The sequence below is a fragment of the Prunus persica genome, chromosome G5, assembly GCF_000346465.2.
Source record: "Prunus persica cultivar Lovell chromosome G5, Prunus_persica_NCBIv2, whole genome shotgun sequence".
NCBI lineage: Eukaryota > Viridiplantae > Streptophyta > Magnoliopsida > Rosales > Rosaceae > Prunus > Prunus persica.
The window spans coordinates 12,228,802-12,464,815 of record NC_034013.1 but is presented as its reverse complement, the minus strand read 5'-3'; the positions used below and the strand labels follow the sequence as shown (position 1 = coordinate 12,464,815).

General features: G+C 36.8%; 35 protein-coding genes, 1 long non-coding RNA gene, 3 other non-coding genes and 1 pseudogene across 46 annotated transcripts; 16 read left to right on the top strand and 24 right to left on the bottom strand.

Moving 5' to 3' along the window:
- Positions 3,989–5,142, bottom strand: LOC109949352 (probable WRKY transcription factor 75). The gene is made up of 4 exons (XM_020564765.1): positions 4,902–5,142; positions 4,671–4,781; positions 4,329–4,485; positions 3,989–4,232 (listed from the first exon to the last, which is right to left on the bottom strand). Exons 1-4 carry the CDS (start codon positions 5,140–5,142, stop codon positions 3,989–3,991), a joined length of 753 nt encoding a protein of 250 aa, XP_020420354.1.
- Positions 10,347–11,696, bottom strand: LOC18777111 (probable WRKY transcription factor 33). Its single transcript, XM_007210154.2, has 5 exons — positions 11,598–11,696; positions 11,217–11,385; positions 10,871–10,961; positions 10,621–10,785; positions 10,347–10,455 (listed from the first exon to the last, which is right to left on the bottom strand). Exons 1-5 carry the CDS (start codon positions 11,694–11,696, stop codon positions 10,347–10,349), a joined length of 633 nt encoding a protein of 210 aa, XP_007210216.2.
- LOC109949256 lies at positions 13,422–15,582 on the bottom strand. The gene has a single exon (XM_020564409.1). The coding sequence runs from the start codon at positions 15,413–15,415 to the stop codon at positions 14,690–14,692; it is 726 nt and encodes a 241-aa protein (XP_020419998.1). The 5' UTR covers positions 15,416–15,582; the 3' UTR covers positions 13,422–14,689.
- On the bottom strand, positions 15,906–19,370 carry LOC18776810 (serine/threonine-protein kinase WNK8). 2 transcript variants are annotated; one of them, XM_020564936.1, is made up of 6 exons: positions 18,397–19,055; positions 18,116–18,153; positions 17,771–17,998; positions 17,298–17,676; positions 16,806–17,208; positions 15,906–16,722 (listed from the first exon to the last, which is right to left on the bottom strand). In XM_020564936.1, exons 1-6 carry the CDS (start codon positions 18,484–18,486, stop codon positions 16,034–16,036), a joined length of 1,827 nt encoding a protein of 608 aa, XP_020420525.1. In that variant the 5' UTR covers positions 18,487–19,055; the 3' UTR covers positions 15,906–16,033. The 2 variants fall into 2 exon arrangements, with proteins under 2 accessions (XP_020420525.1, XP_020420526.1); XM_020564937.1 differs by lacking the exon at positions 18,116–18,153 and having other exon boundaries at positions 15,924–16,722; positions 18,397–19,370.
- Positions 20,116–23,341, bottom strand: LOC18776069 (plant UBX domain-containing protein 10). Its single transcript, XM_007209924.2, has 4 exons — positions 22,300–23,341; positions 21,170–21,340; positions 20,835–21,038; positions 20,116–20,681 (listed from the first exon to the last, which is right to left on the bottom strand). The coding sequence occupies exons 1-4, from the start codon at positions 23,119–23,121 to the stop codon at positions 20,451–20,453; spliced, it is 1,428 nt and encodes a 475-aa protein (XP_007209986.1). The 5' UTR covers positions 23,122–23,341; the 3' UTR covers positions 20,116–20,450.
- LOC18776942 (zinc finger HIT domain-containing protein 2) lies at positions 23,645–26,241 on the bottom strand. Its single transcript, XM_007209134.2, has 5 exons — positions 26,063–26,241; positions 25,881–25,953; positions 25,639–25,798; positions 24,976–25,017; positions 23,645–24,752 (listed from the first exon to the last, which is right to left on the bottom strand). Exons 1-5 carry the CDS (start codon positions 26,140–26,142, stop codon positions 23,869–23,871), a joined length of 1,239 nt encoding a protein of 412 aa, XP_007209196.1. The 5' UTR covers positions 26,143–26,241; the 3' UTR covers positions 23,645–23,868.
- On the bottom strand, positions 26,715–29,152 carry LOC18777700 (aluminum-activated malate transporter 10). Its single transcript, XM_007210057.2, has 6 exons — positions 28,732–29,152; positions 28,485–28,625; positions 28,109–28,381; positions 27,883–28,001; positions 27,657–27,800; positions 26,715–27,547 (listed from the first exon to the last, which is right to left on the bottom strand). Exons 1-6 carry the CDS (start codon positions 29,069–29,071, stop codon positions 27,080–27,082), a joined length of 1,485 nt encoding a protein of 494 aa, XP_007210119.1. The 5' UTR covers positions 29,072–29,152; the 3' UTR covers positions 26,715–27,079.
- LOC18776034 (transcription factor bHLH157) lies at positions 31,480–36,447 on the bottom strand. The gene is made up of 10 exons (XM_020563417.1): positions 35,874–36,447; positions 35,315–35,404; positions 35,025–35,133; positions 34,825–34,866; positions 34,584–34,643; positions 32,933–34,360; positions 32,665–32,766; positions 32,422–32,568; positions 32,213–32,338; positions 31,480–32,052 (listed from the first exon to the last, which is right to left on the bottom strand). Exons 1-10 carry the CDS (start codon positions 35,981–35,983, stop codon positions 31,876–31,878), a joined length of 2,391 nt encoding a protein of 796 aa, XP_020419006.1. The 5' UTR covers positions 35,984–36,447; the 3' UTR covers positions 31,480–31,875.
- Positions 47,436–50,022, top strand: LOC18776563 (BTB/POZ domain-containing protein At3g05675). The gene is made up of 2 exons (XM_007209098.2): positions 47,436–47,799; positions 48,427–50,022. The coding sequence occupies exon 2, from the start codon at positions 48,489–48,491 to the stop codon at positions 49,782–49,784; it is 1,296 nt and encodes a 431-aa protein (XP_007209160.1). The 5' UTR covers positions 47,436–47,799; positions 48,427–48,488; the 3' UTR covers positions 49,785–50,022.
- LOC18778009 (ORM1-like protein 1) lies at positions 53,485–56,441 on the top strand. The gene is made up of 3 exons (XM_007209665.2): positions 53,485–54,076; positions 55,222–55,370; positions 56,030–56,441. The coding sequence occupies exons 1-3, from the start codon at positions 53,900–53,902 to the stop codon at positions 56,166–56,168; spliced, it is 465 nt and encodes a 154-aa protein (XP_007209727.1). The 5' UTR covers positions 53,485–53,899; the 3' UTR covers positions 56,169–56,441.
- On the bottom strand, positions 58,373–60,689 carry LOC18777159 (dof zinc finger protein DOF4.6). Its single transcript, XM_007211139.2, has 2 exons — positions 60,377–60,689; positions 58,373–59,910 (listed from the first exon to the last, which is right to left on the bottom strand). Exons 1-2 carry the CDS (start codon positions 60,398–60,400, stop codon positions 58,981–58,983), a joined length of 954 nt encoding a protein of 317 aa, XP_007211201.1. The 5' UTR covers positions 60,401–60,689; the 3' UTR covers positions 58,373–58,980.
- On the top strand, positions 69,366–73,793 carry LOC18776882 (uncharacterized WD repeat-containing protein all2124). 3 transcript variants are annotated; one of them, XM_020564263.1, is made up of 9 exons: positions 69,366–69,511; positions 69,667–69,756; positions 70,062–71,273; positions 71,385–71,475; positions 71,625–71,782; positions 71,872–71,923; positions 72,342–72,421; positions 72,508–72,601; positions 72,701–73,793. In XM_020564263.1, the coding sequence occupies exons 3-9, from the start codon at positions 70,116–70,118 to the stop codon at positions 73,282–73,284; spliced, it is 2,217 nt and encodes a 738-aa protein (XP_020419852.1). In that variant the 5' UTR covers positions 69,366–69,511; positions 69,667–69,756; positions 70,062–70,115; the 3' UTR covers positions 73,285–73,793. The 3 variants fall into 3 exon arrangements, with proteins under 3 accessions (XP_020419852.1, XP_007210339.1, XP_020419851.1); XM_007210277.2 differs by having other exon boundaries at positions 69,367–69,511; positions 70,074–71,273; XM_020564262.1 differs by having other exon boundaries at positions 69,367–69,511; positions 69,645–69,756; positions 70,074–71,273.
- On the top strand, positions 76,153–77,426 carry LOC18775990 (transcription factor MYB6). Its single transcript, XM_020564266.1, has 2 exons — positions 76,153–76,422; positions 76,559–77,426. Exons 1-2 carry the CDS (start codon positions 76,290–76,292, stop codon positions 77,281–77,283), a joined length of 858 nt encoding a protein of 285 aa, XP_020419855.1. The 5' UTR covers positions 76,153–76,289; the 3' UTR covers positions 77,284–77,426.
- LOC18776194 (methyltransferase-like protein 17, mitochondrial) lies at positions 79,102–82,888 on the bottom strand. The gene is made up of 12 exons (XM_020564264.1): positions 82,533–82,888; positions 82,181–82,446; positions 81,878–81,951; positions 81,702–81,796; positions 81,393–81,490; positions 81,214–81,297; positions 80,861–80,941; positions 80,647–80,730; positions 80,425–80,520; positions 80,229–80,311; positions 79,763–79,851; positions 79,102–79,604 (listed from the first exon to the last, which is right to left on the bottom strand). The coding sequence occupies exons 1-12, from the start codon at positions 82,666–82,668 to the stop codon at positions 79,273–79,275; spliced, it is 1,518 nt and encodes a 505-aa protein (XP_020419853.1). The 5' UTR covers positions 82,669–82,888; the 3' UTR covers positions 79,102–79,272.
- LOC18777320 (short-chain dehydrogenase TIC 32, chloroplastic) lies at positions 85,061–87,890 on the bottom strand. Of its 2 annotated transcripts, XM_007209266.2 has the most exons (9): positions 87,613–87,890; positions 87,357–87,538; positions 87,017–87,248; positions 86,823–86,902; positions 86,572–86,728; positions 86,064–86,145; positions 85,802–85,889; positions 85,674–85,720; positions 85,061–85,584 (listed from the first exon to the last, which is right to left on the bottom strand). In XM_007209266.2, the coding sequence occupies exons 2-9, from the start codon at positions 87,478–87,480 to the stop codon at positions 85,381–85,383; spliced, it is 1,014 nt and encodes a 337-aa protein (XP_007209328.1). In that variant the 5' UTR covers positions 87,481–87,538; positions 87,613–87,890; the 3' UTR covers positions 85,061–85,380. The 2 variants fall into 2 exon arrangements, with proteins under 2 accessions (XP_007209328.1, XP_020419854.1); XM_020564265.1 differs by lacking the exon at positions 87,613–87,890 and having other exon boundaries at positions 87,357–87,606.
- LOC18776642 (probable trehalase) lies at positions 94,128–97,986 on the bottom strand. Its single transcript, XM_007210441.2, has 11 exons — positions 96,976–97,986; positions 96,548–96,667; positions 96,222–96,337; positions 96,001–96,101; positions 95,779–95,888; positions 95,618–95,690; positions 95,380–95,547; positions 95,214–95,301; positions 94,853–94,952; positions 94,518–94,731; positions 94,128–94,402 (listed from the first exon to the last, which is right to left on the bottom strand). Exons 1-11 carry the CDS (start codon positions 97,590–97,592, stop codon positions 94,319–94,321), a joined length of 1,791 nt encoding a protein of 596 aa, XP_007210503.2. The 5' UTR covers positions 97,593–97,986; the 3' UTR covers positions 94,128–94,318.
- TRNAG-CCC lies at positions 103,596–103,666 on the top strand. The gene has a single exon. It is a non-coding gene; the product is annotated as a tRNA-Gly (tRNA).
- Positions 104,189–110,419, bottom strand: LOC18778100 (ABC transporter F family member 3). Of its 2 annotated transcripts, XM_007210259.2 has the most exons (18): positions 110,015–110,419; positions 109,393–109,608; positions 109,008–109,197; positions 108,605–108,813; positions 108,324–108,470; positions 107,765–107,893; positions 107,567–107,668; positions 107,298–107,444; positions 106,809–106,871; positions 106,602–106,648; positions 106,441–106,500; positions 106,226–106,308; positions 106,030–106,124; positions 105,689–105,775; positions 105,058–105,145; positions 104,843–104,928; positions 104,661–104,723; positions 104,189–104,553 (listed from the first exon to the last, which is right to left on the bottom strand). In XM_007210259.2, exons 1-18 carry the CDS (start codon positions 110,213–110,215, stop codon positions 104,431–104,433), a joined length of 2,136 nt encoding a protein of 711 aa, XP_007210321.1. In that variant the 5' UTR covers positions 110,216–110,419; the 3' UTR covers positions 104,189–104,430. The 2 variants fall into 2 exon arrangements, with proteins under 2 accessions (XP_007210321.1, XP_020419277.1); XM_020563688.1 differs by having other exon boundaries at positions 107,567–107,893; positions 110,015–110,378.
- On the top strand, positions 111,147–117,069 carry LOC18777896 (glutamine-dependent NAD(+) synthetase). The gene is made up of 13 exons (XM_007211233.2): positions 111,147–111,590; positions 111,822–112,127; positions 112,667–112,890; positions 113,119–113,222; positions 113,426–113,560; positions 113,871–114,039; positions 114,497–114,632; positions 115,174–115,312; positions 115,478–115,654; positions 115,786–115,953; positions 116,098–116,193; positions 116,385–116,513; positions 116,608–117,069. The coding sequence occupies exons 1-13, from the start codon at positions 111,397–111,399 to the stop codon at positions 116,830–116,832; spliced, it is 2,202 nt and encodes a 733-aa protein (XP_007211295.1). The 5' UTR covers positions 111,147–111,396; the 3' UTR covers positions 116,833–117,069.
- On the bottom strand, positions 118,149–122,230 carry LOC18776853 (luminal-binding protein 5). Its single transcript, XM_007211026.2, has 8 exons — positions 121,969–122,230; positions 120,722–120,989; positions 120,419–120,633; positions 120,085–120,327; positions 119,522–120,001; positions 119,259–119,413; positions 119,071–119,153; positions 118,149–118,980 (listed from the first exon to the last, which is right to left on the bottom strand). The coding sequence occupies exons 1-8, from the start codon at positions 122,024–122,026 to the stop codon at positions 118,479–118,481; spliced, it is 2,004 nt and encodes a 667-aa protein (XP_007211088.1). The 5' UTR covers positions 122,027–122,230; the 3' UTR covers positions 118,149–118,478.
- LOC18775966 (importin subunit beta-1) lies at positions 130,824–135,794 on the top strand. The gene is made up of 3 exons (XM_007210311.2): positions 130,824–131,013; positions 132,146–134,571; positions 134,667–135,794. The coding sequence occupies exons 2-3, from the start codon at positions 132,152–132,154 to the stop codon at positions 134,863–134,865; spliced, it is 2,619 nt and encodes an 872-aa protein (XP_007210373.1). The 5' UTR covers positions 130,824–131,013; positions 132,146–132,151; the 3' UTR covers positions 134,866–135,794.
- On the top strand, positions 135,897–139,940 carry LOC18777090 (beta-amylase 3, chloroplastic). Its single transcript, XM_007209028.2, has 4 exons — positions 135,897–137,073; positions 138,239–138,449; positions 138,542–138,658; positions 138,819–139,940. Exons 1-4 carry the CDS (start codon positions 136,505–136,507, stop codon positions 139,623–139,625), a joined length of 1,704 nt encoding a protein of 567 aa, XP_007209090.1. The 5' UTR covers positions 135,897–136,504; the 3' UTR covers positions 139,626–139,940.
- On the top strand, positions 143,649–144,537 carry LOC109949221. Its single transcript, XR_002271753.1, has 3 exons — positions 143,649–143,780; positions 143,882–143,937; positions 144,080–144,537. It is a non-coding gene; the product is annotated as an uncharacterized LOC109949221 (long non-coding RNA).
- LOC109949217 lies at positions 146,350–147,135 on the top strand. Its single transcript, XM_020564250.1, has 3 exons — positions 146,350–146,489; positions 146,591–146,646; positions 146,737–147,135. Exons 1-3 carry the CDS (start codon positions 146,429–146,431, stop codon positions 146,860–146,862), a joined length of 243 nt encoding a protein of 80 aa, XP_020419839.1. The 5' UTR covers positions 146,350–146,428; the 3' UTR covers positions 146,863–147,135.
- On the top strand, positions 148,983–153,010 carry LOC18776342 (protein KINESIN LIGHT CHAIN-RELATED 1). Its single transcript, XM_007210207.2, has 3 exons — positions 148,983–150,146; positions 151,080–151,988; positions 152,485–153,010. The coding sequence occupies exons 1-3, from the start codon at positions 149,494–149,496 to the stop codon at positions 152,717–152,719; spliced, it is 1,797 nt and encodes a 598-aa protein (XP_007210269.1). The 5' UTR covers positions 148,983–149,493; the 3' UTR covers positions 152,720–153,010.
- LOC18777969 (bidirectional sugar transporter SWEET4) lies at positions 157,928–160,963 on the top strand. Its single transcript, XM_007209427.2, has 5 exons — positions 157,928–158,292; positions 158,455–158,491; positions 159,063–159,444; positions 160,007–160,126; positions 160,425–160,963. The coding sequence occupies exons 1-5, from the start codon at positions 158,250–158,252 to the stop codon at positions 160,620–160,622; spliced, it is 780 nt and encodes a 259-aa protein (XP_007209489.1). The 5' UTR covers positions 157,928–158,249; the 3' UTR covers positions 160,623–160,963.
- On the bottom strand, positions 161,155–165,890 carry LOC18776828 (protein NLP7). The gene is made up of 5 exons (XM_020563599.1): positions 165,221–165,890; positions 163,970–164,541; positions 163,730–163,777; positions 162,660–163,599; positions 161,155–162,511 (listed from the first exon to the last, which is right to left on the bottom strand). The coding sequence occupies exons 1-5, from the start codon at positions 165,507–165,509 to the stop codon at positions 161,385–161,387; spliced, it is 2,976 nt and encodes a 991-aa protein (XP_020419188.1). The 5' UTR covers positions 165,510–165,890; the 3' UTR covers positions 161,155–161,384.
- On the top strand, positions 169,319–170,186 carry LOC109949139. The gene is made up of 2 exons (XM_020563601.1): positions 169,319–169,508; positions 169,584–170,186. Exons 1-2 carry the CDS (start codon positions 169,356–169,358, stop codon positions 169,800–169,802), a joined length of 372 nt encoding a protein of 123 aa, XP_020419190.1. The 5' UTR covers positions 169,319–169,355; the 3' UTR covers positions 169,803–170,186.
- LOC18778071 (protein NLP6) lies at positions 181,203–184,404 on the bottom strand. Its single transcript, XM_007208960.2, has 4 exons — positions 183,700–184,404; positions 182,398–182,969; positions 182,158–182,205; positions 181,203–182,027 (listed from the first exon to the last, which is right to left on the bottom strand). Exons 1-4 carry the CDS (start codon positions 183,752–183,754, stop codon positions 181,362–181,364), a joined length of 1,341 nt encoding a protein of 446 aa, XP_007209022.2. The 5' UTR covers positions 183,755–184,404; the 3' UTR covers positions 181,203–181,361.
- On the bottom strand, positions 189,604–189,675 carry TRNAC-GCA. Its single transcript has one exon. It is a non-coding gene; the product is annotated as a tRNA-Cys (tRNA).
- On the bottom strand, positions 198,481–200,041 carry LOC18777981 (protein kish). The gene is made up of 4 exons (XM_007209763.2): positions 199,925–200,041; positions 199,714–199,820; positions 198,944–198,978; positions 198,481–198,832 (listed from the first exon to the last, which is right to left on the bottom strand). Exons 1-4 carry the CDS (start codon positions 199,925–199,927, stop codon positions 198,765–198,767), a joined length of 213 nt encoding a protein of 70 aa, XP_007209825.1. The 5' UTR covers positions 199,928–200,041; the 3' UTR covers positions 198,481–198,764.
- Positions 200,207–204,902, top strand: LOC18778029. Its single transcript, XM_020563291.1, has 14 exons — positions 200,207–200,396; positions 200,519–200,738; positions 200,850–200,897; positions 200,977–201,051; positions 201,308–201,405; positions 201,585–201,828; positions 201,981–202,078; positions 202,248–202,491; positions 202,986–203,083; positions 203,284–203,419; positions 203,503–203,625; positions 203,848–204,084; positions 204,183–204,244; positions 204,611–204,902. The coding sequence occupies exons 1-14, from the start codon at positions 200,292–200,294 to the stop codon at positions 204,773–204,775; spliced, it is 1,953 nt and encodes a 650-aa protein (XP_020418880.1). The 5' UTR covers positions 200,207–200,291; the 3' UTR covers positions 204,776–204,902.
- Positions 204,974–207,056, bottom strand: LOC18778002 (protein ABIL2). Of its 2 annotated transcripts, none has more exons than XM_020563292.1 (9): positions 206,887–207,056; positions 206,514–206,629; positions 206,354–206,436; positions 206,123–206,273; positions 205,872–206,055; positions 205,726–205,759; positions 205,546–205,622; positions 205,353–205,453; positions 204,974–205,267 (listed from the first exon to the last, which is right to left on the bottom strand). In XM_020563292.1, exons 1-9 carry the CDS (start codon positions 206,921–206,923, stop codon positions 205,091–205,093), a joined length of 960 nt encoding a protein of 319 aa, XP_020418881.1. In that variant the 5' UTR covers positions 206,924–207,056; the 3' UTR covers positions 204,974–205,090. The 2 variants fall into 2 exon arrangements, with proteins under 2 accessions (XP_020418881.1, XP_020418882.1); XM_020563293.1 differs by lacking the exon at positions 206,887–207,056 and adding an exon at positions 206,755–206,880 and having other exon boundaries at positions 205,037–205,267.
- Positions 207,877–210,637, bottom strand: LOC18776352 (26S proteasome non-ATPase regulatory subunit 8 homolog A). The gene is made up of 6 exons (XM_020563817.1): positions 210,418–210,637; positions 209,930–210,008; positions 209,489–209,591; positions 209,041–209,304; positions 208,668–208,779; positions 207,877–208,309 (listed from the first exon to the last, which is right to left on the bottom strand). Exons 1-6 carry the CDS (start codon positions 210,520–210,522, stop codon positions 208,169–208,171), a joined length of 804 nt encoding a protein of 267 aa, XP_020419406.1. The 5' UTR covers positions 210,523–210,637; the 3' UTR covers positions 207,877–208,168.
- Positions 210,757–213,312, top strand: LOC109949154 (30S ribosomal protein S6 alpha, chloroplastic). Its single transcript, XM_020563818.1, has 2 exons — positions 210,757–211,216; positions 212,877–213,312. Exons 1-2 carry the CDS (start codon positions 210,851–210,853, stop codon positions 213,114–213,116), a joined length of 606 nt encoding a protein of 201 aa, XP_020419407.1. The 5' UTR covers positions 210,757–210,850; the 3' UTR covers positions 213,117–213,312.
- LOC18777365 (probable E3 ubiquitin-protein ligase RHA4A) lies at positions 216,307–218,611 on the top strand. Its single transcript, XM_020564110.1, has 3 exons — positions 216,307–216,670; positions 216,879–216,964; positions 217,806–218,611. The coding sequence occupies exons 1-3, from the start codon at positions 216,428–216,430 to the stop codon at positions 218,254–218,256; spliced, it is 780 nt and encodes a 259-aa protein (XP_020419699.1). The 5' UTR covers positions 216,307–216,427; the 3' UTR covers positions 218,257–218,611.
- TRNAS-UGA lies at positions 218,724–218,805 on the bottom strand. The gene has a single exon. It is a non-coding gene; the product is annotated as a tRNA-Ser (tRNA).
- LOC18778099 (cellulose synthase-like protein G3) lies at positions 218,806–221,988 on the bottom strand. 2 transcript variants are annotated; one of them, XM_020564108.1, is made up of 6 exons: positions 221,344–221,988; positions 221,096–221,245; positions 220,821–220,946; positions 220,276–220,719; positions 219,613–219,960; positions 218,806–219,466 (listed from the first exon to the last, which is right to left on the bottom strand). In XM_020564108.1, the coding sequence occupies exons 1-6, from the start codon at positions 221,932–221,934 to the stop codon at positions 218,870–218,872; spliced, it is 2,256 nt and encodes a 751-aa protein (XP_020419697.1). In that variant the 5' UTR covers positions 221,935–221,988; the 3' UTR covers positions 218,806–218,869. The 2 variants fall into 2 exon arrangements, with proteins under 2 accessions (XP_020419697.1, XP_020419698.1); XM_020564109.1 differs by lacking the exon at positions 220,276–220,719 and having other exon boundaries at positions 221,344–221,984.
- LOC18775681 (cellulose synthase-like protein G3) lies at positions 223,355–227,540 on the bottom strand. The gene is made up of 6 exons (XM_020564068.1): positions 226,800–227,540; positions 226,038–226,187; positions 225,458–225,583; positions 224,892–225,335; positions 224,444–224,791; positions 223,355–224,228 (listed from the first exon to the last, which is right to left on the bottom strand). The coding sequence occupies exons 1-6, from the start codon at positions 227,388–227,390 to the stop codon at positions 223,680–223,682; spliced, it is 2,208 nt and encodes a 735-aa protein (XP_020419657.1). The 5' UTR covers positions 227,391–227,540; the 3' UTR covers positions 223,355–223,679.
- Positions 228,863–235,333, bottom strand: LOC18775752 (annotated as a pseudogene).

The window sequence follows — 236,014 nt, the reverse complement described above, 5'->3', positions numbered from 1 at the left end:
AATTCTAAGTCTTCGTTCGGGAGATTCAGCTCTGCTATCCCTATATATGGCCTTAAGAAGTCTAGCGTCAATTTTATATGTTGGAGGGGGCATTTGAACATGTTATTCTTGTGTTTCACTTCTACAACGGTATCGAACATCACCCAGAATAATTCTCCTACAGTTTGCCCATGCACTTTGGTTTCTTCTTCATTACTTGCTGAAAATTCTTGCACATTCCCTGCCGTTTGCACTCTCAGCAAGTCTAAGAGTCTTCTTTCCCATTCATCTTGTTCGTCGTCCGAAAGCGAGCACTCCTTAACATCCCTTGCTTCTTGCAGCAGCTTTAGCGTTTCTAACAGTATGGTGAGAGACTTGTTCAATGGGACAAGTTGGTCCATGTAACTAAGCTCTGTGTAGTTGCACCAATTGTACCAGATGCAACAGTTCCATAGACTAATAGGCTTTGATAACTTGACAAGAAGCCTTGTGCCCTCCTTCATTTGTCTTCCAAGGCTTTCTAATTCGTCTTTGAACAGACCCAATTTGACGTTGTTTTCATCACCCATCTGTTGGCTGATACGTGGAAGTAAAGTATCTAGTGTGAATTTGAGATTTTTGAGAAGGGGTCTAAACTTCTCATTGAAAACAGTCCTCCTCTTGCCCATCGCAACCTACTATCTAATCCAACGCAAGAAAAAAAAAAAAAATCAGAAAACTATATACTCGGTTTCAATCTAGAGCTTACTCGTAAACATTGTTAGTGTTTAAAATTGCGCTAAAGTTGAAATAAATACTACTTCAAACCCTCGAATTACAAGGACTCCTAGTCTAAAAACGAAAATAACAAATCCTAGCATCACTAGAAGAAAATTAAACTCTAGGAATCCTAGTCCAAAAAATAAAATAACAAACTCCATTATCACTAGGAGGAAATTAAACTCTTGGATGACTAGGAATCTTTAGGGCAAGTGAGTAAATCAAAATAGAAATGGGGAATTAAAATAGAAAATTAATTGGAAGTTCAACTAAAGAAACATGGCAACATAAAAATCAAATTGCTGAGGCCAGAGCCGACCTTGGCCCAGGGCTACCAGGGCTACAGCCCGGAGCCCAAAGCTGGGAGGAGCCCAAATTACACAAATGAACAAGGAAACACCAATGAACAAGGTTTTTTTGATCTAATAATTAAGCATATATACTTTGTGTTTGTCATTTTAATATCAAATCATTCTCATTCTTTGGATGAATAAAAAAAATTAGAAATTGTATTTGTCACCATTTTTGTTGTCAATCGGTTTCTCAATGGAATCATCTTTCGCAAACTACCTCTTAGGTATTTGAAAGGAGTCAAAATTCGAATTTTCCTCCATCAATTAAAAATAAATAAATCATCTCCTGATCAATAAAAAAAAGTATGAAACACATCTTTTTTGGTAAGAAATTATTGACCACATTGACCGACATGTTTTTGTTATTCTTACAGCTGACCACAGTTTTAAATGAATGGACATTATTTCATTTGATCTCATGGGTCCAATATGTACATGTTGGCCCAAAAGTTCATGTCCCGTCAATAGGAAGATCTCAGGGAAGAAATCAAAGGCCTAATTAACTGAATTTAATTTTATCAAATGGATTGACTAATAGACAAATACTGTTACATTTAAGCTCTTATTTTTCTGAATTTTGTTTCTTTATTGAAAATAAGTCAATTCTGCAATCGACTTGAAGTTTATCTTCTATCTTCTTCTATATATAAAGCAAAATGTAGAGAATGATAAAACATTCAAAATACCAAAAAAATGTCATTGGTTAGTGCAAATATTAAGAATTGAAATTATTAATTAAATGAGAATAATATGGTAAATTCACACTTTTTTATATTAAAAATTAAAATTAAAAACAAAATAAGATAATGGGTCCTATTTTTATAGAATACAAGCAGTGGTAGAGCCAGAAAATTTTCATTGAGGGAGCACCTCATATATTGAAATATATTTTTCTTTAGAGTGACAATGAAACTACTTTTTTATTTGATATAAAATCCCTAATTTTTGTACTCCATTATTTTATATATTATATTAACTATCTACTCAACATCGATCCTAGGAAAAAATCAAATGAAATGTAATTTATTAAAAATACACATTAAGAAAATTTGAACGGCAATTTACCATTACAAACTAAAGTACAACAAAAAGAGATATGAAAGGGGAGCGTGATAGTGAGAAAAGGAAAATTAAAAAAATACATGGGCACTTCAAAATTTGGTTTAAAAAGTATGATTATATTAATAATACAATAGCCTAAAATAGCATTTGAGATAGGGCAGATGCCCACCCTGGGCCTTAACTCCCTCCGCCACTGAACACAAGTACCCATTATATTTTTTAATTCTAAAATAAAAAATAAATTTTTTAAAAAAAAACTAATTGGCATAGGCTTTAGAGGCTAGTATATATAAAACAAAAAACAGAGAATGGTAAAACATTCAAAATACCATAAAATACCCTTGGTTAATGCAAAATTGAAGAATTGAAATTATTAATAAAAGGCTTTTTATCACAAAACGTCCCTGACGTTTGCGAAACTATCAGATTGCATCCTTAAAGTTTTTTTTCTATCACTCATGATCCATAACGTTAATATACGTGCTCTTAAATAGTCCATCTGTTAAAAAAAAGTTAAATTCATGGATATAATCGTCAAATCAATCCAAAATTATAAAATAATTCTCTCTCCCCTCTTTCTTTTCTGTTTCCTTTCCTTCTCTCTTCTCTCTTTCTTTTTTTTCTTCTTTCTTCCTCTCCCCGAGTTCAGTCTTCTCTCTCATCTTTCTTTTTTATTTCCTTCCCTTCTCTCATTCTTTTCTTCTTCTTCTTTGTCCGCCAGATATCTTTCTCTCTTTCTTTTCTTCTCCTTCCCTTCTCTCTTTCTTTCTCTCCCTGAGTTCAGCCACCACTCTCGCAGTAAGTTTAATAATCTAAAATCTAAAACTTTCTTCCAATTGAACAAAAGGGTGGTACATTAGTTTACAAAGGAATGCAACAAAAACTATTTTCCAGCAACTGTCTTAGAACCGCTCACAACCTAAGCAAAATAAAGTGAATGTCAAGATCTCAACTACGATCTTATTTCCATGCCTAAAGGAAAAGCTATAATCTTATATTTTTCTCTTCAAGGCAAAATTTTGAATCTACTTAGCAATAGACATAATTTCTGCAACTAAATAGTACTTACATTTCTCACTAAGATAATTGAACTTACCGCGAGAGTGGTGGTTGAACTCGGGGAGAGAAAGAAAGAAAGAAAGAAAGAAAGAAAGAAAGAAGGGAAGGAAATAAAAAAAGAAAGAGGAGAGAGGAAGAAAGAAGAAAAAAAGAAAGAGAGAGAGAGAGAGAGAGAGACAGAAAAGAGAAGGAAAGGAAACAAAAAACAAAGAGGGAAGAGAGAAATATTTTTTATAATTTTGGATTGATTTGACGATTATATCCCTGAATTTAACAGTTTTTTTAACAGAGGGACTATTTAAGAGCACCTATATTAACGTTAGGGACCATGAGTGATAGAAAAAAACTTTAAGGATGCAATCTGATAGTTTCGCAAATGTCAAGGACGTTTTGTGATAAAAAGTCTTAATAAAATGAGGATAATATGGTAAATTCACACTTTTTCATATTAAAAATAATTTAAATTTAACACAAAATTAAATAATGGGTCTTATTTTTATGGTACATATCTACCGATTTTATCTTTTCTTAATTATAAAATAAATAAATAAACAAAACAAAACAAAAAAGAAAACCAATTGACACATGTGTGAGCCTGTGCCAAAGGGGCTAGTATATATAATACATATTTTTTTTTTTTATTTATGAAACTTGAAGTTTATATATTAAACCACAATATAAATGGAAAATTAAAATAGAAAATCAATTGGAAGTTGAACTAAAGAAACAAGGCAACATACAAATCAAACTAGCCTCCTTAATCTACAAGTCCTAACTTATTCCCAAAACAAATCATCTTCACTTACTTGGTCCTGGGCCTCAAGACACAGCTGAGTTTGTGTTGTTCGCTGCTCTATGTTCTGAAAGGGCAAGTCTAAGACAGGCATGTACATGTTGTTGCTGCTACTACCATGGTTGTGTGTCCCTTTATATGTGGTAGTCACAACCCTTGAGTCATGTGATGTTTGATCCACATATTTTTTCATTGGACATCCTCGAAATGCGCATTTATAGTAGCTCCTACAGATTGGAAAACAGCCAAAAATGTTGACTAAACTTAGTTACAAGGTTGCAATAATACTATCTAAGCAATAGTTAAAGGTCAGGAGTGTGTACCTTGGATTTGGATATCCCATAAATTCTTTTTGTCCATATTTCTTCCAGCTATATCCATCTTCCAGGATATCAGCTTCACTTATTGTATGCACCACAACTCTGGGTTCTTCCACAATTCTACCCCCATAAGCTGATGATGTCTGATCATTTACATTTTCTGCCTTGATACAAAAGAAGAAAAAAAACCGTTCTACTTATTCAATTTTGGCTATATAACATATACACAATATTCCCAATCAGAATTTTATGAGGTTTACCATCTTTTGGCATCATGATCATTTTTATCTTCAGCTCCTCCTAAACTACTGGGTAGTGAATTTTGTTCCAAATCATCCACTATACTTGAGGCTGAAGAATCATCCTCTTCCATGATAAGATGCTTATATGCAAAGCTTGCAGAACTATATGGGGAGAAGCTGTGTAGTAGCTCAAATTCAATTTCAGATGTAACTCCTGAAACCACGTTTGAAGAACGTTGAAGGCCAAATTTCCTTATTGCTTATTGGAATGAGAAATTACCAGAGACCATTTTCTGCTCCCTGTCCATTCCTTGCTGGTTGTCTCAGGAATTACTCATCCAATCTAAGAGCTCCAATTGGACATCTGGAGCTTGGACTTCGACCACCCTTATCCCCTTAATTTGCTTGAGACTCCCAACATCCTTTGAAATAGAAGAGCTTGTATCTCCTGCAGTGGATGCAAAGGAATCATGAAAATGAGCCATCGGGTTAGCATATTCTGAAACATGAGAGATTCTGTCTTCCAGGTAGGATGTGGAAAAATCACGAAAGTAAGTAGTTGGATCGTCATCCATCGTTATAGAGGAAGTTGCTGGAGAAACATGTACCAGGTCTTCATCGTCTAATGATTCGAAGGAGTTTGCGCGGGAATGATGAGAAAGAGTCATGGTGCCTTCATCATTAATTGATTGCAAATAATATGGAGAACCAAATGTCGGAAATTCAGATCTTGATGTCACCAGAATCTTGTAATATGATGTTTTGAAATTATCAAACTTGTCAAGAATGGGTTCTGATCCAGGCCAAACATCATCCAGGACCAACAGTGAAGGGTGTTGTCCTGTTTCCTTAAGAAATACTTACAGCCACTTAAGTGCAATTGTGTCTTCTTGCAACTCAAGTATCTGAGAACCCTTGTGTTTAATCTGTTGATATAGCTTTCGTACAATAACGCTCAAGTTGGGCCTTTTCTAAACACGAATAAAGAAGATACTCTTCTTGAATATATCTTTAACTTCCTTATCTTGACAATTTATTTTTGCAAATGTGGTTTTGCAGCATCCCCGAGGCCCCGTTAGCACAAGCGCTAATGCCTCATCCTTAAGAAGCTTCCTCTTCAACTCATTCAATAGCACATCCAAGCTAACTGTAACTGTTGAAGGTACATATTCAGTCATCTCATTTTCAGCATCCGGAGCTTCAAGTGTAAGCAATGTAGGTTCACCTATTCCCATGTCAGTTTGACCTTGTACATCTCCACTACCTTCGATTTGCTTCACCCCGACCTCTATTTTTGCTGCCGAATCCAATGTCTCCTTCACATTCTTTGTTCCCTGCACACTCAATCCAACTTCAGGCTGTGAGGGTTCAAGTACATCACATGAATCTTCAATTTCAGTTGGATCATTCTGTAATTGTACCGTACCACTCTCTTCAATTTGCTTGATCACAGCCTCTGTATTACTTACGAAAACTAAGCTCTCTCTCACATCTCTTGCTAACTGCACTCTCAGTATACTTAATAATCCTTGAAGAGATACATCCAATCTAAGAAGTTTGTTGATATATTCATATTTTTTGTAGTTAGCCCACTTATGAACCTTAGAGCACTTGTGAATGAGCTCTACCTCCATCTCCATTTGTATGGTGAAATTCTCTAGTTCTTCCTTGGGGAGATGCAGTACCTTGTTATATTCTGTTATCTCTTCTATTAGTGGTTTTAAGGAGTCTAACGTGGAGTTGAGATATCCAATGATGTGCTTAAACATCTTAGTCTTGTCCTTCACTTGTATAATAGCACCAAAAAGCATCCCAAACACTGCTCCTAGAACAGTTCTTTGCACACCATTCCCTTAAATTTGTTTATGCCATGTAGCCTGTGAATTATTGCTTCTTGAAAATTCCCCCCCCCCCCCCCCCCCCATTCCATTCCTCATGCGCTCTCAGCCCGGCTTCTTGCTGCACTTTTAGTAAATTAGATAGTTTCTTGTCCAATTCATCTTGTTTTTCATGAATTTTCCTTGCCAAAAACAGTGCCTCATTCACATCCCTCATTTCTTGCTGCTTCAATATTTCCAATAGTATTCTAAGAGATCTGTCAAATTCCACAAGTTGGTCTGTATAACTAGGCTTTGTGCAATTGCAACAATTACACCAGATGCTGCAGCTCCACATACTAAGTTTTGATGACTTGACAACGAGTTTTACACCCTCCTCCATTTGTTGTTGAAGGCTGTCTATTTCTTCATTTGGGAGACCTAATGCCAAGTTATGTTCTCCTATTTGTTGGATGATTCGTGGTTTTAGCGAGTCTAGAGTGAACTTGAGATCTCCAAGGAGGGGTTTGAACTGCATAGAGCAGCCCCTCCAACTAACTCAAGTGCCATGATTGTGTTCACAACAAAACTACCAACAACAACCAATAATACAAAATTCAGAAAACTTGTATTCATTTCAATCAATCTAAACTTTACCAACCTGATTAGTGATCAATCAGTTTCAGATGAGTTAGACTCAAACCACTAGGTAGTGAATTTTGTTCCAAATCATCCACTGTACTTGAGGTTGAAGAATCATCCTCTTCCATGATAAGATGCTTATCTGCAAAGCTTGCGAAACTGTTTTGGGAGAAGCTGTGTAGTGGCTCAAATTCAGTTTCAGATGTAACTCCTGAAACCACGTTTGAAGAACGTTGAAGGCCAAATAACCATTCTACATATTCAAAAATCGCTATATAAGACATATACACAATCCCAATCAGAATTGTATGAGGCTTACCATATTTTTGCCTTAAGATAACTTTCATCTTCAGCTCCTCCTGAATCTATGATTGGAGAGTTTTGCTCAAAATCATCCTCTCTAATTGAGGCAAAAGAATCCTCATGCATCGTGACTGACTTAGTTTTCGGGTTGGACATTGTTGGGAGCGATAGATCGAAGATTCAATGTGAAGAAGCTTGTATTGGTTGAGAGGTTGACTCTCTTATAGAATGAAGCTGAGGATGCTTGTGACCTCCCTTGTTAACAATTTCAGACATCTGTCCATCCAATGATCTGTCAAAGTGCTTCTTTATTCGACAATTGGGATGTGTGCACCTGTAATAAATACGCTGATATTAATTACCTTTCACTGATTTTTGCTCATATGTTCTCCAAGTGAACCCATCATCTAACGTTAGTTCGCTGACATACTAAGACAATTGAGTGCAAAATGCATATAATCAAACTTTGGAGCACTGTTAGGTTTGCTGCTCTGCATATTTCCAAGGATTGTCGCAATGTCTGAGAAGAAGCCCAATAATTACTCAAGTTCAATTTTAGACTTAACTTCTAAAACCATCATTCCTTGCTCGTTATCTTTGGAATCAATCATCCAATCTAAGAGTTTCAATTAGACATCCGAAGCTTGGAGTTCGACGACCCTCATCCCCTTAATTTGTTTGTCTACTGCCTCCCTCGGTGAAACCAAGGTCTCATTCTCATCCATGGTTCCTTGCATGTTCATTACATCCAATCCAACTGTAGGTGATGTAGGTTCAGTTACTACAACATCAATTTGATTTTGTTCCTAACCACTCTCTTTGATTTGCTTGCCCACTGCCTCCATATTCGTCGTTGAATTCAATGTCTCCATCCCATTCCTTATTCCCCGCACATTTAGAACATCAAATGCAACAACATGTGGTAGAGGTTCAACTACTTCATATGAACCTTCCATTTCAATTTGATCATTTGGTAATTGTACCACACCAATCCTTTCAACTGGCTTAACCCCTTCCTCTATTTTCCTTCATGAGCCAAACGTGTCCAGGATCACATCTTGTGGTCCTTGTCCATTCAATAGATCCAATGTAACTGTAGTCGATGGAGGTTTAGGGACTGCACAACAACCTATACTTACAATTTGATCATGTTGTATCGAATCACTCCCTTCCATTCACTTAATCACAACCTTTGTATTACTTAAAGAAACTAAGCTCTCTCTCACATCCCTTACTAATTGCACTCTTAGTATACTTGTACTTAAAGGGATTCATCTATTTTAATTTGATCGGTATTGTTTGGATCACAACCTTTAAGTCCTGTGATGCTCTAATTGGACATCCTACAAGTACGCATTTGTAGTAGTTACTACAAATTGGAAAATAATTGAAAATGTTAAGCATGCAAGTTTAAAAAACATTTGCTTGTAATTAAAGTTAACCAAAAAAAAAAAGCCATTTATAAGGTTATAATAGTATTTAACAATTAATACTGCTTAGGACTGTGTACCTTGGATTTGGATAACCTTTCATTACTTCCGTTCCATATTTCTTCCATTTATACTCATCATCCAGGTTCTCGGTATTACTTCGTGTCTGCACCAGAACTCTAGGTTCTCTAACAATTCTACCCCCAAAATATGATAAGGTCTAATCGTTTGCATTTTCTACCTTCCTATAAAAGAAAAACCATTTTGCATATTCAAAAATCGCTATATATGATATATACACAATCCCCAATTAGAATTGTATGAGGTTTACCATATTTTGGCCACAAGATCACTTTCATCTTCAGCTCCTCCTAAATCTATGATTGGATAGTTTTGCTCAAAACCATCCTCTTTAATTGAGGCTAAAGAATCCTCATGCATCGTGACTGACTCAGTTTTCAAGTTGGACATTGTTGGGAGCCATCGCTCGAAGATTCTATGTTAAGAAGCTTGAATTGGTTGAAAGGTTGACTCTCTTATAGAATGAGGTTGAGGATGGTTGTGACCTCCTTTGTAAACAATTTTCAAACATTTGACCATCCAATTATCTATCAAGGTGCTTATTTGTTTGACAATTAGGATATGTGCACTTTTAATAAATATGGTGATATTCATTATCTTTCACTGATTCTGCCCATATTTTCTCCAATTAAACCCATCATCTAACGTTAGTTCGCTAACAAACTGAGACGATTGAATGCAATGCAATCAAGCTTTGGAGCACGGTCAGGTTTGCTACCCTGCATATTTCCAATGCTTGTCGCAATGACTGAGGAGAAGCCCTGTAATTACTCAAGTTCAATTTCAGACTTAAGTCCTGAAACCATCATTCCTTACTCGTTATCTTTGGAATCAATCATCTAATCTAAGAGCTTCAATTGCACATCTGAAGCTTGGACTTCGGCTACCCTTATCCCCTTAATTTGTTTGTCTACCACCTCCCTTGGTGAAACCAAGATCTCATTTTGATCCATGGTTCCCTGCATGTTCATTACATCCAATCCAACTCTAGGTGATGTTGGTTTAGTTACTACAACATCAATTTGATTTTGCACCTAACCACTCTTTTTGATTTGTTTGCCTAATGCCTTCATATTCGTTGTTGAATCCAATGTCTCCTTCCCATCCCTTGTTCCCCGCACATTTAGAACATCATATGCAGCTGTAGGCGGTGGAGGTTCAACCACTTCACATGAACCTTTAATTTCAATTTGATCATTTGGTAATTGTACCACACCAATCCTTTTAACTAGCTTGACCCTTCCTCTAATTTCCTTGATGAACCAAACGTGTCCAGGATCACATCTTGTGTTCCTTGTACATTCAATACATCCAATACAACTATAGCCGGTAGAGGTTCAGGCACTGCACAACAACCTACATTTACAATTTGATCATTTTGTACCAAATCACTCCCTTCCATTCACTTGATCACAGCCTATGTATTACGTAAGCCAACTAAGCTCTCTCTCACATCCCTTATTAATTGCACTCTCAGTATACTTAACCGTACATGAAGAGATTCATCTAATCTAACTTGATCACAATTGTTTTGATCACAACCCTTAAGTCATGTGATGCTCGCTCGACCCATTTCCTCATTGGACATCCTACAAATGCGCATTTGTAGTGGTTACTACAAATTGGAAAACAATTGAAAATGTTAAGCACACAAGTTCAGAAAATGTTTGCTTGTAATTAAGGCCCTTCACCAAAAAAAAATAAAAAATAAAAAAAATAAAAAGGCTTTTATAAGGTTGTAATACTATCTAAGCAATTAATACTACTCCGGACTGTGTACCTTGAATTTGGATTTCCTTTCAATACTTTCATTCCATATTTCTTCCATTTATACTCATCATCCAAGTTCTCAATATCACTTCTTGTCAGCACCAGAAGTCTAGGTTTTCTAAAAATTCTACCCTCAAAATCTGATGAGGTTTGATTGTTTGCATTTTCTACATTCCTACAAAAGAATAACCACTCTACATATTCAAAAATCGCTATATATGACATATACACAATCCTAATCAGAATTGTATGAGGTTTACCATATTTTGGCCTCATGATCACTTTCATCTGCAGCTCCTCCTAAATCTATGATTAGAGAGTTTTGCTCAAAAGCATCCTCTCTAATTGAGGCTAAATAATTCTCATGCATCGTGATTGACTCAATTTTCGAGTTGGACATTGTTGGGAGTGATAGATCGAAGATTTAATGTGAAGAAGCTGGAATTGGTTGAGAGGTTGACTCTCTTGTACAATGACGATGAGGATGGTTGTGACCTCCATTGTAAACAATTTTCGTAATCTGTCCATCCAATGATTTGTCAAGGTGCTTCTTCGTTCAACAATTGGGATTTGTGCACCTGCAATAAATACGCTGATATTCATTACCTTTCACTGATTTCTGCCCATATTTTCTCCAATTGAACCCATCATCTAACGTTAGTTCGCTCACATACTGAGACAATTGAGTGCAATGCATATAATCAAGCTTTAGAGCACCGTCAGGTTTGCTACTCTGCATATTTCCAAAGCTTGTCGCAATGTCTAAGGAGAGGCCCTATAGTGACTCAAGTTCAATTTCAAACTTAACTCCTAAAACCATCATTTCTTGCTCGTTATCTTTGGAATCAATCATCTAATCTAATAGCTTCAATTAGACATCCACAGCTTGGACTTCGATGACCCGTATCCCCTTAATTTGGTTGTTTGCCGTCTCTCTTGATGAAACTAAGGTCTCATTCTCATCCTGGTTCCTTGCATGTTCATTACATCCAATCCAACTCTAGGTGATACAGGTTCAGTTACTGCAATCTCAATTTGATTTTGTACCAAACCACTCCTTTTGATTTGTTTGCCCAATGCCTCCATATTCGTTGTTGAATCCAATGTCTCCTTCCCATCCCTTGTTCCCCGCACATTTAGAACATCAAATGCAACTGCAGACGGTGGAGGTTCAACCACTTCACATGAACCTTTAATTTCGATTTGATCATTTGTCAATTGTACCACACCACTCCCTTCAAATAGCTTGACCCCTCTTGTGTTCCATGTTGTCACGCCCGATCCGAAAATAAAGGATATTCCAGAATCAGGGTACGTGAATTGAAATAAATAAATAAAATACTGAAAAATTGGTTAAAATACATTACCATTATTATATATATATTATAATAATCTTACAAGTGTACAAGATATAAATAAAAGTTGATCACTCTAAACTAATCCAACTTCTCTGGTTTTGGCTGTCTTGCCCACTAATTTATCTAAAAAACAAAATAGGTAAGGGATAAGCAAACCACCGCTCAGTGAGTAGATTATGTAAAATGACATGTTAGTGAGTAGATTATGTAAAATGTCATTCAAGCAATGTCATTTTACACATTCAAGAAAAATATAAAATTAAAAAAAAAACATAATCCAAATTATATCACATCATTACTTCATATCTTGGTTATCCATCACAAATTGAACCCTTATTTTTCATCGAAATCAACCAAAAAATTAACACACACACAGGGGAAAAAGAAAAAAAGGCGAAAAATTAAATCAAATGAATTTAATTTAGTATTAGATACAAATTTGGAGATAGTAAATGAACTACAAATTATGAACCACATTTTTTAGGTATGAAATTATTGACCACATTGACCGACATGTTTTTGTTATTCTTACAGTCGTCCATAGTTTTAAATGAATGGACATTATTTCATTTGATCTCATGGGTAGACAAATCAATAAATAGTGTTTTAACATTGCACGTCAGTACAAAAGAGAAAAAGAGAAGAACACAATGAATACATTTTTAGATTGGATAGAATCATTGAATTATTATATGTATTTACATATAAACTTTTAATTGCTTAAGTATTTGAGGGCGGATGATTTTATTTTCTTTCTTGTTGGAATGAGAAATTATCAAAGATCATTTTCTGCTCCATGTTCATTGCTTGCTGGTTGTCTTTGGAATCAATCATCCAATTTGAGAGCTTTAATTGAACATTTGCAGCTTGGATTTCAAGGGCTCATTCTCATCCCTTTAATTTGTTTGTTTGCCGCCTCCCTTATTGAAACCAAGGGCTCATTCTCATCCCTGATTCCCTGCATGTTCATTGCATCCAATCCAAATGTAGGTGATGCAGGTTCAGTTACTACAACATCAATTTGATTTTGTACCAAAACAATTCCTTTGATTTGCTTGCCCACTGCCTCCATATTCATTGTTGAATCCAATGTCTCATTTCCATTCCTTGTTCCTCGCATATTTAGAACATCAAATGAACCTCTAATTTCAATTTGATCATTTAGTAATTGTACCACACCACTCCCTTCAACTAGCTTGACCCCTTCTTCTATTTTCCTCGATGAACCAAACGTCTCAAGGATCACATCTTGTGTTCCATGTACATTTAATACATCCAATGCAACTGTAGCTGATGGAGGTTTAGGCACTGGACAACAACTTACACTTACAATTTGATCATTTTGTATCAAATCAATCACTTTTGTATCAAATCAATCACTTACATTCGCTTGATCACAACCTTTATATTACTTAAGGAAATTAACCTCTTTCTCGCATTCTTACTAATTGCACTTTTTAGTATACTTATGAGAAATTCATCCAAGAGTGCAATTAGCAAAAAATGTGAGAGAGAGCTTAGTCTCCTTACATAATACAAAAGTTGTGATCAAGTAAAACTAATTAACTTTAACTCAAAATTTAAACTCCAGCTGGCCAAAAGCCCAAATGTACAGAGACATTTGAAGCCCAAACAAAGTAAATGGCTGGACTTGGAAGTCTGTGATAACATCGCTATTCTAGAATGAAGCTTTTATATAGGGAAAAACAGATGAGGTTTATCTAAGCAGCCGATGTGGGATTGCAACCACTTCATAAAAACGTAAAAACGACATGGGATTGCAACCACTCCCTTGTCCACCGGAAAACTAATCATCTCTGAACTAGAGAGAGACATCTGATATGCATCTTTAAATCTCTCTCTCTCTCTCTCTCTCTCTCCACCTTGGTCAATCTCAGATAATTAAATCCTCTCCACCCTAATCAGTTTGTTGAGCATGGTAGCAAGTTCTAATCCGTAATTAACTTAATAACATCAAGCATTAAAGGGATGTTTACTCATGAATTCGTCTTTTATCTTCTTATCGGTCTTATTTTCAATCCAAGTGATACATGCGATCTGGAATTCTACCTTCCTCTTTCAGTTGCTCCCTCTACTTCTTATCCATATGGGTTGAAGGATTGACGGTGCTGTAAGCTACTATTTGTTGTTGCTGGCCAAAAAAAAGAGATTTGTTTTGTCAATTTCATGGGTTCTTCTTCCTTTTTTGTTGCACTTCTCATTCAAAACAGTCGTCCTCCCGCCCATGGCAACCTAATTTCTAATCCAACGCAAGAAAAAAAATAAGAAAATTATAAACTCTGTTTCAATTTAGAGCTTACTCGTAAACATTCTTAGCAATTAAAATTGCCCTAAAGTTGATATAAACTCCAGAATTACTAGGAATCCTAGTCTAAAAATGAAAATAACAAATCCTAGCATCACTAGGAGGAAATTAAACTCTAGGAATCCTAGTCTAAAAACTTAAATAACAAACCCTAGCGTCTACGATGAAATTAAACTCTAGGATGACTAGGAATCTTTAATTGAAGTCTAAAAGGGAAATAAAAAATAAAAAAAATCATAATCTCATGATAATGCAATTGTTTATACATGAAATAAAACAGTCAAGAACTCATGGAACAAAAAAATACTCATTAATAACCGTAAAAGCAAATTATGTACCAAAACAGATCCCTGCCTTTTCTTAAGGGAAAAAAACTTACAAGAATCAAATGAATGTTAAGGCACTGCACATCTTGTGTTCCATGTACATTCAATACATCCAGGCCGATGGAGGTAAACTTCAGGCACTGCAGAACCACCTATACTTAAAATTTGATCATTTTGTATCAAATCACTCCCTTCCATTCGCTTGATCATAGCCTCTATATTACTTAAGGAAACTAAGCTCTCTCTCACATCCCTTACTAATTGCACTCTAAATATATTTAACATTACTTGAAGAGATTCATCTAATCTAAGAAGTTTGTTGGCATATTCATACTTCTTGTAGCTAGCCCACTTACGAATCTTTGAGCACTTGTGAATGAGCTGTGCACCCTTCTCCATAAGTGTTATAAAATTCCCTAGTTCCTCTTTTGAGAGATGCAATACCTTGTTATATTCTACCATCTCTTCTATAAATGGTTTTAGAGAGTCTATCGTGGATTCGAGATACTCGAGGATGCACTTAAACATCTTAGTCTTGTCCTTCACTTGTATAACAGCACCAAAGAGCACCCCAAACGATGTTCCTAGAGTAGCCCCTTCCACACCATTCCCTTCACTGCGGTCATGCCCCATCGTTTGTGTATTATTGCTTCCTGAAAACTCCCTCATATTTGTTTTTTGTTGTGCTCTCAGCCCGGCTTCCTCTTGCACTTTCACTAAATCAGACAATCTTTTGTCTAATTCATCTTGATTGTCGAGGATTTTCCTAGCCAAAAGCAAAAAATCAGAAAACATATTCTCTGTTTCAATCTAGAGCTTACTCGTAAATATTGTTAGTGATTAAAATTGCACTAAAGTTGAAATAAATACTACTTCTAACCCTAGAATTACTAGGACTCCTAGTCTAAAAACGAAAATAACAAATCCTAGCATCACTAGGAGGAAATTAAACTCTAGGAATCCTATTCAAAAAAGGAAAATAACAAACCCCAGCATCACTTGGAGGAAATTAAACTCTAGGATGACTAGGAATCTTTAGGGCAAGTGAGTAAATCAAAATAGAAATGGGGAATTAAAATAGAAAATCAATTGGAAGTTCAACTGAAGAAACATGGCAACATAAAAATCAAACTGCGAGACGAAATCTGTCTTAACTTGAATTAAAAGCTTTTGGTTTTACTGTTATATTTATTTTCATATCAAATCATAATCTCATGATAATACAATTGTTTATACATGAAATAAAACAGTCAAGAACTCATGGAACAAAAAAAATATTCATTAATAACCGTAAAACAAATTATGTACCAAAACAGATCCCTGCGTTTTCTTAAGGAAAAAAAAAATACAAGAATTAAATGAATGTCAACAAGAAAAAGAAAAAAAGCCACCCCAGGAAGACAAAATAGTACATTAATTAACAGCTATTTTCTTTTTTTCTATCCACCTCTTCTTGGCATTCTGAATTTCTTCTTCCCTCATCCTCAAGAGTTCGAGAAGACATTGATGATACTGCACATCAATAGCAACAAGCTCCCCCTTCAGCTCATCATACCGATCTTTGTCCACTAGAGACAACTCAGATAAGGAGCAAATGCTTGACATGTCAGGGCATGCGTCATTCATAACAACAGAATCACCAGAACCAGCTTCATAGCTCTTCTCCTTCAGCCTGGCCTGAACCATACAATCCGGACTGGAACCGTTCCCATCTGAACCTGTGCAGCATTCATCAGAACTGTACTTGGCCGATTCTGAAACTTTGACATTACATGAGGCAGTAGGGACGCCATACTGGGCTGAGCAGGCTGAGGTATCTGAAATCATTGTTGCTTGGTTATCTTGGTCTTCTGCATATGCCAATGGTGACAGAATATTTTGATGTGCAGGATGATCCCCACATGAACTGTTAGTTCCACATGATGAACTTTCGGATGAAGGTTTCCAGCCTGGTACAAGCTTCATAATCAATTTGTCAATTAACTCAGCTATGACAGAGACATCTTCGTGTGAAAGATCAAGTTGCTCAACCATTTCCCCAGCAATTGACATTGCAGTATCAGAATCAAGATAGAAATTAAAATGGATATTCCTCACACGACCTGTATAGACAAATAACATTCAGGTTCACTTCATGAAAAATAAGGGGAAACAATTAACCCATTTTCATGGCAGATGCACTTACCACAGGTATCAGCAATGCGCAGAGTTAAAGAGACGGTAGTATCCGTATTTTGTTCAGCTCTTAACCTGAACTCATTATTCTCTGTGAACCTCCAAAACTCCAGAACTGAAGAGTTAGAAGTTTCATTGACACTTTTCCTACAAGATCCAATAGAAAACTTCTGGTCGTTAGTATCTAGGTCCATAGGGCGAGCTTCAGGCTGTGGCAAGTTCACCAACTTGGGCACAGGATTGGGTAGTTGCGAAAGATCACAACTACGCTCCTTCAAATTGTCAGTTGCAAGGAATGGATCTTTCAAGAGCTCTGTCGCAGTCAATCTGATAGATGCTGGAACTAGACACTTCTCTATGAACTGCTTGACTTGAGGATTTTCCACTTTACTGAGTGAAGCAGGCTTTATACCCTGAAACAAAGTTATGAGAAACATTAGGCAACTGCTTAGTAAAACAAAAAATTGGAGGAAATTCATAATTCAGGCGATCAGAAACTTACAGAGGTAACCTTCCTGTAAATTTGTGCTGGATTTTTACATTCGCTATAAGGGTATTCACAAGTCACCATTTCTAACATGCACATGCCAAAAGAATAGATGTCGACAAGTTCATTGTATTCCTCATCATAAAGCTCTGGGGCCATGAATTCCGGGGTGCCAATTACGCTATGGGCAGTAGGCTGCTGCATGACTATCGCCAACCCAAGATCTCCAATTTTAATTTCTCCATTATTTCCATTAACAAATACATTGTCACACTTCAAATCTCTATGAATAATTGGAGGATTGTGTGAATGCAGATAGTGCAAGCCTCGAAGAATATGCCTTGCCCAGTTCTTAATGGCCTTCATATCAACATTCTTATGCTTCTTTCTGTACCTAAATCCAGACCAGTGGCAATTAGTATTTGGTAATGTAAGCCACGTAAAAACATGAATTGCTATAAATAAATAAAAAAGTCAGCGAAACTCACTGCCTTAAACTCCCGGAAGTGAATAACTCTGTTATCATGTTGATGGTCTTGTTCTTATCATCAACCCAAGAGTTACAGAACTTAACTATGTTTTGATGTTTTAATGACTTCAGAAGATGAACCTCCGAATACAATCTTTCAAGCTGTTCTGGCGACTGCAGAACATCCTCAATACTCACTTGGCACCAGGCTACTTCTATTCCTTCGACCTCATCAAATGCCTTATATCTACATTTTACAGAGCATACAAATAAGTTCAAAAATAAATTTGCAAATGAAAAATTCTGAGAACCTTAGAAACCAACAAGAAAGAAACCGATTCAGAAAATGGTTAGAGAAGCATACACAGTCTTGAATGCTCCCCTCCCCAACACTTCGTCATACTGGAGGAACAAACATAAATTCATATAAGAATTCTATCACCAAAAAATGAAAATAAAAATAAAAATAAAAATAAAAATAAAAATAAAAATAATTAAAAAATTAAAAAATTAAAAAAAATGAAATAATAATAATAATAAAAGCAAGAAGATGAAAAATTCTATCCTAAAACCAACACCATGCAATTTACAAACAAACAATTAAAATTCTAAAATTAGAGAGTCAAAAGAATTCGAAATTGGTACCCGCAAGTATTTCCCAGTCGGATCTTTCTCCACAACGCCGCCATCGTCACAATCAGATTTTCCACCAACCAAACCACTACAGGAATCCATAACGAAAACAATCTCCCCAAAGAAACAACTTTGTTTGTTCTTCAGAGCGAAAACACAGAAAACGATCCTCGCAAATCCTATCAAAGCTGCTTGCGTGTACCCCCAGCTGGAATCAGAAGAAGACGGTGTTCAGAAAATGCCTCGCAAGCCACGGAGTACGAATCGACCGCCGATCGAAGACGAAACCTGCAGCCGATAAACCACATATCCCTGAATTCCGTACCCGAATTCCGGTTCGCGACAGAGCTCCACATTGTTAAACCTATCCGAGACTCAGCCATGGCGCTCTCTGCATCATTTGGGTTCGCCACCAAATCAAGAAACGAAACCCGAAATCCTTAAAAACCGCGAGCAGGGGCCTAATTGGGGATGCGGAACCCTACAGAAACCCTGTAAACGAGAAAGCAAGCAACGGAGAGAGCGAGAGAGATTGGAGAGGGAAGCCTAGGGATTGGGAACGAGGGAAAGGGACGAAGGAGAGGTGTAAATGTAAGGCTGGGGAAGAAGACATCGTTTTGTAGTTGGTTTAGGATTTGGGGATTTCGATTTATTTGGATCGAGAGATTGAGTCCTTCTATGATTAGATGGTACACGCTGTCTTTGGGTGGGATTTGGACTTGGAAATTAATTTTTTAAGTTTTTTTTTTTTTTTTTGGGGTTTTTTATTTTAATTTAGAAATTAGGAGAGTGATTAGGGAAAGACAGCTCAGCTTGGAGCGTTGTATTTTATTTTTATTATTGTTTACTTTGACGTTCTAGAAAACCTACCTAAAAGAAGAAACTAGCATTCTTCTAGCAGGCACTATATATTCCAGATATTATTTTTTGATAAATAAATCAAATTAAATAAATGTATAGGTTAAAACTTGGAGATGTGTTGATAAGTGATAACTTTTGTGGTGAGAAAATTAATTGGATTTTGAGGAATATGTGTATACTCATAGTACACATGTGTGTACGTGTATAATATGTAAATAATATAGTTGTGTTAAAAAACGAGTATGTTTTCATAAAATTGATTAGTGTACCAAAAAACGAAAGTATTTTTTAAAAAAGGTACATATACGCATAAATGCATTTCGATAGTAGCATTATATGTTACTCAATTTTTTAATTTCTATCTTTTCTGATATATGGATTAAATGACGTGTGCAACAAGGCATAATGCTTGTCTGCACATTATAAAATTTATGTATTTTTCACACGACGGTAAATGATTTGATGGCCTTCTATTTTGTTTGAACGTAAATGTCTGCACATAGTCCACTCATGTAATTTCTAATGTGTTTGACCTTTGTTTATTTCAGAATAGTTGTAAACATTATCCGGGAAACTGGGATAATTAAGCACTTTGTTGACGCTGTGTGAAAATATTTCAGCCCTGATTTCATCTCAAAATGAAAGATTACTCTGCTTATGTGTGCATTTTGCTGCAGCCAACGTTCCATTGCTATCTAGAGGGGGGGAAAGGTAGATGAGGAGCATCCGTAAAGTCCATCTGGGATGAAGAAAAGGAGAAAGGTTAAGACGAACTTGATTTCCGAGGCTAATGACGAGCTAGTAGTTTTGGGAAACAATCATCACAACTCACCAAACATCACAAACGAATCATAAATCACATCATACAAATGAATGAATGAATGGTAAAGCTTATTCAGATTTTCAAGTCTATATATAACATATAGTCAGTAGTGTCATTATTTCAACCCCAGCTTCCATTTTATGGCCGCCTTGTTTGAAAGAATATGCAATCAAGACAAACTACACATCCACCAAGGCAAGACAAGAGAAGAGAAGAGGAGATGGGAGAGAAAGAGAAAGAGAGAGAATGGTATCACATCATCTATCTTACCTCGTCATATCATTGTTGGTTCTAATAAAATGGACATAGTTGCTAGTATATAGAGATGCAAAACGGAGTAACCCTACTACATTTTTAATAACACTCTCTGCATTAAACTTCTCTAAGAATTCAGCTCCAGAAAAAGGCTGGCCTGAGGATGCAACCCGGCTTCTTTCAAGGATAACAACAGCTTCTCTGGTCCATATACCACTCGAGGGAAGTTAGAAACCAGACTGTAATTCTCCACATCTAAGCAACCCAAAGAATCAACATAATCATAGAGAGTTTGGATTTTTGCACTACTGACGAACCTCCTTTCCTTCCGTTCTCCGGTTGGGAACCTCACCACAACCTATTTGTTCAATTATAATTCACAAGCATGCATTAATTACACACGGAACTCAACATGTAAACATATGATAGTAGTTATCTGAAATATCAATACATTCAAAAGATACAAGAAAACGATCAGGGGAAATTTGAGTTCTAATGCACGAGGGATTACTTGTGTAACATTAGGTCCTTTTTCAGGTTCGGCACCAAGCGACAAGGCTTTCTCCTGCCGCATCCTAGCTAGTGCAGCCTCTTTCTCCGCAGCTTCACGTGCTGCTCTTTCACGAGCCTCTTCTTCTTCCAAGCGCTTCCTCTCAGCTTCAGCTGCTTCTCTTTCCAGACGTTCTTGCTCTTCCCTCCTCTGGTTTTCCCTTGCCTGAAGCAAAGGAAGATAACAATGAGGCAATGGGAAAATAACAACCTAAGAGCTTTATAAAAACCTAAGTTTTTTGTCTGTGACGTGAAAGGGCAAAGGGAGCATGCAATTAGGTTAAACTATAAACGTACTTGATCAGCTTCAAGTGCTGCTCTATAAGCAGCATCTTGCTCCTCCCTTAAACGAATGTTGTTTCTCCTTTCTTCTGCATCAAGCCTTGCTGCAACAAGAACAGGAGCACTTTCTTCAACCACTCTGTTCAATATTGCGAGCATTTCTTCGGGAGACTTTGGCCCCTCAACCTGCCAAACCAGACAAAGATACTCATTAAGGATAAAATGAACAACAATAAGTTGTCATCATTCATATCTAGTTACCAGGAAGTTGAAAGGAAAATAGGGAAATGGAAAGGAAAAAAAATGCACACACATCAAAGTCAAAACATTATCATATACACTAAACCCGCTTACAAAACATCATGTTCAAGATGCATAAGGAAAACATGTTAAAGGTAAGGCATTAAACAAAACGCTCATACCAAGCTATGGACGTGCAGAATTTACTCAGTAAGAGCTTATTTAAACTCAAATAGCTCAATTACAAATTTTACATCCACCTAAAGTCCAAAAAGAAACAAGAATACAAAAAAACAAAAAACAAAAACATAAAAGATTTAGAGAGAGGGAAAAAAAAAGGACGAAGAATAAGAAAGCTAAACTACAGGAATAGGTTGATGTCCAACCCCGTTTCCGCTACCAAAGAATCGTGTTTCTGCTAAAATTACTCACACCAAAGTGAACATGCTAAGCAATGTTTCCATGCAAAGTTTCAGCTAGCATTACATGAAAATGGGATGTTTGTAGCACTCTGAACAATCCGAATAGGGAAAGCCAATGAACTCAACCCTTAGTTCAATAAAAAGACACCGGTCTGTGACATTCGCAGTTAAACCCCAGAATCACTACTGCTGACACCAGTTGACTCATTTACAAGAAACAGAAAGGAGTCACTTAAGATGAGTCAAACATGTTCTTTCAGTATGTCATGCTGATAACCGATGAGATAACGACCCAAATTGGAACTTTATCTCGAGAGAGAGCTAAGAAACCTATATTTTCTAGCTTCAGTACGGCCTAAAAAGATACAATGACATACATGCAATAATTGCCATTCCTAATTAAGCCTACAGAGCTATGAATTTCGTATAAATAATTCTAATACGAAAAAAAAAAAAAAAAAAAACAAGGAAAGAATCATTTACCTGTTGAAGCAGCACGATCCTCTGGTTCGTGGAGGCCATAACGACGGCACAAAAGGGGTATCTTGAGGCCTTCAAGCTATTACTCATCTTGAAGCCTTCACTGGCCCGAATGCTCCCTCCCCACGACACGAAATTCTCGTTGATAAACGCCACCAAGGTCTCGGAGCACAGAGACCTCTCACAAAACAACGGCGTATCAGGATGGTCCGGCGAGTGCAAGTACACGAACATCAGCTTGAACGAGTTCCTCGACCTCTGCAACGCGTCCATAAACCCTTCGCTTACGAAATTCGGCCTCCTCGTCCCGTAATCCCTCTCGAAACTCGCCACGAACTGCATCGCTTCATTCGCCACCGCCGACACCGACACCAATCGGGCTGACGACTCACCGTCCCGACCCGACCCGATTCCAATCATTCCGAGAGAGTAGGAGAGCACTCCACCCGCGGCCCACAGTCCAAGACCAATTGCGCCGGAAATCAACCCTAAACTACCAGAAATTACGGAAATCGGCAGAGTGATGATCTTCCAAGCCAAACCGGGTGCTGCGACAGCATTTGATGACGGTCCAGATGGATGCGACGGTTCTCCGCGATGAGAAACGGAGTATAGACCACCGCCGCCACTGCCGTCGGGGACTGTGGAGGTGGTGCCGGAGGCGGGATTCTCCGGCGAAGGTGTGTGGTTCGTCGTGGTGGTGAAGGCGGAGATCGCGAGCTCGAGGTCCCAGCCATGGGCGGTGAGGATCTGCACGCACAAATCAGGGTCTTCGAGGCCTGTGATCGCTTGAAAATACGCTAACTTGTCGTTTACATCAACCATCTCCGTACGGTTAGTGTTGCAGAGATTGGTACGAATCGAAAAGAGAGAGAGAGAGAGAGAGAGAGAGAGAGAGAGAGAGAGAGAGAGAGCGAAGAACAATACGACGACGTTCTTGGAATGTTCGTTCTCCGAGAGAGAACTGGAGGTTTATGGCATCCACAGGGAGAGACGGAAGGTCATATAGGTTTGGGTGGGATACCAGAAATAACCCCTACTTCTTAGGAAAATAACGAAATAGCCATACTCTAGGAATTCGAAAATAATAATTGATGTGATCTCCTTCTTCTACCCCTTTGGAGCGGAAAACCTTGTATGAAACTTAGCAGAAAATCTTGTATGAAACGGAAATAGAATTATTTTTGTAAAAAAATTATCACGTATAACATACAGTTGTTGACCGTCCCGTTTTGTAAGCATTTCTCGCCTTGGCGGGTTGGGAAACGGACTATATAACTGTCAGGATTAAAGTACCCCCACAACGTCGTTTCGCTCAGCCTAATAAATTTGTTGGAAATTTTGTCGGTGAAAATAAAGAATTTTGATAACCCAGTGAAAACAAAAGTTACTGATTTACAGCTCCTAGTTGGTAAAACTAGATAAAACAAGTCTAAAATAACTGACTGCAACTGCATTAGCCAACTATACAACTGAACTGTAAACTACTCTACTAGGAACAGCTGTTTGTGCTCCTCATACAACAGTTGACAGATAACAAGATGCAAAGAAAATACAGTATCATTTTTTTTTTCACTTGATCTCCTGAATCAAAACCTTGCTTCTTGGTTCTGCTTTCTTGTCCACTTTCCCGGGCCTTGAAGCAGCAGCTTCATAATTCAAAGCCGAACCTTTCTCTGCCTTTACAATGGCTGCCAAGGAAGACCAAGCTTCCCCGGGTTGCTCATGGACCCAACACATGATGAAATAAATTTTCCTCTCGGCCACCTTCAGCTTACTCCTAATTTCAGCTCTTCTCGACTTTCGTGGTTTCTCTGATTTCAGTTCCCTCTCCCCAGCCTGAACCATCCTCTGCAGATCAGAAAGCAAGCACAACAAAGCAGGGGTTCCTAACGTTAATAGGGTTATTACATCATCTATAAGACCAAGTCCAAATTGCAAGCCACCCATCTGTCTGAAAGCAGGAGAGCAGGTTTGTTCCAGGCAATAAGACAGAGCTTCCAGGACGGTCTCTGGTTGTCCACCTTGGCCCAATACAGAGGACACTGACAGTAGTACCATGGCTGATCCTGTGGCGTCTGATAGCCAATCTCCATTGTAAAGACGGAGTGTGAAACAGTAGCTATATATAATGTCAACCAGATGAACAGCTAAGGTTGGTGATGGCTTTGTAGAACTAAGCTTGCTGACTGGAGGCAGCGGGGTGTCAGGCCCAGGTGGAATCTCACTCGCTTGATTACTTTCTAGATCATCTTCTGTTGACATTGATTCCTCCTCATTGGCAAGCGGTTTGATAAGTTGTGTTCCTTCCTTGCTGAATGTTATTGCTCTGGCAGAAGGCTTCAACCACCATGGATCCCAAGGCTTAATCATCTTGCTTAGTTCACCGGATACAACAGCTTTTTGGAATAGTTTCTTCTCTTCTGCAGATAGATCATCAAAACTAACTTGACCTCCTGCAAATATTAATGAGAATCAGCTGGTGTCAGCATTAGGAAATAGCAAGTAGCTCAGAGAACAGATAATTCGTAAGACATTAAATATACAACTTTAAACTAAGAAGTGCAAAAAATTTCTATAACAGATTTGAAATGTAAAATCAGAATGAATGAAAGATAGGAAAGAACTTGAGCGCCAGAAACTAAATACATCATTGAAAAAGGATAGACAGGAGTGTACCAGAAAGCACTTTTTGAATGGTCTCCTCAGACAGAGTAGAACCTGCAAAAAAATATTGAAGATTCTGGTCAGCAATCCAATTTGCTGAAAGAGAAAAAAAAAAACACTAAAGGGCTATAAGTTTAACATGAATGTATTTTAGGAAGTCTATAATAAACTGAAAAACTAGCCAGTAGCCCTCATTAGGCTTCAGTGATCCTTAGACCAACTACGAAAACTATCACTCTTCAACCCAAGGATACTAATCAGCAATTTTATCTAAAGGCCAACTTAGGCTTATTGCATGCATAATCAATAAGACCCGGTTCAAAACTGCACCGGAGCTGCTTTTATTCTATGTACTCAAATATTGAAAAACAATCACTGCTCAAGTAAACTTGCACATAGCATCAACAACACAACAATCAGTAAGCATAGCATCAATCAAAATCGGCATATTCTTCCAGCCACCCTCAATCCCCAATAAACATGTATACCGAGACCGAACTCTAGCAAACCCTCAATCAGAAACTTCCCTCTCCCTAAGAAACTACTACTACCCTACCATCTTACAATGCATGACATGCAAAATCCCAAGCATACAACAAAAGGTTCATTGAAGTTGAAAGCCATAAATTTCAAAGAAAAACAAGAACACCAATAAACACAAATAATAAGCCATACCAGCTTCATCATCATCCATGGCATCAGCTTCTTCTTCAGAATGAAATCTTTTCAGTATGTCCAGCATTTTCTGTTTAGTTTCGTCGTCCGGTCCCAATTGCCCAAGCTCCCCCTCCACATTTTCCCGCATGAACGATTCGGTGCATCGAAGATTATGAGACTGCTCAACAAAAATTGCAAAACAATTAAACACAACACCAAACTCCAATCTCTGTAAATTACTAGAACAATAAAAAGCCTACCTTGTAGCAGTGCAGAGAACAGTATCGAGAGTTGCAGCGAGGGCATGTGTATTGTGAAAATTGCTTCTGGCAACTGCATTTAGAAAATCAAAAATACTTGTATCAAATCAAAATGGGGAAAATTCACACAAAATTAACGAACTTTGAAAAGAAAAGAGGGGTGGGGTTGGAGAAGCTCATACACGTGGCAGACGATTCGGGAAGGTGGGTCCAAAAGAGGCGTGGTGGAGGGTTTTTCAGAGGTGATAATAGGCTCCGCCATGGCCAAAGCTGTTCAAGCTTCGAAGGGTTTTGGAGTCAGGGACGAAGTGAAGTGAACAGAAAGGTCCGTCGAAGACTCAAGAAAGTTGCTTCCTTTTTTGGTCATATGGGAATGGGCCTAAATGAATGAATGTGGACTAAGCCCAAGGAAACGACATGTCGTTGGATGCGAAGTTGGAAAGTGTTGTGTTTCTAAGTTTTGTGCAATAAGCATCGCCTGTGTGATCCTAACCCCAACCTAAAGGGATTGAAAAGCTTGGTTTTTCGGTGAGCAAACAAAGCTGGGTCTTTGTGTTTTTATGGTGACTGATGAAAATTTGGTCTCTTTGATTCGAATCAACGGAATCAAAAAAGAAAATACTTCAATTTTCACCGTTCAAAACAGCGTCATTTCAACTTCGACGAAGGTGGGTAGGTGGGTGTTAATCACATTAATTAGTTGATGTGGTATGTATATATCAGCTACCACATCATGTGGTAGACAAATGTGATAAGACTAGTATTATTCTTATTTGCATGTTTGATATCTTGCTAGTGAACATTACACCTTTCTTCGCACAATAATCACTTCTCTTTTTTTTTTCTTTTTTTTTTTGGGATATGGAAATGTATTTGTCCTTTACAACAATTTCTACCCAGGAAATGAGATTTTCCTTGTATGATCAAATAGCAAACTTTGGGGAACAACAGGTGACATAATGTGTTATAAATATGAAAGCACAATGCTATTACATGTACAATAGTGATAGTTTGCCAGAACAAGTCCAGTAGCCATATGCATTCAGAATCTCAGATCCAAATATACACACTGAACAAATAATGATTTTCAATTGACAGATTTCAATTGGGGTCCAAGTTGTTAGATTTGTATAACTTTACATCATCTCTTCAGTATTTTCGCCCCTTTCCGTAAATCTGCCAAGAACTTTATATAAATTCTAGACCCTCTGAAGGGCGCCCTGGTGATCTGGTACAACTTTGTTAGTAGTCTGGTTTTGATTAGTCTTCCTATCGTTGACGGACTTGAATTCAGACAACCCTGCTAGTTCTTCAACTGCACTGACCATGCCTTCAATCCTTGAAACAATTTCAATCAGTAAAGAAGCTAAAGTTACAAGTGGAATTATTTCCATGAGAGGAACTGCCTTTTTGGAATCTTGCTCCGTGCTCTTGTTTTCGGGACATTCAGCTTCTTGCAGTGGCTGTGGAATGAATATAGCAGGGAGAGATTTTAAGTCCTCTTGGAGCTCCAGCACTGCATTGTTCATTTCTCCAACTAGGAAATCTATTGTAGATGACTTCTTCATTGTCTTCATAGTCTTTGCAAGCTCTTTTATGACCATTGAAGAATCAGAGCTTACTTTTATGGCAATGTTGCTGATATGCTTCTTTGTGAACTCAGGGGCCTGTTTATTCAGATGAAGTTGTTCAAGTTAACTGAGTCAATGTTGCATTGCTGACATATTTCCATGTGGAACAATAATTTGGTTCAGAATATAACTCGTAGAAAAATACCTCGTTTTCAGAATTGACACAACCATTGAGGGCCTCGATGCAATAAGCGCAGTCGCGCATTGATGCCCCGATTTTGAGGTATTGTTTCCATGGATGCCTAAAGTTGAAGCGGCCATGTGCAGGCTCCCATCTTGCAAAATTGGCCTACAAAAGACAATGCCACTGTGAGAAAGAGAATGCTTTAAGTAACTCAATAAAACCAGGGAATTATGTTCCTGCTACATACCATGGCTTCTTCTGTTCCCTTTGAACTTAGAACACATTTGTAGCCAAGCACTTTTTTATCAGATTCTTTGTCACTATCAGCAAAGCCTCCACTATCATTGAAATATTCAGCAACACAACCTGAAAAATATAGGGGCACTTAATGTCACTGACATTGGCCTAAACTTAACCGCAGGTTGGTATTTATTTAATGAAAGCAAAAGTGGGTATTTGAATAAAGTACGTACCATCTAAAGAACCGGCAAGTTTGTCCATGTTGCGAGTGATAAGCATATAGAGTTCCTCCCCAGCCCAAATAGGGCAAATAACCATGGTTATGATTATGCACAAGGAAGTCCCAATGATGATGGTGGTGATTCTTTGACCGGCCATATCCAATAATTTATCCACCCGGTAACCGGATACTGAAACTAAGCTGAATGTGAGGATGAAGATCATAATACCGTAGTCGAATCTGATTTTCACAGATGGTATAAATCTTGAGAAGGTTGCTGCAGAAGCTGGAGAACAAAAAAACAATAATAAGAAAAATAACCCATGAAAAGTCTTCTCTATAGCTAGCCACAATTAGAGAACATTAATATATAATATAGGACTACATACCTAATAAGAAAACTGAAATTCCAGTAATGAAAGGCTCAAATTCCTCTCCGGATCGGTTTGCAATCCAATGGATGCCAATGGCAAGAAAACCAGCAAGAAAAGTTCCACAAATTCTGTTTATGCTTTTACATAAAGTTGCACCTGCATTTTAACCAGTATGAAATATTTAGCTTCAGGTAAGTCAATAATTTTACAGATGCATATTTGTTGAACTCAATTGGCTTAAAGATCATGACAAGGAACTTACCAACATTGTTTTCAAAAACAACCACAACTGTCATAACTGCCCACATGGCATTTCCTCCCACACCTTCATACAGTGGCCTCATGTAGTAAAAAAGTGAGACAACAGTGAGGGCCATCCCTACCTTCAGGCAATGAATCACTTTTCTGGGTTCATTATGTCCCAAGTCCCAAGCTTTCTTCAGGAACTTCCACACTTTCAAAACCAACCCTCCAATCAGACCCTTCAAAGCAAGCCAGGCTATTTTGGCAAACCCTGCATCAGGAGCCAATGCTTCAGATGACCCATCTGCCATTGTTATCCTCCACTCCATTCCACTGGCCACTTCCTTCTCCTGAGCCATTTTGATAATGACAACAGAAACAAAACCAACTTTGGGAGCTGCTTGATAAAACTTAAGCTGCCAAGTTGTCAAGTTGCCAAAGTCCTCAACCTCTCATGCAGAGGAATTGTTAAGTTTTGGTGAGGAAAGAAGAGTGACTATTGGAGTATATATATACTAAGTGGGAGTTTGGTATCTCATAGTGGTCTGAAATAAACAAATAAGCACATATAAACAATAAAAAAAGGTTTTCCAATGGCATGACAATGTCAGCAGCAAGAAGCCAATGCACTTCTTTTTTTTCATATTGGGTAGGTCAGGTTGGGACTCAAGGACACATGTTGATCTAGAACTTTCATTAATCCTTCACTCTCTGTTCTCTCAGAACAGGTAAAAATGCATTTCAATCTTTTAGTCCCACAGTTCTTTACAAATGTATCCAATTAGGCCTTTTCATCACTTCTTAAACCAACAGAACTGTGTTCAATCTTGGAAAAGCAGCACGTTTTTTTAATACAAGTGTCTGCACCAAATTGCACTGAAGAGTCAAAACTGATATTTTGGATATGGTAGAATTATGTGCAAGGCACGTGTTACTTGTGCTGCAAACTTAACCGTCCAGCTGCAATATTTGATTTTTCAAGTGGAAACTTACCGGATGTAATTAGATTAGTAGCAACATATGGGAAGTGTCCCAATTTGATTTGCAAATCTGTATACATATTGTTCTAGTAAATATCTGGTATTTGCAGACACGTGTGCTTTTCATCTTTCATTCCAAGGAAATTCTGCAAGTACACTGGTACTTAAAGCTTCCTATTTTTCCTTAATGCCCCAGAGAGAGAGGGAGAGAGAGAGAGAGTTTAATGGACCTAAAATCAAACCTTCATGAAGAGGTGACATATTATTGTGTCCTAAATTCATCAAAAAAGTGAAAACATCAGCGCACTATCATGTGTGATCAACATCAATATATTCTTACTTATATGCAAGTGTTCACTGTTGATTTTTGTTTTAAGTGGAGCTTTGATCAGATTCCTCTTTTGTTTTTCCATGGATAAGATAATTAGGAACCAGCACTCAAAGAAATTAATATTGCTGATATTATAATATAATGAACTCTCTGCTACTTTCTGATTGAACAACTGCAATCACATATTGTTCTCAAAGTCCTTATCTTCCCAACTAATTGCATATGCAGCTGTCAAGAAAATTTGTTTTCAACCTTGTTTTCTTCCCTCTCTGCATTTCCCAAATCCCATTTCTCTATCTCATCTTTTTAAAATCAAGCTCCAGGCATCTGTATGTCTCAGTTTCTCAAAATTGCTCCAGCTGTTTGACAGAGACAGGACAAAATTTAAGCCCCCATTTGTTTAGAGACAGCCATTGTTAGACCTGTAACCAAGCAGTTGAGTGACTAGTGGGTTTCAAACCGTAGTGGAGAACCCAATATGGGATTAGAAATGTTAATATATTTTATTGTGGGTTTAATTTTGAAATTGAAGGCAAATTAGGTCATGAATAGGACCAAGAAAAGGTGGGGCAATAGATTTAAAACTGGGGCTGCATTTGATTGTTTGTTGCTGATTTCATTTGAATGGAAAGAGCACTTATCTCTTCACACTGGAGCCTTTCCACTGCTGCATGCACTGCTTTGAAAGGCTAATTCAACTATCACAAAAAGCATGGCTTTGCCCTACAATATCACCAGATTGATTATCATGTACATTTTAAAAGAAGCAGCTGTCTTACCAGTGCCCCCATACTTTACCGAAAGCTGATTAAGACCTTTCAAACCAAAGTTCAAATCCTTTATTTAAACAAAAACAAAAATTTCTCAAAGTTTTAGTCCTTTCTGCTTATATTTGCTACATTGATGTTGTACTTATGATCATAATTACGTAATTTTTAGGCCGTAATTGTAATTAGCAGACAACCAATATTTGCTATAACAAAATCTTGCCTAACTTTCAACTGTACCAGACAGAAGTATATATATTTTAGCCTTGAAGGGTTCATAGTGCATGATGATTGATTACCACTATATGGTGTATAGTATGCATATTAGGTGTTCTTTGAGATATTGATTCTCTATTTGTCCCCATATACTAAACTTTAATACAAGGGCAATGTTGTAGATAGTATGTTACGTTGTTAGATTGTCAATCGTGACACATATTTGAATAACATTTCATATAATGAACATTCCAGATTGAGAGGATGTCAATTGGTTGACAAAAAAATATTTCCCTTTGATACGAATCACATTATTACAAATATAAAGATTGCCGTGTAATGTCGTTCTCATTGTAAATGATATGGTGGATCTTGATTCCTTATATTCTGTGTATGTGAGAGAGAGAGAGAGAGAGAGAGAGAGAGAGAGAGAGAGAGAGAGAGAGAGAGAGAGAGAGAGAGAGAGAGAGAGAGAGAGAGAGAGAGATGACAACACTCCATTACTATATCAAATATTAAGCCACAACATAAAGGCCAAGAAACAGATCAATGGTTAGCCTATTTCTAAATGGTTTAATTCTCATCAGGTTGAAGATATAAACAACCAAAATACAAAACCTTGCCTTAAAAGCCTGTCCTTTCTTATTGGGAACTAGAGCAACAAAAATAGCACCTGCAATTTTGAAGGTGTGTCCTACTCTCTACTAACAATATGCACACTTCACACCTACTTCCAAAGCTGGATAAGCCAAATTCCCCTTCTTTCGTGACTTCCTCCGTTTCCAGAACACCTATCATGGCATGTCCTCACAAGTAAATGCTCAAGGTATTCCTGAAACTGTCGTCCCAAAGCTGATACGATAAGCGTCTCATGACAAGCTGATGGGAGGAGGTAAACTTTGTTGTTGACAACTATCCAATATAGGAACTCCGCTATCTACGATATTAGTCGGCAGATTGGTTGGATCAACCACATTGTTTGTTGTTTGCTGAAGAAGACGGAGAAGGGACCAGAATACATCTATCCTTGTTACATGCCTATTTGCCTGTAAACAAAGTTTAAGATTAATATCTTGGTAAGAAGAGAATAGAGAGGAAAGCTTAAAATTCATTTTTTTCAGAAAGTAAGTATAATAAATTTCCATCAATATAAATTATGGGAAAAACTCTGTAACATCATTAATATAAATCTCACTTGAGGTTTACCTCAACAATAAATCGTGCCCATATCTTATCCTCTCGACTTTCCATCTCCCCCTTCAAAATATTTAACCCAAAGCCCCGGATTATGTCTGCTATCTCAAGGAAGAAACCTTGTTCCTCACAAAGCATCTGCAACAGAAACAATAAATATTTCAGTCAGGAGGAGAGATCAAAACATTAAGGTTGACAGAATACTCATGCCTTTTACATACCTCAATAAGCATTTGGCCAGGTGGACTAAGGTCCTCAACTATTATAGGGCAAACCACTGTTTGACCCTCGACTGCTAATGCCCATGTATTACCAGCAGATCGGTTGTTGTTGTCTTTTAGAACCACACCATTCTCCTTGCCAATTAGCTACAAAATCCATCCAAAATATTGTCCCATTAGTTAACAAACATCAAACATATTTGGCTTGTTCTGTATATAACAGAAATAACTAAATCAACTAACCTTTGGCTCATGAGCCTGTTTAAGTTTATCTGCATATTTCGTCACGCTTTGCAAGAAGAGCATGTATTTGATGGTTCGGTCCAACAACGAATCTATGCTACACTGTTGCATCAACCAAACATATGAATGTCAAAAACTTCACTAGAAACACATTGTACAATCTGCCAATATGAGAAAATGGTTTGTATCTCTTTCAAGAAAAAATTCCAAAGAATCAAACACTTTCCCATCTTATTATCTATTGAAAGACAAAATAAAGATTAAGTACCTTGCCACCACTGGGGATGATCCCTCTCAACTCTTTCATACGGTCTTGGATCTGCTGACGATCCTTGGGCCTTGGTCGAGTACTCTCCCCAGGCCTTGCCCTTTTCCTGGTGGTCTTTGTGTGTTCCTCAGCCTGCTGTTGTTTATCTTGTGCAGCACTTCTAGCGTTGACACTATAGCTATCATCAATCCATAAACCGACCTGTGATTTTGGGAAAAAATCTTTCTTTGGTACAAGACTGTTTGTCTTGTCCAGGTTATACAAAGGCTCCGTTGAATGCATGCTCCCACTAGAGCCAGCAAGCCTTGCAAACTGAACCTGGTTACTGTTCACAGATGAACATTCTGATTTCCTTTTTCGGGTGGTGGATGAAAGGTCCTCTAGACTGCTTTTAAACACGGAGCTTGTAGTAGTACTTATACCATTTAAAAGCTCTTCCAGTCCTAATTCCGAGAACAACCCTTTCCGAGGAGCTGTCATGGAACCAACTTCTGGCTCTGAGAAGCATTTGGTCAAAGCAGTACCAGTGTTCAAGTAGCCACCACTGACTGCCGGCACCATAATATCTTCCCAACACTCCCCTACTTGACCGCAACCAAAATCTGGTCCCAAACCATCAAACAAACCATTTTCAGCATTCTGAATGAATACAGAATTCTCATGTCCACCAGCATTGAAAGGATTTGTAATGGAACTGTGCATGGAATTATCTGGATGTTCGATTGGAGCATCAATGAACCTATCACCTTTAACCAGACCAGATGACCCCGAAGTACTTTCCATTACTTGTGAGAGGTCATCATTCAGTGTGGTTGCCATTCCATTGATGTTCTGTTCTGGTGAAGCAGCAAACCACTGGGAAAGATCATCCACCTGGCAGAATTTAGAGATATTTGTAGTAAAATCAGTTGGGTTAAACTCCACTGGGAAACCATGCAGAGAATGCTGGTTATCCATCTGATATCCACAGCTGCCTTGAATAGGCTTCGCTAAGTCAGCCAATGAAGTGAATGTTGATTCCATCTGAATATTCTGTGCTGTATTTCTGCAAGATTCATGAGAATCCTGAACCCTAATTTCAGATGTCAACTGCGGGTCGAATGAAGTCAAATAAGAAGACTCAGTACTCCATGTACTAAACCAAGGGGTTTTATCAGCTGAGCCAATGTCATCAGATGATGTAGAATGTAAATTCATTGCAGAAGTATCGTTTCCTCGGAGCTCTTTAAATTTATCACCAAGGGTCCAGGTGACATCTCCATTATAGGAATTCCCAGATGAAATTAAGGAAGCAAACAACTCATTTAGATCATTAGTACCATTGTTCAAACATGATGGAACATTTTCCAAAGGAATAAGCCCATCAAGACTTTCCATCTCCCAGAACAACCTTTTTGTTTCATCCAAAACTTCAGACCGCTCCATAATCTGCAAAATGTAATAGCAGTATTGTTAGGAAGTATTCAACCATGCTATACCCCATGATGGATATTTACACAGAGGTTGGTGTTACTATACTGAAAGTACAATATACGAACACCAAATCTAGATTTTGGCAACCATGGTCTCATTTGAACATAAGAACGTTGACATGTCAAAATGAACATAATGCAGAAAGCTGAATCCCAGTTTGATGTTTCAATTCAACTACCTTTTTGGTGGATCCGAACTGAATTACTCCTCGTGGTTCAACAGAGATTGTCGCAATTGTCTGCAAATTAAATATAAGTGTCAATAAATATGACTTATGGATTGATGAAGAAATGTACACAACAAATATTAGCTTTAAAAGGCTGTGAAAGGTAAAGAGTTCACATAGATTTATCATAAAGTTCAACTACTCAAGCTTCTTTTCAAGAAAGAAAAACAGATTGAAAAGGAAATGACGATACCTTTATACCAGAAGAAAATTGGCACCTGAGCTCAGAATCATCCTGTAGAATGGCAGTAAATATGCAGATAAGTAAACAAATAATCACCATTTACCGGGGAAAAAAAGAAGTTATGAATATATCGCAAAAATTTGAGCAATTCCACCAGAACTGTTATGGCCTATTAACTTTTTAAGTTAGTTAACAACTGAAGAACATACCTGGAACATATCTTGACTTTCAAGAGAATTGCATGAACTCCATTCTCCGCTAGGAGCATCTGAATGCATCCACCGGTGCTTCCCCGTGAAAGCCGTTTGCCCAATAATACTGTTTTAAACAACAACAACAAGAAGATCAGCCCTGTTATACATTTGTAATGCTTATTTTAAAAAAACAAAAGTAATTTTGTGGGGAAATTTTGCTTTCAAGTTTAATGGATTCTATGATGGGGAAAAAGAAAACAAGCTATTGGAAATTTGGAAAAAATGTGGTACAATATTGAACTTACCCTTCTCCAAGCATGTGGACCTGCGGAAGCATACTGTCCATCACTGCTCCCATGTGCTCTTCATAATATGCATCTCCCATGGTCAACAACCTAAAGCATTTCAAACCCAGAATTTTTTATGAGAAAAACCTAGTAAACAGCCAATTCATGTCAGATTAAAACCATTAAAAACCTTAAGAATCCCAAATATCAAATCTGAGTTTCAATAGAAGCTTGATCTCACAAAGGAAAATGTAAAACAGCTAGCATGCAGAACATAAATGACTAATATTTGAAATGAAAACAAGAATAACAAGTAAATTTGAACATTTCAAACTCTCATTTGTTCTACGATTTCATTCTACATGTAAAAAGAGACCTGTACCCTTTTTTTCCCACAAGAAGAAAGACTGTAACACAATAGGGGGTGGGTAAAGTGAAATGGTGAAGAAGGAAAATGCATCTTGAAAAAATAAACAGAGTCTAAGTTGGAAAAACCAAATTATATAAACAATAAATCAGCAGCCAAAGGAGAACGGAAGTATTTTCTTTCCAAAAAGGAAAAAAAAAAGAAACTTACATGGAATTTCTCTTATCAAAGCGCCAGAAAACCCCATAAGACCACCCATTACTAACACAAAGACTCTCAAGTGTCTCTCTAATCACAGAACTTTTCCCAGCTTCACCCATTGCACTATCCAAAACCACCTAAACAATCCCAAACTTCACCAACCCAAGCCCATAAGAGGACCCTGGTCCGAGTCAACCAGTAAGCAGCTTGACTCAGTCACTCAGTCAAGAACCCAAAAACCCAAACTCTTACTTCGCTGTAATTTATTTTGTCCTTGAACATGAACAGACTAAGAAAACCAAAGCCAGTTGCTTTCTGCCGAGGCAAACAAAACAAACCAAAGGGATGACTGTTGGAGAACCAAAGAGGGTATTTTTATCAAAACTACGAGTGTTAAGTTGCCAGAAATTTTTGAAGCTGAAAAGTGGTCGGTTTAGAGAGTGAGAGTTTAAGATTAAAAGAAAGGTTTTATATATATATATAGAAGATGGTGGTGGTTTGCTTTGCTTCTCTCTCTCTCTCTCTCTCCCTCTCTGTGGTCTCTATAAATGTTGGTTGTATTATTGTCTTTATGAAACCTCCAAAAATGAAAATGAAAATGAAAATGAAGACGAAAAAGAAATCTGATACAGTGCTCCGAAGATGAAGGGGAACACTGAGATCTCGGGTATTAATTTACTGTGTTAATATCTCTGTCTCCTTGGAGGCTTGGACTTGCCGGTGACTGGTCCCATTGGTCCGCCCAAATCCCTTTCAGTTGGTTTACCGCCTATAGCCGGTAATTATAGTTGATTTTCTCGGAAGAAGCTTTTCCAATCACAAGAGATGTTGAGATGTCGTGAGATATGAGAAAATGGAGAGGAAAATCCATGGGTTTTATTGCATAATTATTGGGAAAATTCTGGTTTAATTTTGTAATTTACTCCTTAAAGATAAAGGTGTATTTATTTTATTTGACAGATGGCGGATTTGTATTGGAGGAATTGATTTTAATGCACCAAATGAGTGAAAGAGTATTAATTGTTAGAGAATATTGTGAGCTTAATTAACCTCTAAAGTCAGGTGATTCTATATAATAAGGTGATTAATTTCTTATGTTGTGTGACAATCATAATGACCTTCTTTTTTTGGGAAAATTATTTTACAATAAATTTTTCAAAACCAATATAGCTAAAGATTTCAAAGCTGATTGAAGCAATGGCAATGTACATATGGAAAATCTCATTGGGATTTGGAAGGTGATGACATAGAGCTATTGCCCATTACAAAGATTTGTTGCATCTAAATCAAATTCCCATTGTGAAAGCTTGTATGTAACTATAGAGATTAAGAGAAGGGGTGGGTGTTTCTACTGAAAATCCGTCAAATTTGGTCGAACATGACTTGGTTTGGCTTTTCTTTTATATTTTTAAATGTTGGTGCAAAAAATCAAGTCAAATTTCATAATATAAAAACCGTGAGAGACCAAATCGAACCAGACCTAGTTTAGAGAGAGAAAGAAAGATTAAATAAAATATATAAAATTAGAGAAGATTACCCGAAAACAATTATAGTAAAAACATAAATATTTCCCTTTTTATGTACTATTCCGTTTTTACATCCCTTTGCCTTATTTTGAAGAAATTTCTCAAATTAATTAGACAAAACTATAAATGTTAGAAGTTTTTATATTTTAATTTGAATTCTAAAAATGTGTCAGAATCAAAATTTTATCATCAAATAGTAGTAATAATGTGCTCTACCACTTGAGCTATAAGTTCATATTAAAAAACTATTTTCCGACTAAATTTTCAATCTATCAGAAAAATAAAAGTAAAAGGAAAGTGGTTAAAAATAGTTCCAATTCGAGACAAACACATGGAATAACTCATGAGATATCATGGTCGGCATCAAAAGCCACAAGAACATACAAAACCAGACGTCCTTATCTCTGCGAACTCTCAAACCAACACACACACAGACACAGCCTACTAATATTCATCGTAATGGCAATCATATTATTCTGCAAATTCTCCTGTCCCCATTATTACTTCTATAAATATATATAATACATATATCTTTTTTCAATGAAAACTTATATAAATATATTCATACATAACATATGAATAGCAAAAGCTCGTTGCTATCTTGCGCCACCCTCCCTGGGTTTTCAGCCCTAAAAGAACCCTAACCAGTAGCCAGTAGCCACCTCAGTAGATCACCATGCTTGTGTCTTGCGCAAGTTAGTAACTTTGATTTTTATAACCATGGACGGTGCCACTTTATTTATAGCATCCCTTCTTTTTTTTTTCTCTCTCTCTCTCCTTTTGTCACGTTTCATATATTAGGTTAGGGTTTTGAATTCACATTTACAGTTTTCTGTATTTTCACTTTTTATTATGTTTCTCTGCAAATAATTTTGTGCATATTTTACGTTAAAAATTATGTTTTGTCTAGACCCGTATGAATCCTATACACTTGATTAACAACTTTTTCAATTGAACAAAGATAAGATATGTAAATTGATGTATATGAAAAATGATCATACCCGTATTATTTACTTCATGATTATAGCCTTAACAATGTATTACAAAAAAAAAAATGATTACAATATTACAAGGGAAAAAAAAATAGTTTAATTATTATGAATAAAATGGATGAGAGCTTCTGTTTTTACATCGAGAAATAATCTACACACCATGCTTGTCAAACACAGCCGTTGCCCAAATTAGTCTCAATCCGTAAATTAAAGAAAAATCTCGTTAGAAGAAAAAAAATACCATTAAAGTAAGAGCTAGATAATACACTTCACATTGATCAATTGAATCCATTGCTACTATATGACCGCAAATGTGTATAAAATACTTATAATAATAAGCTTTTATTTTGTGGTCACAAAAGTTACTCATAAAAATAAAAAAAATAAAAAAAAGATGATAGATAATGGGACGTTGCTTGCTGGTGAAGAGTGGTGGCGCCTAATGGTTAAAAATGGCTCTAATGGAAAAGTGGTCATCGGCGGAGCCCGAAGATTTGGGCCAGAGAATATTCCGAATAGAAGAGTGAGATGTCGGTGGGCCCAGTGGAGGTCGGGGGGGGCCTACCCTCGGGAAATGTAACATTATAGAAGGGTCCTAAAGGCAAAAATGTGAGTGGGGTGGTCCCCAAGTTTAGGGTTGTGGGGTTTGTAGGGATCATTTTCTGATTTCACCCCCTGCCAATGCCTCCCTCACCCTCTCGTTTTTTACAACTACTCTAGTCTCCTACAAGAGAAATACCCAATAATTAATTGGCAATTGTCTTCAATTTTGATGAAGATGTAATTTGAATTCCATCAATTTCATTCTAGTATCAAAATCAATGATCATGAAAATGATGTACATCATCAACGGTTCATGGTACATCCCATCTTCAAGTACCAAGTATCAAATATCTATGAGGTGAGAGTATTTCTAACTTGTGTGTATTTCTCACCAATACCATTGTTGGCATGAAACAAGTTCAAAGAGAGAGAGTTATTCTAGTGTACAAGTAAATTTTAGGTATTATCGATTGTATATTACTATGTATTTAAATTTTTCATCACATTATATGTTTATGCGTCTATCTCTCTCATCACGTGATGAGAGAGATATAGACTTATAATTGCATATAACAGATTGTATAAAAGAAATATAGTCCACATATACGAGTAGAAGGAGCTTCATCACACTTTTCACGTGGTGGGAATTATGAACATGTCCATGCTCACATCATTTCACAGATCAAAATAAGGGTCATGCTAGCATACTAGCCTTGTATGAAGTTAATAATACAGTGTGGCTATGGTGGTGTGTGTGTGTATGAAAGCAAGAGTACTGTGGGTAGGTATACAAAAAGCAAACATTTACGGCACGGGTCAGTAAATAAAGAAACTTACAACCCTCCCTTTCATTGATATCCCTTAACTGCATGGTTCATACTTTTTTTTTACCCTGTCTCCTTACACACTTGGGTTGAAGCTCATTTTGCTACATATAGACAGGTGTAAATGCATTTCTTGGGTAAAAAGAGAAAGTCTCATCCAATACGATTTTCCTCTCTTCATAATTCGTAGCCTTTTCAATCTGATACATACATAGCTCCATATATATATATATATATATATATATTAATTGGTGAGCCATCCCCCTATATCATATTAGCAACCTGCACAATTTGTTTTTATGTTCCATAGGGCTAGCTCAGTGATTTCAGTCCATAATTGAATTTGATACAGCTAGCTAGCTGATCAACCAAAGCTAGTAATTGAAATTTGAAGCAACTCTCTCTCTCTCTCTCTCTCTCTCTCTCTCTCTCTCTCTCTCTCTCTCTCTTTGTAGGGTATCCAAGGTCGAAACTCTAAAAGCTTAGGGGGGACATCCATTATTCTTCATAACAAAATTATGAAAAGAGAGATCAATGTTGGTGCACAATTGCATGAGACATATATATGTGTATGGGTCCCCATGCATATATATCCACAATCTCCTCACCTAGTCTGAGAATCTTGACCTTGCACACTTGTACTATTCACACTACACCACAAACACCAAATTGGCAAATCCCTTCTTTACTCTTCTTCCCCAATTTGGATCTTTCACTCTCTTATTTCATCCAATCCCTACCCTCCATCCCTATTGTACTTACCCAATTAATAAGGACCACTTTCTCTTTTTTTCTTTTTATGTTATTTTTTATAAAGAAAATTTAAATAGGATTTCATTGTCACAAACATGATGAGTAGCGCACACCATCAAATTAAAACATGTCGTGTGTTACATGTTTGACATGTTTTTATTTATAATTCAGATTCCGTAATACATGTTATATTTTAACTTCACAATGTCTGTCAATTATCTTTTACAACTAATAAATCACAGTCAAAGCTTTTCTCCTCTTTTTCTTCTTGTCATTTACCCCTTAATTTGGTTCAAACAAAGCATTGCATGATTGAGAGTCATCCACTAGGTGTATTTTTTCTTCAACATATTCATTTTGGTGTTGATATGTTAGTTAGCATTGTCAATTATAAGGTCTCTGGCTTTAAACCATACTTAGCTAGCAACCCAAATCTTGTGTTAGTGGGTGGGTGTGTCAGAGGGAGGGGGTGGGAAAGAGACCCACAAGTGATTGCAAGGGCACAAAGTTGCTCCAATTTTCCCTTAGCATCACCACCCTTCGATCTTTATCAAGCAAACTCCATAATTTTGTCTCCTCAAGACAACACACGCTTCATCATAGCCGTTGAGAATTTAAGTCAACGGCATAAAAAAGTTTGGCTTTTACATCTTTATTTTTTCTGCTGAGAAAAGGGAGAGGAATTAAAATCCAGCACTAGGATTTGGATTGTTGGCTGTTTTGCTCTTTATCTTCCCCCCCCCCCCCCCCCTTTTGGTTTATAAAGAACAAACAAAGCCTGCTTAATTGAGTTGGTGACAGTATGGATCAAGTGAATTAAAGGTTGTGATCCATATGATGATGGAATTTATGATCAATTTAGATCTTACTTAAAGTGTTTAATTATTGTGTCATGCTAAGATTTTACAGTTTTAAGCTTTATTTTCTTGGGAAAACATGCTTTGTCCTATGAAAAAAAGGGCAGGGGGGCCTAGTTAAGGGCTACTGGACAGAAATCATTATTCATAGTCATAATTTATGTTCTCTTACAAATAACAGTGGCACATGTGTTTGCAATATATTTCAAAATTTCTCAAGTTTTGACTTGCATAATGAATTGCAACAATAATTCAACAATACATAGGCTCCTGCAATAGATGGACATTATTTTTCAATCCTAGATATCTTGCAATAACTTGAGTATCATATAACCCCATTTTCCCAAAATTCAAACTATTTAGAAATTATTGGACCTTCTTTTCTTTTTTTAGTATAAGCGATAGTTTAAATAACATGGGAGACAAGTTCCTTTTCCACTGAGCTAGACCCCGTTGGCAGAAATTATTGGATTTATTTGTTAATAAGTTGACACCTTAATTAGTAGCTAGCGGCAAAAGGTTCTGAATGCCTAGTGAAATAGCAATCAACATTCTTTACCACTTTGTCAACTATGGGATGATTCTTTGCTGCAGAGAACAGCACACTAGTTTGCTTTGAATTGTAAGTTTGACCCATATTAATTGTAGTTTAGTAGCACTCACTAAAGAATACTTAAAATAAATAAGTTATCATTTTAGATAATAACATGTACTTATGCTAGATTCTCTTCTTAGAAAGGCTGAAACTTTTTTAAGATCTAATTGGATCCTTTAGAAAAGCTATAGGTGAAAGCAGATTTTTTGTTTTCATTTAGGGTTTTAACCATGTTCTAATTTACATCAACTTGAATCTACTGATGATTTACACACAATTAAATATATAGACAAAGTGTTCAATCATCCCCTCTTTGTTGTGTTCAACCTCAAGTGAGAAAAGGAAGAAGGGTTTTTTGTCCTGGTTGAAATCTTGTCTTGGATTTCCTCTTGGGAGAAATCAAATCATACAAGGAATCTCAGTGCTTTAATGGAAGCTTTAAGCTGACAAAAGCAATTGAGAGAGAGCTGCCACATAAGCTTTATAGTGTCCAATAAAAGTGCAACATAAATAAATGGGGCAATCTTTATAGCCTCTCTCTCACGTTACCATCCCAAAGAGAATACAATGCCATATGAAGTCAATCAAAAACTCAGAGAGCAAATCTCTCTGGTTTTCGAAAACCCTAGAAATATCCCATCCAAATCAATTTCATAAGCACAGAACTGGCAACATGTCGTTTCATGTAGTTAGGTTATGGGCATATGTAGGGTTTCGCAGAGGAAATGCGTATTGAGAGGTACCGGATTTGAAGCTAGAAGTTGAGAGACCATATCAAATGCTGCATTGATGTGTCTTGGTAGGTTGGGAAAGGCAGCATTATGATTGCTATATATATTTGTGGTGTCTGGGTTTTCTATATTCTTTTGTTCACGCAACCGCCAACCAAAAAGGGTAGAGGCAGGTAAAACTGTGGGCTGTAAAACAGTAAAAGTTAAAATTACAGCAAAAAGGACTTTGTAGTCAGTTTGCATTTGGGTTAGTGCATGATGTGCATCTATAAAATCATGGACCCTCAAAGTGTAGGTTGCACAGCCTTCAGTGAGGTGGAGAATACTGGGGGGGACTCAGAAGAGCTATAGAAGATGAGGTGGTACCATATGTGTTGTAGCATAGCTAGCTCCCTTGTCATTACCCTTTTTTTCTTTTTTTTTTCTTTTTTTTTTCTCCTTTCTTTTTGCATTTTGGGATTTACATAATGAATATTTAATGTCGGTTTACTAATATTGTTTGACTGGTAAAACCTATTATAGTGAATGATTCATTCAAACTTTGGGTAAGGATATTTCATAAGTTAAGCAAATATCAACGGTACATTTTTCTAAATCGGACATAAATTAAGTATGAGTAGACTCCGTAACGTATTCACGTCTTAAAAAAAAATAGTACATGAGTAAAACACGACATAATCTCATTCTTACAATATTTCAACTTAAATTAGGGAATCGTTATTGACACTTTAGAATAGTCATCTCACACTGCTCATTCAAAATTTCTACTCTATGTTAATACAAAGAATTTTACTAATGATGGAAAGACTTTTATACTTTTTTAATATGAGAAAAGACTTTTATATTTAGAGTTCGACTCTCGACGCTTACTTTATTTTTTTCTGTGAATTTACATAAGTACATTACTAAAGTCTCAAAAAAGTAGAAGAAGATAGAAATTAGAAAGGTGATTAATATGAGTATGATAAATGTAAACAGTACAAACTACTATCCAAACCGCCACACACACCACAGGAGCTAGCATCGGATTTCCCTTTGCATTTATTAACAAAAGCCCGAGAGCTTAAAAACCCATTGCGCCACCACTAATGACCCAATCATCATCATATTGATGCAATCAAGAAGCTGGTCTCTCTCCCTTTCTCCCCTCCCTCTTCCTCTCTCTGCAACTGCGAGCAAAAAGGAAGGTCCAGCTACAACCCCACAGCAGGTCCCCCCAAAAACGTGGACCCCACCCTTCGATCGAATCAAACAAACAAACAAAAGCTCTCTTGGCCCTTGGATTTTTATAGCTCTCCTTTTACCCGATTACCCAAAACACCAATCCGACAATCATTTTTTCCACTCCAATCTCAAACCACACTACTGTTTTTCACCAGAGAATGTCTACAAAACCACCTTTGTGCCTTTGGCTCAAAGCCATATGCATTTCTAGCAATTTGTATTTTATTCATTAATAATACTATGATTGCTGCCGGATAAGATTAATATATGAGTGCTAATTATTATTGTTATACGGCTGTGGGCTATGAAAATAGAACAGTAAAACTATATATCATAATTTAATTACGTTGGGGGATAATGGGTTTCACATGAAAGTGGCTATGAATTTCAAACTAGGCTCATTATAAGACTTGGAATTTGAAAATTCTATATTGGAGGGTGGAGAACAATCCGAAAAAAATAAATAAATTATTCTATTCATGGGACTTATCAAGTTCTTGATAGAGCCCTAGTGTAATTATTGTGATGATTAGTAATAAGAATAACAAAGACTAGTTCCAGTTGTCTTAGTGATTAGTCTTTTAATTTCGTGTCTATCAGAATTAACGGTTCACGAAGTATAGTAATACGTTCATTGAAATGAACGGTTCACAGTGTTTCACGAAACTTAATAACGATGGCATATGGACCAAGTAAACTCGTAAAGGCCAAGTAATATAGCTGCATATGTGTGCCATTTTCACTTGTGGTACTACTGGGTTTCCTTCCATCAGCCACTAAAAAAGCCTCTAGATGAATGGACCATTTCACTTTGGCATCGAAAAACGCATGATTCTCTTACTCAAGGGGAAGACACGTGGCCGGCTGATGATATTGATGGACGCGTCAATCAGACGGCGGTTATTTTGAGGGCCAGTTGCCGGTGATAAGGGGAACAATTAGCCGGACGGTTCAGATGCTTTTTCCTATCTTTGCACTCTAATTAGTCAGTCAGTGTGGTCTGGGGCGCGAGGGTGTCTCGCTGCTGGGCTGGTGGGGACCACAATATAGCTTTGCCTAGGAGAGATAGAGAGAGGATGTGGCCCCGCGGGACCTGTGGATGCCACGTCATGTGACATGCTGGGTGGAATGATGGCCCTGTCAGGTATGATGATGTGATAGACGTAATCAACTTCAGCTTTTTCTGTTGGGGGTGTCTAGTTTTGTCTTTTTCCAGCTTCATTTAATACGTGTCTTGTACTTCTGCTTCGCACGTGTGAAATCTTCTTCTTCTTCTTCTTCTGGGTAGCTTCGAAATGGGCTAAGGCCATGATTTTTATTGGACATAGTAAAATTGCGTTTGATAACAATAGGCCCATAAACTAGTGGATTGAGGTGTAGCTTTGAAAACTTCTATGGACACCCAATCCTACAAGTAATTTTTCAAGGCCCATATTTGCAAAGCCACGAGTCGATAAACATTACAACTACGAAAATGAGCAATTCTATCCGGCGCAGTGTGTGAGGCTCTAATTGAACTCATGATGTCGAGTTTATCGAACAATAGTTGATCTTACTAGGTTTTCACTAGAATAGAGCCGACTCTAAAAAGGAGTAACTTGTGAGATTGTATAGGACTCCTAAAATCTCAGAAACGACCATGCACTAAAGTTCACTTCGTATTGAATAATATTTTGCAAGGTAGTACATTCATGCAAATTCAATACCTTTGGTTGAGCTGATACATAAATTGATGACCCAAGAGAAATACTGACCTTATATTTATTTAAAAAAAACAAGGTCAAAACAAAAGAAGAAATCATTATTTTCATGAAAAATAAAAGGATGTGATTATGGTAGGAAGCTAATTGGGCTGAGTAAGAGGAAGACGACAACAACGTTTTCCACCAGCTGGGTTGGGAACACATCATAGGGCATTAGGGCTTAATATCCCCATGTCTCTACACACAGAGCCACAATTCCATGCAGCCTCGCATTCCCTAGCACCTAAAAGGCAGCGATCAAGGGAGGAGGAGAGAGACATGCCATGGGGGTCTGCAATGGAATGAAAAGAGAGGTGGAGGAAGATGAGAAGAACAGCAAGCAAATGCTGAAGCTTGAATGATGCCATGACTACTTTCTTATCAGGTTGACTCGGATCTTTGGCATTAATTAATCTACTATAACATAAACTCCAACAAGAGACCCCTAATTAAATGCAAGTATCAACCTCATAACTAGTATTGGCTTTTATATGGTTTGAAATTTTTTATTTTTTTATTTTTAGGACCTTTCCTATTGAAAGGAGCGATAGCATATTAAACTCACACACACAACACGGATACTAAGACTTGAACTCAGGATTTGCCTGAGGGAGTAAATATTCCAAACCACTATACTAGTGGGTCCTTTGCGTATGGCTTGACCTTTAATTGGAAAGGTTGGGCAGATTTTTCATTTAATATGGGAAGATCCCTTATATTTAATGTTGAGTCTCATTCAAAATGGTACCGTAGTATTTCTCTTCCCAATATCGGAAGAGATTTCAAGATTCAATAACATCTTTCCTATTAATAACAAAAAAAGAAATTACAATGCAATAAAGATCCCCATTAATAAGATATTTGGGACATTAGAACCAGATTAAGGTGCACTTAAAATTCAATAAAAACATCTGTCCTATTCCATGCACAATTTGTTAGCACTAATGAAATCTTTTGTGTGGGCATGCATGGATGATCATTATCACAAAATAAATAGATATTTTCCCAGCTCTCTTTAAATATTGTTTATTAGTCTTTTATGCGTGTTCGAAGTTCTTAATTAATTTTTTTTTAGTGTTAAGAACACGATTTGTTAAGAAGAGTGGAAATCAAAGCACACAAAATTATGAACTTAATAGTTTGGTTAGCAATTTGCAATTGAAACGTTTGGTAGATCAATGGCTAACAACATAGTCAATGTCGACCAGGACATTTGGATTGTATTATCTCATTTTCTTCCTTTCGAGCATGCTTTTGGGGCATAAACTTGTTCCTTTTGTTAAGCATATTTCTGGCTTCTACATTAGTATACAGATGGTCATTTCCCTAAAAAGAAAATAAAATACTTGAGGAATTAAAAGTTTGTATGCAAATACATATAATAATCCAATGATTATACCTAAATCTAAAAATGTATTCATTGTGTTCTTTTCTTCTTCCTTTTTGTACTGGTGTGCAATATTAGACAAGAGACTTGTAGTTCAAATAATTAAAGGTATTTGTATTTACATCCAAAGTTCTATGTTCGATTCTCACTCTTAATATCTCTAGTATAATTTATTTTTTAAAATGGTGCACAAAGCTAGGATTTGAGAGGAGTGGTTGAAAGAATTTTCCTGAGGGTAAATGAGCCCTGAAAAATCAGTCACTTAATTAAAAAGAAAGCTAAACATAGGATAGAATAGCGAGGAGCAAGTGGGTATGCAAATTGCCAAGTTGCTGCTTGGATCCAATCAGATTCCTATAACCCCCGTCTCTACCAATCATTTGCACCCATTTTAGGGTAGTGAACCAAATTGTGTCCTATGTTTTCTTGTAAACAATTGCCCTTTGGAATATATATTAATTTGCTCTGTGTGCCTTGTGTTGTTGTGCAGAACACCATCCTAATTAAAATCAAACAGAAGGTCATCTTGGTCATTTAATACTTTTGGGCCTTCACCCCAAAGCTCGTTTCTCAGCTGTTCCAGCTGAAGCTCAACTCAAATTCAGAGCTTGTAAGAAACCTAAAATGGAGGGCTTCCTCTGCGCTCTTTTAACCTTCTAAATTGCCGCAAAATTCAGATTCGGCTATTCACAGAATCACTGCAGATCCCTTTTTCTGCAGTTAAAAGCTTGAACCCATTGCTGCGGTTGATAAAATTAGGGGTGAGTTGTTTGTTTTTGTTTTGTTTTTCAGAATTCCCAATTTGAAAAATAACAAAAAATAAATCTTTATTTCAGGACAACAGTAAAAATTGGAACTTTAAATATTATGTTCCGAATGGGTTTTTATCAATTTGTCATCTTTATGTATGAGAATTCAAGAATTGTTCCTTTTTTATTGGAAACATTTTTGGGGTTCAGTTCTCAATTTGTCTCTAGGTCTCTATTATCATTACAAGCTTATAGTATCCAATCAGTGATTAGTTAATTGCTTTGAATGAATGGTTTAGCTTAAGTAAATTTTCTGTGAGTTTTGTTGAGATGACCCTGGGTTGTTTGTTTAATTGAGGTTTATTTTGTAGTTGCAATAATCTTCTTTCTTGCTGGTGGTTTTGATTGTGGTCAATTGGTGATGTAGATAATTCAATGCATATAGGCAAGTTAATATCTATGGATCAGCTGTTGTTACTGCAAATTCACTTTGCGAATTTTCGATCTCGATACATTTTGTTGATGTTTCGTAGATAATATTCTTGTTCAAACAGTTCCAAGTTTGCCAATTATTAATCTCTTTTCCTGTCATTTAGAATTTCTATGGATTGACTATCTATTCCAAATCTTGATTTTCAGTTGAAAACCACTTTGAAAGTTTGCTCTTTCAATTGTTCAAAGCATGAACCTTGTTGGCGCACATGGACACAGCTTTACAGACCAAGCCTTGTAGATTTGGTGATAAGAATACTAGTGACATTGTTATATGCTTGAAGAATAGAGAAGGGATACCGAAACGGTTCTACAGCCATTCTTCTGTTCTCATAAATAAGAGCAAGTACTTTGCCAATAGGCTTTCTCATCCAGGCTCTAATCATTGCATTGATATTTATTGCTCAGAGGTTAACTATGATCACCATGTCAACCTGTTGAGGCTTCTGTATCTTCCAACAGACTCAATTTTGGACTCATTCGACTCTGTGAAATCTGCCGTTGGTATTCTTCAGTTAGCCGTTGTTTTCCAGTGTGAAGAGATTGCATGCTGCTGCATCCAGTACTTGGAGGCTGTTCCTTGGGAGGACAAAGAAGAGGAACTTATCCTAAAAGCAGTTTCCAAATTGGGTCCAAAAGCTATGCCAATATTAGCTAGGATCCAACCTGTTGATTTAGCTGCCACCAAAGATGTTTTTGTCTCAGCAGTTCGCATCGCCACATCCATTGCGGGACCATGTCCTCCATTTGGCAACGAGCTTAAAACGTCTGCTCAGGAACAAGTTGAATTCATGTTAGGAGAAGACGAGGATGCACCGTTGGTCACAGCCGATGAGGAAGTAAAATCAGTGTTGAGAATGGGCCTATCCCAGATTTATTCATCATTTGAAAAGGAATTGTCTTCCCTGCTTTTGGAGCCTGACCTTGTGTCCGAGAGAGCAGAGGAGAAAATATTGCACAGCTTATCTGACCTTGAATGGATGTGTAACATACTTGGGAAGATGGATTTAATGAAGGATTTTGTCTCCAACTGGGCTGAAAGCTCCAGTAATGTTTTAGGGGTAGTTGAGAATAATAAACTTGATTCTTTTATGTGGGGTTTGAAAATAAAGCTCATAGAAATTACTGCTAAAGTCCTGGAAGCAGTTGGCTATGGCAATGTGATTCTTCCAACTCCAATCCGGTTGACATTACTAAAGACATGGCTTCCTTACATAAGGAAGATGAAGCCCCTTCTGGATTCAAAGGGCAGTGAGGAGACAGGTTTTCCATACAAGATGAGTGAAGACTTGTGCCAGAGCATAGAAGGGGCCATGGTGACCTTGGTACTGGCATTGCCGTCGAACGATCAAGCAGACATTCTGGCAGACTGGATGGGAGCCGAGCAGGTTCGGTATCCCGACTTGAGTGAGGCCTTTGAGGTCTGGTGTTTCAGAACAAAGTCTGCAAAGAGAAGATTAGTGGAGGGCTTGGATGGGGCTGGCAATGCCACTGTTAGCCTCTGAAAGTTTTTGCTTGCTCACTTCTTCTTATATGTTGTAAAATTATTCGGTTCATGATGTTATTCATGTAATTTGACAGAATTAAGCTCCTTTCAAAGAATTGAGCTTTATTTCCATGCAGTTCCCAAGCATTACAAGTTCTGTTTTTTCCCCTTTTTTTTATTGTTTATGAAGATATCACAAGTAATATTATGTAACTTATTTCCCATATGTGGTTAATTATAAATTGGTTTTATTTCCACATGTTTATTTTTGTTATAAAACTAGAGGGAGAAAATGTAGAGAGAAGTGATATGCTAAAGACAAAGTTTCACCATGTATATTCCTTTCTTAATCTTTGGTAGAACCAACTATTTATAGGCTTACAAGATAGAAGATTGAATACCATCATTTACAATATACCTATAGGTTACAAGTACTAATTACAAATACTTAGTGCATAGGTTACATAAAATCCAACGGTGGAATATTAAGAGGTATGGTGGTCATCCACCAACTCATGCATTTACAACACTCCCCCTTGGATGTCCACCACACAATGACATAGTTCCCTCATTAAAAACCTTGCTTGGAAAACCCAGTGGGACAAAACCAAATCGAAGGGAAAAAGAGTGAAACTTTCTTCTGAATCATTGATATGGTGTTGGATGAGCTTATATTGCCTCGTTAAAACCTTGCTAGGAAAAATCCAGTGGGATAAAAACTTAGTCGAAGGGAAAAAGAGTACAACGCGCATCTGCCTTGAATGTAGTAGAATTGGGATGCTCCCCCTGATTGATATCTCCCCCTGATTAATATCTCTCCTTCTCTGATTTGAGCAATACAAGCAACATTGTCTTCATACATGATCATCTATCACACTATTCAACCTGCTTTTCACTTTTCAAATGATTGAAATCTTTAGGAGTATCAACAACTAATTTAGTAGTTAGAATATGTTACAACAATATCAAATTTGAATTCAAAATACTCAAAATCTTAGTGTTAACTCTTAATTAAGAATATTGTGGTACTTTATATCCTTCAAGAGGTTGCTTCATCCGATATATCTCAAATATTTCATGAGCTTTGAGGATTTCCATGTACCATATAGTCTTAATAAATATGCATTTAACACATACTATAAGTTTTGCGTTAAAGTAACAACCGCACTTATAGAAATGTGGATGCATTTACGATGAGATTGGAGACTAAAACCACATGTCTCTCCCAGGAAACCTTATGTCATATTAGTGATCTTATTTCACTTCACAAACACCAATTCATAACCTTCATACTAAACATTTGTAATTTGGTGTTTGAGTTATAGGTTCAATATCCAACTCTTCTTATTTAGTGATAAATGGAATTGCCTATTTCCATTTTTGGCCAATCGCTTAACTTGTCGACATTCATGAAACGTGATTTAATATAAATGTAGCCCTTGATGATTGTAGTAGCTACTAATAAACCAAATGTATCATCAATTTGTGATCCCACAATTCTTATGTGCATGCACATGCATAATTTATAATCATCTCATTGCTTTTGGGTACTAATGCCTCTTCAGGGGCTTATGTTGTCACTTATGGGACAAACATCTCTTTTACAATGAATTATTTAGAATATGTGGATCATAACCTCCTATAGAGCGTTATTTTTTATAGGGCTTGAATTTTTCAAATAATCTCCATTTCTGAGGAGTTAAGTCTTTAGAACCTATATTCCTGACATGCTTCAGGCATGCATTATATATATAGTTACCATGTTAATGGATTGTGATACGAGAATATCAATCCATGTTAGCATATGTACAACTTATATATGCATTATCTTGATGAGACAAAAGCGGATTGATTCAACACTATTTCACGACGTTCTTTAGGAATTGTCATTTCTCCCTCTAACGGCGGGAAAATTGTCTCAAAATGTAGGAAAATAAACTCACAGTCGTTATCAAATATGTGACCATTTTAGTAGGCACATTCAGTAAAACTAGTGAAGTGATCCATAATTAGATGTTGTATAGGCTCACAAATATCCCCTTGAATTATTTCAGGAAAGATGGCTCAAAGTCAATTTTTGACTGAGATGATCTTATGACAGCTTTTATTTGTGAGCGTTCTTTGTAATGATATTGTTGGACAAGACAATAATTCGAGTCTTTAAACGATGTCCTTACAAATTTATAAAAATCTTATGCATCATTGTGGGACATGGACTGCCAAGATAGTCATGTCACAACATAAAAGTTATTCGGTCAATGAACTTCTAGTTCATGACATCATAATCTTCAACTATAATAGTTGTGTAATATTGGGGCCTCAAGAACTTTTGGTTCATAACATCATAAACTTCCTACCCACAAAAGAAAGTAGGAAGTTTCTCCAATAGACGCCTCTGGCTATCAATATTGGGGCGGTAATACAAAACATTACCATTGTAAAACGAAATTAATTAATAACCTAACATAAATAAAATAAAATATAATAAAATAAGTAAAGTGGTATAAACAAGAAATAAAATAAATCAATTAAAGATTATGAAATTCCAAGATAATCCAATATTAATGTGGATTCAATATGTAGATAAAACTACAAGTTTAAGAATTGGATTTCCAACCAATTCAGGTTCATATAGGCACAAATAAGTAATGAACTTCAAGTTCATATATAGTATTAAGATCCATGAAAAACTATGAACTTCAGGTTCATATCAATATATATTCGAAACTTCAGGTACGAATACGTAGATCTAAATAAATTGAATTAATAGTTGTGCTTTGAACTTCATACTCAAATCGATGTATATGCACTCGAAACTTCTGGTTCAAGTTCTTGACATATGTAGGCCTCATGGAATTCTAATTTTGATTAATACAAAATCGAGGAGTTTTATGTCCTTATGTGCTCTTTAAATTCGCGGAACTTCACACCCTCAATTATTTGGAATCAAAGAACTTCAGGTTCTGATTCAATCAAAATGACTCTATATCCTAATCTAGTTATATGATGAGGATCACGGAACTTCGGGCCCCTGATCTTTTGTATAATTCAAACTCATCATAATAATTAAGATCATACTTAAAATTAAATAAACAAACAAATAAAAACAAAAACATGGCATTATATTCATGTGTAATAAGAATAAGAATTTTTTTCTTAAACAAGCATGATGAAGTCTGATGGTGAGTACAAAGAAACTCTATACCATGTGATGACTCTAGCTCATATAAGAAGAAAGAAAATTCAGAGAAAGAAAACATACCAAGAGCAATGTCGTGCTGATAACGTGTTATAAAACTAGAGGGAGAAAATGTAGAGAGAAGTGATATGCTAAAGACAAAGTTTCACCATGCATATTCCTTTCTTAATCTTTGGTAGAACTATCTATTTATAGGCTTGCAAGATAGAAGATTGAATACCATCATTTACAATATACCTATAGGTTACAAGTATTAATTACAAATACTTAGTGCATAGGTTACATAAAATCCAACGGTGGAATATTAAGAGGTATGGTGGTCATCCACCAACTCATGCATTTACAACAATTTTATACTTATTTGGGTTTTTTTTTCCTCTCTCATTTTTCAATGGTTTAAAGGAATAAAATAAAAAGTAAATTCTTTCAAGGATATTTTCAAAACTCATTAAACAGAAAAAAAGAAAAAAGAGGAGGATATTTTAAAAGAAAAAAAGGATATTTCATTCTAAAACTTAATTCTAGGTGGGGTCAGCGTATTTTTGGGTGGGGTAATAAAATGCATGACAATTAGGTGGAGGGGTCCATGGGTCCCTTTCGCACCAACTTCATCACCGACCGTTAATATTCATCAATCATATCCTTCGCTCCGATTTTATAATTTTATAATTTCCTAATAAAAAAGAAAAAAGGAAAAAAAAAACACGCCAACCCAAAATCTCCGAATCTCAATCTGTCCTGCAAGGCAACTTCGCGAAAATCACAAATCGGGTTGTTTCTGATATTCTCTTCGGTGATGATGAGCTTCTCCTCCTCCTCATTATCACTCCCATCATCATCGTCGTTAATCTTAATCTTCATCTCATAGTCTCTGATCAATTTTGTTTCATCCAAAAAAAAAATATTCGAAAAAAAAAAAAAAAAGAAATCGGAAAATGTATGTGACGGCGGTTCGAACGACGGATCTGAATCGGAACACAGAATGGTTCACGTACCCTGGGGTTTGGACCACCTACATTCTCACGGTCTTCTTCTCGTGGCTCGTCGTCCTCTGCCTCTTCTCTTGCTCGCCTGGCATGGCCTGGACCATCGTTCACCTCTGCCATTTCCTCGTATTCTCTCTCTTATTTTCTTCAGTCTTTGTTTTTTCATTTGCTTATTTATGGATGAAGCTTAATTTGCTTAGTTTCCTGTTATATATGATTGTTGTGCTGGATATGGAAATTTTTTGTTTGATTTGGAGGATTAGGTTTCCTAGTTAGCTGGAAATTTTGAATCTGAATCATTAGGGTTTGATGTGGATGATGGAAAACTCATTAGCATGAATGAATATTGTGAAAACATTAGCAGAATCAACCACCATATGTAATCCTGTTTTAAATTTTTTTAAATTTGGATCAAATTGCGTAGTTTGGTCCTGCTCCTCCTGCTTAATCCCACACAAAGATGAGCAAGATTTTCAATCCTCTAGTAGGGTGGTAATAACATCATCTCTAATATCAAACCACAATCCTAGATGTACAAATTTCTAATGGATTAGGTGAGAGTTAAAAGAATTTATTGATTCCGGATATTCTTCAGTAAGTACATGTATAGTACTTCTTAGTCACCTTAATTTGCAAGGAACTGGATGAGAAGAAACTTTCATGTTCAGTTTTGTAGTGGAGATGCGGTAAACTTATAAAGAACCATTAATTATAACTCCAAAAGAACTGGATTCCATATGTAGGGAAGAAGAATGAAATAAATATAAAATACTTTATGACTTCATTGTGTGGACTAATCATGTAATTTTAGACACACAGTTTCAGTTATTTAATGTCAGGAAAGTTAGATTTAGTTTGGCAAGGATCAATTTGTGGATTCTAAAGCGCAAATTTTTCGAATCATTATGGAAAATGGATTATTTGATTTTTGTTGAGGAATATGGATAGACAGTTTGCTTCCCAGGGTTATTGAAATAGCACACTTCGTATTGGTAGATGAGGACCTTATGTGGTTCTAACGACCCTTAAATTGAGTTGAAATTAAAGCTCGTCTATTTAGCTGGTGCTGATTTTATGTGATAAGTGTCCTGTTATGTGTTTTCTTGTGAAAGGTAAAAAGTTGATGTCTTTCTGGAGATTGATCAGTTCTCTAATATTCTTTGTCCACTTTCTGACCCATATAGTAGACTTGATGTCTTAGTAGTCTTATTGATGACACTTTTAGTTACTTATTGTCATTTTTTTCTCATTGTCTTTACGTTTTCCTTCAGGTTACTTATCACTTTTTTCACTGGAAGAAGGGAACGCCATTTGCAGATGATCAGGGCATCTACAATGCGCTTACTTGGTGGGAGCAGATAGACAATGGCAACCAACTCACTCGAAACAGAAAATTTCTGACTGTCGTGCCTGTTGTGCTGTAAGTACTTTAAGTTTGCTTTATAAGCCTTCCAGATTGAGATTGGATTTTGAGAATGCAAACATGAAATGCATTCATTAGATGGACCATCATTTGTACTCTCGTAATTCTATCCCCTACCCTTTTTAGGAATGCAAATAGCAACCATGTAGCTGTGATTTTCACTCCTCCACAAAAGTGGGGGAGTGCATAGGAGCATGAATAGCTCTGCTCTCATAAATTATAGAATTTTTTCTAATGGTCCTCATACATAGATCCCTTATACTACCTAGTGAAATATAAGTAACTATACTAGAAGTCGTCACCTAAGGGACTTAAATTGAGTGACAGTGTATGTAATTGCTGGACTCCACGCAATTCCTGAAATCAATAGTTCATCCAAGTGAATGCTGCCCTTAAATACATTGTCCCTCACTTGTCCTTCAGTTTAAGCCCCTTAGATGAGCACTTCTTTATATGGTCAACCATTGAGTTTGCTTCAACATTGCTGTTATACTCGTGTCAAATTTTTGCTGGTTAGACTTATTTTGATCTTGTGTATAAGTCTTCCAGTAAGACATTGACGGAATATAATTAGCTTTTTGTTGGACAAGTGCTGCTGCTGTACTGAATTTCCTTACCTCAATCCCTTTTTCTTACCCGTCATCCTTCCTTGGCAGGTACTTGATAGCCTCTCACACAACAGACTATCAAAATCCAAATCTCATCTTTAACACCCTAGCAGTTTTTGTGTTGGTAGTTGCAAAGTTCCCAAACATGCACAAGGTTCGTATATTTGGTATCAATGCTGATCACTGATCTGTAAAAGATCAAGTTTGACTATAGTTTTCTTGGTCTTTATCATATTGGCCTTCGAACGTAACGCTAAAATCCCTGTTGAAATGTTGAAAATGGAAACAATGTATTATTTTTTTGAATGAAGTGAAATTTTTACCCCCTCCTTCTCTCTGTTACATACCAGATGACTGGCAATACGTCTGCATTTGATTTTCTCTTTGTAAGAGCTATTTTTGCTGAATTTGAGTGCTCATTCCTCGTTATTTATTTCCAGATGGAAGAATTTCCCTTTTATTTCCCCATGATTTAGATTCTCGCAAAATTTTATGGTGTATTTTTACTGTGGTCATTATGAAGATGGAAACTCGACCTGTCTCCATCTTGGTTCTGTTCACCGCAACTCTGTATGGTGCTATTGGGTTGACCACCCACTCCATTGGTTTGGGCCAAAATGGGATCATTGATTTGAAATTTCCGGACTATTTTGTACTATTTTTCCATACAATTAGGTACAAATGACTGTTGTCTTCTCCGTTATAACCTTTAAGCCCAAGTCCCATCCCAGAGGGTCGTCCTAACATTTCGAAAGAGAAATTTGAATTTGGGATTTCATATATTCAAAGGAAAAATGTGGCCATGAACATTAATGGTTCAAATGAACTCCTATTCGACAGAAAACCTAAATTTCATCTTAAAATCTCCCAATTTTTTGCCTTCTATTTGCTCATAACGGTTCATTTTATTGTACAACTGCGTGATGTTAGACATGTTGACTTTAGACAAAATCTGCGGACATTGTCTTGCCACTTTTCGAATAATAACAATTTTTCATTTTCTCCCCCATTGAAATTCACATGTTATTTCGATATCAATTCAAGGATAACTTATATGAAACGGTATGTATTATTCCTAATTGTCTCTTTCAACTCTTTCAATACCAATTGGAATTTTTTTATACATGAAATGGATATATGCACTATTCCTCTCTGTCTCTCAAGTCACGCGTTATTATAAATAAGCTTCTCTCCTCAATGAGGTTGAAATTTTGAATTCCTTGAAAAGTGCCATATAGCGACATGGTGATAATTCTGTTTGATCTGACTGGCTATATTAGCCTATGAGATTATGGGATTATAGGTTTCCTATTAGATTTGGCATGAAGAAAAAGATGAATCTATAGGGCAGGCAGAAATTTCACGCATTGCCGAAAACAAAGGATACTTTCTTGTGGTTTTAACTTTTCACTGAAGAAAAGGTGTGAGATAATTTCATGTCACCTTTTATTTGTTGAAAAAAACCTAAGCACAAAAACACAAGAAGAAGAAGCCAAAAGACAAACAGATCCATCAACAACCATCCAGATCCAGTTTTCATCTTTTTCTCTACCTCTTTTTTTTTAAAAAAAATAATAACAAAAGCAGGTTTTTTTTTTTCTTTCTATAAATAGGTTGAATGGCCAATAGATTATTTTGAAGCTAGGTTTCATTCTCGGTCATTGTCATTTTCAACTTGGAGGACGACCAAAGCGATCTGATATTGTGAGATTTTCCCAAACAGCCCTTGGAGAAAGCTAAGTTGAATTTGAACTAGTTATAAAATAAACCGTTAAAATTTGGCTGGAAAAAGACCTCCATGATAGTGTACATCTAACAATTTGCTAGGTTATTATTATGCATACTCAAGTGGCTTACAGCAAGGAACCAAAACACAAAATATATATAAAAAGAAAAAAGAAAAAAAGAAAAGAGAGTCTAGATCTAGATGGATCAACTTAGTGGGGTGTATTATTCTTCCTTTAGCACACTTGCCAAGGGGAATGTTTGTGGGTCCCAACCAAGACCAAGGAAAGAAGGGTTTGTCAGATTTTTCTCAATCTTTCACTTGGACAAAATAAAATAAAAAAGAGGGGTGGCATGGAAGCAATGATCGTTCCTGGAAATGAAGACTGTTTGGATATAGTCAGTAGGTGAGCTTTTGGTTTGAGGCAGGTTTCAGTGGTTCTAATTTGAACATGGGAAGCTGCTTTTTTGAAGAGTACTTTATTACCAAGTCATGTGGAAGAATCAGAGGATTCTTACCTGGCTGCATATATCTCTAGCTAGCTTTTCTTCTCCCACTTGCTGCTTCTTCATGGACAGATCTTTGTGTAATGGCTGGAAGAATCTATGTACTCTGAATAAGACCTTAAACTAAAATCCTGCTAAAAGAACATAAGATATAGCAGATGCAAAACACCCACTGCAACTCCACATTAAATAAGCTTAATTAGCTTTAATTAAGTAATCAAGTCTCTAATATTTCATCCATCATCATATATACCCTTACAAATGAAGTTGCACATTATACATAATTATTTATTGTACCAAGCCAACCAAGGATCACACACATTACAGTGGGAGCGGGCTGCCCTTTGCTTTCTAGTAGTGAGAGAAGAAATTACATGAAATCAAGGGCACATTCATACAGTGCATGCCTCTTCTACTCTTTGCTACCCTAAAAAAAATCTGGGCTGGTCTTGATACCATAGCTTCTATATCCTCACAATAAGTCACCCATTTTTTGAAGCCAATCTAAAATAATAAGCTTCAAAAAATAATCCACCATGTACTACTTCAAAGAGTAAAGATAATTCCAAGCCAAAAAGAACAAAGAGAAGGCAAGGCAAGGTGATAATTAAAAGAAAACCCATGTATCCTATTCTGTTAGTTATGAAGAAATCCAAACAAGTCACCCACCATGAGAGATTAACAATGAGTTTAAAATCAGAATTAAAGAAGAAGAAAAAAGAAAAAGACCCCATGATTTTTTTTTTCTTTTCATCTTCTTATTTTAATTACCATGATCCTCCTCCTAACATTCCTGTCCAATACCCAGTTGAGTCTCCATGCTCCTTGTTCTGCTCAATCCCTCCTCCAGTGCTTGAAACTTGCTTCAAATCTTCAAATGGGAACAAAAGCCTCCCACTGCTCTCTTGAACACCTTGCAGACTCCCATATCCACTTCCAAGCCCATCCAGGGAAAAATTAAGTGTTGGCTTGAAATCCTGCATAGGGAACCCAGATGTGGTGCTATATACAGTGTTGTTGTTGTTGTTGTTGTTGGGGTCTGGAACTGGCATAGGCATGAAGGAATTCAAACCCCTTGAAGTCAATCCAGTGAGAAGCTCCAAAGCTGAGAGGTGAGATGTTGTGGTGGTGGTGGTAGAAGATGGGGAAGAAGCAGAAATATTAATGTGGTTCTGCTTGTTGCTGTTTTCCATGTTGTTGTTGTTGGGCAATTGATGATGTTGTTGATGATGATGAACCAAATGGTCAGAGATAATATTCCTGAAATCTTGATTAGTGGCTGGAAAAGTCAGGTTTAGATCTTGGCCTTGATTAATCTTTGGGTTTTGGGGTTGTATCAGATCAGGAAGCCTCTTGGATGCTGAAGAAGTAGAAGATGTTGTTGTAGAAGAATTAGCGGCTGCTGAAGAAGATGATGATCTCTTGTTCTTCCTTGAACCCCCCCCAACTGGGATGTTTCTGAGGGACCCACCTTCAGTCCAGTACCTTCTACAAGTCTTGCAGAAGTACCTGGGCTGTGTGAGGCTGTAGTTGTTGTAATAACAGAATTTGGTGTTGGTTGAGTTGCACCTTGGACAGTTTAGGGCTTGTTCTTTCTGAGGTCTTGCCTTCCTCTCTAAATTATTGACTGCTGCTGCTGCTGCAGGCTTAGGGCATGTATTTGTCACTATCTCTTCTATTGGTTTCACCACAATTCCCTTTAAAAAGCCAAGAAAGGGAAAGGATTTCAGATCAAACAAAAGAAAATGAATAATCACCTAGTACCACTGGAGAATACTGTAAATTTAACGAAGATGGAGCAGAAGGACAAGCAAAACAAAACAAGAGAGCAGCTGCTTTACACTTTTTCAAAATTATAACAGGCAACAGAAGAAAAAGGAGAGAAACAAAAACAAAAGAAAATTGGGGTCTTTTTTCCTTTATCACCTAAACAAAAGGTAAAGTGAAACACCATGTTGAAGAACTGATAAAAACTAAATCCAACTGAGTGGGGACTTGCACTGATCACGCCATCATCTTTACAAAGGAGAACCCAAAAGGGCCATTCATTTAAAGAACAAAAAGATCCCATACAATAAATAAGCTTCTTGTCTAAATTATTCATGGAAAGAGAGAGAAGAAAAAAGGGTTGATGATGAAAAATGAAAATCTATATCTATATACCTGTGGCCACTGAGCAGTATCCATGGCTGCAACAAACTGGAGTACAAGAGGAGCTAGCAAGCAAGAAGAAAACTGTTATCCTCAAAAAGAGAGAAAATTTACTTTTCTTGAAACTGGTTACAAAAGCTGGAAAACAAAAAAGAAAGAATGTTTGTGAGAGGGTTTGTGTGTGGACGTTCTGTGTATGTATGGCCCTTGCTTTATGTGTTGGGTGTATGAGTGAGAGAGAGAGAGAGAGAGAGAGAGAGAGAGAGGTTGCTTTGTGTAATTTTATAATAGTAGTAATATTCTTTTCATTTTTAAGTATTTTATTCTAGACATCCGAGAAGGAATATTTGTCTGCAGATTTAGTAATTTAATATGATGGTCTTGCACAATTTAAAATGAGACTTTGTGCCTTGTGGGTAGCTTTGGATGTACTGTACAGATACATATACATCTCTTGGTGGTGGCTTTTCTCTTTTCTGACCAGAAAAAAAAAAACAAAAAACAAAAAAACAAGGCCAGGTCAGATTTCTCTCATTTCATTCAATCATCTTAACCCCAGTTCTTCTTATTTGTAAGGTGCTTTTTCTGTTAAAAGATAAATAATGTTTGTTAGCATGCATTGTTCAGAAAATGGACAAGCTAGATGTCACATACATGTTCAAGTTGATTTGGGTTTGCTGATGAATAGGTAGTTAGCTAAGCTAGCTATTGAGCATACACATCACTTTACTTGAGAGACAACCAGCAGACTCCAATAATTTCAATATCATACTGTAAAAACCCTTTATGCATGAAGCATCCAAAATGACTCAGCATTCATTCCATGGCATGAATGAATATGGCAAAGCCCTGTTGCTAGTGCTACTTGCCACATGGGCTCATAACAGATGGTTAATTAGCTAGAATCAAGTAGCTCAGTGACAAATTTAAATCATGTTAAGACTTTTTCTTTATATAGACACCAGGAATTACACTGTCTTTACTTAACTTTTGAATTGCTTGTTTGAATTTTATTACAACTTTATGTAACTTTGATATTTCCTTTGTTTATACTGATAGTCATAATAAAAGCCTTCTCTGATAGATTTGTAATAAATTTGATGCCAAATTTGATGGCATTATGCAGAAAATGTAGGTATGAAAAGCGACTTGACTACATAACTACTGGTTTAGAGGTTTTACATATTCTCCTGAATGCCGACTTGACAAAACCCCATCTCTTTCCAAAAATGACTCTCTAACATCATACTTGTTCTACTATTTGACATTAATGCAGGAGATGTATTTACACTTGAATTAAAGAACCATTCAATGAAATCCCTACATTCAACTACTTCAATTTTGAGTATTATGATGTTTTGGTCCTATTTTTGAAAGTGAAATTTGTTGTTGCATTTGACTATTAACAAGCACTAGTACGCGTTGCGTTGCTACCAATACATTTCATTGAAAGTCTTAGAAATTAGGATGCGTTTCTGACTAGGTTAATTAGTTTAACAACACGCATGCACTAAGTAAATGTCATCAACGACAGATAGTTGTTGAATTCTAGAAAGTAAAAATAAGTATTGATGTTGGAGTGAAATAGACTACTTCATGTTGCTCTATCTCTCTGGCTGAAATGAATCAGTCCAAAGTATGACACACGTACGTCTACAAAATCTTTTCATGACATTGAACTCAGAATAGCACTGATCATAAATTATTATCATTTGAAAATAAACGATTACAAAATAATCTCTTGTATTCAAAGCATATATATATTTATATTATGTTGCAGATCATTCGCGATCTCATAGTTTAATGCAAAAAGAAAAGTGAAGGATGATGATGATAACCATATTTTAAGCACATCAATTAGCCAGAAATTACTTCTATCAAATGTTGCTAAATCCAAAAGCCAAAAAAAAAATGCATTTTGGAAGCTCAACCAAACCGAAGTACCAAACATTCCCTTAACCCTGCACATGCATTATTATGCATAGCAGACTCAGCCGTTGTTTCACTTGTCACTTAAGATTCCAAGGGGTCTGTGTTGGTTAAGTAAACGAGCGACACGTGGACGATGCACTGAGCCACTGACATCTAACTTGAATTGAAGCTGAATGATTGAACTTGAACGGCCCTGATTGGCTGGGCTCTTCCTTGTCATCATGGCCTTGATTGATGAAAATGGGACCCTCTCTGCCTCTCCATTCATCAATCATGTAGGACCATGTGATATATATTTCTTTTCTTTCTGAACACATCTGGTATGACATTATTAGAATACCTAATCATATTTCCACAATGGCCCCCACCTAATTCTACTTCAAATCCCTTTCACTAGTACTAAGTAGAAATTTCTTAATTTTTCAGGTGAATCGCGCTAAGCATCTAAGTTTAACCACACACACATATAAACAAGAAGACTTTTTTGTATTTACGCTTCATACATCCCCTCTTAATGCATCAGTCTCTTGTTTGTGTTTCTGTATGGTCGGACATGTGACATAATTCACCTACTAAACTAGAGAATTTCTCAAATACTAGAGACATTAATTAGTATTTCATTTGTTTTTAGTATAGTTCTATAGGCTCTTAACATCGACACGTTAAAAACACCTATTGATTTTATTAATATACATCACCTGCCGAACTAAGGAATTTCTCAAATGCACCAAACACCAATTAATGTATTTAAGTCTATAAACTCTTAACATAGACACGTAGAAAACATCCATTGATTTGATTAATGCGTTAAAAAAATAACTTAATTAACTTAGTAAATTAAAGTCTAAACCTCAAAAGTAATAACAATTTGTCCTACTCTGTCAACAAATTATCCGTAAATTGTATGAAAAATATTATTTGTACTTGCATGGTTGTCCCCTTACCATTTGAAGTCTAAAGACATTTTCATCACTTCTGAAAGTGTTAGGTAAATAAGGGACCTTTTTTGTTTGAACAACTTTGAGAACTATTTAATCTTTTTTTTATAAATATATATATATATATATACTAGATTAAACTTTAATAAGTTTTAAGTGCAGTAATCTACACTTTTTCCGCTACAAATATACGTGGCTATTACTGTATAGAGTTGCAGTAGACTACAAGCAACTGTACCATATCAGTACCGTTAGCAAAACCGGCGCGAATAGAAGCCGTCAGATGTGGGGGCATCTTCAAAAGGCAGGCCCCACACCCCAGAAAAAAAAACAAAACAAAACAAATCCTTGGCATGCTGCCACGTGTGCGGTGATGTTGAAGCCAAAAGCACAAGAGCCATGGCCAGCCATTGAAAATCTCGTCTAAAAATTTTGGGCGGTGGTGGAGCGTTGTAGGGTGGGACCCACGTCATACATGCGCATGCCCATCCATCATCTCCAAAACCCTACCAAGGAAGAAAAGAATCCCAATCGCAGATTCAATAAGAGCCGTCCATCTGATCAAAAGATCAGAAAATTCGTCCCAACCCAACCTGCCATACGCCTAACCTAGGATGATGAAGATGATGTCACGTGAGTGGGTCCCTATGTTGACGTGGACCGCATGTGGATAGTGCGCCACACGTCAGCAAAAGGGATTTTAGGAGCAACTTGGACGATGACTTTGTCATACACAACTCAACACATTTACACATCACTTTCAAAACCTCCTCTCCCTCCATATATACATATAATATTAATACATGGTCAAAGTGAATATGTTTTGATCAATGTGAACTCATAGGATGATTCCAACCGTCCGATTTGGCCAGGCCTCCTTTCATGGTAGCTTGCAAGATTTTGTTCTGGACCCACTAAATCTCAGTTGAATTTACACCAACTTCCATCTTTGTGCTTCATGAACACAGATATGCGTGAAGTTATTCTCTAACAACATCTTTAATTTGGAATATATTTTCCAACTGCTATTAAATTATACCTACCTATCCATATACGTGAATGAGATACATAACATAACATGGATTTTAAGTTGGAATGAATGTAATTCATTAACTTCTGAGTTACTCGCTTACGGATTTACTTTAATTTATTTAAAATTTGAGAAATTAAGCCTTACAACTTAAATTTGCATAAGCTTATTGATCGACTAGATAAAATGAATATAAATTTGCATCAGTCTATTAATCAGCGGTGCATCTAGACGCCTTTAGCCAAAATTCAAAAACTAAACCCTACAACTTAAGCATTTGCATTGATTGATTGATTGATTGACAAATAAAACGAAAATAAAATTGTACTGCCCTACTAATCGCATGTGACGGTTTTAACCTAATTTATGATTGTTCCAACCAGCGATTGACTATCTATAGATGCGATTTCTTAATTTAAATGAATGGAATAATTAAGGTAATTGCAAAAGAACTTAGGTAGTGAACACATTGTTGAAGCACGAGAGGGTGGTGTGGAGTTAGTGCAACATCAACACATGGCCAAATTTTGGTGCATATGGGATTCAATAATTAGATAAGCAAACGGGGGGCTTAAAAGCACAAGGGAGGGCAGGCCATTCCCTATATATAATGACATAGTGAAGGCCGGCGTCTAGCCAGGCCAAACCTCAAAGGGTCCACGCCACCTACATTTCCCAAAACAACCAAAGTTTGCAGGCCAAGCTTACGCAACTTCCATTAACATACATCTATATTTTTTTCAGGTTAACTTTTGCAAGTGATCCACGTGCCCTCATTCACATGTGAAGAAGAAGGGGCTAAAAATCATGTAAAACAACAAACTTTATAATAGCCTTAGTTGGAAAAGATTGAGGTATCAATTTTTAATTAACCTAATGGTAATACATAGAGCTTACATAAACCCTAAACCCTATATACATATATATAATGTAATAATTTTGTGAATGATATATTTTAATTTTGATCACATATATAATGCAAGGCACATATTTGTATAAGATTATTTGTAAGTAATAATGCATGCATACACGATCGAGTACGCACAAACACAAAACAAGTGCATTTTATTTTATTTGAAAACTTTGAAATTAATGAACCGACACTACTTGCTTTCTTACCGGTAAAAAGATACTCCCTCCTTTATGCAAACAGTTTGACACATATGCAAAAATAAATCATCAAAAACACGAAAAGAAAAACTTCTGTACACATATCACACTGCTATTGATAAGAATGTAAAAGCTCCTACTTACTTGATAATATAGTTTAATTTATTCGCTTGGATGCATGAAATATCTGTATAATAATATTTTAGATGGGTGGTTGGGTATGACTCTTACACCAATATTCGTGGGTGCTAAGATGCCATGAATAAGTTAATAACAATGAAAGATATCTGCCCGTCATTTTAAGTCAAACATAAAAGAATTATTATGTAACATGTGTGTTTCTTGTACGCGTAAAATTTTACTTCTATTTGTAAACAAGTGCAAAATATTCTTCCTTTCTTGTTTCCCAAATTACAAGCGTCCATGAGTGCCCTATTATTTAGTAGCCGGTATATTAAATTCAACCACTACAATGTTAAATTTCAAGATAGGCGTGATGATTAATCAGTAGAAGGGTATAGTATTCAAAATCAACAATAGAGGGACGTCGAGTGGTGAAAAATTGTCGATAATGACACCATAATACTAAAATTAAGGGCACGTTTGGGAGTGATTCTAGATAGGTCAAACTCACTTATACAGAGAATCACTTTTCTATGTATCACTTTAAGTGATTTTATGGAGAAGCACATGTGAAGTGATTTTCCTTGAAATTGCTTAAAATCACTTAAAGTGATTATATATAGTGCTTCTCCGCATAACTCCTAGAATCATTCCCGAACTAGCCCTAAGAATCATTTAAGCCATTCTTTAAAAATGAATTAGAAAATTTATAGGGATCGCCTTGAGTCACCGATAAGGTGGTGACGGGCCTAGACCATGAGAGAGGTAATTTGAGTACTTAATTGACAAACTTGTCAAAGTTCCACTAATTAGCTAGGAACACAATTGCTCGTAATGAACCACAAATCAACTATAGCGACTATCCAAGTCAACTACTAACTGCAAGGGCTAACTATGATGCAGACATTGCAACCATATGAAAGATTGAAGGGTCACAAAATCAAGTATTTTTGAAACCATCACCACTTAATTGGTTGGTGTCTAATGTCTTCTAGTGTGTGTGTACAGAAGGAGGGCCTCACCACCGCACTAAACCTAAAAAGCCTCCAAGAATGGAACCCCATAGTCTCCCTAAATAGGGCGCAGAGAAGTGCTACTTTTGGACCACCACATCCTTTTTGTGGTTGCTGATTTTTCTGTAAGCTTTCGGCTTTCCTTCTTCTTTGGGGTTTAAAGGGACGTCGTTACATTGAAAAAAGCCTTGTGTGTTTGTATTATTGTAATTTCGTGTTTGTCGGTTTTCATTATTGTTATGAACGTTTACAATTTCTCAATCTTAACCCTAATGATTTTTTTATTATTATTATTACAAGGGAAAGGTGGGTTTACACAAAATATTCATTGAATGCTTGAGATTTCGAACCTTTGCTCACATAGAGTGAGGCTTAACCCTAATGATCTTTAGTGTATTTTATTTGGTTCTTTCTTAGCTTTATTTTCTTGGGCCTCTGGCAACTTGGAAAATGAATTCTAGCATGACCCAATTGCATCTTCTCCATAGTTCGAAAGGCCTTGTAAAGTCTGCCAATGTACTCTAATTTTAATTTTTAAATCATTTATAACATTTTACTGATTACATTGCCGATCATATCTTCCTCAAAAGTGAAACTCAAATGCGTTATTGAGGCTCGAGCTATTGTCGAGATATGATCAATAATGTGATATTTTCGAAAGAACGCAAAAAATGTTGTAGAAAAGGCCCAGGACTGCTAAGCCAGCCTAGTGTACAACAGGGGCAGGGCCTGCATAAATGTTTTGCAACGTCTGAGCCTATGGGTTATTTCTTTTCTGGGCCATTAGAATTGGAGAGGGAAGATTCTATTTGTTGTGTCTTCCATTGTACCGTCCACAAAATCATTCCCGCATCAGTGAGGGAAAATGGAGCTAATTACAAAATACAACTCTAATAAAAGTTTGGGATTCAAAAGAGGGCCTTCATTTTCAATTTTTTTTCAGAGTGTTATCATACACACAAAATAATGAAATTGATAACATTCATAAACTGAGGCTGCCTAAGAAATTAATTGAGATCATCTTAAACGAAGGTTGAGAGGGGATTGGTGCTTATTCAAATGGCATTGATTATTATTATTATTATTTATATAAATATTTCTCATTTGGAAAGAACCAAAGGTTCAAAAGGTCGCATGGCATATGTTTGACTGCTTCAAACCCACACAACAAGTTTGACAAAAGAAAAAGATAGCAGAAAATAAAGCAAATGTATAATAATTTATCCATATTTCATTTTTGTATGTTTTTGTGTAAATTTTTTAAAAGTAATTTGACCTAAAACCAAAGTAACAAAATAACTTAACCCACAAGGTGTGGTGCGGTTGGCAAATTGCCACCTGCCACTTCCAACTGGCTAGTTATTTAATGCCTCAATGGCAGGGGTTCGAAACTTATTGGAAGCATTTTGTGATTAAGGACGAATCGAATTCCGAACGAGAATTAATCACACTCTTCAAGTGTAGGGACATCTCATGTTATTTACAAAAGAAAAGAACAAAATAACTTTATTAAAAAATCATTGTTGTCTGCCTCTTTATTATTGGTTTTGGATGGAAGTGGCCGGTCATGCTCATACATTTGTTTAATTATTTTTTGGTGACAAAGTTCATTGCCTATAAAATAAAAACATGAAATAAAAACAAGTTTTTTTGGCTAACTGTTAACCTAATTTGCTTCAACTTCACGAGAACTTGACCTTTCAAAGTGGGCCCGTTGCTAGAAGAACTCTCAATTCAAAAATGCCGACGAAGACTTCGTAGTCAATAGGGGGTGTTGACACGTGGGACGGAATGAGCTCCTTTTTACTAATCCAGGTTCGTCAACTCCACCTTTTGTTGAATTTTTTTTTTTAATAAAAAGGGTTGAATACCTTTTTTTTATATTTATCACTGGGTTAGACACAAAAATTTCGTTACTGAGAAATTTTTGTAGTCAAATTGATTATTATGTTTTTTAAAATTTATAATTTATAAACCTTCCTTTATCTTTCGTTAAGTACAATTATTATTATTATTTTTGTGGTCTTCTTCCTCAAACTCAACCAATTAGGGTATATTGGAAAAAAGACTGAGTTAAAGGAAGAAGATTGAACGTGCTTCATAAAAAATAAAAAATAAAAACAGCATTTAACGAAGGTAACTGAAAAAATTTTAAACTTTAGGAAACAGAGTGACCAATTTGATTATTTTTTTTTCTCAATGACCAAATTGAATTTTCGTATAAAACCCGATAACCAAAAAGATATTTAACCCTTTTTCCTTATTCATTCTCATGCCTTCCCACCTACATTTTCTGTACGTGTTGGAGCTCTCATTACACAACTAGTTAGATAATTATTACATACTTAATTTAACATATGCACCGATGTGTCACACATACTTTATTTTAAGAGAAGAGATACTTGTTGATTGCTTTAGTAAGTTTAAACATTAAACAATAGTATGGTGTCGTTCATTTCAACATTTGGACGGTTAAAAATTTGAATTAACAAAATTCTTAGAGGCTTCAAGGACAATCACGCGTATAATTATTTACCTAATTTTGCTATATGAATAGCTCTATTTTATTTTAAAAATAATTCAACGTTATTGAAAAGTCATTTCCACTTCTTTTTTTCCAACTAAAGATTCTAGAAAAAGAAAAAGAAAAAGAAAAAATGAAAGTGCAGACACTCCTCCTCATGCTGTAATAATTGGAGGGAAAAAGACGTCATTAGTAAAAACCAGAACTAAAACCCAAGACCCAAACCCAAATCCAATCGCAGAATTTGGTTAAAAATAAAACAATAAAAAAATAGAACCGTGGTCATTGGAAAAAGGGAACTCAAAAGAGTTAAAACTAAGTAAAACAAAGACCATAGTTTTACAAAGGTTTGGGGGATCCGTTCCGTACCAATCAAATTGTATCAGACAGTGCGGATGTGCGAGGAAGATAGAGAAAAAAGACACACAACACAACGCAAACAAGGAGCACCTTCCACTCTCTTCTCTTCTCTTCTTGGTACTGGCGCACAAACCGAGGCAAATTTTTGCTCTTTTCTCTGTCTTGTCTATTATTTTATGTTTGTTTCAGTTTATTAGTTTATTTCATTTGTTTAAAGTTTCATGTTTTGAGTATTCTTTGCTTCCTCAAGTGGGAACTTTTGCTGATGACAGAGAAAGGGAAATTAGAAGGGGTTGAGAAAGTGGAAATCCCTATGAGGGATTAGATTTCTGGGGTTTGACCGAAGTTTGGTGGTGACCCAGGTGAGCAAAACTCTTCCTTTTTTATTGTGATTTTCATTTGGTTTTGGAAACAATCTGTTGGGTTTGGCTTCCTTTGTTCTTTTTTCTGATTTGGGTTTGCGTTTTGTGAGAAAATCATATGTTTGGACTGAAGATAGGATCATTTCAGGATCTGTGTTGGGGGGTTGTTTGTTTTTTGCAGTTTGTGGATTTGATTGTCAATAGAAAATTTGAGATTTTAGGTTGTGGATAAGGAAAAGGATTAGTCTTTTTTTGTTATCTAATTGTGAGGTTAGAACAAAATTGAAATTTCTCATTGTTTTTAGTTTTTGACTCAGGATCTCATGGGTTGAAAACGAAGAGGGGAAAACAGTGAATTGATGGGGAGTTATAGTGAAGAGCGTGAGGATCAATTTTATGATACCCGTGAGGACCTGTCTTCTGTTTCGGATTGGGGTTCAGATGGTTGTGATGAATTTAGTTCTAGTACTTCAGGTTTCTTGAGGTATGATGAGGTTTGGGCTAAGAACCTGGATAGTGTTCATGAGCGCCGCCATAAGTTCCTGCAATGGATGGGTTTAGATTTGGATCGGAATTTAATCATGGAAGAAGAAGCAGGAGATGACTGTGCTGAAAAAATTGAAATGAGTATTGATAGAATAAAAGAAGATAGCTGTGTGGTGTTGAGAACTTCGGGATTGGAAGAGGCGTCTTGCTCAAGCCAGTCCACAGCATCTGCTCTGTCAAATGAAGCTCGGGAGTCACTAGGAAATGGTGCTTTGGATGAGAATTTTGGATGTGCAGTGAGGACTTTAAATCAGAGAATGGATATCATTGTGAATGAATTGGGTCAGGATGGAAGGCTTTGCAGATTAGGTCAAGTGGGACTAAATCAATTGGTTAGTGTTGGGGAGATTCATACAAACCATGCACCAGGACCATCTCCTTCAATTCAGCAATTGTTGCAGAGAGAAGTTGATAATGCTAGGTTCTTTCTTGATGCGAAAAAGAAAGTTAAAAGGGGATGGTTAAGGAAATTAGGAATTGGGATGTGCGTTGTTGATAAACATGAGGCTGCATTGAGCCCCATCAGTCTTAAATCTGCATCAGGAACAGGTATGCGAAGAGTCCGAGTTTATCCAAGTAAAAAAGGGACCAAAGAACTGTCTTCACTTTATGCTGGGCAAGATTTTCCTGCTCATGAAGGTACAATTTTGTCCATGAAGTTCAGTCTTGATGGGAAATACTTGGCAAGTGCTGGTGAAGATGGTGTTGTGCGCGTGTGGAAGGTGATCGAGGATGAGGGATTCAACAAATTTGATATTTCTGGCGATCCTTCTTCTTTATACTTCAAAACAAATCCGTTTTCTAAGTTAGACTCTCCAAATGTGGATAAAGATAAGGCGCAGAGATTGAGATCATCGGACTCAACATGTGTCATTTTTCCTCCAAAGATATTCCGTTTATTGGAGAAGCCTGTTCATGAGTTTCGGGGACACAGCAGGGAGGTCTTAGATCTCTCATGGTCAAAGAAAGGGGTTAGTATTGGGTTTTATTCCCTATTGCAATTTTTCTTTGCCCCAAAGTTTGTTTTAATCTACTGAACTTGGTGAAACTAATCTTCTCTGTCTTTTTTGTGTGTGCTGCAGTTTCTGCTCTCATCCTCTGTTGATAAGACAGTTCGTCTATGGCAAGTAGGATGTGACAGATGCCTGAGAGTTTTCTCTCACAATAATTATGGTGAGCCTTGCTACTTGTTTGTATTCTTTTACAATGTAGTGAATCAATAACTTGGTTTATGCTAGTTCTCTATAGTGTTATGTTCTCAATTCTCTCTCATTTTCAAGTAGTTCTGCAATGATTATCTAAAGCTGTGATACTTGTTGCAGTGACATGCGTTAATTTCAACCCTCTGGATGATAATTACTTCATCAGCGGTTCAATAGATGGAAAAGTTCGCATCTGGGAAGTTATTCGTTGTCTGGTTGTTGATTATATTGATGTTCGTGAGATAGTCACTGCTGTATCTTATCGTCCTGATGGAAAGGTCTGTTGGAATTTTTTGCTTGAAAATGAAAAATTAAGCATGAAACAAATTGGTTTTGTTTATATGACTTTGTTATTTGATATTTGCAGGGAGGAATCGTCGGTTTTGTGACTGGAAACTGCTGTTTTTATAACATCATAGGTATGAAGACCTAATAGTGAAATTTTCTTAATAGCATGCTACTATGGCACTTCTAATTAAAACCAGATTTGTGAAGCATAATAGTAAATTGGGAAGTCCTGATAATTAAATGCTTTAGTATCTCCTTATCTTCCCTGCAAATTCTGTTAACATGAAATGATTTTCTTGATATGTTATTACATGATATATATATATATATATATGTTTTTTTTTAAAAAAAATATGGCCGGATATTTCAAAATGTCTAATGTTAGATCATTATATGCAACTTTCTGATTTAATGTTTGAGCTCTTAGCATCCTTCTCTTGCAAGCCAATTTTGTACAGGCGAGATCTACCCATGGGCTGCTAAGGCTTGTGTTATTGTTTTGTCTTATTCTATCTGAGTGGTTCATGATCATGGTTTCAATTTTTTCAGATAATCATCTGGAGTTGGATGCTCCGATAAGCATACAGGGCAAGAAGAAGTCACCTGGAAAACGGATAACTGGCTTTCAGGTGGTTATGGACAATTGGTTATGTTATTTCTTCCATTTTCACTTCTTTACTTTACTGCAGTATACTAATGTAATATGATTCCCCAGTTTTCTCCAAGCAACCCAAGCCAAGTTATGGTGACTTCTGCTGATTCAGTAGTCCGTGTAATTTATGGGTTTGATGTCGTCTGCAAATTTAGGGGTATGTGTCATCTCTTCTTCTTTTATAAAGTTATTGTTATTCCCCACCCCAAAAGTCTCCTTCGACTCTATCATTGATGTTTTTATCAATTCTCATTAGGTCTTCGAAATGGTGGAAACCATATGTTAGCATCTTTTACCTCAGACGGAACGCACATTGTCTCAGCAAGCGAGGATTCAAATGTTCGCATCTGGAACTATAATAGCCAGGACATGACCTCTTCACGACCGAGGAACATATGGTCTTGTGAGAGTTTTGTGTCCCACAAGTCAATGATTGCTATACCTTGGAATGGTGTGAACATCATTCCAGGAACACTTCCATCCCCTAGATTCACGGGGGACATGCCGGGAAGTTGCCTTGATAATCAGCTGAAGCATCTCAGTTTCGATGAGAAAGTAGAACAGAAAATGCACCTCTCTTCACCCGATTGCTTCTCTTTGGGTCGTGGGTTTTTGTTGGAGGCCTTGCCAAAGGGCACTGCAACTTGGCCTGAGGAGAAACTTGTAAATTCAAGTCCGGTGGCCGTCTCCCCAACAATGTGTAGATCCGACTACAAATTTTTGAGGAGTGCTTGTCAGAGCATGTCTGGTCCTAATTTGTGGGGCCTTGTGATCGTCACTGCCGGCTGGGACGGACGTATTAGAACCTACCACAATTACGGTACACCTATTCGTCGTTAAAATCCCCAAAGACGGCATTTTTTGGACAGTGATTATGCATCCTTGCAATCACCGCTGGTATTGGTTAAATAATTCTTGGTGCTTGTACAATGCAGTATCATTGACAGCTTGCCTAGTGTGCACCCTTGAAGATTACCAAATGTATTGTAGTCCAGTCAGGTCATGCCAGGTAGCAACTGTAATCCAATTCACCTGCAGTCCCACCAGGTGTCCACAAGCGGCTGGTGGAATTGCTTTTAAGTTTTGTATTGGATCATCTTATACAAGTAAAATTTATATGATTCTTTAATTTGTTGGTTTTCAGCGCAGAAATTATACTGAGTTTTATGTGGCAGGCAGTTAATCCCTTAGATTAGGAGATGTGTATATAATATATTTTTACAAGTGTGTATAATACAGGTGTCTGTGGGGCATCTTCTGTTCTGAAATCTTTGCACTCAGAAATATTATTGTATGTCTTCTTGACATTTCATTAATGAAATTAAATTTTGGGTGGTTGCTCTTCAGTCTCAGCTAAATGCTCTCCCTTCAACTTCCCTCTTTTTAAATGCTCTGCTGCAGTAGAATCCGTGGCTTTTAAGGGTGGTGGTGGGCTGTGATTGATAGCGCTCTACTGTACTAAGAAAGATAAGCCCTCATAAATTATGATGGGGGAAACAGAGGCTTCAGAATGACTTACTTGAACTTTAGAACGTCAGAACTGTGAATAATTATGAAAAATGGGGATGAGCTGCTATATCAGAGCACGTTAGGAGGTTGAGAGAACAATTTTTAAAGCTCATAGCTAAGGGGTGGGAGGACTATAGACCAAACTAGCATCTCTTATTGATGAAATTTCGAGCTTTTAGGTCGGCGAAAAATGCTTTTAGAATGGTTAAAAGCGGTTTCAGATAACTCAAAGCTTTTGCATTAAATGCGATTTGAGTAGATTAATTGCCATGCATATCATAATTTTTATTTAGAAAGTTAAAAGAAGGTATCTTGCATCCATTAAGAAGGAAAGAAAGAGAAGTGTGTTGAAATGTGATCTTAGGACAATGAAAGAGCATAAATATGGTGTGGAATGTAGGGCACCACGTGCTGCAACGGTTATGATCTGCTACTAACTACTTAGATATGCCTGCTAGTGAGAATGATGTGGTATTCAATGAGGAGCAGTCTGGTTTGGTGAGAGGTTAGAGATCCATTTCCATTTGCAAGAACATATTTATTTCAATTTGCTTCTAAAATTAAGAGGCAAGTTGAAATAAATAAATATTTATATGGTGTGGAATAATTTAATTAATTGAAATAATTGAAATATTTTATATGGTGTGCCCATATATTTAAAATTTATATTTATAAATAATTTAATTATTTATTTATCAGAATTATTTACTCAAATTGTCCTTAAATTTATACTTGAGTTACATTTTGGTCTCTCAACTAAATTATTCGTTCATATGGTCCACAAACTCTTTTATTATTCGTTGAATTAGTCATATCTTGACATTTTTTGTTAAATTAAATCATGTGAGGAGCAAATGCTATATTTTTAGGGTTAAATAGGACTTTTAATAGCTAAAAAAATAAAAATAAGTTTTTTAGAGAAAAAACAAAACAAAAAAACCTGCAGCGCCATCTCTCCTCCCCTTCGTCTCCCCCTTTCCCTCTCTCCCCTCTGCCCTATCTCCCTCTATACTCTCTCTTCCCTCTTCACTTTCCCTCTGTTCTAGAGAAGGGCTCCATCCTCACCGCCTCTTCACAGCGTGCCTAAAGCCTTTTACGCTTGGAACGCTGCACCACTCTCACCACCATATCATCACCAGCAATTCTTACGTCACCGTCTGCCTCGTCGGAGCCACCATCGCTCGCACGCGGGTCATTTTTAACTTTGTTGTTGTTTTGTCGGGTGCGTTGCAGATATTAGACCAGACATGACTTCCTCCAATCAAGCCTCCATTACTCATCCTCGATCAAAGCCACACGGATCAGTTGACTCTCCAGCAATTAGCAGATCCTCCCTCTTCAATCTTGATTCATTTTCAACAATCAACTGTTGGCGAGTCTTTGTTTGACATCAACTTCTTCCATGTTTCACTTTTTACCATATAACTCTTACGGCAGAGATGGACGTGGGGGGAGGGTTCTAGTGGGTTTTTATTTTCATTAATTTTTAATTTTTTGGTTTTTTTTATAAAATAATTATTTTATTTATTTTATTTACCACTGGGCATTTCAGTTTTTAGTTTTCTGATTTTTATAGCATTTCATCTAGATTTTAATTAATTAAGGGTTAATATGTTAGTATAAATTGACGACTTTAATCCTCAAATTAACGGTAATATTGAAATAATATAACAATAGGACCAATAGGCCAATTAATAAAAAGTTTGTAGACTATTTAAATAAATAATTTAATTAAGAGACCAAAATACAACTCGAGAATAAGTTTGAAGACGAACCCTATTTATCATGAAGCAAATCCTCTTTGGTGTTAAGGATGTGCATGTCAATTGCATGGACCCACCGCATGTCTGGAAAGAAACGAGGGCAAACGAAAAATGCATAACTTATGTGACAAGCTTTTCTTTTTAAATGGTGACAAAATTTCATGAGGAGCACATGTAACACGTCTTCTAAGAATTAAATGTGAATGAAATACATGACAAATGTGATTCATATCATAGGATTGGATAAAGCAATGAAAGTCTAGTATAGTATGTACCCTATGTGACGTATAAGTTTTGGTTGCAAAGAAAAATATAATAAAAAATGACCTAAATTAACATTTACATGTACAAATAATTCATTAATTATAGATACGCAAATTGAGAATTCATCACATGTAAATTATTCTCCAATTAGTCAATGAGGAAAAGTATGAAAATGCACTTGTGGCATTTCTAGAATTAATGTTCACAATGTCACAATAATGCTAATGGTATAAAATCTAAAGAAGGTGGTGTGGTGCTCTGTTGAGAGTCTTGGTTAGACTGAAGCAGAGAGTCTTTGTCCTCCATAACATGGGCAGAGCACCCTGTTGTTCAAAGGTGGGTCTGCATAGAGGTTCATGGACTGCCAGAGAAGACGCATTGCTCATTCAGTACATCCAGTCCCATGGTGAAGGCCATTGGAGTTCTTTGCCTAATAAAGCTGGTAATTTATTTATTCATTTAGTCTAACAGCTTCTTTTCTTCTTCTTCCTTTCTGTTCTGGTCTTATAAATTGTATTGTAACAATTGGTTTATTGGGTTTTTTTTTCTTCTTTAAATTCTTGGTGTGGAAAATGAAGGGCTTCTTCGTTGTGGGAAGAGCTGCAGGCTAAGGTGGATGAACTATCTGCGGCCTGATATAAAGCGAGGCAACATAACTCCCGAGGAAGATGACCTAATTGTGAGGCTTCATGCCCTTCTCGGCAACCGCTGGTCTCTCATTGCTGGAAGGCTTCCTGGTCGGACTGACAATGAGATCAAGAATTACTGGAACACCCACATCGCCAAAAGACTCAGAATCCAAAAAACCAGCACTCAAGAAGTTGCACCAAAACCAAAATCAAAATGTGTCCAAGCTGAGGAGGCCAAGAAAAGTGATGATGACCATGAAAATATTGGTGCAACAACAAAAAGGACCAAACTTCATCTCCCAAAGCCTACCAGGGTGTCTCCAGTTAAAACCCCAGTTGGGTCTTTTTGTGATGGAGAGGGAGATCATGAACAAGAAGTTGGGTTTTATGATGCAGAAGTTCCTAATTATTTTCATGCGTCTTGGTCTGATGATATGAAGAAGGAAGACGATGATTGTTTTGGGGAGGGCTTGGTTTGTGGTGAGAATGTTGAAGATTGTTATGACTTTGTTCAAGTGTTTGACCCTGCCAGGAGTCAGAATTCTGAAGAAGCTGCTGCAGCTGCAGAAAGAGTTGCTATGACATGGAAAATCTGTGAGGAATATGAGCAGGATCTCAAGGCAGATCAAGATCATGGTCAATTGGAGTCTTTTGTTGATTCCTTGCTGATTTGAATGTTTCCAAAAATTAGAAAAGAAAAATTGTAGGATATTATCAGTATGTGTCAAAGTTTGTTTTTCAATTTCATTTGAATTGTAGTGTTTCTTAGTCTTGAATATTGACTGAAGCTACCTTAGCATTTTTGGGTAGATTTCAATTTCATTTGCCAAAAAGGCAGAGTTGCCTTTCTGTTTCTGTTACAAATTTCTTTGTAGGTATGCCCAATAATTTGATCCTACAAACAGCCAACTAGGTAGAAATAATTTGGCTTGCATGCACAAGTCCGAAAAGCTTCAAAATGAGTCGTATCATAATTGAATAAGAGGGCAATTTTGGAGGAGGCCTAGGGGTGTAGGTTTCCCTAAAAAAAAACAGAGGCAACTAGTGTGAGCAATTTTCACAAGGATCCCATAATTGAATAGCGATTTGGAGGCTTTTTGTGTAGTCTACATGCTATGCTGCATTGTCTGTGAATGGCAAAAGAAATGAAATAATTGAGCTACATGATGGCATGATTTGCTGAAAATAGGACATGAAAATTAACTCTTGGAAATAACAACATGTTGCTCTCTTTGTTGCACTTTTTTAGTACAAGCGATAGTTTAAACTACAATGGATGATGATTTTTCACACACACGCACAACTAAGATACCATAGCAGTTCAAACCTGAGACCTCCAATTTACTAAATAAGACTCTTTTTCTCTGGACTAGACTCCATTAGCTTTTTTCGCACAATTTTAATTTTACCACCCTTTTGCATTGTACAAATAGGTTGAGTGGAGTTTTTTTTTGCATCGTCCATTTAATTTTAAAGAATTATTTACTTTATAACGTGTACAACGTGCCTGTTATTATGAAAAATAAAATAAAATCTTACAAGTTTTTCGGGTTTTTATTTTTAATCATTTGTTTGACTTGGTAGTTGGTACTACCATCACATGATATGATTAACTTAATAGCAATACCCATTTAACTTACCAAAGCGACTTGATGGATACAGCTTAAAGTAGTATCTGTTTCCTTGTCCCATTTCAATGGCTTTATAGCTTTTCCCAAAACTGCTCCACATTTATTTTGGATTGTTTACAGAAATCGAATCTAATTGGGAGGTTAATCAATTGCAAATGTGCAATTAGTCCATGCCATGCTATCCACATGGCTTTTCCTTTGTTAAGCTGTTAATAAATTGGGTTCCACATTGATTTAAAGTTTAGCCCAAAATAAACCAATGAATGGTGGTCCTGGAGCAATGAAACCTCAAAGTTGAAATTATTGCAACTTTGCTAGAATTTAAAATTTGTAACACTAGAATGAAAATTATTGTGTCGTACTAGAACACTAGTGTTACTAATTTATGTATAAGAGCATCTCCAACCGATGTGTCAAACGTGCCACATAAATATGTAACAGCTAGAAATAACATTTAACATCACTCCAACCGATGTGTCAAAGCTGATGTGAAATGAAGACTAGAAGTTGAGATGTTATTTTTGACATCCCAAAAGCAAGATGTCAAATGAATATGTTTTTTTTTTTAAAGATAGGTGGCTATTACTTTCATTTAATTTTTTTTTTCTTCTTTATCTTAAATGATTTGACTATTACAATAATTATTTATTTGACATATCGAGTGGAGTGTAAAAGTATGTAAATGTCAAATTACCACATCAACCATCAAATTTAAATTTGATGTTTGGCATTTGACATCTCCCTTGGAAATGCTCTAACACTAATTTACGTACTTAAGCGATCATACAGAAACTTTTATGAAATTATTCAAGGAGGTTGAAACCGAATTTCCATGTAGGGTAACCCAAAAGGCAACCTAAATGATACGAAAGTGATAAAGAATAAAATCATGTCAAATACTCACTAAAAGGGCACAATAAATTGAAGGGGAAAATTTGGATCCAACCCCGTCATTGAGAAGAACAAATTAAAGGCTCGTTGAACATAACAACATAGTTTCGTATACATAGTGGTTACAGCGTGACGAGGTATTCAGAAAGGCCATAAGTCCCCCCAGATAGACTTTCGGGCCTGTTGATGTAGTGCAGGGTTCTTACTCTTTGTCACGACCACCCGCTGAAGCTGGCCTTCCGAACCATCCCGTTTGGTTGATCGACAAACATCCATTGTAACCTGCTTGCCCCTTCGTACAGGCATATAGATAATCCTGCCCCAACCACCCCCAAGATCAGCATGACCTCTTTCATCTTCCTCCTCTTCATTTTCATCAGCAACATCAGATTCCATAACATCAGAATCATAGTTAACTGGATCCGGTTCTTCAAATGGAATGAGGTCAGCTTGCTGCGAGGCATTTAGCTCCTCTGTCCAGGTCAAACACAAAACCTTAGAATGAAGAAATATGAGTTTACAAATGGCCAGAATGTTAGTAATTAATGCATGGAATCACATAGACAAGTTCATTTTGGGGCTCTTGAATATTTATTCTGAAAAGGATACTCATGTAACTTGTAAGACATACCCAGGTCAATTTCAAGATCTTCAGGGCTCCGTTTAGCCTGTTGCTCCTTCAAAGTGTCAAATTTCAGACCATCAAGAGGCCAAGGTTCCCTGGTCAGGATAACAACAGCGAAATCATGAGACAAAAGCATTCCCAACACAAAAATATTTATGAGCAAAAAACCTGACAACTGTAAGAGAAGGGCATCTTTGGAGCACAGTTATTTGATATAAAAAATTATTGATTGGTCTAATTGAAAATGTTTTTTATTATAACAACTAAACTAAGGTCATTGACGGCTAAAGATGCGTTCATAACAAAGACACCGAGTTAGCCGGAACAAAATCACATGACAAAAGATTAAACCCAAAAAGATCTGACTAAACCATTGTAGCTTTATGAGATTGGATTTTGAGCTTCCATTGTCTTATAAGAATATTAAAGAACCCACGATTTTGAACATGAACATAAATAAAAAAATACTAACTGTGGTCTTTGTCCTCGTCTGACAGCAATGAAGCTAAATTTCTCATCTTCAAAGCCACGTAACGGCTGACCACCCTTGGAACGCTATAAAAATTCAAATAAGAAAAGGTAATATCAATATTAAAGCACTTACTTAAATCATAATGTACCAAATATTTCAAGAAGAAAGAGTGTAGGAAATTGATGCAAGGAAGAACCTTGAATGTACGCTGAATAGATGTCCTCTCCAATCGCTGAACAAAATGACAATACTTTTCAGCTTTCTCTAGCGGACATTGTCCATCATGAGAACACTGCATCAAGAGAACTATAAAATAAAATGAGAGAAATAACAATTTCAAAGGAAAAAAATGGAGAAGCTGGGCAACATACTAATTTTGACACCAGAAAAATATGGGCTAGAGAGCCATTATACTCACCGGAGCAACTATAAATGCACCATTCTTTTGAGTGACCAAGTCCTTGGTAGTTTCATCAGCTCCATCTTTAGATTTACGGCATTTCTAAGAAGCAATGAGTGTGTCATTATACATTATTTTGCAGACACAAAAAATTCCCAGTACAGAAATTGAACAAGCATCCTAACTCAAAAGCCACATCAAGGAGCAAGTAACAAGTAAGAAAACTACTTACCCTTTTTTCCATCCACAATATATGTGAACGCATCTGAGATATGATATTAGATCCTTGTGGTGTTCCAGGTTCAATTAAAACCTATAAAATGTTAGGAAATCAAAGGGTAAATATATTAGGCTAAAAATTTGGAAGGTCCAAACTGAAAATTTGAAAACAATTATAACATGGCAAGTGAATTACAAGTAATTTTTTCTTTTGCCCATGTATTCCAAAATCATTTGTCAAAACATATAATACTTGTCCCCTTAGTTAATGGCATAAACCAGAACATAGGATCATCACAAATCTTCTATCATGAACTCATAAGGAAGCATGAAACTCATCCACATAAAATAAAATAAAAAGCATACCAGGACATCCCGTGTCAGATCCCAGAGCTGGCGTACTACAGTAATTCGATCCTTGAGCGACGGTATCTCTCCAAGAACATAGGACTTCACCCCATTGTAACAAACAACAGTTATTATATGTACCAACCAACCATGCCAAGGCAAACATGATGTGTAAGTGTATAATTTGCCTAACTTACAGCAATTACAAGGTCATGCTCTCTGTCTGACTTTTTGATGCTTTTGGTCAATGATTGGATGCTATCATAACTATGAATAAGTGGCAAGTCCTTCTGACCTAAAATAACCATGACATAAAGTGGTCAGAGTTTTTTCTGAGCTCTAGACGCTTGTTGATAATGCATGAACAATTGCAATACGGATGGTCAAAGGTTAGTAGACTGGTGCTTTAACAACTGCAATTCAACTAGTTATCTATACAAATTAATCTACAAATAATCTCGAAAACATATCAATTAACTAGTTCGAACTGAAAAATCATTAAGAACCTTGTATAAGCTTCTGCCCTGCACGCTGCATTGATTGTGATGGCTCCACTAGATTAACTTTCTCCAAGGAATGTGGCCAGACTTCACGTAGTGCCCTATAGCATTGAATTCACATTACAACCAAATTAAAGTCTTACGTGATTAGCAATCAAAAGATAACCAAATGTGTTTTTCACCAGAAAGCTGAACCCGTGCCAGCACCAAAATCCAACACTCTAGCAGGAGAAAACTCAGGCAGTCTTCTACGAACCTGTAAAACAACAGAACACATAAGAAAACGAAACTTCAGAACAACTACAAATCTACTTGTACCAATCCACATTCAAAGGGAACAATAACATAACAAATCCAAGCTAAGCACCTCATTTCTATAAAAAAGAAGAAGATAACTTTCTCTGCTTTCCACCATTTTCTCAGCTCCAATACTCGTTATTCAAATTTATACAACAACCCATATTACAAATTTCATTCATTCATACCTCCTTGAGTACTCTGTGACAAGCAGAAAACACAGCAGGCATTCTAGAAGCAACATAAGCAATGGTCTCGTCGTCTCTGTAGGTGAGGCCGATGTCTCCATAAGAGCTCTTGATCTTCCACCTCTGGGATTGGTCCACAGACTGCAAAGGGTCCTCAACGAGCTGTTGTGAAGTCGCTGTAACAAGCTGCGAATTCACATCCTTAATTTGGCTGAAAGATTCCGATAGCCTCAGCACCTTCCTCTTCATGTGGGGCTCCTCCTGCTCTAAAATCCCAAAACCCCATAAATTGAATTGCATCATTTACACATATAGATACATAAAAACAGATAGAGGGAGAGAGAGTGAAGACCTTTGAGGTATTTTTTAATGGCTCGACGGAGACGGACTGGGGTTGTGAGACAGCGCTGGGACTGTTTGGCAGCGGAGCGGAGAGTTTCTTGGGTTAGGACCTTTTGGGCAGTCTCGGGGAGCAGGGTGGTCGCCATTTTCGGTAGGGGTGAGGATCTGGTTGGCGTTGTGCCCCGTGTGTGAGTGAGGAAGACGGGATGGTTCGGTTTTGTTAAGTTTTCTTCAGAGGTTTATGGGACTTCAGGGATTTAGCCTTTTGGGCTTTTTATTGGGCTTGTATGTGGGTGTGAATATATGAGCCGTACAAGCATATTGGGCTTGGCTTTTTCAGTGAACTTGGAGGGTTTTTTTTAATTATCTTATTTTTAATATTAAGGAAATTAACAAAACCCACAAAAGTTGAGCTTAATAAGGCCATCTCTAGTAGTGGAGGGTTAAACATAGACCACACATAAAATTTAGCTCATTATTTATAGTTGTTTTTAAAAAATAGTGTTGGGCTATATTTTTTTATCGTCTCCAGCAGTGCATAGCTAAATCATAGCCTCCTCAATATTTTATTAATTTTTAGTATATTCTTTAAATATATTGAATACTTGAATTAAAATACAATTTTAGACCCTATTTAAAATGTATTTTAGAAGAGAAAAATATTTTTGGATAAATTTTTTGACATCCACGAATAAGATTTAAGAAAAGAAAAATATTTTTCGGATATGATAGGATTAATTTAAAAACAACAACAACCCACCCAAGAAACTAAAACATTAATTTAAAAACAACAACAATACATTAATTTAAAAACAACAACTGACCCACCCAAGAAATAATAAAATAAGATATAGCCCATCCAAGAAGTATGCCACATTTGGCCCTTTTAGCCTGCTGATTGGGTTTGGCTCAGTGACATGGCACATTTAGCCTACTTGTTGGAGATGGGTTTTGGAGTATGAAGGGGCTAAATTTGAGGATTTAACCCACTATTGAAGATGACCTAAGGAAAAATTCTAGCATCCGTCTGTCGTATCATGTGCATTGTCTCGGCCGCAGTCACAAAAGCAAGAACCCCTTATATTTTTGTCCCACTCGCCCCTTCAATGATCCTTCTTGTGTGAGTATGTTGTCGTACACGACAATCACATATAAGAATCTCTACTTAATAAGGATGTTGTTTGAAATGTGTAATAATAATAATACTAAAAAACTTTGTAGGAAATACATACATTGGCCCAACAACCTTGCATTTGCTCTAACTCATAATTTCTTCTGGATCGAATCCTTGAGCTATCCTCCGAAATCAATATTTTTCTTGTGATCAAGGGGAAAGGAATAGGGTAATAACAAGATTACCTTCCTATATTGAACCTCTATTTAGGATTTATATAAAACATTAACTAATACCATCCATATTGCTAATATTTTTATTTATAATCCGACATAGCATCATTATGGTACAACATTATCCTCATCAATAGTCAAAGCATAGGCAACAGGGTAAACGATCATTCACTTTGTCTGTCGGTAAAGCTAGTTAGCTTTTGACTCACAACACACAATTTATGTCTCTTGGTCGAGTTATAATCCTTTGACCACCGTAAAAAGGAACTTGGTAAATGGTAATTTGTAGTTATAGTTTTTGCTAATCAAAAGATCATCAGCTGAGCTGTGTTTAAGTTAAGGTGGTTATGAATTAATTACAGCAATAATCAACCTGAGAAATGTTAGGCAATGGCAGATGTTATTTATTGTGGGGCGGGAGACAAAGCCTCAGACAACATAACTGCTTTGTCTTCGTGTTCGTCTACATGCCACATTTGGCTTTGGTCTTGGAGAATTCGTGTGTAGATGGATAACTCTAACAGGAAGCATCAAAAAGTCCTCACAACAAACTAGGGTTTCTGTGACTGCCTTTAATGCTTTGTACTTTTCGTTTGTTTGCCCTAACCATTTGACAGAGCCCTTCTGTCTTTCTTCCCTCCCACCTCTGTCAAATCCACGTCTTCTTTTCTTCTTTGTGTTTTGCGTTGAATTGAATTCTGCTTTCAAAATAATATGAAATTTATTTAATTAAAAAGAGGGAAAACTGGTGATTTTAAAAAGGGGTTTTGATCGAGAAGTTGAACTTCCTTTCATTGAAAGCATGCATCGATCGGTGACCACCACGCATGTTAGTAAGTAGGGCCCCAAACTGTAGCCCCAAAGATACTCTTCAAAATTCAACCACCACATGCAACAAACTGACCCCATGTTCTTAATGACCTCTTATTCTTTAAATTTAAGAATTTTACTCTGCAAATTAAGACTCTTTTCTACCGGGTTAGATCTGTTTTGGCAAAAGAACAGATATATTTTGCTTAAAGAAAAACCAACATATACTATTCAACAAATATACACAAACTAGGGTTCCAAACACTTTCATCTCCAACCAAAGTCCACAGTGCAAACTCTAATTAATTCTATAATATTATACCTTTGTGTCATTATATATATATATATATATATATACACACACCAAATCCAATCTGGTCATGACTTGGTACCAACTAAGAAAACCATTCTTCGCATAAATATATTCATACATCAAAAGCCTTCCTTTATCTAATTAATTATATATAATCCATGCCACTATCGTACTACTAAAACTAGTACTATACATGTTCAAAGCTGTGTACAATTATATATATAATTTTAGGGCGATGTTCCTTCTTCCTTCCTACCACTGTATTTAGCTACTAATTAAACATACATTAAGAAGTAACTAGTCGTATAATTAAGATGCTTTTCTGTTTCTCTCTTGATATTTATATCTATAATATATAGTTGATGATGATGTCCTGTCTTCTACTCTTTTAGTACTCCAATTGGCTGCTCGGATCAAAAATCGCAGTGGAGGATTTGGACACCATGATTTCAGAGGCCGACCATAACCGAGCAGCTTCGCTTAGGTTAGACCCCAATTTCGACGGCAAGGTCTCGTTGCAGTCGGCGAAGTACTTCCCGGACACATCCACCAGCCTTGGATGTGTCGCAGCATAACATGTTGTCGCGGCAGCCTTCCGCAACAAACTAAACTCAGTACAATGTAATACTAAATTTATTGAACATTTTTTTTTAAAGGAAGGATTAGGCTAACAAATATAACCTGGGGTATTGTTTTCAGGAGCTTAGAAGCCATGAGGAACGCCAAATCTACATATTCAAAACTCATTTAATTCAGCAAACACAAAAAATTATTTTAAATTAATAAATTTGTAGAAATAAAAACGTAACCTGTGGCAAGGCCTTCACGTTCTCGGGTGAGGCGGGTCCTAACGATTCCTGGATGGACACAGTTAACGGTCACGTTGGCGTCCATTTCCTGATGATTTTAGTAAAAACCAAAAAACAATATTACAACAAAGAAATTAGCAACAATAATCATTTAAGAAAACAAACAAAAGCCACCTTTTAATACTTATAATAAATTATTTTTTTATATCGATAATCATCAGGCAGCGTGTGTGTGTTTGTCTTTAATAATGATCATGCGAACCTTGAGTCTGCGAGCGAGTTCCTTGGTGTGCAAGACGTTGGCCAGCTTCGAGAGCGCATACGCACGTGTCTCGTCGTAATCGCTGTTAACCACCCACACAAAAAATGTCAATACAAATAAACAAATGTGGAACTCTCAAAGACAAATTAATTAAAATTAAAAAAAATTGAATCCAAATAATTACATACTGAATGGGAATTTTTTTAAAAAATTTATTTAATAATGCAATATTTCAAATTACTCTTTTATATGAAAAGTGAATTAAATTCAGGTATAAAAAGACGGACAAACTATCTTGACCAACTCATTTAATTCACATATATTATTAAATAATTTAAAAATAAATAAATAAGTGAAGGAACGAGAATAAGATCAATTAATTAGTGATTTTTTTAATATAAAATTAAGAATTTTAGTTTGGTACCGCATAATTTTTTTTTTCTTGCTCTTATCACTAAATGCACCATAAATAATCGGCTACAGTTCCCGATTCATTTAACTCGCTCACCTTCCGCTTCGGCTGATCTCGCCGAGATATCGGATGGTATCGCCCGAAAACCAGCCGTGAATCGCCGACGAGACGTTCACGATTCGGCCTTGAACGCCTGTAGCCGCCGCCGGTCCGATCATTTTGTTGAGCAGCAGCTTCGTCAACAGAAAATGACCTGAATTTTTTAAATAAATATTCTGTCAAAAAAAACAAAAAACAAAAAACAAAATATTAATTTAAGTATTAGTCGGAGTGTTAGTACTAATAACCTAGATAATTAGTCGCAAAGGTCATTTCGATTCCGTCTTCGGAAATCGCGTGCTCGTGCGCGAACTTTCCGGCGTTGTTTCTGACACAAACAAACCAAAAAGAAACTTTTTAGTTGGCTAATTTTCTTTTCGTTTCCGGCATTTTCTCGGCAGCCAAACAGAAAGCAACAAGAGAGAGATAGAGAGAGAGTTACATGAGCAGATTAAGAGGCAGCTGAAGGGACTCGAACTCGGAGACGAAGTTCCTGACAGAAGTGAGAGAGCTAAGATCAAGCGCCATGATGATGATCTCCGAGTCGGGAAACTCCGAGACGATCCGAGCCTTGGCGTCCTCGGCCGCTTTGAGGCTCCGGGCCGGGAGAACCAGCCTGGCCCCGCGCTTAGCTAAAACACGAGCCGTCTCGGCTCCGATCCCTGAAGTAGCACCTGATGAATTCGAAAAAAACCACACGGTCTTCAAAATCAGAAGCTGATCATCAAAATGAAAAGCAAATCACCGTAATCCGACGGTGGTTATTAAGCTCACTTGCGTACCTGTGATGATGGCGGTGATGTGGCGCAGATCGGGAGAGCTCTCGGTGACTTGCTCGGCTGTGCTCCTTGAGCCGTAGCCGCTAGCGCCGGCCGATCCGAGCAGGTACTTCACGGTCTCGAGCATTTTTTTTGCCTGTTGATCACTGGGGCCTATAGTGTGAAGTGATGTTTGACCGCGTTGACTATTACACAGAAAAACAAAGACTGTGAGAGAGAGAGAGAGAGAGAGAGAGAGAGAAGCAGCCAGAGCACGTACGTGTTGTGTTTGGTTATTCACTGTGCCTGAAGTAGCCGCTTTGCATTAAGTACATACAGAGAGAGAGAGAGAGAGAGAGAGAGAGAGAGAGAGAGAGAGAGAGAGAAATGGTGAGGTTTGGTTTGGGTGGAGGATATGGATTGAGGTTTAGGGAAAGGGAGGGAGGGGGAGAGGATTATATATTTGTCAGTGATTGATAGATCGGATTAATTGGTTTAAATTTAATTTTGCATGATTAGGTTAACTTGGTGATTTTTTATTTGTGGTCCTAATCCATCTAATTAACTTTTTGTTTTTATTTCTAAACATTATTATTTCTTTAAAGATCGAGATTTTAGTGGGGTTTTTTCTTTCTTTGGGAGGTGAGGGTTTTGATTGTAAACGAAAAGAATCTAGCAATAATGCACCAAATCATTTTACTACAACTTTCCTAATAGCATCCAAACCATTAAATTAAAGATCTAGCAATAATGTACCAAATAATCTACTTCTAATTTTCTACCCCTTTCTTTTCAAAAATCTTTTACTAATTTTCAAAAGCCTCTTTTGTTGCCGTTAATAGAATGTTAAAGGGTGAAAAGGACCCACTAGTGTAACGACTTGGAACTATTATTCTCAGCAAAGTCCTAAATTTAAATCCTAACGTTAGTATGTGTTAATTTAATATAGTATCATTCTAAAAAAATATTAAGGGACAAACTAAAAACTTTTCTTCAAAATCCCAAATTGAGTTTTCCCCAATTCCACATACCACGTGAAGTTGAAGTTAATCTAATATAAGAGAAGAATAATATAAAAAATTCCATAGGGTTTTGTTTTTTCAAAACAATTTGTGCTGGAATCATTGAATAAAGCTTTTCTTATATCGTAATGAGAATATGGCCAGGCAGCGCATGGGCATATGCTATTGGCTAATGAAAAATAATTAAGCAATAATCAGCCTCGAATAAAAACAGGTTACATCCTCGTGGGTTAGTTGGTAAACAATTTTTTGGGTCCAAGAGAGCTGTGGACTTATTATGAAGTAAGGATGAGCATAGCCTTGCCCATCTAAAGACCCATCAAATAAGAAATAAATACTAGTCTTAACAATAATTTATTAAATTTGTATAAATAGTGATATACTCATTCTTAGCATTAATAATATAGATAAATTATATATCATTTAATTTTTATAAACAAACCCAAAAAATGACAGCTGACCCTATTGAATTTAATTTTGATTATTAAATTACTTTAATACCTAATTGAGTATTTTGAATTTTTTATGAGGTTTTTGGGTTGGGCTTGTTTTAAGAAATTGATGGCAGCTTTGTAATTTATAAGAAGTTAAAAATTTATTTGTTATGTTGTAAATGAGTTTTGAGTGTGTTTCTAAATTCCATTTCATATAAGATATTTTTATAATGTGGACCCCTATATTAGGTATAATAGTGAATCTCCCTTAATTTTATAACCACTTGCACTTTGTAAAGTATTGCAATCCACAACCTATGTCTAACTCCGTTAAAAATTCCGTTAAATTTAAGGGTATTTTTGTCTATTCTTTATAACTAAAATAAACGTAAAAAATAGAATTTTTTTTATAAATAAAGTTAATCTAATTATACCACACCTTCCCCAACCCCTACCCTATCGTACTCTATGTTTCTCTGTCTCTTGGCGTCTTGACGTGGGTTGTTAAAATTGAATTGCAAATATATCTCTAGACCGACCAAGCTCTAGCTTGCTAATGGAATCACAATCCATTTCTTCTTTGACAACCCACACAATAAGGAAATGTAGTCTTAAGTCTCCAGCCAAGAAGACAAAAACTGGAGACAATAGAGGACTTAATTGCTTGATTATTTTTATATTTTTTTATATATTAGGAATGTCCATTATAAGGACTGCACTTGTTTTAGAACTACTTGTTTGCTCATGGCAGATGTTTATAAACTTTTTGGGATATTTAGCAAGACTAGTATGTAATAGGAAGAAAACTGATTCCTTCCCAAAACTATGATGAAATTATAAAATTTAAGTTATAGTCTTTGATGTTAAATTGTGTGAATTCGCTGGATATATGAACTTGTATATTTTTGGAGTACAAACGATTAAGAAAGAAAGTTTACACAAATATTTATTGGGTGCCTCAGAATTTCAAACTTCTGTCCATATGAATAAAGGTGAAAACGTTGAACCAATTGAGTTATTCTTTACTAGCATAAATATTCTTGGATTAAATTTACGGCAAATTTTCACTTTTAGGTCTTGGTTCAAATTTTCATTTGTAGGTGGATGAGGTAGAAAAAGAAAATAAGTGATTGATTATTTAAAATGGCGAATAAAAGGAAAAGAAAAGAAAATAAGTATAGAGGGCACAAGTGTCAAGGTGATTTGATTAAGTGAATGAATGTATGGGAGAGCGTGCATTTGTGATTTGTCAAAGGGGAATCGCACGTGAGGAGGGTTCCAAATTTCTGCAGATCAGTCAATCCTGCCACATCGAATCTTGCATTTTATTGGGATAAAAAAGTCGCCTCTGGTCAATCATTCCTGTTCAAACCCTCCCTTTCTTTTTTCATTTTATACTTATTTCACTTTTTTAACTTACCAAGTCTAAAATAATTCAATTCAATCCGATTCTAATTTTATTTTGTTTTGAGCCACCAAAATACATGAATCCCTCATTTATCCATTTAGACATAGTTTATCAAACACATCTTTTTTAAAGCTAGAAATTCCTCTTCTTTGCAACCAAGGTTCTATGTAATAAGAGTTCGAATATGAATTCGCTCATCATTATGTTTATAACGTGCTTTAATGGTGGATTTAGTATAGAATCGTAATAGAAAAGATGAAAATAATTATGCTCTACCATCCTTGAAAATCCGATCACCTTAAAACTCAAACTGAAAAAATTATATATAAAAGTTTCATTTTTAATGAGAATGCATAGCATAATTGAGCAAAGAGAATATCATTTTTTTTTAAGGGCACTTTAATTGTGATGTGCAATAGTTTGAGAAAAGGTGGGTAGAGAGGGAGACCCTTTATTATTTGGCCAAAAGGTGGATAAAGTGCTGAAAATTTCAGCTTTTTTTGGGAGCACTTCTCTATTTCTAAATAGTCCCCGTGCCCTCCTGCGGGGACCTTATGACATCATATCCTTCCTCCACAAACTGCACATACTATTCCTACTACTATTTGTATTTGGAACGGAATATATATATGTATCTCATCTCCTCTCACATCGCTAGTTTCACCAACTTCTACTCTCTTAGGCCATGGTGCTGCCACATTACATCTTCTTGCCTTTTTGTTTGCGTGTGTTACTATTCATGATTATGAACCTGTCGGATAAAGAAAAAACTTGCATAAATCGTTTACATACTCTTCTTTTTCTGTCTCTCTCTTCACATATACATCCAGTGAATGTAATTTTTTCTCTTTAAAATAGATTGGTCGGGTCAATTAGTATCTAATTTTGCACATATTAACGATAACCTTTTTTCTATGAAACCAAAGTAATTAATTGGCAGAACATTAACTTTTTACCAAAGTAGCACATATTTTAAAGATCTTTCATGTTTGAAGAAGTAGGATGTGAGCTCTTGAACATCTTTCAAGAACACGGAGACGCGGCCTAACCCTACAAATCAAGTTCCTAGACCCCAATCCACATACTTAATAGAAATCAGTATCATTTATGGCTCTTTTTTTCACTTTAGAGATTATCTGTAAATTTATAAGGCCATGGGGTCCTTGGATCGAAGGAGGGGAAAAGTGTTCTTATCCTATCCTATCATGCTGTCATGGCATCTCAGTCATCTTTGCTAGGTATTTATCATGTTGGCCTCCCCTGCCCCTGCTATCTCTAAGTCTAAAGGAGGAAACATTCATACAGCTTTTACATTTTCTTGGTTGTCCCTTGGCCCCTACCCTATAAACGAGAGAAAATTGTTGTAAATGCGTGATTGTGGATGACCACCATACCTTTTATGAGTTCATTCTTTGAGTCATATATACACTAAATTAACATTTTTTTTTATTAATGCTTTATATATATTTTAAATAATGGTATTCGATCTCCTATTATGTGAACCCATAAATAGAAGACTCTGGCAAAAATATTTCCAGCAAACAATAAGTTCATATACATACTTTTTCGAGAAGCGAATGAAGTTACTCATAGGGTACGTAGCACAATATACTTTGCATATAGATGATAGTTTGTCTTGGTCAGAGGTGCCCCTTCGTTTGTGCAGGACACCCTTTTGGAAGATTTATTGAATCAGGGTTAGGTTTTACATTCTTGAGTTGTATTAGTTTATTTAGTTAAATGAAATTTTCATTCATGCCGTTGAAATTTACTCTAATGAAAATAAAAGAAACAAATTATGATAACGGAACTCTATCTTTTGCATTTCACTTTTTCTCTACTACTCTTTCATCCTTGGTTACATAACAAAATTAAATTCAAATCTTAGGTTTTCTTTAACTCAAAAAAGAAAAAAAAGTTTAAGTTCAAATTTTGGAGTCAGGATATGCATGCACTGTGTGGATCAGGGCATGCATTATAATAAAATGAAATCAAAATCATTTTGGAGTAAAAGGTTCAAAATCAGTGGCTTTACCTTTAAGTTTAAATGCTGCTTATTAAAGCACTTTCATTACATTGAATTAATTAACTAACTAGAGACAAAAAATAAATAAAGAAATCTATTAAGTATTGGGATTATGGTCCCGTTTTGCAAGCTTATGCGCACATCTGTTACCCTCCAATGAAACCCCCGAATAGTCAAATGAGGCTTCCCCAGATTAGGCCTGCTTAATATTTTAGCCTAAAGTTGCCTTTCATCTGATTTGCCTCCAATATTTGATATATATAGCTTTAGTGAGGGATACCTTAAATAAGTTTCTTTGAAGGACATTCTTATAAGGCCCACTCTATATTGTATTTCTCTAATCCAAAAGTCTATTTTGTAGATATTCATTCAAAGATCATCTCTACAAAAAAATTCACTTGAATTCGATATCATTTGACCACCTAATTGAATTATTGAAATTTTAGTACTTTCTTGAAGCACTGTGTTCATTGATTTTGTAAGACACAATTAGATGTCGAAACGGTTTCCAATTTGTCTAATTTTTTGTAAAAATGATCTATGAATATAAAAATAAATTATTTGGATAGTTGATTTTTTTATTTATTTATAAAAAACACTAAATGATGCTTCTCGAATAAAATTATTTGAAGAATTCCTCAATATATCCCTCAATCTATATATATGATATTTGAATGCACCCCACCTCACAGATTAAACCTTGGATTTGGGTATTTTGTTAGTTCGCCCACTCTAATTGACTAATCAAATTAAAGGGATTTGAGAAAGGACCAAATCCCATGACACTATAATTTAATTTGTTCATATATATAATATGCAAAATCTTGGAGACTTTGGTCATTATATACTTTCCACTCACTCATTTCCCAATTCAAAATATTAAAAAAAAACCCAATTTTGTATTATCAAAAGCATACATTGGGTGCCATTTGAATACTACCATGATTCAATGATTGCCACTCTCTACTTTGTGTATCTCCGAATCTTTGAAGGGTCCCTCTTCCCTTAAAGTTAGGGTTCAGGGCATCCAATCTCTTACCCTAAACTAATCTCCATTTGATGACCTCAATCATATCCTTCCTTCTCAATTACAATTAATAAATCTTTAGTTGGAATGTATAATAATATGGTAAGGAGTTTCTTATGAAACAAGGTTACATCACCGCACCCCACCGTCATTTTGTTTGCATACACATATATACGTGTTGTGTTATGCTATTAGACTATCAATTGAGATAGTTTTTCAAGAACTACGTCAAAGTCAGTCTTTAAATTTGTCATTTATCTTACAATTTAAAGTCTTTTATATCGGAAGAACACTTCGATGTTTTACTTAATCCATACTTTAACTTGTTAGAAATGTCCTATTGATCTTCAGAAACAAGAAAAAGAAACTAATGTGTGTTTCCTGGGAATCTTTTTTTTTTTTTTTTTTTCCTCTCATCAGAGTTAGGAGTATGTCCGTGTGATGAGATGTGTGTTTTGGCTCTCTCTTCTTGTTAAGTCCTAATCATCCCTTAAACCGAACGTGACACTTGCTAAAAGGATCTCTATCATCTAACACTGACCCACCACCCACTACACAAATAAGATAATTAGGCCCTAATTAATTAGTTAAATCTTTAGCCACATATAAAAATCATAACGAGTCCATAAAGACCAATGTCAATTATGTCACATATGAGTTGGGAATATGATCAAACAGCTACGCAAATTTTTGACACACTAACTCCACCAGCTTGGGAAAAATAATTGTACAATCAATCAAAGTTCCCAATCAGTGCCGCTTCTGGAGCAAATCCCACCTTTCTGTCCTAATCACAACACTAATTAAGAATCTTAGTGGAAGCATGAACCCCCCAAAAGTGCATCAGACAATAAAAATCCTTATCACCTACTCGTGGATCAACAGAAACCATAATAATAAATAAAAATTAATAGCATATAATTTATATATGTTATGATAAACAGATTAAAAGTTGAAATGCATCCAATCGCTTGTAACCACACAAAAAAAAATAATAATTAAAAAAAAAAAAATCTGAAATGCATCTCGAAGCCAACAAGATGATTTGGTCCTAAAATCCTAATGCTAGTCAGCAATTTATCCTTCTGTCTTGAGGCCATCCAAACTCCTCCAAGAATGCCAATACAACTCCATTTGACCACCCAAAACCAGTCTGCATTGCAACACGCACAAAACAAATTAAAACAAATGATGTTAAAAAATTTAAGCTGAAATCTTCTGTGTAGCTAATACAATTGTCAATTAGAAAGTGATTAAGGCATATATACCTGGGGAATATATTCACCACCACCTCCAAATGCTCCACACTTTTCCACATCATATTTTTCATGCATGGTGCCTGTTTTCTTGTAGGCAACATAGTTGGTTCTGATCCACCTCACAGCAATGTCTTCTGCCACTAACTTTGCTTCCTTCAAACCAGACCTTGCCAGGCCTTCAACTATCATGTGTTGGATTGGAGCCCAGCCATTTGGAAAGTCCCTGTTTTTTTTTATAAGTCCCCATTAGGCCATTGACAATGAAATTTGAAACCCTTTCATGAAAGGCCTCAGATAATTCTTAAAATGCTGAAAGATAATTGGATTTTAGTTTATGAACTCACCATTGTTCTCCTGACTTTGTCAAGGATGTTGCGATACCGGCATCACAAAGCAGTCCTGAGCTTTGAAGACTTCTTGTAACTTTCTCTACCAGAGAAGCATCTTCACTCACATACACACAGGGCAAGGGCTTTCTCAGTATACAATGTACAAGACAAAATATTCATTCAATTATGTTCTTTGGTTCATGATATAGAAAAGGGTGTCTGAACCAATCTATTGATGATTTTAATCCAAAGAACTTAATATCTTTCAAAGGAAAATTGTGGTGCGCTTTCATGTTGCTTTGTTGTCTGTTTATATAAATTTCAGTCTAAGCTTGCACTCAGATGCAACCATATGATGGAGCTCAGAAGCACAAACCTGAGAAAAACGGCTCAATCCACAAAGGGACGAAGTTTGACGCAAATACATTCTGATTTTGGTTACAAGCTTCCCACGTTTGAGCTTCCTATAAGCATAAATATGAAGGAATTAAGACAACCACAACTAAAACTTTCAACAAATCAAAGAGCTTTGCAATTGATACCGCATTGCATGTGCTATTGCCGAGCCAATAATCAAGCCATTGTCCCTTCTCTGCGTTCCAGAAAACAGTTTTTATGGCCTCATGTCTTGCTTCAGAAGCTTTGAGAAAGCGCTCAGCAATGTTGTGATCTCCTGTAACTTTTGCAAGTAAGGCAATGTCATGTTCCATCTGCATCAACAGACACAGGTCATAATTTGTAGGGCTTCATTTTTGTTTAAGATTTCTGAGCCATACATACCCTTAGTATGAATGCATTTAAATCAACAGGTAAAATTGATGTGGTGGCCAATGTTGTAAAATCTGAGTGGTTCCTGCAACAAGAACAAGAAAAATCCTCTTTCAACTAATTTATAGTGGCTCTTCTCTAAGTGTGGATTTGCATACTTCTTGTGGATTTACCTCATCCATCTTGTACTAAAATCCCATCCAGACTCAGCAGCTGAAGCCACTTCCCGGTAAAAATGCTGTTTCTCATAAACATTCGAGATGTTCGAAGCAAATTCCTTGTCCTGACAGGCATAACAATCTGTTAAAAGGAGTAATAAACTAGCTCTATTCTCTTTTATTTCCTACCAAAAAGTATAATTTTTTTTTCTAGGGGAGCTGCAGAGGAAGACATACAATGGTTGAAGATTCAGGCCTGGGTTTGTTCCACATTGCATAATATCGACTTAGAGTGTGTTTCTGAGCTTGAGAATCTTGAACAGTTACCTTATGAATACCTACAACAGCAGAAAATTAAATTAAAACTACAGAAATTTTAAAACCAACTATAGATGAACAAAGGACGGCTGCAATCATTATAATGTGAACTTATTATGTACAAAAAGTTTATCATAAACCTGAATTCCAGAATTCATGTTCCTTGATGAGTGCAGGGAGAGACTTTCTAGCGAATTCGACATCGCCTGTCCTCTTGTATACTTCGAAAACCATTGCACTCAAAAGGGGTGGCTGGCTGCAAAGTTTGCCCACCCAAGATTAATATGGAACTGAACTATATGAGTGTGTAATACAACGCAGAGCTTAGTATACACCAAGGCAATTTTCTTGTGCAAAATTGGCATATTTTACAAGTTGCTTTTGTAATCTTTTGGGGTTCCTTAGAAACAAAACATCAATTAAAAATTCACTGGGGGAAGAAGTAAACAAAATGATAAAGCATTACCTCCTGTTAGTGTAATAGGCCCTTGCACCATTAAGGACATATCCATATTCTTCTATCAAGTAAATGAGATTAGACACAATTGCTTTAGCTGTGTCATACATTTTACTTGCAAGCAGGCCCCTGCACATCAATACACAATTATCTCTACGCTTTTGTCTCCAGTGTGAATGAAAAAGTGGAAAAAGAAAGGTTACTTCATTTTATATTGTTCTGATTCTAACAAGGTAGTCTCGCACCAACAAACCAATTGGGTTGCTTTTGGCTCAAGTGATGAAGATTCAATAATGACTAGAATTAGATTCTGAATTCACATTTTAAATTAGCATCACCTTAAACAATTTAGAAAAGATAATGCAGCACATGATTCAAAATAACATGATCAACCAAAAAAACAAGAAAAAAAGAAGAGAAATCAACAGAACACTTACCTAATTACCCAATAAGAATCCCAGTAATAAACTTCTCTGAACCTTGAACCCGGAATTACACACTGCTGAGGCAGAGGAAGAAGAGTATGGAACTCAGGCCTCTTGTGGACCCCGTCAGAGACTTTGCGGCTCAAATTCTTCCAAAGCAAATGCACCTCCAAAGCCCAAGCCCTCACTTCTGGGTTCTTCACCTTGGGCAAGAACCCCTCCGGCTCTGGGACAAAATCCTCTGGCTCAGCAAGCACCATATCCTCCCCTGCATCCTCAAAATACTCTGCTATGAACTCCTTCAAATCCTTTACTGATGCAGACCCGTTTGCAGACTTTGGAAGCTGATCAAAGGCTGTCTGAGTCTTCGATAACTCGAACTTGAGCGACAAATCGACGTAGAATTTTGGGTCGAACTTGGTTTTTCCAAAAGTGGCGAGCGCAGTTTCTTGGAGCCGATCGAAGAAGGCGACCAATGGAATTGTGGGTTTTACAGGGCCTGGTTCAGAAGTGCAGGCTGACGAGGCTTTTGTTGTGAAAGTCATGGTTGGCAGTAAAAGAGAGAGAAGAAGAGAAGAAAATAATGAGAATGAAGAGTGGCTATGGCTGGGGAACAGAGAGCCCGCCATTGTTGGAGAAAGAGAGTGGAGGTTTGAGATGGGATTGGTGACAGAGAGATGACGAGGAGAGAGAAGCAGAGCACATGGTCGACGTGGAGAGGAAGAAGAAGAAGATGACAGAAACTGGAACTTGGGAGGAGGGCAAAAGCCGGCACTTGGAATTTTTTGGGTTTTTGGGTTGGACTTGGTTTCTTTCAATCCATCGAATGAATAAGCTTTTGGCTTTCGACATAAACAATGCTGGGTTGACAAGATAGAAACAAAAGCTACGTTTCAGCTTTTGACCTTTAACATCAACAATGATATTCTGTATTTTGTGCACATCACCACTGATATTCTGTATATTGTGCACATACATATTTTATTCTTTTGATCAAATTTTGTGCTTATAGTTCTAAAAAAATTATGTGGATTAAACCTAAAAGGGTGAGAGGTTTATAATTTAAGTGGTATGTAAGGATGAACTTAATCGATTATAAGATAAATGTAATTCGTTTGAACTTAACTGAATCGATTATGCATATAACTTGGTCGATTTTAAACTTACCCAATCAAACTTAAAGCTCAAATGAGGGGTGGATTAGATTCATTCATCTGGTGCGGTTTGTGAGAATTGAAAACGGTTTGTTGAGCACAACTTGTTGCACAAGTGAGCAGTTTTGTTCATAATATAATTTGGTGGTAAATTCGTTTTTATATTTATTTTCTTGAACTTTAATATTGGAAAGGAAAAAAGAAACACAAGATTCGTGGTCAAGATAGGAGAGAGAGGAGGGTTAGAAAGAGAATAGATATCATCTTTTTATCTTTTTTAAAGTTGAAAAGAATACTTTTATTCTAGAAATTAAAAAAATTAAAAAGCTCAAAATGACAGTGGTCCAAGGCCAAATTGCATGGTTACGCGACAGCAGCACAACCAAGAACCATGTGATGTGTGTGAGTGAGACTACGGGGACTTTTATGAGAAAAAAAACTAAAAAAAAATTTGCCAATTAAATCCCATCAGCGCAACCCAATCATGTGAAAACTACAATGCCCTTTTTTCCATCTAGAAAAAGAAAAAAATAGAACGACGCCATGTCACATCTTCTTTTCCTTACGTATGTATATAATACGGCGTGTCGTTCAATCATGAGAAGAAAAGAAGAACAAGAACAAGAGACAAAAATGAAGGGGAGAAAAGAAATGAAAAAAAAAAAAGAAAAAGGGTGGGGAAACTCCTCAGATGTCCCTTGAGTTCCACATGGAAGCTGAAACTGTTTAAATAAAGCTTCGGAAATTGGAACGATATATATACAAAAGTGACAGTCAAGAAATAATTCATCATCGGAGCCTGCTCTCACCCAAATTCATTCAACACAAAATTGCAAATCGAATAATATAAATAAATAAATAATAATAATAATAGAAGATTGAAAAATACAAAGGCTAGAGGCCAATACTGAAGCCGTCTTAGCAAAAATCCCGCCGGCATTAAATACCGAGAAGAACCAACCACGACGGTTTCTTCTCTTTTCTCTAAAGAAGAAGAAGAAGAAAAGAAAAAGAAGAAGAAGAGGTCGATTGTGAAGTTTGTGTAATTATTATTATATTAGTTAATTTTTGGACCAGATGAATAAATAGGCATTTAAGCCCAATAACAGCCCATACCCTTCAAGCCCAATAATACCCCAACTTTCCATTCCATTCCATAATGTAATGTGTATTCTGTGCTTTGATTTTCTTTTCTTTTCTTTTTCTTTCCACTTTGTTAGAAGAAGTTCTAAATTTCGATCGCACAATTTCTAGTGTTTGTTTGAAGAAAGTCTTAAGTTCGAAACTCCATGGTTTTAAAACTTGAGCCTCGTTGAGTCCTAGAATCTTTGAGAGGTGGGAAACATTAACAAGAGGGATCTTTGAGAGTTTTGAACCTCAAACCACAACAACAACAAAAGAATAGCATGATGATTATAATTTAAGTAGTTAAAAGCCGTTATCCTTACACTAAGGGCCAGTTTGGCATTGCTGTGCTGTGAAAATAATCGTTGACAGATTTGCTGTGAGAGAAATCAGCTGTGAAACAAAGCAGTTTGGCGTTTGGTAAAATTTTTGTTAAAATTGTTGTAGGTATTGATTTTACGCATAATCAAGAAATGATTGCCACATAATTATTAAACCCAGCACCTCTTTGATTCCAACATAATCAGAAAATGAAAACACCTCATTAGCTGCTTTCCCTTATAGCTTTCTTTCACAGCAATTTTTAACAATAAGTGATTTTCTCACAGTTTACCAAACGGGTTGGGCATCTCAAAATTTTTTAAAAATCACTTATTACCTCAAATAAACAATGCCAAACGGGCACTAAATGTTCTATGTTTAAATCCCCTCTCTCAATATTACTTGTATATAAAAATAAAAAATAAAGACAACAACAAAAGAAGAGCATATCACAATCAAGAATCTGAAAACCCGGTTTGAGGTTCCCCAATGAAATGAGGCAGTGCCTTTACTGCGGCTTCTTTGCTACTTGCAACGCGAGAGAGAGAGAGAGAGAGTAAACCGCAAAGCTAAGAAATAAAATTTAACATTTCCCACACGTTATTAATATAATACATAAAGCAATTAATGGAATTTGAAACGTCAGGGTCAGAACCTGACTTGAGGATAACCAAGAATCATGACCACAAAATCTAGAGCTGATTGAAAAGTTGTTTGAACATTGAAGGGATCTGTGGCTGGTCAAAATGATGTACATGATATCTATGAGACTGAAAGTTGTCATCAGGACACCTCAGCTGAGTTACTTTGTAATGCAATAATCTAACGTACTCTAAAAATCAATAAGTTCATGAACCCAAGCACTTCCTAAAATTGTTCTAAAGGCCTTTTGTGGTCCATGGTTCTTTTTGCAATAAATCCTGGAAACAGACCAGTAATAATGGAAGGCTCAACAGACAACCAACCTGGAAGTCTGGATTTTAGACCAGAGGGAAGCAGAAGACAGCCTTCGCAAGGCAGAAAAGCAGCAGCTCCCTGGTTGACTGGTGTGGTCAGTCTGAGTCTCTCCAGGCCTTTACCACACAGGACATAATCTGCTGACTTTCAAACTGAAACTGGAAAAAACAACCACTAGTAACTCACACAAAAGATTCCCCTCTCTCTCTCTCTCTCTCTCTCTCTCTCTCTCTCTCTCTCTCCTTATAACCTGACTTAATAAGGCACAGAAGGAGGAGGAAGAAAAAAAAAAGCCCAGGAGAGGAGTGAGGAGTTCTAAGTTCATGGAGCAGTCTACTTCCCCACAAAGGCAAACCAAAGCTCAGGCATCAAAGAGAAGCTTGAAGGAGAAGAGAGCAAGGTTGTACATTATCAAACGTTGCGTGTTCATGCTACTATGTTGGAGGGAACATGCAGATTAACAATGGTGGTAAAGTTTCACCATCCATGTTTGTTGTTCTAGTTTTGCAGTAGTTTTTTAAAAAAGTTTATCTTGTGTACCTGGCATTGTTGTTAATGGCACTAGGATTTGTAGTGTATGTGTGTGTGCGTGAGAGAGAGAGAGAGGAGAGATGTGAAGATGAAAACATCAAATTGTAAAGATAAAGTTGTAAGTTGCACTATTAATTGTTCCAAGTGACTATAACTACTTTCTTCACAACTTGATGCAGCAGTAGCACTATGCATTCCAAGTTACAATAACTACTTTCTTCACTATTTGATGCAGCAGTATCTTTTAAGAGGAAAACTAAGCCTATAAGATGTGCACCATTTGCATATTCAAGACACAGATGAACACATGCAGAAACATGAGACAGATAAGATACAAAAGAGGGTGAATCACCCAAAATTAAATTGTAAAAAGAAAGCTTGAAGGTGGGATTAACAAAATCATAACTGGAGTTTTAAAGTTTTGAATGTGTTCAAGTTGTCCTTCTCAGAATCTTGGATGCGCCAACATCCCAGATATGGTTCCAGAAGAGTTTCATTGGCATCAGGGACATAAAACTCAATTTGGGAAAATTACAAATAGCCTCAAGATACAATTACTGAAGGCCACTAGAGTCACCAGACTCTCCACTGTTTCACTCACAAAATAGGAAATACCATGACATTCACCAACAAATAATTAGATATGCTCTTAAAAGTTGGCATTCCACCAGGAAGTTAGATGGATGGAGAGATAGATAAAAGATACTCGAAGCTAGATATATGGCCACATTCCAAAAACTAATATAAGCAATAGATTCTCAAGAAAAAGGGTTGAGATCATAAGAGAGGCAAAAAATAAGGGGTTTAAACTGTCTATACAAATCTATGCAGAAGTTATTTCACTTACAGAAACAATGAACTGAATATGGGATCTACGAGGCTATGTCACCGACTCACCTACAATTACAATTACCAGCACATGCCATGTTGAATAAGAACACGTCAGTGTTCTAACTTGATCATGTGAGAGAGCAGTACGGCATTAAAAAATGAGCTGTTTAACACTGTGAACAAAACCCAGCAGAAGTTTCCTATAGACTGACATTAGAAATAGAGGGGGACCACGTCCCTTAAGCCAAATATGATACATTTTATACACTGCCCTGAACATATAATTTACTAATCATACTGCCTTGTGAGTATATTTACTAGGCATGTACTGCTATCCTACAATGGGAGAGGGATAAAAAACTCATATATCAAGTATCCAATTAGGAGATTATGAAAACACAAACCCATAAGTCTAAATCAACTTGACAATGTCCTATCCATTGATTAATTTGTTTTCTCAAAATAGTGCACCAATCATTATTTGTCCTTCCAATCCAATGATGCATATGCATAAACTCAACTCAATTCCACTCAACAAAATTTTTGAATTCCAATCATTAAATTGGGGGTTTACTGAAGCTTAGCCTATCCAATGTTAAAATTGGATCTTCAGTCCGTACAATGCATGAACAATGCAACCAAACAAACTGCAATTCCAATGAAACAAGCATAAATTAACCACCTCTGGATTAAGGAAAATAACTTTATTATTTAACAATTTCAATATGTTCTATAAAAATGCTAAATACAATCGTCATCGACAAACATTACACATTGACAGACTCGCATAAAATTCAGAACCAGAAGCTGTTTTCATAAACCCTAATTACACATAAAACCAAGATCTAGTGTAACAACAATACCACACAGAGAGGGGGGATCAGACGGGGAGCTCAGCCACGTCGTTTGGAGGGTCGCTGTGATTGGTGAGGGTGAAAGGGCGGTCTGCGGCCTCGTCCTCGTCCTCGTCGTCGAAGTCGGTGGTGGCGAGGTTGACGCAAGAGAAGCGCTCGAGGGAGGAAAAGAAGGCGGTGGAGACCGTCGCGCTCACCCAGCTGGCCACCTGGTCAAGCTTCTCCCGTGATATGATACTATTGTTCCCGTTTTCCATTTTTCTTCTTTTTTTTCCTTTTCTTTTTACTTTCTCAGAAGTTGAAAATGGAGGTTGATGTGATTTTGGTTTGAATTTTATATCCATCATTATGTGGGTCATGGACTCCTGGGCTATATGGGTGTTAGTTTAGTTCTAAACGGCCTATATAGGTTATGGGCCATGCTCCATTTAGATTTAATTACCTTGACATGTTATGCTCAATCACGCATGCGATCTAACCCATGAGATGCTCTTTTTATAATTAATTACAAGATTTTTTTATATATCGGTAAATAGAATTAATTACAATAGCATGTGGGTAAATTTTAACCATTTGTGTCGTGAATTTCACATGCATTAACGGTCAGAAATTTCTCATATTTACATGTATAATCGATAAGATTACACATCTAATAAAGTTCAACATAGTGTGCCTAGTTCTTTTATTTTTCTACTACATGGACCTTTGGAATCTCTTGCCTTTTTTCGTCCCTTATGAGAAAAGCCTACGGTCCGTTTTATCTCTTTGATCATATGACTAGCGAGAAGAGAAATAGAAAGCATGAACAATATAAAGGCTATGAGAAATAAATTCAAACGGTTGTCCACAATATCAACAAGCGCATCTGGTGTAGTGGTATCATAGTACCCTCCCACGGTACTGACCAGGGTTCGATTCCCTGGATGCGCATGTTTTTTAAAATTTAAGTTTCTGTGAAATAAGTTTCTTTTTTTTTTTCGGTCAGATTATGAGAAACAAGTTTTTTTATTTGAATTTTTTGGGTTGAAAAATGTGAAACAAGTTTAGAATCCCAACGTGTTCTTCTAAAGGGGCAAACAGGAGACCTTCTACAATGAGGAGTTTAGAGTGAGGAGCTTGTATTTGAGAGGTTCGATTCCACCATCAAACTATTTAAAATATTTGAAGTCCATTGATTTTCTCACATTTGTTGATGATGAAATTAAACCCCTCAAATAAACTCCTACCCCTCTGCAAATGCAAAACTAATGAAACCTTCTCCAGAACTTTTCCATGGGCTAAAACCTCCACGTGCTCAATCTAGGTTTTTTTTTTACCCTTCTTATGGACTATTAACCAAGTGCTCGTTCAGCCAGACAGTATAAGTAAATCAAATACGAACATAAAATCTTTTTTTTTTTTTTTGGGTTACATTAGAGGAAAGAAACCCCTAAGGATTTCGAACCTGGGTGCCATTGGGGAGAGGAATCCACCACCACTGTGGTGGGAACCCATTGGAATAAATCCCACTTTCATTCTAAGCAGAAGTTACTATTCTGAGCAAAAGATGAGTCAACTTTTCGGAACCAAAACAAAAAGAATCATATTTGTGGGTACATACAATACAAGTGCACTATATCAAAATATTGTTCACATGCCACGGCATGCACAAGCTCCAGAGTTGTGTATTCTTCCGAGTTTTCGTAACATTTTATCTAAGACGACTGCAGTATCTTCTTGTAGTCCTCAAAAGAGCCATGGAATGGTGCTATCCTACCCTCTGATACCACCCACAGCTCATCCACACTTCCAGAGATAAGATGCTCATCGTGACTAACCTGTAAGTAATAATAACACACGCCTAGTTATGCATAAACCACAAACTAACTATGATAAATCAACTTTTGTTGTGAATAGAAATCATGACGAGATCGGGATAATGTACCATGAGAATGCCTCCTTGGAAGATAACAAGACCTTGTATTAGTGCCTCCACAGCATCCAAGTCCTACGTGTCAACAACCATTGCAATGTGAATAAATCAACAATCAGTCAAGGTGGAGAAACTTCGAAATCCAGAATACCGTTCTTCAAAATATTAAAATAATGCAAAGGATCGTGACTTACCAGATGATTGGAGGGCTCATCAAGCAATATTATGTGTGGTTTCTTGAAAGTTATCTTGGCAAAAGCAACTCTGCTCTTTTGACCACCTAATGCATGATGCAACAATAAAAAATAGATCCCATTTATGCATTTAGAGAATAATGCTAAAATCCATATAGATCAAGAAAATCAACCAATATCTTTCAAGTATTGACAATATGGAATAAAGAAAATACCTGATAAAGTGTACATTGGCTGAAGTGCAAGATTTCCAGTTACACCAAAAGAACCTAAGTGAGATCGGAGCTTTTGTTCAGGCACTCCCTGCAAGAAGGATACTTTATTACTTTACATTTAAAAAAAGAACAAAAAAAAAAAAGCATCCCTTAATAGTAAAAGCATGACAATTCTAAATAACAAGATTATCTGCCCAAACGAGATTAAAGAATTACAAAGGGTTTATCCATCTCGGGTCAGATAGGGCTGAGGCCTTGAACAACATTTTCACCTAAACTTGGTCTCTACCAATGGAAACTTGTTCATGTGGTCAAAATGACTAACGGTTTTGGTACCAATTCCCAAGTCTTGTTCAATGATGTAGTAGATAGGAAAAGGGGAAAATATCATGTTTAGGTTGGAAATATCAGTAGATGAGGTCCATGGATTATATTCTAGTTTTAAAGCAAAATTATCCTAATCCGGGTATGGAAATAGATTCAGAGGGGTTTGATTGTAGGATCCTATCCTGGATTCTCATGTATACATAAAGAACTTCAAAAGCAACTCATAGATACCACCCATCAAAACATGAAAAGATAAATATAACCTATAAAGAAAAAAAAGAAGAAGGTAATAGCAAGGACTCACTGGGTAGCATCGCATCATATACAATAGGGGATTAGAAGATAAATCGAGCCCGTCAACATGGTGCTGACTGAACACAGCAATCCGAACCTGTAGAAATATAAGTCCCCCTTGAGATTCAAGCATATAAAGTAACTCCAACTTTGCAAGGAGATACAAAGGCCAAATAGCAGTTACTTTACGTTCTAACACCCATAATGCAGAATACAAGTATTTGCATAAATAAATAATGATAACTATAACCAAATTAACTTGGTGGACAGTGAGATGTTAGTTAAAATCTGAAATCTATCAATTTCAAATTGTTATCCAGTATAGGTAAACCCGTGAAACATGCAAGATACCTTAGCCGAACGGAAAACTGTCCCAGAAGTTGGTTGTAGCTCCCCTGCAATTAGCTTGAGTATTGTTGATTTACCAATGCCATTTGGCCCGACCACTGCATAACAATTTTGACACCAGATGTACAAGGTGAATCATATGTAAACCATTAAGAATGGATCCTTTTCAAATAGAAAAAGATTAAACTAGCATACTTACTTGCTATGCGGCTGTCAAGGTCAATTCCAAAATTTAAATTCTTAAACAAAATGGGCCCCCCAGGATAACCAAATGATGCATCACTACAAACACATACATCAGAAAGATCCAATAAGCGCTTGATCTAAGTAATGAGAACAGAATAAACTTGAAAATAGAAAAGAACACAAAGAAAGGATCTCAGGTGACTTGCAAAAACCAAAGAGGGAGCCAACCTGAAACTTATTATAGGAGGACCAGGTCTGTCGTCTGGAGTTGGGAACTCAAATTTATAGCTGCACATGAAAGGGAAGAGTTTATAAAGATAGAAAGAAAAAGCAGAAATGTTTCTAGAAGCTCCTATCCATATAAGCCACATAAACAAATCGGTGCATACTCAGGGTCATTAACAATCTCATCCACATGTCCCAACCGGTCCAATGCCTAAATAAAAGAAAAGGAATATCAGTTATATTAAGATTATTTGTACATGATAAAGTTGTCTAAATCAAATTTTTATTAACAGCCAAGAAAGCAGAATTCAGACATGTTTACAGTCGTTAGAAATGGTTTCGGGAACATGCAAAAATACAAAAAAAATCACCTTAATTCTTGATTGAACAAGTGCGGCCCTCTTCGCATTGTAACGGAACTTATCAATAAAAGTCTGCAGATCAGAGTAAAACATGTGAATGCCAAACACAAGTTACTGTAATTCAAAAAACATGCCATTGAGAGAGGAGCAAGATGACAAAAGAAGATCAAGAAGAAGAGCGAGTACTTTAACATCTAACAGACATGATTCTATCCTTATTATTTAAACAGAAAGCTACATGCAGAAAATTTGAAAATAAAAAGAGAAAATATGTGCATATATCTAAAAATGAAGTTGACTAGGAAAATCAAATTAGTAATTATTGGTAGAAGCAAACAAAGGCTAACAACCCTCAGCACCTTTGCCAAGGCAATAAAAAGGAGAAAAAAAAAAAAGTAATATAGGAAGTCAGCAGAATTATGTTGAACTGCTGTAAACATCAAGAAAATAAGAAAAATAATAATAGCATCATTTTTTCATTACGGTAAGATGAAAAACCTGCATATGTGCTCTTGAACGCTCGTTGGACTCAAAAGCTTTCTGTTGGTTCTTGACCAGTTCAATTCGTGTCCTCTCATATATATCATAGTTCCCCTTGTAGGCATTTAATTTTTGCCCATGAAGATGAAGGATATCAGTGACCACCTGAAAAAACAGAGCATAGAATGAGGTATACTGAAGGATAGTGCACGTGTTACATAAACTATACTCATTAATACTGTTGTTGATATGACCAACTGAGAAACTAAAGCCCACAAGCAAGTTACCGTGTTCAAGAATTCTCTAGCATGAGAAACAACTATACATGTTTTCGGCCACTTCACCAGGTAAGTCTCCAGCCAGAGGACAGCATGAAGATCAAGATGGTTCTGGAAAAAGAAAAAAGGATAAACATGAGGCGGAAAAATGAAAACCAGGCACACAGAATAATATGAAAAGCCTAAAGGGGTATATGAACAACAGACCGTGGGTTCATCAAGTAGTAACAAATCAGGCTCTATAAACAGAGCACGAGCAAGAGCTATTCGCATTCTCCATCCTCCAGAAAATGCTTTTGTTGCTTTTCGCTGCATCTCCGGAGAGAAACTAAGACCCTGTAAAATTCCAGGTCAGTAGGATAGTAATTCAGAAAAATGAACCAGCTGACAAGCAACAGTGTAGGTAAAGGCACAACTTCCTTTCTCAACTTAGAGGAAATTCATTGCATCACACATGCGTACATCCAGTGCAACCCATCCAAATGTACCTGAATGGCATGGTTAACTGCCAGCAGGTAGGATTTTCTGTTTCATTTGTTAGCAGTGGTGGCTCGGTGATTTATACCATTATTGATAGGTTCAGCATAACAGCAAAGAAATTCAACCTAGAATGAGATTCTTCTTACCCCATTTCTTTCTGTTACTATTTATTTTAATTTTTGGAGAGTTGAGCCAGCCCTAAACATCATAAATTTTCATGTCAAAAACCAAGCTTAATTCATGTAAAGACTTAGATGATTGTTGCAGAAATGAATGGGGTACTGACCGCAAGAATGGAAGCTGCACGTGACTCTGCGGAATCAGCATCAATGAACTCAAGCCTTTTGTATATCTCCTGAAGCCTCCGTCCAATAGCATCTTTGTCAATTGCTCCATTGCTCGTTTCTGTTGATTCCTCAAACTCCAGTTCTCTCTTCACGTTATAATAATTTATTTAGCACAAGAAAGGAGCATGTAAACATTAATCCATCAAATACCCAAAAAAGAAAAGAAAAAAAGACTGGAAAGCTAAACTCTCCTCTAATTAAAAACAATATGGTATTCAACCTGTTTAGTGAGGAGACGAGCTTCTTCTTCCATAAGCTGAGTTCTTTCAACATCAGTGTTCAGAACACATTGCAAGGCTGATGTGTCATCACCCACCACTTCTTGCTCCACATGCAATATTTGGAAGTTCTTAGGAATGCCATCAATGGCATGCATAGCCAAGTGCCTAAGAAATGTTGTTTTCCCTGTACCATTTCTTCCAACAAGGCCTGCATGAATTGAGGCACAATCTACTATGTCAAATGCCAACTGAAAATTATTATTACAACTACAACATTATTCAACAACCTCTGAGATAAGAAACTCCATGTACCACAAACTCACTATTGGGAACTCTAACAAAAGGCCCTCTCAACTTGAGAACCAAATCAAGAGCATCTTCATCCATGAAAAGCAAACTCACCATAATGCCTTCCAAAAGAAAGTGTTACTGAACCATCCACAATTAGATCGCGGCCGCCCACAGAAACATTGAAGTTCTCTAGACGGATATCCTTGACATTTGGCCCACCAATGCTTTCATGATTTACAGATACAACAGGCATTCCTGCTCTAACTGCTTCCATTTCTGCTAAATGTATTTGATATTGTTGCTGTGTAATCAATGTATAAATAAAACTGAACAAATCTCTTTCAACCATATCAATCATCAACACCAATAACAACCTAGCTCAGATATAACTTCAACCCAATTATACCCACACTCAACAGGGCCCAAAATATTGTACCCCAAGATGATAAAAACCTCGCATAAGCAGTAGGAATCATATCTTACACAGAAACCTTACCTCTCTTTGGCGCTCATCCTTCCTCTTTCTTCTTTCTATCTTAGCTCGGTCACGTTCAGTTAACAAAGGGCCATCAACCACCTCAACCTTCTTCTTTGGAGCTTCCCCCTCATCCATCCCATCATCCATTCTGACTGGTGCTGCAAGGCTCCGTACAGTTGGTTTAGCTTTAACCAACCCATGCTTCCCAAACTTGTCGGATATTATACTACAAACCTATCGCAAAAACCAAACGTCAAGAACAATACCAACCCAGATTGAGAAAGCATTTTTCACGTAATCAAAATGAATAGCATTGCCAATGTCCACAAACAACCTCATCTCAACTAAGCGTCGCTAACAACATAAAGCCTACAATTCCAAAACTCCTTTTCTTTTCTTCAATTTCTCTACAAACCAACGTCGGATTCAGTTTCATGGAATACACATCGAAAAGAAATTGAATTCATAACAACTGTCCAGTATCTCAAATTATCAAATCAGATTCAAAGCAAATGCTATAAGCTCAGCGTAGAAAATAATACAGTAATCTACTCATCCAAAACCAGTTTTACTTTCTTTCCAGATTTTCTGAGCAGCCAAACGGACCAACTCAAGTGAAAGGAAAAAATCGCAGACTCACCGAGCGACACTCAGCGAAGTCGCTAACACAGCCAGCGCCGACGAGGAGCTCGCCGAGAGCGTCGAAAGCGCCTTCTCCATCGTCGCCGAAATCGAAGTCCTCGTCGGCGAGGACGTTAACGATGTAGTCGATTATGGGCTGGTCTACGTCCTCGGCCCTCCGGCCCAGCACTTCGTGGACTACTGAGCTCGCTACTGTCATTCTCCGAACCAAATTCAATTCCAAAAACGAAAATCAAGATTTCTGTTTCGTTCACTGCACAAGGGTTTTTTGCAGAGATTGAAGAAAAACGATAAAACAGCACGGCGTTCGGTCGATAAAGAAGGGTGCTTGATACGACGGCGTTCAGTTGAGAGGGCAAATATTCGTTTGTTAAGAACCAAATCTGAATTACATTAGGCATGAAAAAAAAAAAAAATAGGCGGGTGTGAGCCCAGCCCATTTCTTCGGGCCATGGGCCGGACTAATAATATGGATGGATTGGATCCATTTGGACAACAGGCATAATAATATTTAATTTTAGGTACACATGGGTAGGCAATCGTTTGAAAATACTTTTGTATGAAAAACGTCAAAAAAATTATTGAAATTCCAAGAAGTATTTGAAAGTGATTCCTACAAAAGTAATTGCTTCTGTAAAAAGCACGAAAGCACTAATGAGTTTTTATGCCAAACGTTACATTTGGTTGTCATGAAGCATTTTTAGCGCAAAAGTTTATTTTTGGTACACATGGACCTATATCTAGTGGGTTCCATTTGGACTCTACAATGCCACATCACCAAATTAGATTGGTGGAAACTTGGTCAGTTCCGACGAATTTACCAATATAACTACACTATATTATTAGTTTTTAACAAAGTTTGATATGAATTTAACGTTGAGGAAAGTGACACACTAAATAGGTTATTTCAACTTTCAAAGAAGGATGTAGGATTTGTTCAATATTTCAAAGACACTGTAACAATTAAGCACATGTAACAATTAAGCCTAAGAAACGAGTAGAATTTGTTTGTTTTATTAACGTATTATTGACGTTATTGAATTGATTACTTTACTGAATAATTCAAAAGGTTATAAGCTTCAAACTTATGAAAATTCCACATAAGCTTCAAAGCCCGAGCCCTTGAAACGTGTCAAAACCGGAAGAACTTGACCGGGCTGACCCGTCCAAGGGTCCAGGAGCCTAGCTCCCGAGCAACAGAATAAATAGATCCCAAGCAACAGAATAAATTTTCCAAGATTTCAAACGCAAGGCTAAGAATTGTCAGTCTCTGCTCCATTGCTGACATCGGCGACGCTTGCAATCGAAGCTTTCTGGTTCTTTCTCAGCTAAGAAAGGCAATTCAAAAACCAAGAATTCGCTGAAACTGAAGTGTTGGAGATGAGGCTACTGAAGACTGCAACGTGTAATTTGAACCAATGGGCTATGGACTTCGATTGCAATTTGAAGAACATCAAAGAGTCGATAGCTAAGGCTAAAGAGGCTGGGGCTGTGATTCGGCTTGGTCCTGAGCTTGAGATTACTGGTTATGGCTGCGAAGACCATTTCCTCGAGCTCGATACTGTTAATCATGCGTAAGCTCTTTGGATTTCAAACCATTCTTTCAAAGTTCAAGTTTTGAAAAGAAAAAAAAAGCTACATTAAAACCAACTTGGACTTTAGTTTATTTGCTGAAAATATATCATATTGGGGTCTCATTTGTGGATAAATTATGTGTTTATTAAAATAATTAACTAACCATGATGATTTTTAAGTTATTGTTAATGGTAATCTCTTATGGTGATTGAGAAATGTGATTTTTGCAGATGGGAATGCTTGAAAGAGCTCTTAGTTGGGGATTGGACTGATGGTATATTATGCAGCTTCGGCATGCCTGTGATCAAAGGGTCAGAACGTTACAATTGTCAAATTCTTTGTATGAACAGAAAGATTATCATGATACGCCCAAAGATGTGGCTTGCGAATGATGGAAATTACAGGGAGCTTCGTTGGTTTACAGCATGGAAACAAAGAGACCAACTTGTGAACTTTCAGCTGCCAAAGGAAATTTCAGAGGCCTTGTCACAGGATTCAGTGCCTTTTGGTTATGGGTACATTCAGTTTCTGGACACGTAAGTGCCAATGTTATTAGCTCTATTGTTGTTAGTCAGGTTAGGACTCCATGTATCACTTGTTGCTTTTGTAGTTCCATCCGTACACTGAAACGTAGGATTGTTTAGGTGAGAATGAAATAGTAGAATTTTTTTAATTTTATCCCTGTTAGATATATAGGATAGTGCCACAACTGCCTTGAAAGTTGTCTTCATTATAGTTCCTTGGAATTCATTGAGTTAACTACAAAATTCATGATTATTAAGTTTGGTTGGGACTTTGCATTTGTCCACGTTTTAGAATCATGCCATCATAACACTTTGTGAGGACTTCGTTTTGTCTCCAAGAGGTGGTCGTTGGTTGATCCCACCTCTGCATTATCTGAAATGTGCTTCAGGAAAGCCCATAGCTGATGCAGATGAGTCAAATGCCTGCCTAAGTAAAATTTGCAGGAGTTGTGAGCTTTTTTCAGCAGTCAGAATAGCATTTTTTGTATAATAAGTTCACTCCTAATCGGATTTTATGCATTTCTAAATCTTAAGCATTGTTCCCTTATTAGAGCTGTCGCGGCTGAAATTTGCGAAGAGCTTTTTACTCCCATTCCTCCTCACGCTGAGCTTGCATTGAATGGGGTTGAAGTGTTTATGAATGCAAGTGGAAGTCATCACCAACTAAGAAAGCTTGATATTCGTCTTCGTGCTTTTATGGGTGCTACTCACACTCGTGGAGGGGTGTACATGTACAGCAATCACCAGGGGTGTGATGGTGGTCGCCTCTACTATGGTACGTGACATTATTTTTTCTTCAGTGGTTCTATGCAAATTTTCATAGGATAATATACTTATCAGTGCTGCATATTTTAAGTTAAGGACAAAATACTGTTTCGTTGGTGGTATTTTGGGTCTATCTCTTATGGAATCTCCTTTTAGTGTTATAAAAAACTTGATCTTTAATTATTGTTATGTGATGAGTAATGCATCTATTTTTTGAACTATGAGTAATTTGTCACAGATGGTTGCGCTTCTGTCGTTGTAAATGGAGATCTAGTCGCTCAAGGCTCACAATTTTCACTGAAGGATGTTGAGGTTGTAATTGCCCAAATTGATTTAGAAGCGGTATGTGATTCTTTTCACTGCTTGTAGGTGTCTGCATGTTTCATTTAGACGCTACATTAAATTGCAATGACTTTTATATGACAAAATAACAGATATTTGGTTCATTTCTTTGAGTCTAGTTTTCTTCTACTAGTACAGATTCCTTGAATTTCTTACAACTATAATTTATTACTTTACTACTTTTGCTTCTGGCGTAATGGCAGGTTGCTAGTCTTAGAGGATCTATAAGTAGCTTCCAAGAGCAAGCAAGCTGCAAAACCAGGGTTCCTTTTGTGGAGGCGCGATACAACCTTTGTCAGTCTTTTAATCTGAAAATGTGCCTTTCTAGTCCTTTAAAGGTTAGATCCAGTTCTAGCAAAAACCAACTCAAGTAGTTGGGATAGTGGTTTTTTAAAAAGTTGAAGAAAAGCCTTTGGCTTTCCAGTCTTGGTTCATCAAGAGATTGCCTACAAATATTTCTGTTTTACATCTCTGTGTGTTTCAGACCTTATCTTACAATATAACAAAAGTGATATGCTTTAACATGCTTTCTTTGGTGGAGTTTCCAGTTATGTGGATAAGCTTTGTCCTTTTGACATTATTTATCAAACATTGCTTTAATTAATCAAACATTCACATTTATAAATGAATATATTTTATGATCTGCAGATTAAGTATCACTCCCCTGAGGAGGAAATAGCCTTTGGTCCTGGTTGCTGGTTATGGGACTATTTAAGAAGAAGTGGAGCTTCTGGTTTTCTGCTTCCCCTTTCAGGAGGAGCAGATAGCTCCTGTGTAGCAGCTATAGTTGGTTGCATGTGCCAGCTTGTTGTAAAAGGTTAGTTTTCTTAAGCCTATAATCGGGTACCATGATTTTATTTTTTATGTGATTGACTTTTCGGTCGCATGATGCATTTCATGTAGATGGACCACTTATTTCTGGATGGGTGGATGGGGTCTGTAACCATTTCTTACAGGTTTATCATAAGAACTGGATGTATACCTTGGCCTTGCGAATTATACTAATGTAGAAATTACATATGCCACATTAGAATTATAATGTTTTCAACTTAATCTGAGCAGCCTTAGCTCACAACTTGGTCATAAACTTAGCTAACCAGTGTTTCAGGTTAGGAGAGTGAACATAGAGGTATAAGTTAGTTTCTCCTTTGAACTTGTGTAAGTAATCAGGGTGCAGTAGAGGCAGAAAAAAGATCTCTCGTATCTTACTGGGAACCATCTAAAAATCATCCTCTGAATATTATCATTCAATTATGATGGACTCTTACATGCAGAAATTGCAAACGGGGATGAACAAGTCAAAGCTGACGCGATACGGATTGGACAATACAAGGATGGCCAGTATCCTACTGACAGCAGAGAATTCGCAAAACGCATATTTTATACTGTTTTCATGGGATCTGAAAACAGGTGAGCCCATTTACACAAACAACAATTTCCCTATGCGTGCCGTGTGCCTGTAATATTAAATCAGACATCAGTGGAATTTATAAATTATTGCTTGTGGTGTTGCAAATTGCAGTACTTTAATTGTTTTACAGGTAAGGTAGCACTAAAACCTTCTCTTGGATGCTATATGATTTTTCATCTAACAATAAGATTGACAATTAATGTCAATGTCCTTTACGCAACTCTTTTTGTGGTTTCTAATTAAGGTAATTTGTGCTTTGCTGTGCATATCTAATGTCAGCAGTTCATCTGAAATCATCACAGTTTCTGATAAAAGCAAAGGTCTAAAATGCACTAAATTGGGGAAGGCACCATAATTCATCAATTGATAATCCAGGAAAAGGTTTTTTAGATTTTAAATGCACCTGAGAACCAATTATTAACAAATTAATAAAGTTTCCATTTGTAGACTTGCAGTAGATTTTATTATCCCAACATCCTGCAGATACATGCTCATAATATGATATTATAGTAGTCCAGTAAAGGGGTTTGTTCCTTGCAGCTCTGAAGCGACAAAGTCAAGGGCAAAAGTTCTAGCAGATGAAATTGGAGCATGGCATCTTGACGTGTCCATAGATGGTGTCATTTCCGCACTTCTGTCGTTGTTTCAAACTGTAACAGGAAAACGACCACAATACAAAGTAAATATTGTCTGACTTCAAATTCTCCCCTCCCTCCTCCTCCTCATGTGTGTATGTATGTATGTCTGTATGGGTTATGGTCGTTGGGATTTGACCATAATTACATTAGAAACTGTTAATAATTGTGCTTTAAATTGATTCTTCAACATCGTTTTATTTTGATAGGTAGATGGAGGATCTAATAGCGAGAACTTAGGTTTGCAAAACATTCAAGCTCGAATAAGAATGGTGCTGGCTTTTATGTTTGCATCACTCCTACCTTGGGTCCATAATAAACCTGGGTTTTATCTTGTTTTGGGTAGCTCCAATGTGGACGAAGCATTGCGTGGTTACCTCACCAAGGTACTGCATTATTTTTACTTGTGGTGTTTCGGTAATAAATGGTATTACTCGTGGGCACTTTCTCGTATCTTAATAATCTTGACCTGCCTACTAGTTTATATGTAAGTGCTCTTTTTGCTTTTCCTGCACAGTATGACTGCAGCTCAGCAGATATAAATCCTATCGGAAGCATTAGTAAGCAGGACCTTCGGACATTTTTGCGATGGGCTGCCACACATCTTGGTTACGCGTCCTTGGCAGAAATTGAAGCAGCTCCACCCACTGCTGAACTAGAGCCTATACGTTCTGATTATAGTCAGGTAACAACGGTTCAGTAATTTTTCTTCAACTGTAAAACTTTTTGCAGGAAACATTATTAGGGGAAAACCCACAGAAAATGCTTTATGCTCCTGTCCTATCCAAACGAGATAGGTGAATCTGATACTTCATTCTTTGTAAAACAGCTGGATGAAGTGGACATGGGAATGACATATGAGGAACTCTCAGTCTATGGAAGGCTGCGGAAAATTTTCCGCTGTGGTCCCATATCTATGTTCAAGGTTTGTCTAATGCCTTAACTTTATTCTTTCATAATGGCTTTTACGGAGACCACAGAAGTAGAATGTTTTGGTGTGTGCTCATTTCCAGGATCAGTTCTAAGAGGACAGATTTACTTGTTGCATTATCAATTCTATAAAGTGGTGGGAATCTTTTGCAGTTCTCTAACTCTGTTCCGATTTCCTGGTTACAGAACCTCTGCTACAGATGGGGTGCAAAATTGACTCCACAAGAGGTGGCTGACAAAGTGAAGCACTTTTTCAAGTACTACTCCATTAATCGACACAAAATGACTGTATTAACACCTTCGTATCACGCTGAGGTATGAATGTGCTGACCTTAAGAAACTAAGTGCAGACTAGAATGTTGGTGCTATGAAGCTTCTTTCTGTATCTCATTTTGTTAACTTCATGCAGAGTTATTCGCCAGAGGATAATCGGTTCGACCTTCGCCAGTTTTTATACAATGCTAGATGGCCATACCAGTTCCGAAAGATTGATGATCTTGTGCGTGAGTTAGATGGTGACAGGGTTCATTTAGGAGAATCAAGTGAGCTAGACAAGTTGGGTGATGCTTCACAAGGTGGAGGTGGGATGGGAGTTGTGGCAGCAGGCTCAGGCAATCCAAATGTTGGACTCTAGGGTTTTCTTTCTTTCATTTTAATTTTTTTCCTTCGTCATTGAAAGAAAACAGATAAGCTATTGATCGCAAGGATGCCTATTTTTTCAAATGTGCATGTTTTTCCGTCAAGGGATCACTTGTTCATTTTCTCTCCAATACAATGGGTCTGGTGACTGACTGGTCTGTACATATATCAATTTTATTACGTACCGTGCTACAAGAGACGAGACATATTATAGGAGGCTAGCTTTTATACATTTAGACTGCAACAAGATCACACAAATTTTATCGCATGGCTCAAGCTCAAGGCAGTGCAAGTGCAGCCAAAGTTATTATAGTTAAACTTAAATGATGTTTGCTACCTGTACAATACAAACAAAGCACTTCCAAATCTAAGTCATAATAATTTCTAATCACTGAATCCACTAGAAATTAAAGCTTTGATCGACAACTGAAAATATGGTAAACTTTGGTTAGAAATTAATAAACAACCAATCCATGTATTGTAGATGATTCTATATATGCACATCAATGTCATAACTTGAACTTTCTCACCAAGCAAGCATTGCGCCTTTCCTTGTTATCAAAATATTTCGAAGGTTGTTGGCTATTTCCCTGTTTCAAAATTTTCTATTTTCTCAACAACTAAAGAACATTGAGATGTTTTCAGAGTTGAAAACAAAATGAAATACAACGTAAGCATGTTTTTAGAGAGGCTAATTTCACTGCTGATGCTCTCGTTGGCTTGGGTCATGGCCTCACCCCATCCAAATTGTGGGAGCATGGGCTGCCTCTCTCCTGCTCCGTTCCTTTTTTCTTTGACCTTCTTGGGCATGCATGCTCAAGGGGTTTTGCTTGTAATTCTATTTTCTGCAGAAAAAAAAAAAAAAAAAAAAAAAAGTGAAAGGTGCCCCCAAGCTCTCAAAGCATTAAAATATTCTATTTTTTTAATGTGGGATATTGGATTCCAAACAGTGTGTTAGGAAAATCAGAAAACGGATATTGCTTGCCTCTTTCTGTAAGGAGATACTTTTCCTTTCTACAAATCACATTTTAATAGTGTAAAAATAATTTATTAAAAACAGACAAAAAAAATTAAGCATACATGTCACACTATTATTGGCATGAATAGAATAACCCCTAAGAGAAGTATTTTCCTATTTCCATTTTCCTGAAAGAGAAGTGGTCAAATCGTTCCTCCCATCTGTTGGGCCCAACCTATAGAGGTCAGATGATGCCTATATTTGTTAGGTTTCAAACACTTGCGATTTTTTATTGTTGTTGGGTTTTTAAACACTTTGATCTTTATTAAGAAGATGGAGAAAAATGTGATTTGAGGCATATTATTGTTTATATATAAATATACGCATTTTAGTAAAATGCATAGCGTGATTTGAGAAACAAACCAACCAAACTTACAAAAACTGTATCCTTTATCAAAACAAAGAAATTACACGTAACTAACAAAAAGACTTGATAAATGTATCACCACTTCAAAAAAAGACAATCGAGGGAGAAGAAAATCCGTCTCCCTCAACTTCCCCTTCTAACCCCCCATCAAGAAAAATTACAGTAAAAAGTCTCCTTCCCCTAAACCTATAACCTCAATTCTCTCCTCTCGCTTCCACTTTCTCACAGTGGTCAATAAAAGTTAAAGAGACTTTTTCTAAAGCTCATCATGTGAGTCCTCGTCCTCCTCTGAGGCTGCTCCGCCACCTGGGGCACCACCTGACCTCTGGTAAACAGCTGTGATGATGGGGTTGCATACGGCTTCGACCTCCTTGAGCTTCTCATCATAGTCTTCCTTCTCCGCCGTCTGGTTGTCGTCCAGCCATTCAAGGGCTTCCTTTGTGGCGGTCTCAATCTTCTCCTTCTCGTCAGACTCGAGCTTATCAGCAAGCTTGTCTTTGTCATTGATCTGGTTCTTCATGTTGTAGACATAGGTCTCTAGGCTGTTGCGGGCATCGATCCTCTCCTTCACCTTCTTGTCTTCATCGGCAAACTCTTCTGCCTCCTTAACCATGCGGTCGATTTCCTCCTGGCTGAGACGACCCTTGTCGTTTGTGATGGTGATCTTCTCGGATTTGCCAGTGCCCTTGTCTTCTGCCTTGACATTCAGGATACCATTAGCATCCACTTCAAATGTGACTTCGATTTGAGGAGTTCCCCTGTTCAATTGAGAGAAATGAAAACTGTTAAATCCTGGAAACAAAGGGGTGGCAATCTCAAGGGAAGATTAAATGGCAGCAGAAACAAACCTTGGAGCTGGTGGAATTCCTGAAAGATCAAATTTACCAAGGTTCCTGCAATCCTTTGTGAGACTCCTTTCACCCTCAAAGACCTGAGATCAAAAACAGGATTGAATCCATATTAGCATCGGAGTTGCATTTTTGTGAAAACACTAAATTAAGCATTTTGGGACCATTGAATAAACAAAGATCGATACCTGAATGGAGACGGTAGTCTGCTGATCCTGGTAAGTGGTGAAAACCTGGGATTTCTTGGTTGGGATCACAGTGTTTCTTGGGATAAGCTTGGTCATCACTCCGCCAACAGTTTCAATACCGAGGGTGAGAGGCGCAACATCCAGGAGAAGAATATCTAATATCCAAAGGAAACATTTGTTAGTAGGTATTATAATAGTTCATCCAATTACCCTTTTCAAATAAATATATCTTAACTGCCCACACAGGCGAGAAATGAGCATACCTTTGGTTTCTTCACCACCCTCTCCACTCAAGATGCTTCCTTGTACAGCGGCACCAAAAGCAACTGCTTCGTCGGGGTTCACACCCTTGTTTGGCTCCTTGCCATCAAAGTAGTCCTTAAGAAGCTGTTGGACCTTGGGAATCCTGGTGCTTCCACCAACAAGAACGATCTCATCAATCTGGCGCTTCTCCAAGCCAGCATCATCCATAGCCTTCTTCACAGGCCCCATGGTCTTTCTGAACAAGTCGTTGTTCAACTCTTCAAATCTGGCCCTGGTCAGTGGTTCAGAGAAGTCCACTCCGTCGAAAAGTGATTCAATTTCCACACGGACCTGGTGCTGGCTGCTGAGAGCTCTCTTGGCACGCTCAGCTTCCCTCCTCAATTTCCCAAGAGCTCTGTTGTCCTTGCTGATATCCTTTCCGTGCTTCTTCTTGATCAACTTGATGAAGTACTCCATAATTCTGTGATCAAAGTCCTCACCTGCAGAGATGTATGCACACATCAATAACAGACCACACAAATCAAGTATGAGCAAGTAGTAAAACAAGAAAAAGATTTCTCACCTCCCAAATGAGTGTCTCCATTTGTGGCAAGAACCTCAAAAACTCCATTATCAATTGTCAAAATACTGACATCAAAGGTACCACCGCCAAGATCAAAGACAAGAATGTTCTTCTCACCACCCTTCTTGTCCAAACCATATGCGATGGCGGCTGCGGTTGGTTCATTGATAATCCTAGCAACATTCAGCCCAGCAATTACACCGGCATCCTTAGTTGCCTGTCTCTGGGCGTCATTGAAGTATGCTGTGTATTGAACAGGAAGACAATGTCAGGGGCATGACTAATACGACTATAAATATGGGAGGCTATTAAGTTGAATATATGTTTTACTCACCAGGAACAGTAACAACAGCATCCTTGATTTTCTTCCCAAGGAATGCCTCAGCTGTTTCCTTCATCTTAGTCAAAATCATTGCACTGATCTCCTCAGGGCTGAAAACCTTTGTCTCACCATCCTTGATCTTCACTTGGATATAAGGCTTTCCATCCTTGTTAACAATCTTGTAAGGAACAAGCTTCATGTCCCTCTGGACCTCTTTGTCCTCAAACCTGCCAAATAATAAGCACCAGTCAGTATTAACTTCCAACCAGCTAAAATGATTGCAAATCATTAAAAAAAATAGTGAAAAACACATACTTTCTTCCGATAAGTCTCTTGACGTCAAAGATGGTCCTTTCAGGATTCACAGCTGCCTGGTTCTTTGCAGCCTCACCAATCAGTCTCTCACCGTCGGTGAAACCAACCCATGATGGGGTGATACGGTTACCCTGGTCATTGGCTATAATTTCCACATGACCATTCTTATACACACCAACACAGGAGTAAGTAGTTCCAAGATCTATCCCAATGACTGTTCCTAACTTGGTAGCTTCTTCTTTTGCGATCGAAATAGCAAAAAGGCACCCTGTTATAAAGCTCTTTCCATGTTAGTACAGATATGAAGCACATATGGTAAATGATGAAATGAATCTCATTCAAACAAGGCATTGGCTCGTCAAGCATCACGCGTCGCATAATCAGTACATGAAACCGTAATCCTCGTTGAAAGGAAACTTTGGATGTAACTATTATAACATATTTGGCATAATAATAGCATGAGATTCCAGAAGAGTCTTGTGAATACATACAATATTTAACAAACACTACTAACAGCTGTTCATTGATCACTATCATGCCATTTAAAACGTATACTTCCTAGTTATGTAACAACCATTTCTATAACATTGCGATTATAATGGTACCATAATGGGAGCAGGATCTACATTTCCTTCATGTTTGGCAATTTTTTATTTAAACAAAATTCTTCAAAGTATCTGTTGATTAATCCTAACAGCTGTTAGTAAGAGTAAATATTGTGATTCTTCTTACCTTTTGTTTCATGTCAGCTTGACGGAAACAAAATCAATCAAATAAATTTCATACACAAACAAAACACTGCAAAAAAACTATATGTTTTCTATATATTCTGATCGCTTATTCATGCTTAGTTCTGCAAATCACTTAGTCAGATCCAGAGGCACAGATATCAAACCAGTCACTTATAGATCTCAAAAGGTCACATAATTCAACCAATAAACACACACTTTAATAACTTTTTCAATCTAACTAGATCTACACCTACACTTCAACGTACTCATGCAGAAAATTATCCTCCACTACTTCAATTATGCACAAAAATTCACTCAACCAATAATAAAAACCATAAAAAGTTTCAGATTGATTCGTAAATCTCATCGGTTTTGAGCTACGAACGTCCTCTAACACACTAAAAACCATCAAATCACAGCCAGATCCACGGCATTTTCTCGACCGAAAACAACAATCCATTAATCGTTAAAGAAACAAAGTAAGCAGATCTAACACTGAATAACCGAAACACTCACCGAATGTAACGATCGCCAACACGATCAGAGACCCGCGTGCTCTCCAGGAGCCAGCCATGGCGTCTGAGCAATTCGTGAAACCTCTCTGTTTCTCTGAGCTTCTCTGAGATTCAAGTACAAATGGTGGCTTTAAGCCTTAGCGATTTTGAGAGTTTTGGTTTATGGCTTCTGAGTGTCAAACCGCGCGTGAGACAGAGCTTTTATAGAGGGAGATTAACGTATGCTGTCCGCATATGTGAACCGGTGGTCTGTTACCGGACGCAAGCAATTCGTGGAAACATGTCATTTCCGATGAAGTGGACCAATCAAATCGCGAGGCCTGATACCTTGGCCAATCATATTCGACCTCATGTTGGGATGATCTGGACCGTTGGATCTCCCAAAATTGTGTACGTGTGTAGTTAAGATGCAATGGAACTTCGTCTTTCGAGAAACCAGTATCGCTAAGCTAAACGCACCGTATTGGACCAATACATTTATTCGAAAGGGTATTGTTATTCATCTTATAACTTCAGGTATTTTTTTGTCAAAAAAAAAAAAAAAAACTTCAGGTATTTTAGTTCAATTTAACTCAATTTTTATATTGATTATTAGCTTCTTTTTTTTTAGAGAGATGATTAGAGCATCTCCAATCGATATGTCAAATTACTACATGGACATGAAATGATAAAAATTGAAGGTTAAAGTTGCTCTATAGTCAAATACTATATGAATTTGAATGCTGGAAGAAATATGTCAAAAATAACATATCAAAAAGTTTGATGTCAAAATTTTATGCATCATATGAACCCTATTTGCTTTTTAAAATATAATAAAATAATATGATATTTGAGAGCATCTCCAACCGATATGTCAAATTGTCACATGGATATGAAATGACAACAAACAAAAAAAAAAATCTCCAACGGAGTAGTCAAATCCTACATAGATTTGAAGGCTAGAAGATATATATGTCAAAAATAACATATCAAAAAGTTTGATGTCATATATATTTTTAATATTTTGTTAGTCATGGACCCCACTATTATTTACTCTCTTTTAAACTTTATGCATTATATGGATCCCATTTGTTTTTAAAAAATATTATGATATTTGGCATTTTCGGATGGAAATTTTTTTTTTTTAAAGTGTCAAATTGCCACATAAGCCATCAAATTCAAATTTAACATTTTACATTTGACATCTCCCTTAGAGATGCTCTGACATTTTAGATAAAGTTAAATTTTTTCCAAAGTATCAAATTGCCATGTAAACCATCATTCGTAATTATCGTTGAATACAGTAAAAAAATTGTGTTGAATTTCTTACCATATGCTAATTGATAGTTTATAATACATAGCTAAACATACTATATTTAGCTGGCATGGCAGGAAGGGGTCTAAGCAGTTTGATTAAGCTGAGTAAATATAATTCAGCCTTGCAAGATATTTTTGCAGAGCTTTACAGTACAGGTAATTCATTTCTTCTTTACGTTACATTTTGTGCTTTTGCATATATTGGTGCCTATTGGTATTTTTTGACAGTTCAAGTTAAGTTTTCTCCGAATGTGATCACTCTATATGTTACGCAATCTTTTATTTCTATCTTGTAATATATGGATGAATTTTATATCATAGTTACTAGACCCTATTATTGATGTGTACTTACGAATATCGTCCCAGTCGGCGATCGAAGCTAAGAAAAATGAGAATGACAAAGGAAGTGTGAGGGCATTATCACAATGGAGAGGCGCCGCAACATTGTCACAACTGAGAGGTGCTGCGGCCTTGGCACAAGGGAGTGGTGGCCTTGTTGAGGCAGTTGAGAGTAGTACTGCACCTTCACTTGATGAAGTGATGCAGGCTTTCGAATCTTCACCTGGGATGGGGGACATGCCGATAGTATTTAAATATCAACCTAAGAAGAGAGTGGTGTTTTCTGAAGTGCAAGGTCTTTACTTCAACGGTGCTTGGCAAGCATGAAATGGCTGAGGAATAAGTTGGATGTGTGCACTTCAACTGTGAATTATATTATGCTGTTGTTCACATTATGGTTTGGACTTGTACGGTGGTTTAAAATTTGGATCGATTACCTTATGTTGTACAATTACTTGGATAATTGCAGTAGGTTTGACTGTTATTTGGATAATTGTCGCATATTTACCCTTTTGGTTTCTATATTTTTAATTTTGTCAATTTTATCTCCATGGTTTCAATTCGGAGAATTTCAATGAGGTGTTTCAAATTTTGTAAAATTCCTCCAAATTTCTTAAGTTTTGACTGTGCCCCTCACACGGAGGGATATTCCAGTACATTTGACCCTAAACACAAGCAAAATACCCTGCCATGTGATGATGTGAGAGACAGTGGTCAAAACTTAACAGATTTAAGGAAATTTTGACAGAAATTGAAATTTGGCATGCTATGCTGTTTCATATACCACAACCAAATTCGGATTGTTTGGGATGAGGGATAAGGTCGGCTACTAAATGTAATATAAAGTTAATGATTACAAAAGCAGTGCATAAGTTGAAGGAAAACAGTTGAACAAGATGTGACAATCATTAATCTAATGTTTACCCGTATGAGATCATTGAAATGTTGGATCAATGCATGTAAAAAGATTTTGTTGACGATTACAATCTTTTTTTTTCTTCTTGTAATTGTAAAGGTTTAATTGTTACAATACTCTTTCGACCAAAAATAAATAAAAATTGTTACATTACTCCTGAAACTTTGCTCAAATCCCATATTGCCATTTGGAAGTTAAAGTGATCTATTTTGTCCCATTGACCAATGTTTGGTATATCACTTCCTCCTTACCGTTAACTTCATCCCAAACTCTATTAAAAACGATGATGTTGCATGATTATATTAGTAAATTTGTACACATTAGCCATTTACTCCGATTAAAGTGGATGATATGGCAAAGTAGAGCCCACCTCCAGCATGGATAAAAAATTATTTACTTTTAAATAATTGGGTAAATTCCAATTTAGGTATCATGTGGTTTCACCTATAAAGCATGTTTTGCTCATGTCCTCTCAATTTAAAAATGAAGTACCCTATCATTGGAAATTTGTTGCGTTGTGGCTTTATTGTTAGGTTGACATCGGGCCAAGCTGGGCTTGCTCGATCTTAAATTTTTTAGTTTGAGTCGGGCTCAGGCCGGGCCTAATGTGATTTTTTTTATTTTATGAGTCGGACTGAGGGTTCGAATGTTAAAGCTCAAACCCACCCATTGGGCCGGTCTCAATGGGATTGACAAGCCGAGCTACCAAGATGTTCACTTTCCAAAGTTGAAAAGAGGTCTAATTCTTCTTGCAAAGATGCCATTCGGATGTGGAACATCTGTTGTTTTTTACATTCTAACAGTCCCCTAACATGTCAGCCTTTCCGCCGCAAGAGAACCATACACGTAGAATTAATTCAACATACATTGAAAGTTTCCAGATGCATGGATCTGAATTCAGCATCTTCAGCTCTAATAAAATAATAAGTTACATTGGTTAACTACTCTTCCTTAAGTAATTTGCTTTCCAAGGTTAAAGGCCCTGATGGTATTCGTTGGGGTATCCTTTTTGCCTTCACTTGTTGGTACCTGTGGAAATGGTGAAATAAGCAAGTTTTTAGTGAAGAGGAGGGTTTGCCTTTTAATTCCTGAGATGTTATTTATGCTGCTGTTGTTGAGTGGGTTAATTCTATTTCTATCCCTGGCCAGAAGCTTGATAGAATGCATATATTTCTTGCCTGGGATCCTCCTATAGTTCGCTAATTTAAACTCAATGTGGATGGTTCAAGAAGGACTGCCACTAGTCTTATTGGAGCAGGAGGTGTCCTCTGTGATTCCTAAGGTGACTGGATTGCTGGTTTTTCTGTGAATTTGGGTAAGGAGCAAATTTTGGAGGCTGAGATATGGGGGCTGTATTTTGGGCTAAAGCTTGCTGTTGAGAAAGGTATTTCCAACCTTGCTATAGAGATGGATGCTGCTGTTGCTATTTCTCTCATCCAGCAAGTATATTTCTTGCAATGTCATCCAGTTGCTGCCTTGGTGCATAGTTGCTGTAGTCACATGAGGCAGATTGGCACATGTCAGCTTGCTCATATCTACAGAGAGAAAAATTGTGTTGCGGACTGTATGGCCATAACTGGAGTTACAATTTAGACCTCGGGGTTTGCTATTTTGAGGAGGCCCCTGCCTGGGTTAGTTCATTCTTGGTGGATTATTTGTTAGGTCTTGCTAGACCTCGATGTGTGGTGGTTAGGTATTGTTCTTGGGGTTTTCTCCCCATTTTATATATATAAAAAATTCCATAGCCATGAGCATAATGCCAAGAAGAAGTATCAGCACAGAATTGAATATTGAAATGAGTATACTTCAAAACACAAAACTGGGTCTTAGAAAAGCTTAATTTCTCAGGAAACAAGATTCAGCTTCAAAGTGATTGAAAACAACATTTATCCTAATTTTAAAACTTCCCCCACCTTCCTTGTGATATTGAAACAGAAAACCAACTCCCACAGAACATATAAATCCAGCCTATTTTTCACCACCTACAAACTGGAATAAAACAACCACATATGCACTTGTAAACCCAGTGAAAAAAAAAGAGAGCTCACTTTAGAAGAAAAACATTAAATGGGTCAGGAAGAGGGTGTCGAGGAAATCTGGAAGAAGGCTAGATATTGGGCTGCTCTTTTGGCTTCAGTTACCCCAGTTTTTAAGGATTATAAACCCTTCTGTCATTATGTTGGATTTAGTGGCGGCTGTGAAGTAAGGGTGTTTCCTTCTTTCACGTTGCCTCTCTTCTCTTCTTTGCTGTTTATTTTCTTTTGGGTTTTTTTAGGCTGCTTTTGTGTTTTGTTTTGCCTGGCTGTGGATGCCTTATCCACCTTTTCTATATATCGTTTCTATTCAGAATCAGAAAAAAAATTGTCATGCCTTAATTTGTTTTCCATACTCTAATTATGATCCGACATGCAGTTGCTCATAGAAGAATCGTGATATTATATTTTGTTGTGAAACTGGATACCCTATTGACTTGCGTGGATTTTATTACAAAGAGGTAAATGGTTCGATCCTTGTATTATGTTTTTATCAGAAGGTTACTTAAATCAAACAGATAAGATCAATACATCACCACTTCACCTTTCATCTTAAAATTGGTTGGGATTCCAGGGAAGATGTTTCCTATACTTTTGTAAATAACAATAGATAAATTGGTGGTGAATATATTTGATAGTCCTTAAAACTGAGAAGTAATCAAAATTGTCCTTTCGAGTTCTGAGGCATAGTGGGTTTTATCCCATGCTTGTCTGCTCTGGTCAGTTTGTTCTGGGTAAAAGATAACTTAATGCTTGCTCATGCAGTAATTTTTCATTAGCTATGCATTAATGCTTGCTCATGCAGTAATTTTTTCCGTACTCTAATTATGATGCGCCATGCAGCTGCATATAGAAGAATCATCATATTATTTCTTGTTATGCCTCTAAACTAGTAGATCTGACGTTTATTCTGTCTATAGAATATCGTTGGATCCAGATTGGACAAGTTGAGAATTCACAAGACGGTAAATGATTCGATCCTTCTATTTTGTTTGAATGTAAATGTCTGCACTTAGTTCAGTGTTGTAATTTCTCATGTGTTTGACCTTTTCTTTCTAAATTTGGCTTGTAGTTCTTACCATATCGTAATTAATAATTCAGAAAAGTATAAACAGGCTATGCTTATCTGGGAAAATGGGGGCTAAGCATTTTGTTCAAGCTGTGTGAATATATTTCAGCCCTGTTTTTATCTTAAAATAGAATATTACTCTGCTGATGTGTGCATTTTGCTGCAGCCAACGTTCAATTGCTATCTAAAAGGGAAAAGGGTAGATGAGGTTTCCGGTGCTTCTATCAAACACTTGAAAAAGAGACTTGAAAATGTCTACAAGTAATTCTTCTCTCGGTTACCCTACTTCTGCGTGAATTTGTGTATTTGTGAATGGAGTCATATTTTGGTGCCCATGAAGGTTTTTGACTGTTGTTGAAGTCAAGATGTGATCTTTCTATATCATTTTATTTCTATCTTTGTGATAAATGGATGAATGATATAGCAAGTTACTAAACTGACCCTATTGTTGAATTTTTCTCATCTGCTGTACTTGCTACTCAACGTACGTAAAGTCCATCTGGGATGAAGAAAAGGAGGAAAGATGAGAATAATGGAGGATTTGTTACAGTACATCCAAGTATGTTTCCTGAAACTTCATTTATTAGGGTTTAGGGATGAAGGCCGAACTTCGACAAGAAATTTTTAATTTTGATGATGAGGAAAAGATGACAGATGATGAGTACAAGAGGGCAAAGGACAAGAATCACAAGATGATGTGGTTTGCCAAAGGGTTGCTTTCAAGTAAAAACAAGAGAAAGATGTTTTGTAAATTGAAAGATCCTGAAGCCAAGCGCGAATGGATTGAGAGTGAAATGGCTAAGGAATGAACTGGAAGTACTTGTATCATGGTACATGTTACGTTGTTTGACACTGTCTGGTTTTACCCGTATAAGATCGTTGAAATGCTTGAACAATGCATGTGAAAAAAAGGGCTTCTTGTGAATTTCTGATTGTGTGTGAGGCACAGGTTGTCTTGGACTGACTCCAAGGCACCTTCGGTGTGATGACGGGGACATCTAGCACAAGTAACTACTTCACCAAATAAAACATCAGTTCAATCAAGTCTAATCCAATACTAAGTTGCTAACACATTATCTTATGATATAAGAACACATAAAGGAAATGGCCCATATTTATGGTGCTTCAATCTTCGAACCTGGTACCTAGTTGGAATTAAAAAATAGCGCAAAAACCAATAGCACTGCTTTACCTTCTACAAATGTCTCTTTCATCCTTTTCTTTTCAACTTTGATGTGGTTCCCTTCTTGTTACTAACATCGCAATAATCAAACAAAAGTGAAAGCAAACAAACCAACTTTCGCTAAGTTGGCTAAAGCAGACGTGTTCTCCCTTTTTCTTACAAGAAGTAATACACATATTGTATATGTTCGTACGTATTTTTTTTGTTTAATACACTTGTTTTTAATCAAAATTTTAAGAATACACACAATAATATTCACATATTATACACCAAATTTTCGCATATTATTGATTGAGAATTAATATCTATAAAGTTTAAACTAATGCAAAAAGAAAGGTCTTTTTCTTTTAAATTTTTATTAATAAATAGTATAGCCGCAAGGCTATTCTCCTTCTATAATATAGTTAAAGAGTATAGCCACCCTGCTATACTACCCCCTTTTTATTATAAATAAAATACTATTAGGCTGTTATCCGAGTCTCTATTGTCTCCTTATGAGTTTGTACATTTCCAGAGTTATCTCGCACAAAGAATTTAGCATTTTCACATTTAATACTCGTATTTTACATGTACACATGTATTTTTCATGTTTAATATACTTGTTTTTTACCAAATTTTCAATAATAGTACACACAAAATTCACGTATTATACACTAATTTTTCATACATTATTGACTGAAAATTAATATCTATAAAGTATAAATTAATGCAACTAGAATGATTCTTTTCTTTTAATTTTTATTAATAAATAGTTTAGCTGTGCGGCTATACGCCTTTTAAATATAACACATTAAAAGAGTATAGTCGCTCGGCTATACTCTTTAAATATATTATATTCAAAAGGTATAGCTGCGTGGCTATACATGGGACCTTTTTTATTTATTTAATTTTTTAGTAAATAGTATAGTGGGAGAAATTATAGAATAGTACTGTACTACCACATCAGCTTATGATATTTTCATTGAAAATATGCCATGTGTTATGGTTTTATAAAAAAGATGAAATTTTCAATGGAAGTATCATAAGTTGAGGTGATAATACGATACTATTCTATAATTTCTCGTATACGGAACATCTATACTGTTCTTAAATATATCATATTCAAAAGCCCATCCTCAAATGGAATTCCTGATATATGAACTTCCAATTGCTAAATTATACAAATGATTATAACCCAAATTTGAACCCACATTCTGGTCCTTACCAATTGCTGCTAATACGATTTCCTCAAACTCCAACTTCTATCCTCTCATTGCATTTGAAGAGCAAACAATAGCTTCTTAACCAAAATTGATTATCTTTATTTATTTTTTTGCTTTTGTAGGAAGAAAGGGTAAAAGCATCCCAACCCATAATTTCTCACTCTGTAAGTGAAGCAAAACCAACACTTTTACAAAGCATAAACTCCCAGATCCATAGTTTCTACTTATTTGTAGACAAAATTATAGCCGGGAGTTCAAATAAGCAAATAAACACATTCTACGAAAAACCCGCGAAGTTAATGAGCATGCATGAACTCATAAGTAGGCAAATTTCTTACCCTGTTTCTTGTTTATATAACATGAGAACCAAACAACAGACTCGCAAGGGTACAACGGTAAAACAACAACTAAATAGAAGAAAAAAAAAATTGAAGAAACAAAACTCTTCCTAATTTACCGTTGTAGTCATTTGCTTTATATATATAATAAAAACAAGAATATTATTTATATTAGAGAGAAAAAAAAAAAAAAAAGGGAACACTAATTAGCGCCTTCCAGCGGATCAAAGCCCATACAAAATGAATAAACAACTGCAATAATAACGGTGCTAAATAATACACGGAAGCCCAATCCCACACATCCTTGAACCGCGTACCAAACACGACCAATCAAATCATCGTCCTCGCAAACGTTAACTCGCTCGAACACCGGGGCTCACTAAATCCACCCAATCACCCACTTCCACTTAATTGACGCTGTAACCCGCCGAGGACCGCGCGTGGGAAACCTGAGGAACTATAAAAATCAGATATCGTTGTTTTTTTGCAAATCCCAGCTTTACAAAATATTGGGCATATTTGCTTTTCTGCTTCCCACACTCTGCTAGGGTTTTCAGAGTCGCCGCTTCTATTTCCTTCTTCTTCTTCTTCTTCTACTTGGTCTTCGTTTTCTTTTTTGACTCGGATTCATCACTCACTCGCTGTCTCGCCGAGTCCACTCATCAACTTGGTAAGTTTTCTTAAATCTCAATCTCTGTTTTATATAACATTTGCTGGCACTCTGATTGCAGTTTTGTCGGTCTGATCTGAAATCCTTGATCCGCGATTTGTTTTTTTTTTTGGCTTAGTTTGTTCAATTTTGATCTTGGGATCAGCGAGTTATTGATTGATTCTGTAAGTGTTTGATGTGTGATCAATTTGAATTTCAAATTGTGTTTAGGAAAGTGAAGGAGTCGATAGGTATTATTAGATAGGTAATCCGTATGCTCAGTGTTGATAATTTTGACTGGTAACTACTACTGTTGCTAGTTTCACTTCCACTGAGTTGGGAAGCGTTCTCAGACTGAATTGCAATAAGAAATTATGTACTTAATGACTTATTAGTTATGTTTTTGTCAGTCAAGGAAACTTGGGTTTGGTAAGGATTAGTAAAGGGTTCCTTTTTATTTATCATTATGAGCATTTGGTTTTCCAAGTTATGATTTAATATGGGATTGATTCCAATGTTAACTGGAGTCTTGTAGTTGTAGATATAGCTGATTAATGAATACATAAGTTAATTGGGTATCGATGATTTGTTGTCCCATCTATAAATTGGCAATGAATTCTGATAAATAAGCTGCAATACTTTATGATTTTTTTTGGATTATTATGATTTTTTTGGGGATTATTATGATTTTTTTTTTTCCGGCATTAATCTTCTTTATGCTCAACCCTGATGCCCTCTCTCTCTGTCTCTCTCTCTCTCTATCTCTACACCTCTTATCTCCCTCTCCCGTAAAGCTCTGTTCCTCGGAGTTATTGTTATAGCTGTTTGTGATTGTACTTGTCTTAATTGTATGAATGAAATTACTAATTGAGTAGCAGTATGGATGATTTTTGTTGGTTTCAAGTTTTATTTCTTTAGCCCTAAATGCATTCAATCCGTTATTTAAAGAATTCTATATTGTTCAGTGCTACTTGGTGATTTTTGTTGGTTTCAAGTTTTATTTCTTTAGCCCTAAATGCATTCACTCCGTTATTTAAAGAATTCTATATTGTTCAGTGCTACTTGGTTAGTGCATACATAATTACAATTTGTTTTGGACAAGATATGTAGAGCTTTATTTCTATTAATAATTTAATTGGTTTATTGATTTCAGCTTCTAATGGCGATGGAAGTTACCCAAATTCTTTTAAATGCACAAGCAGTGGATGGGAATGTACGCAAGCATGCAGAAGAAAACCTTAGACAATTTCAAGAACAAAATCTTCCAAGTTTCTTGCTCTCTCTTGCTGGAGAATTGGCAAATGATGATAAGCCTGTTGAGAGTCGTAAATTAGCAGGTTTGATCCTTAAGAATGCTTTGGATGCCAAAGAACAACATAGGAAGTTCGAGCTTGGACAAAGATGGTTGTCCTTGGACCCATCTGTGAAGGCGCAGATCAAAGCTTGTTTGTTAAAGACCCTTTCTTCTCCTGCCCATGATGCTCGATCAACTGCATCTCAAGTCATTGCAAAGCTAGCAGGGATTGAGTTGCCTCTTAAACAATGGCCTGAACTGATCGAAGCTCTATTGTCAAATAATAATCAACTTCCAGCTCATACTAGACAAGCAACTCTTGAAACTCTTGGATACATATGCGAGGAAGTCTCCCCGGATGTGGTAGAGCAGGATCAAGTGAATAAAATGCTTACCGCTGTAGTTCAGGGCATGAACTCTTCTGAGACTAATAATGATGTCAGGCTTGCAGCCACAAGAGCTTTGCATAATGCCTTGGGTTTTGCTCAGGCAAATTTCTCAAATGATATGGAGCGTGATTATATAGTGAGAGTTGTATGTGAGGCTACTCTTTCCCCCGAAGTAAAGATTCGACAGGCAGCCTTTGAGTGCCTTGTTTCTATATCTTCGACCTATTATGAAAAGTTGGCTCCGTACATCCAAGATATTTTTAGCATTACTGCTAAGGCTGTGAAGGAAGATGAGGAACCTGTTGCACTACAGGCCATTGAGTTCTGGAGTTCAATTTGTGATGAAGAGATTGACATTTTAGAAGAATATGGCGGTGATTTTACTGGGGATTCTGTTATTCCGTGCTATTATTTTATTAAGCAAGCACTTCCTGCTCTGATCCCTTTATTATTGGAGACTCTTCTTAAGCAAGAAGAGGATCAGGATCAGGATGAAGTGGCCTGGAATGTTGCAATGGCAGGTGGAACTTGCTTGGGCTTGGTAGCACGGACAGTTGGTGATGATGTTGTTCCACTTGTAATGCCATTTATTGAGGAGAACATTACAAAACCAGATTGGAGGCAGAGAGAGGCAGCCACCTATGCATTTGGTTCTATTTTGGAAGGCCCATCCCCTGACAAGCTCATGCCTCTAGTTAATGTTGCTCTGAATTTTATGCTGAATGCTTTGATGAAAGATCCAAATAACCATGTGAAAGACACTACCGGATGGACTCTTGGAAGAATATTTGAATTTCTCCATGGTTCAACTTTGGAGACACCCATAATTACCCAAGCAAATTGTCAACAGATCATCACAGTTCTTCTTCAGAGCATGAAAGATGTCCCAAATGTTGCTGAGAAGGCATGTGGTGCTCTCTATTTTCTGGCCCAGGGTTTTGAGGATGCTGGACCTTCTTCCTCCCCACTGGCTCCTTTTTTCCAGGATATCATCCAGGCCCTTCTCGATGCCACTCACCGAGAAGATGCTGGAGAATCCCGCCTGCGAACTGCAGCCTACGAAGCTCTGAATGAAGTTGTAAGGTGTTCCACTGATGACACTGCTCCAATGGTGATGCAATTAGTTCCTCTCATTATGATGGAACTCCACCAGACTCTTGAGGCACAAAAGCTTTCATCTGATGAGAGGGAGAAGCAGAATGAATTACAAGGCCTTCTTTGTGGTTGCTTGCAGGTCATTATACAGAAGCTTGGGTCATCTGAACCAACAAAATATGTCTTCTTGCAATATGCTGACCAGATGATGGGCCTGTTCTTGAGAGTATTTGCTTGTAAAAGTGCCACAGCTCATGAGGAGGCTATGCTTGCAATTGGAGCTCTTGTCTATTCGACAGGCGCTGATTTTGCTAAGTACATGACTGAGTTTTATAAATACTTGGAAATGGGTCTCCAGAATTTTGAGGATTACCAGGTTTGTGCCATCACAGTTGGTGTGGTGGGGGATATATGCCGGGCTTTAGAGGATAAAATATTGCCTTTTTGTGATGGGATAATGACTCAGCTCCTCAAGGATTTGTCGAGCAACCAGTTGCACCGCTCTGTGAAGCCTCCCATATTTTCATGCTTTGGTGACCTAGCTTTGGCAATTGGGGAGAATTTTGAGAAGTATTTGATGTATGCCATGCCCATGCTTCAGAGTGCGGCAGAGCTATCTGCCCATACATCCGGAGTTGATGATGATATGATAGAGTACACAAATACATTGAGAAATGGAATTATGGAGGCGTACTCTGGCATCTTGCAAGGATTTAAGGGCTCCGCAAAGACCCATTTATTGATGCCTTATGCACCTCACGTTCTTCAGTTCTTGGATAGTTTATACATAGAGAAGGACATGTAAGACCTCTGGAACCTTTAGTTTATGGTTGTTTTCTTTCTGCTTTTGTTCCTACTAGTGCTAGTATTTCTGATTTTTTATTTGCTTCTTTCAGGGATGATTTTGTGATAAAAACTGCCATCGGACTCCTTGGAGATCTAGCTGATACACTGGGTAGTGCTGTTGGTTCATTAATTCAGCAATCTGTGTCAGCCAGAGACTTTCTAAATGAATGTCTCACGTCAGATGATCCTTCTATTAAGGAAGCTGCCGAATGGGTCAAGATAGCTATCAGCCGGGCAACTAATTTTTGAGGCTGCTGCTGTTTAGTATATTCTTGTTCTTACATGCATTTGGGTGTCTTGAGTTGGGGTCAGGTCTGGGATTGCATATCATGAGTCGGGTCATCACCATTTTTGGGCTGATATGTTTGCTTCAACGGCAGTCAGTATACCAAATCAGCATCGGGGAGTCAGTTTTTTCTTGTTATTTTTTAATTTTATTGCTTGCATTGCATCGGAGGAAGTTGGTGGTGATGACCCCTGTGTCTCTGCTATCTTGGCAGAAAGAGATGAATAGAAAAAAGAGAAACTGGTCCAATGGTGTTGGAGGAATGAGATATAGAAATACACCCGCGAGTACCCGTTTCATCTGTCTGAAGTTGATGGTGGTGGAGGTTTTTGGTTCAGGAGTCGCCGAGTCGGGGCCCTTCAGCAGCAGTTCTGTAAAGTCTGCATTCTCTCTCCCCCTTTATATATTTTGGCCTTCTTTTTCTTTCCTTCACCAGAATTTGGTGTCTAAAAAGTATTTGCATTGTTACATCATATGTCAAAATTGTGATAGAGTTTGGTCTCTGCCTTTTTTGTAGTCAGTCATCCCTGTATACTTGCTCGTTATGTAGGATTGGTGACGTCATCCGCATAATATTTGGGCAATATTCATGCATATTATTTAGTCATATTTCATATCATTGTTGTACTCACAGGAATTTTTCATTTTGTCAGTCAAATGTTCCAATCTCATGCATTTTTATTTAGAATCTTATGCTGCCTTTGTTTGTGGTTGGTTGGTTGGGCTTTTTGTATATATATAGCCTATAGCCCATTCTTTGTGTTTCTTTTTAGCCTTGGTCATTTGGGTTGCACCAGATTAAGTCGTCAAGTCCGGGCCTTTTTATTGCCTTGATTTGTCAAACATAAGATTTAATTAAATCTATTAAATCGTCTTATGATATTAATCCTTTTATTTGTTCTTGTATATTTATGAGTAATGTCTTCTTACCCAATTCTCATGCCTCCCTTGGTTTGGCAAGGTGCTTTTGTCTGCTTTGTATAGTCCTTGGGGTTAGCCCAGGTGGCAGAATAGGTCCGGGTTCGGGTACTAGGTTCGATTCTCTTTAGAAAAAACAAAACGTTAGTAGAAGTATATTATACACATTCAGACCTGCGAAAATATATCATACGCATTAATACACAAAACAAATTGGGTAAAACCATCATTCTCTCCCTTCACATCAATGAGATATTTTTCGATACATTTGTTTATTGGTTTTAAACAATTAATATAACAAAAATAAATTTGATGACGCGACCTAAAAATGTCAAAAATACTCAGTCGACGTCAGATGTCAAAAATACTCAGTCGACGTATAGAATGTCAAAAATACTCAGTCGGCATTAAACGACACAGCAGCCAGCCTGGGCCATTTTATAGTTATAAAAATCAAGGGGACCGAATAGTAAAAGCCCACTCCCAAAAATCCGATAATTGTAGAGAAGAGAGCCTCTCTCTCTCTCTCCTCTCTCGCGCCCTGTGGCTGTGGACAGTGGAGCACATACACCCGCGCCCACACCGTAAACCCATTTCCGCCACTCTCTCTCCCTCGCTCTCTTCTGCAGAACAACCACAAACCACCATTTCCCAAACCCTAACCAGAACTCCAAGATTCCTTCAATGGCGATCGCATCTCCGTCCGCTCCAAGCTTCTCCGCCTCCTTCTGCCGTACTCGCACCGAGACACCCTCAACCTTCACTCGCATCCCGTCCATTTTCACTCACCGAGCCAAGCCTCGCCCACTCACTCGCCGACTCGCCCTCAGCGCTCGGTTCAACAAGTCAACTTCTTCCGATGCTGGAGGCTCAGTCTCGCCGGACAACGGTGAGCCGGAAAACGGTGAGCCGGACGACAGTGAACTTCAGTACGAGCTCTTCCACGGCTTATCGCCCCAGCGTTGTCGGAAAGGATCCCCGGTGTTCGTCACGCTACCTTTGGACACCGTCGGCCCACTGGGTCTGCTACGGAGGCCCAGGGCTATGGTTCAGTCGCTTAAGGCCCTCGCGGCGGCCGGAGTCGAAGGCGTAGTCATGGAGGTGTGGTGGGGCCTGGTGGAGAGGGATCAGCCTATGCTTTACAATTGGGAAGGCTACTTGGAGATCGTCGCTCTGGCTCGACGCTGCGGATTGAAGGTTCGTGCCGTCTTGGCGTTCCATCAGTGTGGCACTGGGCCGGAGGACCCTCATTGGTTAGTTTTCTTTGATTCTTTTAGGTTTTAATTTCAATCTTTGATTCTAATAAATTGACCAATGGTCTTTTTTGAATGTTCTTTTTTGGATTAGTTTAGGTCTTGCGTTTTCTTTATTTGGATTGGGTTAAGAAATATTGTAACTGGTTCTTTTGTTTTACTTTGGCGTTTTCTTGTTTAAAGAATTCTCTATTGTTTCTTAATGGCTTGAAGTACATATAGATAGGAACCTGCAATCCAAAGATAGGATCTATGATTACCAGTCTTGTAATAGCTAGTGAAGCATGTTTACTCTTGACATTTTGGTTCTCCATAGGTTTCATGGACTCCTTTATTAGTTCCATTTCCTTGACCGTGTTTTTTGACCTAAGTTGTTGAGGCTTGAGGGTATTTTGTTGTTCATGGTAATAAAAACTAGAAAAATGTAAATGGAGTAGAACTTCAAATTCTGTCGCGCAGTTTTATTTTCGTGTCATTCAGATTTGGATACAAAATGAATCATTTGCCAATCTACAAGGGTTCATTGATTTAAAGCAAGTTTATGGTATCTTTATATATAACGTGCCTCCCATATAATAGATGATCTAAAGTAGAAAGTAACAAAAGGTTATAATAATGATTTGAATATTGGGATTTACCATTTAAGTCTAAATATCATAAGCAATTCCCCTGGTATGCCTTGAGTATCTTTATAATGGATAATGTAATTACTACTTGGGGACATATAGATATATTTCCAAGGCAGCAATTAAGACCCGTTGGCTTGATGTGCCTTTCCTGTTCTCACTAACTATGGAGGAACTTTATTTTATTCTGACATTTTATAGGACTTCATTTGTTTTTTTACATGTTCTACTTTAGTCAATATTGTCCTGTATCCAATGCATATCTTTTGTACATTTACAAAATATGTTCTAGTATGTGCTTTTTATCTGATGACTTAACATCTCCTTCATAACTTCTAAAGTGAATTTTTTCAGAGATTGAGTTGTGAGATTCTAGATTATCTGACCAACCGTGATTTCATAGTGGTGGCATTAATGATTTAAGATTTCATGTCAGCCTTTCTCATTAGTACTTTTTAGCTGTAAGTTTTTCATGAATGTTATCTGTTAGCTTGTTTAAAACCTACCTCAGCTACATCTTTTCCCTTCGTGCATTGAAGGATTCCTCTTCCTCTGTGGGTACTTGACGAGATTGATAAAGATCCAGATTTAGCATATTCTGACAGATTTGGAAGAAGAAATATGGAATACGTTTCACTCGGGTGTGATATGCTTCCTGTTTTGCTGGGACGTTCACCTCTCCAAGCATATGCAGATTTTATGAGGAACTTCAGAGACACTTTTAGGCCTTTTCTTGGTGTTGTCATAACAGTAAGTTATATGAAACGATAGTTGAGCGCATTAAGGCTGTGGTCATATTGGTATAATCCTAAATAACAAAAATAACTGCTCTCTCCTTACAGCGCATTCAAGTTGGGATGGGTCCTGCTGGTGAATTAAGATACCCTTCTTGTCCTACCCAGAAACTAACATGGACTTGGCGATCTCGTGAGCTTGGAGAGTTTCAGTGCTATGACAAGGTATGAAGAAATTTTAAACCTAATTTACTAGCTAATAGTTGGATTTCTGCCTGTGCCCGAATGAGGCTGCACTGGTGACCATGTTTGCTACTCTTTTGTCCTGATAATTATATTAGTTGTCCCTGTATTGATTTCATTTTGTCTTCAATTCCCTGGCCAGTATATGCTTGCGTCTCTCAATGCATGCGCAAGAGCCATTGGGATGCCTGAATGGGGAAATGGGGGCCCTATTGGTGCTGGCAATTTGATGCAGAATCTTGAACAGACAGATTTCTTCAAAAGTCATCATGGATCCTGGACTACACCATATGGTAATTTTTTTCTTGAATGGTACTCAGGAATGCTGCTTCTGCATGGCGAAAGGATATGCAGGGAGGCTGAGACCATTTTCCGGGGCACAGAAGCTAGTACGTCAGTAAAAATAGCTGGGATCCACTGGCATTATCGCACTCAGTCTCATCCGTCAGAGATAACAGCTGGCTATTACAATACTAGACTAAGAGATGGATATTTACCAATTGCTCGCATGTTGGCTAAGTATGGATTTACTTTGTGCTGCTCATGTTTTGAATTGCAAGATCTGGAAGAACAGCGGATGAATCCAGTCGGTAGCCCAGAAGGCCTTCTCAGACAGCTGCTCTCAGCTGCTCGGGTGTGTGATATACCCCTAGAAGGTGAAACTTCTACAACCAGTTTGGACCATCAATCGTTTCAACAGGTGGTAAGGATGTCAAAGTTTTACTCATATGGTCTAGAGAAGCCCTCTTTTTCATTCAACTTTGTGAGGATGGACAAGAAGATGTTTGAATATCATAACTGGATTCGTTTCAATCGTTTTGTGAGGCAAATGTCTGATGCCAATGCTTTTCGAGCCAAGCTAGAGGTTGATGCAATGCCTGATACACGTCGGTCTCCCACTTCCATTTCAGACGTTGCAAAATTTGGAATGGGTTCTACATATTGTTAGGAATCGAACATTCCCTGCTTACACAGAGTTCATAACAGGTGTTATATTCTTACATCCCCGTCGCCCATTTGATGTGAATACGTACATAACATGATTGCCTCTGATCTACTACTGCTGTGAGATGTGTAGTCGTAAGTAATGCCTCGTTTTTCTTGTCGACGATTCTCATGAGCATCTTCTTCTGCAGAGAGTTATTACAATGTGTTGTAAATTTGTAATACATCATCGCCTTCCTCATATTTTTAGAATGGTTGGCTTATCCTCAACTGTAGTTGTAATTCAAAAATTAAAAATAAAAAACATATTATCTTCTCCTCTTGGTTTTACCTGAAGCTGATAATTACTGTGATATTTGTTACCTGTAATTCTCGGATGCCATGCGTATGTTAGGGCCACACCGGTAAATTATTAAGCTAATAATGATCCCACTCCTGTTTTTGGAGCCAAAATTCTGGACCCTGTGTCCCCTGATTAGAATGGTATTTGCTTCAACGCTAAGGCTTCATATGGTTTGCTAGTTTTTCTGTTTCCCCAATAAGCACAAAAGCTTATAACTCTTTATTTATTCACATATTATGTCTGTCATTTTCAAATAATTTCTGATGTATTAATATATTTTAGCCTTATGGTCCAAAGGGTACCAAAAAAATTCAAATAAAATTTTAAATTATTGATCCCAAACAGCTCATAACAATTATAAAAAAAAAAAAAAAGCATCAACTCTTGGATTGCAACATGAATTCACGAATAACATGATGATGGTGACTGGTACATACATGCCCCAGCACCTGAGAAGGATGACATGATCATCATCAAAATTGACTGCCCCACTCTCCTCCCATTCCCATACTAAAAACACCATGGATTTTAATATTCATCAGGCCCCCACTGTCCTTTCTCATTAGATGGTGAGGACAAATGTTGGTCATTTGATGAAAAAAAAAAAGTAGGGCAGGGTGAAAATCTTGAAGCCCCTTCTCTCCCCCTGGACCTCAAAAATCCCATTATTCAGAGAAAAAGTTAAACACAGAAGCATGCATAATATGCATTGTGGTTTGCCCACTTTTGTTGATGTGATTTTCATCATCCTAATTGGATCAATTCAAACAAAAGTCAGCTTTGAAACGTTTCATTTCAATCAAATGCATCATCAAAACCACGTGGAATTCAATGGAAATATTGTGCTGCTGCTGCCGACAGTAGAGAACAGCAGGGTTTGATTTGAGAGATGAGAGTTGTGTGGTCAAGTTTAAAAGGGTTTTTCTTCTTTTTGTGGCCTTGAGAAAATGCAATCTGCCCATCACCACACAAGAAAAGAAGAACAAAAGTTGGATTGAGAATATGCAGAAGAGAAGTTGCTGCTTTGATAAAGTAAGCATGCAAGATGAACAGTAACATCTACAATCTTATGATCTGCAGGGCTTATCTATAGTTTGACCATCTACAATCTTCGGTCATCTCCAGTCATGGTCATAGGCCAAATATAGTCATAAAATAATCCAAAATTCATCTCCAGTTATGGACTAAAAAAAATTTGGCCAAATTTGAAGGGCCACATTTAGCTCTCCAACCAGGCTACTTGTAGCACAGCTTTGGCCTAGGGCAAATTTTTTTGTGGGCCCAGTGCATGTGCTTTCCAAAAAAAGAGTATCATGCGTGGATAAGAGCATAAAACATCTCGCGCAACTACAGATCTAATAACCAATATATTTTTTTTATATTTTAAAATGTTTTTATATTCGTTTTGTTTAATATATATATATATAATTGAATTTTGACCGTTGGAGGTCAGAACTATTGATTGAAGAGTTACTTTTTAAAAAAAATTATTTTAAACCTTTTAAAATATTCATTTCGTTTAAAAATTTGGTTATAACCGTTGGAGGTCAGAACCATTGAAATGCATCCCTTTAAAAAAAAAATTTCCTTTGTTGGCTTTATTATTATTATTTTAAAAAAAAATTTAAAAATTTAAAAAATGTCTATAAATACCTCAAAAAATTTCTCACTCATTTCATTCCACCTTTTTCTTACAAATTCTATCACATTCTCTACTTATTCACAACTTTTTACTTTTTCTTTTTGTCAAAAATTTTCCACACTCATTTCATCCAATCATTTCCTATAAATTTATTTTCTTTACTGTTTTTTGTTATTCACGTTGTTTGAAAAATGTCTCGGACTTTGAAGGGACAAAATGGTCACGAATGGAAGATGAACATCTTTGCAAGGCTTTCATAAAAGTCTCCGAAGATAGCGTTGTGGGTGCTAATCCCAAAAGTATGGGGCTTTGAGAATGCATCTCACCAAAAGACAGAGAGTCTATGGAAGGCATTATCAATCCTTCCATTTACAAAGAAAGGAAATGAAGTTGTGAGATATTGTCGAAAACACTCCATTTATTGACATTTGAAGATGAAGATAAGAGGTGCCACGTTGACAAAAATCTAATCGGAAATCTGAATAGTTGCTCCCAGACTGACATGTATCACTTGAAAATCATATCTGAAAAATTATTAAGATTCCTTCAATATAAGACATGCCACGTAGACACAAAATCTTATTAGAAATCTTGTTAAATGCTTATCAACGTACATGTATCATATATGGAATATTGTCTCTAAATAGTAGTTTAGTTAAATTAAACAATACATAGTTGTGAAATGTATGAGTGTTGTACCATAGTTTTTTTCAAAATAATAAAATATGAAGGGTCCTAAAATATAGTCATGCATGGTTGGATATGAAAAAATTTAACCATATACTATTCTTTAAAAAATTAATATTTTAGAGGGCTAAATTTATAACTTGGACTATATTTAGCCATATAATTGAAGATGAACTTATTTTATGCGTCCCCCCAAAAGTTGAAAAAACAGGACAAAAGCTTAATGAGGGTACACAAACAGATGATAGGGCTCATTTCAATTGTGTGCTTCCAAGCCTCCCATAGTGTTTCAGCTGTTTTCTGATTGTGGAGATGCACATAATATTTACATTGGCATGATGTGGTCCACCCAAAGACTGACCAATTCAATATACATTTACTTTATAAGGTTCACTTAATCTAACCCTAGCTTCAAATGCTTTGACATTGATTTCATTTGTTGGCTACGTAGAGAATGAGTATGAAATGTGTTTGAAAATTAAAAGCGTTTTAGTCACTGTATTTTGAGATTGCTTTTAGAAATGCTAGCTAAAAGCGTTTTATGACAATTAAAAGCGCTCTAGCAACATTATTGAGAGAACAAATTTTAAAATGCTTGCTTATGGCTCTTAGAATTGTTTTCCAGTGCCTTTTGCTAGGTGCTTCTCTAGGAAACACTTCCATTTTTAATAAAAATATTGACGTTCTAATAAAAACACTTTTACTAAAAGTGCTTACGAGTAGAAGTTCTTTCTATCGAAATAGAACCAAACGAGCCCTAAATATGTTGCTGATAAGACTTCCCTCGACTAAAGTGTGAAGTAAAAAGCCCTAGTTTTTGTAGCTATATATCCCCATTAAACAGGAGCTTTTATATGTTCAAGTCTTTCTCCCCCAAATATTATAATTGGTAAAATAGAAATTAAGTTTCTGCAACCAAAGTGGTACCTCTTCCCTCATAATATTGTGTAGCCGACAAGTGCAGCTTGGTAAAAGGAACACTTAGAGAAAAAAAGAAAAAGAAGAAGAAACCCACTATAATTTGATACTTTGAATCAGTTTTGAGATAAGTGACATATCCTACAACCCACAACACAAAATATGGAGTTTGAGCCATGCAAGCATCACTTTTGTTTCTATCCATAAATATATTTCTTTTTTTTTTTTAGGTGCAAGTCCATATCTATTTTGGTGTCTTAAAAGTTTAAGCTATAATGACAGAGATTAGTCATGTTAGTGTGGTTTGACTTTGTAGCAATTGCGTACACACAAAAAAACTCACCACCATTCAAAGCTTTGAGTAAGTTGCAGTTGCACCATGAAATAGTAGCCCTAGTTCCTTCCCCTTCCAAACCATATAAAAGCAACAAATCCCTTGCCCCTTAAATCTCAACTTGCCTTGCCTTCTGAGAACAAACACCACCATTTTTACAATTCACCATTCACCATGGATACCAATATCAAAACCTGTCTTCTCCTTCTCTTGCTCTTTCTCGACACTTCTTCAGGTGATGAACGTGAACATGATACTAATAATGTGTTATCAGTTAATTAATTTTGCTAGATGATTTTAGAAAGCTCAAGTGTTATACATTTTTATTTCCTGCAGGCAGCAGAGTGAAGGGCTTTAGACATGTTATATATCCTGCAAATCCACCAAGAGAGGTAACTCGGTTACATTAATTTTACATGAATGAAAAAAATAATATCTTTGTAGTAAATTTACATTTTTTTTTTGTTTGCTTCTTCCTTTTTCCTTCTTTTTTGTGGGGTTTCTGCTAATTTGTGTTATGTTTTTGTGTTGAAGGTCATTGGTGACATGGAGATGAGAGAGCTCATTGCAGCTCATGCTATGTTGGACTACGAAAAGCCAATACCAAACCCAAGGCACGAAAAAGGGAGGCCAGGTGGTGGTAATTAGTGAAAATCTGTCCTTCCATTTTCTTACTCTAATGTCACAGCAATCAATAAATGGTGCTCTGCCTATAAGGAGGGGATGTGAGGGGCTATCAGATCATTATATCATAAGCACTATGGAATAAATAAAAAGGTTAAAAAATTTAGAAGAAATGTATAATTTCCTAAGTGGATAGAGTAACACAAATCATATATGTTCAATGCCAATCACCATATAAAAATGGGTTATTGGTTGTGACAGAAAGGGTTGAAATGGTGAGACCAAATGTATTGCTATTATTTTCTTCCAAAGATTATTGACCTATGTTCTTATATCCCCTTGAGTCTTGATAAATTCCACTGCAATTACATTATGTCTGCCATTAATGAAACAAAGATATGACTTGCTGCAAAACACCAATTAGCTCATTGCTAAGATGCCAACCGACATGAAAGGTATATCAATTATGAGGTTATCCAACCCAACATCTTTGATTTGTTTTGTTTTGTTTTCTTCGATGCAAACGATATTGGGGGAGGGGAGAATAGAACACAAAAGGTTCAGCCCCTTGCACCTTACAACTCAAATTTTAACCCCCTGAGTATAGAGGTAAGAGAGTTGTGTGATTTAGCAGCTTTGACATATGTTGAGCTGCTGGTATAATTATAAAGCTTATATGAAAGGTGGTAACAGCAAAGCAAGAGTCATCTTGGTCTTGCCAACCACATAGATTTCACGGTGAAGGCACAGTGAATAATAATTACTAATTAGCAGAAATTGTGCTGGGAAGGCACTAAGCCTAGTAATGGGACTATAGTTTTCTTCAATATGAAGCTGTCAAAACACAGAAAGTCAACTCTTGAGAAAGTTCTGGGATATAATGATTTGATGACCACCATTCATATGCATCACAGAATTTCTGTAAGCAAAATGGTGACATTTCTGATGCGTTATGACAATCCCATGGCCAAAAAAACAAAAGGAGAAACCACTGTTTGATAGAAAAGCAACCAAAGCTAAGCTGTAAAAGAAATTTGACAAAATTAGAAACAGTGAAGATTTGATTGGAGAAGTGAAAACATTCAAGTGTTCTATTCTTAACTGGGACAGTAAATAAAATGGATGCCATTGTATGCATGAGAAGAAAATACAAAATAAAAGGCCAAAGGACATCTAATTTTCTGTTTCTTGGGAAATTGAGCATCTGGGGTTTTAATTTTTTTTTTCCAGGAAAGCTGTTGTGTTTGGGAAGTAGGCCTTTGTTATGATGTTACCCGACAAGCTCAAGTTGTGCAAGCCAACATGGGATTGGAATCTTCATCATTTTTACAACTTTAAAAAAATTGCTTTGCAAGGGCCAGCATTATCAACATGAAACCCTTATGGAAGTGAGTTTATTTTAAATAGCAAAACAGGTGTCAGGAGCCAACTCAACTAATTAAATTATGATTAATCTTATCTTAGGACTGGGTCATGGTACTATATGTGAACTTTTGTGCCAACCCCAGAGGGCTCATGCTCATGAAAGATGTGAATTTTTAAGTTTAAGCAAATTCCAATAGGCGTGTCAATCCTGCAGCCTCCAGCAAAAAGAATTTTTAAAAAAAAGTTAGAATAAAATATTCTGACAGAACAAGCAAACCTGTAACTTCTGTTTTCACAGAGATCAATAACACTGAAGTTCACAGCTAGCATTTCTTTCTAAAGCCCCTCTGTTTTAACTTTTTTAACCTAACAGATGCTTTCAAAATGATTTTGTTCCCGTTTCACGTAAGCTCTTCTCAAATTTTTGGGCAAATAGAACTTATAAACTGCTATAAGGAAACTATAAATGGAGTGATACCTAACATCTGAAAGTGACCCACAAATTAAAGGCATGAATTGATTGAATAGTTAGATAGATCAAAAGGGAAGTGAATTCTAAAAGGTGAACAAAACCCACAAGCTACGTTGTATTTGTCTGTCACATTTCCACACTTAATGCTTGTTCTTGTGACACATAAAAGGAGATACAAAAGCTTTTGATGTTAAGGAATTTAAGTGCAGTTGACTTTGAGGTGGGGGATAATATTAATGGGGTATTGTAATTTTCACAATCATGTCACAAGGCTTTTGTGCAAGGCTCATCATGACTTCCTCTTTTGGCTCCATTTCCTCCCACTCACCATAAAAAGCAGGCCATAGGGCTTCTCCTCCAAACACTGAAACTCATACAACAGCAGTAAGCTAGGGAAAGAAAATTAAAAAAACCTAGCCAAGATGCTTCCTCAAGTCAAGATTTTCATCATCCTCTTCCTGCTCTTTGATTTGCCAATTTCAGGTAAGAAGTGGTTTGAGCATGCAAATCTCTTTAGTTCCAGTTTTTCTGCAGCTGAGGTAGGAAAAATGAACCAAACCCTCTTCTTCTTTTTTGATTTACAGGTAGAGCTGACAACTTCAAGGATGGCATGGAGCTCACCTACTCAAGTGGTCATGAGGTAAAGCTATATACAAACTATGTAGAAGTTTCTTAGTGATTTTAGATGAATTAAATAATTAAACTTCTGCTTATTGATCTATATATGTAGGTGAATATTATTGAGATGATGAAAGGGAGAAAGCTGCTTCTTGCACTTGATGCAATGCTGGATTATCAGGAGCCAGGGGCCAATCCAGGGCATGAACCACGTAAAGGTGGAGGTAGAGGTCCTTGAATATCTAGATGTGATCACCTACTTGGCCGCCTAGCTATGAACTCTTGTGAAAACCTCAGGAGAGAGTGATGATGTGTTGTGTTTCTGATAATGATTGAGTGAGAGAGAGAGAGAGAGAGAGAGAGAGAGAGAGAGAGAGAGAGAGAGAGAGAGAGAGAGAGAGAGAGAGTTTTTATATTTTCGGTGTGAAAACTGTGAATACCATGAATGTCTTTCTGGAATTAAATCTTAGAAATATATATATGTGGGAGATGTGAAACCTCTATCTATGCAGTGCAAGTCCTTTATATATATGCTTATCTTCATTAAACCTAGAATGAATATGAACAAAACATATATATGTTTTTGGGGTTGTAAGTAATTGCAGGTTCTAAAATGCTAAGACAGTGAGCAATCATGAATATCAAAGACAAAGAAAAGGTCATGCTGTGAGCTTCCTCTTCAACCAGAAGAGAGGAGACAGTTAATTAAAGTCACAAAACTAAGGAAATTAATCTTGTTCATTCAGCACAAGACTAAAATATATGATGATGATGAATAGGTAAGTTTTTAAGCAAATCCAAGATTGGGTGAAATTCGTAAGAAATTTAAATTTAACTTCATGCTTAGCATTTTGGTAAGGAAAGGAATATCCAGTTGCCTGCAGAACATGAATATAGCAGACCCTATCACATAAATATGCAAGAGCTGTATTCTCTTCAAGAAATAAAACCAGGGCAAAAGGAATAAACAAAAGATAATAAAGGACAATATATATTTCAAATAATTGTTCTTCTTTGCTCTCTCTCTGCAACTCTGCCAGTGAGAAAGAAAGCACATATGATTTCAGGCTCCTTTCCAACTGGTTCATTTTCCTTCAGTCTTCCTTGAACTTTCCTTGCATGTTCCACAGCTGCTTCTTTGTTACTTTTTTCCTGCATTTTGCATGTAGTCAAAACGGATATATAAAAAAACTAGACTCCAGTTGTTCCATTTATGGTATTTTTTTTATCAGTCTCAACATACATATGTACTTCTGCAAAATCAGCATGAGAGAGAGAGAGAGAGAGAGAGAGAGAGTCCATCTAATACTGGAAAATAAAAATAGGAGACAGCATGTAGGTGCACATAGGTGAAGAAATTGAACCGAAAGTGCAAGGCATTCCATTCCAAAGGAAAAACGAAGAAAAGATGGTTAGGTGAAACTAAAGGACACGCCTCATTTTACTTTTGTTGTCTTTCTCTCTTACCTGGAAATTAAGCTTTGTGAGTTTTGAGGGCACACCTTGTATTTTCACTTCACTTTTAATCTAATCTAATTATTAACCTTCTCTTATTGCATTAGTTCAATTTTCAAGTACTCAAAGTAGTTAAGTGTACAACTTCGTGATAAGTAAGCTATTGAGCTCTATGATTTTGCCTCCAGCAGCACCAACAACAAAACCTTCTTAATGGCTTAATGCACATTATTCTATAATTTACTCCTATCTAACAGACAAATCGGAGGAAGTTGATGGAAAGAATCAATAACACGGAAATGGTCATATATAATTTGACGATTAAACAATCTAAACAATCAAATTCCGGGAGAAAATTGATAAGCTAGGTTGTAGTTCAAAAACTATTGCTAGGACTAAGAACATCTCCAACAGTAGTAACAAATAAAACACTTCAAATTGAAGTTTGTTGATCCACGTGAGAATTTGAATAGCCTTATTTGCTACATGAATAATTTTTGCTCCAATAGACTCTTCAATTCAATTAATGCAATATCATGGAAAAGAATGAAAGCATGTGAAAAATGTTTATGTATTTATTATATGAAAAGAAAAAAAATACATGTTTTTAACATTTTCAAGGTGGGTTTTGTTTTTCCAAAGTAAAATTAAATGTTTGCAGAGCGAAAGTCAACGTACCAGTCCTGAAGAGAGAGAAAGATGTAAGTTTGATGACTGAAGTTGAATAAGTTGTTGGAAAGAGTTTTTCTGACGTGACTCACCTATTTTAGAATTTTAAAACTATTGAATAGGCTGTTGGAGATGCTTTAAAGTCATAAAAGTTAAAAGAGTAAATTATAACTGCAAATTAAGCAGGCATGATTCTACTTGTATTATAAGATCACAATATAAATAGCATGGCCCTTATAAATTTTAAAAAAGGAACAAAAAAAATAGCATGGCCTTATACCAGTAACGCAGCGCCACGCGTCTGCTACAACGGTACAATCATTTAATTTGCTTGCCTCCAGTAAGAAGCTGCCAACGCTGGGTCAAAGCCGATGCCGAAGTTACTATTTTACCCCGCGCAAAAAAAATACTGAAACCAACCACCACCACCACCTCCATCACACTTTGCCAGCACAGTCTAGAGAGACATCTGATCTGCATCTTCAACTCTCTTCTCTCTCTCTCTCTCTTCCTGTGACTTTCTCTCTCCTCCACACAGTCGTCGGTCTCAGATAATTAAATCCACTCCACACTAATCAGTTTGTTGAGCATGGTAGCAAGTTCTAATCCTTTAATTAACTTGACTTAATTACATCATTAACCCAAAACACACTCTCTGTTTCTCTGTTTTATTCATCAAACCCAAACCTCTCCTTCTCTCTCTCTACAATTCACAAGCCCCTTTTCTTCTTCTTGTTCAACGAAGATGCCGGGTTTGGTCTCCGTCAAAACCCCGCCCGACTCCGCCCCGCTCCGAATCTCAGTCCCGGATCCCCAACCCCAGCCCCAAAGATCCGAACCCGCCCCAATTTCCAAAACCCCCTCGCCCCACCATAAAAAACCGCCATCCCCGTCCCCCTCCCGATCCAAACCCTCACCCACCCGATCTAAGAAGCCCCAACCCGCTTCCCCCGACCCGATTCTCGCCGATGCCTCACTCGACAACCCGGATCTCGGCCCGTTTCTCCTCAAGCTGGCTCGAGACACCATCGCCTCCGGCGAAGGCCCGAACAAGGCTTTGGACTATGCGGTCCGGGCCTCCAAGTCGTTCGAGCGGTGCGCCGTCGAAGGCGAGCCCAGCCTGGACCTAGCGATGAGCTTGCACGTGCTGGCGGCTATATACTGTAGCTTAGGCCGGTTCGAGGAAGCGGTTCCGGTTCTGGACCGGGCGATTCGGGTACCCGAGGTCCAGAGAGGTTCGGATCACGCGCTCGCGGCGTTCTCGGGCCACATGCAGCTGGGAGACACGTACTCGATGCTGGGACAGGTGGACCGGTCCATTGAGTGCTATGAGGAGGGCTTGAAGATCCAGATCGAGGCTTTGGGTGACACTGATCCCAGAGTTGGTGAAACTTGCAGGTCTAAATTTCCCTGCTTTTTACTTTTATTTTCAATTTTGTGGGTTGCCGTGCATGGGTTTTTGTGTGTGCTTATAAGGATCGGTTTAATTGTTTGGAGATTGCTGAAAAGATTAGTTCTTTTATTTTATTTTCTCTTGTAGAAGTAATATTAATGGTTTTTGTTTGAGATTTCTTTGGATAATGGGTCAAAGATGGAAGATATATAGTGCGGTTTAAAAAACTCGGTAGAGAATTATGGTAGAATGCGTAGCCAAATTTGGAGAATTTGTTAATAGTTTCTGCCAGTGTTTATTATGCGGGCTGAAAATTTGGGCCTTGAAATGTAGAACACAATCAAATTTGACCAAATGTGAAGGAAACAAAGATAAATAAGTATATTTAAACTGGGGCAAAATCGAGAAATTGAACTGATTGGTTGACTGTAACTTGAGGTTAGCATATTGTTAAGCTCATTGCGTAATTGACCTTGGTGTTCATGTTCGTTAAACTCATTTCCAAATTGATAAGTTTTGAAAACATTTGCATGTAATGTGGGTTGATGCCAATATGAACTGAATTTGGCGGGACAGAATAAGGCTTTCTTTTCCTGAAATGCTTAAGTTGAAATGAAACACCTGGGATACATGGCATAAACATTGACTTGACACAGTATTGTTTTCTAGGTATCTACCCTGGAGAAAGGGATAGATTCTTAAGGGGCTTTTATGAAATCAGCTACCAGTTAAAGATGCAATGCTATCAACCACATATCAATTATAGTTGTGCAAGTGTTTTGCTTCCCAGAGTGTGTCTTGTGTCTTTTTCTTTTTGGGTTAATATTTTTTTTGAAATGAATGCTTAAATTCTTCAACTGAACTAAGCTAATTTTAGTGATGGCTTGAAATAAAGTTAGAGCAATTGAATTTTAAGTGAACCGGGGTTGGATATGCAGATATTTAGCTGAGGCCCATGTCCAAGCAATGCAGTTTGAAAGAGCAGAAGAATTGTGCAAGAAAACTCTTGAAATTCACCGTGCTCATAGTGAACCAGCATCTCTTGAAGAGGCAGCTGACCGCCGGCTGATGGCTCTCATATGTGAGGCAAAGGGAGATTATGAATCAGCACTTGAACATCTTGTCCTTGCCAGCATGGCAATGATTGCAAATGGGCAAGAAAATGAGGTTGCTGCTATTGATGTCAGCATAGGTAACATTTACATGTCTCTTTGTCGCTTTGATGAGGCCATCTTCTCTTATCAGAAGGCACTCACTGTTTTAAAGTCATCAAAGGGCGACAACCACCCTTCTGTTGCCTCTGTCTTTGTTCGCCTTGCTGACTTATATCATAGAACCGGAAAGATCCGAGAGTCCAAATCATATTGTGAGAATTCCCTGAGGATATATGTGAAGCCTGTGCCTGGAACAACGGCAGAAGAGATTTCTGGTGGGTTGACTGAAATTTCAGCCATTTATGAATCCATGGATGAGCCTGAGGAGGCACTTAAGCTGTTGCAGAAGGCGATGAAGTTGTTGGAGGATAAACCAGGACAGCAAAGCACAATTGCTGGAATAGAAGCACGGATGGGAGTGATGTTTTGCATGCTTGGGAGATATGAAGAAGCAAGGAGCTCTTTTGAGAGTGCTGTAGTGAAACTTAGAGCTAGTGGAGAGAAGAAGTCGCCCTTCTTTGGGGTTGTGCTGAACCAGATGGGATTGGCTTGTGTACAGTTGTTCAAGATAGATGAGGCTGCTGAGTTGTTTGAAGAAGCGAGGGGGATATTAGAACAAGAGTGTGGTCCTTGTCATCAAGATACTCTTGGAATATATAGCAATCTCGCTGCAACCTATGATGCTATGGGGAGGTAATATATTGAGTCCTCTGCTTGCATTTTTTTGGCTCAAGATGGTAGCATGTTTCTCATTTGCGTGAACACTCCATGCAAAAGCTATTATTTTGTTCTATATGGGCTGTCCCTTTGTTGCTCATCTTCTTTAGAAACGGAAAAATGTGTATGACCCTTGTAGCCAGGGTGTTGATAGTCAGGAATTGGGTGTTAGCACCTGCATATCCCCCAAAATTGGCACTAGTGGATTGCAATCCATTTTCCAGACTTTTATCGTATCTTGTTACTGGCCTTGAATGAGGTTTTTTGACTGCCTCAGTCATGTCTGTCTTCCAGGTTTACATCATTTGCATACTCTGGAAACATAATTTTCTTTGCCCCTTTCGCTTTTATTATGCCAAGTATTCTATGTGTGTTTACCGAGAATGTGCCAGTGCCACTGATAAACGTAGGAACTTGATTATTATGCCCTGAAAATTCAGTTGTTAACAAATCTTTTGTGGATCTTTTTCAGAGTTGAAGATGCAATTGAAATTTTGGAGTATGTCCTTAAACTGCGAGAAGAAAAGCTCGGAATTGCAAATCCTGATTTCGAAGATGAGAAGAGAAGACTAACTGAGCTTCTGAAAGAAGCAGGTAGGACTCGAGACAGAAAAGCAAAGTCACTGGAAAACCTTATTGATCCAAACTCGAAGAAGACGAAGAAAGAGGGCACAAAGAGGTGGGGTGGCTTGGGCTTCAGACTTTGAAAGGAAAAACCCGGCAAGATTTTATTCAAAAGAAAAAAGATCTCCACTTCCATTTCTTTCAGCTCTCCTGCACCTGCACATTCTGTAACATAGATCAAGATCATGTATAGGCTTGACGTTTTAATTTGGCGAGGTTTTCTGTTTCTCGAGTTTTGAATTTCTCTCTTCTTTTTTTTTTCCTTCTCTGATAATGTTTTATTGAATGTCTGCATTGTAAGCTTGAAGCTGTTCACTGAAAAGAAAAATATGCATTTGAGTGAATAAAATTCACATGTATGTTTTCCCGTCTCATTCTTGAGTTCATACATTTTTCAAGCATCTCAGTACTCTACAAAATATCCTAAATAGTCCAAGAGGTTAACTAAAATTTCACCTCTGCCACCCAGCAGTGCAGAGCCCACAGAAAAGCTTCGACTTGCATCTGCGATGTACATGTAGACCTCATACTTAAGAGGATCAATAAACAGACCAGACTTGACTAATTTTAAAACATTGAGAAAGTTTACCAATAGACACTTTTGCCCAAATTGATGCTTGGGTGAGCACAACTTTAGGCAACTTCAAATTAAAAAACTTTTTTTCTTTTTCTTTTTTCTCTAGTATAATTCAGGGAGACGGATTTTGCCAAGGTCTACGTACCGCACATGTGTGGGCAATTTCTAACTATTGATCAAATGTTAGTTTTCAATGATTTATAGTCAATAATCACCCACTTAAATATCAATTTCTAATAATATACAGTCAGAAATTACTCACAGACGTGAAGTTTTAAAATACATGTCTCTTCATATAAGAATGATTAATTGTGAGACTTTAAATAACTTTAAGACACATTCTTGCTTTGTTTCCCAACTTGTGTTTGTATACCACCTTAATCGATGGTGCCCATGATTTTGCCAGGAAATGCCAGCACTCATTATTATACCAGTTTCCTTAAGAATCTGGTCTCCATTATTTGCCCTGAATCATATTCTCAGCTCTTTATAACTGACAAGATATAAAATACTCGTGCAATATTAATTCTCTGGATCAAGCAAATAGTTCCTGGGCAATTTCGGCTGAAGAGGTATATGGGATTAATGGGTTGATGGCAACCCAATCAAAGTAAAGTCTTCTCTTTAATGTGACAACTTGAAAAGGAGAATAATTAAAGACACATATAATAAAAGAATTCAAGGTTCTCATCAATTATTTGACACTTTAGGTAAGTTTTTTTCACCACTGCTATGCTCAGCGAATAATGTCCTAAGTTAACTTGTCACTTGCTCAAATCCGACAGCCTACATTGTAACATCATTTATACCTAATGCGCAAGGCATAATGTTCGATAAACATATTTGGTAAATAAATTTGACGAACCTAGTGTTATTCGAAAGTATTACGCACCAACATTTTGACAAATGAAATTAGATGAGCATTGGCCTTATATTGGGTCCATCAACACCTTGGCATGAAATACTTGAGCGATGAAGAGAAATATTATTCCTAATTTAGATATTAAGATAACAAAGAACAAGAATTTGAAGGTACGTAGTTCCATAATGAAATATTTATATATATATATATGTCTATGACTTGACTTGAAATGAAATATTTGCCAATTCTTTTTTCTTTTTGGTGCTGTAAATTTTTGAGCCTCACACTTTGTACACAAAGTCATGTCCCACCTTACCTCCTTCATGTCAGTCCAAATATTAGTCTTTATCAGAATTTGATTCACCAGACAGATAGATATATACATCATTAATCTCATAGATGAAAGGAATATGTTCACATCAAACCCTACGCCGGCCTAATATGCAAATGCAAGCCTTGCCATTGATCTGAAACACTGCCTGTTTGTTGATAGAGACTCAATTCTTCTGCCACTAGTTGATGTCTAAAGTGTGTGTGTGCGTGCGTGCTGTGAATTAACCATTGGTCTGCATCGTGAGTAGGTTGATTTTGGATGTATTTGTGTGACTAAACTTCTGCATTAGACTCAAAAGATTGCATTGTTCTTTCCAATTTCCCTTTCCATCATTAAAGAGACAATTAGTAAGTGTCAAAGTTGAGTTTGAATTCTCCGTGGAAGCTTTTGTATGGTGTTGATTGTATGTCTACGTTTAAAGCTAGGTCACTTTAGACTTTTTGTTCTTTTCTAGTTATTACTTGTTGAATATAAATCCTAAATACTGAACTCTAAATCTAAAACGCTCATATTTTAAACAAGAAACGGAATTATATATATATATATATATATATATATATTCAAAAGCACAAGATTAGTACCAAAAAGAATAGCAGATGATCCTAATCTTTCAAAATTGGCTACCAAGAATTTTTTTGTTTTTTATTTTGTTTTCCCACCCATTGTCATGGCAACTCAAGGGTAATCACTGTTGACATGAGATTAATTTTGATAAGATAAATTTTATTATACTTATGATATGAGGACAGGAATTTGTATGAATTTTTGGTTTGGAAAGTGAAGAATATTGTTAAGTTTTTTTCTTTTTTGTATTTTTACCAATTTTTATTAGACAAAAATTGGTGAAAAAAAAAATTGCATCAAACTCCCCAAGAAATGCCACGTGGCGCACACCACTTTTTGTTTGGTGTTTGCTGGCATGATGCACATGCGGTAGCGTTAAAAAAAATTTATTCATTGACGTCAACGCCTTTAGGCAGCAGCTTGGGATGATCTCGCCTTTAGGCTTGCGGCTTGCCTGGTCTTGGTGGACTCCACCTCCTGCCCAGGTTGGAAATGCTTGGTGGGACGGGTTTTGCCGGCCCAGGGGGCCTTTTGCCATGTTAAAATCCACCGATGAAAGTACTCTTAGAGCATTTTCACCCATTTGCAGTGGCAAAAAGTAAGGGGAGACAAGGGTCATGAATAGTGCCTGTCCTAGCAATTTTTTTGTTGATTTTTCACCCATTGCCATGACAATCCAAGGGCAACCACTATTCACATGAGTTATGAAGAGAAGAATTTGTATAGATTTTTGGTATGGGAAATGAAGAATATGGCTAGGTATTTATTTTTTTAAAAATTCTGACATCACAACCTCATGCAACAGTTCAGGCTGTTCTTACTTTTGAGCTTGCCAGAGCGTAGTGGAACCCACACCTTGCTTGGGCAGTTTTGTACCGCTCAAGCTGCATTTCTTGACCTGAACACCTTTTTGCTAGGGTTGGGCTGTCCTCTAAAAGTGCTTAGAACTGTAATTATAAACTAACGAGTAATATCCAGTGATTTATTTTCCCACTCTTTTGGGTAAAATTAAAATATCCATTACATTTCACCAGTTTTTGGGTTTAATAATAGAAGCTTCCACGAAAGGCATGAACCATTTATAATAGAAAAAAAAACCCGTGACTCTATGTCACTGGTGGCATAGATTGACAGAGGTGCACTGAAAGTCAAAAAGGGTTCTTCAAATAATCCAAATGCACTTCATATATATTATTATAATATGTAAATAATGGCCAAATGAATATGAATCGAAATCCATATGCCTTTTTTTGTACACGTTCATAAAGGGTTAAATGAATATGAATCGAAATCCAATTAAAACATATAATATAAACCAAAACATGCATCAATTCACATTAGAATATTACCATCATCATCAAAGGGAGAGTGGAATTGTATATAATATTGGTGCAATTTCTCTATTTTGTGCACGTAGCAGGGCACCTTCTGAATGATTTGATGAACAGAATCGTATCAAAGCACAGAGAATTATTCATGCAAATCGGTGTTGGACATTGGCCATTAGGCCTACCTTGAAAAATTATTACAAAACCTCCACACACACACACACACAAAAAAAAAAAAAAAGTAAACTCCAACAGTTTCAACGAAAAAGATAGTTAACTGTCTCTCAAATTTTTGGACTGCTTTAAGGTCGATTCGGTAGACAGGGTGACCTAATTAGTCTATATGTATCTGTTATCAGTCGTGTTTTGGACTGCTGGCTCACTCACTTTAACTGAAATCTTGATGCCTGTGTATCTGATATTAGTTCTTTTTGGCCAGATTAAATGTCCCCGTGCTACAAATCAAGATCAAGTTAATATAAAAAAATAATAATAATAAAAACGAAGATGTGGGCCCTATAATGCCACGTAGGTAACTAATGGTGAGATATGACGAAAACCCTAACGACGGAAACACATTGTAACAAATTTAAAAGACCGGAGTATCTAATTGTAAAAATTGAAAATATAGGAATTAACATGTCTTAAGAATGTAACCACATGATACTAAACTATAATTAACCCTATTAGAACTGATTTTGTACACATGCTTTTGTGTTGAATTTGATGCTAATTAAATTTACTTAAAATACAAGTTAATTATTACTTAACAAAAACAAGATATCATGATCAATAATAGGCAACGTTAATTGAATGCATGACCAACTCACATTCGAACTTAGACGGTGTGACTCACTTGTCACCCACCGTTGTACTTTCATGTGGACCTCTCGAATTTAATATCTTCCTTTTCACCAAAGATAAATTGGAATTTTATTTTTTTTAAAAGAAGTCGATGGCCGTCCAGTTATTGAAAAAAAAACAAAAAATCTATGACCCACCTGCTCTGCTCACAATTATTCTTAGAAGAAAATAAAATATATAAAAAAGAAAGCCAAATCCGTAATTATATGGAGCATCTGATCTAAGTTGTAACATCAAAAATTGCACCAACTAAACTTGGCTACCTAACTAGCTGGCTATGTGGTACAAAAATTAATATATATTTTCTTTGTAAAAGTAAAAAAAATGTGAATTTTTTATCCCATATGGTTTTTCTTCGAAAAATTTTAAACGATGCCACTTTTTCATGTTCTTTTGTACATATTCTTTTGAGTTAATTGGAATTGAAACCTACTGCTTCCTCTGAATAAAAGAAAATGTGAATTTTAATCACTGTAAATTTGCACCCAAAAATCAAGAAATTAACTAATAACTGGACTTCTGTGGACCCAAATAGCAAAAATGCACCCAATTTATGGATTCAGTGGGAAAGCAATGGATAATGGCTCTAAATCTATGAAAAAGCCTCTGAGAATTTTTTATTATTAAAAAAGTCACTTTCTAAGCACTGTAACGTTTGCTAGCAGAGAGTCTTAGGGTTCTGAGAATCTTGAAGGTAGTGCCAAAGCCAAAGGCAATCTCTCTCTCTCTCTCTCTCTCTCTCTCTCTCTCTCTCTCTCTCTCTCTCATCCTTTGGATGAAGGGCATTATTCCCTTAATCCACCGTTTAAGGGGCACTTGATCCTCTTCCATGTGTTGCTATAAGTTGCACCACCCAATACATGCCATGCAAGTGACCTAACAGCTCTGAGGGTTACAAATTACAATCCAAACCACCAAAACTGTACAAGACAATCCTCCTCTCCCTCATTTTCTCCTAATTCCTTCCATCTCACTCTCCTTTCAGCTCCTCTAGTTTCATCACCTTATTTCTTTCTTTCTATTTCTTCTTCTTCCTTCTTCCTTCTTCTTCAGTTAGCTTAATTAATTAGATTTAGTCACAGCCATGGTTTCTGCAGATGTTGTTCGAACCGTGATCGGTGTCATAGGTGAGTTAATTAGAGTGTAATTAGCATCTTTAAACTCAAAACAAGTGTAGAGTGAGGAATTGAAGTTCATTTCTTTCAGTTTCATGTATATATATAGATTGCTTTATCTTCTGATATTCAAACTTGATGTCGGCAATTTTTGTATTTTTGCTTATTTTTCAGGAAACGTTATCTCACTCATTCTGTTCCTGTCACCAGTGTAAGCATGGTTCTTCTCCATTTCTTTAATTCTTCAAGGCAGAGTGATATTTTTTATAATAAAAAAAAAAGAGAATATAAACAATTTTACAGGTATTAAAATTTTGTTGAATTGTACACAAAATTTGGTAAATGCATGATTTTACATTATCTTAAGTTTTTCTCAAGATGATTTAATACCGGTACTAATTTACAGTATCTAATATATTGTGAATATTTAGTCGATATTTTGTTAGTATCGTCTTGATATTTAGTGATACCAAACTATATACCAGTAAATTGGTATCAAACACCAAACAATCACGGCCTTTTTAGATAAATGGTAGTAGTCATAATTATATCTTAAATTTGTAATTTGCCATAATCAAGGTTTTGGAAGGGAATTTACACATATTTATCCCAATGAAAAAGTAAAATTGAATTATATAGAGGGCACACATTTGGGTATGTAGCACCATTAATAAAAGATGTGTTGCCTTATTTAGGACCCCCACCTCATCCCTTTTTTCCATATTTGAAGTTGACAACATTTTTGTCCTAACACACAGTACACTAATAATTCTCATTTCCAGGCCGACTTTTGTTCGAATATGGAAAAAAGGTTCAGTGGAGCAATACTCACCAGCCCCATACCTTGCAACCCTAGCCAACTGCATGGTGTGGGCCCTCTACGGATTGCCTATGGTGCACCCTCACAGTATTTTGGTGGTGACCATCAATGGCTCTGCCATTTTCATTGAGCTTTCCTACATCATCCTCTTCCTCATCTACGCGTCTGACAAGAAGCAGAGGCTCAAAGTGCTTCTGATTTTACTTGTGGAGCTCGTACTCATGGCTCTTCTTGTCCTCACGGTTCTCATTTTGGCCCATACATACGAGAGGAGGTCACTTATTGTGGGCATCGTTTGCATTCTATGTAACATCATGATGTATGCTTCACCTCTCGCTGTCATGGTAATTACCCTAATCATATTTCTAAAATACATTTATACATTTATACATTTATACATTTATACATATACATATACATATACATACATACATATACATACATACATACATACATACACATATATATATATATTGGGCTTTGATTTGGCTGTATGAGTATCAATTTACAGTATCTGGTATTAGGGCAGTGCATTTGCACTAATAAAACCGATTAAATTGAACATATCAACCGATTTATTGAGGTTTTTGTTTGAAATTCAACTGATAAATTGAATTGAACCAATAAGTCAGTTAAGTAATTCATAACTTGACTGGCTGGTTCAATGATCGGTTTTAGCTCAAAATCAAACCGACTTACGAGCCTAGCCCTACTTAGTATATTGTTAATATTACGTTGAATATTAGCAAATATTGACCAAATTAATACTAATATAGTAATCAACCGGCTATCAATACCATAGTAAATACTGTAAATTGATATCAAATACCCAAAAAAAAAAAAAAAAAAAACATTTCTTCTCATTTGATCATATTATAATTCTATTGTGTTTCTTGTGCGTGACAGAAATTGGTGATTACAACAAAGAGTGTGGAATTCATGCCGTTTTGCCTCTCGTTATTTTCCTTTGCCAACGGTCTTGCCTGGTTTTCATTTGCTCTCATCCGTTTCGACATCTTCTTGACTGTAAAGTTCTCAAACTCTAATTATAATAATTCTCCATCCATCTAAAATCTAAATTAATGGACAAATAATTTTGTATTTTAAAATAATTAAAAACATTTCCTAATTATTTATTTCCATGCATTGATTGCTTATCTCCTTTTGGGTCTGGATAAACCTGAAAAGGCAAACATGCACATGGGTTTCTTCATGAAATAAATAATTTTTATCTTTGTGGTTCCTTTGTGTTTGATCTTTGACCTCCATTTTACCCCAAAAAATAAAATAAAATAAATGGGGCCTGTGGTGTGTTTTTTTCCAGATTCCCAATGGGCTGGGCTTACTTTTTGGGTCGGGCCAGCTGATTCTCTACGCCACATACTACAAGAATACAAAGAGACTGTTGGCAGAGAGGAAAGCTAGGCAGGTGAGTTTGACAGAGGTGGTTTCCGACGGAGATGAACCCAAAAAGATAGGCAGTACTACTCAGAATGGTAGTGCTCCTCACCACGGGACATGAGCAACTCCGCCGTGTATCGTCTCCGCTGCCGTCCAATGAGTCGGACAAGCAGACCCCATCAAAGAAATATAAGTTTTTGATAAAGGTCGGACTTTATCTATGTTTGTGTTGTGTGAGACCACAATATGGTCACTATGGTACATAACAATAGATACATGGTTACATGGTTTTATGTGTCACTCTGTGGCATGAGTGACTTTATACTTATGCCATATGAAATATTATAATTTCATAATTGTACCAGGAACTATGAGGACCATGTATCTATGTTTACCTTGAAATGATCAAGGATCAAGGCAGAAGCCTTGTTTATAAAAATACAGCTTTTTGTTTTGTGGCTATATTTTTCTTTTTTTAATACAAAAGATAATAAGGAGGGAGCATCGAAAAAATAACCTGATTGTAAGGCACCTTAACCACTTGACGTACAAGTCTCTTGTGTTTTGTGGTGGTAGAGAGTAGCTAATGCTCCAAGCTCTTAAAAATGGTACTTCAGACGGCCGCAATGTTGAGGCTAAAGGAGTTAATATCAGAAGGAAAATGCTTGAGATTGACATGTGCGTAGAGATTTTTCTTTCAATTGTAACAAATAACACATTGAAATCGAGGCAATGAGGGGGCAAAACTGAAGCAACCTCAAAGAACCAATACCTACACTTTGTCAGACCCCCAAAAAAAAAAAAAAAAAGAAAAGAAAGAAAAAGTACTTATATCCTCACTTAAACTAAGTTACTAAACATATTTACAATTTAATCCTAATTCCTACATGCTCCCGCAAGAGCTTCCAAAATTAGGCATAATGTCATGAACCGAGAGTCGGATCATTTTTCTGCCTAATGATCTACAAATTTCCATACACTCCTGCAGGTCTGCATCACAGGCTACCAGAACCCACTCCAGGTCATCATCCATATATTTGATATCAAATGTGCCCATTTCCAGTTTTAATCTCTTTGCCACTTCATCTTTCAGCTCCACAATACCAGAACTCATAGATATACGAAACCGAATAATATCTTCTTTATACGTAGCCTTTATGGTCACACTCTTCATTTCTTGCCTAGCTATGATCTGTGGCATTGTGTTGGATGGGTTTAGAGCGGAATCAGAACATGGGGGGTTTGTACAAGCAGCTTCTGGAACTTGCTCGTCCACCATAGCGTCTACTTGAGGACACAGATTTTTCAAATCTTTTGAACTTCCAGCATCCTCTATTAGCATTCCTCTACATGGTTCTTCGGGATCTGTCATCAGGACAGCATCGGGTATTGAGCATGCAACTAATAAATTCGGTTCCTTTGGTGGTCGAACTGCTGATTCAGGGAAGCCATTCACTTTGATGCATTGATCATGTATGGAAGGAACAAAGGGATTGTTTACCAACGCATTTCCATTTGCAGGACTACCTTGGCATGATCCATGAGAAGTAGGGGTACCAGCACTCGCCTCCCTTGAGCTGCTTCCCGTTTTGGATGTGTTTGAGCCTTTACCATCGTCTAGCAGAAACCTGCCATGTTCCAGAAGAAGTTCCTCCTGACTCAGAATCCCCCCATCTAGCAACTGATTGTCTATCCAAGCCTGCCCCTCTTTTCCTGGCGTAGTAGGAGTGGGTGAGTCTTTCTTTTCTCCAAGAAGTTCACTAGGTTTAGAGCTTGGTGAGCTTTGCTGATTAGACCCATTTAAGATATAAGGCCGAGAAATTGACCCAACAGCACCAGAACGTGGACTTGCAGTAAGAGAAGTTAAACCAAAAGCTCCTTCAGCACCTTGGACTGATTCAATTACTCGCTGTAGCTTAGAAAGAGAATGGTTGACCTTCTTGATCTTGCGTGATGGCCAGCGGGAGATTCCATGATGCCTACAGATGCGCTTCATTGTCGTAGGACAAACTGCAAAGCAAGAATTTCGTTCAGAACAATTTATCTCAATTCCTACTGAAACCAAAAAAACTAGCTTTTTGTAAATAAAGATTTTAGCATTTGCTGAGACAACATGAGCATAATTGTAAGAAACAATATGTTAAGTGCATAAGCATACCTCCAAGGCTCTTAGCAGCATCTTTAAGACTCCCAGCAAAATATTGTTGGAGAACCTCTAGACTAATTGATTTCTCTGCTTTTCCTCGTTTCTTTTCTGATTTCTTTTTTATGTCTTTATTCTCTGGACAAGAAATATTGTTTTCTCCACCCTCATTAACGGCATTGCTCCCATCATTTGCAGGATCAAAGTCCACCATTAACTGTGGCTTTGATGAATCTAGCTGCACCATCTCTTCTCCATTAGGTAAGGCAGGCCCTGGTGGTGTTTCCGAGGAACGGGATATACGTATACATTCAAGTCTTGAGTCAAGTCCCTTGTTTGTAGAAGCTTGAACCATTTCGACAAGCCCTTCCTCTTCAAGTATAATTCCAGAAGCAACCTTGAGACTCTGGAAATGATTCTTTATTATTGCCAATAAGGAGCCCAACAAAGTTTGTTGTTCATAACTGTCTGTGATGCTTGGGGGAAGAAAAAATTCTAGAATGTAATCATCATTTCCAGTATGAGTGCTCTGTAAGCAGATTGCAAAACAACTGGTTAACTTAAACATGCGTGCGTAGTGTACTAAAGGGTAGTCAGTTTTGCAGAACTGGGTAATGTCTCTGCAGAAGCATGCGTTACGGGACAAAAATGCCCTCCCAGCAACCCCTTGACCCTTTTGTAAGTGATGCTCAACACAGGCGTCTCGAAAATGCCACATAGGAGCATCGACAATGTAGAATGCCGCATCAGTTGTGGACATGCAGACCCGTGCCATGCAACTACCATCAAAGCTAGTACAGCTCTTCTTCAGGCCACCACCATAAGCCAAAACATTACGATGCATACAAGGAACCCAGGTCTGAGCAAGTGGTAATTTGTGAGTTTCACACACCACTGTCAGTATCTCCAAGATTTCAGTCAATGCAGTTTGGCGACCTTCATTGCATATTTGAATCTGATTACAAGAAGTGCCAAGCATATATCTGTGAGAATGGAGGAGGAGGAAATAATAGAAGAAATCCATATTTACTTGATTGTGTTCCAAAAGAATACCATATTAGGCACACACTGTTATTGCTGCTCACCTGCATGCTTGTATGATCCAATATCTCAGAACTTTTCAGACTTACTGCCTGCAGGAGAAATGAAAATTTGTCACTGACAAACCTCTTCATGTTTGAAGCTCACTCATATAACCGTATTAGTATTCAAATGAAAACAAAAGCCATCAATTTACCAAATAAATACACTAAGCTTGTTTAAATAAGAGCATGACACAATATGTAATACTAATATATGCTCAGAAAATAAAATAATAAACCAACCTCAAGTGCTTTGCAAACTTTATCAACCTCAGAAGCATAGTTGATCTTCGGAGAAGTCATTATGAGCTCAAGAACACCAACACAGGACCGTCCAGAGGGTTCAAACACGGGCAAAGCTAAGGTTCCCTGAACATTGTAATGCTGAGCATGACCAAGCCGTGGATACTCTTTGATGGAGTAGTACTGAACATTTGGGGTCCATTCTGGCAATTTTTGCTGGAAAACACGGCCAGGGAGCCCAAGCATTCCATCACTCTCTCCATCAACAGAAAACATATACATCAGAGAAGCCATCCTATACTGATGAAGTCCATTAGTATGAGGATCAAGAACAAAGGGCTGCCCTGAAGTTGTGAGCACATACCGACCCCCATTCTTCACTGGTGCCCACACCTGAGCTAGAACATGTTGGTCAGTCAATTCCTTGAGCTGTCTCAGAGCTTGAGTGATCTTTTCTTTAATTAAGCAATAAGCATTAGGATTTTCAACAGGTTCCAGTCCCAAAAAGGGGGATGTAAGAATTCTTCTGTCCTCATTCTCTCTTGGTATTTCCCTTTCCGGATCAGGAATACCTGCATTTTTGTGATATTTTAAGAGAGAAAACTCAAATGACTGAACCTCAACAACTGCAAAATGCTAACTGAAACAGTATGTTAAGCCAACGAAATGTGTTTTCAATTCCTAGGAATTTCAGGCCAAAAAGACAAAAGTTCCCATAAACCTTTTATTTTTTGGATGGTTGACTTCAAATTCTAAGAATATTCAGACCAGATAGAATTAAACAAAGATAAATGAACAAGGAGGACTCATTTCGGAGGAACCAAGGTCTCCGAATTCAATTCCTGGCCCAGCAGGAATGTAAAAATGCAACCTTTTCGGTATAACAGGGTATAGTCTCTTTAGTTGCAGAGAATTGAGAAACGAGTAAACATTTTTCGACCCTTAACTATTTTGTTGTTTAATTCTAACATTGCTCAATACCAAATAAATGTTTAAAGTCAGGAAAAAAAATCTATTTATATTAAAAAAATTAAAAAAAAAGGACACGACCGCCTAGCCGCCTAGGCCGATTTTTCGAACACTGCCCAGGAAAGCATTTGTTCCGCTGAGTTCTATGATTATCTCAGTGAACATACAAACTTCTAAAAGATTTCTGATTCAGAAAAACCAAATTCAATGGTAAGACAGAGAAAACTGATCGACCCAGAAAAGAAAAAAACAAAAGAACACAACCCAATATGAAAAACTCACAGGAACTGAATTGAGGACGGTCAGAAAGAGCTTGATCAACTTGTCCAGCGAGCTTATCATCATTATCAGCATCACCATCAGGAAATCCCCATAAAGGAGAACAGGGCTGGTCAGTGGACGAGAACAAAGGAGGGGACGTGGGGTTAGAAGGAAAGTGAATCGGATCCAACGGCCAAAAAGCATCGAGGTCAAGATCAAACTCCATGAGCGCAGCTTCTCTGTCGTCCACTATGTTCTTTGACTTTGGCGGAATGGCTTGAGTTTGGCTTTCCTCTTCTGGCTCGACCATTTTCTAGGAAAGCAGTGATTTTTCTTTCGTTTTCTGGGAAAGTTGTCTCTCTAGGATGAAAGATTTTGAGAGGAAGAGAAGGATTCAGTAATGGTAATAATCTGCGGGGTCGGTGTGATTCCATGGAATCCATTAGTTGTTTTTTAATTTTTTTTACAACTTGCAGTCGAGACCAGAGAGTGAATATAGTGGATAAAGTATTCCGGGGAATAATCATCTGTTGCAATCAACTGCCAAACAAGTCTGCAACTTGGAACTTGTTTGTTCTCTTCTTTTATTCTTTATTTTTACTACGTACTTAGGTGTGGTGGCGGTAACATGGGGTGATATGCGTGGAATAATGAATTCAATAGACTAGTCCGGCTATAGTTTAGACGTCCATTCCTTATTAGAAATGAATTATTAATAATATATCATTTATAATGTGTTAATATTATTTTCGGCAACAAAATATATCAACATGTTATCGATATATTTTCGACAATATCACACATAGAATTTATGTCTATGAGAGAATCTTACTTGCAATTTGGGATATATTCCTTTGTTTATAGCACTTGTCACATAACAGGGTCACATAATAGGTGTTCTGGACAGAAATATACTCCTTATAAGACATCAGATTTTCTCATAAATCTATATTATAACACAAGTATAATTTTAGAGTTTATAACAAAAAATTTAGTAATAAGTACACATGCAATTCTTCAATTTTACAAATGTTATAATTTGAATGAACTTATAACGACACATAACATATGTCACATGATATATTACCGTAACACATAATAATATGCTGGAGAAGAAAATGGAACGCAAAAAGTAAGTGCGGACAGCCTATGAGGCAATTAGAAAAAGGTAATCCCAATTTTTAACCTAAAATTATTGTGCAACCTACGTCACAGAGTCACTGTTATTGTTTCATTGTTTCTTATAACAAAGTGACAGGCTTTTTACAGAGGCTAGTGGGGAAGTATCTTAATTAAAGGAGTTGTTAGCCTTTTTAAAATGCTAATTAGCTTGATTTGGTCATGAACTAAGCTTGTTTAGTTCTCAACAATGGAATATAATTATATAATTGTTTGAATTTTTTTTAAAGTTTTATTATTATATATAAGGGTGAAATATACATCTGGAAGTTGATGTTGGAATTATAAAATATGAATGTGAAGAAACTACTAATACACAGTTGTTTATTTGGACGCCATCGAATAAAATATAAGTAATTTGGATATAATTGGATCCATTAGTGACAGTGACAAATCCACTGCATCTATTAAGATAATGATTTACTGAACCATCAATAATTTAGTGATGCTAATTACCGTAATTAATAATTTGGTGACACAAAATCAATACGTTTACTTTTTCTGCAAATAGAAATTACCCATTTTGGTTGGCTTATATGGATCCACATCCACGCTTGTCCACTTGTCTCCCAGCAGCTTCTGTTTGTTTGGTAGCAGGTATGAGCTCCTCTTGTCTTTTGGGGAAATCACGGTTCACAAAGCCGCGTATCTTATCTTTCATTTGGACCTCAAGTTTATTCGGCAATGTTGTGGGATGAGATTTTACCAAACTCAAGAACATCCATACAAAAAAATATGCTGCAATTTTTTAGCCAAGGGATTGAACTAAGTTGGATAAAACGACACAATCAACATATGCTTATAAGAAGTTTAGTTCAACTTCTTGTTACGTATCCATATTCAGTACTTTAATTGCTTTGTACTTGTTTTCTTATCAAGAAAATATTATCGTTCTTTTATTTAAAAAAATCAAGAAATTTAGTTATGCATATGAAAAGGTTGATTTGATTTTGATAAGATTGTAAGAGAGTTTGGTTTTAATTATATTGTATATGCAAAGAAATGAGATAATCGAGAAGTTCAACATTAATATACCAATTAGTGCTAATCTAGTTTGTTTTAACTTTTAATCATGAAATATTGGTTACATATTAAAAACCTTAATGTTGATCATATGTGGCACATCCGAAGGCAGTCTCACGACTTTGGTTCTACCTTGGGCGCCTTTGACGCCACCGCCACCACCGGCACCAGCCGCGCAGCTGCCACCACAAGTTCCAGTACCGCCAACATGGAAGCCACCAACGCAAGAAGATTATGAAAAATGTTGGTCATCACTAACTGACATAGACAGATTAGTGGGAGACCTCATTTCTGCACTTTTAACTGGCGATTATAGTCGCATTGGACCAGATTGTTGCGCTGCCATTGATGGAATTGATCAGAATTGTTTTGGAGTGATGTTAGACCAGTTCAACAATAGATATTATGTTCCTGCCCTTAGACAAAGTTGCGCTGATCAAAGCTCTCCACCCAAGGCGCCTTCCAAAGCTTAATTACTTATTTGAATTTGTAGATCATATAGATCATCTGGCTAGGTTTCTTTTTAATTGTTCTTTTATGTTTTATAATTTTCTTCTTAATTGATCATATAGATCATCTGGCTAGGTAGTTTTTGTTTTATTGATTTAGAGGCATGTTTACAGCTTCTCAATTTGTCTTTTTAATTATGTTTATTTTTCATAAATTAGTTAAATGTTGAGTGTTCAATTTTTTGGTTATTGCCCAACACAATTAATTTTCTCATGCAGTCCTAGTCCTTCCTCTCCCCCCACCACCACCACCAAAAAAAAGAGAGAGGAACAAATGCAAAAAGGTATATATAATTCTGTATGCATAAAATTATTACATATACAAGATAAAAAAATAACATAAACAAAATGAATCACAGCTTAATTCATCAGTTTTTATTTACAATAAATAATCTATATCTGCTCGGGTAGGGATGGAATCGGTCGAATCGGGGGTGGGTATGCCATTTCCATCCCTGTTAAACTTTTTTTCCTCATTCCCGCCTTCATATCCGCAATATTCATATCGGGGATTCCTCATCCCAACCTTCATTGAGGAATGGGTTCCCCGACCCGCGCCATTATATAAGAAAAAATCAATATAAAACTACTTTGTTGAAAGAAAAAAAAAAGGACTAGAGCAAGATAATGATTATATTATATATATACAGAGAGCTTTCATTGAGGGATCCCTCAAATAAGCTTATTAGAGGGACACCCATTGTGGGGCCCACTCCGAATTGTATTTCACTAATCCAAACCATCTATTTTGTAGATACACATTCAAAGATCGTCTCTACAAAAAATCACTTGAATCCGATATCATTTGGCCATTCAATTGAGTTACTGAAATTTTAGTACTTTCATGAAGTACCATGTTCATTGATTTTGTAGAACACAATTGGATGTCGAAACGGTTTTCAATTTGTCTAATTTTTTGTAAGAATGATCTATGAATGAAGACCTAAAAAATAGATGGTTTGGATCATTGGAAAAAAAATTGTAGGGTACCCTAAATGGCATCCCTCAAATAAAATTATTTGAGGGATCCCTTTATAGAAAGGGACTATATATATATGGGTATTCTGCTGAATTGCCCCCTGAACTTGTACATAATGCTCAATTTACCCCCTGACCTTTTTTTTTAGCGAATTAAAGGCTCGAATTAAATTTTATTATCAATGTTCCCCCCACCGTCAAAATTCGAACATTTCATCCATTAGTCCGTCTATTTGACCCAAGTTGACGCTTGATTGAGGGTTATTTTCGTCATTAGGCGCGGATTGAATTAGCAACCTCTCCTCTCGCACACACTTCGCACTTCTCTTTCACATTGGTAGGGTAGGGTTAGAAAGGGACCGGTATTTGGGCGGGAAAAAGGACGAAATCGAAGGTTGGAATCGAGGGAATCTGAAAGGTGGCTGAGAGAGAGAGAGAGAGAGAGAGAGAGAGAGAGAGAGATAGAGATGAGGACGAACGCACATAGAGGGAGTTCAGAGTTGGAAGATGGCAATCCATGGATATTGCCATCACGGGTCTGCTACTGTGGGAAGGTTGCAAAAATTCAGACTTCGTGGACCTCTTCACATCCAGGACGAAGATTTTATGTTTGTGCGCAGGTGAGTTGAATTTTGAAGTTTGGGTTTCAAATTTGCAGTTTTGAATTTCCACCTTTTAAAACTGTGTGTTTGCAGAAACGTTGTCAAATGTGGGAGTGGGGTGACCCTGTTATGTGCAATAGATCTAAGCAAATAATTCCAGGACTGCTGAGGAGAATTAACAGTTTGGAAGCAGAAAAAAAGAAAGGGAATTCGAAGCTGAAAAACCCATGGTTTTGGGTGTCATTGTGCATGTTTGGGGTTATTTTGTGCTTGATTTTGAATGAAGATAAAGGCACAAATGGGCAGCTGTAGAAATGGATGGGTAGTTGGCATTTTGTAAGGGCTAGAAAGGGATGAGTGCTTGGCATTTTGTAATGGTTAGAAAGATGGGTAATTGGCAATTTGTAATGGTGAGAAAGAGATGGGTGATTGACTTTTTGTAAGGGTAAGAAAGGGTGTGTAATTGACAATGTAAGAACTGTTTTGGTGAATGAAAATGCAAGCTGTCATTTTGACCATTGAAATAGTAACTATCACACCAAATGAACTGCACTTCAAAGGCCAAAATATACAACATTTGAATTCACATGTGATTACATAAAAGCTTGTCCAAATTCAGTTTCAAAAATACATCTTCATCCATTCACTTCATATCAAAATCAGTTCAACAATATACTAGCAAACAGATTGCAAACCAAGATGATCTAGAACACCAAAATAAACATAACAACTCTTGAACCATTCACTTCAAATTGCTGACTAAACTCTCTATGGCCTTATTCGTTTTGCTGGAGATTTTAACCTAGGCCTTTTTGGAGAAGTTACCATAGGTTGAGGTTGTGAACTTGAACCTTGATGAGCTTGTGAACTTTGGGCAGGTTGTGGAGGAGCTTGTGACCTTGGGGCAGGTTGTGAAGGACCTTGTGAATGTGGGACAGATTGTGAAGGAGCTTGTTTACTTGGGGCAGTCCTGAAGGAGCTTGTGAACTTGGGGCAGGTCCTGAAGAAGCTTGTGAACTTTGGCCAGCTTGTGAATCAGCAAATAGATTGGTCTTCCTTATGACATAGGGGGACTGAGCTCCTCTTTTCACCTGTTCCAAGCATAGATCCCTTAAGCCTTCAATAATGCAATGATTGATTCAAAGCACACTACAATAATCCAAGTACTTACATTAAACTTTGGTCTGGCCTGAGTTTGTTGTTGTTCACTGACAACACCTCTGCCTCTCTTAACACCTCTGACAGTTGTTGTTCCACTTGCAGTTGTTCCACTTGCATTGACACTTGTAGTATCAACATCTCTATTACCAGTTGCAGCTCCTTTTCCCCTTGCACCTCTTCCCCTCACAGCTCCTCTTCCCCTTCTACCGCATCTTGCTCTACCTCTAGGTTGCCCCTTCATTGTCAAGAACAACAAAATCACATGTTAATATAGTAAAAACAGTCCAATCACATATTAACATAGCCATTTTCAACAAAAAGAAATATGTAAACAAACAAATTAAGAACAATTATAACCTGTCCAAGTTGGGGACAGCCAGCAAAATTGTGACCTTCTTGTCCACAGTTGCGGCATGTCATTACAATGCCATACCTTTTAAGTTTTGTTGCCCCTTTTGGTATTTCATCAGCTTCTCTATTTCTGCTAAGTTTGGGCCTTCCTGGTTGGATGGGATAAACAGGTGGCTTGATAGGTACATGCCCTGTTTTTCTCCAATATGCTTGACTAGGCATTGGAGATATATAGCCCTCATAAGCCCTATCATATGCCGGCCTTTTGTAGAGTGCATGCACAAAATCCAGAGGGCTGTGCTCACTCTTTGCTATTGAAGCCAAGGCATGTGGACAAGGAATTCCACTTAAGTCCCATTTTCTGCAGGTACATGTATGCCTTTCTAAATCCACAACAAACATAGCTCCCAACATGCTATTAACTCGATACTTCCCCCCACCAGCATACGAAGCTATGCAGTGGCCACTTTCAATTGAATTCTTTTCCACAATACCAAATATTCTTGGACCAACCTCATGGGGTCACACTGTCTCTCTAAGTCTAGCCATTCTAAGCATCAAGTAGGTTCTAATTCTCTCCAAAAGAGTAACAATGGGCTTATCTCTTGCTTCTAGAATTGCAGCATTAAAACACTCACACAAGTTGTTTAGAAGTATATCACACTTTGGGACTGTACTAAAGTGTGATCTACTGCAATGAGCAGCTGGTCTCTCCTGAAGCCACTTATAAGCTGCCTGAGATTGACCCAACATCTGCTCCATTTCAGCTTCAAATACAGGTATTGTTGTTGCCCTAGCTGCTGCCCACAACCTCTGCTTGAAAGCTGCACCAGTATGGCCTGCAAGCTTGAAATTATTGTGCAAGTGCCTCACACAATGCCTGTGCTCAGTATTGGGCATCAAAGCATGAAGGGCATTCCCCAAACCCTTTTGCTTATCAGTAATGAAAACTCATCCATTGCCATTTTCAATACCTACATCTTGAAAGAATATGTCAAAGAACCAACCCCAAGTCTCTGTATTTTCAACTTCAACAACCGCAAAAGCAATTGGATACATCCTATTATTTCCATCAATCCCAACTGCACTTAGAATCTATCCTGGATGAGAACCCTTAACATGGCACCCATCAAAACCCACAACTGGTCTACATCCTTCCACAAATCCCTTTTTAAGTGCTCCAAAACATACATAAATCCTCTTGAAAATAGGATTCTCACCTTGCAATTCAGTTTTCACAATAACAGTACTTCCAGGGTTATTGCTCTTTAACTCTTCACAATAATCCCACAACTTACCATATTGCTCTTCAATACTACCTAGAATTCTCTTTTTTGCAAAACTCTTGGCTTTATAAACTTGAGCCTCAGTTACATCTATGGCATAATGTTTCCTTATTAACTTCATGAAATCTGTCACTTTCATATTGGGATTATCTCTTAACTCCTCATCAAACCTCTTAGACATCCATGATGAAGTGGCATACTTGGTTCTTTGCCTCCTTCCACATGTATGCCTTGGAACATATGTCTTAATCCTTGTACTTGGACCTTTCCCCACATGAGAAGCATATAGCATCCAAGGACATGGAACCTTTTGTTTTTTATCTCCTTCACATTTGAGCCTCACCCTATTCGAATCATTCCTCACCCACTTCAATGGCCTTGCACATGAAACTGCATAATACCTTATTGCTTCCCTACACTGCTCCATGTTGGTAAATTCCATTCCCAAATGAAATGTTGGCTTCAGCAAATTAGATTCTCTTCTAAACTGCTTAAATCTAGGAGCTTTTCTTCTGCGGCTACGGTTTTTCACACCTTCACCCTCATCAGATTCTTCATCAAGACTTACAAGATCGTCGGTATTGTAGTCTTCACTGTCAACCTCACCAGGTTCTTCATTGTATTCATCATTTTCTTCATCAACTACATGTTTATCAAACAAGTTATCATCCTCTTCCAAGACTGTCTTCAACCCTTCTTCATCTGACTGCTCGAACTCGGAGTCAATCAACTCAATGTCTGTCTCACTGTCATCATCTTCAGCCTCTTCTACACTATCATCATCTTCAGCCTCATCATCTTCACTGTCATCTGCCTCATTATCTCCCTCCTTATGTACCTCATCATAACCATCATCATCTAAATCAACATCCACTTCTACAAACTGGTTCCCCAACTCACCAACATCAGTTTCAGTTTCAACTTCTACTTCCAACCCCAATTGTGGAGTAGATGCAAATGCCTGGCTCTCTGGGAAATGCGGTTGATTCTTATATGAGAGATATAAAGGTTGAACTCTAGAAGTAGGTGTATACTCCACAAACTCAACTACATGGGCATCTACTTCAATTGGAACAAACCCCCTTATTTTGTTCCAGTAGTGATACTGTATTTTTTTATGGTCATATCCTAGAGAGATAGCAACATCAAACAGGTCAAGCATTGACAGGTGGTCAGCATTACAGTTGTCTGCCCAAGTAACCTTACCCTGAACATACTTCCCCTCTGAAATATAACCTCCATGGTGAATTTCTAGGGAGAACAAATCTGGATCACTTAAAAAAAACAGAAAATTATATATAAAACCACTATTTTATCACACCAACTTTTCTTTACTGCCCAACTACCATTCTAAACTTCAAATTCACTCAGGTCCACCGATAATTATGCAGACAAAACAACACAAATGCTTCGGGACCACAAGTGTTTCATATTCAAAACAGCATATCAGACAACACCACAAAATGTGCAAACAACCGACCCCAAGGATCACACAAGCTTAAACAATTTCAAATTGGGAAAATCGATTACTTACTGTACTTGGGAGGAGGCCCTCTGTTCTGCACCTGCAAAGGCAACACATCCAGACTCATGCTGCGTCGAATCAACAGAGCCAAAAGAACCTTTATGAAAAAGCTTTCAGATTCCCTCGATTCCAACCTTTGATTTCGTCCTTTTTCCCGCCCAAATACCGGTCCCTTTCTAACCCTACCCTACCAATGTGAAAGAGAAGTGCGAAGTGTGTGAGAGAGGAGAGGTTGCTAATTCAATCCGCGCCTAATGACAAAAATAACCCTCAATCAAGCGTCAATGTGGGTCAAATAGACGGACTAATGGATGAAATGTTCGAATTTTGACGGTGGGGGAACATTGATAATAAAATTTAATTCGAGCCTTTAATTCGCTAAAAAAAAAGGTCAGGGAGTAAATTGAGTATTATGTACAAGTTCAGGGGGCAATTCATCAGAATACCCTATATATATAAATGTTTACATATTAAATGAAAGTTAACTAAATATATAAATAGTGTGGCTTAAAATTTATATAAATTATATAAATATATAATAAATAATAAAAAATATAAAACTTAGTCGGCACAATCACGTTAATAGCATGTTTATATATATATAATATGGATCGACAATAGTAATATTTCCCCCTCAACTTGGCAATATGATGGGTGGGATGATCTCAAATTAAACTTGTAGAGGAGCCTGGGATATATGCTAGAGATTAGGGGATTTATTGATAGCTTGTAAATCACAACAATAGTAATATTTCCCCTTCAACACCAACATGGGATATATGTTAGAGATTAGATTACAAAAATGTAACAGTTGAACTTTAGATAAACATGAAAATCATATCCCCTATTGGATTTCATTGAACATGTAAAGGGAGATTCTCACTATAGTTATCTTAATTATAAAATAAGATATTGAGATAGCTAGTCATATATCCATTCTTAGTACTAAAACTATAAGTAAACCTTACATCATTTAATTTCTATAAACATACCCTAAAAATGATAATTAGCCCTATTGAATTGAATTTTAATTATTAAATTACTTTGATGCCCTATTGAGTGTTTTGGGCTTTTTTATGAGGTTTTTGGGTTGGTTTTGTTTTAAAAGATCAATGTCAGTTTTGTAATTTAAAAAAAGTTAAAAGCCTTTTTGTTATGTTATAAATGGATTTTGGGTGTGTTTCTAAAGTCCATTTCATATAGGCTTTTTTTATAATTTCAGTTCCTATATTGGATATTATAGTGAATCTTCCTAAGATATTTTCCAAGCATCTTATGCACTATCATGGCTTCAAGTTAAGAGAATATCACAGAGTGAGTTGCGGAAGGAACAGAGCTACACAGGGAGATGGGTTATGAAGTCGTAGAGGAAGAGAGTGAATAAGATTGCTAGGAAATAGACATGAAATCAAATTAATGAAGAGAGATAATCGAAAAACAATAAGAAGAGTTTTCCTATTTAAACTCCACACTTTTTTTGGTTCACCTCAATACTTAAATAATTAAACTCTTAAGTTTTATTATTATGTAAAAAGACAAAAAAGATCATCCAACTACACCCTCATCTACACAAACTCATCTACACCCTATTGTCATATTACTATCCTCTTTCACTCCAAGAAACCAATTACACTCTCATCTTCTCTATCAAAACCTCCTAGTTCATTCTCAAATTTTTAATAATAACAATAATAAAAAAATAATTGTGCTACTACATTTGATAATGATGTTTTTATCTCTTTAAATAAAGTGAGGTTGAAATGAACTTAGAGTGGTGAGGAACAAGATAGCAGAATGTGGGGTGTAAAACATACATCTGAAAGTTGATGTTGGAATTATAAAATATGGATATCAAGAAACTACTAATACACAGTTGTTTATTTGGACGCCATCGAATAAAATATAAACAATTTGGATATAATTGGATCCATTAGTGACAATGACAAATCCACTGCATCAATAATTTAGATGCTAATTACCATAATTAATAATTTGGTGACACAAAATCAATACGTTTACTTTTTCTGCAAATAGAAATTACCGATTTTGGTTGGCTTATATGGATTCACATCCACACTTGTCCACTTGTCTTCCAGCAGCTTCTGTTTGTTTGGTAGCAGGTATGAGCTCCTCCTGTCTTTTGGGGAAATCACGGTTCACAAAGCCGCGTATCTGATCTTTCATTTGGACCTCAAGTTTATTCGGCAATGTTGTGGGATGAGATTTTACCAAACTCAAAAACATCCACACTAAAAATATGACGCAATTTTTTTAGCCAAGGGACTAAGTTGGATAAAACGACACAATCAACATATGCTTATAAGAAGTTTAGTTCAACTTCTTGTTGCATATTCATATTCAGTATTTCAGTTGCTTTATACTTATTTTTTTATAAAAAAATACTATTGCTCTTTTATTTAAAAAAAACCAAAGAGCTTAGTTATGCATATCAAAAAGTTGATTTGTTTTTTTATAGGGTTGTAAGAGAGTTTGGTTTTAATTATATTGTATATGCGAAGAAATGGGATCATCGAGAAGTTCAACGTTAATATACCAATTAGTGCTAATCTAGTTTGTTTTAACTTTTAATCACGGGATATTGGTTATGTATTGAAAACCATTTTGTAATTTTGATGAGTTTGGAGTTGAAGTATGATTAAAATGAACTGCTAATTTGATAAGTGTTTTAGTGTTTTACATAAAAATGCAAGCTTAGGTTGTAAACCAGTCCAACTCTACTTGATAAACTATAAAAAGACCTCGCTACGAGAGTAACATGCATAAGCAATTGATTTGAGAGCAAATATCATTGATCAATATGAAGATTTCAATTTCCATTGTGTTGCTTTTTGTGTGCTCGGCATTGCTGTTCAATGTAGGGTTAGGAAGACATAACCTTAATGTTGATCATGAGGCACATCCGAAGGTAGTCTCACGACTTTAGTTCTACCTTGGACTGCCTTTGACGCTACCGCCACCACCAGCACCAGCTGCGCAGCTGCCACGACGAGTTCCAGCACTGCCAACATGGAAGCCACCAAGAAGATTATGAAAAATGTTGGTCATCACTAACTAACATGGACAGATTAGTGGGAGACCTAATTTCTGCACTTTTAACTGGCGATTATAGTCACATTGGACCAGATTGTTGCGCTGCCATCGATGGAATTGATAAGTTTGTTGAAGAATGAGTCCCACATCGGAAACTTGATTAAATAAAATACAATATATAATGAAAGGTTCCACTACTAATATCACCTAGCCTTTTGTGATAAAACCTCATACCCACTAAACTTTATAGGTGGTTAAGTTGAGGATAATATTGGTGTTGTTAGTAGTGGGCCGCTGACCCGTCTCTCTGAATTTAACATGGTATCACAGGGTTTTTGTTCTGTCTTACCTACTGCCGTACTCACAGGGTTTTTGGGTTTGTCAGTTGTTTCAATTGTGGTTTATGACTCGCTTGTCAAGTTGGGCGTGCGGTATCTTTGTACTTGTATAAATACTTTCATATTGGAGAATACTAAAAATATGAGCATATCTGAATTTTTGCACTACTTTATTTAACTTGGTATCAGAGCGGGTTGATTGACTGCGCCTGAATTGGGCCTTTACCCTTACCTCAACGGCTTCAATGTTTGACTTCAATGTGAACTTGGCTCAACATGTGGCCTGCTATGTGGTGGTCTCATGTAAGGGGGCGTGTTGAAGAATGAGTCCCACATCGAAAACTTGATTAAATAAAATAAAATATTTAATGAATGGTTCCCCTACTAATATCACCGAGACCTTTTGTGATAAAACCTCACACCTATCGGGCTTTGTAAGTGGTTAAGTTGGGGACAATATTGGTGTTGTTAGTAGTGGGCGGCTGACTCACCTCTCTGAATTTAACATTGTTTTGGCTTGATGTTAGACTAGTTCAACAATAGATATTATATGTTCCTGCTCTTAGGCCTTCTCCAACTCATGATGGGCTAAACCCAAATTCCCCCCCTCCAAAAAGTGACTATTTGGGTTTTGCCCGGACTCAAATTGTTTTTTCTCCCAACCCTACGGACTCAAATTTTAAGTCCGCAACTTTATTAAATTGTTTAAGAATGGTTTAAGTCTAATTTTTTTTTTTTATGGATAACTTTTCTTCATTCAATCTTTTTAAATAACTTCATAATTAAATTTTTTGAACAATTTAACCTAAAAAAATTAAAATTCCACAAATATAATTTTATTTCAAAAGAAAACACACAACATAATTCTAAAAGAAAGGAGATTGATGAGATTGATAAAGGAAAAATAAATTGAGAAATAGATAAAATATTTTGGGTAGATTATTTGATAAATGGATGGGTATTTGTAGAGTTTAGAGTGAGTTTTGGGTTGAATCTGATCTAGATTAATTTAAAATATTATTTTGACAGTTGGATTTAAATTTCAGTTGTTGGATCTTTTTTTTTTACCATTAAAATAGCTTAGATTTAATCCCCATCGTTGATTTAAGTTATATGTATATTAAAAATTTTTAAAAAAACGAACAACAAATAATTTCAAATGTTGCAATGGCAACTCAATGGGGCTTTGACAAGTGGCGCTTGTGGAAGACAAGATGGCAGCAGCAAAAATGAAGGTGGGGGCCACAAAGGAATCTTTGCACATGGGGCTGTTGAGATGTGCAGTGGGCTCCATTGAATTGTGTTGGGTCCAGGCAATACTTGGACCCATATTTGGGTCCAAATTTGGGTTTTTCCAAATTTTGGGTCTTTCATTTTCTTGGGTTGGGAGAGGTTTTTGGCAATATTTTGGGTTTGAGTCCTTGGGTTGGAGATGGCCTTAGACAAAGTTGCGCTGATCAACGCTCTCCACCCGAGGCACCTTCCAAAGCTTAATTAGTTATTTGAATTAGTAGATCATATAGATCATCTAGCTAGGTTTCTTTTAATTGTTCTTTCATGGTTTAGAATTTTCTTTTTAATTGATCATATAGATCATCTAGCTAGGTAGTTTTTTGTTTTTTGTTTTCTTTGTTTTATTAATTTAGAGGCATATTTACAGCTTGCTCAAATTGAAATGACTAAATACATGTCTTTTTAATTATGTTTATTTTTCATAAATTAGTTAAATGTTGAGTTTTCAATTTTTTGGTTATTGCCCTACACAATTAATTTTCTCATGCAGTCCTAAGTCCTTCCTCTCAAAAGAAGGAACAAATGCAAAAAGGTATATATATAATTTTGTATGCATAAAATTATTACATATACAAGAGAACAACATAACAGAAACAAAATGAAACACTAAGGGGGATATTTAGGAAAAATGTTGCCGTTAATTATCATAAATAATCACAGCTCAATTCATCAGTTTTTATTTACAATAAATAATCTATATCTCGAATCGGGGTTGGGTATGCCATTCTCATTCCCGTTAAGCTTTTTTTCCCATCCCCGCCTTCATACCCGCAATATCTCATCTCCACCTTCATTGGGGAATAGATTCCCCGACCCGCCCCATTACATAAGAAAAAATTAATATAAAACTACTTTGTTGAAAGGAAAAAAAAAAAAGGGACTAAAGCAAGATAATGATTATATATATATATATATAGACACACATATATAAGACAATATAAGAATGTTTACATGTTAAGTGGAAGTTAACTAAATATATAGGCTTAAAATATATAAACTTAGTCGGCAGAATCACTTTAATAGTAATATTTCCCCTTCAACTTGGCAATATGATGGGTAGGACTATCTCAAATTAAACTTGTAGAGGAGCCTGAGATATATGCTAGAGATTAGGGGATTTATTGATAGCTTGTAAATCACAACAATAGTAATATTTCCCCTTCAACACCAATATGGGATATATGCTAGAGATTAGATTACAAAAATATAACAGTTGAGCTTTAGATAAACATGAAAATCATATCCCCTATTGGATTTCATTGAATATGTAAAGGGAGATTCTCACTATAGTTATCTTAATTAGTGCAATAAGATATTTTCCAAGCATCTTATGTACTATCATGGCTTCAAGTTAAGAGAATATCACAGAGGGAGTTGTGGAAGGGACAGAGCTGCACAGGGAGATGGGTTATGAAGTCGTATGGGAAATAGACATGAAATCAAATTAAATAAGAGAGATAATCGGAAAAAAAGAAAGAAAGAAGAGTTTCTAAAAGGTTATCCAATAAAATACTTAACCTTAGTACATCTATACACACACACTACCACTCTTCATATTAAGTTTTAGAAAAACACAAACTCATCTACACCTTATCGTCATATTACTATCCTCTTTCACTCCAAGAAACCAACTCCACTCTCATCTTCTCTATCAAAACCTCATAGTTCATTCTCAAATTGTTAATAATAAAATAATTGTGCTACTACATTTGATAATGGTGTTTTTATCTCTTTAAGTAATGTGAGGTTGAGATGAACTTAGAGTGGTGAGGGGCAAGATAGCGGAGTGTGGGGTGTGAGATTGATGAGTGTTTTTTGTTTTTTTGTTGAGTGTGTATTTAGAGGTAATTTGGAAAAATAGTGGGGTTTTCTTAAGAATTGTGAAAATTTGAATTAAAAGTTGGGGTGAACAAAGAGAAGTGCGGGGTTTAAATAGAAAAGCTATTAAAAAAAAATTAAGAATACGAGGGAGAGGAGTTTTAGAAGTTCGTATTTGTTGCCAATAAAGTAATAAATGAAAAATTAAGTGCATCTTAAATGAATTATGAACCATTAGATTGGGATAGATCTAAGGGCTGAAGATATGTGTAAAAAGGTGTGGTTTTATGTATGTCCCCCGATCCTGACCTATATATATATAGCTTCCATTGAGGGATTTCTCAAATAAGTTTATTTGATGGACACCCCTTGTAGGGCCTACTCTAGATTGTATTTCACTAATCTAAATCGTCTTTTTTGTAAATAATCATTTAAAGATAATATATACAAAAAATCACTTGAATTTGATATCATTGGACCACTCAATTGAATTATTGAAATTTTAGTACTTTCTTGAGCGTTCATTGATTTTGTAACACACAATTGGATATCGAAACGGTTTCCGATTTGTCTAATTTTTTGCAAATGATGATCTATGAATGCATACTTTAAAAAATAAAAAAAAAATAGTTTGGATAGTTGAAGAAAAAAAAATCGTAGGGAACCCTAAAGGGTGTCTCTCGATAGAAGGAGACTATATATATATATATATATATATATATTCTAAACGGGGAGGGTTCAGATTGGGGATTCAAATATCATCTCCATCCCTCCCCGAACACCATACTCAACAAATTCCCCGTACCCGTCCCCATACCCATTTTTTATCCATTAGGGTGTTTTGGGTTCATGTTGTTCTTTTTACCCCCTTAACAAAAGAAGCAAAAAATTTACAAATATTATGCAAAATAATTTTTATTTGGAAAGAAACAACACAAGAAGCTCTCTTGTTTTTAACAAAAATTTAAAATTTAAAATAAAATAAAGGAGAATCTAGCTGCACCATCTCTTCTCCATTAGGTAAGGCAGGCCCTGGTTGTGTTTCCGCTTAACGGGGTATACGTATACATTCAAGTCTTGAGTCAAGTCCCTTGTTTGTAGAAGCTTGAACCATTTCGACAAGCCCTTCCTCTTCAAGTATAATTCCAGAAGCAACCTTGAGACTCTGGAAATGATTCTTTATTATTGCCAATAAGAAGCCCAACAAAGTTTGTTGTTCATAACTGTCTGTGATGCTCGGGGGAAGAAAAAATTCTAGAATGTAATCATCATTTCCAGTATGAGTGCTCTGTAAGCAGATTGCAAAACAGCTGGTTAACTTAAACATGCGTGCGTAGTGTACTAAAGGGTAATCAGTTTTGCAGAACTGGGTAATGTCTCTGCAGAAGCATGCGTTACGGGACAAAAATGCCCTCCCAGCAACCCCTTGACCCTTTTGTAAGTGATGCTCAACACAGGCCTCTCGAAAATGCCACATAGGAGCATCGACGATGTAGAAGGCCGCATCGGTTGTGGAAATGCAGACCTGTTCCATGCAACTACCATCAAAGCTAGTACAGCTCTTCTTCAGGCCACCACCATAAGCCAAAACATTGCGATGCATACAAGGAACCCAGGTCTGAGCAAGCGGTAATTTGTGAGTTTCACACACCACTGTCAGTATCTCCAAGATTTCCGTCAATGCAGTTTGGCGACCATCATTGCATATTTGAATCTGGTTACAAGAAGTGCCAAGCATATATCTTTGAGAATGGAGGAGGAGGAAATGATAGAAGAAATCCATATTTACTTTCTTGTGTTCCAAAAGAACACCAAATTAGGCACACATTGTTATTGCTGCTCACCTGCATGCTTGTATGATCCAATATCTCTGAACTTTTCAGACTTACTGCCTGCAGGAGAAATGAAATTTTTTCACTGACAAACCTCTTCATGTTTGAAGCTCACTCATATAACCGTATTAGTATTCAAATGAAAACAAAAGCCATCAATTTACCAAGTAAGTACACTAAGCTTGTTTAAATAAGAGCATGACACAATATGTAATACTAATATATGCTCAGAAAATAAAATAATAAACCAACCTCAAGTGCTTTGCAAACTTTATCAACCTCAGAAGCATAGCTGATCTTCGGAGAAGTCATTATGAGCTCAAGAACACCAACACAGGACCGTCCAGAGGGTTCAAACACGGGCAAAGCTAAGGTTCCCTGAACATTGTAATGCTGAGCATGTCCAAGCCGTGGATACTCTTTGATGGAGTAGTACTGAACATTTGGGGTCCATTCTGGCAATTTTTGCTGGAAAACACGGCCAGGGAGCCCAAGCATTCCATCACTCTCTCCATCCACAGAAAACATATACATCAGAGAAGCCATCCTATACTGATGAAGTCCATTAGTATGAGGATCAAGAACAAAGGGTTGCCCAGAAGTTGTGAGCACATACCGACCCCCATTCTTCACTGGTGCCCAAAACTGAGCTAGAACATGTTGGTCAGTCAATTCCTTGAGCTGTCTCAGAGCTTGAGTGATCTTCTCTTTAATTAAGCAATAAGCATTAGGATTTTCAACAGGTTCCAGTCCCAAAAAGGGGGATGTAAGCATTCTTCTGTCCTCATTCTCTCTTGGTATTTCCCTTCCCGGATCAGGAATACCTGCAGTTTTGTGATATTTTAAGAGAGAAAACTCAAATGACTGAACCTCAACAACTGCAAAATGCTAACTGAAGCAATATGTTTGGTGGTTTGTAACCGGATATCAGAAAGTAAGCCAACGAAATTTGTTTTCAATTCCTAGGAATTTCAGGCCAAAAAGACAAAAGTTCCCATAAACTTTTTATTTTTTAGATGGTTGACTTCAAATTCTAAGAATATTCAGACCAGATAGAATTAAACAAAGATAAATGAACAAGGAGAACTCATTTCAGAGGAACCAAGGTCTCCGAATTCAATTCCTGGCCCAGCAGGAATGTAAAAATGCAACCTTTTCAGTATATCAAGGTCTCTTTAGTTGCAGAGAATTGAGAAACGAGTAAAGGAAACACTTTTTGACCCTTAACTATTTTGTTGTTTAATTCTAACAGTACAATTTTATTGCTCAATACCAAATAAATGTTTAAAGTCAGGAAAAAAATCTATTTATATATATATAAAAAATTATTAAAAGGACACGACCGCCTAGGCGGCCGCCTAGCCGCCTAGGCCGATTTTTCGAACACTGCCCAGGAAAGCATTTGTTCAGCTGAGTTCTATGATTATCACAGTGAACATACAAATTTCTAAAAGATTTCTGATTCAGAAAAACCAAATTCAATGGTAAGACAGAAAACTGATCAACCCAGAAAAGAAAAAAACAAAAGAACACAACCCAGTATGAAAAACTCACAGGAACTGAATTGAGGACGGTCAGAAAAAGCATCGAGGTCAAGATCAAACTCCATAAGCGCAGCTTCTCTGTCGTCCACTATGTTCTTTGACTTTGGCGGAATGGCTTGAGTTTGGCTTTCCTCTTCTGGCTCGACCAGTTTCTGGGAAAGCAGTGATTTTTCTTTCGTTTTCCGGGAAAGTTGTCTCTCTAGGAACAAAGATTTTGAGAGGAAGAGAAGGATTCAGTAATGGTAATAATCTGCGGGGTCGGTATGATTCCATGGAATCCATTAGTTGTTTTTTAAGTTTTTTTACAACTTGCAGTTGAGACTAGAGAGTGAATATAGTATTCCGGGGAATAATCATCTGTTCAACTGCCAAATAAGTCTACAACTTGGAACTTGTTTGTTCTTTTTCTATTATTCTTTATTTTTACTAAGTACGGTAACATACCGTGATATGTGTGGAATTATAAATTTATTAGAGTAGTCCGACTAGTTTAGATGTTCTTTTTTTTTTTTTTTTTTTTTTTTTATTAAAAATGATTGTTGATATATCATGTATAATGTGTCGATATTATTTTCGGCAACAAAATATATCGATATGTTATCGATACTTTTTCGACAATATCGCACATAAAATTTATGTCTATGAGGGAATCTTACATGCAATCTGGGATATATTCCTTTGTTTGTAGCACTTGTCACATAATAAGTGTAAAGAAATATACTCCTCGTGAGACATCAGATTTTCTCATAAACCTATATTATAACACACATATAATTTTAGAGTTTATAGCAAAAGATTTAGTAATAAGTATGCATGCAATTCTTCAATTTTACAAATATTATAATTTGAATGAACTTATAACGACACATAACATATGTCACATGATATTACCGTAACACATAATAATATGCCGGAGAAAAAGATAATAATGGAACGCAAAAAGTAAGTGCGGACAGCCTATGAGGCAACTAGAAAAAGGTAATCCCAATTTTTTACCTGAAATTATTGTGCAACCTGCGTCACAGAGTCACTGTTATTGTTTCTTATAACAAAGTGATAGGCTTTTTAAAAATGCTAATGGGTCACTGCCTCAGGAATTATCTTAATTAAAGGAGTTGTTAGCTTTTTTAAAATGCTAATTAGCTTGATTAGGTCATGAACTAAGCTTGTTTAGTTTTCAACAATGGAATATAATTATATAATTGTTTGAAATTTTTTTTAGTTTTATTATTATATATAAGTGTGAAATATACATCTGGAAGTTGATGTTGGAATTATAAAATATGGATATCAAGAAACTACTAATACACAATTGTTTATTTGGACGCCATCGAATAAAATATAAGTAATGTTGTTGGATGAGATTTTACTAAACTCAAAAACATCCACACTAAAAATATGACGCAATTTTTTGGCCAAGGGATTGAACTAAGTAGGATAAAACGACACAATCAACATATGCTTATAAGTTAAACTTGTTTTGCATATCCATATTCAGTATTTTAGTTGCTTTGTTTTTTTTTTTTGTTGAGAAATTCTATGATTGCATTCATAATTCAGCCAAAAAAGCCACTAGCCACAATGGGCCAATACAAACTAGCCACAAAAGGGCCATTACAATAACGGAGGGGTCTAATATCAAAATTAAGAAAATCAGGTATGTCTCCACCAACGATCAGGCAAGATCGAAGAAACTGTGGCATAGGCATCCCAACTAAGATTGCAAACTTAGAATGATAAAAAAGAGATAAAGCTTGAAAAAAACCATGCCATAACAATACAAATAAAACTCTCACCAATGAGAGATGAAAAGCTCTCACAAAGGAGAGATGAAAAACTCTCACAAAAGGAGATGTGAAAACTACACAGAGAACTCAAAGAGTCTCTGCAACTTATTCTAAACATAAAGAAATTGCAAAAAAGATGGTGGTGGAGATCCGACGCCGAAATGCATGTGAAGATCCGACGCTGAGCCGCAGCCGCCAATAATGATTGGATGAAAATCATAACAAATCTAAGACAAATAGGGAAAACCCTTTGTCTTTGAAAATGGGGGAAGAGGTAAAAGGAGGAAGAGAGGAAGAGAAGAGAGGAGAGGGGGGGAAGAACAATCCCCTCAAAGTGGAAAAGGCTCTAAGAGTGTTTTTTGGGAGAAAGGGGGCTAGGGTTTCACAATTAGCTCCACCTTTTTTTACTTGTTTTCTTATCAATAAAATACTATTGCTATTTTATTAAAATAACTAATGGTGCGTTTGAATGAGGGAAATAAATTTGGGATTTTGACAAAACTCATAATTTCTAAATTGACATGAACCAATTCCTGTGTTTGGATAAAAAAAACATAGAAATTTAGAAATTCCGCATGAGAAAAAACATGGAATTTGGAGATCATAAATCCCAACTTTAAATTCTATCTAAAAGTTATCATTTCTAAAAAATCCCAAGAGATATTGAGTTTTTAAAAAATATAACTTTACAAATAAATGTTAAATTTCGTGTTTTAAATCAGTCACCCAAACAAGAAACTTCACAAATTCTAGAACATGAATTTTCATCATTTATGAAATCCTTCATACTTTTAAATTTCCTCATCCAAACACACTGTAAGAAGTTTAGTTGTGCATATCAAAAAGTTGATTTGTTTTTTTATAAGGTTGTACGAGAGTTTGGTTTTAATTATATTGTATATGCGAAGAAATGGGATCATCCAGAAGTTGAACATTAATATACCAATTAGTGTTAATCTAGTTTGTTTTAACATTTAATCACGGGATATTGGTTACGTATTAGAAACCATTTTGCCATTTTGATTAGTTCGGAGTAGAAGTACGATTAAAATGAAGTACTAATTTGATAAGTGTTTGAGTGTTTTACATAAAAATGCAAGCGTAGGTTGTAAACCAGTCCAACTCTACTTGATAAACTATAAAAAGCCCTCCCTACGAGAGCAATTGATTTGAGAGCATAATATCATTGATCAATATGAAGATTTCAATTCCCATTGTGTTGCTTTTTGTGTGCTCGGCATTGCTGTTCAATGTAGCGTTAGGGAGACATAACCCTAATGTTGATCATGAGGCACATCCGAAGGAAGTCTCACGACTTTGGTTCTACCTTGGGCCGCCTTTGACACCACCGCCGCCACCAGCACCAGTCGCGCAGCTGCCACCACAAGTTCCAGCACTGCCAACATGGAAGCCACCAACGCAAGAAGATTATGAAAAATGTTGGTCATCACTAACTGACATAGACAGATTAGTGGTAGACCTCATTTCTGCACTTTTAACTGGCGATTATAGTCGCATTGGACCAGATTGTTGCGCTGCCATCGATGGAATTGATCAGAATTGTTTTGGAGTGATGTTAGACCAGTTCAACAATAGATATTATGTTCCTGCCCTTAGACAAAGTTGCGCTGATCAAAGCTCTCCACCCAAGGCGCCTTCCAAAGCTTAATTAGTTATTTGAATTGGTAGATCATATAGATCGTCTAGCTAGGTTTCTTTTTAATTGTTCTTCTATGTTTTAGAATTTTATTTTTAATTGATCATATAGATCATCTAGCTAGGTTGTTTTTTTAATATTATTATTGATTGAGAACATGTCTTTTTAATTATGTTTATTTTTATAAATTAGTTAAAAAATGTTGAGTTTTCAATTTTTTAGTTATTGCCCTACACAATTAATTTTCTCATGCAGTCCTAAGTTCTTCCCCCCACAACACCAAAGAAACAAAATGAAACACTAAGGAGGATATTTAGGAAAAATGTTATATTACAAAAATTTATACAAAAATAAAACAGTTGTTGTAATCTAATAGGGGATACAATTTCAACCGTTATATTTTTGTAATCTAATCTCTAGCATATATCTCTAACACTAAGGATATATCAAATTAAACAAAATACAACAATAGTAATATTTCCCCTCAACACCAATATGGGATATATGCTAGAGATTAGATTACAAAAGTATAACAGTTGAAATTTAGATAAGCATGAAAATCCGAGAACTTGTAGCCCAAAATCATATCCCCTATTGGATTTCATTGAATATGTAAGGGAGATTCTCACTATAGTTATCTTAATTAGTGCAATAAGATATTTTCCAAGCATCTTATGTACCATCATGGCTTCAAGTTAAGAGAATATCACAGAGGGAGTTGCGGAAGGAACAGAGCTGCACAGGGAGATGGGTAATCAAGTCGTACAAAAAACGTCATCCAACTTAATACTTAATCCTAATATATCTATACACACAACCCACCACTCTTCATATTAAGTTTTAGAAAAACACAAAATCCTCTACACCCTATTGTCAGATTAGTATTCTCTTTCAATCCAAAAAACCAACTACAGTCTCATCTTCTCTATCAAAACCTCCTAGTTCATCACAAATTTTTAATAATAATAATAATAACATAATAATGCTACTACCACATTTGATAACAGTGTTTTTATCTCTTTAAGTAATGTGAGGTTGAGATAAATTTAGAGTGGCGAAGGGCAAGATAGCGGGGTGTGGGGTGTGAGGTTGATGAGTTTTTATATTTTTTATATTTCTAATGAGTGTGTATTTAAGGGTAGTTTGGGAAGATAATGAGGTTTTTTTAGGAACTGTGAAAATTTGAATTAGAAGTTAAGGTGAACTTAGAATATGGGGTGAACAAAGAGAAGTGTGGGGTTTAAATATAAAAACTAAAAGAAAAAAAATAAGAGAGAGAGAGAGAGAGAGAGAGAGAGAGAGAGAGAGAGGAGTTTTAGAAGTTTGTGTTTATTGCCAATAACGTAATAAATGCAAAGTTAAGTGCATCTTAAATGAATTTTGAACCATTAGATTGGGATAGATCTAAGGGCTGAAGATGTGTGTAAAAAAGTGTGGTCTTATGTATGTCCTCCGATCCTAACCCATATATATATATATATATATATCGTCTCTCTCCGAACAGCATACCCAACAAATTCCCCGTACCCGTTCCCATACCCATTTTTTATCCTTCATACTCGACCCATTAAGGTTGAATTCCCCCGAAGACCTTTACCCGGGGGAAAATTGCCATCCCTAGTTAGGGAGCTCCACTAGGGTGTTTTAGGTTCATGGTGTTCTTTTTACCCCCAACAAAAGAAGCAAAAACTTTACATATATTATGCAAAATAATTTTTATTTGGAAAGAAACAACATAAGAAGCTCTCTTGTTTTTAACAAAAATTTAAATTTTAAAATAAAACATAGGTTGTATTTTTATTGAACACAATTACTCATTTAATTTTTTTTAATTCTAAATAAAAAAACGAAATAACATACATGTGCGAAGGAGCTAGTGATAATGATGAGAGTGCTACATTTACAAGAGTGTATAAAGCTTTTTAAAGATTAAAAATATGAGCTTCCACATGGAGTATGGAGTTGTGCTTAATCAATGGGGTCGTCGAGCGGTTGCCCATCAATCCCTATCGAGTACTAGAGCACAACTTCATCCGAGTTTTGATTTTTGTAAATCTTCCAATGGTCGTCTTTGCTTCTAATTTTTCAATCATACATGCTTTTGGTTACCATGAATTTCATTTTACAACACAATTCAAACAAAATTACGATTGTGATAATAGAAAAAGACTAATTTATTTAAAAGTAGAAGCAAATAGCTTATATATCTATATATATAAAGTAAAAGACAGATAATGGTGAAACATTCAAAATACCATAAAATGTCCTTGGTTAATGCAAACATTAAGAATTGAAATTATTAATTAAATGAGGATAATATGGTAAATTCACACTTTTTTATATTGAAAAAAATTAAAATTAAAAGAAAAATCAGATAATGGATTTATGAATGTAGAAGTGCGGAGAGGCTAGTATATATGAATGTAGAAGCAAAAATGATCTATGAATGTAGACTTAAAAAATAGATGAAAGGGCCCAACCGGGTTCGAACCGGTGACCTCTTGATCTGCAGTCAAATGCTCTACCACTGAGCTATGAACCCAACTGTTGATAATGTTCCCCCGCAAAGAACTATAAACGCTATACATACGGGTGATTTCAAAAACTGGCTAGCTTTTCATTTTTTCTTTATATAAATAATTTTATTTAAATGTTGCTCTATAATTATGAATTCCAATAATATATCTATTTAAAAGATTCTCTATATATGTCGTTCCCATATATTAATGGCTTCAATGGTGTCATGTGACAAGACGTATCCCAAAAATGTTTCTTCCTTGGAAGCCATTAATATTACAATACTTGAGTGCAAACCTAGCAGTGAAATGGTACAAAATAACCATTTTTCACAATTTCTATTCTAAAATAGCCCTCTTTATATTAAAGAGATTGTATGAAATAGTGACTATTTGAATTCGATATATCTAGATTAGGCTTAGCTCGTTGTAAAAGTAGCTATATAAATATCAATCTCGAGGCAGTTGAATGCCCCCTAAATTCACTAGATTTTCCTCATGAGATCCCTTTGTGTAAATTGAAGATGGCCATGTTTGAAGAGTGCAAATTGGTAATGAAATATAGTTATTATGGCTTAACTAGTTGTGTATCTCACTAACCATTGATGTGGTGTAAAATGAGACTAGTTTGAACTCAACGTGAAGAATTATATTATAAAATCACATGAAGAACACATGGGTAAGCACTCAAAACCAGCATCAAAGAACATGCACACAAAAAGTTCATAACATAACAAAAGTGTGCAAGTAGCAGCACAGCAACATCAGCAGCACCCTTGACACAAAGAAATGGCGCCACAGAATACTCTTTTATCTGGTCATCCCTGGAATTATAGTCGGAGTTGCAGTAACTCCGCGCGCTCGGCTATACTATTTTTAATACAAAAAAAGGTCCCCCAACCATTGGGAGCCACGTGTCAACACATGTTTTTTACAAAATATTCAAAACTGAGTATAGCCGCGCGCTATACGATTTTTAATACAAAAAAGAGCCCCCAACCATTTGGAGCCACGTTCAACACATGTTTTTCAAAAAAAATGCAAAACTGAGTATAGCCGCACGGCTATACGATTTTTAATACAAAAAAGAGCCCCCAACCATTTGGAGCCACGCGTCAACGCTTGTCTTTAAAAAAAAAATTCAAAACTGCGTATAGCCGCGCGGCTATACTATTTTTAATAAAAAAAAGGTCCCCCAACCATTTGGAGCCACGTGTCATCACATTTAAAAAAATTCAAAATAGAGTATAGCCGGGCGGCTATACTTTTTTTAATACAAAAAAAGTCCCCCTACCATTTGGAGCCACGTGTCAACACATGTTTTTTATTAAAAAATTTCAAAATAGAGTATAGCCGGTCGGCTATACTATTTTAATACAAAAAAGGTCCCCCAACCATTTGGAGCCAAGTGTCAACACTTGTCTTTTCAACAAAAATTAAAAACTGAGTATAGCCGCGTGGCTATACTATTTTTAATACAAAAAAAGGGCCCCCAACCATTTGGAGCCACGTGTCAACACATGTTTTTTTTTGAAAAAATTTCAAAACTGAGTACAGCCCCTCGGCTATACCATTTTGGCTTAGCTAAAATAGTCCCTGTGTTTTATCTTGTTGGCCAATTTGGTCCATGTGTTTTTAATTTGGCCAATTTGGTCCCTGTGTTTAGCACTGTTAGCCAATATAGCCCATTCTGTTAAAATTACCGTTAAATAAACATGATAATTCTTTTTCTTTTTTCTTCTTCCTTTGAAAACCTATAAATTTTGTTGAAATTAATTTAAAACTAGGGGAGGGGTGGGGTGGGTGGCTGTGGCTTGGGGAGTTGGGGTTTTTGCGTGTGGGTGAGTTGTTACTAGGGAGAAAGGGTGTTGCTGAAATGGTGTTGTCCTTTGGTTTTTAATTGCTTTTAGCTTTTAAATCTTATTTTTATTTCATAATTATTTATTTTATAGATTGAATTCAAATATTTATATTTTTTTTATTAATATTTTAACAAAAGTTTAACGGATTGGATTACATTAGCTAATGGTCTGAAACACAGGGACCAAATTAGCCAAATTGAAAACACATAGACTAAATTGGCCAACGGACTAAAACACAGGGACCATTTTAGCATTTAAGCCTACCATTTTTATACAAAAAAGTTCCCCCAACCATTTGGAGACACGTGTCAACAATTGTCTTTTAAAAAAAAAATTCCAAAACTGAGTATAGCCGCGCGGCTATACGTTTTTAAATACAAAAAAAGATCCCCCAACCATTTGGAGCCACGTGTCAACAGATATTTTTTTAAAAAATTCTAAGGAGAGTACAGCCGGACGGCTATACTATGTTTAATACAAAAAAGGTCCCCCAACCATTTGGAGCCACGTGTCAACACATGTTTCTATAAAACTTGCATAACTGAGTATAGCCGAGCGGCTATACTATTTTTTATACAAAAAATGTCCCCCAATCATTTGGAGCCACGTGTCAACACGTCTGAAAAAATTTCAAAATAGAGTACAGCCGGGCGGCTGTACTATTTTTAGTACAAAAAGGTCGCCCAGCCATATGGAGCGACGTGTAAACACTTGTGTTTTTTAAAAAAAATTCAAAACCGCGCGGCTATACATTTTTAAATGCAAAAAAAGACCCCAACCATTTGGGGCCATGTGTCAACACATGGTTTTTTAAAAAAAATTGCAAAACTGAGTATAGCCGGGTGGCTATATTATTTTTAATACAAAAAGTTCCCTCAACTATTTGGAGCCACGTATCAACACTTATCTTTTTTAAAAAAATTCACAACTGAGTATAGCCGAGCGGCTATACTATTTTTATACAAAAAAGTTCCCCCAACCATTTGGAGCCACGTGTCAACACTTGTCTTTTAAAAAGAATTCAAAAGTGAGTATAGCCGCTCGGCTAAACGATTTTTAATACAAAAAAGTTCCCCCAACCATTTGGAGCCACGTGTCAACACTTGTCTTTTGAAAAAAATTCAAAACTGAGTATAGCCGCGCGGCTATACAATTTTTGATACAAAAAAGTTCCCCCAACCATTTGGAGCGACGTGTCAACACATGTTTTTTGTCAAAAAAATTTCAAAACTCATTACAGCCGTGAAAAAGGGGCTCTTTTAGTACAAACCCCAAATTAGGAAGCCTATCCAATTATAATGTCCAAAAAAGTATGTACTTCACTAATATGATTATGAACGCATAAGTATAGCCCCGTGGCTATACTATTTTGAATTTAATTTATTTCGCTCGCCACTATACATTTTAAATAGTATAGCCGCGCGAAATTTCTAACTGAAACAGATATGTGCATCCCTTGTTGTGATTGTTTCAAAATTTTCTCTTTGGGGCTTCAATTTGGGGTTTATGTGTTTAGGTTTGGTCTAGGTTCTAATGGGTAATTCTTTATACGGGTGATATGGGTTGTAATGGTTAAATTTTATAGGGGTTGTGATGGGTAATTCACATGACAAAAACAAAAAGCATATTACTCTTAGAAATCTGCAGTAGAAGCATATCATTATTAGAAATCAGTACTGTAGTATAAGCATATTATTCTTGGAAATCTATTTTCATGTGTGTGATTATTTATTCTTTTATGCAAGTTTGGCTTTTGCATATGAATTGTTGTGGAGGAGCTTTCTTGTGGTTCTCGGATCATGACGTCTTTTCTTTTGTAAATATGACAATATCATGTTGTAATGGGTTCTAAAGGGTAATTTATACGACTACAAAACAAAATTGTTGCTGTGATTGTTTCAATTGGGGTTTTGCAAAGGGCTTTTAGTATGGATTATTTCAATTGTTGCTGTAATATCAGAGTGCTTGCTATTGTTGATCTTTAAGATCTATGCATGCGTTGTGATTTGATATGTTGGAAATTTTTTGCTCATGTATTGAACAAATTACATTGGTATTAGGCTGCTGCAATTCAGTTAGAAATTAGAGGTGGGGAGCGGAGAAATGCATATATGCAGATGGATGGGGAACCATGGAAGCAGCCATGCACGAGGAGTACTCAACACTAGTGTGCATATATGCAGATGGATGGGGAACCATGGAAAGGTGAATGAAGACTAACTTTACTAAGCTAGCCTTCCTACTCTGGTTTGATTCCTCCTTTATTGAGGAATTCCAGTAGCATTCTCTATGCTTAAAACTTTCTAGTTTATGATTTTCAAGTCGGCTCGTGGATATTTGCATGTGTGGCTTGTGGAATGCTTGGATTTTCATTTATGCCAGTAGAGCAACCATATGAGGAGAAGATTTGAAGTAGAAAACATGCAAGATCGATTTATTTGTTGGTTATGAAGCATTTGTAGAGGAAGCACTCTGTTTAAAGTTATCAATTTTTGTACAGGAAGTAGAAATATTTCATTTGTTCCTCACTAGCTTTTTTCACAAGGGTTTTTCCTTATGTGCTTGTAGAGATGGTTTTTGCCAACTGATTCGTCTAAGTTAAAGGAGGTCTCTCTGACTCCTGGATGGATATAATCAACATGCTACAACTACTTTTGATTTTGTTTGGACAAAACTGATATATGCAAGCTCTGGATAATCTCCTTTAAATCTATAGCCAAAAAATAAGCAAGGGCTAGATAGCTTATCATCAACAACGCAGATTTTTAGAGAAATAATATTCCATTTTATACACAGTACAACTAACTGCATCCACAGTTCCTTACTTAACTACAAAGAAATCAAGCAAGATATGCCTTGAACAATCTTTGCTTATTGTTCAATAGACCTTGAACAATAATTTAGTAGATAAACAGTCAAAGATAAAGAAACTGGATTGAGTAAAGCTGAATTTCTTTTGCCACTACTCACTAAGAGTTCGAAACATCATCCAAGGAACTCTCCATCATGACCTTTAATCTTCATATGCCTATCTCTGTTAGAGTTGTAAATATCTTGTTTGGTACTACCAACGTTTCCAGACAATGAAGACGATGCTGGAAAAAATGAGCCATCTTGATGCGGTTGTTCCCTATTGTCATAACTTAACCAAAGAAAAAAAAAACAGGGAAATCATTAGGTTTCCTTTTAAGTTTTTTCAATTCAGGCAAGAAAAAACATGACAACAAAAATAAAAAGCTCATAATTCAGGCAAGAAAAAACAAACTTCAAACCAATTGATTGTTTACAAATTGCTAGGACAGAAATAGAGACGGAGCTCAAAATTAGAAATAAAAACTGAATATTAGCTCAAACAATAAAAAAGCAAAACATTAACCTCCGTGAGAATAAAATCCAGAAGTTGAAACAGTGCTTAAGAATCTCCAATTTTGAATTGGCAGAGTAAGACGAGAAATAAAATCATAAGTCGAAAAGAACAACCTTTGATTCTACTCATAAATTAACATCCAAATAACGTGATAGACAAACCAAAGAATTGTGAGAAAAAGGTATATACTTCGAAATGTCTAGACTAAATCCACCATGCACATCCCTTCGAAATTCCCTTCTCTCTTTGCTCTCTCCTAAACGAACAACAACGACGACAACTTCACCAATTCCAGCTCAAGATTGCTCACTTAGGATTAGATTGGATAAGTCACTAAATCTAAGGTATTGTGAAGGAGGAAATGAAGGTAGATGTGAATGATTTTCCATTTTGGGGGGATTAGGAGGGATTAATTAGAAAGTGTTGCTATCCTACAATTTTGTGGGGATTAGATGGGATAAGTTTTCTTCATGAGTAATCCATCTTCTACCTTCAACTAATTGGTTAATTTATATATTTTTTTCATTTGTTCCTTAAACATATGCTTTAAATATAAGGAGTTATCTAATCCAATCCAATCCAATACTAGTCATCAAACGAGACCTAACCGCTAGTTCAAGCCTCAATTAATTAAATATACAGTTTGGTTGGACATTATTTTTTTCTCCACCATTCAAATTTTCTTGTCGACTTCTAGAATCAAATTGAAAGATTATTATGTTTTATAAATTACTCTTAGTATTACATAATGAGTAAAGCCACAACTGTAGAGTTTGTATAGGAAAAATATACTTTCATTTAGTCCCACATTGGAAGAGAGTTGTTTCCTTTCATGGTTTATAAGCACCAACAATTTAGAAATACTAAATAGGGTATAGGTCTAGTGGAGGCAAAGTTGATCCTCATCTTAGTTTGGGCTTGGATAAATATTTGGGTAATAGATAAAACTACATAATTTTTGTCAAAAGATGGGCCTTGGACTCTGTTGATTTAATTAATATTTCTTTTTAGTAACTGTTGTTTGATTATATTTTTTTTAAAAAATTTATCTTGTTTTATTATGTTATTTAGTTATATTGTGATTGTTTGTCATCAACAACAATCCTTTAAATTAGTCTATTCTTTTTATGAAACAATCTTATTTTTCTTCATATAGAACCAACTTCATCTTATGAAAGGCCGAATGATGTAAGAATCAAGTTATCTTTGAACTCAAGAAATTTTAAATAAATATTATAAATAATAAAACAAAAAAGGGTATAGCCAGGCGGCGGCTATACTATTTTGACACGTGGGCACCCAGGCAATAGGCGGGTCCTCCTTTTGTTTTAAAAAAAAAGTATAGCCGGTCGGCTATAAACGGGGTTTTCTATTTTTTAAAAATAGTACAGCCGGGCGGCTATACTCAGTTTTTTTAATTTTATTTAAAATAGTACAGCCGTTCGGCTATACTACGGTTTTTTGAAAAAAAAAGTATAGCTGATCGGCCATACCTTTTCTGACACGTGACGCCCAAAGCGGGTCCTTTTTTTGTTTTAAATAGGCTATACTCGGTTTTTCCCCTTTTAAAAAAAAAATGTATAGACGCGCAGCTGTACTTTTAGACTATTCTATTTCAAGGGCATAGCCGCACGGCTATGCTGTTAAAATTTCTATTTATAGAGTATAGCCGTGTGGCTATACTGTTAAAATACTCTACTTGTACAGAATAGCAAAGAAACTAATTTTATATTTTTAAAAAAGCAAGAAAAACCTATCCCGACGAAATTTCGCCGACAAAGGTATGTAAGCCGTATTTGCCGGATTATACATTTCCCAACGAAATTTAACTGTGCCGGCGAAGTTTCGTCACGATAGGTCTAACCTGGCAAAGTTTCGCTGGGATAGATTGTGCCGACGGAATTTCGTCTGGAGAGTTTTTTTTTTAAAAAAAATTTAACTTAGTATCTTTAAGTCAATAAAATTTTATTTTTAGTAATTAAATAATATCTTAGCCTTATTAATTATGTTTTATTTATTATTTCTTTAGTGAATAAGTAGTATTAAATATTTTAGTTAACTTCATAAATTATATTACTTGATAAATAATATTTAATTTTTAATTTTTTTTAAATAAAATATTTAGGGGTAATTTCAGTTTGGTACCCTGAAGTTGTACTCTTGAGGCATGTTTGTCCCCATATTTTCAATTATAACAATGAAGTACCTCCACATTTAAAATTTGTTACAATATGTTTCTACCGTTAGAAGATCCGTTAAGTGATGGCGTGTCATTTATGGGGTCCAATTTTTTTGCTTATGTGTAAAAAAATATTAATAAAAAAATTGAAAAATTAAAAATAAAAATCTCTCTCTCCTCTCTCTCAGCCGGCACAAATTGAATAAATAAATATATATATATATATATATATATATTCAAAACAACATAAATTTTATTCAAAATGATTATAGTTTTTTTTGAGTTCAAGAAAATGAGCAACGTAGGAAGAAACACAAATATTTTTATTTTTATTTTTATTTTCAGGGGATATTGGTCACATATTAAAAACCCCTTTATGAGTTTGAATAGAAGACAAGTGCTTGAGTGTTTCACATAAAAAATGTAAGTTGATGAGGTTGTAACCTAGTCCAACTCTACTTGACAAACTATAAAAACCCTACTAGAGCAACATGTAGAAGCACAATTGACAGGGAGAGAGAATAATATCATTGATCAATATGAGGATTTCAATCTCCATTGTGTTGCTTTTTGTGAGCTCAGCATTGTTGTTCAATGTAGGGTTTGGGAGGCATAACCCTCCCTATGTCACCCAATTCCTTCATGATCGTGCTGCACATGCACATCCAAAGACAGTCTCACATGCGGCACATCCAAAGGCAGTCTCACGGCTTTGGTTCTACTTTGGGCAGCCTTTGACGCCACCGCCACCACAAGTTCCGGCACTGCCGACATGGAAACCACCAACTCAAGAAGATTATGAAAAATGTTGGTCATCACTAACTGACATAGACAGATTAGTGGGAGACCTGATGTCTGCCTTTTTTACTGGCGATTATAGTCGCATTGGACCAGATTGTTGCGCTGCCATCGATGGAATTGATCAGAATTGTTTTGGCTTGATGTTAGACCAGTTCAACAATAGATATTATGTTCCTGCCGTCAGACAAAGTTGCGCTGATCAACACTCTCCACCCAAGGCGCCTTCCAAAGCTTAATTAGTTATTTGAATTAGTAGATCATGTAGATCATCTAGCTAGGTTTTTAAAAATAGTTCTCTTACGTTTTAGGTAGGTTTTGAGGTTTTGTTCCAGGTGGATTTTTATTTTTGTTTGCTTGATTTAGTCACATGTTTACTGCTTGCTCAATTTGCAATGACAAAATACTTATCAGGTGGTTTGTCATAACTTTTTTTTTTCCTTCGGGGTGTTTAGTTTTTTGAGTACAAGATATGGAAACAAATTATCAAAAGAATGTATGTTATATTCATATTTTCCCACTATAATAAAGGAAAACACAGTATTTAAGGTCGTTCGATCCCTCCATATGCGAGGTATGAAAGTATTAACACCAGCCAATTCAAATTAGGAATTGAACAGAGAGAGGCAAAGAAATAAGAAGCTGATTTTCCATTCATTCATGATGTGGAGAGAGAAATAACTGTAACACTATCTATATACAAATCAACCTGCAAGTTATACAAGTTTTTGTCGCAAAATTAAACCACCAACTAGATGTTCAAATCATTTAAACCAGAAACCTAATATGTAAATTCATTAGCATCGCAATTGTACGAGGTCACGTACAAGAACCAATATGTGTTAGGGCAAAAAAGATAAATGAACAAAGAGCTGCAACTGCTTCCTGGAGCACAAAAGCAACCTGGGCCTAGAAAAATAAGATTGAAATTCCCATTGTAAAGCATCCAGCAGCAACCCAAGGGCTCAAGCGTTCACCTGTTCCAAGTGGCAACAAAGTCATCTATCACACCCATGAACTAGGTAATTCCAACTACTCTAGCAGCAACATGATAGATAATAAGTCAAAAGAAAATCTTAGTAACCTACCTATTCTAGCTGCCTTCCAAAAAAATCCCCGGAACCTGCCAGCACCAAACATGGAATCAGAACATTGACCGGACAAAAAAAAAAGGCATGGAATCAGAACAGAGCTAGATCTTGAATTTTGACATATCATACAAAGGCATGGAAGCATGAAGGAAAGTATGACACAAACATCACCGAACGGAAGAAAATAATTCAGTAAATCAAGTAGAAGAAAAGCAAGTACCCTACGGAGAGAACTCTTATAGAGTAAGCAGGACGATGGAATACATAAAGAAGACTATGCCGCACGTGAAAATCAGAGTCCAAATAGCAATCATCTAGTATGTGTGTATACGGGCGTGTGAAAGACCATTGCCTTTCAAACAAGCCAGGAAGAAGACATAACCAGTTTGCAAAATTGCAACCCTTTTGTGTTTAAGCAATCTTTACTGCGATGCAATGCTTAAACCAAGCAGAAGGGCTGACTTACAGATTTCAATGAAGTATTTTAGCCTCACCTAACAATGTGCATAGGCAGTGATCATATATTGCAAACACTTCAATGCTTACAAGTTACAATTAGGGTAATAGTTTCCAAGCCTGGACATTGTTATAGGTTTTGCAAACAACATCATTCAGGACTTTTATCAAACGTATTCCGATCAAAGCAGTATCCATTCACATAAACAAAAACACTTAAAGTTCAATGCAATTAATGGAAAACAAATATTAACAAACAACCCATTAAAGTAAGTAATTGTAATTAGAGAAGCCATGGAACTGAGACTGACCCAGTTTTCTGCTCGAGGACGGCCGGGAACTGCATCTTCAAGAACGTGCACGTGCAAATCACGAGCAGCACCACCGTCAAAAAAGAATTGAAATTGAAAAGCGCCGACTGGACCCAGAGAAAAATACAAATCAAAACCCTAATTTGTAATATAAACACCCAATTTCGATCAAATTAGAAACAAATCAATAAAAAAATTCACTGATTCTGACCATGTTCGAAGTCTGGGTTTTCGAATTCGTACAGATCCACGAGAAAGATTGGGAGATCTGAGCAAAAAGACTGAAGATTCGAACAGAGCTTTGCGCTTGCAAAATATACAAGCTGAAAGCAGTGCTTTCGCTTTTTAAACGACACGTCGTTTGTATGGCGGTCGAATAAGCCAGCGTGGCGATTATTAAAATTACTGAAAGCCCACGACTTTGGTTAAAATTACGAAGTTGAGCACCGCCAATTCAAAAAATTTCGAGGGTAGCGGGCGATAAGAAACCAAATGCTCTTTTGGTGAAGATTTCGATCATTTTCTGGAATCTTCGTCGCCCTCCTCCTCAGAGACTGAGAGTGAGTGAGAAGACGGCAATGACGGAAGTGAAGCGGTGGAGCGTCACCTACACCAAGCACATGAAGCAGAAGCGCAAGGTTTACCAGGACGGTTTCTTAGAGCTCAACACCTCCATTAATAAGGTATTTAATTTTCAAATTTTCAAATTAATCCCAAAATTACTTCAATTTTTTCTTTCAATTCATTGTTTTGTGCTTATTTCAATTCATTGTTTTGTGCTTAAATATTTTATTCTAATGCACAGGTGTTGCTGTACGACGATTGTGAGAAGCTCTTGGAGTGCAGGCTCTTGAAGAAAGACGAAGAACTTAGCTCCGGCGAAACACTCACATTCAATGCTTTTCTTGTTGACGTGAACGAAGCTGATTCAGCCGAAGGAGATCGCAAACCTGTACCTGGTTTTAATTCTCAAGCAAAAGATATGAAATTCAATGAGAAACGCGCAAAGCCGTTTGTGAATACAAGTTCAGTTTCTAATTTGCTGTTATTATCTCAATAAATTTTGTTCAATTCCGTAGCATTGTATATTTTTTGCTTACTTGCTTTTGATATCACCAATTTTGAGATTCTTACAGGGAATAAGCCGCAGCCAAATTTGAGCCCGTCGCAAAAGATAATTAGAGGTTAGTCTGCCTCCCATTATAATCTCCTTTCACATGTGAACAATTTTAATTTAATTTGTTTTTATTTTTCACATTTCAGAGTTTAAGAATAGGGAACTGCACAAGTATGGTGCAGCACAAAGTAGTCCAGAAACGATGAAAACTAGCAAAACAGGTTAGTTAGTTATCGGTAGCTCTATTTTTGTAAAAGCAATTTTAACTCTAAAATGTTGAAGCATAGCAGAATTTTGTGATTTCTATATTGCAATATTTTACAAGTCCCTTTAATTGGGAGTTGTTGCTTCACATTTGGCATGTGTTAGTTTCATTATAGTGTCATGGTTTCTCTAGGACTCACTGTGTTCTGTTCTTTATATTCCCCCCTCCCTTCCTTTTATAATTGTTTTCACGGTCTACCATTTACAATCCAGAATGGCAGGTTCTATACACCACACAACTAACTCAAAGGGCCAAGAAGTATCATGATGGTTTCTTACAACTTGCAGTTTCTGGGTCTTATGGAAAGCAGGTTGACTTATCCTACTACCCATCTGTTCTTATTTGCAATCTCAAGTTTTCCTATAAATCCGTAGGCCACTCCTCACTTATGGAAGTACAAATCCTTTGTCGAGTCATGTGTGTAATTGCACACAAATTTACCTCAGGGAAAATTGACTCTCAGGCTTTACCTTTTCTCTCTCTGTACAGATAATACTGTTGGATGAAAGCAGGAATCTCTTAGATAGCAGGTTCCTTAAGAAAGATGAAGTCCTAGCATCCGGTGAATCAATAGGATTTAGTGCTCATTTAGTTGAAATTGGAGAATGTGAAGGAGATAATAAACCCGGGAAAAATTTGCATTTCAAAGAAAATAAACGTAATGTTGTTAGAGAGGCAGGAGTAAAGCATGAACAAAGTAATGGTGTTATCACTGATAAAGCTGCTGAGAAAGGTTAGTGAGAGAACGGTATTTTCTTGTTCCAGATTTAACTTTTGTATCTCTGAATGTGACTGTTTACATATTTTCTTCACTTATCTTATCTGTCCCCCCGCCCCCAATGATCGGGTCCAAGGTTGACAACTTTTTTCCTTTCTCAAACTTAGAATGGAAGGTCCTGTACACTACACAATTAACCCAAAAGGCCAAAAAGTACCATGATGGTTTCTTAAAACTAGCAATGTGTGGCTCCCAAAGGAGGCAGGTAATATATTAAGAAACTTTATATGTTTGCACAGTGTTATCATCTTGTTCCCACGCCGAACAATGTATGATCTAACTGATTGCAAAAGTTGTTCTTTTTTCCCTTCTTATTGTTGGTTTCACTTTCTACGAAATTTGATGATTACTGTTCCATCTTTGGTTCTGCACAGGCCCTGCTGTTTGATGTGACTAAGAAACTCATAGATAGCAAGTTCCTCAAAAAAGATGAAGATATAAGATCTGGTGAATCATTTACATTTGATGCTCATTTGGTTGACATTGGAGAACCTGAAGGAAACCATGAAGCTTTGGTAGATTTGAAATTTCGAGGAAAAGACGATTGCTATGTCCAGGAAACAAGGAAATTAGGTGGTGGAGATGATTGTGTTATAGTCAATAATTTTGAAGTAAAAGGTTAGTGTGACATATATTCGCTTTTGTTTGGCTTTTATTTGTGTTGTTGTTTACATTTTCATGGTTTTTATGCAATGGATCCTTCTATCAATTTCTATAAATGATGTACAGGTTTCCACCTTTCATGTAATCCCTTATTTTAAATCTTAAGTGTAATGGAATAAATCTTAAATATTGTTTTATTGTTAATAACCAGAAGCAAAGTCTTCAACGCAATGCTTTCAGGCCTAAAAGGAAAAGGCAACGGTTTTGATGTTCTTCATAGTTTGAATCAGTGTTCACTTTTAAATTTGGAAATTAAGAATTAACAAATTGAGATCATATAGTTGAAGGGATCAAATTTACATTATTCTGGGACCGTTTGGATACGTTTTACAGAATTGGAGGATGGAAATTGCATGATATACATTTTGCACATAAACGCTACCCTTAGTTCTGTCTGTGAGAGTTATCCTTCTAAGATTCCTATTGCACTTATATTCTCTAAAATGCAGAGTGGCATGCTCTATACACCACTCAGATTACTCAAAAGGCCAAGAAGTACCATGGTGGCATTCTCAGACTTGACATTTCTGGTTCTTACCGTAAGAAGGTTGTTTACATTTATCTTGAGCTCCATGTAATTGGTGTTGCTTTCATATCCATGAGCCATTTCTACTGTACGTGATGTGTCACATGATGCCCATCTATGCCTTGCATGAAATCCTATAAGCCTTTAGAGCTGCATCACTTTTGTGGGATACTGAATTCAAAACTAGCTTCTGACATTTTGAGTCATTATATATATGTCAGGTTAGTTTACTTAGTGAAGACAAAACCATGCTGAGCAGTAAGTATATCAGTTTGTCAGAAGATATAAGAACAGGATGCATGTTTGAGCTGCCAAAATATTTGGTGGAGGTTGGTAGACTATATACAAGTTCTGGAGGTATGGTTCTGTTATAGTATGCTAACTTAGACATTGATGCTTGCTGAGGTCTTGACCATGCCTGCGGCATTTTTGGCCTAAAGGTGAAGGAAAACCTCACAACAAAGATTATTTGAGGAAAGCTTCAGAGTCAAATCTTAGCATCTCTAGTGTAGAGGAAACGAGATCAAGCAGGGCAGTCCATACAAACAAGCCTTTACGTGATGGTGAGTCTAGGATTACTTGGTGAATCAATTAGAATAATTTATTGAATTTGAAGTATTTTCTTCTCCTTTTGTAATTTATTGTTTGTTGTATTTATTTTCTGCTTTTCATTTTTTGGCGCCTGAGGTAGGCGTGCCGTGTGGGAGCTTTGATCTGTCTATCTTGAGTAATTTCCTTTACATCTTACTGCATTGCTGATTCTTTATCTGTTTCCATAACTGCAGCCAATCAGATTTTGTCCATTCTCCAAAGACCTATGGCTCAGGAGAGGATAGTTTCAGGCCATGCTGATAACAGCACAGCAAGACCAATTGCCTCCACTAAGGAGTCTCAAGTTTCAGATACTATAATAGTGAATTTCTCTGAAGCCCGACCATCACAACCACATAGATCAGTTGAAAGTATAGAGCAAAGTGAAAATATGGACACTGGAAACCTCCCTGATCCTATGTCTTTCAAAGGCAAGTTTTATCAGAACTGTTTAAACTTGCATCACCTTTTACCGTTATATTTTCTGAAATTAATTATGTGGAAATTCAATATGAATTGGAATATGCAGCAATATCCAGCGGTAGTGGCAGTCCAGTAGCTGATGGAATCAACATGAGAAACTCCGACCAGGTCTAGACTGTTCCCCACACCACAGTATCTATTGCCAAATTTCCCTTTTCTGCTTGTACTATTCAAATTTGGTTTGTCTGCCTCTTTCATATTGAGATCCTTGTTAGCCACCAAATTAAAGGGGAAATAATTAGAATTATTGTATTGCATAAACAACCAGTGTATATCATTCAAGTCTATGTGGAATCCCACTATGGCACACGATCTTCATTCAATGTTTGAAATTTATGCAGACAATACATGGTTGACAGCTCTCTTTTATCTATTTATTTTATTGCTTTTAGAATGCATTTCACCCCTATAGCACCCATTGTTAAACTTTGTAGTTTTGACATGATATATCGTGTTTGCAATTGTCTCAAGCAGTTTTCTCCAGGACATGTGAAAGCTGACACCAGACAGCATGACACAGCATATACTTCTGACAAATCGAGTTTGAGTTCATGTGTTTCTTCGGATGAGAAAAGTAGTTCTGAGGAGCCTACTTGTGAGCAAATCGAAGAATGCCCTAGTTTTGATCTTGGATTTTAAACAACTCTACTTGGCACTTTGCTTTGTATATGTTGTGTGATAGCTTGTAGTGAGGCCGTATTTAGTGAGAGTTAGGAATCTAATGTTCTGTATGTCCTGTGCTTCAATGTTGTGGCTTTGATGATTTTATTCACTCTTTTACTCTTAGCAGATGATCAAAAATGAGAAACAAACGAGACGTAAATGCAACGAAAGAAGTTGAACACTTAAAACTCATGAATGATTTAGAACTTTGCTGGCAAAGAGCAACACAAGCATGAAAGTGTAAACTGAAAATCTGATAGGCTTCCTTGTACCTCTTTCTGTTTTGTTCTCTTAATTTTCATCCAAATATTTGTACAATGTGGCATCCTTTCTAGACTTGCGCATGCTAAGCAAGGCCTTAAACAGACGTTTATTTTTGCCTGAGTGCTGATCACTGTCTTTGGTCGTGTCTCTTTCAGCATGAAGAGGCAATGAAATTGTTCTCCTGGTTCGGGGCTCTGAGACGTACTGAAAATATAATCCAATATATTTTCTAAATCTCAAAAGTATTTGATTATTAAAAAAAACAGAGCTGAAACTTGCAAGTGCTTACCCGCTGTTTGACAGTAGAAGAAGAGTTCATAGTGCTTGATCTCTTAACAAGAGAGCCACAACGGGGAAGTGGAAACCGATGCGGTGAGACCGTTCTTTTCTCTGATTTTATGGGAGGAAAATTGCATTAAAGACGTTGTATAGCCAACAGAAGCTTAGCAACATATTAAATGGAAGAAACATTTTATACAAACCATGTTTGGATGAAATTCTTGTGAATTGAAATGCTCCACGTGAAGGTTGCGCTGAGTGTGATGCAGAAGGCTCTTCACTGCATCAGAAATAAAGCACAGGCTTGGTGAAAAAAGTTCAGACTCAGAATAAGTTTGGCCATTATGTTGAAAAGAAAAGGTGTTCACAGATAATATTTTTACCTGACAATTGTTGGAGCAATCTCCCTCGTTGTTGCTTCAGCAAAATATTCACATAAACAAATTATTAGAGTTTCCCCAGTAATTTAACAATTAAAATGAAAATTACAAAATATTTAAGGATGAAATTGTTTATGATGAAATGATACCTGTACTTATCTCATACAAATCCTCTTCAGCACTTTGTCTCAATGCAGACTGGCCAACAGTATCCATGATGAGAACATACTTGTCTGGCAAGATGTATCTCCTATGGTGCTTGGGAAACTTTAAGGCAAAAGAATTTTGGAAGACACCCCCTTGAGTGACGAAATCTTGGCACGTCCTAAGTCGCTAGAAATTCCGGATAAAATGTTTAGACAGGGTTGAAATTAACAGAGGAAAAATGTTCAGCTCCTACCTGTTCAATGCAAGACAACCTAAGCCCAGTTTCTGAGACTTGATTGACATTTTCATCCAAAAATCCATTGACCTTATAAGCCATTGAACCCAAGTGATCCACAGTATTGACAACTGCTTTGAGGACATAATCCTTCAAGGCCTCCATCACTCTACCAGTACAAAACATAGAAACAACAATCAGAATTAGCAAATGCCATAATTCATTTTGGTCCTCTGTGCTGTAACTCACAATTGTTTTTGGTCCTCTTTGCTGTAAGACATTTCGAAATATTCGGCTGCTGAGTACAACTGTTTCCTCATATTCTTCAGTTCCTGAATTAGCAAATGCCATAAAATGAGTTTGGAAAACTTCATGGACAAGACTAACATGGAAGAGAGGTGAAACATACATTCAGATTCTCTGAAAAGAGCACCCTCTGCTGCATGAAGAGTTCATCATCATGGTGGGAAGCTTTTTTTGGGACAGAAACTGAAGAGGAAGAAATCACACCCTGCATTTTGCCACCTGCAGAAAACACAAACTTCTGATATCAGTCACAGAGCTGAAAGCAAAGACATGCTAATCTGAGATCATTTTGAACCAGAGAAACCATGATTCTGTGCTGAAAGCAATACAAATATTTGGCTTACTTGAGTCAGAAAATCAGAAACCAGCACAACAAGACAGTATGGTTACTTTCCTTTTACTATAAATTCTCAGAAAGAAAGCAAACAAGAAATAGCAGATGAAAACTAGTGAGGGGGCAAAGAGCACAGTGTCACCTGGGTGCTCAGGAAAAATCAACTGGTCTTCATTCATGGAATATTTATGTCATTTGTTGACAAGAAACTGTCAGCATAAGGAATAGAAGATACTGACTTTTCCTCTCAGAAAAGTGGGAATGAGAGAATGCTGTTACTGGAATTATTAAGCAAGTGACAACATCAATCAGAACCAAATATCATTTTTTCTATTCTTGAAAGCAAAACATCAAACAGCTGAGTCACTAATCATTTTTGTTACACTGCTTATTATGAGTTCCTCTGCAAAGAGGAAAAAACGTACTAATAAGTCCATCAAAACAAGCCACTTGTCAGCCATGTGGTGGTTTGATTGTTTTCAAACCTGGGACCCCCAAAATTGATGGGAGGAAGATGAATCTTTAATTTGATCCCAACTCACATCAGTGATGGTGTTTGCTAGCTTAACTGCTGAAAAAAATCATTTAATCCAGTGGTTTTATATCTTATGATGTCTTGCCTTAGGAGCCAACTACTTGACCCTCTGATTAATTATGAATGGCAAGTTGGTAACCACTTAATTTTAGTTGTTTATTATTACTGCAAGTCTGCAAACTATAGAAAGACCAGAAGCTGGAGCTGAAAATAGTTGATCCAATTTTCTTATAAAGTGATGGATCATGGAAATCGAAGTCAAGAAATTGCATTTATTTTGGTACAAAGAAAGGTTGAATGTAGCAGCAGGGCATCCGCGTCAAAACGCTACCAGAAAATGCCAAGAAGATATTTTTAATCATATGTCAGTGGGGGATTAGACGTTAGGCATTGGATTTATATGACATTAAAAATGCGACTGATGGGAATATATAAACCACAATTAATCCACTTGCATTAGCTTTGTCTTTTAGATCATACGGTTGAGAGTATTACCGACAATGCTAAAAATGCTTTACTAATAAGGAAAAGGTTTAAATCAACTATACAATGTTGTGCGTCCATATATTGCCCGGAAGGGACGATTGACAATGCATCAACAGGTAAAAGTCACACACTCAAGCACTGCTCTTGAGCTTTCTCTATTTCTTTTTCCAGCACATAAACAGAACCATTTCAAGTAATCAAAAGTACCATCTGATTAATGAAAACGCGAAGAACATAAATGCTGAAAAATATTGCCACCAGAGTGGTCAAACTAGAGTACAATAGTAGACAAATTTTGAGTCTTCGTACTAAATTGAGAAGAAAATTTTGAAAGTGAAAAGTATGAGCAACAGATGTTGGGTGTCGTGATAACAACACAAACAACCACAATGCCGCAGCATTTTTAAACAATCCGCTCCAACTCTCTCGCATAGCTGAGCGTTTGGTTGATGAGCTGTAGAGAAGGTATCTCCTTGCAAGGAGCAGTCTCCTTTGCCTTCTGGAAATAGACAGCGTCATTCTTTACTTCCCACTCAGGATGATCCTGTTTTCAAGGATCAGAGTTAAAAATTTGTGGAAACAACAGAGAAAGTAAAGCGTATTTCCAATGCTGGTGTAAGAAAGTCAAGCGTATTCCCCTTGTTCAAATATCGGTATGCTCAATGGGCAGGAGGCTCATCGTATTTTTCACTCAATCGAAATCATTGGCAACTTCTATATGTACATGTGCATGGTGCCTTACCCACCCATGATTTTGCAAGGGTATGCATAATCATTTTATGCCAGACAGTAATAAGCATTACATGTGATTGCAAAAATAGAAGATCAATCCCTCTGAAGCAGTACAGTCAACTTGGATTCTATATGAAAAAAGGAAAAATACATGTTACAGTGAACGTTACCTCCTCCACATATGCCAAAAGGTCACGGTCAGAAGGGAACAGCAACATCTGACGTGCATCCTTAATGGAGAGATAATCATATGCCTTCTCGCTGCATCCAGCTATCTCATCTCTAAAATTGACAGAACAAATCAACCAAAAAGCCCATTAAGGCATATAATTCATAAATAGACGCAAACATATTATTTAAAGAGCTAAACTACACAATATCAGGAAGACGATGGGCTCTAATCATTCACATATACCTAGGAGCCACAGATAATAAATTGAACTGCATTGATGCAGAACTCCAAAATTCTAGCCTTTACATTTTCTTTTTGAATGTTTGTATAACTTTTGCAACTATTCAAATATAACCATCAAAACAAAGTACCTGACTGTTTTCGCCAGGAGATCCATAAAATAAACATAAGTCTCATGTGGCACTGTCTGCCTAGCACTCAAAACACGGTTGTAAGCCCCCTCCATGAAAGATTGCTCCAGCTCCACAGCATGCTTAATGCAAGGGTTCTCCAAAGCAGCGGATGAAAGCAGTTCCAGTTCAGTGTGGAACTCAGCAATTCTATTCTGGACAAGGAGTCTCAACAGGTTGAGACCTAAAATTGGGTACTCTTGAGGGGATGGTGGAAGACGGTCACTGCTCCAAAAGAAATGTAACTTCATTAACAATCAAACACTTATTTTTCTTTTAAAAAAGACTGAATAAATATAAGATAAACAAAGTCAAAACTGCGTAGGGAGAAAGAGTCAACAGAAGTTCAGCAACAGCAAATGTGAGAAAATAAAACTTCATAGGTAGCTTAAGGGGGTTGATAAATTACCGAGCATCTGTGTAATAGGACTTCAACTGAAAGAAATCCCTTTCAAATGCATCCTGATCCTCAATCTTCACACTAAGAACAACAGCATGCTCATATATATCCCCTGAAAGTTTTCAAACATGAGAAAAAAAAGGTCAGCGGGGCGGTAGTTGGAAGGTGACTACACCAACGAACAATCTTAAACTAGCACACATTTTTGCTACAACGTAATTACGCAGCACAATGAAGTATAAAAGCATATCTCCTTCTAGCAACAAGACTTGAAACTATGCTTTACCCCTTCCCTTCCACACCCCAATGCCACTTGAGCTGGAGCTCATGGGAAACTATAAAGCAGTGTTTGTTTTTCCTTGTGCATTTGTCATGCTATTTACGCAAAGAATTTGGGAACTAAACCAACAGAAAAGTAAGAAGAGCATGTTTGGGTAAAGAATGCTCTACTTGCTAATGTTAATTCACGAATCGCATTAGGAGTGTCTTCGAACAAGGGCGGTAGGCTTCTGAATTCAGTCAGCTTGACCTGAAAAACAACAAGGAATACAACTCAGCGCACATACAACAACAGAATTCCATTTGTCTTACAAAACCAACAAATAACTTAAAAATTCCTCCAAACGAGCATTTCACTAATTATCAGCCTAACAACAGAGACTGGTAGCTCTACAACACGTTACACGAAATCAGGAAATTTTGAAACTTTAATTCACCAAATCCATAATGTAATTAAAAGATAACTAGAAAAAGGAAGAAGCAAAACGATGCACCCAACACTCTGATTGACCCAAAAACCTAATCACATCGCGGCAATATACAAAGAATCATACTTTAAGTAGACAAACAATAGAATAAGAGTTACTAAATCATGTACAGGAGCAGCTGACAATCTCAAATTTGGCAGAAAATTAGGGTTTTGGAGATTGGTACGTTACCTTGAGCTGGGAGAGGAAATTGGAGCAGGTATCGAAATCGTTCCGCACAAATGCCGCTTTGAACCGCTCGAAGAGCTGCGCCACCTCTGTCAGCTTCGGATCCATGTCTCGTCTTCCTGTGCTTGCTTGCTTGCTTGCCTCCTCTTCTTCGTCTTCTTCGTCTGAGTGGTTTTGCTTTTCGCTTGCCTTGAGCTTTTATCACTCTTTGCTTCCTCTACAAGAAGAAATTGTATTTTATGGGGCTTTCATTCTTGGTTGGGCTGGGTGTTGGGCCTCAAGGCCCATCACTAATATACTACGTGTCGTAAAATTGAACATAACGTACGACGAGTCGTTAAGACTCAATTGTCCTACTGCTTCGTCCCCTTATCAATATCCACTCAGCGAGCCACTGACCCAGAGCTTTCTTCTGCTAAAAACAAAGCTTCAAACAATGGCTTCCACTTCTTCACTCATTTCAACTACTCCTTCGAATTTCCAGTTTTGCCCCAAAGCAATTTCCCAAATTGCATCTCTGCCCCAGACCATCTCCTTCACTCATTTCAACCGAACCAGACCGGGTCTCCGTTCGGGCCTGACCGCCAAAGTCCAGTCACTGGAGTTCTCGGGCTCGTTTTTCGAGGGAGGGTTCCAGTCAGAGGATGATCCGCCTTCACCACCCGGGTCGGGTTTAACCGCAGTGGAGGAGAAGGAGGAGCCACCGTGCCCACCGGGGCTCCGACAGTACGAGACCATGGCGGTTCTCAGGCCAGACATGTCGGAGGATGAAAGACTTACTCTTACCCAAAAGTACGAGGAGGTAAACGGATTTTCTATATTTGGGTGAAGTAAAGTTGATTACTTTGGTTCTTAAGATAGGTGGGGTTTATCTATCTGTTTCAATTTTTTGTAATGTGTTTGGTGGCTGAGAAAAAAATGGTGGGACAGCGAGGAATGTGTTAAATTGAGGTTATTTGAAGACAAATTAACAAAAATAAAATTTTGAATTGAATTGAATGGCTCTACATAATGCATAGTGCATGCCCATAACTATTTAGGCATAGCACAAATCTAGATTGGCCTTAAGTTGGTGCAATGTAGTTAGTCCTTTTGCCAAAGTGAAGCTGCTTAACTAGTCTCTCTTTATGTCCATTGGAAGAGAAACTAGTGTGTAATAAGAGCTGAAGGTTTCTGATGGCAGAGAGTATTTGATGCACTAAATGCTGAAGGAGTTTGGAGACTCCATAGATGTTTAACTTTGAAAAGCTTACTTTCCTGTGCGGTATGCTTTTCTTTGTTAGAGCTCTATTTTTCAAGACATTACTTTGCTAATGGAAATTGAATCCTCAAACTGCAGTTGGGCTCATCTGTTGATTTAAATTTTAAATTTCAGACTTAAAGAGAACCTTTTCTCCGGAAACTGTGTTTAGGTACCGGTTGTATTTAGTGAGAAGCTGTCATGTCAGACAGCTTAATTTTTGTGTTAGCAGATATGCCACTTATTGATTTACCCTTTACATCCTGTCTAGTTGGAGGTATAAGTTTACCCAATACATCCTATATATTACAAGATAAAACTTAAAAGCACTTGCTCGATCACATCTTAAAATAGTGGTAAACCAGCACTAGCTATCATGATATCAAAGTGGGAGATCCTGAATCTGAATTTGTACACCTTCAACCTCCCAATTTATGTTGATTCTACATGTTGGAATCTCTAGTGATAGGGAGAGGCAGAGGGCCACACATGAGAGGGAGTAGTGGTAAACTAAAGGCATTTTATCATTGTATCATATTAGTTTGTTGTCTGTTATTGTTTTCCATGCTTGGATGTGCAATAACTACTTCTCCTTTACTCGATAGAATAAATCTATTGTATGGGATGGGAATCTAGTAGAGTGATGATGATCACGGAGCAATCAATTACAGCGAGAATGGGAAAAACTACACAAGCCTGCTCTTATTAAGACCCTATTTTCTTAATTTTTTAAATGATGTGGCCTTGAACAGTAGGACACTGTTGGGCAAAACTGATTAGATTATGACTGTATTCGGACCAAAAGCTTGGAAAAGCGCAGTGGAAATTGGATCATTCTCACGGGTCACCCAGTAATCCCTTGATTGTCAAAAAATGCCAGATTTTTATGTTGTTTGACTTGTCATGCCTTATTTCACCCTCTAGTTTCTATCTATGCTTTTCATGCCATATTTTTAGCCATGAACATCTGGAGAACTAGGATGCGGACTTCCTGCTGGTTTTATCATGACATAATTGAAGTTTCATAGTGCATAGATAGTGTATAAGCTTTTTGACATAAATGTACACATCCAATGGCTCCGTGATTTTATTTACTGTTTAAGAAGAACTTATCGGAAATAAGATGAGGTTTGGTATATGCAATATACTTAGAGCAGCCTGATATTCCATGCTGAGGATACAACGCCTTTTTTCTTTTTTTCTGATGGTCTGTAATTTGCAGTTGCTTATAGCCGGGGGCGGCATGTATGTGGAGGTCTTCAACAGAGGGGTCATTCCACTAGCCTATGGCATCCAGAAGAAAAACAAAGCTGGGGAGTCTAACACTTACTTGGATGGTATCTACCTACTCTTTACCTACTTCACAAAACCTGAGTCTCTCGAAGTTCTTGAAGCGAATCTGAAAGCTGATGATAATGTCATCCGATCAATGAGCTTCAAAATTAGGAAGAGGAAGTACTAGTTTAGTTTTGAATGTACAATGTAATTTCACATGTTTCGAATCTTCCATCCTTTCCTTCTTGTTGAGATTCAGGTCATTCAGTTTGTTTTGTAACATAATTGGATTAATGACCGAAGCAAAAATATGCAGATGCTAGAATTAACTTGCAATGGTTTGAGCACACCTTTTAATGACCAACTATAAACATCATGTTATATGAATATGAAAGTGCATTTTCAACATGAACTCATTTGGTGACTCGACTTGGATTGGATTGGATTGTAATGGAATTCAAGTCGGTCTTTATGTTGACTCACCAAACATTGTCAGGAATGCCAAAACAAGAAAGCATTATCAACACGCTGAATCTCCACTTTCTTTGTACATTAGATCTTCTGAAATCATAAAAATCTAACACTAGAACTTCTACAATCATAAAAATCATAAAAATCTTACACTAGAATCATAAAAAAGTTGAATGAGATGCTGAAATCATAAAAATCTATCACGTTCTTCTGCAATCAATAGAATATATGTATGTGTGATGTCCTAGGTTCATCTCATTGCTCAAATGGTCTTTTCTTTTCAAGACAGCAGACTGCACGATCGCAATGGTGGGAGTTTGCTTTTTGACAAAAACTGAACCAAATTCATATTTAATTGTCTTATTTTATGGTTTTCTATAGTTTTGGCTATAATCCCCTCCTTGGATTAGCACTAATTAACACTCACTTATGTCTTTAATCATGGGAGCTATGGTGTGTCAGCATGATGGCACAGTCACAAGCCGCCGCTTAATAGTAGCTAGATTGGAGTCATTCTTTTCATTTGTACATGCGGATTCCACAAGCTGCTAAAAAATTACTGAGATGTAAAGCAGGAGCACTTTACTCGGGTAAAAACAAATGCGTGAAGTAGGAAATGGGCCAGACCAAATTTTTTAAAAAGGGCTTTTATTAATAGCTAGAGAATCTGATTGTGCTGCAGAATGAGATATGATCTTCAACCCACTTTGTGAGAGGGAGCTTTCTTCATGATCCACCGAAGGCACTGAAATCTCCCCAGCTCAATTAAGGGTCACCCCCAACCCAAATTGCATCCTAGAAAAGCTTAAAAGAGGACAAGTTGAACCAATGAATAACATAAAATAAATGCGAAATACATTAAAGAAATATATAGCAGAAAAGTGGGGAACTGCAAAAAAGTTGTTCTGAAATCATGTAGACCAAGATTCTTTTATAAAAAAAAATTCATTTCTTTTTGGTCATGCTTGCATAAGTGGCGAGTTAAAGAATGATTTGGGTCTTTGTACATGAGAATATGGATGCTTTGCGCTTCACTTCATGTCTTCAATTTCTCACTGCACAGATTGCTACTAACCTACTCTGAGCAGCTGTAAAAAATTCAGTCATTCAAATCTCTACCTGAAGCCATCTTTGCCTTCTGCATGTTAATAACCCAAAATAAGAAAACAACAATGTTTTTTAAATTTATTTTTAGGATATATATTTTTCTCTTCAAGTTTTTATTTGCTTCTTTGAACAGTTTATCTCCCGGGGTCCTAAAAGAGTGCTCTAGTAGACTCTGATTATTTTTCCTTGTTTCAAACTTCCATTTCTCAAAAATAAAACAAAAACAAAACTCTCTCTCTCTCTCTCTCCATTTTTTTTTTTGTCTCTCCTCGCATTAGTATGATCTCACTTGGTAAATTCTTAGGTTTGACATTGGAGATGCCATGCTTTTTTATGCTTCCTATTGTATGGTGATAGTACTATATATTGCTCAATCTCTTCTTCCTATATATTGTATGGTGATACAATATGTTGCTCAATCTCTTGTGTTTATATAATGATGAAAAGCTCACAGCACCAACCTCACTTTACTTTAGTGCATGAAAGAAATAATTCTTCTTTTCTCTTTCTTAGCTAGTTAGTCATGAGATAAAGGTCTAAAACAACTTGAAAGGGAAACAATTCTTCCTTTGATCATTAACAAGAATAAGTTCTTTGCTTACATGATATAAAAACAAAGGCTTAACTGGCCCCAGTATAACCCCTTCATCTGTGCCACCCCTTAAACGCTAGTTAGATATAGACCAAGATTAAGGGATAGCAATTCAAGTGGTTAAGAGCAGGTACTTTTTGCACCCGAGGTTCTGCGTTCGAATCCCCCCCTCCTCAATATCGCTCGTATAAAAAGTATATATAAAAATTAGGCTGATATGTTAACATGCCAACAACTTGATGTTCATTGGTGAACATGCAGGCCTAATTATATATAATTGTAAGCTCATGATGTACCAAAAATATATTTAAGGTAGAGAAGTGTCAATTAATTAGTTGAAGTTGAGACAAACACCTTGCTAACAGCCGAACTCCATACATACCTGTATTATGGCTTGTAGGTTTGTTAGGTCATCGACCTGCCAACCATGGATGATCAGATCGATCAACAGCTCAAGTAAGACCAATGCAACCTTTCTTGACCTAACCGTAATTTTCTTCTATTTTTTTAGGGAATTCAACATTTTAATGTATCATAATTAGCATTAAGGAGAAATCTGGGCCTCAGTGCTTCATGTTTTAGCTAGTGATAGACATGGGTGTCCCATCATTTGAAATTACCTTCTTTTTTTTCGTCGAACCATCATTGAAATGACTGGAAATAAGGAATATAATACCATCATGTTCATGGCATCATGTAAATTTGATCTCAAAAGCTTACTGCTATGGATTTTTTTTATTTCTTTGATAAGATGATGGTTCCTATTATATATTAACAAAGGTATATTGTGTCCTTTCCCCAATCTAAAAGCAATCATTGTGTACCTTGCCCTTGTGTGAGTTCTCAGTTCTCTTTCAACCCAAAAAGAAAGAATACACACTTTAAAAGTTTTAAAAAAACTCATGTTCCTTCTATCCAGCACTGTAAGTAGATCATAGTTACCTCTAAAACCTTGAGTTACTAAGTTATGGAAACACAGATCTTTTCTTTTTGGTTACATTAAAAAGAATCGAACCTTGAGTTACACGTTTCAATTTTTATCAGTAGTTTAAAACATTGACTAATCGGTAACATAACATGTTAAATTGTCTGATGAAATAGAATTACTATACACATATTTAATACTTTAAATATAAAAGCGAAATAAAATCTCTCAGCACTTTTTTGGTATGAAAATGATCTCCACTCTCATAGTACCTGAACCAACCCCACCCCAAGCTCTCTCCATAAATACACTCAACAAGCCTTTTCTACTTTCCCACACATATCTTCACCTAACAGGAAAACTAATCTCCTACTTTCAGAAGCTAGCTCAGCTTGGGTGAGAGATGAGTAGTCTTCCTCAAACTCCAGCCAGTTCTACCAATTCTCACCTTTATCCTCAAGCTCTCCAACTTAAACTTTACCAGGCCTTCATTTTCTCAATTCCTATCCTTTTCTCCATCATTCTCTTTCTTTTGTTCTACTTGTTCTACCTCAAAAGGAGAGCCTCCACTCTCTCATCTTCTCCACCAATTCTTCCCAGAAGTTATCAGGACCAATCTGCAGCTACCACATATCATGTTTCTTCTGTAAGTCCTCTGTTTTTCTGCTACATATATTTACATGCATGCATGTTGTTTATGTTGTTCTTCAATATATATTGAGTTCCAATAGCATTGCAAATTGCAATTACAGATCATTTCAACTTAATTAATTATAGAGTTCAGATGATAATTTCAGAGTCCAACTTAACATGATCTAATTCTTTTTCTTTTCTTTTTGCTTTATATTGTCCAGGATTGTCCTGTGGGTTTGAAGGGGGAGCTGAAAGAGAAGCTTCAGACAATTTTATTTGATGAAGAACAGAGGAAAAAGGATGCACAGTAAGTTTATATTACTTCTTCTACATTGATTTGATTTTCCTCCATATTGAGTTTTTGACACCCCAAAATGAAATTGAATTGGTCTTTTTATTAGAGACACCTACCAATGTGGTCTATAATCAATCATGCCCTACAACAAGTGGCATGTGCCAAGATGGTGTTATTTCACATCTTGAAGTTGAAAAGCCAATGCACTTAGCAACCAACTATTCAGATATATGACCACTTAAAAGAAAACCAAATAGCGCAATGACACGTGGTATAACTTTTTCACATATCATTGCATTATTCGTCGGAGATAGAAAAATAGTGTATCCCCATTACAAGAAAGTTTTTCTGCATACTTAGACAAGGACATATCCTAGTGATCAACCAAGTTTATTCTTGCAACCAGTTATGGCCTAAAAAGGCTAGCATGGTAGAAGTAAGAACCTTTAATTCTCTTCCCATGTCAGTTTAGAACCTCTCATGGCAACCACTATTTTCTCATATGTGCTTTTGAGAGAGAGAGAGAGAGAGAGAGAGAGAGAGAGAGAGAGAGAAGGAAGTAGTAGAATATATGACAAGACATCTTTGGAGGAGACAAAACGTGAATAAAGTTTGAATACAATTGTGTGTGCAATCGCTTTCTAAGATTCTTCACTCAAAGGGGATAAACAACACTGAAATCTCAGCACCCATGAACAGCCTCTTATTCACTACTTCTCTATCTTTCTGGCCACTTTTTAATTTGGTGCTTTTTCTAAGTGTTTGCTCCGTCTTCTGAAATTGATCAAATTACCAAATTTCAAGTTAGGCTAAAACTGGGTTGGTTATAAGCCAAAATTTGGTTTTGTGACAGATGCTGTGTTTGCTTGGGAGATTTCGAAATGGAAGAGGAGTTGCTGCAGGTTATATCGTGCAGACACGTGTTTCATGTTGATTGCATACATCACTGGCTACACAACAACACAACTTGCCCACTTTGTAGATGCTCTGTGATCCCCATCAGTACCAAGCTTGATAGTCCTGCACTACAGGCACTACCTAGTGTGTCCAGTCCAGGACAGCACAACCCTAGCATAATAGTCTCCAACCATAGTCCTGGGATTATATTATTGGACCGACCACATCAACAACAGCATCAATTGGTCAGTAATGTTACTTCAAATGTAACAACACCAGTTGAGGGTTCGTCAAGTGAGGGTCGGGGTGCAATTTTGAGGGACTCTGGCATGTCATCTGGGCATTATACTAATGAAGATTTGAGAGAGCCAGTTGTTGTGTGTATCCAAACGCACGATTTGTCATGAGACAAATCATGTTTCCATCTCTTTCTCCACAAATAAGAAGGCATGTACGTGCACACGTATGGGTTACTATGCCCAACTACACGTGATAGTGCTGAATGAGAGAACAATCACGTGCCAATTGACATATTCTTTTAGCAACAGTTCTGAGTGAGCATTCCAGTTTTGGCAGAGCAACTAGCTAGATGAAAGACTATAGTTATATTTCGAATTAGGGAAAGGGAGAGAAGGTCAGCTTGTTTTTTCTTAAACCTCAATGAAGGTGTCTGCAAATATGTAATTGTCATAAACCTCGATCGAGAGAGTTGAGTGTAATTTGAAGTACCTTTTTTGAACTGGAAGTTCACAACATGTATTATAAATGTGATAATGGGCTCTTTTTGTTGAATGGGAAAATCACACTTTTCTGAGCACAATTTACAATAATTCACACCCAAAAAAAAACCAAAAACAAAAAGTCTAAAAATCATCGTCGACAGCAGGGTTCGAACCTGCGCGGGCGAAGCCCAACAGATTTCAAGTCTGTCTCCTTAACCACTCGGACATATCGACCATTTGTTATACCCTATTAAATTCAACCTATAAATCTATATCGTAGTGAAACGTGCAATGTTCACTATAAAATTGTTGATTGACAAAATACACTTTTGGCAGCTGAGTTCCTTAGAGTAACATGAGCTGCCAGATAAAGAAGAAATACTAGAAATGTTGCAACAACACTAGTTTTCCTAGGAATTTTTCCCCCATCACTCCTAAAAATTATGGCTTCATAAATTGGAATGCAGTTCACTACGCCAAAACCAGCAATAAACATCTGCACAAACAATCCCTCCAGATTATTATTGTTGTTGCCTCTGAAAACCTCTATATGGCCCCAAGCAAAGGCAACCAAGTTGACAATGGCAGCCATTGTTAGGGGCACAAACAAGGGCGATGGGACTCCAAACTCCATGGTCCCTTGTTCATATCTTTTTCTTTGGTCTTCGTCAAGGACTTTGCTTGTCAGATTAAACCCATGTGTGGAAATGCCTGAGTACTTGAGCAAGAACTCAATCAACCCAAACAGGTAGCTTGAGAGTCCCCTAATGATCCACATCCTTTGGTCATTCCACCACCTATAGAATGTTCCTCCGGCTAACACAAAGTCTAGGAAGTCTTGAATGTATGCTCCGAGGAAAAGATACACGTACAAGAGAAACCATGGCTCTGAAACCTGCAATGTAAACACGTAAATCTTATTAAATTGAACACATACTGAAGACACACATGTACCACATTTATTAATAGCATTATCCATATATACATGAATTTCACGTTGATGTGGTACAAATAATTTTATTAATGCTCGCATGTTATTACCTTCGGGAAGATAGTGACGCCATTGAGGAGAGTTAGCTGGGGTAGGAAGGCATAGGAAGTTATTGGAACTGACCAAATAGGCCAAAATCCAGAGTGAGCATAAGCAAGGCCCATCAAAGGGCCCATGGCCCGAGTGCCAAATGTGATTGGACTGAATTTGGAGAAAGCCACCTCAAGGAGGCCTATGGCCCATCGCTTGTTTTGGTTCAGCACTTCAACAAGGTTGATTGGGATATCTCCATAAAATGCTGCCCTATCAGGATGACAAAATATTGACTTCCATCCCTCACACTGCAAACGATAGCCAGTGAAGTAATCCTCCACCAGTGAGCCATACCTTACACCTATCTGCACAATTAAAACAACATAACTTATCAATATACCACTGTTGTTGCTTCGCATGAAATTGCTCGATGTTCTTTTGATGTTGATCATGAGTATGAGGCAACATGTTCAACAAAATGCCTCAAAAATGCTGAGGTAGGATAGGGAACCAAATGCAATCAGGGAAAGTGATGTTTGGGCTTCATCTTATTCATCTTAATTATGTGCTACTAAATAATGCAACGAATACACGTTGATAGTCAAATCGATGTTAATGTGATTAGAAAATACGATCCCTCTAGCATTATTCTATAGTAAGCAAAAGTTTAGTTGACTTACCTTCAAGCCCCAATTGGTATTGTTCTCATAATTGCACGCAGCAACACAATATGCCAATTCCATAACCTCCGAAGACCAAATGTGCTTGTCCACTAAATTGTTAGGACTTAGCTGAGGGATTTCAGGAGGCAAAAAATTTGAGGGGCCTCCAAAAAATGCTCTTCTAGTAAAAAAGCAACCTGTTCCCAAATGATTTGATCCAGAGAGCCCATTCATTCCCATTGGATCAATTTGAAACAGACGCTTGTGTTCGCATGCATATATGTCGTTTTTGTTAATGCCACGAAACAGCTGAGGAAATTGGACGTAGCCTAACTTGGGTCGAACTTCAGGGTCTAATATGTAGCATAACGCACGACGTGCAGTTTGAGGGTCATTAGAGTGCATGTCACAATCTAGGGTCAAAATTATTGGCGCATTGGTCATGATGGCTGAAACTCGAAGCTTTTATTTATAATTTTTTTTTAAAAAAGTAAATCAGTAAAATGTGTAACATAAATTATGTTCAAAATTTCAAAATTAGTTATTTATGTAAAGAAGCTTACCAGGACATTAAGCGCACCAGCCTTGAAATGGTGGGTTGATGTCTTGCTTTTTTCTCTCGAGACATATATTAGGTTTGGCATTAAATTGCCTGTGATGTCTTTGTCTTTGTTACTCTCCAATAAAACCTGCTCGCGGTTATTGGCAAAAAGATTTTAATGGAATGAATTTTTTTTTTTTTCCCCTTTCATACTACTGGGCTAAAACCCGTTGGCGAAATGAAATTTTTTTAGTGTTGATAAAGTCAGATATGTTTAGCAATGTCAATTACATTTACCTGAATGACAGTGGGGTGATCTTGGCGGGTAAATTCCTCAGTCCATTTGTTAAAAGCCTGGATTTCTTCTTCTCCGGTTATATATTCGTGGGCAACTTTACCTCTCTCAGTTACATTTTTAACTCTCGCTTTCATTCTTTTGTACATCACCTGTGAATATAAATACATAATCTTTTAGTCGTCTATCTTACCTACCCATGTAAATTAAAAAATAATAATAATAATAATAGTATGTAACATTATTTTACCTTAATATTCTCAACTTGATCAGAAAGGTGAGAATCACGATCTATAGCAAAATAAGCTTCCGGGCTGCACTCCACTATGTTGTTTTTCCTGCAGAAAGGTAACCAATGGCTTGCAAACTTGGCAGCCTCCATGAGAGCAAAGAGAGTCAGAGCCGAGCCCCCGTCATCCGAAACGTACACTGAAACTTTCTGTATCGGATAATCATAGGCCATGACCGATAAGGCCGTGTTCACAACGTTCATTGGGGGCTCTTTGTGGGGATCGGCAGTGCTTATGAACACGTCCAGTGCTGGAAAATCCGATTCTTTGACGACCCTTCTGAGGTTTTCGGGGAATTCCTTGCGATAAATCGGACGCATGTGGAAAGACTGTGTGGTGGCGAACATGAAAGCAAGGATGGAATCTGAGATGAGGAAGGTGAGGGTTATGAAGAAGGAGGTGAGGGTTGTGGAGTTGAGGAGAGAGAGTGCATGGTGAGAAAGTAGGGCTAAGGTGGCACACCCATAAACCACCGCAAAGATGCGGTTCGCGGTGGTTCGGCGAGAGGGCTTGTGAGTGTGAAGTGGGAGGCCATGGCTGTTGGAGGACATGGTGTGACATTTGAATTTCTAATGAATCATTTTGGATTAAAAGTTAAGTTATAGAATGAAGGTCGCAGTACCTATGAATTGTTTAATTTAATAAAATTATTAAATGTGGAAAACGACCTCCAACTACCAATCGTACCCATAGAAACTGGTGGATCAATAACTTGTAAAGATAAGTGCCGTAAGGTCAAGATCCACTCTCAAAATTCATCGTTAAAAAATTTATTTTTATATATAAATGTCAAAACCAGAGAGTTAGTTTATACTTAATTTGCGTGAACCTATTTTTCACTGAAAAAAAATTACACCCAAGAAAGAATATTTGGGTTGATGATTGATGAAGGATATACAAACACTAGTCAATGCTGACAATATAAAATAAAAAGGAGAAAGAAAATGGACGCTTGCTTTCGAATGACTGATCTGATTTTTTAAACTTTTTATTTTGTCGGAGTACATGACTGATTTCTTTGACTGTCAATAAATTATGCATAAGATATATATAAAAGTAGAGTGTTGTTAAACGGATCTTAAAATTAATTGAGTACACACTCTATGATCTACGTACATTTTAATATTTTAATTAAAATGTAAAATTAACTAAATAGATCCTATTTAACTACCAAAAATACTCTGGTACACACTCTATGAATTCGTGCCCTCTTTTCAAATTTTGGATTAGCATCAAAATCTTTAATTTCGTAACCTGTTGTGGGAGTAGACTTGCTAGTTCCTTCAATTCAGAGCTTAATTCTTGTAAATCCTTGTGATTTTCTTCAAAAAATGTGAAAGAGACTCAAACATCTCTGTCAAATTACTAGTGAAACACATCATCACTAGTCTGAAATCTTTGAGAATTTTGGATGCTTCCAAGTTAGAAGAAAAATTTTACTCATAAAATGTAGTTAGTTCCATTGGCGTCGCCAGCTAACGCCCAGGAGGGTCGGCTGACCTATCTACCATATTAATTTTCTCCTTTGAAAAAACATTTTGACTCTTCTGAAGTGTTTTTCACCTGTGTACGGTTTACACTTTTCTACTTGTAGCATATCTATCTCATAAAATGGTGTTTTCAGTTTCTTTATTATTTCATATTATTAGTTTTATAATTCAGATATCATGTGTTTATGAAAACTCCTTTTCTTAAGTAATTAAAATACATCTATGGATGATTCCATAAGTTACAAATATGATTTATTAGCTTTCCTTTTTGCTTTTAGGTAGCTTTCATGAGGGTTTATTTTATGGACATTGGAGTTCTGATAAAATAATTTTCATCCAATGTTACGTCGACACTGGTTATTTCAGACTCGTTCAGTTAATATAAGCATTCGCCTTACAACATAAATCTAGCAAAAGATCGTTAGCCTCATGATCTAGTAGTACCTTCAATTCAATATATGTAGGTCTATATACAAACCCCTTAAATTTAAAATGACGCATTAAGTTTTTCATTATTTATATTAATGTACAAAGAAGTTTCCCAAAATACCTAAAAGGAAACCTAACACAATGGCGGCGACCAAGTGGTCCGATTAAGATTAACTAAACTATCTTTTGCAAAGAAGACTGAGTGGAGCTTAGAAAACTTAGCATGGAGGCCAATGATTAAACAAAACAATGGTCCACAACTTTGTCGTCAAGCTATTGGGATCTCTCATAGGGACTCCAAATTCACTAAAAAAAAACTGTAGGGCTCTAACAACGTTTTATTCGAAATCGCTTTCTCTTAACACAGTTTTTGGGGTTCAGTTCCTAAGAGTAACATAAGCTACTGCATGAAGAGCAAACGCTATAAATGTTGAAACTAAAGTAATTTTTGTAGGAATTTTTCCTTTATCACTCCTAATTATGCCTTCATAAATTGGTATGCAATTTGCTATCCCAAACCCAGCTATGAACATCTGCATCAACAGTCCCTCCAGGCCATTGCTGCCTCTGAAAATCTCTAAATGCCCCCAAGCAAAGGCAGCCAAGTTGACAATGGCAGCCGTTGTTAGGGGCACAAACAAAGGTGACGGGACTCCAAACTCCATACTTCCTTGTTCGTACCTTTTGCTTTGGTCCTCGTCAAGGACTTTGCTTGTCACATTGAACCCAAGTGTGGCAATGCCAAAGGACTTGAAGAAGAACTCAATGGATCCAAACAAGAAGCTTGAGAGTCCCCTAATCAGCCATATCCTTTGGTCACTCCACCACTTTTGGAATGTTACTCCAGTTGAGTAAAAATCTAGAAGATCTTCACCGTAGGCTCCGATGAAAACAAACACATATAAGAGAAACCATGGCTCTGAAACCTGCAATAAGTACTTCAATTTTAGTGCACATCTTGTCCGACCCTTGTATATTTAGATTACTACATTACACACTTATGAGATGTTGTCAAAATATTAATATGAATCTTAATTAGGTCAAATTAACATTCTAACATTGTGATATGATATATCAGACTCTTTGATTATGGAAATTAAATTACCAATTATTTAGAAAGTGAAATTGTGAAAAGGGTTACCTTTGGAAATATAGTGAGTCCATTGAGAAGAGCTAATTGTGGTAGGAAGGTGTATGTGGTGATTGGAATTGACCAAATGGCCCAAAATGCATACTGACAATAAGCAAGGCCCATGAGCGGGCCCATGGATTTTATGCCAAATGTAATTGGGCTATACTTAGAGCAAGCCACCTCAAGGAGGCCTATGGCCCATCGCTTGGTTTGATTTAAAACATCAATAAGGTTGATTGGGGAATCCCCATAAAATGCTGGCTTATCTGGATTGCAAAATATGGCCTTCCACCCCTCACACTGCAAACGATAACCAGTAAAGTAGTCCTCCACCAGCGAACCATATCTCACACCAATCTACACAATTTAATAACTTAATTCATTAGTTTTCGAATCTAAGTGTATGATGACTTTTTTGAAACAGAAATAACAACTCACTCAAAAAGAAAGAGTGTACCTTTGATCCCCAATTGGAGTTTTTCTCATAGTTGCAAGCTGCAACATGGTGTGCCAATTCTAGAACCTCTAGACTCTGAATAGGCTTGTCCACCACATTGTTTGGGCCAAGTTGGGGGTCTTCGGGTGGTAAAAACTTCGATGGGCCGCCAAAGAAAACTCTTCTGGAGAAAAAACACCCAGTTCCGACATAATTTGGCCCTAAAACCCCATCCATTCCCTGTGGATTAATTTCAAATAAATGCCTGTTTTCAGATGCATACATGTCGCTCTTGTCGATCCCACGAAAGCGTTGAGGAAACTGCACATACCCTAGTTCAGATTGAATTTTGGGGTCTAAGAAGTAACAGAGGGCACGATGAGGTGTTTGGGGATCATTGGAGAACATGTCACAGTCAAGGGTTAAGACTATTGGAGCATTGGTCATGGCGGCTGAGACTCGAAGCTTTTGTTACAACACACCATCAGAAAAATATAAATTAGTTGGTGAAGAAATGAAGATGATTAATTAATTATTTGAGAATGAGATGGTTATGTGAGCCCAAAAGAAAAGGTATGGAAGCTTACAAGAGCATTAAGGGCACCAGCTTTAAAATTGTGGTGTGATGTCATGCTTTTCTCTCTAGAGATGTATATTAGGTTTGGCATTGAATTCTCTGCGATATCTCTGTCTTTGCTATTGTCCAAAAGAACCTGTCCACGTACATATATGCTTTTAAGTACATACATATATATAAGTTTATAGAGCGCTTAAACGCTAACCAGTAAGTAAATTATGAATAATTTTGAATTACGACAGTTAATTAGTGGATGATTTTGAATTGCCAAAGGACAATAGATCACGACATCTATAGCATATTAAACTATGTAATAGGAGATGACATAATTGGGTTTTCTAGTTCCTTTTTTTTTCGTTTACAAGATTGTTAGTGATTAGTTCCTCACAAGAATGATTATTATTGTCCCAAGTAGAATGTATATATGTAAAAATTGAGATAAGTTCTTTTGGTTTAAAATTCAAAGGAAAGGAAGAAAGAATCAAACTCTTATCATGTCGATCGTAATAGTGAAGAAAGAATCAAACTCTTATCATGTAAATCGTAATAGTGGGAGAAAGTGGTCCACCAGTTGGGATAGAAAAATATACCTGAACAATTGTGGGATGATCTTGTCGGGTAAATCCATCTGTCCATTTCCTAAAAGCTAGCCTTTCCCGTTCTCCAGTTATATATTCGTCGCCAACTTTGCCTCTTTCAATTACATTGTTTACCATCACTTTCATGCCTTGGTACATAATCTGTGCCATGATTCAGAACAAAACATAATTAATTAAGCTTAATCTGGGTTAATTAGGCCAGTCCTGAATGTGATGCGATGCCCATACAACTTGGTGTTGGCTGTTTGTGCCGTCATTGGCTCATGCATTATGAAGAGGATACCATACAACTTGGTGTTGGCTGTTTGTGCCGTCATTGGCTCATGCATTATGAAGAGGATAGGAACCCAAACAAGGTGACAAATAAGTATTGCAGCCGACGTCACGTTTCTGTGTGTTGTCGTTTCTTTATAGCAAGATCCCATGTTTATTTGTTTCTTGCTTAATACAACCTTTTGTGTTACTGAATACATGAAATTTTGGTAGGGGCGTTTCTAAAGATTAAGAAGGTCCCCTTTTCAATTTGAGCAAAAATATAAACTCCTTTCTATGTAATACCCTAACGAAGAATCAGTATTCGTAATCTAATAACATAAGTATTATATGATCTTCTCTCATCACACGACATAATTCGGCACTATACTATACTTATTTATGTGACAATATAAACTTGATAAGAGGATATTACTCCCATACATATTGATTTAGCTAAACATATTTATAGTTAATAATTAAGCAAAATTGAAATATTACCTTGATCTTGTCAGCTTCAGGTAACCGAGAATGATCCGTTTCAAAGTAAGCTTCAGGGCAGCGTTCCACTATGTTGTTCTCTCTGCAGAAAGGTAGCCAGTGGCTTGCAAACTTGGCAGCCTCCATGAAAGCAAAGAGAGTGAGAGCCGAGCCCCCATCATCTGAAACATACACCGAAACCTTATCGGTCGGATAATCATAAGCCATGACCGATAAGGCAGTGTTTACCACGTTCATTGGTGGCTCTTTGAACGGATCAGCAGTGCATATGAACACGTCCAACGCTGGAAAATCCGATTCTTTGACAACCCTTTTCAGGTTTTTGGGGAATTCTTTACGGTAAATCGGTGTCATACGAGAAGATTGTGCGGTGCTGTACATGAAAGCCAGAATAGAATCGGAGATGAGGAAGGTGAGGGTGATAAGGAAAGAGGTGAGGGATGTGGAGTGGAGGAGAGAGAGTGCATGGCGGTAGAGAAGGGCTAGGATGGCACACGAGTGAACCACCGCAAACACACGGTTCGCGGTCGTTCGACGGGAGCGCTTGTGGGTGTGTAGTGGGAGGTCATTATGGGTGGTGGTGGTGGACATGATGGTGCAAGAGTGGAAACTCTTTGAGTTTGAGTCTCCCTTCTTGTACTTCTGCTATTTCATAGGCAGGACATGAGGTTTAGAGGTTCTTATATAAAGGTCCTTGGTGTTTCTCATACCACAGGCCCCAACACTTTTCGTACGTTGTGATGCATCTCTATCGACCATCAATCATTTTAAAACCAAAGAGACTGAAGATCAAGACACAATCATGCACATTATTTGTAAACAAATCAGCATATAATAATGTATTAGATGAATGTAATTAACAAGTCAGATAATGCTTTATTCTTAATTTGTGAAAATTACGACTAGAAAAAAATTCAGTAAACATGAATATTAGTATTCACAAATATAATTTATATTGGCACTTGTCGTTTCCAATATACTAAATGACAGTCTTTTAATATATTAGGCACCCACAGTGCTGATACAAATCATATTTGTGGACGCTAACAATACTCATGCTCATTGAATAGTGAATTTTGATTATTATTTTAATAAAAATCAGGCCATGAATGAAATAAATCATGTTCTACCAGTCAATTGACAGTGTGGCTGTAGCTTAGTATGAGTGATCTGGTTGACCGTTAGAATTTGAGCACAGAATCCAGTCAATTGAAGATAACATTATCAAATGGAGCTGGGTCCAAGAATTGAAAAATAATGTGCGTTGGAGAATGGAAAGTAGCAACCTCGCAAATTCCATAATTTCTGGATCCTTCTCAGAAATGGACGAGTTTATATTAATTAATAATACTGGATGCTGCCATGCTGGCGTGGTGATATGACACTAGTCAAGCACACATGGCTGACTTTCTGATCAGCAATCAGACAAATAAGAAAATTTTAATCAGTAAAAGTTAAACGAAATTATTAAAAAGAAAAGTTCTTGCCTACCAGGATATGTAGTAATTATATCTTCTTGGTATGGAATTTTCATTAGAATGAGATCCATGTAAACGGCTTACAGATTTTCGGAAGTTCAATTTTCATTATAGAAAGATGTATATATATTGCAAACGATTTATAGATCAAGTGATTAGAAGGATTGATCTCTGCCACCGAGATCCTGTGTTTAAGAGTGTAGTCAATTTGTCTAGGGCTAGTTGTGGTCGCAGTCACATTCCCACTTGGCTCTGGGCCTGACTCAATTATTTTGACAAGGGTCATGGTGGTGGGCAGGGCCAACGACAATGTGAGGATGTCCTTGTTTTCATGGACCAGTATAGAAAGAGGATATGTCTTTCTCAAACATCTGAGAATTTATTTACGTTACGTTCGTTCTCTCTCTCTCTCTCTCTCTCTCTCTCTCTCTCTCTCTCTCTCTCTCTCTCTCTCTCTCTCTCTCTGTTCAATGAGTACTCTCAACCTTATGGTTAGCAAATACATAAAATATAACGGGTACCCAATAATTTTATCGTTGTTTTTAATGTAGAGGTTTCTCATTAGTTGAATTCATTTTTTTGGGTTCACTTTGATGTAACTGGCTTCCGTCTTCTATTGCTGCCTCTGATAAGCTCTACATTCCCCCAAGCAAAGGCAACCAAGTTGACAATGGCAGCCATTGTTAGGGTCACAAACAAGGGTGATGAGACTCCAAACTCAATGCTTCCTTGTTCGTATCTTTTGCTTTGGTCCTCGTCAAGGACTTTGCTTGTCACATTGAACCCATGCGAGGCAATGCCTAAGGATTTAAGAGAGAACTCAATGGTTCCAAACAAGAAGCTTGAAAGTCCCCTAATCATCCACATCCTTTGGTCATTCCACCACCTATGGAATGTTCCCCCAGCTAACAAAAAATCTAGGAGATCTTGACCGTAGGCTCCGATACAAAGATACACATACAAGAGAAACCATGGATTTGAAACCTACCCGAATAAACATTACGTATCAAATTGTCTGACAATAGAACATTTCTTATTTATCTAGAAGAAGAAATTGAGAAAGGTAAATGTGTACATTACTTTTGGAAATATAGTGAGTCCATTGAGGAAAGCCAGTTGGAGAAGGAAGGCGTATATGGTGAACGAAATAGACCAAATGGGCCAAAATGCATACTGAGCATAAGCAAGGCCCATGAAAGGGCCCATGGCCAGAGTGCCGTGTGTAATTGGACTATGCTTGGAGAAAGCCACCTCAAGTAAGCCATATCTTACACCAATCTACACAGTTTACACAATTTTATTATTATTATTATTTTAACAAAGTGATATTTTAACAACTGTAATGTACGGGGAGAGGGATCGAAGTCGGTTGCAAAGAGACCGACACATTTCCCGGCCAATTGGCCTAACTCACAACTACATCAATTTCCAAATTTAAAATAAATAAATAAAGGAGAAGTTTTAAAAAGCAATTACATATTTGGCTGAATTACCTTTAAGCCCCAAGTGGTATTCTTCTCATAGTTGCAACCGGCAACATGGTGAGCCAATTCCAGAACCTCTTGAGACTGAATGGGTTTGTCCACAACATTGTTTTGACCAAGTTGGGGCATTTCAGGAAGTAAAAGATGTGAGGGGCCGCCAAAGAAAACCCTTCTAGAAATAAAAACATCATGTTCCTAAATAATTTGGTCCCAATCGCCCGTATTCCGAAAGAGTTAATTTTGTACAAACGTTTGTGCTCACATGCGTATACGTCCTTCTTGTTGATGCCATGAAAACGCTGAGGAAACTGCAGAAACTCTAATTTGGATCGAAATTTGGGGTCTGGTAAGTAACATAGGGCATGATGGGGTGTTTGAGGGTCATTAGAGTAGGTGTCACAGTCTAGAGTCAAGATTGTTGGAGCATTGGTCATGGTGGCTGAAACTCGAAGCTTTTTGTTACACCACACCAATGCATAAATTAATTAAATTAATTAATAAAGAGATGTTTGAATGGGAAAAATAAGTACGTATGAAAGCTTACAAGGTCATTAAGGGCACCAGTTTTAAAATGGTGGGGTGATGTCCTGCGTTTTTCTCTCGACACGTATATTAGGTTTGACATCGACTGTTCTGTGATGTCCTTGTCCTTGCTATTGTCCAAAAGAATCTGCTCAATCATATTACACAAAGATACGCATATACATTAGTTTTGAACTCGGATCATCTTTAATAGGGTCACAGATCCAGCCATGTTTGGATAGAGCTATAGCCGAACTGAAATTTGGGAGAAAAGGTAATTGTCTATCTTATTTTTGAATCCTGGGCATATAACCATGACAAATTGTCTAGTAAGATTATTGCGTGATTATTTCCTCATAGAAATTATTACTGTTGCTTTGAGGTAACCTTTGTTTATTTTTTAATGATTACGGAAAGGGGAGATGGAGAATCAAAGTAGTCTAATCATATCATCATAAAAGTGAGAATAAAGAGCTTCACCACTTGAGTTAGAAAAATACCTAGGTGACAGTGGGATGATCTTGTCGGGTAAACTCATCCGTCCATTTCCTAAAAGCTTGACTTTCCCCTTCTCCAGTTATATGTTCATGCCCAAGTTTGCCTCTCTCAATTACATTGTTTACCTTTACTTTCAGGCCTAGGTATATATCCTGTGCCATGCATGATTCAGAACAAAATATAGTTAATTAATCTAATGGTTTGCTCCATAAATCTAATATCATTCTATGAAACAAGGAAGTCTCCCATCTTAGGAGTCCCGTTTGGCCTATCTACTTGCCTTCTCTCCCTCTCATTGTATACTCTCTAAAGGTAATTTTTGGTACAAGAGGGAGGAGTTTTACACAAATACTTATTGGATGTCTGGGGATTTCGAACCTGTAAAGATATCAATGGTCCTAGTCTTGCCACATGTCATAAGATTAAAGAGTTAAGTGGTTAAGATGTTGTTAGTATTGTTAGGCAGTTAGGAAGAACTATTAGTAATTGATCAGCGAATATTAGAGAGGTTAGAAAACGTGAACAAAGCTCTAACTAAAGCTGATATAAAGTTTGTAATTGTGCTAAGCTTGAGGTTAATGAGAATACAATAATTCTTCTTTTCATTACTCTGAAACTCTCTCTGCTTCTATTCATTTCTCTCTGCATTTTCTGTTTAATCTTGCTATCTTAACAGAACCTTTACACAAATGTTCTCGTATAGACACACCGTGTGGTGGTTCACATTTGCAGTTTAACAACATAAGCATACATATATATATATAATTAATGAAATTGATATATGGTACTATACTATTTGTAGCTATTACCTTGATCTTCTCAGCGTCAGCAAACCGAGAATGATCCATTGCAAAATAAGCTTCTAGGTTGCACTCCACTATCTTGTTCTTTCTACAAAAAGCAACCAGTGCCTTGCAAACTTGGAAGACTCCACGAAAGCAAAGAGAGTCAGAGCCGAGCCGCACTCGTCCGAAACATACACCGATACCTTGTCGGTCGGGTAATCATAAGCCATGACCGATAAGGCCGTGTTCACTACGTTCATTGGCGGCTCCTTGTCCGGATCAGCATTGCATATGAACACGTCCAGTGCTGGAAAGTTTGAGTCTTCCATGACCTTTTTGAGGTTTTCTGGGAATTCGATTCGATGTGTTTAATTCATCCGAAAAGATTGCGTGGTGGTGAACATAAAAGCAAGGACAGAGTCAGGGCCGGTCTTGAGATTTTGAAGGCCCTGTGCAAACCTTAAATTGGGGCCTCACATAAGTTAACAAAAACTTACACCATTATGTAAGAGCAACTCCACCCATTTGCCCTTAGCCATGGCAAGGGGGGAGCTAGGGCAGCCACTATTCACGTGAATAGTGGTTGCCCTTGCAAATAGTATTTTGTGTTTTCATCCATTGTCATGGCTAAGGGCAATTACTATTCATTTTTTATATTTTTTTCACAAATTTTTTAATGAAAATAATTAATTTGGATAATATCTTCGGATAAGATTTCCGGGTTCTTACGTGTCAAGACTATTCATAATCGGATAAAATTTCCGGATAAGATTTTTGGATTCAAATTTCGGATGAATTTCAAAATTCAAAATTCAGATAAATTTTTGGGTTCAAATTTCGAATGAATTTCAAATTTCAAAATTCAGATAAATTTGGGTTCAAATTTCGAATGAATTTCAAAATTCAAATTTCATACAAATTTGGGTTCAAATTTCGGATGAATTTCAAATTTCAGATAAGATTTTCATCCAATCAAATCAAGCCACATGGCATGTCTATCTTGCCAAAATTTTCTATAAAACCAGAGGCTCAGCTCATACCTCTCACACCACATCTTTCTATATTTTCATTTCTCAGAGTTTAGAATTCATACTCCATTCATTCTCAATGGAAGATTTTAGGAGATGCTTGGAGAGGCAAGAGCGAGAAACAAATGAGAGAAACCGTAGAGCAGATGAAATCAATGAGTTGCATAGACAAGTCGATGAACAAGTTGTCATAGCAGTGGATTTGCAAGATGAAGAGAACTAAGGTCGCCGCCGTGGTTCACAAGTCGGCCGCCGCTGGAATGTGGACAGACATAGGCATTCTCGGGGTAAGAATCTTTTGGAAGATTATTTTATCCCAACTTCTTTGTACTCTGATATTGATTTTCGAAGGCGATTTAGAATGCAACCCCATTTGTTCGATAAAGTCATGCATGATATTTTCAATTATGATGCATACTTTGTTCAAAAGTGTGATGATGTTGGGGTTTTGGGGCTTCTTCTGGAGCAAAAGCTTACAGCTGTTATACGAATGTTGGCATATGGAGCATCTGCTGATCAGGTGGATGAGATTGCCCGGATGAGGAAGTCCACTACGTTGAAGGCTTTGGTAAGATTTTGTCAAGCAGTTGAAACTCTATACACTAGGGACTACCTGCGTAGACCTACTCCCAGGGACCTCCAACGGCTTCTACAAAAAGCCGAAGCTCGAGGATTTCCAGGATTGGTAGCATCGACTGCATGCATTGGCAATGGAAGAATTGCCCAACTGCCTTGCAAGGTGATTACGGAAATAGAAAAGGCCAAAAAAGTATCATCCTTGAAGCCGTTGCTGGCTTCGCCACATGGGTTTGGCATGCCTTCTTTGGAGTTGCAGGATCCCAAAATGACCTCAACGTGCTGGGTCAATCCCCGGTCTTCAACGATGTATTGAGAGGCTAGGGCCCCAATATATCACCTATCAAGTCAACAATACAGTGTACCAAACGGGGTATTATCTAGCTGACGGCATCACCTCGGGCTGAACTGACCTTCGGGCCAGCCCGAGTTGGTGGGACCCACTCCCAGCCCGGGCTTGGGCTCACCGCTGGAATGAAATTTTTTTTTTCCCCTCCCAGCTTTGGGCTCAGCTGCTTAGTGGAGTTGCTATAATGCCATGCAATAAATGTTTTTTTTTCTTAAAGTGATCAAAGTACCCCTACTCCCAAGGACAAAATTGAAATTTCACAAAAGAATTAAATTGGATTAAATTGATTACGTTGGGTCAGAGATGTTACACCTTTTGAATAATCACTATGATTGTGACAATAAGTCTTTGTCATCATAGGTCATACTCAGATATTAAATATTTTTTAACACCTAATTTATTTTGTATCAATATTCCAAGAACATCATTAATTCGATGCAATTATTTTGGTTGACTTAGTTGGATGCATTATTTTTGCGAAATTGAATATCTGAGCATAATTACTGACTAATTCCTTGTGATCGGGTATTTATTATTTCAGTTTGTGGTTGTGAACGTAGATGGGATATTGAATGTTGGTGTTGACATCGGACAAGCCTTTAACACAAGCAGGTTTTGAAGTCGAGTCCTGAATAGAAGTTGAGGCCCTACAAACCAACACAACTAGAAACGTCTTTGTGTCAACAATTTGCTCACTCTGTATATATATAACATTTGTTATACATATAGAGTGCTGCTATTTCCACCCACCTGTCCTATTTTCTCACCAACTATGTAAATTTGAAAAATTAAAATCCTACTTTTTCACCCACCATTATTCCTAAAATACCCTTTAATTATTAATTCGACCAAACACCATCAACTCCAAGTTAAAAACATAAAAATTTTAACACCAAAAAAAAAAAAAAAACCATTCTTCATCTTCTTCATGTGTTTTCAACATCACGACCTTACCCTACGATATTAATATTCTCATCAACCCCTTAGCAGTACTGGTGGCTTCACGATCGCGACAGCACCACCACAACAACATACAACCAACAAAACTACAATGGATTTTTAATTGAAGTGATGTTATATGGAATAAGGACCCGTATGTGGGTTAATCAGACTAAAAAATCTTTAAAATAGAATAAAATTAAAGGACAATTTGGCCTCTATTATCAACACCTACCAACCCTGACACAATATTAAAGGTGGAGTTGAGAATTTGATTTGAATTTTTTTTTTAAAAACTTTTCAAAGGATTGGGATGGGTAGATCAATGCTTGCTGAATTTGTTGAGGTCAGGAAGATGAAAAGAATATGGAGAGTAAAAGAAAAAATTTATTTTCTTTTTAAAATTTGTTTTATTTTTAGGGTTTTAGAAGTCATTTTACATAGGGATAAATTTGTCTTTAAATTTTTTAAAATAAGGTGAGTGAAAATAGCAACACTCTACATATATTATACACATGAAAAAAAATTGGGGCCCCTAAAAAATTAGGGGCACTGTGCGGTGGCACCACTTGCACACCCTCAGGGCCACCCTTGGACAGAGTCGGAGATGAAGAGAATGAGGGTGATGAAGAAAGAAGGGAGGGTTTTGGAGTGGAGCAGTGAGAGTGCATGGTGATAAAATAGGGCTTAGATGGCACACAAATGAACCACCGCAAACAGGCGGTTCGCGGTGGTTCTACGAGAGGGTTGGTGAGTGTGAAACGGGAGCTCATCATACGTGGTGGACATGGTGGTGTTGCTATATCGCAGGCATTGGATCGGTTTTATAATTTAAATATCATACTTGTAGCATCTCTATCTCATAAAATAGTATTTTCATTTTCTTGATTTCATACATAAGCGACGGTTTTGCCAAATGCGGGACGTGGTTAATTTATTTTATGGTGGTTACTGAGTGACTACTGACATTTATTAGCTTTCTTTTTCGCTTTTAGGTAGCTTTCATGAGGGTTTGTTTTTTAGGCATTGGAGTTCTAAAATAATTTTTATCCAATGTTACAAATTCACTACTACAAAAAAGCAAAAAGACGACGGTAAATCACCGTCGTGTATTTGGTTTTTCAATGGTCGTGGAATCCACCGTCATCTTTTCCCTCATAAACCACGACGCTAAATAACCGTCGTTGTTAAACAATACAACGTCATCAAAAAATACAAAACGACGTCTTTGTACTGCAAAAGATCTAAAAAAAGCAATCGATGATGATAATAGACGACCAATTCTCTAAAAAGACCGTCGTTAAAAAGGGAAAATATGACACATATTAAGAGAACAAGGCCGCAAGATAGACATACAACGACGACAATAAAAATACGCCGACGTTAAATATAATTTTCACGACAATAAAAAATATGACGTCTTTAAATACATTAGAAGACGACGTTATTGATACCTACTACGTCGCACATATAAACACAACCGTCGTACAATTAATTTTCCACTTCGATTTTTTGATAAAAGATGACGTGGAAATAGTTGTCAGTGTCATTATTTA

Bases quoted from the DNA above. Each gene is read 5' to 3' on its own strand.
- LOC109949352 (XM_020564765.1), bottom strand. From the start codon at position 5,142: ATGGATGACGATCCAACTACTTACTTTCGTGATTTTTCCACATCCTAC. The intron at 4,782-4,901 runs GTAATTCCTGAG...ACGTGGTTTCAG, and splicing joins GGAGCTCTTAGATTGGATGA to GAGTTACATCTGAAATTGAA. The intron at 4,486-4,670 runs GTATAGTGGATG...GTATCAAGGCAG, and splicing joins GGATGATTCTTCAGCCTCAA to AAAATGTAAATGATCAGACA.
- LOC18777111 (XM_007210154.2), bottom strand. From the start codon at position 11,696: ATGGAGGCATTGGGCAAACAAATCAAAAGGAGTGGTTTGGTACAAAAT. The intron at 10,962-11,216 runs GTAATGAATATC...AGAATTATTTAG, and splicing joins TGGGCAGAAATCAGTGAAAG to CCTCAATTAGAGAGGATGCT. The intron at 10,456-10,620 runs GTACACAGTCCG...TCCAATTTGTAG, and splicing joins AAAGGAAATCCAAATTCAAG to TAACCACTACAAATGCGCAT.
- LOC109949256 (XM_020564409.1), bottom strand. From the start codon at position 15,415: ATGTTTTCTGATTTTTTGCTTTTGGCTAGGAAAATCCTCGACAATCAA.
- LOC18776810 (XM_020564936.1), bottom strand. From the start codon at position 18,486: ATGGATTCCTGTAGTGGTTTGGTTGGTGGAAAATCTGATTGTGACGAT. The intron at 17,999-18,115 runs GTATGCTTCTCT...TGTAAAATGTAG, and splicing joins AGGGGAGCATTCAAGACTGT to ATATAAGGCATTTGATGAGG. The intron at 16,723-16,805 runs GTAAGTGCATCT...TTGTCTATACAG, and splicing joins GCGCATTGCTGATACCTGTG to GTCGTGTGAGGAATATCCAT.
- LOC18776069 (XM_007209924.2), bottom strand. From the start codon at position 23,121: ATGGTTGATGTAAACGACAAGTTAGCGTATTTTCAAGCGATCACAGGC. The intron at 21,039-21,169 runs GTACGTTTATAG...CCTTTGCTTCAG, and splicing joins CAGCACTTGAAGCTGATCAA to GCAAGGGAAAACCAGAGGAG. The intron at 20,682-20,834 runs GTAATCCCTCGT...TTGAACAAATAG, and splicing joins AAGGACCTAATGTTACACAA to GTTGTGGTGAGGTTCCCAAC.
- LOC18776942 (XM_007209134.2), bottom strand. From the start codon at position 26,142: ATGGCGGAGCCTATTATCACCTCTGAAAAACCCTCCACCACGCCTCTT. The intron at 25,954-26,062 runs GTATGAGCTTCT...TTCTAAATGCAG, and splicing joins TCCCGAATCGTCTGCCACGT to TTGCCAGAAGCAATTTTCAC. The intron at 25,018-25,638 runs GTATGGCTTATT...ATTTTTTTGCAG, and splicing joins CATGGATGATGATGAAGCTG to GTTCTACTCTGTCTGAGGAG.
- LOC18777700 (XM_007210057.2), bottom strand. From the start codon at position 29,071: ATGGCTCAGGAGAAGGAAGTGGCCAGTGGAATGGAGTGGAGGATAACA. The intron at 28,382-28,484 runs GTATGTAGTCCT...TTTGTTCTCCAG, and splicing joins AATTTCAGTTTTCTTATTAG to CTTCTGCAGCAACCTTCTCA. The intron at 28,002-28,108 runs GTACGTACTTTA...TATATTTTTCAG, and splicing joins ACTTGCCGGTTCTTTAGATG to GTTGTGTTGCTGAATATTTC.
- LOC18776034 (XM_020563417.1), bottom strand. From the start codon at position 35,983: ATGGGTGAAGCTGGGAAAAGTTCTGTGATTAGAGAGACACTTGAGAGT. The intron at 35,405-35,873 runs GTAAGTTTCTTT...GAAATGCTTTAG, and splicing joins TTTGATAAGAGAAATTCCAT to GTTGTTGACCATGGGAGATG. The intron at 34,867-35,024 runs GTATGTTCTTCA...GCCATTCTACAG, and splicing joins AAAGTCAAGATATGTTCCAG to GATGATTCTGAGCTCAGGTG.
- LOC18776563 (XM_007209098.2), top strand. From the start codon at position 48,489: ATGGACACAGCTTTACAGACCAAGCCTTGTAGATTTGGTGATAAGAAT.
- LOC18778009 (XM_007209665.2), top strand. From the start codon at position 53,900: ATGTATGTGACGGCGGTTCGAACGACGGATCTGAATCGGAACACAGAA. The intron at 54,077-55,221 runs GTATTCTCTCTC...GTTTTCCTTCAG, and splicing joins TTCACCTCTGCCATTTCCTC to GTTACTTATCACTTTTTTCA. The intron at 55,371-56,029 runs GTAAGTACTTTA...CTTCCTTGGCAG, and splicing joins ACTGTCGTGCCTGTTGTGCT to GTACTTGATAGCCTCTCACA.
- LOC18777159 (XM_007211139.2), bottom strand. From the start codon at position 60,400: ATGGATACTGCTCAGTGGCCACAG. The intron at 59,911-60,376 runs GTATATAGATAT...GGCTTTTTAAAG, and splicing joins ATACTGCTCAGTGGCCACAG to GGAATTGTGGTGAAACCAAT.
- LOC18776882 (XM_020564263.1), top strand. From the start codon at position 70,116: ATGGGGAGTTATAGTGAAGAGCGTGAGGATCAATTTTATGATACCCGT. The intron at 71,274-71,384 runs GTTAGTATTGGG...TGTGTGCTGCAG, and splicing joins TCTCATGGTCAAAGAAAGGG to TTTCTGCTCTCATCCTCTGT. The intron at 71,924-72,341 runs GTATGAAGACCT...CAATTTTTTCAG, and splicing joins CTGTTTTTATAACATCATAG to ATAATCATCTGGAGTTGGAT.
- LOC18775990 (XM_020564266.1), top strand. From the start codon at position 76,290: ATGGGCAGAGCACCCTGTTGTTCAAAGGTGGGTCTGCATAGAGGTTCA. The intron at 76,423-76,558 runs GTAATTTATTTA...TGGAAAATGAAG, and splicing joins TTCTTTGCCTAATAAAGCTG to GGCTTCTTCGTTGTGGGAAG.
- LOC18776194 (XM_020564264.1), bottom strand. From the start codon at position 82,668: ATGGCGACCACCCTGCTCCCCGAGACTGCCCAAAAGGTCCTAACCCAA. The intron at 82,447-82,532 runs GTCTTCACTCTC...TTGGGATTTTAG, and splicing joins CATTAAAAAATACCTCAAAG to AGCAGGAGGAGCCCCACATG. The intron at 81,952-82,180 runs GTATGAATGAAT...GTTGTTTTACAG, and splicing joins GTCACAGAGTACTCAAGGAG to GTTCGTAGAAGACTGCCTGA.
- LOC18777320 (XM_007209266.2), bottom strand. From the start codon at position 87,480: ATGCTCGAGACCGTGAAGTACCTGCTCGGATCGGCCGGCGCTAGCGGC. The intron at 85,721-85,801 runs GTTACGTTTTTA...TTGAATATGTAG, and splicing joins ACGTGAAGGCCTTGCCACAG to ATTTGGCGTTCCTCATGGCT. The intron at 85,585-85,673 runs GTTATATTTGTT...TTGTTGCGGAAG, and splicing joins TCCTGAAAACAATACCCCAG to GCTGCCGCGACAACATGTTA.
- LOC18776642 (XM_007210441.2), bottom strand. From the start codon at position 97,592: ATGGCGGGCTCTCTGTTCCCCAGCCATAGCCACTCTTCATTCTCATTA. The intron at 96,668-96,975 runs GTAAGTGTTCTG...ATTGATGTGCAG, and splicing joins GATTCTTATTGGGTAATTAG to GGGCCTGCTTGCAAGTAAAA. The intron at 94,953-95,213 runs GTTTGTGCTTCT...ATGTGAGTGAAG, and splicing joins GATTGAGCCGTTTTTCTCAG to ATGCTTCTCTGGTAGAGAAA.
- LOC18778100 (XM_020563688.1), bottom strand. From the start codon at position 110,215: ATGACAGTAGCGAGCTCAGTAGTCCACGAAGTGCTGGGCCGGAGGGCC. The intron at 108,814-109,007 runs GTGAGTTTGCTT...CAATTCATGCAG, and splicing joins TTCTTTTGGAAGGCATTATG to GCCTTGTTGGAAGAAATGGT. The intron at 106,872-107,297 runs GTTTTTCATCTT...TCTGATCTGCAG, and splicing joins GTTCAAGAGCACATATGCAG to ACTTTTATTGATAAGTTCCG.
- LOC18777896 (XM_007211233.2), top strand. From the start codon at position 111,397: ATGAGGCTACTGAAGACTGCAACGTGTAATTTGAACCAATGGGCTATG. The intron at 112,891-113,118 runs GTACGTGACATT...AATTTGTCACAG, and splicing joins TGGTGGTCGCCTCTACTATG to ATGGTTGCGCTTCTGTCGTT. The intron at 115,655-115,785 runs GTACTGCATTAT...TTTCCTGCACAG, and splicing joins TGCGTGGTTACCTCACCAAG to TATGACTGCAGCTCAGCAGA.
- LOC18776853 (XM_007211026.2), bottom strand. From the start codon at position 122,026: ATGGCTGGCTCCTGGAGAGCACGCGGGTCTCTGATCGTGTTGGCGATC. The intron at 120,634-120,721 runs GTATGTGTTTTT...ATTATTTGGCAG, and splicing joins AAGAGACTTATCGGAAGAAA to GTTTGAGGACAAAGAGGTCC. The intron at 119,154-119,258 runs GTATCGATCTTT...TTTTGATCTCAG, and splicing joins AGACTACCGTCTCCATTCAG to GTCTTTGAGGGTGAAAGGAG.
- LOC18775966 (XM_007210311.2), top strand. From the start codon at position 132,152: ATGGCGATGGAAGTTACCCAAATTCTTTTAAATGCACAAGCAGTGGAT. The intron at 134,572-134,666 runs GTAAGACCTCTG...TGCTTCTTTCAG, and splicing joins TTATACATAGAGAAGGACAT to GGATGATTTTGTGATAAAAA.
- LOC18777090 (XM_007209028.2), top strand. From the start codon at position 136,505: ATGGCGATCGCATCTCCGTCCGCTCCAAGCTTCTCCGCCTCCTTCTGC. The intron at 137,074-138,238 runs GTTAGTTTTCTT...CGTGCATTGAAG, and splicing joins GGGCCGGAGGACCCTCATTG to GATTCCTCTTCCTCTGTGGG. The intron at 138,450-138,541 runs GTAAGTTATATG...CTCTCCTTACAG, and splicing joins TTCTTGGTGTTGTCATAACA to CGCATTCAAGTTGGGATGGG.
- LOC109949217 (XM_020564250.1), top strand. From the start codon at position 146,429: ATGCTTCCTCAAGTCAAGATTTTCATCATCCTCTTCCTGCTCTTTGAT. The intron at 146,490-146,590 runs GTAAGAAGTGGT...TTTGATTTACAG, and splicing joins CTTTGATTTGCCAATTTCAG to GTAGAGCTGACAACTTCAAG. The intron at 146,647-146,736 runs GTAAAGCTATAT...CTATATATGTAG, and splicing joins CCTACTCAAGTGGTCATGAG to GTGAATATTATTGAGATGAT.
- LOC18776342 (XM_007210207.2), top strand. From the start codon at position 149,494: ATGCCGGGTTTGGTCTCCGTCAAAACCCCGCCCGACTCCGCCCCGCTC. The intron at 150,147-151,079 runs GTCTAAATTTCC...TTGGATATGCAG, and splicing joins AGAGTTGGTGAAACTTGCAG to ATATTTAGCTGAGGCCCATG. The intron at 151,989-152,484 runs GTAATATATTGA...GATCTTTTTCAG, and splicing joins ACCTATGATGCTATGGGGAG to AGTTGAAGATGCAATTGAAA.
- LOC18777969 (XM_007209427.2), top strand. From the start codon at position 158,250: ATGGTTTCTGCAGATGTTGTTCGAACCGTGATCGGTGTCATAG. The intron at 158,293-158,454 runs GTGAGTTAATTA...CTTATTTTTCAG, and splicing joins AACCGTGATCGGTGTCATAG to GAAACGTTATCTCACTCATT. The intron at 160,127-160,424 runs GTAAAGTTCTCA...GTTTTTTTCCAG, and splicing joins GTTTCGACATCTTCTTGACT to ATTCCCAATGGGCTGGGCTT.
- LOC18776828 (XM_020563599.1), bottom strand. From the start codon at position 165,509: ATGGTCGAGCCAGAAGAGGAAAGCCAAACTCAAGCCATTCCGCCAAAG. The intron at 163,778-163,969 runs GTTGGTTTATTA...TTTCTCCTGCAG, and splicing joins AAGTTTGCAAAGCACTTGAG to GCAGTAAGTCTGAAAAGTTC. The intron at 163,600-163,729 runs GTGAGCAGCAAT...TCTTGTAATCAG, and splicing joins TGGATCATACAAGCATGCAG to ATTCAAATATGCAATGAAGG.
- LOC109949139 (XM_020563601.1), top strand. From the start codon at position 169,356: ATGAGGACGAACGCACATAGAGGGAGTTCAGAGTTGGAAGATGGCAAT. The intron at 169,509-169,583 runs GTGAGTTGAATT...GTGTGTTTGCAG, and splicing joins GATTTTATGTTTGTGCGCAG to AAACGTTGTCAAATGTGGGA.
- LOC18778071 (XM_007208960.2), bottom strand. From the start codon at position 183,754: ATGGAGTTTGATCTTGACCTCGATGCTTTTTCTGACCGTCCTCAATTC. The intron at 182,970-183,699 runs GTGAGTTTTTCA...ACAAAACTGCAG, and splicing joins CCGTCCTCAATTCAGTTCCT to GTATTCCTGATCCGGGAAGG. The intron at 182,206-182,397 runs GTTGGTTTATTA...TTTCTCCTGCAG, and splicing joins AAGTTTGCAAAGCACTTGAG to GCAGTAAGTCTGAAAAGTTC.
- LOC18777981 (XM_007209763.2), bottom strand. The intron at 198,979-199,713 runs GTCAGTCTCAGT...TGGTGCTGGCAG, and splicing joins GTCCTCGAGCAGAAAACTGG to GTTCCGGGGATTTTTTTGGA. The intron at 198,833-198,943 runs GTAGGTTACTAA...CACTTGGAACAG, and splicing joins TTGGAAGGCAGCTAGAATAG to GTGAACGCTTGAGCCCTTGG.
- LOC18778029 (XM_020563291.1), top strand. From the start codon at position 200,292: ATGACGGAAGTGAAGCGGTGGAGCGTCACCTACACCAAGCACATGAAG. The intron at 201,052-201,307 runs GTTAGTTAGTTA...TTTACAATCCAG, and splicing joins GATGAAAACTAGCAAAACAG to AATGGCAGGTTCTATACACC. The intron at 201,406-201,584 runs GTTGACTTATCC...CTCTCTGTACAG, and splicing joins CTGGGTCTTATGGAAAGCAG to ATAATACTGTTGGATGAAAG.
- LOC18778002 (XM_020563292.1), bottom strand. From the start codon at position 206,923: ATGAATGAAGACCAGTTGATTTTTCCTGAGCACCCAG. The intron at 206,274-206,353 runs GTGAGTTACAGC...TTGTACTGGTAG, and splicing joins AAAGAGGACCAAAAACAATT to AGTGATGGAGGCCTTGAAGG. The intron at 205,760-205,871 runs GTATCATTTCAT...ATTTTGCTGAAG, and splicing joins TTTGTATGAGATAAGTACAG to CAACAACGAGGGAGATTGCT.
- LOC18776352 (XM_020563817.1), bottom strand. From the start codon at position 210,522: ATGGATCCGAAGCTGACAGAGGTGGCGCAGCTCTTCGAGCGGTTCAAA. The intron at 208,780-209,040 runs GTACTTTGTTTT...TGTCAATTTTAG, and splicing joins CTCCTGGCGAAAACAGTCAG to AGATGAGATAGCTGGATGCA. The intron at 208,310-208,667 runs GTAACGTTCACT...CCTTGAAAACAG, and splicing joins TTTTGGCATATGTGGAGGAG to GATCATCCTGAGTGGGAAGT.
- LOC109949154 (XM_020563818.1), top strand. From the start codon at position 210,851: ATGGCTTCCACTTCTTCACTCATTTCAACTACTCCTTCGAATTTCCAG. The intron at 211,217-212,876 runs GTAAACGGATTT...TGTAATTTGCAG, and splicing joins TTACCCAAAAGTACGAGGAG to TTGCTTATAGCCGGGGGCGG.
- LOC18777365 (XM_020564110.1), top strand. From the start codon at position 216,428: ATGAGTAGTCTTCCTCAAACTCCAGCCAGTTCTACCAATTCTCACCTT. The intron at 216,671-216,878 runs GTAAGTCCTCTG...TATATTGTCCAG, and splicing joins CCACATATCATGTTTCTTCT to GATTGTCCTGTGGGTTTGAA. The intron at 216,965-217,805 runs GTAAGTTTATAT...GTTTTGTGACAG, and splicing joins CAGAGGAAAAAGGATGCACA to ATGCTGTGTTTGCTTGGGAG.
- LOC18778099 (XM_020564108.1), bottom strand. From the start codon at position 221,934: ATGTCCTCCAACAGCCATGGCCTCCCACTTCACACTCACAAGCCCTCT. The intron at 221,246-221,343 runs GTAAAATAATGT...TTATATTCACAG, and splicing joins ATCAAGTTGAGAATATTAAG to GTGATGTACAAAAGAATGAA. The intron at 220,947-221,095 runs GTAAATGTAATT...AACCGCGAGCAG, and splicing joins ATCACCCCACTGTCATTCAG to GTTTTATTGGAGAGTAACAA.
- LOC18775681 (XM_020564068.1), bottom strand. From the start codon at position 227,390: ATGTCCACCACCACCACCCATAATGACCTCCCACTACACACCCACAAG. The intron at 225,584-226,037 runs GTATATTTTTCT...GTACGTGGACAG, and splicing joins ATCATCCCACAATTGTTCAG to GTTCTTTTGGACAATAGCAA. The intron at 224,792-224,891 runs GTACACTCTTTC...TAAATTGTGTAG, and splicing joins ACTCCAATTGGGGATCAAAG to ATTGGTGTGAGATATGGTTC.